This window comes from Battus philenor, unplaced genomic scaffold (assembly GCF_028537555.1).
Source record: "Battus philenor isolate CCGP_79_NKW_IND1 unplaced genomic scaffold, ilBatPhil1.0.hap1 SCAF_11, whole genome shotgun sequence".
Classification (NCBI taxonomy): Eukaryota; Metazoa; Arthropoda; class Insecta; order Lepidoptera; family Papilionidae; genus Battus; species Battus philenor.
In genome coordinates, this window is record NW_027181673.1 from 7,220,782 (window position 1) to 7,509,139 (window position 288,358).

The following is a 288,358-nucleotide window of genomic DNA, read 5'->3' on the forward strand; positions in this document are numbered from 1 at the left end:
TATTTGGCCAACATTAAAGCTCAATTTCATTAAAATTGATTAAATAGGTAAGGAAACACTTGTTAAAATATTAAAATATTATAAAAATTTAAATATGAAAAAAAAATCACATAAAACATCTTATTTGTAAAACATTGTTTGTTATTTATATAAAAAATATTACATAAAAAGTTAAATTTAAATGGTAAATTTATTAAAGAAGGTAAGTAGAGTAGTAACAAGAGCGAAAAAGATTGTATAAAATTTATATGTATGATTTTTATGATACCGTTTCGCTATTACTACAAAAAAGGTGGCGGAACTTAAACATTACTTTTTGCTTATGCGCAAGTAACAAATCACATTCTGCAATTATCCGAGTAAGGAATAGGCAATGGAAATAAAAAGAACATTTAAATTCTGCACGAATAGATGGTCGCTTGGACCTTATGGGTCCGGAGTAGAGAACACGAATCGACAAGTGCAGTATATCTGTCCATCCTTAAGGTGGACAGACGACCTTGTTAAGGTCATTTGAAGAGGCTGGATGCAAATCGCTTCCAACCCGTGTCATTGGAAATATAGGGTGACTTACGTCCAGCAGTGAAGCCCTAAGGTTGATATAACAATCATTATATTTGTTTTTTTTTGCAATAATATGATTCTACCTATCAATACCTAAGTATCCTAATTAACTATGGTTTCTTTCGAGCTGTAACACAATAAATCTAATGCAATACAAGACAAAAGTAATAGATCGTACCTATTCCAATAACCTCTTGTGTATCATCACAATAATAAGCTCTTGTAACTTCAAATATAACTATGTTAGATATCTAGTTTATACCGAGAATACGTCGAAGACAGTTGTTAGTTTGGATAGGCCACACGCTCCAAAGGGACCCTGATCACATACCGAGGCAAGCCCTTGAATTGAATCCTCAAGGAAAGCGAAGACGTGTCCACCCAAAGCAAATCTGGCGGCGGACGATCACTGCAGAAGTGAAGGCAGTTGGAATGACGAGGAGCGCAGTAAAGCGCGAGACTCCAGACCGCTCAGGATGGCGACGTACTGTGGACGCCCTCTGCCCCATCTTGGGGAAATAGGAATAAATGATGATGAGATATCTAGTTAATAGTTAGACACGCCGTACGAGTGTTTATCATTATTTTGGTAAATAAAAACTATAAATATTTGCGAAGAAAATATCCGCCATGTATTATATTATTGTTTAATGAAGAATAATATACCTACATTAAGGCTATAATAAGATTTAAAATTGTTAATTCCGTTTCAAAAAAAAAACTACTTTTGATTGTACTATCAGTTGTACATCTGTCTTTATTTCACTTCATATTGCGAGGGTTTGTTATAATGAAATTGTTTCAAATACTTCGTATGCGAATAAGAGTGTGTTATCGTCACTTCTTAAGAACTGCATTTAAAAAAATTAGCTTATTTTCCCTAAAAACTCTTTAATCGTGTTTTACATTACGTTACTGGTTGCTCCCGTGAACTTCTAACTATACGAACCAAAAAATTGATCGACCTTAAACAAATAATTGATTTTGTCACTAAAATAGTTATTTAGCTTTGATAAAAGACAATCCGATTTAGGCCTTCATTTATTGTAATTGATTACTTAGTTAAGAGATCAAGGTAATTAATCTAATTACATTCATTTAACTGGTAAATTAATACGCTGTCTGATAGTAAACTATGAAATAGCTTTAAAATAAATTGTAAATCCAAAGTGTTCTAGAAACTTCTATTTGCGTGTTTTAATGGTACGCAAAAATAGTAGTGTCAAATTAACAAAAAGGCACCATGATGTTTGTTAAAAATACATTTGGTACAGTGATGTTGTAAATAAAGCCTAAAAATTGTTATATACTTATGTACTTGAATAAAGTAAATTTATTCAGATTATATAATACGCGTAATATATAAAGTAGTTTAAATATTCAATTAACTTGATTTTTGAGGAATAACGATAACTTTGCCTATTCCAATTTGATATCACTTAAGCATTATCAAAAAGTTTCAGTTAATCGCGAATTGAACTGCCTTGTGGTTGTAATCTGACAGAATTCTCAACCAATGGCGAGCGAGTATTACGTGATAATGGCGACGTCTCATTGGCTCTCGATGTCGCTATTGCTATTTTCGTCCGCGGCGGCTGTGCGCGCGCTGAACGAGTTGCGCGCGTGTGAATCGGTACAGGCGTCGCGCATGTGTAGTTGTGTTGTTGCGGCGCGCTCTCTCTGTTTACCGCGCGGTACTGTGGCCGGCGAGCGCTTCGTGCTCGCGTGCGTTGTGCGAAAACTGATTTTTCCGGCGAAAGCTGAGTTCCATCAGCATTCTATGGTGATTTTCCTCAGTATTGGTGTTAACTCGTGTTGAAGATATTTAAAATATCTAGCAAGACCGAGCGTACCTATTTCAGGCGCGAGACATAAAAATTATAGGTGTTTTCGGCGGATGCGATGAATAAATTTTGCAAATCAAGTCTGTGTGTCGAAAAGAAGATTCGTGAGCGATATGTTTTGATCGAGCGGCGTGTTGTGGCTGTGCCGGGCGGTGTGGATGCGATCCGGCTTCCTCTGGACATTTTGGCTTCTGGAAGATTACGATCGTGCAGTCAGCTGGTCTTTGGTCGGGGACAATTCTCGGTCCGGACTGGCGAATACTCACCGCCGGCTCTACAGTGTGCAGGCACATGCTAAGGTAAGAACCTGTGTCCTTGCTATAATATATATATATATATATATATATACATTAATAAAAAATTAAAAAAAAAAATATATATATATATATATATATATATATATATATATATATATATATATATGTATATACCTTGTTAAATTTTTAATCACGTTAAGCAGATTGCTTTAAGTACGACTTGTCATTATTTTTTATTACATTAGCAGTAAATTAATAATCTTGTGTATGTATATTAACCAAATACATAGACAAGATACATACATCAATCTTTGAATTTGTAATATTCTTGATTAGTTTGTGAATGTTGCGATTAATAATAATAAATTATCGTTTACCCTAAAACATGTTTCTAAAGAACTCATTAAGAATACCTTATCTCGTGAATGTACAAAAACAACTCGTTATCATCTGTAATTGCTTTTACTAAGTTTAATACATGTACATTTTTATCGAATTCTAGTGCTTACTAGAAATATAAATGTATGTATGTTATTAGCTGTTCAAATTAGATTCATAAGCGTTTTACTTCATTTATTTTTAATTATAAAATATTAAAGAACGTTAACCACAAAATGAAGTCACCAATTCAAGCAGTTGAGAATTTTTATGCACTTAAGTTTTTATACACTTCATATTCATCAATAATATACTTGTCTTTTTTTCGTATCTATGAAAATTATAAATAAAACTAAATATATAAATTACTATAAGCCATAATTTTATTTAGTTGCGATACAAATAATTTGAGTACCACTGTTCAAATTATTTGTTTTGCCCTGCAATATAGGACTGAAACTTGCGATCATAGGTCGCGGGTTTGATTCCCGGGATACCATCTTATAAAATTCACACTTTGTGCATTAATTATATAGGATTCCCATTGCTAACCAACAAGTTACCAGAGGATGTACGGTAGCATCTTCTGCGTACCATAACACCACCAAAACCCGTCTTCCGAGCGCCTGGCGATTATGTTATATCGTAGATATCTTTTAGGAAGCTTATGCCCTGCAAAGAGCGTCAATGTACTAAACTAAAATACAAGTAAACAGGGATATAGTAATCCTATTCTACAAGTTCGAATAACCTAATTATTAGAAATATTTTCAGTTTGCGTATTCCAATTTGTATATTTACTCAGTCTCTGGAATAATTGTTCGGTCCATAGCACGCAACATTGAGTAAGTGTGAGTGTATTGTTTGCCGTAGATCTATTATACAAAAAAAATATTTTGTTGAAATCACTATCGAATACAAGTCAGCGCTAAAAAATCCTCCGAATATCACACTTATTGATTATTAATGCAGAATTGTTTCTTCTTTATAAGTAAAAATATTTTTCTTAATGTAGTTAACAATAAAAGTTTTTATGAAGTTAAGCGGAGACAGAATCGCCAATACATAACGAATGTTTTCCGACGGTAATTTATTTACAGAATTTTACTGCAAACATGAAGATGGATAAATTTAAACTTTGTAACTGTTTAGTAGACGCAACGACCTTGACGGTTGTTACTTGGTTTAGTTATTGTTTTACATTTATCGCTTTTACACCTGTATATACCTGTAGATTCTCCGTAGCGGTAGAGTCACTTCATTATTAATTATAAAAGCCATGTATTTATAGCTACTAGCAACCATTATTCAAAGCATGCGATTTATAATTCCTTTTTTAAAAATATAATTTAATTGAATGACTGTTGTTTTAGATGTTTGCATGGTAAATATAACCTCAAAATTGGAATTGAACATTAACAATTTTTCATTGGATATAATAATTTTAGTTTAGTTTCTAGCGTGCGATTAAAAAAATCAACATCGAAACCATGATCAAAAAGTATATTATATTTTGATACTGCTATTAGATAATTATAGTCCAGATCTTTTATTTTCATTATATCAATCATAATCTTGTATAATTAAGCATGTTTTATAATCTTCTTTCTATTTATAAGTAATTTAGAGCTTTGTTATAATTATTCTCCATTTTGTAAAAAAATGAATCTATAATAATTCCATATTTAAGTTAGATATCATCATCAAATCATGTGATGGCAAAGACATTTCTTTGCTTATAAAGTAGTAATTATTTTTTACACGTTGTCCCATAAATCAACGTCAGCCGAAATCGGGTGATAGCGCTAACCCCAGAAAATGAAATAAATAAAAATCTGTAATGTATATTTCTTTTTATTGTCTTTCAAGAAAGTAAATAATTTTTTTTCTACTTTGTGATGTTATTTCTATTACTATGATTACAAATCTTCACTTTTACTGTTTACCCTTCTGTATAGACAAACGAAAATTAATTTTTCAATGACCTAATTTTAAATTATGTCTTCAAATTAATCACTAATTCCAATTTTACTAGCCGCGCCAAAATACGTAGTTTTTATTATTATTTTATAGGAATAGTTACCACACCACTACTTGGCAATGTTATATCGCCTAGACGTTGATTTATGGGAAAAGGTATAAATCATAATAATTTTTATTAAATATTTTTTGTATTTTAAATGCAACCTTATAAATTTCATCTGCATATTTAGTGTAAGTGAATACAAATTCGATGCAGTAATCCTGCTACTATAAATACTTTAACACAATAGCAAGAATGAATTTGAATAGCGCTTGGCATTCAATGTCGTCAGAAGGACGATGAAAACATTTATTCATAAACTATTTGTGCCATCAAATTTGACCGACAAAGTGTATTGAATAAGAATCACATAATATGCAGCAATTTGTCTCACCGATAATCTTTTCAATCGGAAAGTCGAATATGTAATTGCGTGAGGCTTTTTCTGGCTAAGAAATTACGGAGGCGGCTTAAATGAATTGCAATAGTCCGACCGGAATCCCTGTATTCTCCGTCATGTACTGCCTAAGTACCCAACACACAGTAAATCGGTTATAAATTAACAAAAGGAACCATTTCTGGCGTCAACCCACGCACAAGCAGTCTCTTTCGACAAACTTGCCTATTCGCAAATGCTTTTAAAAGTACTTTCCATAATTTATTATGACAAAAAGTGTTGTCTTAACAACGTTTTTTGTCTCATTTGTTGCACATTTCGGAATATACACCAATGTTACTAAATTACTAAAATCATAAAAGAAAAACCTGTATAATTCTTATAACAAATTGAACTAACGTTCACAACACGTCGATTTTAAATAAATTTATAACCGAATATAATTTCTAAATTGAATAACAATATGGATATAATAACGAAATACACAAACATTAATTTGTTCTCCTTGCAATAATAATATAATAAAAAAAAACGATAGATGATTCAAAAGAGGTCGTAAGTGTAAATTTAATATTTTTTAGTTTCATTAAATTGGTGGAGAGGGCTTGGTACTCTACCCATGGGCCTTCAAGCGTGTTTTGTGCTAATTAATCAAACAGGGTCCCTTATTGTTTTACCGTTTCCGACATACGTGCATGGCTGTACTATTTAATGGCTCGTATTTCGTAGTTACATGTGTTTATTTCCGCCAAATTAAATAGTGAATTACAAGGATTAATTTTGGTTATAAATTTTAACAACTTCTAATCATATTCACTAAAAGCGTGTATTATCATTCGATTATATGGGACAGGACAGATTTAAATAGAATATACTAACACAGGATTACAGCAATGAATGTTTTAATTTAAAATGTTGAATGAATTTAAAATTGTGTTAAAATACATCGTTAATTGGTAATAGATTTTCTTATTAATATTTCGGGAGTAATTCAGTCTCAATCGAAATAAAGTTATCTTCAATTTAAACAGATACAACGACTCGTATATTCGGCACATATGAAATAAATTGAGCTTAAACAATTCATGAATGAGTTTCGGCGCCCACGCCTCGAGCTGTTTTTTATAGCAGGCCGCGAATGACGGTCCAAAATAATTATTATAGCAGTGCACCGTGTCCTCCGTACTGGTTCCCAACTGAACAGAGGTCGTCGCTTGCCAGGGCTATCAACTGCACTATACAGGTTGATTGGAAATACGTAGTAAAAGCTTTAAAGAGGTGAATGCTTAGCTCACGCATGCTGGACATTACGTCGTTCAACGTTTAGAATAAAATAATTGTAAAACGATGTATGAATGAGCAGATATAAAAGCCACTTCACTTGTCTTTTTATTAATTGTAAATGTATATCTCATTCACCCATCAAAAGCTTTTACTCCGAGGTAAAGTGATTTATATAAAGTGATCACTCTGAAATGTGTTTATTAATTTTTCTAATAGAATGCGATGGATCAAAAAATTTTGGTAGTACAAAGTTTGAACGGACAAGATGGTAAACAATAATTAATTTTATATATATTACGTTATTTATTATTTTTAAAACATTGATTTTTGGATATAATACCGTACATCAATAGACATCAAATGGGCAATACATTTTAGCACTTTTAAAGGACACATTTTTCTAATTACATTATACATTTCTTAAGATAGAAATAAATTAAAATAAAGTACAAGATACATACTATACTAAAAATATATTTAATTACTATCGTATTTAAAAATACATTTAATACGTAACTGAATAGATGCTAAACGTAAATAAAAGTATTTTATTTTGAATATAAATTCTTCTTGCAATTAGTTGAAAACGTAAAATTAAATCAGAGATGCAAATAACAAAATATAATTGATATATTTTCAATCCGACAGCCCTGTGTTCACTCTATGCGTCAACAGTGAAACAGAAAAACTCAGATAATAAATTACCATTATTTCGTTATGTAATTCATTCGGTTATGTATGAATGAGATGTAATATTTACTTGTTATAAGATGTTTGATCACCGACTAACATACACCACTTGTTTTCAATTATTTTGTGGAAACTATTATAATACTATTATATATAAAATTACTTTCTAAAATCCTAATTCTTTTAGTTTGTAAATATGTCAAACACTAAATAATTCTATGGTAATGTTGAAAACGATAATTGTGATAGAATATAATCACTAATTCTTTGCTGTGTTTGCCAGGACAAAGTTAATTTGCAATCCGTACTGTCAAATGAAAAAAACATTTGGCATTTTTATTATTGATATCCCGAATAGAATTTAATATAGATTAAAGCTAAACATATAAAAAGTTTTTAAAAAATAACGAGCCCCTTAGTTAAAGGTCACAAAAACAATACCTGCTACAACATTGTACTTAATATAAAGAGTGCATACAACTGTGATAAGAAGCGTAGCGGCAACGGCATACGAATTCGAGGCCTCCACACATATGAATGAATGTTAATTAGTGTACATTAATTTATAACACTTTAAAGCGTTACACACACAAATGTAAAATATGTTCGGTAGACCGTATCACACGTCCCTTCCCATTTAACTACAAGCGATTAGGAGATATACTAAACTGACTTGTTCCTTAAATGTGTTTTAGAGTCGCCATACACATTTCAATTTTACCCACGAGTTTACATATTAACATGTATTTAAATAGTAATATTCAATGAAAATAATTTTGTAGGTGTATAAGAATAAAGTTTATTTTTCTCAGCACAGGCAGATTCGTGGGCACAATCGTGAGAATGGTTTTGTTTAAACTTATGTTATTTTTTTATCGAACGCTTAATCACTTCCTACAGCTCAAAGAGCGGAAGTCGTGCGTTTACAGAAATAATAAATTGAATTGTACGATATTTCAATAAACTCTATCAATTTAACGTGTGCCCTTGAAAGAAGGTCAATATGGGGACTGTGTGGATCCTATTTCGACATAAGTCATAACATTAACAAATTTAAGTTTGTATTTGTAGTGTGTAATCGATAATTGACGACTGTCTGTCGAAGATATTGAGTGGGCGTTGAAGGATGTGAGGTGTCAAAAACGTTATAAGTTGAACGAATGTTGATTGCAAAAGGCATTCTCGTCAAGTACTAACAAAGTGGCTATTTCTGTAACGCTTTGTGTATTTCAAGTTATATCAGTACAACATTAAAAGTAATTAATTACCATGATACGTAAACAGCAAGAAATAAATAAATAGTATCATTCGGAAAGTGGAGTATTTTTCAGGGTAACGCTGAAGAACTAAGAATTAGTGATTATATAATATCATCATTATTGCGATGTTTTGGTGCAATTGCACATATGAAATTGATATATTTTTAATTCGAAACCAACGGACAGCTGTTAGCCATATTTCAAATATTGAAAGTTACTCACATTCTCTTCGTTGTTAAGGGGGAAGCCTTTGCCTTGCAGGGAGCGTCTATTGGCTCACATGATGATTCAAAAAATTTCATTAAAAACTATATGTTTAACCATTTAAACTAAATGAAAAAGGTTCGGATGTGTAATAATTTTATTAAAACACTTTTACAAATCCTATTTTGCGACATACATTTTGGGAATATTTCGACATTCATGAATCTAAATAAAGAAAACTTTTTTCATCTTACGATGGTCTACAAATTTTGACGCTTATTCAGAATGGATTAGAAGAAAAACAAAGCAGGTTTAAACATTATTTTTACCAAAAGACTTAGCTTCAAGCGTATAAAATGCGAAATAGTTACAACTTTAGTAAATGTCATAGAAATGACATTTCAAGATCCAATAACGTTGTAAAAAATAAATTGAATCTGAGATTTATTTAATGGCAGCATCGATCAATGTAAAAGGAATTCTTTTTTAATGATAGACTACATCCATGCAGGAAATAAAATGATGATTTACTGCATTCTCATGTTTCAACGTAATAAAAAACAAATAAATATGTATTAAAAAACAAATGTTACAACATATTAAAAGTTTTTCTGTAAGAACTTACTTGTATGATATGACATGATGTAGTAGATCAGAGATAAAAAAATCGAAGAAGATTTTTGCAATTGGCACAGTCTTGTGCTGCACTCTAGGTGGTACGGGGGCAGCCGGAATTTGCACTTCGCGCCATGTAAAAATGTGTATAAAACCTTAAGAGGATAAAATTTTATTTTTCAACAACACTGCCTTCGAAGCCGACGTTTCAGTCGTAGACTTTATTCACTCGTTAAAAACCGATTATTGTATAAGACTACAATCTACAATCATCAGGACAATATGTTTACAGAGACATATACTGCGATACATAACATTACTTGCGCCGGATTCAGTTTTCATTAGCGTCGTTGCTTAATCGCTTGTGTAAATTTGTGCGACCTTGCGCACATTTGTTCAGCGCTCTAACAGAACTTCCTAAATATTTTTTTAGGAAACTGAACACGTAATGCTTCATCTAGCGAAAACAACGCTCATACAACTATTATTTAATATGCGTCGCTTTGATTTAACGTTATTTAATAGGTGTAAGATGATAATTTAATTAAAACTGAAAAATGTTTTTATTTATAATTAAAAACACCTTTATAAACTATTTTTGTATATTTATAAATACAATTAGAATTATTTGTTTGACTTAAAAGACACTCCAACGTATTTGAAATCTTATATACAATTATAAGATATTACATATTACAAAAATTCCTCGGAAGGATACATTGAACTCAATTGCATAATTTTTTACCAAAATAATGTAATATTGTACTAGACGATACTCATAGTAATCAAATATCAAAATATCTCTAGAACCATAATGTTTAGAGACTTGAAATTTGTCACTAATATTCCTTTTGGCAATTGGCGACCGGATTTTACGAAATGCTAAGCGGGGTTGAGGCGACGTTTATGTAAAAAAAAAGATTTTCGAACTATTGCTCTTTTAGGTATCAAACTTGGTTATAATATTTAGTAAGTAAAAAATTACTGCGAATAGGTTGTATGAAATTACATCCACAAAAGGCAGTGCGAGCCAATTTATCGCTGGTGTCTAATAAATCCAGACAACTCTATAGAAAATCAGATTCTTTGATTAATTAAAAAAACAAGGCAATTTAATTTTTGATAAAAAAAAACCTAAAATTACGATACGATGCAAAATAATCGAAAAATTCCTTTTTTATTCGTGTTTTAATCTTTTTGAGTCGAGTATAAGTGCTTTGACGTCCGTCACTCATTTAATAACTTAATGACTGTTGATTTATTTGTTGGCTTTGTATTATCTCCATCCTTTCGGCTCAGCTGATATATAAATCAAAAGATAAAATTCGTCCTTACTTATAAATTGGAAGTACAAAATATGTAAACAACTTCACCGTATCGCAAAGATGGGTGTGATTTAATCATATAATCTCATTAAGCCCCACGTTTAAGATTATTTTTATCTCGGAAAATTTGCACTTGCAAATGACGGTCCGAGGCATCTTAGCCTGACCCGTTTGTGAGATCTCAAATATTAGCTTAGCGTCTACAGCAAACAGTTTTATACGAGAGTCCATTTACTTCGCTCTATATGGATATTCTCTCGTATCGTTGTCTCGTGTTTATCCTTATGTACCGTACCGTCTTGCCATCCGCAATGTATTTTATTTTTGATATTTTCAAATACAACACAAAGTTAAAATGTGTCGCATGGGTGTATTTCGAATTTTTATGCATTAGATTTTATTTAAATACCCACTTTATTTAATACTAGTTTTTGTACACTTATATTATTTGGGTCTTCAATTAAAACGGCAACTTAATTTTATTTATTTTAGATTAAAAAAAAACTTTGTACGATCGAATAAATCTCTTATTGACGTTTTGAATGAATTAAGCCTACCATGTTTTCAGGCGAGAGAAGCTAAGTGGGGTTATATATATATTTTTAAAAATAAATTGAAATTACATATTATTAATAACTAATAATTATTTATTTAATAAACATTGAATTGCCTGGAGACAACCACATTCCCTCGGTGTGCTATCTTCTATAAAGTCATTAACAGTGTAATTTTTTGCACACAAACGTTCACTGTTAATTTTCTGAATTGAGTATTAGGTACACAAATTTTTTAAGCTTCTGGTATTTACATAATAATCCACTTGCGACCCAGTTAAAGCTAATTTTTTAGAAAGGGAATACGGAGTTGTTTGTTAATTAACACAAAGGGTCACCTGATACCAAACAAGAATCAAGATAAATAATTTGTGTCAGGTTACGATGAACTTTAATCACTTTTAATTGGGCAGACGGTAGTAGGAAATGCGTTGTGTAACAATTGTTGAATAATTACGACACGTGACAATTTAACCGTAATGGTTTAACCACTTATAACCGGTAACAAGAATTTAATCTTCAAAAAATGATGCTAAAGGTTTTATCAATAACAATTATATATATGAATAGCTATGAAAATCGTTTTTAAAATATAAGAAAAATACGTAGTTCATATTACATTGTCCAGCGACCCAGACGTCTGTAATGAGGTTACAGGTCGCACTAGGAATGTTAGATTCACATCGACGCCTCCATTGTAGTGCAATCCATTAGCCTTGCGAGCTATTTAGGCGCTTCATTTGGAGCATCGCTGTTTATACTTGCTCGTTAATATCAATGGCACCTGTGTTTTTATTGCACATGTCTTTTTTTGTGGCCATGAATACTGTATGAAAAAAAATAGCCTTGAAAGAAAAATTGCGTAATTCTCTTTTTAAATGTTCGTCCAAAAAAAACTCGGACCCGAAGTCCCGTTTCGAATTCGTGAATCGAACATACGCAAGCCTTGTAATAATAAACCTGTTATATGCTTTTGTAAGAGGCTTCATGATCTTTATCTCATTACCAAAAACAACAGTCGTTAAACGTGAGTAGTTAAAATGGCATGTGAATGTCTGATATCGCATGTGGTTATATACTTTATCTTTTATCACAAAATAAAATAAAACCGTACACGAGGTTATTGTATTTTCCTCACACTGTTATTTCGAATACTTTTATAATTAAACTATCTGAAAGCGGAAAACGTTGTCGTGCCATGCTATAGTTTGTGTTTAATATTTTTTTCGCATTTGACGGACCTTAGTTAAGTTACATATTTACATCCTAATTTTCAAAGGGATTGTAAAAATTGATACCGATTTAAACGATTTCGTATATATTATACAAACGCACGTACACATAGTACAGATTTTTCACGTTTATTCGATTCCGGCATTGTAAATCTGAAAGAGTAACAAATTTGCAATATTCGACCCCGACTGCCAATTTGGCAAATGCTAATATCGGGCAGTCAGAATTCGCACCTTCAAGGCCCATCACTTGTAAATTGAAGAGCAGACGTAGGAAGCGCAGCGGTGCGGCTCTCTTTTAATTGCGATAAAAAACCTCTACGTAGCAGATCGTTAATGCTTTAATTATCGCGCCGACGGCACATCAAACGCATCGTCAAATTTGCACAACCCGTATGGAGGAACGCCGGTAATGACGGTAACTCGCGCTCATAAATTGACAACAATTTAAACACGAATGCAAACATTTGGCAACAGACGTGCACGTTGCGTAACCTTCCCAACTTTCTTTTTTTATGTTTACCTTATCAAATGCATGCATTATATCAATGTTATCGTATGTGTAAAATAAAAAAGGTAATTCAATACTAAAATTAGTTTTTTTATTTCATTAAGATTGTGGTTTTGTCTAGATTCAGTTTTATATGAAGCCAATGCCCAGAAGTGGACGCGTTTATTGCTGAGATGTTAATAATGAACCGATTACTTGTTTGCTTTGTCTTCTGTTTGTTACATTTCGATATTTAAAATCAATTATATTAAAATATTGTTTTAATTATCTTGTCACTTCATAACATAACATCTTCGCTAACTATTCTTTGAAAAAAATTGGTTATAATTAAAAACTACTTTTTTAAATAAATTTAAAATGTAATGTATTTACCACATAGTTATATTGACCGGAATTCTCTGGTCAATTTTAAAGTTCTCTTGTCATTTCCGGTCTTTTAACTATGTATATGTAGGGTTTTTCTTAAACCCTAATACTAAATTATTCATAAGGTGCTTAATATAAATATATAAGAGAAGTGTAAGTTATATAGCATTACTTCAAATTTGTTTTTAAATAAATAAAGTTACTGAACTAACTTACGCATTAATTTCTCGTGTACGGATATTGGATCAAAGTATGTGAATTGCTAGAACTGACATCCTTGACAATGAATGATCTACGCGCATTCCATACAGTGAATTAATTATTGAGTATGGAGAGACACAAAGACAGTGATGCATTAGATGGTAGGTGACGGGGCATCAGGACACGTGTACAATTTGTATATTAATAAAACCAGTATACCTGCATGTTATGATAACTAATTTGACACGATTAATAATTTATTTGTATTAGAAATTATCCTCGACGATCACCTAGTGGTAAATGTCATGCAAGTAAAGGTTTTACAAAAACTACTCACTTCGGCATTGTTGCAAATATGTATCGGCCTGTGCTGAGGTTTCCGAAAGAGCCTTCTAGCTTAGTTACGTAAACAAGGTTTATGTTCTGTGCCTTCTGTGGAAGGTTGCTTAGACTGAAGCTCCATGGGCGCAGCGATTGTCGAGAGCAAAACTCAGCAAGGGTTGTCACACGAAGCACTTCGATTCACGCGTCCCGGTGACGGTCGAACTTCAGCTCGATCGGTTGCTAAAGGGATTATATTATAATAACTTGCTACTTTCTATTATCATTGTTACCTGTTTTTTGATTTGCCTGTTGTTCGCATAATTATATACAGGTGTTCAAATAATAATGAATTCAAGAATATTTACTAACATCTGACTCGCAGCTTTTCTGGTAATGAATTGCGATAATTTACCTGCATCATCAAACATAACTTTTAATGTTAAAAAAACACTAGGTTTAGCAAAGAAAAACCATACATACATGGTATAATTATGCCATGTATGTGTGTGTGTATATCTCGTGTTTCATTTTACCAGTGCCACAGTGCCTTCTATCCTTAACACAAAATATTTTTTTCTGTTTATCGGTAATCGCATAGACAACGATTGTACTTACCTTGACAACATGTCAAAACTTCTTACAAATTAGTTGCTGTTATGTCTTTTTATTATGTCCACTGATGGGGCAATGGTTCACCCACAAAGAGATATTATGCGGGACGTAATTACACTTGAGCCCAGTGCGTGTTGGTGGAAATCAGATATTTATTAAGTTTATTAAAAATGAGTTCCTTCACCATATGTAACCCGAGACCTACTAGATAGACTAGTCTTAGATACAGTGTAATATAATTATTTTTAGAATTAAATAAAATCAAATGTGTAATGGGATTAGGAACTTGAAAGTTGCAAAGGGCTGGACACAGCGCGCAGAACATATAACCGTTGGGTCCTTAAAGTTCTGGAGCTGCGACCACGGACCGACAAGCGTAGCGAAGGATGTCAACAAAGTAGACAGACGATCTTGTTAAGTTCATCGGAAAGTGCTAGCTAGCTAGATGCAAGCTTTTTACCTGTCTTTTTGGATAGCTATGGGATAAGCCAATACGTCCAGTTGTCGATATCTTTATGTCGCCTATAATTATGATCACAGGGAAATTGTGTAATCCGAAATAATGTTTCTTTACAATTTGATAAACACATGATATATAATTTTTTTGAAATCTTTAACTAAGAAATATATTTATTTATTCACACTATTGTATATACATGGGTAGCTTTAACGTTATATTTACGATGTATATGTATATAACAAAGTCTTTGTCAAATAATAACCAGATAACGGTAAAAGTTTAGGTTGGACAATATTTTTACAAGGCTAGGCTGTAACAAATATGTCCTGATTGATGAAACCCTTGTAGCTTTTACTTTGTGAACGCTGCACTTAGGTGCGCACTTCAATCGGGCCGCGGTTATCAGACGCCGATACCGACAAATTGTTATTGTGCCGGCCTCGGATACGCCGTTCCCTGACCTGCGCTCCTTCGGTTACTTTATCAGCGGTTTATTTTACTCCGTAGTGCGTTTTGCATTATGCGTATCGACAATTTTTATTCTCGTGAACACGATACTGCGAACACGAAATAATAGAGACTGATGGTATAAATTTAACCTGCTGTTTGTCTTTACTAATTATATTTTTTTAATTATTTAGCTGACTTCTAACCTTAACATGATTTTTATTTGGAGGTAAAAGACGAAATAAGTACCGAAACTTATCAATTAAAAGTAATTTATATAACACGAAAAATTGTGTTAATATATAAATGATTTTATTCTCTATAAAAAGATTCGTGGTAATGTATCATTTAATGAAACATTTATTCTGATGTTCTCAATCTTCACAAATTACGCCAACTATTATTATTAACCCGTTGCACTCGGGATGCCAGCACTGCTGGCATGATGTCTCAGGAAACTTTCAGCGGTAGCACACTAGAAAACTTTAGGATGTGAAATTTTATAAATACTCTTAATAAATTTATGTAAAAATTATAAATTTTATTGTTTTATTTTTTTTACTAAAAAGTTTTCCAACATTTTACATGATAAAATATGTACGTTATTATCCAGTTGTTAGAAGAAAATTTGAAAATAATATCCGAATGCAAGGGGTTAACAATCAAAGTGTAATGGTTTATCTAATATCTACAAATAAAAAAAAACCTCCAGAAACATATGCCTATATTACACATCACAAAACAATAATAACTAATGTTTTTAGCAAATAAAATTCTTGCGAATTATTTGTTACAATGAAAGAAAATTAAAACATTTGCTTTAATGCGCTTGTTTCGTTTTCATTTAACTTTGTTGTTTTAATAAAAAATTATTTAGGCAAGTTAGAAGTATTAACGAAATGTTCGTGTCCTCAAACGAGTTGCAGGTGTGGCCAGGTCAATAACGAGTCAGGGGCGAACTCGGCTTAATAATTGGCTTCTTTTATAAATTATAAGAATTGTTTAAAATAATTCATATTATTTCACAATAACAATAAATATTTATAGAAAACTTTTTGCAGATAATCTCAGTTTTTTATATAGTACGAAACAAAAGAAAGCTGATTAAAATTCTTTTTCCGTTTCATTTTTTTAACTGCATTAAGTAATAAGCTATAATAATTATATCCCGTGCAGCGTGCACCTACAATTGTCGTTTTATCCAATAAACACCCACTGAAAGATATAGGCCTTTGCGCGTAAGATATCTATGGGGGGATATACCATAATCGACACACTTGACAGGTGGGTTGGCAATCCCAGTGAAGACTCATGGTACGGAGAAAACTCTTTCCTCTGGAGACTTGTTTGTGAGCAGTGGCAATCCTTTATAATTAATGCACAAAATTTGAATTACATAAGTTTGTGTCCCGGAAATCTAATCCACGTCCTACGATCGCAAGTCCTCTACCGCTGACCTATGACTTCTCACTTGTATGCCTGCATTAAGCAAATATAATTAAATTTGTACTATATAAAAGGAATCTTCTGTAATGTCTTTACTGTTCACATGCCTCTTCAGAATAAATAAAATAAACCATATAATAGAAAAAGTGCTTCGATAGAATCTGTGTCATCAAAGGTTAGATACAGTGAATAGATATAAAATTAATTATGTGTTTTACAAAGCGCAACCTACCTCTTTTTACAGCAAATAATTGGCATTCATTTTGATATACATGAATATAGTTTATTTAAAAAATTTGCTTAATACGGCACACTCTACAACACATAAATGTGCATTCCTCTTTGTGGGCAAATTCCTCTTTTGCAAAAATAATACTCACTAAAAGTAATACTAGACATTTGATTTGGCACATCGGCCAGAAGAGTGAAACATACGGCAAAAATCGTCTGGGTTCGGTTTTTGTAGAGCGTTGTCTTTTTCCCACAGCTTGCTACAGCACCTGGCAATAAATATTGCCGCACGTCTGACAAAACGTCACATAGGTAGTGCGGGACAGAGATAATACTCGTACTCAATGAAGCCGAAATTAGCCGATTGTCTTTTTCCAAAGGTCGATGTGCAATATTTATCGCCGAATATTGTATGTACATCGAAAAGTTAAAACTGTTTGTTTTAATAAAAGTTTTATATTTCCGACAAATATTTTAAAATATTTTCGACGCGTGAAGTTAAATGCCGGGTATTATACCATTAATTAAATAAACGTCTTGACATTTGTTTTCTAGTATATAGAGTATAACTTGTCAAGTTTACTTTTACTACTTACTCAAGTTGTGCAATGCAAAATTTATAACTTTTAATTTTTTCCGAAACTGTGTTTTGGTCATTTTAAAAAAAGAATCTAGAGTGAACATTTTTGACTATTATATGTAGTATTATAAGTTAATTTAAGTATATTCGTCTGTTTCATTTATTTACATAAAGTGTAACAGTTTTAAAAACACCCAGATAATTTAATTAGTTAGCGAAAAGCGTGCCATATGAATATTAATTGGTAAAGTAAAATAACATTTCCCTCCCTGGAGGAAATCGAAACACATTGGACTTGTTAGCTGTCACAATATCGACTGAAGTACTAATGTAACGTGTTAGTAACAGACGTGCTCCCATTCCAGTCATTGTTTATTTTTTATCTGCTTTATCTTCATTTCTTTTTAATTTAAAAGTGTAATTTAGTTAACATTTGACGGAATTAAATTGTTTTTATTGGACAGAGGTTATCACAGTGTTCCCGAAACCGCTGTACCGTGCCTTAGAAAACCAAATAGTAGGTGAGGGCAGAGAAAAACGAGCATGAAATATTGACAGCAGCCTATCGGAACAGAGCAGCCGATACTCTTGCCGTTTCGCCACGTTTATATCTAAACCGCGGTACAGAGGCTTCGGTACCATTACCATATCCAAAACTGCATAACCTACTTTACTGCTTGGTGATCTTGAGATAAAGATGCTTTTACATAATCTGTTTTTTGATGGCTATAAAACGTTATCTCGTGCTCCTATGTCGATTGTTCTTATTTTCTTTTAGATTTGGCTTACTATTTACCCGTAATATCGAGTGCCCTTGTACTGTACATTCTTGTTTAATAAGAACTGATTGGATATCGAGGACAATAAAAGCACAAAGAGATTTGTGCCTAATTTTAATGGTAATGAAAATAAAATAAAAATATGAAATATATTAATTGTAATTTTAACTCCTTTTAAAAATTAGCTATTTAGTAAAACCCATGTAAAAAGTTATCGTAGAATAATCTCATCTCTACTTTTCTTCACTTCACTTGCTTACAAAAGTGCGGTTTGAAGAGCGTTGTATTATTTCTGGCCGTTTTATAAAGTAAAGATTGATATAAAATTATTTAACCTTGATTCACACATATATCTGTGGAAAATCTATATAAAGTATTATAACAAACTTATTCAATAATATGTAAAGAAAATGACTGTAAATATTGTCGCTTAGGATTTGGGCGCGTTATCATCATACTAGACTTCATCACAGCTGACTGTTGTGACCTTTGTTTAAAAAATATTAATTGGAAGTTAAAATGAGGTTTGTTTGTTAATTAAAAATTAACCAACCTGAAATAAAGGCTTCAAGTATTGTTTCTTTATTTTCACCTTGCCTAAGAAAATTCTCATAATATAGTTAATAAACGTTTGTTTTTCAGAAACACAATTTCTTCTTTATTTCTGTATTTCCGTCAAGCAAAGAAGTGTTATAATATTATATGTAATCTAGATTCAATTTTAACCTATAACACTTTTTGTTAGTGATAAATTGTATTTCCAACCTTATGTCATTACTCCATATTCTGCAGTGTGAATATTAAGTTATAAAATGCATTTGTGTGCAAATATTCGTTGCTGAGCACTTTTATTTTTGTTTCGGTTCTTCCCCGTCGTAGACTGCGCTTCATTACCTATAGTTATTGACGTCACTTTAATAATTTTACTACTGTATACACGTATGTAAAATTATTAAAATATTAAAAAACGTATATTTTATTTACAAACATAAACGCGTTAAATTTTTTTATATTAACTGCATACTTATGAGTTATAAATATATTATGAAATACAGAAAATGAATAAAACAGATAAATATAATAAAATAAACTTATAATGGATAATATCGTTTATCAATCGAGTGCCGATAGTAAAGGTGCAAATATCTAAACTGATTAGAACACTAAAATGTTACCGCTGTTATAAAAATACTTTTTTTTGTTGTTAGCAAGTTTTCTATATATCTATCTATCATGTATATATAAACGTGGTTTATAGTGTTTTATATATATCGGCACCACTTTAGATTGACTGGTAGAGAATACCTATAAGATATTAAGTCCGCCATTGCACCTTAAAAAATAAAATATATAAATAAATAAAATATTGCTAGTTAAGAAATTTTCTTACATTACTTTTTTACTTTCTGTTACAAATTATTAAAAACGTGTAATCTGTTATGTCGTCGTCGGCTTTTCAATCGTCGCCAATAGACGCCCACTGCAAGGCATAAATCTCCCCCAAAGATATCTATGTGGGAATATACCATATTCGCTACGCTTTGTAGGCGATTATAGTATACAGACGACAGTGCTGCCGTCCTCCCGCAATTTGTAAATGAGTTGTCGCAATCCTATATAATTAATGTATGAATTATATAAGATTGTTCCCTTGGAATCGAACTCGCGATCTACGATTGTAAGTCTCGGTCCTCTACCGCTTAGCTATTACTGCTTAAATTAATAGTATATATATATAAGTAATATGTACTTAAATTTTCTAATAAAATTTTGATAATAAAACATTCAATTGAGACATGTTTTCTTGATATAGAACTAAATATTTTTTTTACATAATTAATAATATTTGTACCCAATGGTATGAAAGAGTTAAACATTACTCAATGGACTCCTTGACATTTTTAGCACCGCCAGAATTGCCAGGTGTAATGAATGAAAATAATTAATGACCGTTTATTTTACCGGTTTATTTCCATACAAAAAATCAAGCACCAAACATTACTATATATACTTGTTAAGTGAAATATTAAGTATGATGTTGAAAAATGTATTGAATCATTCGAATTTTGATTATTAAAAATAATTACAATGAAAATCATCGAAAACTATACGTCATACAATAATATTTCTTATTACTTTTATTTATAAGTTATTTCAGTTTTAGGTACTCAATAGAATATGTTTATAATAAAGCCTTTGTTTAAATAAATTTATCTTTGTCTTAACTGTTTTTAATAATTGCTAATTCTAATTATTGTTAAGTAAAAAGTAGACAACTAGACGATGAAACATAAACTTAAAGGTTTTTTTTTCAATTTGTCATAAATTAAAGTAATAAGTTAATTGTTTTCCTGATATAATTTTGATATTAAATGCTTGAAACTATAAAATTTTGTGCTTGAAAAGAATGGTACTTATTACCTTTCGACAAATTATAAAAATGTACGTCACTTAATGCAGTTCAATTTACCAATAACATTTGACTTCGAGACGTGAAGGGGTAAACAACGAAATAAATTTCATTAACGTTGCTTTTCTTGTAGTTTATACTTGTGTTGAGTTTTCCCAATTTAGAAACAAGAATTATGCATCATTATCTACCTTTTTAAGTTATTTTGATATTTATTTTTGTTTTTATTTATATGTCAAGCACACTTCAACCGTAAGACGACGGCTGCTAGACTATTTGGACTTGTAGAGATGATATTCTAATGATTTACTTTCGGATGAAAGGTTTCGGATTCACGAGTCCTGATATAATTGAAGCTGTCTAAGCCCCGCTAAAGCTAAGAACACGAAATCAGCCTAGCCCTGGCGATGTTTACTTCTCGGACTGGCAATATAATACGTACTCCCACAGGGTGCACAGATTTGTTAAAGTCTCGTAAGATACTGGTTGCAGGTAGCTTACAACCGGTCTTATTGGAAATTTACGAAGGAAGTCTGCCTTGCAGTAGATTTTCTATAGCTAATATGATGATGACATCTCGGATATCGGGATAAGAATCCCCGAACTTAAAAGAAGTGTAAACTTGATACTTTTAACTCCTTATTAAATCTTATTTAAATCGACTAATTTACAGAAGATATATGTCAGCTACGACTGTTTGATTGATTATAAAATTAGTCACATGTAAACACTGCGTGTCTTGGTTTGAATTGCACTGTGATATATGCCGGTAAATGTCACGAGAGAAATAAAGATTAGACATTTGTAATAACTTTAAAATAATTTCACCGTAACGTAGATGTTTTACGCTTCAATTTGGGTATTTCTCCAAGAGACATTAGCTTACTTTATGACCGACTTTATGGAAGATTATATTACGTAAATTGTACATTAGCGGGACTGAAGGCATTCCTCGCAGTATAAAAATAGAAGAATCTTACTGTCCATGTTTTAGTTTATCAAAATTTAGTTTTAAATACTAAATATTTTATTAGCTAATTTTCGTTATCTTAAATTTGCGATACTTATAATTATAAATTAATAAATGTCTATGAAATTCAAAAAGTGAACTAATAATAACGACCAATACAAATTTAACGTAAATCGTATTTTAAAAAACATTTAACTAAATCTAAGAATTAATTAATGCGCATTTTTCAAGTAAAACTGTAATATAAAATAATCTACTTATTTCAAACGCAGTATATTACAAATATATGTCCAACTGTAAATGGCCTACGGCTAAAATGATGATGATTACAAATTTTATCGCGTTTAGAAGAGGGTGATTTAAAAAAAAAGATGTCTTAGTTATACGGAATTATTACACGTTTAGTTAAAATACATTTTTTATCTAGTTTCAATCAATTACATTATCATATATTATCACATCACATATTGTTTTGAAATGCGTGACATTTATTGGTATCAGGTTTAAAACGCAATTTTTCTTTATTTACATTTAACGAGATTAGTTGTAACGCGCATATTTTCAGTCAAGATATATTTTTATAGTTTATATCTTACGCATGAGTACTAAACCGACCATAGAGTACACAACACTGGCCAGAGAGTCGTTTTTCGCTGTCCCGCCACGGTCGATATTTATATTTAAAACGAAATAATAATCATCATCAACAATAATTTAGCTTTAGGACCTCTACTGGCTGGTATAGGCGTCCTCTATAAATCTTAAATAACTCTAATTTGAAGCTTACCGATTCAAATCATCCGGCTTTTTCCGATGATCTTAACAAAGTCATCTGTTGATATTGACGTTCTAAACTGTGCTTGCTGGTTCGTCAATCCAAAACCTTAAGGCTCCAACGCCAAAAAGTTACAAAGTAATGTACAGTCATTTCAGATCTAGACAGAAATACCTGTTCCTAAAATTAGGTAATAGTGATAATTCTTATTAAACGGTCAATGTTTGAAACGGTTGTACTGTGCATCGCCACTTGGCTTGTTGCCAAAGCGATAGGAGCAGCATTACTCTATGAAAAAATAATATCCTCCCACGCGTGTCGTATAGCATAATGTGTGAACATTAATCACGCTTCCACGATATAAATAAAGAACTAAAATACAGACCATGACGGAGACAAGGAACGACCAAAGTGATGTCCAGTAGTATACCTCCGCTGCATTTTGTAGTTACGAAATTTTGGGAGGAATCGGTTCTAATTAAAAAAATGATACTGATCACCATTATTATCATCAAATGGCAAGCATAACAGGAAGTAGCAATGTGCGAGACACATCGCTCGTGCAAGTGATGTACGTAGCGGCCGGTTCTCGAGTAGCGATCACTAGACAGTAGACGCGTGGTGGGTAGGCCCCTAAGTGAACCGACGACATAATAAAGGTCGTGGAAAGTCACTGGCCGGCCATCGTGTCGAACGTTGGGCTGATATAATGATTATTATCATCATTATTACCATCGTTTTAATCGTAACACATCTGTTAGACATAGATCTGCTCCAAAAATATCCTACATAATCGGTAGGTAAGGACCTGAATTTCACGGCTTCCGACGATCTTAACAAGTTCGTTTCTCTCACATGATGTACGTTCTATACTACATTTAACGATCTATTGGATCCGCTCCAGAATTTTGAGGCCCTAGAGGCTATCTGTTCTGGGCTCTATGTGGTCTGCCCACTATCACTTTTTTTGAAAAATGAAAGTAAATGATATATCCAAAAAAATTGACAACTTGCCAATTCTTTTATTTATCTCGTTTACTTTCATTTGTCTACGAATCTCTTTACTTCCGATTCTAGCTTGTAGAGACATCCTCATCTCTTTCTCCGCGTCTCGTTGAGCGAATGCGAGCTTGCAACTATTACTAACATCACATATTTAAATTAAAAGTATACGTTATGCTTCTATCAAAGATAAATATTACCAATTCTACGATATTTCAAAATAATCATTATAATAATAACCGGCTAAGCTTGTATTTGTCGAAGGGCAATCATGTAAAATAAATCAAATTGATATTACCTCATAAAGAATCAACTATAAAAAACTTACCATATTATATATTTATCATATCGACAAACGTTTAACGCTTGGCAGGTACGTATATACAATGACGTATTGGCTTTGGCAACGCTCCAGTTACTTAACGTGTGAGGTAATATTATTGTATGTACACAAATCGTTATCAACTGACTTTACTTAGACGACAAATATTTTTAATGAACACTTTAAACTGCATTGGAAAGTGGAAACATATTCGTTGTCATTTGCAGGTACATTATGAGCATTAAAAAAAAACACGTAACTGGTGTTTTCAATCTATTGTGGCGATAGCAAAACTGATAATTCAAATGTCTGGTAAGTATACAAATGTTAATTTAATTTTACATATAAAATAACGTTTATTCTATTCATATGACGACAGGTGTGCAAGTAACAAATATTTAGTTAATATTATGTTCAATCAAATTTATTGTGATCTAACCTCGCTTTGAATTATTATCTTATTGTTGTGAATCAAATAATGTCATCGTGGAGCATATGAAGGCTACAGTTTATAAACCTACTTCCGATTAATCAGTGGTATTGGACCGGAAATTATAAATGAGTTAAACTTTATGTAACAGATATCAGATTTATCGATTTATTATAGCTTGAAAGTTTGCTTCGCTTTATTTGAAATGTATATTTATGAATTTCTATAAACTTTTATCAATAGAATAGCTAAGGCTAATAAAAAAATTATCCTTTAAAGATATTTCGTATATGCATTGATATAAAATATTAACCATGATATTTTTATTGTTGCTATAAAAAATATATTGGTAATACATAATTACATTATTATAATTTCAACTATAGAAAATCCACTGCTGGACATAGGCTTCCCACATAGATTTCTGGAAGGACTAAAGGAAAGCGATTTGTATTCAGTGTGTTTATGCTTAATAAGTTTTTATTTATTCGTATGTGTAAAAATGTGAAGAGGCATTAAGAAAGCGTTTTACTTATGACTGCATAACATCTGAACATCATCTTAGTATTATTTAGGTATTGTGACATAGAGCTGTTCCATATTAATTTCATTCAAAACGATTCTTTCATTTTCATAAAAGCTTTTTTGGCTTTGAGGGTAAAAAAACAAAATTGTTATTATTTTCTAAAATATTTTATTACATATTTAAACTGTCTTTCGTTTTGTTCTTGCGGAGAAAAGTAAACTTTCCTGTTTCTTCACTAATAACGGAATTGTAGGCAAGAGACAAGGTGTCAGTTAAGCAGTGTCATGCCGTTTGAACGATCATTAACAATTGAATGTTAATTAATTAATCGATACAATGTTATATAAGAATGCTTCATGAATGGGCCGACACTGGTTTTTTTTAATATATTCTCATCTATAGGAGGCTCAAGTACAATACTGTGCTGCATACTAATTGCGATGTGTCTACATTTGGTTAAGTGCAACATAAAAATGGTTACCATTAAAAAAAATATTTAATCATAGTATATATTGATTTTTTTACATTTTATATCCGATTGAGATAATTTACTGATCTGATGATCAATTGATGAATCACTTGCTAGACGATCGAAAGAACCGGATATAGATCATGGTATTTGGTAAGCTGAAGTGGTCCACGCACATAATGGGCAGACTACTTTGTTTGGGTCGTTGTATGAACAACGTAACGCAATAAAATGCGCTGGATGAAGCCCACTGTCAACTGGTCTTATTACAAATCCAGGAGAGGCCTATTTTTTTCAACACGATTTTCGGGCGAAATGATGATAGATGATGATGACTTAATTTATAAGAAGAATACCAAACGAATCTTATTTTATAAAAACTTTAATCTAAATAGGCTCCCCTGATTTCATTTTATTTACATTTAAACTATAATAAGACATGGTTCTCTCTCTTTCTTTGATTTGAGATGACTTGACAAAGAAACGGACGGTTTCTTTTGTGATTACTTTTACAAATATCCTTTATACAGTAGTTAAAGAAAGCCATTTTCAAGCTTTTTCGTCATTTAAAAATTTTTTGATCTGTAAAAAAAATTACTACGAGATTTTGTTTTGTTTAATAAACTTTAATAATGGAATAAGCATGATAAGTATTTCATTTGAGTTTATTATAAAACCGTACATAGTTACCCACAAAAAGTTACAAATTTTGAAGAGCCTAGAGCAAGGTATAACAAGCTTGTTTTATTTCTAGTGTACTAGAACCATTTTAAACTCTAAAAATACTTCAGCAGGTCGCAGTGAAAACATTCTTGATACGAAAATTCATCGGAAACAGGAAGTTAGTCTATATGGTAATTATAATCATATTTAATTGTTGAAAATTCCGTGACCTTTCTTCCATTCTACGCATACCATTTCAAAAGCGAAACGAATAATAACATAAATGTTAATGTATAACAACGTAATCTCACAAAAGTTATTTCAATCTCATTTTACAGTTTTTCGTTCTAGTTATAATATAATTTAAACATGAAAAATGAAGGATGATTTTTCCTGTCTTATAGAAAACAAATCGTGGGCGAGATGCCAGTAAAGAAGTAGGTCGACAAAATCCGATTACGAGTTACACTTCTGTATCATCTGGTAGAACGATAAGATAATGCATAGATTTACATTACTTTGTACATTTATGTGCTAAACATTAAATATAGTTTTACTTTTTTTTACTAACTGCCTTCCCGCTTCGCAAGGACTGCCACAAAGAAATATTCTCACTAAATTTCAATTCTCTGAGCCTTACGTAGGTAGAAATCTCTTATATATATATATATATATATAAAGTATATCTAAATTCAAATACTTCACAAATCGACCACTGAATAGTGTAAGTTCAAGGGTTGACTTATTATAAAAAGCACTTTTGTATTGGGGAAGTAAATGAGCAAGTGTGACGAATAAATACATCGGTTCATGCGCAGGGAAATATTTTCTTTAATTAATTTATCTATTAGTAACACTTTAAGGAAACCTCGGTAATTTCCGGTTCTAAAGTAACTTAGTGTAAAGGAATGCCAGAAAAGACAAATGAGAATTCTTTTACATTCAATTTAAAATAAAAAAAAAATGGTATAATAATATGCCATTATTTCTAAATAATATATTTAATTAAGCATCCATTTAATCAATCTCTAATGACAACGCATCTCCATCCCATCCTAATTGATCTCCAATTACGACCATGTACTAGCCTATTTTATTTTTAAACTTCCATGCACGTACCGACCATAATTAGGTTTACTTTAGAATTCTACTCTGATATGAATCATCATAAAGTTTTATCAGCGAAACGGGTATGACTGTACTTTTAACTACAAATCTATGACATTTGCATAAAATGAGCACAATATTAATATTTGTGTTTGTGTACTCTTACATATCTCCTGGTTCATTGATGCAAATACCGCAGTCTTTTAAGTGATTTGAGTAGTGTTCGGTGACATACGTTTGTACATTTAATTTAATATATATATCGTCTATATATATATGTTAAAAGTCCGTGCCAAGGTATTAATTTAGCCAACTATAAAATTCCCGTAGGCCCAAAATTAATTATTTCTACATGAATTCAGCACGTAATTCATCGTGATTATTGTTAACCAAAATAAACGAAGATTGTGTCAACATAACTATCATTAAAAATGTCTGGGATTGTTAACATTGAGCGTGGTCACGTTTTATCACTTCGTTTCATTGTATTCACCCACATAGTTCAACGTTATCTTATACTCCTTGGACGACGACAAATTAATGTTACATTGAGACACGCGTGCTGCGAACATGAACATTGTCCTACATCCTCCGATTGTGCCTATGTAAATTAAGCTAAAAGTAAGGTCGGTTATTAGGTGGACGTAGTTAAGGCCGCGAGAAGTCGCTGGAGGCATATGCCTTGCATTGGGCGTCTATCAGCTGATATGATCATGATGATGAAGTAAGGCTTATGTATTGCAGCGAACGTCCAACGGCTGAAGTGACCGTGATGATAAGCGCTTTGCCTCAATCTTTAAACAGTAACTAAGCTCGAGAACTACTTCGAGGCTCTTGACTCGAGCCGTTGTATTTCACAATCTACGAGGTTGGTAGGTCTGTTAGTTTTCCGTTAAGGGACTTCTACTAGGACGTCTGCTAGATACCCCTTTAACGTTTCGGTTTGAAGGTCGGGCACTCCAGGGCCAAAAACAGATTATTATAAAACCGATTTGTAAAATAAAAATAAAAACAATTTAAGTGATTTTAATGATTACAAATAAAAAAAACAGGAACTGTTTGTATCTCTAATTCTTAAAACTAACCAAAGGCATTAAAGAAACAAAAACAATAATTATCTGTTAGTAATAATCGTCTGAATGCCAGCAAGATATTTTACTTGCAGAACGCATGCGTTTGCATTTAATTAAAGCGAGCAGCCATTTTGGAATCCATGATATGATATTCGCATGCTTCTTGATGCCCAGTGTTTAATTCACGGAATGTTTATGTTTGTGTGCTCATTAAATTCCGAAACAGAAATAAACCAAATAAATGAGGATTGTATAAATATAATAGGCCGATATCAGCGGTTATTTGTTACAGTTATATGATTTTTTCATCGCTGGCAAAGCGCCCGCTTGCCTTGTGTAATTTCAAAGCATCCGATTTGTAAAACAGACCATTCTCGTAATAATGGAGAGCACGGCAAAGAAATAAAATTGAAAGGAACAATATCATAGGTACATGAACTATGGAGAGAGCTATGCTCGGGCTCTGGGAAGACGCTTGATGCAGTTCGCTTCCAAAAGGACTTGATAATCTATGGGTGGCACGTGTAGCAGTGAACGATTTATGTCTAAAATGATGATAATAACAAAAAGCTACCTCTGCATTGTAAAGTCGATAAAGAATAAATATAAATTTAGAAATTATGCACACATTATTAACTAATAATAAATAAAATTTATCGAAAATTGGCGAGTTAGTGTGTACGATGTTCCCATGGTTTGGCTTAACTTCTGAGGTAGGTAACCCGATATTTTCTTAGAATGTTATTAAAACTCATAGATTCTTGTTCCGAAAGATACACCGCTAAGGATACTTGATATCTCAGTCAAAAGCAGTCATGCTTTGCCACTTTTACACGTAAATAATGTTATCAAAAGACATTAATTCCAACGCGGGACACAACAATTTATTTTCCTTTTTAAACAAAATAATAAATTTATGTCATTGTTTATGTTCATATAACTAACAAAGTTGTCTTGTATGATAAACGATTATACCTTTAAAACATATTTACCTTTAAACTACTATTACCATAAAAATGAGTGCGGCATATGGCCATACCATCATCATTTCTCGATCGATCGATTCTCCGTCGTAGATCTTCAATAATTTCGGTTGGAAACAGCTCTGCATACATGCATTGCGTTTTTCAACAATCTAGTAAAGTTATCTAGTCCACCTTGTGGATGATGCGCTTACTGTAGGTCTGTTGTCTGCACTTGAAGACCTTGATCCCAAACAGCCATCAGTTTTGCGTGTTATAAGGCTATCCACCTCCACCTCCTCATTCAGTCTCGTCGAAAAATTCCGGACGTAGCCATGGAAAGGTCCCACAGCTCATTGAGCACCAACTATTATAACATCGTTTTGATTTATTCAATATTAGACGATATCTTCATAAATATCAGTTAATTTGACGTATTTAAACATTATAAAACCTGCCAAGATTTTATCGTTATCGACGCCCGAACTATGTCTAGGTTAAACTTGTTAAAAATTAAACAGCGTCAAAGACTAAAAAAGGCTACTAAATTTGCAATTCTAAAATTTATGTTACCTTAACATTGTTTAGTTAGTTCTTGCAATTTAAACTGAGGTGTGGCAAACCGCACAGATTCTGTACTTTTTTTAAACAATAGCTGTCCAAATATATGGTATTTTAAATGTTAATTACAAATTGTTAAATATAAATAACATTCTCTACATTTTAATGAAGATCCCCATACCTTAAAACCGAGCTAAAAAGTAACCAATATCTCCTAACATGGTTTGGGTGCGCAAATGAAATATATATGTTATACTCGTACGTTTGACAATTTAAGAAAGGGTAACGGCCCGTCGACTCAACAACTTATTCTCCGTAGTGCCATATGTAACCTTTGTTTAGTTTTCTAAACGTGCTATCACATTTCTATTGCAATGTAAGCACATGTTTATATTAGCAGTCGAAAGAATTTGCTGCATCGACGCCTTAAAACCGTTTACAAATCAATTGCAGGTGTTGAAAATTTAAACACGTCGTTAATTTTAACAGCTCAGGTTTCGTTCCTAAATGGAAAAGTTGTGTATCCCTTATTCGTTAATTCTGTAAGTTGTTCCTAAAAATCCTGATTCTTAAACCAAAAATTAAACGAACTGTTTTATTTTAATTCTATTTTGATAAAGTTTGTTTGCATGTAATTTGTTTTAGGCACTTTACCAAACATTATTAGTTCGAAATTTAAAATATTAGGAGGTCCTACTCTAATGACTAGTTAAACCAGCAGTTGTTTGTTGGTCTACATATGCAGGAGGTATGTTTGTTTAGTATTTATATTCTATTCTCTATTAACAACCTTTTGTTCTAATCGCATGTTATTGTGTATTGAAAACATGGCTCTTGTTTTTCGTGTCCACCCGTCTTACTTCTAAAAGTGTGCGCACGGTATTGTCTATGACATTTTGTTATTACTAATTATATAGTTAATATCAATATCGCACGCGGTCCTGATGAGACCATTCCAATGATTGCGTAGATATTGCTATAATTTGCTCAATTTGCAACCTTATTCATGTTATTATTGGTACTGTTATGAACATATAGTGTTAATGGTTTTCATTGTGTAACTAAATATTTAGAAACATGTCTGTATGAATTCTGTCACTTTTAGTAAAAATTGCATTGACACTGTTTGATACCTTAGTTCCTAAAGTAGTACAAATAGACAACCAGAAGTCCAAGGGAGACTTGCCGAGTGTTTATGCTAGTGTGACAAATATGAGGTTCTCAATTTGTAAGCGGAGGGACCACAACAATTTATTTAAATTGTTGGCTTGATTTCGCCTCTCAATGAAAGCAAATAATATTTAATAAGCTCAGCAACTGTTACTTATAAAATTTTGCATATATTATATTAAGTACATTGTTGAATTTTGGTATTTTTAATAGTTTGCGATTATAGTAAAAATTCAGCTGCAGTGTGTCTATCGGAACTAGAACAATTTTGAGGGAGATCTATGATAAAAAAATCTACATCAAACTATCTCTAGGTTTAATCTCCGTGGGTCATGTCGATTTCTTATCTTAAAATATTGTTTCTCATAATTCCAGCTATAATTATAATAAATAAATTCAATCTTTTCGTTTATCTGAGATCAAAATCCAGTTAAATATAAACTAATTCGTTAAACATTCTGTGGATTGTATCGTTGTAATGCTGCGACGTGGGTGGAAAATACTTAATCGCTCGTTCGGAATGTCAAAAAGCACATTTAAAACATTTTACATAATGTGTCTATTATGAATGCTACGTTCTTGTCGTTGTTTATCATTTGAAAATTTATAATGAGTTTTCGACTCCATTCGACTTTTAATTTTTTATTCTATTGTTTACTAGTTTTTGTTTTATATTATTGAAAATGGAACGTATTAAGATATTAAATTGTTAATTAGATTCTTAAAAATTATTATTAACTACAGCTCGTAGGTCACCACATTCCATTCATCCATAGTAATTACCGAAGTAATTATAATATTTCAAAGCTATGGAATTGTTCCATAGCGACTGACTATTACAAATTCTTATAGGAATTTATTAAAAAGTTTCGAGGAAATTTAAGTAAATAATTTTAATTAAGCAATTATAATTCAAGTGAACAACTTATAATGGAGATATTTAATTTAATATTGAAGGTGCTGATATTCATTTACGTATTTATTCTTTATTTTGTATCAAAGCACAATAAAAATTATCCAAACAACCTTTGCTTAGCAATTCCGTGAAGGTTTATATGTATCAAACACACTGCGTGTTTAAAATACATATTATATTTATTTTTGTTTGCCATTTGATTTTCGTTGCGTTACTTCTGTTAGTTTAGTAGTACTAAAGACTTGTTTGATTTGATGTCTCATTTATTAAGTTCTATTTTAATTATAATAATAGTCATTATTTAATTCCTTACTTTTATATTAAATATGTCAATCTTCTACGTTAACTTTTAATTTTTTTAATCGAAGCTATATGTCTGTATATCTGTCTGTATGATATGTCACTGGCATATATATTGTCGTCACAAAATGCGATAACCCCGGCAAAGGTTAAATCTTCCTGTGGTAAAAGTTTCTTATTATAACTGACGAGCTATTAAGACTATTACTCATCGGTTACTATTGTCAAGTTATCGTTATTAATACGAGAACTTTCTTTAGAAGACATAAATAGTTAATTTCTCTCAACAGTTGAGATAAACAAATAAAAATAGACACATAATCGCTTTCAGCTATAATAATTATTGGCATAGTTTTAAATTTTTGTATTCTTCTCAACAAAATTGGTTGGCACACCAACTAAGTTTATTAAAATATTTTATATTGAGTTGGTTTAAAATTACTTGCCAAAAAAAATGTTACTGAGAAGTAAATTCTCCACAATATGTTTGTTATTTATTAATGCAAATGGAATTTGGTCGGACAAAAAAAAACTAGCAAGGTATAATACACGTGCTAAATAATATCTTTTACTAGAACTATTTTTTAACTGCAAAACATCCTACTTTATTAATTAGTATTTTTTGTGTGATTTCACTTGTTTAAGTGACTGATTAATATAGCATACGCATATCACGTACGCTTAAAAGAAAAACATGAAGAATTTAAAACGAAGAGATAAATTTTTAGTAAGCTAATTAATTTAAATGAGATTGAAATGCAGAGATCTGCAGAAGAACCTAGGTCACCGACGTAATTCGAAGGATGTCTTGTGGTGGCAGTGGGCGTGGCAAAATGCTCCTGGAATGGATGATGGTTGAGGAAGAAAGAATGTCGAGTGGCGACCACGGGCCGGTAAACGCGACGTGGGTGAGATCCCTAGTAAGAGGTCCGTCGACAAAGTTAAGGTCGTGAGAAATAGCTGGATACATGCAGCGCTACACCGGTCATCGTGACAATCTTTTGAGGGAAACCTATGCCTTGCAGCAGTCATCTATCGACCGATATGATCATGAAATACTTTAAGAAATAAAAACAAAATTATTGTGTTTAAATTCCTCTAACAAAAATACGTAAGGTCAAGATAATTTCCAACACGCGGATCGACTTCAAATCAGTTTCGAGGGTGAGTCAAATGTGAAAATCTTTTTAGCATTCTCATCAGTGTGAAGTGAAATGCAACTGTTGTTTATGTCCAACCAATCAGGTGACTGCTAGATTATGGCCACGCCCACTTCAGATGCGCACTGACCTAGAGGCATTGAAAACTACGTGACTTTTAGTGCCTAGACTTACGTAATTACCCGCGACCGTAACCTGTTCTAGCATTAAATCTTACGTTATTATCCTTGTTCAAGTGTTCTGAAGGATACTGACATTGTTAAAAATTAAATCCTTACATAAGTAGATAAAGATAATAGGCGCTGGGAACGTTTCACATACTCAGCCATAGACATTGGCTACTCTGACTTTATACCGACGGATATTTGCCAAAAAACATTGGGGAAAGACAATACCGAAGTGGTGTTTGGCTGAATAACTAAATAATTTTTTAAGTATTAAATAAACTCAAATAATAAATCTTAATAAATAAACTCTGTTTATTTTTTTCATTTACATAAAATAAAGCTAACCTAACCTGTTTAAATCATTTCTTTTAAAAAAGTTGTTCGGTATATTGCCCGTGGTAATGCGTTAGTCGGCACATAAACTTGATCTCTGACTTAGGGCTGAATTAGCAACATCACAGTCTTTCGATGAGCCATGCAGAGGGCTATGCTCGGGATTTCTTTATAAATCCAATCAAGAATTAACAGATTCGTATGTGAATTAAAGCAATCGACATAGCTTCTCGAATTGGCAAGTTATTTGAATTTGCAAAATAGATAGCCGGTGGGGTCTTAGGTTCTAGAATGGAAAAGGCAGACCGACAAGCGTTGCATACGGCGTCCACAAACTGGATCTTCCTAGGTGTCATTAAAAATCGATATTCCTTATATCCAACAATGGGCGTCTTGCGGTGATGATGATGAAACGCTATGCTAGTTTCATCCCTTTCTGAAACAAAAAAAAATCGTAATCATAATTATTAATTAAATGTTAAATAATTCCAATAAGTGAAAGATCAAATTATATCCGCTGCGTTTAATATTTAAACAAAACCATTTACATATTTAACAAATTTGTTACCGAAAAATGACTTTCGACATCCGGTATTTAGTCTCCGTATAATAAAAAACCAGCGGACAACAAGTACAAGGTTTTATACAATCTTATAAATTTTATATTAAATACGTGACTATGAATTAAGTTATTTTGATTAATTACCAAAATATAGTTTCCTAATTTAATTATCATAGACATTCGAAGGTCAGCCTGTGCGAGACCTTTTGAGAAATAGTCATAAGGTGCAGTCGGAATATTACAGAGTTTGACTGTCGATAAAGTCATTAATAAATGTCGAAAAACTTAACTTGTGAATACATGTACCGAGCATGTTATTAATTTACAAAAAATCAGAACCGAGCGAATAAGGTCTTTAGATGTTCGCTCATTCGGAGGTTCAATTTAAAATATATCTTATTCAAACGTATTGGTAATTAATCCAAAATAGGAAAGCCTTGATTTACAAGTAGGCTTACTTACAGATGATTTTGAAACATTAATGTATGTATACATATATTTACTCTACCGTGAGAAGAACCGGCAAGAAACTCGACAGTTGCGCTGCGAAGCGGATGCGATTGTCCACAGGAATCTTTGTCATTCAAATACTCTTCGTTAGTTATAACCATTTGCAAGATGATTTTGTCAAAAAATTTAAACTTTTTTTAAAACAAGCACTGAATAAAACAGGAATTTAAGGTCACAAAGGATTTCTGAACTCCGCTGGTGAGGTTTTTCAGCTAATTCATGTTTTCGTCTATGTGTAGTTCGATGCGTGACGTTAGAGTGGCCCAATTTGTAGATGTAATGGGTTTCCATTAAGCGCCTTTACGCCTCGGAAAGTGTTGGTCGGTAATTTGGGCTAAGTAAATCCGCTTTGCAATGACCGAGAGTAAAAAACTTTAGGAGTAATTTGTCTATACACGTTTCGCTTGTAAATTCGGTTATTACTTCTGCTCTAATGGCATTTTAGCACTCTGTTTATTTAATGGTGTATTTTTATTTCCTTCTTTTAAATACTTTTAACCTGCTGTACTGTCGTAAAACAAGTGGCTTCTCTTAACCGGAAATGAGAAATGAAAGAATTCATATACTTATAAAAGAAAAGTTTTTTATTAGCTTTATAATGCTAGAATAGAAATAATATTATTACACGGTGCGTCTTTCGGTGAAAAGACCTCATAAAAGTAGAACACTTTTATTGTATTAACACTCTTTTTAATAGTGAAGCGAAAAAAAATTCAACATACATCTCTTATTAATGTTAACCTGTTCAGATGATAAAAGCATCAGGGAACAATGTTTTTTTTTTTTTTTTTCAAAAATTATTCAATATATCTTTTATAAAAAACATTGACATAGCCTCGTGGCGAACACATAATTTCCAAGATGTGCAGCTTAGAACATATTCTCTAAAATCATTAGCAGTAGAAACTTTAACATTATCCGGGTTCCTATTGTAAAAGCGTATCCATTGGCCGTAGAAATATCTACACACTCGTTGAAGTCGTCATCGTCATCATTCGATAACAAACCGGTCTAGTCGGAAACTAGGTTGTGTCGTAAATCACATGGAACATCAACCACGGATCATAGTAGATATAAGCGTTGCTGGCGTTTCTTCCGACAATTCTCCCGACGGTAACGCCTTCCGAAATGGTAGTAGTGATATCAGTCAGGTAATAGCACCCGGGCGCCCTTGTGTCGGAATGCTAAGCGGTTATTCAGGCAGGTAAGCAGGCTCTCCCAGGAGCCCTTGAGCTTTGTTACTTTAAAAAAGGTATTAGGCTAGGTGCATTCTGCGCCCTGCCACCTTATACCCGCGGAATCTACAAATGCCATCTGGCAACAGTAAGAGTCAAATAAAAAAAATCGTTGAATACGAATGTTGCACCAAAATTTGTTTTTGTTTATTAAATTCTTATATAAGTAAAAACTTTAACGGCACGTATTATTTTATGCTACGCTGTCTTAATGAAATATTGAAAAACATTTAATCACTACTGTATTGTTCTTGAGCGCAAATTTATTGCGCAATTAATTTTATGAATGGAAAGACCTACTTACGATTGCTAAGGCGGGGAAGGTTACATACCTATGTCAATGTCAATAAAAGCTTAACAACTGCATTTTTCAGTAATCTGATACATTGTATTTTCAAGTACGCAATACATAAATTGTTTGTTCTGTTACATAATATTTTTGAAGTTAAGCAAAAGTAGAATAAATATGTTGAGTTGGCGGTGAAAGACCTTTATTGTAATAACAACAACGATTAGGAATCATGAAAGAACAATAAATTACGCGTCTTATTAATAAATATTTTTTAAAATCATATCAAAGTCTTTATTACTTATATCTTTACCTCATTCACAATAAGTTTTATACAATCAACTTTAACATTACAGGTAATGAAATTGGACATATATTTAAATACTGGCTGTCCCTTGCTCCCTTCGAATTTAATGAACGCACTCAAATGCGGTTTTAGCATAACAGTAGAGGACTGCGATCATTGGTTGCCGATTCAATTCCAGTGTATTCCATTTTATATAATCTTATGTAATTCTATGTGCATTAGTTATATATGATTGCCACTACTCACAAACAAGTTTCCAGAGGATGGGCAGTAGCGCCCTCTGCGTTCCATAATACCACACTCCTATTGCCAACCGGTAACCAACGTCATTCAGAGTGATCACTTTTTGCCGTGTAATTGGAAATAGGTGTAAAATCTACATATATTTTTATTGACAAGTAAAGCTATACATTCATCCCTGTAAAGCTTCATAACCAATAACCAAACCTCCTGTATACTCATGGTAATTAAGGTTTGATAAATAAGAAATTATATTATGCCTATATCTTCAAGTCATATGAACAATAGCCAGTACATCATTCAAACTAATTGCTTTATTTACAGAGGTTTTCTTTTATTATTAAAATAACATTAGCCATGAACATGTGAACATCGTTTCCTTTTATCTTAAGCGCGTACATAAATATTTTTATATCGTAGCAATTAGCGATAATTTGTTTCCTATTCGAGTTTATAGCTAGCATCTGTAATACGTTTATAAAGTGGCTATTAAGGAATTGATTAAGTCTTCTACACAAGTTAATGTATAGCAGTTATGTATTAAACTTTATATGGAGTCTTATATTCTCACATATTCCACTATTACTATGTAAAAGTGTGCATGTACTCGTAAAATAAAATCCTTTGTTATTATATATAGATATTAAAGACATTATTGGAATAGGTCATCAGAAAATTAAAGAAAGGCCTATCAAAATTTGAAAAGAACTATTATTTAAAAGGACTTTAAATACTTTTTTACTCACTAATTTCAAATTTCATATGACTAAAATTATGGTATATTATATAAAGTTCTTAAAAAACCATCTTTACAAAAAACGCTTAGCTCCTATCATTTCGTTTTATTCGTAATATTAATTATATTATGTTATAATTATACTTTAGAAAAAGACATCCCATATGGTAAAAGAAACAAAAAGATGAAAACACAATTCCAAGCCACGGTCAGACCTGTCGTACTGCTCTAGACGTGTTCCTTGTCGAAACCACCATAAAAGCAGGAAACTGTGATACATAGAGAAAACCTAGAGATAAAACATAAAAAGAAAAAAAACACAGTTACTGACCGGCGTGACGTGACCGACTGTAAATAGAATTGACATTTTTCATTAATTTTTTTTTGATAAATAAAAATTAATAATACTTTATTTCAGGATACACGAAATTCGTAAATAAAGACCTGGTATATTACATATAATCTGATCAATTATTTATATGAAAATCTTGAATATGCGTAAAGAGCAAGTAAAAAGTAAACATACTCTGTCTTCATGAGCGAAGGTTTGTGCCGAAACGATTGAGAAAAAATTCAATATAATATTCAGTAGTCATTCATCGATGACTACATAATGCAATGATAATTGTTGTTCATACAATAAATTATAATTAATTCTAGAATTAAAACATAAGCAATATAGAATATTAGTTGTCATCTTGCATTTTGTATTTGTTATAATTTTAAACTTTATTTTACAAGCTTGAATTCAAATCGAATTATAATGTTTATAATTTAACTATCTATTTAGTTACCTACTTTTTTAATTTATGTTATAAAGGAATTATTTAAGAATATTTTTTTTAATATTTGAAGAAATCCCGTAGTACCCATGTTTGTTGAATTGATATAAAAATATAGTTTGTACTCAAAAAATAAACTTGACTTTACGTAATTCACTTTAGATAATACAGTAGTGAGAGATATCACAAGAATCGAACAGAATAATTTACAATAAAGTTAAAACGTTAAGTGCTTCAACCCACATGCCATTGAAAATAACTAATATGTATTTTTCAACAGTAATACACTACTCGATTTTCTTGTAAAACATATACGATTCTATTTACACAATCAATTTATATTTAAATTTGAAGGCGTGGGTATTAAAACTGTACACACATGCAAGTATATGGTTATATTAATATTTATAACAACTTAATAAAGTAAAATAACTATAATCTATATTGATCAACTCGTTCTACCTTAAGTAGACTATCCCTTAATTTAGCCGTCCATGTTTGTTCGTCTGTACGTCATGTGTTTGTATAATTAAATCTTTTTTTTGTAAAAAAAAGTTATGACAAATGTCAAATATTTGTGATACATTTAATTTTGTTATCGAAAATATTTTTAATGTGGATAAAAAATACTAAAATTAAATAGTCCACTTTTTAAAAAAAAAACTGTCCCAAGCCCTCTTCGTGACCTTATTAAACCCTGAATTATCACTATCATCATCACTAATTGAAACCCTGTCTTAGCTGATTTCAACTTGGTGAAAGGAATTTCTTACTAAATTTCAAGTCTCAAGGCGGTTAAGATGGTTCCATAGTCAATCATAAATATAAAATAAATTATCTATATCATCATATCAGCCGATAGACCTCCCTCACAGATCGCCGAATATGACCGGACTTGGGCTGTCCGCATAAATAGGTTGAAGTCTTTTGTTTTTGTTTATGTATTTACATAGATAGATAGATGAAGTTGGCAATTTGAATGAATGAATGTATATACGAGTATGTAATGAATTTGAGTGAATAAAGTAGGGTATTATTTAGTAGTAAATAAGCAATGCAAACTTGTTTTAGTCTTTAAAAAATTTTTTAGTACCTATGCAATGAACTTAGCCAGTCTAATTCAGGTCACGTTTTCGTAAGATGTCTTAGTGAGGCTAGCAACTGCTTGCGACAACTTGAAATTCACGTATCGTGATATGTTATAAAGTTCAGTGGACTGCTTCACACCAAATTAAATTCCGTAGAAATATTGAATGTTGTTAAAGTCATCTTGTACTATGAATTATTTGCACATACATACTATATTGTAACTCTTGATTGGAAGGATGCTTGTACTATTATAACCATATGGTATATATTTTCGTAATGTTTGTCTATGTTCATCTTCGATATATAAATGTGCTAATACGCTATTATCACTAAGATCTCAGACTAGACTTTATTCTATCAACTTACGGTTACTTTATCTCATTACTTAATAAAGCGTCATTCAAACTTTACATTGGCGGTTAAATTTTAAACCAAGATGTAGTTACCAGACAAGTATTACAATTATTTAAGTAAGCGTGTGCCAATCGCAGTGCCGTACAATATTTTGTATTTTAAAATCATAGTTTGACCACGTAAGACCGGATGGTGTAAGACTTCATCGTCATCATATCTGCCGATAGACGTCCAATGCAAGGCATAGTCTTTCTCCAAAGATCGCGACAATCACCGGCCTTGCGTCGCCCGCATCCAGTGACTTCCCCCAAACTTGACTATATCGGCGGTCTACCTAGAAGGGGCCTATCTACGCCACGTCTGCAGACTTGGCTCACAATAACCGGTGTTATTTCCTGCGAGTTTTACTATTTTTGTTCTATAGTTCAAATAGAATAGACGTTTGTCTTCCATCTCACCTGATGGAAAGTGTAGATGAAGACGAAGGTAGTACACGCCCATCCAAAAGAAATCTGTTCACTCTACTCTTAAAGGCTCCAGAGTTCAACTTATCAGGAAAAATAGACCCAGGTAGGTCGTTCCAAATCTTGGCGACTCTCACCAAAAACGAGCTGTGAAACCGTTAAGTTCGACTTTTGGGTATGTCAACTATATCATCGGTTTATTGCGGAGAGAGTGTATGACTTACCACATACATATATTTACTTGTGTCTCTAAAAGCAGTTTCTTTTTTTACAAAACTCAGTTTAATCAATGTGCATACAAAATCGAATTACACAAATTGATATTCCGCAATTAAAACAATAGACATAACGCATTTCCTTGTTGCAGACATTTGATTGCAATAAAATAATAATAAGGCCTCTAGAAACGGGTAAAATTTCCTCAATTTGGTTTATCAAATGACATTGAGTGTGAGTTAGACACGTTCGGGTGTGGGCTGCATAGATTAGGACACAGACCGCAAATAGGTCACGACGTACAGACGTGAGCCGAGTGGATCGTCGTTCTTTTTTATAGCAATTCCGATTTTATGTGTTCATATTATTTAACGCAGACATAAATTAACTGCGTGCCATATAATTTTGGTAAATGAACTAAAGTAATTTATAATAAAAAAGCAGCTGCTCTTTGAGGGTGTTTTAACACGAAAAAAATATTCTGACCGAGTATAATATCTGTAAAGGCTGTAGTTGGAAAAGATATTTTTTTTCCTAAAAACACCGTAAGGGAAGTTAAGGATAACTCTTTTTGAGAATGGGATTACATACAATCCTTTCTTAGCTGAAGTCTCTAAACGTTATGTTTCTACAGATATCGTGATGAGTCAGTACGTAGATGAAATCTTTTTATCAAAAATTATATAGACTTGTTATGTAATGGTAATGTTTTGATGCAGTTTCTAAAGTGTTTTGGGGCGCATTTTTTTTGTTTTCCATAAATAAAATGAATATAAATTATTCGTCATAACATTCAAATGTAGGTTTCATGGTGAACATTTTGTACGTAAGTTTCAAAAGATTTATCAACGTCTGTTCTAACGTTAAATACAAAGCTACCGTAATACTTGCTACAACTGTAAATGCGGGTCATATTACTATTCGACATCTCAATTCCTAATATACCAAAACTGAACGCTCGGCGCTGTAAACATTACAAGTTAAATAATCCATAAATCATACGCCAATAGCAATATTTACGTTACCCGAATCCGAAAATACCATGCGACACGCTCGCGAGAGGTTTTTGACGATAATTTTTGTTATAATGGTAATGGTCGCCGTTGTCGACGATAAGGTTCATTGAAACCGGTTCCACGCCCACAAAATTCTGAATTTCGAGACCGAAAGCCGATTTGGCATCTTGAGAAAGTTATAATTCGAACACCCATTGTTTATCCTCATTTGCTTTTTGCATATTTTATTGTGTCAGCTATCAATGGCTACAAGTACATGGTGTTATTTTTAAGATGTGACCTCAGATTTTTATTATTCGTCGAGATGATGTGAGTATTAATGAAACTAGTTTTGCGGTTACAGAATTCTATTGTATTGATAGCATTAACACAATATTCCTTGAAATCGCACATTCGTGTTTGATCATACTGTATAAAATGTTACTGTTTAATGGACTTGAACTACTCAGATGGTCTTCAACTACTCAGAAGCTTAAAGTGTAATGTATTTAATTAATTATTTACTTTTTATTGGACATTGTCGTTTTAGCCCGTATACACCCACCACAAGGCTTAAGCCTCCCCGAAAGATATCAATGGGGGGATACATCATAATCGCCACACTTGGCAGGCGGTTTGGCAATCGCAGTCTGGTATTATGGTACGCAAAGGACGCTAGTGGCCATCTTGAAAACTTGTTTGTGGGCAGCGGCAAACCTATATAAATATTGCACAAAGTGTGAATTATGAAAGATTGTATTCCGGGAATCGAACTTGCAACCTACGATCGCAAGTCTCGGACCTCTACCGCTGGGCTACCGCGGCTCCACTGGATACCACACAGGAAATAAAAAAATCTGTTAAAGTTGGAAAAAGATGTAGCACAAAGGTTAGTCTCGAATTTCTTTCAGATAACCATAGAACAGTCTTCGTTGATAAGGAAAAATAAGCATAAAAGATATGAATATAACATCAGTTTTATTTTAAAAAAAAATACAATGTTATTGTTTAAACTGAAAAAAATCCAGTTTAATGTTTTTAGCCTTTAATTATCTTTTTTTTTAATTTTGTTTTATCTCAAGCGCATCTAAACTTTTTATTTGCATCATAACACCAAACGACCTCGGATAGTCGTATGATTAGTTTAGTTGTTGTTGAAACATGAACGCATCCATGCAGTCACATAAAAGATCACAAGTATAGTACTTTGTGCATAATAATAGGCGTTTGTAATTATTCTCGCTCTATGAGGCTCCAGGTATTATCATTTTATAGGTTTCCTGTAATAAAATGTTGGAGGTCACAGAGAATATTGCAGCTCACCAATCAATGGCAGTTTTCCGCTTTAAAATTATTTTTTTGAATTCTTTGCTTGCTGATACAGTCCGAAATATGCACAATTATATTGAAATTGGCTATTCATAAGAAAAATACAGACATAAATAATATTTAATACTAAAAAGTAAATAATATGAAACTAAACTACACTAATTATCATAAAAAACAGAATGTTTTGAAGACCGAATTATGAAAATAATTTTCAATTAAGCTATTTCAATGTAACACTGAATCATTAACCGCAAAGCGTTTGCTATAGAACTGTAAATGTGTGTTAAATGTTCAAGGTCATTCCAAATAAGGAAACTAATAGATTTCCGAATTTTACCTTAATATAGTTTTGAGGTATTAATATGTTATCAAAAAGGATTATAATTAAAATTTCTTAAAAATAATGATTATTACTATATAAATTAACACGTACGTACATAAAAGTTAAATTCAACAAAACAACTTTATTTTATCGAGTGCTCAGAATACAGAAATAAGAATATTTTGGTAAAACAATGTCATTGGGTTTATTATTAACCTTATATTTCTATAGCAATATCATGTCTTAACTCTGTAATTAGCACGAGAATTTAAGAATTTATCTTATATGTTACCCGTATTATCATCATTGTTTCAGCCGTAGGATATCCACTGCTGAATTCAGAAAATAAGATCTCTTGGAAAGGCAAGTGTCTATCGTTTTTCAATGACTTCGACAAGGTCCTGGTGACCTTCATCTAGTGGATGGGAGGTTCTACTCTGTGCTGAACCGTAGTCACCATTCCAGAGCTTTAAGGATCTAACTGCCATCTGTCTTGCGATCTATTTTGCTTCTGCACTGCCACTTCAACTTAATTGGCTTTCGAATTGGCATTCGATCTACTAATTCAAAATATAATTAACTGTAGCTGTAAAAACACCTGTTCCAGCACCGCGTGTGCTTTATTAAAACATGTAATAATGAATGTTTATCTAAATATATCCATGATCATCAACAATAATTACGTTTCGTTGTTGTAAATAATATAGTCTAAAAATAAACGTCCAATTTATTTCAAACGTTCTCATGATGTTAATAATCGAATACTATAACTATAAAATTATCCATTTGAATTATTGCCATGTCAATTCTAATACGTCAAACGTGACTACACATAGCCGGCTCATTTAAACCTGCTAAGATATAAATCGGTGAAGGTTGGATTCGAGTTATTCATTTACTATTTCCATTTAACTAAATGTTGCTAAATAATTAATGGTATGAGTTTACGCTTATGTTACCATTTTGCGAGGTGATTGGTTATAGTTTACACCTATATTTTTTTAACAAATGACATTTGTTTTTATATGCTTTTTATAAAAATTCTATCGTTTTACAAATATAACAATATATAGGTGTATAGTTATAGATATAAAAGTTTTAAAGGAGCGAATAAATAGCTCATTTGTCAGCAAAAAGCTTTTACAATCACTCATATCAGATTCTTGCTCTTTCACTTTCAAATATGTTACATTAATTGATTTTCTCTAATCTCTGACAGGCCGAGTAATTCTGGTAGCTTAAAGTCTGCAGGCACAGATCTACAGACAGATCAGAGTACACAATACATAATCAATAAATCTTATACATTATTATTACGTTATTTATTGTTTTCGCATTTCGTATACTATACGTTAATTGACTGCAAATGATCTATGCATTCGCTTCTATAACATTTTAATACCTCCAGCCAATCACTGTGTATAAAAAAAATGTTATAAAGTTCTATTTACAGTTTCGCAGACCTTTGTGCTATTAAATATTAAGATGAAGAGTAAAAAATAAAACAAAATTGTTTCAAATAATAAAAATACTGCTACTAAACCGGTTTCTAACACAGTGACAACATATTTAGCGTAGGAATAATAATCTCTATATGAAGTTACAGGAAAAGTCTGTTGACGGGATTCTACCTCGTAAGGGAACATACGTTTATAATAATAATAAATAGACACTGGCATTAATTTATTTGTAGTGTCAATACCACGCACAGAACACAAAAGCAAACTCGTGTAAATATTTAAGTTAGAACAGGATAGGAACCACCAAACACACATGTTAGCTGACACGCACATGGTTCAAATGCAAATTTTTTTCGTCTGCCACACTATAGATGTGAAAATCGAGTGAACAATGCCTTGCCAAACTTCCTTTGTTCCTTTTACGCCGACATGTATTTGACGATACGTATAGGTAGACTGGCGCCGTGGTACATACATAAATATCGCTAGCGATCGTTTGCGCGCAGATTGGACATTTCACTGCTTTTAAGTGTATACCGTACGATGATATTTAAATTTAATTTATTAAACAAAGACTTTGTTCTAAAATATTTAACATGTATATGTCAAGTACGTTCCAAAAGTAGAAATTAAAAATATCCAATAAGGTTATTTAATAATTATATAGAATGTTTGGTTATAGGTGTTGAAGCTTTAAAAGGGTGAATTAATATAATATAACTTTAAAATTTAATCCAATACAAATTAAAGTAACATATAAGGTGTTTGGTAATATGTATAAAAGCGTGGTATAAGTGTAATGTATGGTACACCCTATCCAAATATCAATGATTACAAAAATAACAAATAACATCATGATTATATAGTAATAAAAATTTTCCAAAATTGGGATTACTGCATATTAAAATGAATTATTGTTTACTATCTGTCCCTGCAGACTTTGTACTGCAAGAAGTTATTAGTCTGTCAAATTCTAATAGAAAAAATAAATTAATGTAACACATTTCAGAGGTGGCGACTTTACAAAAATGATTTTGAAATAGGTGTATGAGATTTACAGCTTTTTGCTGACGAATGTGCTATACATTCATGCTAAAGCTTGTACGCCTATAAAAAAGCGCCGTGTATAGCAGATTTATAAAACCAATCAAGTAAATATAGACATGTAAAGCTATTCTTATTTACATTTTCATTAATTTCCATCACTTTCTATATTAAATTTATAATATTTTATTTTATTTATTAGTGTATTAAAATAAAGAAACAATAAAATATTATAATTGTAAGCATTCAATTGCCTGGAGGCAAGACCGTCGTAGGTTGAAACAACACACGAACGATACAAGAACGCTTTCAATATTCTGTGGTATGGGATTTGCATCTGTGTGAGTTAGTTTTGGAACACACCCACCATCCGACGCGCCAAAATTGCGAGCGATAGAGTTTTTGCCCGACGTCGAGTGTCAAGGACAAGCGCGTCTGTTGCTACGTTCAAAAACGAGTGCCCACAACCGCACGCTTTATACTTAATAACGTCTAATATGAAACTTGTTGAGGACTCATTTCAAAATGTTTTTACAATTTTATTAAATATTTGAATTTGAAAACCAATTTCATACTTTTTATTTATTTATTTGATACTAAATTACAATATCACATTATGCAAGTTGATTAGTTATCGATGTAAACGGTTTAACGCTTGACTACCTGAGGCAGTAATTTTGACTGGTTTTCAATTTCAGTTAAAAAACAATAGTTTTTAGAATTTTGTAACTTTTTGTACAACATATAAATGCGTTTATTGATCACTGTAGTTGCCCCCCCTTTAATTATTCCTTAAAAGAATTCATTTACACTACCTGTAAAATTTTTAAATAATCAAATGTCTTTTGTTTTTGACTTTTATAATACAGTCATTTCGACTGGTTTGAGGCAATATTGGTGTACGGTAAGTCTCCGTTTTTCCAGTGTTAAAGAGAATATAGCTCATTTATGAGTGAAAATCTTTTTACACACATTTACAATCACCATGTATAAAGCGATCACTCTAAAATGTGCCTCATTCATAAATTTTCAATTGTAATGCGACAGGACAGTACAAAGTCTGCATGGACAAATAGTAAACAATTATTAATTTCAATATGTACTAATCTGAAATATGATAACGCTTTTTATTACAATAACACTTGTTATTTCTTAAAACATTTATTTGTGGATTCTTCGTACATTAATTGCCAGAAAATGAGCTTTACATTCACCCCTTTAAAGCTCATCGCGTCTTTTTTTCTACAGCCGGACTATGGTTACACAATATTATAGCAAAATCTAATTTTCAAATTATTCACATTATGTAAAAATATATTTCCTTTGCTTTTTATAAAGACCTGTTTTGTTTCCATGATATAACGTTTTAATTACTATTAGTGTATTAGTTGTAATACTTGGCAAAATACAAATTAATGTTATAAAAAATCGTACAACTCAAAACTTTTACAAAACAATGTTAGGATAGTAGAAAATGTGAAAGCAGTTTGTCCATATGACGAGATCATAAAAGGAAATCTATCAAAATGCATCTTGTTAAATTAATGTTACCTATAAAAGACGGAAGCGACCAACAAACAACATGTTTCCAGAGGATACGTAGAAGCGTTCTCTACGTGCCATAACACCACACTGCAATCGCCAACCGTGGCTTTTATGGCATATCCCCTTAGATATCTTCGAGGGAGGCTCGGAGACTTCGGGAGGCGGGAGAGGCAGTGTCTACTTTAAATTATAAATATATATATATATATATATATATATATATATATATATATAAATTTTAAACTTAAATAATTCTTTTAAAAGTAGCTGATAATGTTTAAATAATTTGCAATATATCCAAGCTTTGTGAAATAATGACTTTCCTTTCATCTTTTCGGGATGAACTCCTTATTTATTATCCACCAAACGATCATCTATGTCCTTAATAGGTTTTTTTAATTATAAACGTAAAATAACAGACGTAAAATATACAATCTTCCGAAGTCGTAATAACTTCGAATCAACAATAATAGTCAAATATTATTCCTCCTATAATATTAATCCTCGAGCCAAGGTTAAGATGACGGTCTTAGTAAGCTAACACTAATTAAAGAGAAGAAAAATAAGGTATAAAATATTCTTCTAGTAATATGGTCAAACTAAAATTTTATGAGTACGCTAGCAATTAGCAGTCATAAATTTACAAGAGGTAAGCTAAACAACTTTTTATAACCCTAAACTGCACAAAAAGTCGGTAGGGAATGGAACGTGCTACAAATATGGGTCTCGTTCATTCACAAGTGAACCGGTTGCACAATTCTCACCTATCGCGAGTAGGCAGCCTTGTTTCTGTTTGCTTTAAAAGCTACTCGACAGTTTGCTTTTCGTAGTCGCCTACTTACATGATATCTTGCAATGTATTAACAACAAACATTGTATGAACAGAGAATTATAATAGCGTAAAGATTTTTAATATAAAATTATATAATGTAAATTGGGATTAAACTTCGTTCAACTCGTAAGAAATAGTTTAACATAAAATTTACAAATATTTATTAGAACAAAAATGAATAAATAGAATAATGCTGTAATAAAACTAACACAATTAACTTGGCACATATTAAATCGTTAGTAGCGACATGAACACAGCGGGCGCGGTGAAACTAGGTTACCCATTTCATCGTAACACCATGGCGAGCCTCAGAAACGATAAGACAAGTCCTACCATGATACAGTTGGTTAATAAGTCATTTTAGTTTTGATACGGTCGCCCCTTAGCTCTTTAAAACTCCATCCCATACACTCCCATAATACTTTTGTTAGTGGGAGCGAGAAAGAATTATTATTTCACGTATTACGAGTTGTACGGGAAAGTCGTTATCGTGTAGTTTTATGAGAGAGCTTGTCTTAAGTATTCACTTTGTAATGAATTTATTATACATGTCTACTCACTTAAAACTGATTACCATTTTCTGCAATTAAAATTCGCCTTATTTGCTTCTGGCATATTTACGAATGCTCTTTGTTAAACACTGCGCCGTCTACAACGTAATACATATATATATATATATTATGATTAAATACAACTTATAGTGAATTTAGGTACAGTTATTTTATACATACCTTTATATATCTCGTCCCACTAAATGTGGACCCACGCGTTTTGACCGGACACATATTTTTCCTTTGCCGTTTTTGTACGCGGACATCCTACAGACTGTTCGTATTTGCATATTATAAGATTATTGAATTGCCAAACCCACGCGCTGATACTGCATCAAGCTAAACAAAATAATCGGTAAATATATTTATTTACGGTCATACCCTTTTATCTCGTTAATCGTCCTTGGCATTAAATTATAAAATTGCATGAAATCGGAATTATAATTTAAACCCATGTACGTATAAATTGCTCTGATTTCTTATCTTGTACTTGACGAGGCCTTAAAAGTAAAAAAGGGACCTCCGCAACGGATTGAATTCATTGTAATATCTACACGAGCATCTAAAGCCAGAGCGATTTTGTGCGAGTCTGTTGACTATTCAACAGCGTGAACTAACCTACTTGACCGAGACTAAAGCTACAGAACAATATTTATTTAAGCTGACAAGAAATATTGAATAGAGAAGGTCTTTAGCGGCATCTTAATGTCGTGTTTGTACGAATGCGATTTATTTGACGATCAACAATCTACTGATAATTGATCTTTTTAAATTTTAGACGCCGGAAAGTTTAAATATTTCTATATTTTTAACGCCCTGCCACTGACTTCTGTAGGTTTAACATCATAAATTCATAAGAGATATAGTTATAATTATTTTTTTTAAATTTATTCAAATCCGTTTTTGCCGATCTTTACACTACTGCCTGTTAATCTGAAATTCGATTCAAAGAAAATACTCAAATTATTAGGTTTACTCTAATATTTAAATGTGTATTACTGGTCCGTAAAGGAAGCAAGTTCAATTAAAATTATCTATAAAGTTCAAGATTTCTTTGCTCTTGACATAATTTAACTTTGACATAGCATCTCGAAAAGAAACCTACTTCATTGCCATAGTTCGAATTTCTCAGTTAATTTACATGCGTATTCTTTTTAGATACATTCGTGTTGTAAATATTTGTTAATAAATCATGACTAATGAACAAATAAATATCAACGGTAATAATTTGAGAATAATGTGTGTAAGAATTCCATATTTTGAAATGCAGGGTTATAAAATTTATTAAAAATCTAGAATGCAGTTCTCAGTAATAAACATAACCTTCAAAACGATAGCCCATTCCGAGCCGCAAAACGATAATTCTACGACGGCACATTTTCCTCGCCACGATCGGAATAAGTAAAAACGTCCCCGCATCTAGGTTACTCCGGCTCCGTGCTTTATTGTGTTTACGTGTCACAGATATGAGATACAGAGATATACAGGCTGGGTCAAGGTACCAGACAGCTTTCGAGTCTCGCTATATATGGAACCAGCATATTTTAGACACAAATCATTCGTTCGGTCACGACTTGTCCTATTTATTCGTCTCGACACCCTAATTTCCACATAATGTTGTCTACTGCCAGCATCGGTGTCATGCTAATTGCTTAATCCGCGCCTGTCCTTGTGTATTATACAAAGTAACGAACAATGGCCGAAGCACGCCTCACGGAAGAGCTAAAATGCGTCGTAAAAAGCGCGTAGTTTTAATTTTATGGCTACCATTCAATTGGGGCCTGTAAAAATCGTTTTATTGGTGGCGCATCCTGGCCCCGAGGCCGCGATGTTCGGAACTCTAATTAAAAACTCGATACGGAGACTTGCGAAAGCGAGCCATGGAACTGCCCAACGCACAGTTATGAAATCCGAACGCTTCGTTATCCATTTAATTAAAACCATCAACGCTTTATTTCATTAATCATTTATTTTAAAAGAAATCACGAGCCGATTGAAAGGTTGAGAATACATATTGATCTACTACTACTAGTAATACTTGTAAATTTTACTTTGTAACTGTTCAGTAGCATGGCAAGGCTTTAAATTCAAAGGAATTTTAAACTAACAATGAATAAGACTGTTTTTCTTCGAAATCGAATCAGGAATAAGAAGATTCGTAGACAAACGATAGAAACTGATATAGCCCAGCAAATTGACAAGAAGTAGCAGTGGGCAAGCCATGAACTGATAGTAGATACTGATAGTATTGGAAATCTATGGGGGAGGCATATGTCTAACAATGGTCGTTATGAACGAAATTTATTATCTATCTATATCTATAAACGGATGAAATTATGATAGTGAATTTTACTTTTTCTACATAACATGTACTACATTATTGGTAATTGTTAATGTCATATAAATTTTAAAACTTCCCTTTGATTGTTATCCAAGCAGTAAGAGATTAGTTTCAAAATCAACTCCTATTCAATATGCGAATGATATTTCACTAAAAAAATTCAGTCATGACAAATTCTCCTCTCGATTCAGGCACAATCGAAATTTTTAAAATATTTGTAAATCAATTTCACATACGATTTTCAATAACAACAATGGTCTCTTTTGTTTCAGAAAGAACAAAACCTACAGCTACGTTACCTTCCCGTGAAGACTTGTGACACGAGACGTTAAGTGCCATTTGGAACCAGTTTACCATACAGTGATATTTATTAGGTATAGTGATAGGGTGTAGTGCGTCCGTGATATAGACATAGGTGCTAATTAATAGTTTTAGTGTTGAAAGTGACCAAAAAGAAACGAAGCTGGCTCCGTACAAGGATATCATGAATTCGTCGAGCATAAGCTCAGCTGTGCCGACCATTAAATGCGAGGATTCGCCGTCCCCGACAGCGCCTGTTGGTACGGACGGTGAAGGCGGGGCCTTCAAGATGAACATCAACGTGAACCTGAGTACCGCCATGATGAACCTCCTGGCCGCTGACAACGCGGGCCCCGCGCTACGCACGCCAGAGATCGTTAACGACGTCATCACCATGACCAATCCCCTCGACCAGTATAATTATAACGATAAAAATTCCAATTTCAAGGTAAGACCTCATGTTATTAAACTATAATTATAATTTATTTAGGAAAGCGTAGGCTTTTCTAAAGATAGCCACAATGACCAGGCTTGCGGTGCCACCGTCTTCCCTCGACCTTCAGTTATTTTTTTTTAATTCAAATTATGTTTATTCATATGGGCAATGATTATTCATAAGTGCGTGTACACTTTTGAATAGTCTTTTATTTTAAAATTATAAGTAGTAAGCAAACACCGTCGCATAATACTGATATGCTAATCGGCCAAAAAAGTTGCTCTTTTCAAATCAAATTTTACAATGTTTGATGTATTATCATTATGATATAAACCATGTAAATGTGTCAACAAACCGAGTTTCTTACATTTCGATTTCCAAAAACTCTCGATTAAAAAGAAAAGATTTACTTTATAAAATTAAGAAAACGATGGTCCAAGGTCCGAGTGTACGCATATATAATAATGTGATACATATATAATAATGTGATACATTATTATATATGCGTACACTCAGATCCATGAAGAATTTATAAGAATGATGTTGAAGCGTACCAAATTTATTTTTATTTTATCTTTGATAATGTTCTCTTTCTACCTAGCCTATTTCATACTCAGTAGATCCATAGAATATTAATAATTTAGTAACTATTTTTGCACTACAGTAAACTATTTTCTTGTTAACTATAGAACGTCGAAGAAGTCTTCTTCCAAGGCTGACGAATGCAAATATATTAATATCCATGATAATTGTGCAATAAACACATTAATGTCTTTTACATTATTGTATTAGAAATATGGAAAATTGACAGCCTACTAGATATAGTTGGTCCACAGACTTCGTGAAATAGCGTAAACTGAAGAAATACCTTTCTAAAAATGTTAATAAAATTAGTAAGTAACAGTGTTTGTGACGCAACATTTTAAAATCTTTAATTGAATTAAATAAAATAAAAGAATTTACACCCAAGCGTATTAGTGCTTATCGTTTATATGTACTTTTGGCTGGCCTTAAATTGTGCTTAAAATACCTTTATAAACAGAGATAAACAATTTCGTAATAAAATATCTTAAGTGTTTCCTTCAATGTTATTAAAACTTGTGGATTATGGGTATCCGAAAAGCCATTGAATGTTACGTGAAAGTAACATTAGTAACGGCGGAAATAATGAGTATTTTAGAGTAAAAATCAAAACTTAATTGCAGAAAATCATTTCAAAACCTCATACTACCATTTGTTATAAGTATGTCTCTGACAATAGTAATTAAATAATGAAATGACCATGTATAATATATCTTCGTTAGTGAACATAGAGAATAGCCTTACAGCAACTTTATACAAATCACACAGACGGAAACGAGACAAATCGTGAGAAGTAAGTACGGATTTATCAAGAGAGAGGTACACATAAATCAATAGATATAAAAGAAATACAGGGACGAAAACTCTTTAGATGGCATTCATAATATAAACTATATAGCCGACGGAGGCAGTCAATAACAAAAATGCAAGAAAATCTTTTTATCTCTATACATACAATAGATCTCGTAAATGACTTTTAAAATTTGGTCTATTCCAATTAAGGTAACGCAACTGTTAATTGAAATACATAAACAATTGCAAAATTCCATAGAATTATTTGAGTAATGTCGGTTGAACTTTTTAGAATAGCTTACACATAAATGGTAATGGAGTTTGGGTTTATTCGTTGGCCTACTGACCTATTTTAGCAACAAGTCTTTTTCTTTGAAAGTCGCCTTCCATCTGTCCCTTACATTCGCAGAATTATACTTCTGATATCTAAAACTCAAATAATTCTGAAAGTATCACAAACAACATAAAATATTGTATACAATGTAACAATACATTACAGGTCCAATATACCCTAAATATTATATATGTAGTATTATTTAAAAATATAAATGTTGAGTACAATTTACTGAACTGTTTGTACTGTACGTAGTTAAAATCTAAAAAAAAATTTCTTGTAAGATTCATACAGTAAACTTTTTAATAAATGCATTTAATGCCAGTATTAAGCAGCTATGTTAAGCTCAAAAGATGTCGGAAGTAATATAACAGCGTTTAAGTTTTGCAAGTTAATAAATAAATTTCCAGATATTTGAGACACCGTCAGTACGAATTAAGTAACGGTTTAAAACAAAGACGTAATAAATTACAAAGTAGGTAACTTTTATAAGCTTTCATAGCACACGACGCTTTTTATGGAAGGTAAGTTTAGTATTCAAGCTTCGCTTTATAGACTTTTCTGCTAATGACGTATTTCTTATGTGTCGCGTGTTCTTGGTAGAGATTCGTGATCATGATCACAGCTGATGAACTGACTTTATTGTCGCTCGTCACTTCTCTCTATGCAAAGATTTTGGAGTAATATCAAAGCTTTCATTTGATCCACATTGTAAAGTTCTACTGCGACTTCTTGATCATAAGCCGTTTACTATCCTCTGCATAATATCTTCTATATGAGAATGACAGAGGATGACAGATAAGTACATAGCCCGTACCGTATCTGTTGAGTTCTTCAAAGTGATTTGATAACGTGGTGCATGCGGCAGGTCATTACCTTTTATATTTACGTTGCACCGCCGGAAAGCAGACACCACGGCGCCCATGTTACAGTTGCCATCGCTTTATCTATATTTAGTTATCGTTTCAAACGTTACTAGCGGTCTAGAGATCGTTACGTCATTAAATGAATGAGATACGTACACTGTAAAATGCAACGAGGAATTTAGAGCGTAAAATGACAATAGGATAATTGTGTAATTATTTGTTAGTTGTGTTAATGTGATGGAATCGGAATAACGATTTTTGTATTATACAAAAGAATGTTCTAGATTAAAATTCCTATGAATATAATTGGATAACTGAGATATTTAAATTATAAAATAGCGCACCCGTTATGTACCCATTGCTATTAGTATTTATTTTCGTAAGCCATATGACTGTAATACTGTGATCAAAAAGTAAGGTAAACTTGTTTATTAAAATAAATTTCATCTCGTTCAAAGTAATCCCCAATAGATAAGACGCACTTTTACCTAGCTTTTTCCAATCCGCGAAACAGTAGTGTTAGAATTTTTCCGGTATAGTCTTCAAGTTTTTGACGCTTTTTTTTCCAAAAAATGTGCGATTTTAGCATCAAAAAACCGCGATTGAAACACAAAACATCCTTCAAAATGGTTTGGGCTGAGCCAAATGATATTCCAACTTTTGACAAACAAACGCTTGGCATATGTTGTAGACGGTCTTAGCAACCTTGGAAAAAATGCACCTGCCTTCCAAATGGCCTGGTAGTTTTAAATGACAGTTTCACCTTACTTTTCTATTATAGTAGTACACAGTTAAAAAAATTGTTGAAATTTATTTTGGCGTTGATTTAAAAATAATTTCAATAATATAAATTTACCGAATAACAAGCATGTTTGCGCATAACGAAGCCACTAGACTATACAAAATCAATAACATAATCAAACAGAAAAGGATGGAAGTCATTTAAATCTGTCTAAATAAACGTTGATATTTCCTGATATTTTAAAATTAATACACAGCTATGTTCGCGCGAACGAATATTATTTTAATAGGAACCTAAATAACTGTCAATACAAATATGGTCAGAAGTAATGATAATTTGTTTTAATTAATTTATCATAGAGCGAAGTTTTGCCTTGCATTACTCCATTGGTGATGAGTTAACTGCTTCAGTAAAATAAAAATTTAAAGCAACGGAAAGAACTTATTCTCTCGTTGCAATATATAACCTAGAATTTTGGCCAAATTTAGATTAATTACAAAAGTTATCTTGATATTATAGTAGATAACATTGAGTTCATCTAAAATTATCACAGTCATACGAACTAGGCATGAAAATTGTTATACTGAAGATTCCTCTGCAAAATTAAATCAAGATTGATTGACATTCGTAAAGGTACAAAAGTTAAAGTAGCAGCAGGTAGACGATACAGCACATAAAACTAATGGCAGAACACAGAACAGACGACTTTTCAGATCCTATTGGAAATCGGAATAGATCACGTACCGCTTCGTTCTGTGAAGTCGGTTCCGATAAAGCTGTAAAAGCCCCTAGGGCTAGCAAAAATAACTTCATTCGAAACAATAGTAGTAGTAGTAAATGAAATCTACTAAGGAATCCAATGCCCAGCTCTGGACATCCTTTAATGATGATCTCGAGAGATAGAAACTGTATTAACTTCACAAATTATATACGATATTTTTGCAGAATAATTAACTGAATTAGTAAGTAAAACAGGCAGCACGTTTTCGGACGCCTGCCAATGTGCTAGGAAGCAGCGTGTTAAACCGTGCTAAACGTCTAATAATTCATAGCTTCGCAGAAAACGCCTTTAATTACACGACGTAAACAATATTTAATTTTTATTGTACTAGATCTACATATTATAATGTATATTATCTATTTTTAAGGGATTTGAACATTTGGTATCAAGGTTTCTTCTATCGGTGTTCCATGTTATATTTTGATGTTTAAAAAAGCGTTTTTATATTCCTAGATTACTTGTAACATTACGCCGACGCCAATCCTGACTAGTTATTTCTGACAAGCTTATATCTCTAAGTATCCGTTAATACTGTGACTTTAAATTAATAAATAAAATTACATTGAAATACATTATTTTTGTAATGCGACAGACCCAAATGTTTTCACAGTACAAATTCAGGTGCCAAGAATATGCTTTGTTGGTTGTTTGATATAAAAATGTGAAAAATCTATATGGATATGTTTGATAAAAAATGAATGCGCATGAAGAATACGCTGAGAATCAAAGTGGAAAACATTTCATTTGATGAGTAGCGGAGAGGTGCGAATGAGCGCGATGACATTTCCCGTTGTTGTTGCAGGGCGGAAGCGGAAACGACTCCAACTCCTCGATGTCCAACGGATCATCCGCCACCTCGCCGGCCTCCGGTACTCCGCCTAGCATACAAAAGGTAACATTTAATTCACATTTATTATATCTTATCTGAAAAAACCGAACTTTCGCTGCTGTCGAAGTAGCGCCTAGCATGTCCTCTTTAAAGATAGCGAAGTACGAGGGCTTCCGTGACCTCTACATGCTACTATTTCATTGGATCGGGAAAAACTATTTCGTATGTACTTTAATATGCCATCTTTATAATAGTATTTCCAGTGAAGTCTAACGACACTAAACCGTGGTCTGTTTTCCTCATTTTCAAATTCAAAGCCACACAACTAGACATAAAGAGGGCCATGCCCGGGGTTTCTTTGGTTTTTTCACGTAATCAATAATGTGAAGCTCCGTAGACGAATGAAACTAAGTGATATGCCCTAGGAATTTTGTAAGTTGAAGTGATAGTGAGCATGTCAGGTAGCGCGCAAACAAATGGCGCCTTAAAGTTCAGGAGCGGACACCACGGACCTGCAAGCACAGCGGAAGACGTCCCTTTACAACCTGGAAATCAACCTTAAAATCATTTGAACATACTAGATAGAAACCGCTTCCTACCGGTCTTTATTATATCAAAACAAAAAGTATTGTAGCCTAATCATCAGCAATACGAAGCGTTCTTATGTGATCGCTACAAATAATTTAATCTGAGAATTAAAAAATAGTTTTTAATAAAAGCTTTTAATATAGAATTGTTGTACACAATATTGTTTTTTATATTTGAAATATATAATCAGGACACAGCGGGCATTATCGAGCTACCTTAAGTGCTGTTCAAAATATCTAGTATTTATTTTTAACGCAAAATTCGAACTACAAGTACAAAGATATAGAGAGAATCGAAGTATTTAGTGCTGCAAAATGAACATCATAACAAAACATATAATTTACCGTCAATCGTAAATAGCGTTCTCATTACGCAAACATGTCACATCCTGCATCTGTGTTTCTATTTTAACATTTCTTTAGTACACATCAAACGTATGTTTTATTCATGTTAGAGCTTATCCAACCATCTGTTATACTTAGCGATTCCGGGGAAATCAAGGCCCTACGTTAGGTGAAAACTCTAAATGATCTATTATTTTATCTGTTAAGACAAGTAAATCTGCATGTAACGAATATTTATAGACACGACCTCTTTTTCGATGTCCATGTATAACAAGATTTATTTTCAATTTAAGAGAACGAAATGTTTGACTAACCCATTTGCGATTCGGCCTAATAAGAATACTCTAAGATTTGTATAATGACGGTTTTTAAATTGGAAAATATTAAATTATTATATATAATTACATCTTATAATTATTTGTGTTTTCCCAATTACCGTAAAGAGCCTTTCAATAAGTAATAAAAGTATTATAAGCAGTACACGTGGCTGATTACTGAGGTATGATTTTCTACGTCGATTTTGACAACAATTAAATAAAAATATCATATCTCTCTAGTTTTAGTATTAAGATTTGACAGAAAACTGGCAAATCTTGAGGCATATTTTGTCAGGATTCAAAACCGCGTCTTATGAAAGCAAGCTAGTGTCTACCAGGCTACCTCTGCTAGTAATATTTATAATTTAAACATACTTTCACAACGTTCAATGAAAATGTGCATAATGTTAAAATGATATGTTATAGCCGATGCCTGGGAAGAATATATATATACAAAGTAAAACTCAGAAGCATAACTGCAGACATATACATATGGAATCATAATTTATATATATAAGACATATTCACATTTTCTGTTTTACTTATTTTGTTAATTTTAATAAAATATTGGCATAATCATTAGATTTTTCCATGGTACTATGTTATACACAAATTCAATTAAATATCTTAGTTCTCAGCGGTTAGGTTACGACTTTGTATCGGGAAAATTTCTATTATGAACTATCGAAGTCTTTTTGCGTTTCGGCGAGACAATGGGCGGACGTTAAAATGTGAGAAAAACAAACACCTCTTCGTGATTATTATAATTGCAATTGTATATAAATTGCTATTGCATTCGTCCGTACCTATTCCCGCGATTTGTACAATTGAATACAGGTACATACGTACTCGCATCTCATGGTAACCTTGTTGGAATCATTCGATCAAGGTGTTGGCCGTGAATCATTGCAGTGTAAAAAAACCAAAAGCACGATCTTTGTGTATGGCAAGAGTTATAGCATTATCGTAATAATGAATACGCCACGTGTCTGACGATGAAGGAAAAATATCACCTCAATATAAAATTCAATATTCGGTAAACTTATACAATACTTCCTTTTAGTGTCTGCCCTGAGAGGTTTTGAGATTTTTTCACATAAATCACTTTCAAAACTACCGATTTCGGTGTACCCCTTGCAACTTTTTTACCATATTCCTAAAACTGTACAATACATGTTGTACTGCATGTGTTTTAACACACATATGCAAGTTTTTACAAGTAACAGTTGTTGTTCTTAAATTATTATCTTCCACCAAACTATGACAGGTAAAGTGAAGCAAACATTTTAGTTCTTCACTATTAAAAAAGTAAATAATTTTTCGTAGATCACTAACTGTGACCACACATTTTGTTTGTTACGCTGGCTTCTGTCGAATCTCTCGTAGACCCATGGGATCCACCTGGAGTACTTTAGCAACTAAGGAGCTAGAGCTTACAACAGCATGTTAAAAATACTTACGAATCATCACAACCTACGTGTGACACGCGCTATAGCGTGGAACGTAGGAAGTTATTTATTCACGCATCGAGGTCCTGTTTATTCATCCTTATTGGTAAATGTAAACAGGGTAACTAAATGCTAATTATGTAAATTGATAACAAAAAAAGCTTACGTGTTATAAGATCGTTTTGCAAACGAAAGCGTACCGGTAACTCACGCATGCTAAACACTCATTTCTATTTAAATTTCTTGTAAATGCAAAGTTGCTTATTTTGAATTGTTTAGTACAATAATTTCTAACAAAGGCCGTATAGAAAAGTTTCAATAAGTGTTTTTATATCTTCTGTCTTTGCTTCTATAACTCTGAATCAATTGTCAAATTAATTAACATTTTTTATTGTAATTATATTAATCGTGGGAAGGAATGTTTTAATGTAAATAATTTATTATAATATGTGTAAATTAGATGTAATTTTATAAAATATTATAGGATACATAAATTTTTATTTTCATTGTAGGTAATTAAAAACGTTCCTTACAAAGAAAATTGTTATATTAAACTTATTGTAGACGGTACAAATGATAACTGGAAGCAGTCTGAAAGTATTTTTACAAATATTTAATCATAAGTTTTGTTTAAATTTTTACACATGACACGGTTTTTAAAATTGTGCAGTCTTCATTACAACTCCGATTATCAGAAACATAAACAAATCGTTAAATTGATTTTTCTATAAAGTTTATTTATAATTTCGTCGACTACATAAGTGTGTCAAGGTTAAAGACCATCGTTCAACTGCACTTTATTCAAATAAATCCAAGTTTGACTAGTAAGAACAGAATAACCTCGGTAATCTTAGAACGAAGAAACCGGATACTCGAAGTAAACAGAAGGAATGAAAAACATTTTATTTAACTTTATATCTATGGCGTATATGTAATCAATAGTTACCATTTTGATTTTTTAAGAGAAAAATAATGTTTTTTTTTTTTAATTATGGTCAGTTTATTAATAATCGTATAAATAGTATTTTAGTCATTAAGATCATTAACTTTTCTTAATTTTAGCCTTATTAATAACTTAATTTTTGAGTGAAATAATGTATGTAATTTGTTTACTTATGTGTTTTTTTTTCTCCTTTGTTTTATACATAAAATAATCACTTACTTGTCGTTTTAAAATTCTCTTTATTGTATTTGCACGTCCGTTGTCATAGATTAAGTTGGTTATTTACAATATTGTTTTTGTTTTTTCCAGACGTGCTCGGATCTCATTAAGGCTGGTTTGAAGTTGTCCATCGAGTCGAAAAGAAAGATGTCTGGCAGCGACACGGATGGCGGCCTCAAGCGCTTCAAAAAAGAGGAGAGCGACGAAGACTATGACAGCAGTCATACGCAGACAGTTAAAAATGAAGGGGTACTGTATTATTTACTAGCTGTTGCCCGTTCAATTCTCAAATCGAACGTCCTCGCAACCCCCTTGTGGGAGAATTTCTTAACATCCATTCATAGCTGATATAAATTTAGCGAAAGAAATTCCTTTTAAATTTCAAACGTCGAAGCCTTATGGTTCAAGAAATATCATGATGATTCAGCACATTGGTTTAAATCTTTTTTTATATATAGATCTTTGCACTATTTATATTTTTATTATTTTTACGTTAGCGCAAATACTCTATAACCGTTTTACAGGTGTTTTAATTTTCATTTAACTTTTTATATTATTAAATCTTTAAATCAGAAGTCTGTATATCTTTGGATAGGGGCTATAACGAGTCCAAAGGGGTGCATTACATGATACCTCTATATTTTACTTTAATACAAAACTATCACGACGCGGAATTAACACATAGGTTATGTTACTAAGTTTTATGGCATTAAATATCAAAATCGTAGTTCTACATTCTTCGCGATGATTCTTCGAATTCGATACTACATATTCATATTTAATGTGATATTCAATATACATCTTAAAGCGAATTTTGTTTTAGCTAACTCACCATCTGCAATCAGTTGTTAAACTATATTGTGTTATGGGAACTTGGGTTTTAATGTCAATTAATCAAAACACGTGGTTTTTTTTATTTAACCTTGTTGGCGTCTATAAGTAATCCAGAAGCGATCGGGTTGGGATGATGAGAATGCGTATATAGTAATATCAATACATATTTTATTACATTATATCAAATACCTTCTCCTGTATAATACATTTCGTCGTTATTGAACTGTTAAATAATTTATTATTTATTTATCAAACCGACAAAAATCTGTGTAATGTGCACATTTGCGAGATAGCATTCCGACTATTATGATGAATTGCGTATTGATTTTTTACATAAAATATTTCTATTTGACTCTCTAATGGCATTTACGATAAACTATAATCACTGAAAATTTGCTACACCGATGAGCGTAGCGTTCCTGGTGAGAAATTTATGTAATTTTACCTAAGAACGTTTTTCTTAAATTCTTAGGCAGTTAAGTTACAAAGATCTTAAAAGCAATTTTGTGTAGAGGAAATTTGTATAAATATATTTAAATGTACGTCACATGAATGATTTTTCGAAGGTGTTTAGAAAAAGATACAAATATTTAATCGTAAGAATAAATATTTGTATCATGGTTAATACTTTTAGTGTACAAATATTGGTGTGACAACGACGATATACAAAGTATTAATACCAATTACATGTTATTTAAATGCTGAACGTATAAACTGCACCAGCCAATGGTGCAACGGTGCCCTACCAGGAACAGAGAGACGAGATCGCGAATCGTTACTAAACAAGCTTTTATTGCGACCACCGATGCATTACAATTCAACGGCTTTATTGAAGTTTTATAGGCGCGCAAAGAAGGCCAGCATAGCAAATGCAGTTCCGTTCGTGACAAAACTCCCCGATCGAAAGTTAGCGAATGCGATGAGAAATTAGATATCGCGCCGAGTGTTATAACCGATGTTGATTGATTATTAATTCAACAGCTCACCCCGGAAGACGAGGAGCGCAGGCGGCGCAGAAGAGAACGGAATAAAATAGCAGCGACAAAGTGCAGGATGAAGAAACGAGAGCGCACCGTCAACCTGGTCACCGAGAGCGAAGTTCTGGAGAACCAGAACCAAGACCTCAAGGCACAACTCAAGGTTACTTGACCACATTTTCTATTTATGTTAACATTGTTTTTGGAACCATACTCATTTATTTGCGTTATTATACATTCAAGATCATGAAAAGTAACCACCTTTGGTGTACATTCTGAGAAGAATTCCAGAAGAGCCCTATTTAATAGAGACTTAAATCAGATTTAACTCCCCTTTAATAGTATTCTTCAATCTAAAGCTGATATGAGAAGACTCCACTATATACTTTATACGGAATCAACTATGGTTACATAGATTGTAATTTATTTTTTACTTGCACGAAAAAATAGGACGAAAACAAATCAGTAACAGTGTGAATAATTTGATGTTGTAAACTTATGAAAATACCATATTAACATATCAAACATGTCTCAAACAACAGACAAACATGTCTATGCGTCACGAAGATTATATAATTCTATGTAAATATTTTTAAAAAATCTGTGTCCATATAATAAATGTACACGTATGTATTTCTTTTGTCATAAAAACTTAACTCCAAATTTATAGCAAACTGAAGATGGTTGTTGCTACACATCTATTTATTTACATTTTCCAATTTGGATTATTTTTAGCTGTCACTTAACATAATAAATTGTCTTTTTTTCTGGCATTATAGTTTTGATTACTAATCTTGATTATCACGGTTCCCTGTACCGGCATCCTTAAACTTATAATACGAAACTAGGTGTGTTCCAAAGAGTTTTACAACAAACACGGTCGCATTTTCTTGTGATAACTTTCACAATTTTCCTTAATGCAGTTATATTTTACTGGTTCTAATTTGACAAACTTTAAATTTATTTCATGATAGTTTTCGAGATCAATTATAAAAGACATTATAAAGTTATATTAAAATATACACCGTTGGTTCGTAAATATAGGTAAAACAAATTTGTATTTAAACTATGTTTTGTTATAATTTTCCTTTAAGCATCTTTTGTCTAAGAGAATCAGTATGTCTCATATGATATACGATTAACTCTCTTTTAAACTACAAACATGTAAATATCAAAAAGAGGATAGTTGTAAACCTCGTGGGAAGTTACGTTAGGAAAATTGGATGAATTCTTACCATGTTCGTTTATCCTCAGGACCTGGAAGTGCAAAAGCGACAACTCATCGATATGCTATCCCTGCATTCGGCGTCGTGTGTGAAAAACAACAACTCCACGACGAGAACGTCTCCGTCGACGCCGTACAACATGCTTCGTACGTACGAACCGCCAACATTCCCCGCGAACTACGACGCGCAGTCGCCATACATCCGGCCCGAGTCTGCCAACATCCTCGCCTCCAGCTACACGTGTGTCACCACGCTCAACGGGGACTCGTCTATAGACACGATCTCATCGCTCGACACTTCGTACATCACTCAGCAAGTTATAGATGTTGAGTACAGCCGGCCGGACAGCGTGCTCAGTCTCCCGCCCAGCTCCGACCCACATTACATAAACACAGACGGCTACATGCCCAAAGTGGCCAACTTGCTGGTGCCCATTGACCACGAAACCGAGTATTACGAGCCCGAGGTCAATTACACTCTGTCGTCCACGCAACCGTGCCACACATATCCAGGCCCTATCCCAGACGCCCAATCCAAAATCTCCAACACTCTCAACGACGGTTGCCTCGTTTAGTCTTCCATCCAACTTAACAGTTTCGGGTCCAAAATTCGTTTTGACATGTATACGTATATATTTTGTAAGAAATTACGAAAATTCGAAATATTATCACAGCGAGTTTATCTTTTTCATAGTTGTTTGTTTTTATTTGTATAAATAACATGTTGTTTTATTAATTCTGTAAGAGCACCATTATGTTTGAATTTATGTTAAAATTGTTTCAAATTAAAAGCAGGTCAGTAAGGTGGGGTTTATTTCGGAATGTAACGTATGTCTACTGTGTAGAACATGTAGTGTTGATGAAGAAATGGTGCCCGTAATACTATGTTACAGTAAAACTATTAAGGTCAGTGGACGATTAGCCATGCAAATCGAGATAGGTGCTACTGTTTAATATTTTATTAAACTGCAAGAACGTCACATAATAAAAACATATTTATTTGTAATAAATTCCCAATGTGTTGTGAAATAATAGTTTCAAATCACCTTTAACATTCAAATGCAACTGTGAAACAGTTCGTTAGGTGATGACTACCCATGTATTGTTTTAATTTTACTTAGTTGTCTAACATGAAACCATATTTGTTTTAGTTTTTTTAAGTTCTCTAATTTTGCTTTGATCTGTACAAAATATTTATTAAACATTTAGATCTGATTTTAAGGTATATTGAAAGTGCAATAGCCTGAACTTCTGAAGATGACAATCGTTATTTATCAGTGTCTAGTCTGTACCTATGACACCAAATATAAAATATAACCGACAAACTGATAATATTCACTTCCAGTACAATAAATAATATAATACAATTAAATACCTCCTGTTGAAATTCCGAAAGTATATTCTATGTTACACAAATATATAGAGAGAGTTAAAATTCCACATTTATACCTGTTATAGATGTAAGGGTAAGTTAAATTAGATTTTAAGGCTTTAACTCAGATTAAATCGTGATATGATTATTACTTGTTATGAGAATAATGACCTAACATTTAAGTATTTTACATTAAAAACGAAATAATATACTTATTGTCGGTATGTAGGGCACACAGTGTCGCTTAACGAGCCTTAAATTTATAACATACAACGGAAGTGCCTCCATTACGCCTACTCAAAGCTGTTCTCTTTTACCAATTTGTATTTTAAAAGTGATAGTTTTATAAAATATTACCACTTAGGATAAGCTTTATTGTGCTACGATAATTTGGACTTTAATTATACATTACTTAGAGTATAATTCTCGACTGACGATGGAACGACTATAAATTCAAAAATTGCGCAATTTGCATAATAACTGGAGTTGTACTATTATGCATAGGTCGCTATTGGTTGAAAGTTGTCTTCAAATGTCTTATAAAACTTGTCTGAACACGCACACGAGCAGAGAAAGTGCCTTCCGAGTACCAGTGAACCTAGTCTACATGGCTGCCTTTGTGACACAGCAGCCAGTCGCGCAAGCATTTATTTTTATATTGTTATTGTGATAAAGTAGAATACTTCCAAAATAAATCACTATAGCACGGTTATTCATGTTTATTATATTCTTGAAAATATTATTTTGGGTTTAAAAACGTCGTCCGAGGACCATAAAAATTAATATTTTATTTTCTTAATTCATTTTTGTCTGAAAAAAAAATTTTTTGCTCTTTTTCGACATATTGCATGATATTTTAATGTATATAAAAATATGTTCATAGGGGTGGTATCTTCTTAGTAATCTTATGAATAAGATTCGCTCGGAACGGTACATTTGTAGAGATATCATATTTTTTTAATTTGTATAAATTTCTCGCCAGTAATTGTAATAGTACATTGCTATTAAATTGCAAATGGCTACTTCCAACTTACAATATTAACAATTAAAATGATTACTTAATAAGAAATATATCGTATGTTATGATTGTATTGCATATTTTAGTATTTCTCATGTTATGGCCTATTAATCAAATGTGCTTTCATATTTTGAATATGATATTTAAGATTTTTAAGGTACGAATGTTGTAAGTTTAATACATTTTTATTAATCTAGTTTGTCACAAAGTGTTATCGGAAGATATATTTAATTAAAAAAAGTGTTTTACACTAAACATCAACATTTGTATTAAATATATATTATGTAATAGTGGTCCTTCAAAATATATTCTTTTTTCACTTACATAAATTACAAAGTATTACAAAAAATATTTTTTTCAATATTTCACTGTTACTCCAGCTATAATGACTATGTACTTGAAAAAGATAAAGTTGTTACTGTAAATTTTATGTAATTAGATTTTTTAAGCGTTAAACATCACTTGTACCTGCTTCTTCAATACAAATATTTTGACAGTCGAAGCAAAATTATTGTGCTTACCCATTGAAAAATAAATCATTTATTGCATTACTACATGTTTTTCTTAATTAATACCCTCTAAAAACTAATTACTATCAAGGGCTTTAAGAAGGAACATGAACAATGAAAGGTGACAATGTTCACCATTAGTATCAGGAATGGCCTGTTAGTATTGTTACTTACAGATACATTTCTTAATCCATGTCCTTAAATTTAATAAAACTTGTTACGTTGTGTACACATGTAATTCGACATGAGTTTTTCTGACATAAAAAGCATTAGACATCATTTATATTTTATACTAGAGAGTAATGTATTCCTGATAAAATATACATGCTCCTCTTAAAGAATCATTAATAAATATTTGCTTTATTCTTAATTACATCAATCTAGTTGAGTTTGCAAAATATTATACTATATTATATCTCAACTTCAATGTATATACTTTTTTTCGTACAACCCAGATTAAGCGGCTCAACTAACTTGCTCAGTAGGTTGTTGTCATACTTCAACTTATTGGTTAGCACCGTTGTCTTGTGAGAGGCGAACCTAAGTTTGTTTCTGAATCCCCAACTGTGTACATGGGACAGAACCCTGTTGGCCTTACTTGAGATATCGTGTGCCATCAGCCCCGAGAAGAACAGTAAACGCCTGGCAGTGTGTCCCGGTTTTTCAATCAACAATTTAAAAGATATCTATTCTTTATTGTAGTATATCAAGACATTTTGTCAATAATCACTGCCAGGGAATAATTATTTCATAAAATAAAACCCAAATGACAACGAAGATATTATTTAATATCACAATAAAAATTTACACAATTTGTTCTAAGAGTTCTTATAATACAAAAATGTAATATATTATGGGCGTCAGCAAGTTAAAAAAGCCGTAAACTTAAATTTCAAAGCGGTAGGTGATTCCACTTTTCCTTATAAAAATATAACACGGTTATTATTATGATGTTCTTACACAGAACACTTATTTTTTCATCTTAACATGGCAAAATAATCAAACATTTTTAAATAGGTTTAATGGTGCTATCCACGATGAAAATCACGTTTCCTGAACCAGATTTTGTTACCTGAAAATTGAAGTCAATATTTAAGTACCATAAATTAACAATTAAAAAAAAGTAATTCTTTGACTTTAATTAAATTATAACTATGTACATAAACTGGCAGATTTTAAAGTTATAATATTATAAACTTGACAAATTTATCAGTCATCTCATAATTTTACATATTACATAATTGAAATAACAATATAATATAAAATTCGCCAGTTTTGTTGTGCGAGTCTTAAAAGCGCAAGTTACAATTTCATATATACGTTAGACATTTTTACAACGTTGAGATAGTGTTCAATGTATAGGGGTTAGCGTAGGACTGGAATATATTGAAAAACAAAAGATATTATTCAATGCAAAACCTTTTATGTATATTTGTTTCGTTTTAAACAAATAATATTAGCTCTAGAAATTAAAATGCGTCATTTGTATATTGATATTTTTATTAATGACGACAATTATTAATTGTTAAAAACTTAAACAATTTCATATACCCATAATTTAATTAATTAACATAAATTAAGGTTACACTTTACTATATTTTTTTTATTTACATACAATTTGCATAAGATATTTATTTATTGCAAAAGACTTATTAATGTTAAAATTGTCTTTAGGTTGAGGTATTTATACCTCTACAGGTGCCTTAATTCTAATTATATTTGAAGCAACAATTTTGTTGTTACTATAATAAATACAAGTGTTTTAATATCTGAATGAATAATCACGCTGTGAAAAGGTCTCGGGTGTTAGTAATAAATGAAAACATAAGCAAAATATTGTACTTTGTTTATGGCTGGCATGACAGACCAATATAGTTTATGCAGAGATTTAAATGAGTTAAAATTGTCAATACGAGTTAACACGTTAACATGAAACTGACGTTTTTATTTAATTTATTTCCTACATACCTTTAAATAATTCTTTCATTTAATTACTTCATATGACGGAGCTGTAATTTGCAAAAACTAAATGTGTCCAATGTTTTTTCAAAATGGTTCAAATTGACAATTTTAGTAATATGTATTTAAGTAGTTTAAATTTGTTTTTGTGACAATAATACTCTATTTATATTTTCGACTTATAGTTTATCTTTTGAATATAGTCTGTTTTCAATAATACCATTATCAGGACATGATATTGCTTGATTAAAACATAACACAATTTTTTTGGTTTTGAAATACAGCTTGGTACATATGCTTTCAATTTGTTTTGATTTGATTGTTTTACTATTTATCTTTCAATTTTTCAATTTAATATTTTCATAAGAAACTTGTTTTAGGCAGAGTAATTTTCGAGTTTTTAACTGAGAAATACATTTGTCGATTTATTTTTATTTATATAGATGCATTTGGTGAATAATTCTGTATAAAAACCAAGCATCTGCGCAGTTGAAGCATTCAAAACAGATGTAATAAACGTTTACTAATATAATTACTTATTTTTGTGTACCTGCTTTGAATATTGTATTAATTCACACACCTGTTAAGTTAAAGCAAAGCATTACATTTTGTACTTATATACATTAAAAAGCTGTGGGCCGTAGCATAACAATTTTAATCAGAGATTGAATATTCGGATGCATATTTATATAGTTAGAAGGGTTGGCTTATTGTAGAAAACAATATTATTTTAAAAAGTTAAAACACATATCAAAATGACTATGTAAATGCATCCGAATATGTTATCTCTGGTTTCTAGGATATGAATAGAGATATTAAGGAATTAATCAAAATGGCGCGCTATTGCAATGTTTGAGTGTACTGGACAAACATAAAGACATTATATTCTGTAATAATGTAATTGATTAATAATTTTAAGAGAAACCGAATAACATTCCAATAGCTCGCCATTTATAATAAATAAAAACAAAATTCGAGGAACTTATTTTAACCAAACCGAAGTTAGTTAATGTTAGTACGGGCGAAAACTTTAGTATACAAATGATCATAAGCTGAAAATGTCATGTTAAAGGATGTTAGATACAAAATGAACAAATTGCGTACGTGTCGGAAGCCAGAGTTAGATAGCTCGCATCTCCGATACACTTCAAACGCTGGCGACAAAAGAAAAAAATCTAATTTAGGATTTCGTCAAAAACAAAAAGACAAAAAGATTAACAAAATAAATGCCTTCTAGGGTTTTATGAATGAAAAACATATATATTCAAGAATATAAAGTTACTTCAAGAAACACATTATCACATAAAAATAAAAATGTTACAATTGTATACAGTGCCAGGCGATAAATATTGCACATCGACCTTTGGAAAGAGACAATCGGCTAATTTCGGCTTCGTAGAGCGTTATCTCTGTCGCACGATATACAAACAGTTCGGTATCTGTTAGGAGCTGTTAAAACAAGTATCATTTGCTTCTTTTGATAATTATTTTTATTATTTGTATAAAATACGCCAATTTTTCTATAAGTGGTGGCTTTAGGTTGGGTTAAAATAAAATAAAAAAATATGTTCACATTTAGGAAAACTACAACTGTACATAATAAACACTATTTTACCTATTGTTAAAATAGGACATCAGTTACTTCAGTTCAGTTCTATCAGCCTTATTTATTACCAGTCTATCAGTGTAATTGTCTAAATCGTGTTCAATGCTTCTATATTCATTTTCACATTTGATTGCAAACTTTTTTCCACTCTTCAGCGCCGATCACGTTTACTTTACACATGGCTGATAGTGACATTGATATTGACCTCTTTGAGAGCACATTTATTGAAATGGAAGTAACTGATGTCCCATTTTGTATTATGTATGTTGTATTATGTACAGTACATGTACAGTGTATGTGTATTATGTACAGTTGTATTTATTCTATACAAAGAATAAAAATAATTATCGAAAGGAGCAAATGATACTTGTTTTACAGCTCCTAATAGATACCGGACTGTTTGTATTTCGTGCGACAGAGATAACGCTCTACGAAGCCGATATTAGTCGATTGTCTCTTTCCAAAGGTCGATGTACAATATTTATCGCCGGGTAGTGTATTTAAGTTGAATTAAAATATCACACGTATTAGAAGATCTGCGTAAGAACCAACGTCACCGAGAGAGCTCGAAGAATTGCTCGTCTGAAATGGCAGTGGATAAGCCTATCGCTAGTGTAACCCATAGCCGTCGAGACCCCCCACTATGTGAGCCGACGACATAGTTCAGGTCGCGGGAAGTCGCCGGATGTGGCCAGCGCAAGACCGGTCATCGTGACGATCTTTGGGGAGGCCTAAGTCACGGAGTGGGCGCCTATCGGCTGAAAAGAAAAAGTAGAAGAAAATATCTCACCATTTGGCCCGCTTAGACCAGTCTTTCGGCGTCCAATGAAGACACTTTGGATCGATGCGTAAATGTTTCTTCTCCATAGCTTTCTCATGTTGCTGTGCGATTTCCTTTGTCGATAAAAGAAATATCAGATCGATGGATATTAACATTTTAATATAAACAAGAAAAATAAACGATAGCAGTTACCTGATTCACGGAAATTATATATTGCCCTTTGTAATAGTTGATTAAGTTTAAATTCTGGAGTGTACTTATAACGTCTTCTTTCTTTATACTGGTCAATTCGCAGATTTCGCTGGAAAAGTAATTAACATTAATTACGGTAACATAACATATACAGGATGATTGGCTATAGATGTGAAAGCTTAACAGTGAATGTATGGTTCATTCAAGCAATTAATTATTCCAAAAATAATAACCAATTTTAATACAAACAAGCCTTTCCTTAATTTGGATTACTCGTAACGAAATTAATTATTGTTGAGTATATGCCCCAAAAAGTCGCATTACAAAAGTCAAAATAAATTAATATAACATATTTCAGAGTGACCTTTTCATCCTGTATGAAATGGTCATTTTGAACAAAAATAGCTTTAAAGTTTTTTGTTCACAAGTGACCTATACCTTCACCCTCAAAACTATTACACTTATATCCCATCAACTAATTTTTGTTTATTATGGATATATTTGCTATTTAGAATATTGACTGAATAAAACAACTTCATATAGCTTTAGAAATTAAGTTGTCAACTTTATTTGTTTAGCAATAAAAAAATTTTTCAACCTGTTAAATATTTCTTTAATATGTTACAAGTCAAAATTAGTAAGCCTTACTTGATAGTAATGATTGGTTTCTCGTTATCTCCAACAGGTTTGACGTTCATCAGTATATCCAGTATGGTTTGCGCCCAATAACTTCTGTATGATAACAGTCCAAGATCTGATAGTGGTTTTTCTGGTGATCCGGTCTTGCCCTCAAATTTTGATAATTCGTAACCTGGTAAAATTAGATTTGGTTAAAATATTTCAGTTATATTGAGAGAGTACAGATTAGTTTTGACAATTGGCAAAAGATGGCAGTGCTTAGTTTTATAATATCATATCTGCTATAAATTGTCTATATCCTAATGGACTGCTACAAGCTAGAATCGATTCAGTGTTATTGTATTTTAAAAAAGGAAAGCTAGGAGTATGAGCAAGAAGTAACAGGTTTTCAGACGATGTTGGGTGCAGGCCGCTTTCAACCTATTCAAAACCTATGGAAAGGACCATGTCTACATTGGATGTCTGACAGGAATAGTTATAGACAAAAATAAGACATAAATCAATGGCAGAAAGATAAATATTGGGAACAAACTTTGAAAAACGGAAATGAAAATTGTGATATGGAAATGTAAAATAGTAAAGGATAATAAAATATTGGATAGAAAATAAAACTTAAATAAATATAATAAGTGTAAAATAAATATCAAAAAAAAATTAAAATTATAATTGTTTCAATTTTCTGGAGGGAAAGCGAAAAAAAAGAGGTGATGTATGATAAGTAACAAAGTAAGGAAAGGAATGGAAGAGAATTAGATAACAGAGGATTGAACGAATGAAAGACAAAAGGGGAGGTATTGATATAATAATACAAAATTGTGAAGAACTAATTGTAAATAATGTCCCTGCTTACATATGTCAGAGGAGACGACACTAGAGGTGCCCAAAACGAGGGCCAATAAAAAGACAGTGGACCTTTTGAAATAATGATGATAATTAACCTCATTTTCGTATTTTAGAAAATTGCAAAAAGAAAAGTTGCCTAGTGACGTATTGAATCGTATTATAATTATTATTCTTCATAAAGTATAATTTTATATAGTGTTTTATCCACACCAATACCTCGCTTTGCGTATTTATGTTTTGCGTTTTTTCGAAGGTGCGTCGCTTCTTAATTAGTACTAATGTTCACTGTGCGTCGTTAGATATTCGAGGTTACGTTGGTTTGGGTTAAAGTCTTTATTTCTTTTTTATTAATTTTTATTCTTTGCAATTTATTAATTAAGATGACAGTGAACGTTCAATAGAAATCTCGAAATATCAAAATTTACCCTCTAAACAAATTTCCAAATCGATGTGTTTGATTGAAAAAGCTTTACATTTTATATTTCACTTTTATATTTTTTTAAAAAACGATCCGCAATGAGTTTTAAAGTGTCCCAGGCGGTAGCTAAGAATATAAATTGCTACAAGGAAATTTATTTTACGTTGACAAAAAAGCTGTTCAGCAAACAATGGCCCGATTTTTTGTGAAAGAAAGCAGACTTACGACAACAGCCACTATGGACTTATCGGACAGTGATCATTTTAATTTTGTGTTTCATAAATTATTACAATAGTTTATTTTGTTTCAATTGAATACTTTTTTTACGTATGTAATCAAACCTTATATTATTTTAGTTTTTTTATGTTTACTTTGGTCAAAATTCTTTTTAAAAAGTAGTATGTTCGTAACCCTGGAACCTTCCTTCGAACTTTGCATAGTTTGCTATAGAAAATCTTCCTTCAATTTGAGTCGTGTTTTTTATTTTGGAACGTAACCACGACATAACGTAATACACATCACAAATAAAAGTCAAAATAGAATTAAAATAAAACTCTCTTGCAAGCCACGTCTAACAGATAATTACTAATATATTTTACTTACTAAATTCTATGAGTAGTTTTCCATACCCCTTTCTTTGGTATGGAGGTAGTGTTAAAATACAAGCTACATTGTAGTCTTCTGTACTTTCCTTTTCTTTTGAAAAATATCCAACAATGTGAAATCCTGTAATAAAAAAATACAATAGTAATAAGAAATTTGAATGAAGGTTTTTATTTATACTGATCTTGACGATAAAAACTTACCTCTCGCGTCGAACTCAGTCATAACGTAAAATAAAAATGGATCCGTATCGTAATACAATGTCTTATGATCTAAAAACAACTTGGCCAAAAGGCAGAGGTTCTGCGCGTAGCATTTATTCTTCCGTCCGTCGATTTCGAAAAATGAAATACTACCTTTGCGATATATCTCGTTGCCCGGTGGATGTTTCAATTTACATTTAATCTATAACAAATATTATTTTACTATCATACAGCATACAATTAATATAAATTAATTACCTAAAGTCATTAAAAAACCTTGTAATAAATAGTAACACATATTAAAGTTTTTTGACTGATGTTAAATAAAATTATATAACAAATGAATATCACATTAAATGTGTATACTATATATATATTATTGCCTTTAAGAAAAAAAAAGTGGTCAATGGTTCCTACAGCTGAAACGATTATGGTGATAAGATAAAAAATACAATTCATTTATTCAACATTGAAACTTTTAACAGCTTTTCACACTTTCAACTTTTCACATAACGTGAATCTTATTGATTGTCAAAATAAAATTAATCTCGTTTATTTTCGACTCTACTCTGTTTCGCAAGGTGTCATAGTTGTGGAGAAGAAGCAGCAAGAAATATAATGAGACGTCGCCTATTATTTTCATTTTATTATAATATCTGTAAATGTATGTAATATTATCATAAATATATTGCGTGGCCACAGTTATAATATTGATTCCTGTAACCCGTTTTCTCAAAAAGTTCCGAGATCTTAGGCCCTAAATTGCTCGGACGATTTTTTTTGCCAAAAATATATTCTTAATATTCACACCTTTACCACAAAACAACAATCCTAAGGATATAATGGTGTGGATTCAGTTTTAAAATTGTTAATTAATTTTGTTCTTTATACATAAACCGGTCAGATATATTTTTTTATTTTATTACTGTTGTAAAACATAAATGTAAAGATACTTACCAGATGTCTTTCTAAGCACTTTTTACTCTTCCTATATTTCAAACAGAATTCGCATATGTAAATACACGGTAGGTTCACCATTTCCTGAAATCCAAAAATTAACAGTTAACTTTTACCGATTGTATTGTAATTTTATTTTAATAGTTAGGATGAAGTTGAATAATATTGGTGACGACAAAACTATTTTTTCTTTTAATTTGTTTTCCATCACTTCCTTTACCTACTTTACTACATACCTTTTTTACTAATTTTTGATTTATTAGTAGATTAATGTGTCTAATGCATATTTCCTTAAAGTAATTTATGTAAGATGTTATAGGCTTTAGAAAGAAACCGTTACACAAATTAAAAAAAAAACAAAAGTAGGAATTGTTATCTAAAATGGGGCCCACGCCCTACAGAGGGTCAATTTAATTGTTAAATGGAGTAATTCGAAAGTGGAGCCTACACGAGTGAATTCTTTCGTTTTTATAAAAAAAAAATTATGTATGTAACAGGCTAAGGTGGGCATACAAAAATACTGGAAAATTCTGCCATAGAACATATGACATAATGCTATAAAAATAGTTAAAATAAACTAAACCCGCGATCCCAACATCATTCAGTTGACTGATCTTTTAAACTGCATATGCTGCTGAATTAAGTCTATCAGGTAACATTTTTATATGCATTTTTCCACATCATAAGCTCCCTTCTTTTTCTATTTAAAATTAGCAGATTGTTCGTTCTGTGTGCTTATCAACATTAATTATTTTTATTAATAATCAATAGATAACAAAAAATTTGATGTCATTGTACCATTATATTGTGGCAAAGGTTAGATGAACACACCTGTGGATAGGGTGCGAAGTACCACGGCCGTATTCTGTGGCGACCAAGCTCGATCATTTCAATATTCTTCATGCGCGTGACTAGGTCGTCGTGCCCGTGAGCTACCAGGCTACCGGACTGCCGTGGCCTGGCAGTAGGTGTGGCAGTACCACTAGGAGCTGTCTCACCGCCGTCCAAAGAATCCTGAGATGGAGGTTCCTGGGAAAAAAATATTAAGATACATATGCCCTTACCATAATTTTGATAAATCTGCTATAAAGTCAAATTATCTATTTATGAATCACAAAAGTAACATTTTTATTTCAAGGAAGGATAAATATTACATTCTTTGTCAATGGCATTCTCCAAGATAAATATTAAAATAAAATTTACGAATAAATTTATGTACTGTACCAGACCATACCCAGAGGTCATTCAGGAAGCAATGGTAAGGGGTTTCCTCGGAGTTTAGCTGCGGTATCGTATCAGAAATGAAAAAATCCTCAGAAGAACCAAAGCCATGAACGTAGTTCTAAGAACTGCTGAAGAACCAAGAACACTAGAGGTGGCAATAATGAGGGCATGTCACATGAGTAACCGCTGGCCGTTTTCGAGTAGCCACCGCGGACCAGTAGACGCAGCGTAGGTAGGATTCCCACCTGGTGGGACCCATCATTACAGGTGGTTAAAGTCGCGAGAAGACGCTGGACGTGGGCACCACTAGACCAAACATCGTGGCGATCGATCCATGGCCATAGTAAGATAATTTAAGTTAATAATGCTGTGGATGTACTCCAATTAATACTATCAACAAATATAACAGTATATGTAACGAAAATTTAGAGTTTATGTAAAGAGAAGTGTATATATATATATATATATATATATATATATATATATATATATATATATATATATATATATATATATAATTACTTGTGTATTTCACACGAGATATTTGACTAAAAGACTGAAACTTAATAAAATTTAGGAAATTAATTGTTGCCTAATTTACCAATACAAATATATTGGGCATAATTATAGGTACGGTGTTAAAGGAAAATTTAACGATTTTTTAAAAAATAAATGAAAACAATGGACGTTTCAATGTTTAACGAGGTTAGTAATGTTTAATGAGCTGGTAGTCGACACGTAAAAAGGCCCCTCACTAGGTGGACCGACGACAAAATCAAAGTCGTGACCGGTTATGGGCATATGCCTTGCAGTGGGCGTCTATCGGCTGACATGAAATTAAATTTTAATATTTGGCAATACTAAATGTAATAACAACAAGAACTACCGATATACACGACTATACCTCATTATCAAGAGAGTTAGCTTTCCGTTTTCTATTAATCTTCTTTTGAAGAGCTGCGGCCAGAACTGCCCCTCCATTGACAAGAGTGTTTGATTCATTAATAAGAGTTGGACTGGCTGGTCTAGAAATCAGCTGCCGGGGCTCTACTGTAACAGCTGTACAGAAAGAATAAACAAATTAGATCAACAATATACTTACCAGTTTGAAACATATTATTTGAAGAAGATATTACAAAAACAAAATTATCTATGCTGTATGCTAACAATTACTTAAAAACAATTAAATTCCATAAATTAATATTTTATCGTAACAATGAATTTTAAGAAATATCACATCTCATTAGTGTTTTTTTTGTCACATTGCACTTACATGACACTTACATGAAATTTATATAAGAATTTTGATTTAATTCACATATATAAAGCCAAAAGAAGATATTTGCTACGCCGTTTGACAGCAAGTTTTATATTATTAAATTATATTTTATTACACAAGAATGAAGCTACAGGGCCATTATGACCACACTTGGATACATGGGCAGATGGAAGAAATAGGTGGAAGCCCATGCAACTGTAAGTTGTAATAAAAATTAATAGTAATATACACTAAATAAATAAATAGCGGGTAAGATAATTAACTTGTGAAACATTAGCTACAAGCTGCTATCTTTAGATTGTTAATACTACAATGGCATACCACAGATTGACTGTCATATTGCAGTTACTATAGATGAACAAGCATGGTTTATAAAAGTTAACAAATATGGAAATTCTATATTAAAGTCGAAACGAATTAAAATTGAAAATTACTCAATGACTTTGTCATAATGGTATGCTTTGGAGTGGAGAGACAATGAAGTTGGTACAGTAATGCAGATAGGAAAACACTCAAAATTGCTTACAAATGAATAATAAAAGACATAAGATATCATTTAAATCAAAACTAAATTTTTGTTTCTGCAAAATGAAAATGGTGAACCTGCTGCAAAAATGATAGAAATGTACAAGTTATGGTAATGCTTCTAATATAGACAATTTGTTTTCATTCATATGTCATTTTATTTCACTTAACAAGAGTACAACATTTTTATAACTTTTATTACATTACCATATCTGAATACTAAATGTAATGTGTACATTCAGCAGAAAAGCGTAAGGTAAAAAAAGTTACTCATTTTTAGTGAAAATAATAAATAACCACAATAAGACATATAATCAAATTAACGATAACAAAACAGATTGCAGTAACATTACAATGTATGTTTATAGTCCATTTGCAATTAATAAAAAAGTAATTTCACAGTGACTACTGGAACTGGAAGGCATAATTGTGATCGCAAGATCTAATTAGGAATTTGATTGATTACAAGGTATGGTTAGGTTAAAGGTTTCATGATTTATTGCATTCTTTGAACGAAAAGACTGCAGAAGAAAACATTTAAAGTTAGTAAAACATACCAGGTGTGTACTTTTGGGCAGAACCATTGACGGCAGTACTATTATGCACTTTCTCAGGTATTTTAGGTTGAAGCGGTTGCTTTGCATTTGTGTCTCTATGATTATTTACAGACTTTGGTGGTTCCGGGCAAATACTGTTGTCATCTGCAAGCAAATTTAAAGGAATAATTAAAATTACATTTAATTAGGAATACATTAATATCTACATGTATACATGCAATAGAATATCTATTACTAAGTTAAATACAAGATAAAAATTATCAATATAATCACATTTTTTTTCTTTTCAAAGAACAATATGATATCTATCATATTGTTCTTTGAATGGAAAAAAATAGTTTTAAGTGATAGATATTTAAGATCTTTTTAACAGATTAATTATTTGATAATTGACGAGGCCAGGTTATAACAGAGCAGAATTTATTTTTAAAAGCAAACTGTTAGCTTCATCTGCTCCTAATCAGCTCAAAAATTTAGATAGTTGACTTCAATCTCTTTCCATAGCTGTTCCACTATCCCTGCCCTTTGCAAACATTATCATCATGTCAGCTAACAATGATCACCACTCAAGAAACTGTCGACCATTACAAGCTATTGCAAAGCAACATGTAATTAATGGTGGAAACAGACAAATCTACTAAAGCAACTAGTTGACATTAAAACAATTTTGACCCATACCATGCTTGGGAATATATAAAATAAACATAATTTTCAATAACTAGACAAACATTTACACAATCAGTCTACTAACACCAAAAACTAAACAAGCACTTCATTAAGTGTTAAAATAAAACTAAGACCTTAAATTTTAAAAATTTTAGGTACACCCAAGTTTTTTCAAGCAAATTTTGAAATAATGCTGTACACCTATATAAATAACTATAATTTGTGACATATATTTTTGTTCTGGCTTGAATCTTCAACAAAATATTTTTTAATTTACAGTGCTTACAGAAACTTAGCAACAATATGTTTATGTAGCTGTCTAGCACAACTATTGTAAGTTGTGCTCGATGTCTATACATACATATTAATGTACGAGTATTATATGATTGTTGCAAAATCGATTTTTATTCCTATTTTAAACTACTATGGAAGTAAGAGTTTGGTGTAATAGAAAAATTTAAATAAGTTGGTTCATACCCAAACAGAGGAACTAAAATAAGCAAATCACACATACTAATAAAATGAGGCATAATGCCACCTCCTGATCCAATATGTGTTTTCTTTGGTGTTGTTGTACCACCAGATGGTGCACCATCTCTTCTAGGGAACTGAACTTTTCTTGTATCAAGCCATGACTCGCCAACCCACTCGTCCAATCTTTTGTTAACTGTAAAATTAAGATGTTTTATAATATAAAAAATGATAAAGAACAAGCAATATTTGACAAAGATAAAGACACACCCAAGATCTTAAACATTAGTTAATGTCCCTATGGTATTGCTTCATATATTATACTAAAACTTTGATTGCTTTAACTGAATAAAAATGTTTAAGATTATGAAGTATGAGAATACCCGTCCACTTGACGTTTCTTATCCAGTGTTATGCTGATGAAGAAAGCGGAAATCTCTCACCACAATTTTTCAATTTCATGGGTGAACATATAATGTGGAGGGTTTTGGATATTTTTAATGGAGGTAAAGAAGTTGGCAGATACACATTAGTAATCTATGCTTTGTAGATGACACTACTATTTCAGCAAGTTGCCATTCATTATCATTGGTGATAAAAAATGCAACTCGCTGAACTTCTGCAAAGTGTAGAAGTTCATTATAACCCATACATGACAACTTGAAGGCAACATATTCAGAGTAGATGTTGTAAATGCTGAATATGCACTTTGTATGAATTATTGCAAGTCTATGCTGATATTTGTGGACCGAGCTGGAATATTGCTGAGGGCATATAAGCTGTGAGACTTCTAATCTCTTGATCAACTTTGTTTATCTTGGTTCGCTTATAACATCTAATGGAGATTGTGATGCAAAAGTAATATGGAGAGTGCAAATGATTAAAGTTATAGTGAAATGGTTAAAGAAATAGCGTGATCCAAGCAAACACTAAATTTAAACTTATGCGTACAGTTATCTTCTGCATATTGCTGTAATGTGAACAAAACCATACTCTCAACACTTTGAGTCCGAAGCGCTATCGCGCTGTTCGGATTTTATGATGAGAAAGCCCAGCACATTTTGAGCACTGCGGACAACTGATAGTGCATTAATCAGTGCCGTTTTGGAGCGCTCAGTGTTACGTAAAGTGTTAGCTTCCTTTGGTTGGAGTAAATAGTATTTTTTTACAATAGGTATAATTGTGCTGTAAAATAAAATTATACATCACAAAATAGAAAGTTTAATATTTGTTTGCTTTTCAAAAAAATCGAACAAACTTGTCCAAACAAACAAATATTTTTTAACAAAAAATTTATATGGAGAGTAACAATAAAACTTTATAGAAGTGGTGTTTATCAAAACATACTGGATGAATTCCTTTTCTAAATCGCATGAAAATTAAGTGTGAAACACATACAATAAGCGCTATCGCACCGCATGGTGTTTCTCAACAATACACCAAACAAGCGCTATTGCACTTCTTGGGTGCTTTCATACATATATAGGAAAAGCACGATCGCGCTACTTGGGATTCTTCAACTTTGTTTTTTTTTAATATCATCTGGGACTCAAAGGTCTAAGATGATTAACAGAGGCATATATGACGTGCTGTTGGAGCAAAATCTATACCATGGAAAACCAGAAGAAGAATATAAACACACTAGAGATGTCTTTTAAAAAGAGTAATGTCGACACTGTTGACATCTTAATTGTCATTTTGTTGATTACTTGTCAGGCTAAAACCCTCAAAGAAACTATAAGAGTATTTATAAAAGCATGATCATATTTTTTATAAGCAAAGTTAGTGTGATGGTGAACATGAACATGCAGCTGTTTTTGTAGGGCTGATGAATGTCCATATGCGATTCACAGAGATTTGCTTTACATATTAATAGAATAATTGTAAGAAAAAAAATTGAAATCTTAACTGTAAATTTAGTCAACATAGTCACATTATGTGACTAATTAATGAGTAGTTGCACTGAGAGTCAATTTACTAGTCATATGCTACGGTGCACCAAGAGTCAATAAATTCTCTGCACAAGTTGTTGCACTAACATATAAAACAAATATATTTGTTTATCTCTAAATGTAGAGCGTTAATCAAAAACACTTTTGGTGTTTTAATCTAGTTTTGCATGGTTACAGTGTATAAGGGCATAGACATAAATTTTCGCTGCCTTTTACAATAAAGTTTATAAATCGTAATAAATTTCTATTACAAATAAATCTAACAATCATATTTTTAAGCTGTATTGTTGGAATTATTAAATTGTAGATAAAATAAGATTTAGTAATTTTTTTGTTTACAAAAAAAAATTTTAAGTAGATGTAGATGCTTTAAAAAACATTGTACTCACAGTCGACATAATGAACATAATAGCCTCTCTGTCCTCTTATTTCTTTGATGCTTATAATTTCCGCCAACGGCCAGTCATCTCCGCCTTGCATACGAACAGGCAGACGACAACCCTCCACCAGTGAGGACTGGAACATGAATTACCTCATGAAAATCATAAGTCGAATTATTAGCTACAAACTTGATTTTGAGTTACAATTAATACCGTGGAATCACAAAAAGTTGTAACTTCGTCTTCATTTTCGTTCATACTAAATAAAAATATTTTATAATACCAATAAATACAAACACGCTTGTCAAATGCACAACTGTCAGTAGTTTTTTTTTTTAAGTCTAATGGACACACATTTCTTTCAAACACCTGCGCTTAAGGTTTAAATAAATTTTAAACTTTACACTTTCACTTTTCACTGTTTCGAATATTTTTTTAAAAACAAAATTAGTTAAATAAATAAAGAGCGAATTTCAGTATGTAACTGAACATAAATGTCAAAATAAATAAATATTTCTGTATAATATTTTATGTATATTATTTTGTCAAGTTCAAATATAAAGTAATAAAACATTTAATAATAAAACTATATTATTACAAAATTATTAATTTACACATTCCAATATAATAAGACATTATTAATAGTGTTTAGATGTAAAATTTACAGTATATGCTTATATCTAATGAAAATAGTTATTATTTTAAAGAACTACTAAAAAGCGCATTCGGAAATCAGATAATTAGAATAGATAATATGTGAATAAATGAACAAGTATAAATTAACCCAGTTAGTGGCTAATAAAAATACTATGTCTATTACAAATCTAATGGCCTCATACGCTTTAGCTACGTAAACTTCATTTTTCATCATATTTTATATCATAAAAATATAAAAAACCGTGAATTGTAATTGTTAACGTATGAATTAGTTATTGTTAACGTATGGAGTAAATCGGAAATTCAAATAAATTTTGTTAAAAACGTATTACTCTATCTGTTAGCTATTGACATTTGAGACATGCTAGAGATTTTGTCTCATACTCTAGATATTTTAATTAACCTCAAAGTAGTTGAAATATTTTACTATAACTATTTTAAATAAAGTTCACTGAAAAGTTTATCTGAAAACATAGTTTTTATAGAACTAATAATACCACGTAATAACACATCATAAATAATGGCAGTGCCTACGGAAATGAGTGAAGCTGATCAAATCAAAACGGTACCAAAATATTTTCGGGTATAAATTTTTGAAAACTTAATTAAAAGTACATCGTCAATTCTTTAATTTCAGTTTAAGGACTTTCTGGTGCAGTACAACAAACTGTCGGAATTATGTTTTAACGATTGTATTCATGATTTTACTTCTAGAACTCTAAGAGCTACAGAGGTAATTATATACTTTATATGATCATACTTAGTTTTATATAATTTGCAATTATTCGTGTATATAGTTTAGTAATTATAATTATTTAAGGACTAATCAGAGCAACAAACGCATGTAAAGAAATCTTAAAGGAAACTTACTAATTTATTCCCAGCATATTGCAGTCATTTATTAATTTGTACATTACCTCGTAGTTGTTGGTCTGGTAATTATTATTGATATGAATCATATCACTTAATAAGCGTATTAATTATGCAATAAATAGGCAACAATAATATATCAACTTTGATTTTAAATAATATGTTTGGCAAGTTTTAAGTTATTGCATTGAATGTTATAAATGCCTTTTGCTTTTTTAATGCGTTCTCTAAATATGTTGCTAATTTAAAAGTAAATTAATGCTACCATAACATTACTTTTGAGTTTTAAACTTGAGTTTTACAACCAAGCTGGTTCTTTTGTAATAAATTTCATTAATAAAAAAAAGAAATAAAACTGATCTCTTCATATCTCTATATTTTTATAAAAGTTAAAAATTCCATTTTTAGATAAGATGCCTTACTTAGTGATGCATTTATATTTATTATATCTTCTACAACTTGTATGGAAAGATAAAACTCCCCCTATCAAAATGACAAGTATAAAAAGTAGTCCTAATGAAATCTACTTTTGCTGAGTGCCAATATGAAAACCAGTCTTTTCATATAACATGTAAAAAAATACATATGTAGCTATAATCTAGCAAAGCACTCCTGTATGCTGGAACAATTAAATTGGTTTGATGCAATAAGCTAAGATAAAGTAAAATCTATTGTAAAAACCACAATATAGCACATACACACACATGCAACCGTTATATAACCAACTGTTTAAGAGCCAACCAGCAGTCTCCTAATAAACACAATGAATTCTGCCTAAAGAAGACATCATATCTATAAGGAGATTGTAACAAAATTTGATATTGAAATAAAAAAAAAAAACTTTTTGTAAGAACAGACATATTGTGATACATGTTTACGTAAAGTAAATTTAGCTAGGAAATTACAGAGGTTGCTTTAATGAGTTAATTGTTGAATGACCAAGCAGAGATATTTTTGGATTCTATAACTAAACAAGTTCTATTTATATTAATGGCCCATATCAATCCTTTAATTTCTTTAATATAAATGTGCTTTCCATAAAAAGCTAATTCTTAATAAATGTGTCCATATGTCAAATCTCTGTTACTTACAATAAAACTTGCTCTTTTCAGGAAAAATGTACTCTCAATTGTATGGAGAAATATTTGAGAATGAATCAAAGAGTTTCACAAAGATTCCACGAATTCCAGATGATTGCTAATGAGAATATGTTAGCACTAGCCCAGAAATCGGGCAATCCTAGTTAATTAACAAATTTTAATTTATATATTTTTAATTTAGGGTGTTATTTTGAATGATGATAAATATAGTGATGTTCATTGAAACTTGAGTTGTTAGTTCTTACATTTGCTACAAGATCATGGTTACCAAAAGAAGTGAGCATAAAAGAATATGAGAAAATGAAGAGATTATCAGGAAGTTTTAGAAACACTTTTTTTATCTTAAGAGTTTAGATAAAAAGGTACTGGTAATATATCAACACTAACATATCAAATGCTAGTTGGGTAACACTGGTAAAGAGCATGGGTTGGCAACATTTTATGATGGCCACAATTGTAATGAGGATTGTTGCAGGTCATATTTTATCTATTAGGCAAAATGTAAATATACAAAACTAATTTTCGCCTTTTTAACTATACTTATTGTCAGTGGCGTACCAAGAATTTTTGCCGCCCGGGGCGATCTCCAGTTTGCCGCCCCCTCTATTAGAAGTCAATCAAATAGTGGTTTTTTATAAATTAATACGCATAAATAAATTATTAAATTATTTAATCAATATTAATTAATACACAGAGTAATTTTTTTTAGACATATGTGTATGCACTCGTAAACATATTTATATAATATCTACTCTTCTTTCTAGCTTTCATTCTAGAAAAATCGTGTATAATGCTCTCAACATTAATATTATTTGTAATTTTTTGTTCTATTGGCAATATTGCAAGATTTTGTAGTCTTAATTGCCTCATTGTAGAACGAAGATAATTTTTTATCAACTTCAATTTTGAGAAGCTTCTTTCGCAACTAGCGACACTGATTGAAATTGTTAAAAAAATTCTTAACAAAATTACAATGTTGAGAACAGAATTTTAATTTATTATTCAAGAAAGAAAATAAAAATGAAATGAATATGTTGCTTTTTACAACTATAAGTAAATATAAAAAATGCCGCCCCAAGGTAAGTGCCGCCCGGTGCGGACCGCACCCACCGCCCCCCCCTAGGTACGCCACTGCTTATTGTTACTCTCATTTGATTTAATAAGCACAAAATTAAGTTGGATTTAATGTTAATATTTAAGGGTTATTCAATTTTATGATTATTCTTGTATATAAAGATCTGCTTTCATATTAGATGTAACAGCAGTATTGCATCTAAATCTTCATCAACTAATCAATTTTTAGAAGTTATATCGCAAAATTTACTAGAAGTTTACCAAATTAGCACTCGTTTCCTTAAATAATATCATCAAAAACTGCACAAGGGAGTTTTTTTATCAATTTATTAAACCAATTTTAGAAGTTTTGCTTGAGCTAGAGTTTTGATGGATAAATTATGATCATTAGGGAAACATCAAGCTTGACTATCTCCACTTATGCATATATTCTAAAAAAAAGATACAATACCGTCTTACAGTCAAATAGTTTTGCTTAGACTGTGACCAATATTCATATGTTTTTGATTAATGTCTGTAGATCAGTGTCATGTGGAACAGCTTACTTGTGTCAGTCACTCTTTCTCTTGAGAATACTGTCAGATATTCAATTTTAATATCAATCGTCAAAAAATATAATTAATAACTATAATATTCCCATATATAAATATGTGAGTATATCATTTATGTAAAGATATTTTTATAGATATTTTAACTAAATTTGCTTTTGTCTCATTTTAAAGAATATAATTAATAAGGATAAAAATTTCCGTTTGCGATAAGACTGCCGTCTGTATTTAATTTTTTTTACTTATTACAACTTTTTTTCGACCGATCTTTCGCTACTACCAAAGTGGCATTTCAGATTGCGCTAATTCTAAGCGGCAATGCGCAGATGGCGCCTAGTCTTTTACCTCTAGTACCTCTTTCAAGGTAGCGAAGTTAGTGTTATCTCTCCCAGGAGGCTCGAGCTGCTACTTACTATTGGGAATGTTTTAAATGACCTTTGAATTAGCTTATAGTATCCAGTTAAATTAATTTATGAACAGTAGGTTATTGCACATTTATTATTTACTGTTTTACCCTATATTTCTCAAATATTTTTAATGTTTATCACAAATATTCTATTTTATTCAACCTGATGTTTTAGGAAGTTCAATAAAGTAAGTCTTCATAAGATTATTTTTTAATGTGTATTTTAAAGCAATCCACAAAAGAGGGTTAAAAATGTAAATAATTTCAAGATTCGCACAGCATGCATGATGCACTTTTCTTTGGGCACATTTTGTAACATTTTTGATTTGGCGGCGAAAAGTCGAGCACGAAAGATGCTTGAGAGCTCGTGTAGTCAAAATGATAGTCATTAAATTTTGCTTCTACGCAATATTTAGCTTTAGTGCCACTCTTGTCTTCGGTTTCGTTTTCTGCAGTATTAAGGACATACTTAAGTGGGAATGGTCCCGATGGTGCATTACTCATTTTCGAAGGTTTTGTACAAATACTGTACTGGCCTCCATGCCTGATAACCCTTATCAACGGTTGACCGCAGACTGGTTGCTTGCAGCAAGAGTTGGATGATGGGCAAACGGGTATACATTTGGGAGGTAAGCAACAAGGCTTCGAGCAACTCGAGCGTGTACAACAAGTTCCACATGACATGCATTCGCCAGACTTCATGCAATTGTGTCGTTCGATTTTTTTAAGGACTGAGCAGGAAATGTGGCCTGGGCGCCAACCACAACGTAGCTGGAATATAAAATTAAAAACATGAAGAATCTTTATATGCATAAATTATAATAAATATATGTATCAATTAAATTTGAACTTTAACGGATTATTTTGACTGAATTGACCATTAGGATATAGCAAACCGCACGAGAAAAATGCTATAAGCGCCATTTGCAATTTCATAGAAAATGAGCCCCTTTAATTTAAAATACATAGATGGCTACTCTGTTTCCAAACACTCCTTAATCTGGGGTTAGCCCACAACTAACTTAGTTTTTTTTTGTGCTCATTCACTTATATGCTAAATACAAAAGTAGAACAAGCAATACTTTTTTTTATAAAAGAATCTTTTAAACTTTAGAATGATTTTTATAAACGTGTGAAATAAACTTTTTATATTTACTGCATGATAATTCAGGGGTATGACACGGGTGTTCACAGTAAAACCTACATCTAATTTTATCGAGAAGTGTTTGACAATTGCTAGATGCCTTCACACAGTAATTATTGATGCCGATGACAACTGTGGTGCAATTATTGTGGTTATCGACCTACGATACTCGTGACCATTGGTGTCCGGTTTAAACATCGGGAACATAAAATAACAGGACAGGGAAAAGTTCCTTTGCATTTTATGTGAAAATTGGCGACATATTAAAGTTTATTTACATTCATATAGTTATGTACTAATAGTGTGCTTTTTTGTTGGATCATTTTTCGCCATTTTGTATCATGCCGTTACTGTAGAAATTTTGGGTCTTCTGGTAACCTGAATTCGCTAAAAATTCTGAAAAGACCGATACAGGTGAAAATATTAAGGTGTAAGATAAGAGCTATACTGGGGATACAATATCACCTCTGAGTCAAACTTAGTTTTTGCCGAGTGGCTAAAAAATTGTGCGGTCTAGTGTTTGTTGTGATAACACGCCTTTTATTGATTAATTTCTTTAATATCCATTCTCTTAACTTCTTGCTTTAATATTAAAAGATATGGACAGTAGAGATCAGATTCAAATTTAGAAACGTAATCTGATCAAAATCAGTTTTATTTCATAAGTACTTTAATATAAATAGTTTTTGGTAAAATGTTACTTTAGTAAGTACCCACCTGATGTTCTGGTGCGTTTTTTGCTGTATAATGCCATCCCATGTGCTTGGGTACAGGACCGGATTTCACATCCTCTTTATTTAGACACCGATGTTTTGGTAAATCGCATCGGCCCAGGCAACTTACTGAGGCCTTGTTTGCTGTTGGAAAGAGATAAAAACATGTTTTATGTCATGTGATATCTGTGTTTGAATTTCATGAGATAAACTTCTAAAAGCAATAGTGTAAATTAACAATTTTTAAAAAAAATATTGAATGTTATGTTCTATAAGATCGATAGGTACGACCTCAAGTCATCAAAAATCAACTAGAGTAGAGACCAGAATTTAAACAATAGTAGATCTAAAGCTGCGATTCTCCAAATCATTTGTTATGACTGGACCGGTACTTTTTGGCTATTACTTCGAATCCTGAATAAATTTTTCATTTTTCTATGAAAAACATATTTACCTCGTGGTGGTTTGCAGCAGCATGCCATTTTTGTGGATGAATTGATCTGGGTGAATTTAATAAGTGGCGTTAAAATTCATTTAAAAATTATCATTTAAAAGTATCATTTAAATATATCAATTAAAATTAATAATGGTATATAGTATGGCATGGTAGATAAAAGAGCTCATGGGTAAAGAGAGGTTTTTAAATATTTATACATATAAAAGATGACATTTTTACATTTGTGGCAACCCTTCCGTACAATGAAAAGTTCAACCCTTTCATTGAATGAAAAGTTATGTGGATTTAAATATAACAAATAACCAAACTCGTAATTGTTTTACAAAATTTTAATTTTATTGCTAATCTAAAGTCTGCTTTAAAAACATTTGGGATAGATCGTATTCTGATTAAGTAAACGTCCGGTTTATTTATTTAAAAAATTCCTAATTTTTGAAAATGAAGGTTTTTTGTAAGCTTACAGAAAAGGTTAATAATACACGTTACACATTTAAAAATATTGTTTCTATTTTCTGAAAAGTTAACTAGGACCTGTTGGATAATTTGATAGAAGAAATCAAAGATAATAGCACAAATTAAGCAGCGTTTATAGTGGAATTTAATAGTAAATGTTATAAAAACAAAATATTAACCGAAGAAAGATTTTCAATAAGTTGCTACTATCGCATTTATAAGTTGAATGCTGATAAAGTATAATAACTGAATAGTTGGGGTTTGTACTTACCTATTATATGATGAATGATGATTTCATATTGTTCTTCCAACGCCAATGTTGTGTTTCCGAAGGAAACATATTTTATATAGAGCCAATTTCGCTTTTTACATGTTCGTATTTACAGAAGAAAAATGAAAGAACTTTAAAAAAAAACCTATATGAATTTGGCAATATATAAATGTCAGTGAATAATGTTTTTTTTGAACACAGCAGGTTTATCATCTGGCCTGTGTTTTTTGTGGAATAATATGTGTAGGAGATATTATAATGAGATCTATGGAAGAATCAAAATCATCGACGTCGCACGAAGAATTGTTCGTTTTAAATGGTGGGGCATATCGCTTGTGTAATCAATGGCCATTGGAGCCGAAAGTTGAAAAAAATGTTCGTGTGTGGTGATCACAAGCTGGTAAACGCAGCGTGAGCCAACCCCCCCGAGTTGGACCGGTGACATAAATTGATAGTAAAGACGGGAAATCGCAGGGTGCGGGCAGTGTAAAATCTTTGAGGGAAGTCTAAGCCTTGCAGTGAGCGTATGTTGCTTGATAAGGAGAAGGAGAAGAATATGAATAATAATGGCTATGATTATTTTCTTTAAAATGATGATTTTTGTGAACATGTGTCGTAGATATCGTTTTTATTAATAATATACGTAAAGTAAGTCACCTAGTGATTTCTGCTGCTGATAAATATACTTTACTTTATTGGAGATAAACAGTAACAAAAGGCAGTAAGATAATACAAACTTAGAAACTTAGGAATATAAAATAAGTTACAATTGTTACCCTATACTATCTCACTAAGAACATTTAATGAATCAAAGTCGAACAATAACTAAACAAAGTAATACAAAACACACAGTAATAATTACGAGTCACAGCAAGCCGTCACGTTCCAATAAGGTTAAATTGTGTTGTGTGTAATCAATAATTTCGAATGAAATTGTCTGTTAATAGATACGAGAGAGCACGAGAATATATCAATATCACTAATATATGAATTGTGGAGGTCACACATCCTGTATAAGGGTGCAGTTTACTGATAATTATCTTAGCAGTTGATAAAAAGAAGAGAGATCTAAAACGCGTTCTTGCTGCAGGAATTCGAAAGTTTACCTCGGACAACAGTTAACATTAACTCCCATGTAAATAGTATATGATTTTCAAGTGATAAATTTAAGAAGTTTATTAAAAAATCCTGTTACAGTGTGAAGGATTATCAAATGATATTGTAGCCTGAGAATGAATTACTCTTTTGCTGTAATAATTATATTTTAAAAGTAAATCTAAAAGATGTTCCGTCTGAGTTTGTTGTGGGCTCTCAGATATCTGCGCGCTTGGAACCCTTGGAGATTTAAGTCGAAAGATACTATTACAGGGGAGCTCGATCTGATTCTAAATTTAATAGAAATAGGCTCTTTGGGCATTCTTCTCATGAAGTGAATAAGTGGTTACTGTGAATGATCCTATTATAATATGAATGAATAAATAATCAAATGAAAGGTTGTCTGGTAGAGATCGCCGGGATCGATAAGACTGCTTCTTGTATTGTATGAATTCCTTCTTTTTTCTTCTATCTATTGCTTGTGGTGTACAACAAAATTTAAATAAATAGATAAATGAATAAATATCCTTGTTATAGTATAAAAAGGACCGTTATAGAATAAAAAAGAACAGAATACACCAATATTAAAAACGACGGGCACCTGTGCTTTATATATTTAATCAACAGCAAGCGGTGTTTTGAATAAATAATTTTGTATATTTCTTACAGGAAATAATAAAAAAAATTCATCGTCTTGTTTAAAGACCCACTGTTACATATGATAATACGGCTTAAATTTATTAAATTATTTTTCCTATAATTAATACAATTTTTCTTTACCTTTTTAAATGCAAATCCACATAACTCAAGATATAATCTGTCTAATGTTATCTGTTAATCTAAATAATTGTAGTCTGTTATCTTATGACCGTCTATTGTGCAGTCAATTTTAACACAATATCAAAAGAATATTTTAAATTTCCCACCGTTATAAAGACGAAAAAAGTAATTTACATCGAAACGAATCGTGGATTCTTCCGGGTAAGTTATTAACAGAACAATTTACAATATCGTAATTAAATTAATCATTCATTTTTAAAATAGTTTTTATTTTCACGATACCCTCGAGTACTAGTTACAAAAAAGAGCTTAACAAAGTTTGCAAGTTTTCTTTTAAAACTCTTGGACTACAGTAAGGAATTTATTTATAATAATATTAAGGATCATATTTCTATTATCTACAGTAAGTCTTTTATAATTAATAAACCATTAATTCGCAGTAGTTTTAATTAATACAATTTAATTTATGTAGCTAAATAACGCCATTTCTTTTAGGAAAATATCCGTTAGGCGGGCGCTAACGAATATCTTCCACATATTGTAAACGATTTTTATAATGAATGTATGCATAAATGAAAAGCAGCTCTTGTTTTGAAATTTGTTAAATAAAATAAATATCAAAATTTATTAGTTTTATCTGGAGCAACCAAATTTGGATAAAACCAAAGATTAAATAAGCTTTTTTGTTTTTTAAGTGAAACTAAAAGAATATTACATTGGTTGATTTATTACTACTATTTTACTATACTCTTTGATGGCACAATCTTCTTCTTAGAGTAGAAGCAGCCATTGTAAATAGTGTACCGCATTTAAAAAAAAAATTACGGTTATTATTTTAATCTTTTCCTGATGCAAAAACTTTACTTGTCAATTACTATATCTAATTAGCAACTAACCTTTCCCTATGTAAACTTAAATCTAATTACGTTTTTTACTTTTTTTAATCTGTTTACTTTTTTTAATGCAACACATTGAAATGATTGCTTTCGAGCTGGCTAGAACCAAAAGTAATAATGTAACAAATACAAGAACGATATCAAGATTCGTGTACTGATACCAAGGAACGTCGGCAGCAGCGCTTCTGAATGTGAAATTCGAATAGCGCGCTGCAAATTCCGTCCAATATATTGCCGTATTCAGTGGAGGCATCGGTCGATCGTGCCAAGCTTTTGACATTAGTTTTACATTGTTCCGAAATCTGAAAAAAAGTATTGAATATTTAAAGTTTGGTTGCAACACGTAGTAAATATAGTTTCTTAATATTAATTAATCGCCAATAAATTTTTGATTAAATATACCATAAAGGTATAATTATTAATGATGGGTTATTGTTACAATACAAAACGAAACCAGAAACAAGACTGTCAAAACTTATATTTTGTGCCAATAAGTAAGGTCTATATAATAATATACAGTGCACTGAGACTCAAAATTCTGCGTAGAAACTAATGAGAAGAATAATCATTAAAATAAAACTGCATATATAATTTTTTTTTTAAATAACCTGACGAAGAAATTTGTATTCATTACACAGATACTTTCTGCGGTGGTATAGGTCTTAAAGAGATTTATTAGACTAAATTAGTGCATAATTCACCATTTATATATTTTTTGTCATCGTTACAGTATTAGGTTTTTTGAAATAGGATCAAGATTGTAAGAGTAATCTCGCGGTAAAATGGAAATAACCATATTTGGGAAAGTCTAGTTGCGTGAAATAAACTGTTGTTGTAATTACCCAGGTTCCAAAACTTTCTTCAAGGCGGCGATTAGATTCTCTTTAGTAAAATCTTCGATTTGCAACTGTACACCAAGACCACTCTCTTCGATCGCCGCGGCATTTGCTGGCTGGTCACCCAGAACTGGCATTGCTACAACTGGTACGCCGAAGTGAATCGCTTCAGTTGTACCACCCATACCAGCGTGTGATATGAAAGCTAATGTTTTGTGATGTCCTGTTGACATTAATGTTATTGTAGTTAAATAATAAATAGTTTTACACTATAATATATTACGACACATTATAATATGCAATGCCGTTGAGAGTAAAATTTAAAAACTACACGCGCCATCGACATCATCATGAAATAAATTTTTATAAAGAGATAGCATCCACATTATTAAAAATTCTTAGAAAATCTTGTTGTTTTTATAAGATATCGGATAACATTTAAAAACGATTTTATTTTACATATAGTGAATTTTAATATCTAATATTTTTTTTTGGGTTAGAGTAATTTATTTAACGGTTTTAAATTTAATTTAATTGTTAGTAATTATAACATCATAAATAATCTTGGTATAATGTTATACGAATATGAATAATCATTAATATTCATCATAAATCGGTAGTTGGTGGGATTTTGTTGGCGAATTGAACGTAAAAATCAATTACAAAAATTTTTAATAGTTATGTTTAGTTATACATTACTTTATTTTAAATTCAGTACTAGTACTTTAATTAAAAAAGCGTACACTATTATCAAAGAAGCGTTAATAACAAATAGATTTGTATAGATTACCTAAAATGTCAACTTGTGGCAGCCAATCGCTAAGATAAAGTTTATTTTTATCAACAAGCAAAGTATTATCGCCCCATTTCCAGATAAACCTTTGCGGTAATTCTTTCACAGCTTCCAGTATAGCTTCTCGTTTTTCTGGTGGCAGTGTAGTACTTTTTATAACTGATCCAAAACTTACATATATGATGCCATGTTCGGCCTCTTCGACAAATTTTTTCAAGTCCTGTTACATAAATTAAATAGTAATAATAGCGAATAGATCAACGCAAGATTTAATAGGTAAGTTATATGGTCATTTGTTAAAGGATCATTAACTTTAGTTACTTATAAATAAGTTAGCTTAAGTAAGCATATAATCTGTAGAACCACATAATAATTGAATGACTGCCCCAACTCTGATTGTGTCAGTTTTATTACTATGCTATTAACATTATTTTATTGCTAAAAGTTGACAAGATAAAGAGGTCGTTCACCTATTGAGAGAGCGTTCATAAGTAACACCACATTTTTATGTTGAATTTTAAAAAAATATTTTAATATGCCGACTGTATTTAGCAATGATTATATACAGGATTTTTAAAATGCTTTAATGGGGTGAATGTACAGCTCATTTGCCGCCAACGTATATACGGTAAAATCGATGGTTTCCAAAATAATAAATAGCGTAATAGTATAGTAAGAAAAATCTTTTCCTAAACTCAGATTACTATATATTAAATATAATCATCGGCGTTTTAAATTCTAGTAAAAAAACAATGTTTCATGTTTCAGAGTTATTACTTTATATATGTGTTTGAAAATAGGTGTGCAAAGGATATTTACATTTTGATAAACCATGTTTACTTACGCCTGTCAATGGTTCAGCCCTTTTGACGTGATAACCACCAACTTCAATGACATTGGCCGGAAACAACTGAGATCCCGTAAGTATAAAGTTGTGGTATAAAAGCAAGAATTTTATATCCCGCGCTAAAACGTCTAGAGGCGGTATATCGTTGAAATATCTTGCGAGAGTATTCTGGTCGCTCCTTTGTGACACAAAATAGTAAAGTGTTCTGAAATAGAGGTCGAACACAACTCTTTCAAACCTTTGCACGAGTGTCGGCTTAGTTCCACCCTCGAGGAAATGAAAGGAGACGTAAGAAGGATTATTCGGTATACCTAGCCTGCTGTAATGCCACGGCATTAGCATGGAGGATGTGATAGCAACAACCGGTGAGTTTAACTTGTAGGCTATACCTAAAGCGCAGTCACTGTTAAACTGTTCCAAAACTACGACATCAAACTTTGGTTTTTGTTTTATCATGTTTTGCACATCGGAATTAGCCAGCATGACTTCACAGTTTTCCTTCCCGGATGTCGTTAAGAATACACCGATTTGTAAAATACTCCAGTACGATCTGTGTATCGGTATGTCATCTTCAAATATCTTTATACTTCCAGCTAAGCTTATGTCGTGATAATTCTTTGGCGGCGCCTTTTCGGGAAAATGTGATATTACTGTAACATTGTGACCTCGTTCAGCTAATTCCTTTAACAAAACTCTGTACACGAAGAAATGGCTTTTTCCTTGATATGGAAATATGCCTAATATGTTTAAACAATTTGCACTGTTGAAAATAACCGTAAATAAAATTGTAATATAGAGATGCATGATCGCGGTAATGTCAGTCGTCCGCTCACGAGCAGGCGATGATTTATACTGACGCTTGAGTACCGTTCAAGGTTACATTTGTATATCACGTGGTTTGAACAGTGGTTTCATATATTACATGTAAATATTAAAGAAAAATAATAAATTGAGAAGATAATGATTATAATCTAATATTTCAAAACGTGCATGTGCTTGTCTACCATTTTTAAAATTTTGTCGGCATAGAGTGTATATCTTATCTTTATAAGTTTTAATTATCATCAATTTTAAATATTGAGGTAATGAATCTATGTAGTACCCTTTTTTTTTGAACGTGCTTATTCTCAGTTGAAAATCTGTCTATCTTCAATATCATTAACTGTAAAAACAATAGCTCATTACTTTGAATTAGAAAAAAACAGAAGTAAGTTGCAAGCATATAGTAAATTAGAAAAGATTACAAAATAAGTCTATTCATTCAATAAAATATTGTAACCTATAGTAGTTTAGGGTGTTATATATGAGTGTTGAACTTTAGGAGTTGATAGAGATACTCCATCCTGAATGAAGTAAAAGATTTCATTATAGAATAATCATTCTACGGAATGCTTTTAATGGACGCTTGCATTGTCATAGTTACATAGCTTATTTATACCCTTGCAGAAATAATTTCGGAAAGATTTCCACAGTCGCGCAGAGCATGAGTTATAGTAGTGTGATTCTCTTTTTGCTTAAAGTGTGTCGTCGGTCAGTTTCGACAGTGGTAGCTATTAGAGTTCTTTACATGTATAGACTGACGGTAAATAAATCTGAAGTGCTTTTACATAGCTTTTCACGTTTTTTTTAAACATAAAATTAAGACCTATTGGCCATTTCAAACGAATTATAAATGATAGGAAATTAGTGCTTTGCATTAGGAACTGATGCCACATGGTAGTCCAAGAGTGAAAAGAAGCATCATTATAATTAGAATGCCTAAAGTTATTAAGTCAAGGTTACAGGGCTCGAGCAGGCCTATACCCTAAAAGGAGACTATCCCAATCAATTGAAACCAAATAATAAATTAAGGAACTTACTAAAAGCTTACAAATTACAAATTACAACTGTAAACTAAACATGGAAATATGGAATAAATACTTTTATTATTATACTCTTATGGATGCCGTTTTGAAAATAATCCTGATATCAGTGTCAGCGCTTGGGATTTTTCTAATCGAGTATCTTTATATTTTTATTTATATTAGTCTTCTAATGTTAAACATTCGAGACATAATTCACCTGCTAGAGAGAAGGCACGAACCCTAAACGTCCACGTAGGCCCAGTAAGGAATTGGAATATGAAAAGAAAAATTCGCTCTTATTTTTTAATTATTTGTCACAATTTTATTCTTTTTTAGGTTTCTTTTTACCAGTTTGAACAGGTTTTCTTTTTTTGGTACAATTCAATAATAATAACAGTAAAGATAATGCAACTATACAAGGTATAACTACTAAAAAGAAAATTACATCCAGCCATAAGTATTGGAAGGTGGGTACGTCTGCGGCCGCAGATCTGAAGTTGAAGTTTGGGTAGCGCGCGGCGAACTCTGTCCAGTGTATTGCTGCGTCCATAGCCGAGGTTAGCCGGTCCCGCCACGCTTGCGAAAGTAATTTAACCTTTGCTCGAAACCTGTGTATTAAATTTCATCTCTGATTAATAATATTAGTGACTAGTGTTAAATATTGTATGGAAATAATTTGACATAACGTTTTTAACATAACACTCTAATAAGATCGGTAAGAAGAAGCCTGCATCTTGCAATTTACGATGACCGCATGTCTGTCCACCTAGGCTATGGAGTCAAAAGCTACGTTTGTTCGTGGTCTCCAGAACCTCCGGCCATCTATTCTGCCCGCTATGTGGCCTGCCTTCCACCACTTCAACGTTCCAATTCGCTGAGCTATGTCGGTAACTTCATCTTTCCAACTCGATATTCCAACTTGGTATTCCTCTGACAGAAATATCGAGAATGCCCTAGCTTGTTAAACAGCTGTGAAATTGCCAATTTGGCCCGAAGGGCTATCCCACTCCCAATTGGCAAACTTTTATTTCGTTTCAGTGCCCTAAGTCATCACTAGTAACAAACATTGTTTGTAAACGTGTTATTAGTAAATTTGTTATTAGTAAAATGAATAAACATAAAGGGCTTCGCACCCCTTTCTTAGACTACAGTGTTCTAGATAGCGTTGTATCATATATACACAAATGAATACAGAGGAAAAAAAAATTAAATGCTTAAATTGCAGCATAATTACTAAAAATGTAAACGGTGTAGAAAAATAACAAATATCTAATATACATAAACTTAATAATATACATAGACTAGTCGAACTTTTTCATAGATTGTTCTTCTTATAAAGTGAAATACAAAATTACATGAAAGTTCGGAGATATGGTCTGTGGTCACATACACAATTATATTCGTTTTAAGTAATTTTTATGATGATGTAACGTTTTGTATATAAAAAATTAAAATAATAAATTTAAAAAATGTACTATTATGAATGTATACATATACATTCTTTCCATTTATTTAGCATCTCATAATAACAACTACTAATGGTTAATGTGAACAAATCCAAAGGTGAAAACAATCTTTAGAAGATTGTCTAAATACGCCTGCATATTACTTTCTAATTTGTATGTTACAGGCGCGATTTGTCAATAATTGTCATTCTAAATATCTATAAGTTTCAATCTAACAAAGAACATCACCATATAAATCTTTGTCGTAATTTTTTTTGGAAATAGCGTATAGGTTGTCCCATAAATCATCCATCATTATACAGAAATTAGGTATAGCTTTAAATATTAGATTTTTTATTATTTAGTGATTAGAACTTATGTAATCGGCATACAAAAATTCAACAATAATCGCCAGAATTTAAAAGGTAATGAGCTTATTTTTTAATTATATTTTTAGAATTGGCCCCTACCTGCTATACCTGTCTCCGGTTTGTCGTTGATTTATAGGACGTATATAATATTCAATTTTATTTATTTATTGGTATCATTATCCACTTAGGATCATTTACTTGTGCATGCTATGAGGAAAATGTCGAAAGAAATCGATTAGAAAGAAACTAGAAACAGATGAAGCTTATTTGCAATGGCTCTCTACAACATGAGCATTTATGTATTCGGGATTTATTCCAATTTTTTTTAGATTAATAGTACTTAATTTATAACAAAAAGATATTTTTAATCTAAGTTGCTATTAGTCAATGACTTGCGATATTGCATTGGCCGCGACTTTAAATTCGATTTCTGATAAGCGCATACTGTGTACACATTTTATAACATAATTAACCGTTAAAGAAAACTACGAAAAAAAAAAACAATCAAAAACCTTGAGATTAAACATTGTAAAATATAGATTATCCTCTAATTCACACTAGGTTTGTAAAAAGGTTAGCTCCATTAAAAAGATCTGTGCACAATTAGAAATATAACATACAAAAACGAATCAAATATCAAGAATGAAAATTATATTGATATTGTTACTTACTCTGGTTCTAATATTTGTTTAAATTTCTTTAACAATTTTTCTTTTGTAAGTTCCTTTAATTCAATCAGTACACCAAGACCGCTCTCTTTAACGACCGCAGCGTTTCCTGGTTGATCGCCGAATATAGGCATTCCCAACATGGGTACTCCGTGATGCAAAGCTTCTGTAGTCCCTAATAGTCCGCAATGTGAATAAAATGCTAATACATTTGGATGACCTGGAAAATAAATAGAAATCAAATTAGAATAGAATTGAGGAAATGATGTTATTAAAATGAAAATAATTAAATTTTACTGTTTAAATACTTAGGATATCATTTTGCGGCAGCCATTTTGAAAGGTAAATATTTTTCGGATTTCCAGGTAGAGATTTTTCTTCCCATTTCCAAATAACCCTTTGTGGTAGTTCGGAGAGCGCACTTATAATAGTTTCCACTTTATCTTTGGGTGTAGTGGCAGCTTTCAACATTGATCCAAAACTTATATAAATCACACCGTACTGAGATTCTTCGATAAACTTTCTTAAATCCTTTAAAAAATCAAAATTAAACTTAGGCGTTTTTAAATATTGGTGTAGGGAAAAACAAAATTATTATTATACGGTACTGATTCGTATGTAGAATACTGATCAAACAATATGTTACAGTTTTTTTTTATCTATTAAGTTGTGAGTTTGAGAGTTTGGAAGCAGTGAAATGGAAATTCGGTACAGTCAGTATTTAGTAAATCGGAACATTGGATTATCCTAAGACTAACAACCGCTATAAAGCGGCCAGAATCAGCTCGAAGACCTATTGTTATGATAGTGTTCTGTTAAGGCAGCGCAATGCCATAAACTTTTAGAAAGCAGTTATGGATACTTTGATGTATTTACACTGCAAAACTTCTTTAGCAATAAATCAGCGTCAAGATTGTAACAATCAAATACTAAAGTTTTTTGTTAACAGGATCCAAGATTTTTAAGAGTCTGGCTAAATGATCTTTAAAATGGCCAGAAATTTAACAGCGAAAACTGTAGCGTGTATCTAGTATCTATTCTGGTCAATTCAAAACACGTCAAACAGTATTGAGCTTATCGTAGTAATAATGAATCTATTTTTTCCTAAATATTCTGTCTTCATTTTTTCCATATCATATTTTAGTTATGTGAATAAGAAAGATAACGTAATCTAATATAATTTATTCATTTGGGACTAAATTATATTAAACTAATCATAGCGCTGTTGTATAATGAATTTATTTTAACATACGAGTACATGAAAAAGCTAAGTTTTGTGTAGACTTCATCCATAACTTTGATTGACCTAAGGTGTTTAAAAAACAAAAGAAGATCTAAAGAACAATTACAACAATATGGCAGAAGCAGTAGTGTGTGTAAAAGTCATACTTTTAATAATGATTTTAAAAGTCAGGAAGACATAATAATTTAGACGTTATTATGATTATATATATATATATTCTCTTATAAACACAAGTTTAGATCAAGTTCTGTTATATTATACTTACGTTCGGTAATGTTTTTGTTTCCTTAATATGATATCCGCCAACTTCTATAACATTTTGAGGAAAGAGTCTTGATCCAAAATGAATAAAATTTGTGTAAATCAAATGAAATTTTATGTTTCGCCCCAGTTCTTCCAAAGGAGGAATGTCTTCGAAATATCGCGATAATGTATTTTGATCTTCCCTTTGACTAATATGCTTGTATAATAACGACGTAAACGTCTTAATTACTATTCTTTCCACACGCTGGTATAACGTAGGTTTAGTTCCGCCGTTCAAAAACATAAGTGAAACATAGGCAGGATTATATGGCACACCAAATCTACTAAAATGCCAGGGCATCAGATCGTGTGAAGCTACACCGACCACTGGAGCCTGTAATACGTGTGCTAATCCTAATGAACAATCACCATTAAATTGCTCTATCACAACCACATCGAATTTTACATTTCCTTTCCATACATTTTGTACATTTTGATCTTCGAGCATTACTTTACAATTCTCGGTAGCTGTTTTAAGGATAAAATAGGTAGTTAAAAATAGGTTCCAGTACGATTTTTCTAATGGCAATACATCTTCAAACACCTTTGACTTATTAGCCAGGCTTATGTCATGATAATTTTTCAAGTTTTCTTTTTGTGGAAAATAAGATATCACTGTTACATTGTGTCCTCTTTTAGCTAACTCTCTTAAATAATTTTCGAACACAAAGAAATGACTTTTACCTTGATAAGGAAACACTCCTAAAATGTTTAAAGAATTCACTTTGTTTATTTGAACACATGTTATTAAGAAAATAGTACAAAATAAAATGTGAATGCCTTTCATTTTTAGTATGTTTAGTGTACAGTCATTGCCACAATTCTAACTCTTCTGGTATTGGCGTGACATAAAATCACACTTTATATCCCATAATAAAGATAAGAATTTTTGTGATTAGATACCATTTTTGATGAGTAACACTTTATATGTAAAACATATTGATAGTCATATGTATTCATAGTCATAGTAAGTATATTTACCTTACATTCAACGCGGTAAGAATACACAAATTTTGTGTTTTGCTTACTGCTTTCACTTGCAGTCTGTCTTAAATTTCCTACAATAATGTGTATTACGACAAGTAGTTAAAAATATTATTTTATAGTTTGTGAAGTGAATATATACGTGAATATATAATATGTTTGTTCCAATAATTAATCGTAAAATAAAACATTTGTTTACACGAAAGTTGTAATGGTATTTTGTGTTGTTGAAAGTCATAATGGTATTGTTCTAAATGGTGTTAACTTACTTTTTGCTCTTTAATAATAAATCTTTATAATTAGAATTTAGGACACCTTTTATTAATATTCTAAGGTGATCTTTGTATTGCGTTTCAATCTTAATAATGGGTCCAATGTTTATTTATAATTTCGACCAGATAAAGGTTTTTCTACGAAATAATGTGAACAATATTTTGATAGTATTTATTTTATTTTAAAGATAATATAATCTATCGCTGAATAAAATCGTGTTGTGTTTTTTTTGAGATAGATTTTGATAGCAACTGCATTCGTCTATTTGTGAAAAAATCAGTCTTTCAAAATGTACTACATTTTTAAACTAATTAAACACAAGTATTAATACATATTTGTTTCGAATTAATCATATTTCTTAGACTTTTTCTTAGGAACGCCTTTCGTTGATTTATCTTTAATACAAACTCTGTATATAAAGATTATTATGTAACTAATTATAATGAGTGTTACTATCGAAATTAAAATTATATCAAGATAAAGATATTGATAAACTGGTACGTCTGCAGCGGAAGACCTAAACGTATAATTATGATATTTCGCGGCGTATTCTGTCCAATATACAGCGGTCTCTATAGCTGATTTTGGACGGTCGTGCCACGCCTGCGATAGCAGCTTTACATTAGCACGAAATCTGTAAATAAAAATTAAGAGAATAAATAAATAAAAAAACAATTACGACAAATAAATAATTAAAACACGAAGTAAAATGCCTAAACGTATCCTAATTAAACAAATAATAAAATTTTTGTAATTCATACAACGGGTTTTATTTTGAAAAGTATAGATTTTATGTGAATCAATTTAAAAATAATTCATAAATAACTGACTAGCCACACAAAAAATCGACGTTTATGCATACAGGCCTAAAGTTATATGAATATACTTTCAAAACATCAATATTTGCTTTCTTATAACTTTAGAGAGCATTTTAGAGACATTTGTTTTTATATGTCTATGTATTTCTAGTAGAAGAGATGTGATCGCAACAACGGATTAAAATCAAACAATGGACTATTAGTTATACAGTAAATATTCCTTTATATCATGATACAGACGTATTATGGATTACGATATTTTTTGTTTTTCAAAAGGAAAAATTTCTTTTAGATATTCACACTATTCGAGAAATAAATCATATCGGCTTTTACAGATTCCTAGAATTATGTTACCTCGGATCCGAAGTGCGTAATAATTGTGATTCGCGGTTTTCAACCTAGCAAGTAAGTCAGTAGTAATGAATCCCGCATTAGTTTCTGTGATACTATGATTACGCTCCCAGATTCCGTACGTAATTATGATGTATTGAGGTTAGCGATATGTAAGAAAGAAGCATTATGTCCAGGTTTATGGTTTAAATTATGATCTTTAATCATGGACTATATGCATTAAAAAAGAAATATAAATATTTCATATAAAAGTTTAATATGAGAAGAGCAAGAAAGACGGCTATGTTCGGAGTTCGACGTAGCGAGATCTTAACAGAAATGAGGAGATTGGAAAAAGAATTAAGGTCATAACTTTCGTTTAACCGATGGCCGTTTGGCCCGAAGTTTTCGAGTGGTGATCGCGAGCTGGTAGACGCGGCGTGGGAAAGCCATTACCAGGTGGACTGACGACGTAGTTTAGGTCGTGGCAAGTCGCTGGACCCGGGCTGCGCAAGACCGGTCATCGTGGCGATATTTATTGGAAAGGCTCATCCCTTACAGGGGGCGTCGATCGATTGACATAACGAAAAAACTTTGACATACTTGGGATCTAAAACCGTCTTAAATTTGTTGAGTAAGTTTTCTTTAGTGAGGTCTTCCACTAAAATTTTAACTCCATAACCACTTTCTTCTACAGCCGCAGCATTTGCAGGTTGATCCGCGAACATGGGCATTCCTACTATAGGTACACCGTGATGTATAGCTTCAGTCGTTCCCAGCATTCCACAATGCGAATAAAATGCAAGAACCTTTGGGTGTGCTACAAAGGACATGAAAGTAAATTATTAATTCTGAATTATTTTGTACAGAGTTATTGACAATAATCGTAAAAGCTAGCACATTTGTCAGCAAAGAACTTAAAGGTCTTTACACCTGTTTCCAAACATATATAAAGTGATCTCTCGGAAATATGTTACATTAATTAATTTTTCTATATTAATAGTAAAAGACAACAATGACTTCTGGCAGTAACTTACAAAATCTACAGGAACAAGCGTAAACTATAATTAATTGTAATATGTAGTAATCCAAATCTTGATAACGTTTTTTCTTACTATATTCTCATAAAGTTATTATTTTGGAACAATTGATCTTTGGACACGGTATACGTTAGTGGACAACAAATGAGCTTTACTTTCACAATTTTAAATCTTCCATGCCTATAACGCCCTTTGTTGCTGAATATTTAGCCATTTTTTGTGTTATCAAGCTTGAGAACCAAGTTAACAAATTTAATAAATCCCCTTTACTCGAAACCCTAAGATTATCAATAATGTTTAGCAGTGACAGATAAAAGGCCTTATTCAATATTGATTTGTGTTCTGGTCCTGCATGTGAGCCTAGTCGAGTAAAGCGTTTAACGATATATTTGTAAAATATTATTTACCTAAAATATCCTTTTGTGGTAACCACTTAGATATCAATATGTTTTTAGGATTTCCAGGAATGGATTTCGCCTCCCATTTCCATATAACTCTTTGTGGAAGTTCGGCTAAAGCATCCACAATTGCTTGTAACTTGTCTTTTGGTATCGAAGCTGTCCTAAGCATTGACCCAAAACTAATGTAGATAACTCCGTGTTGCGATTCCTCTATATATTTTAATATTTGCTGTAAAAATGGAATTGAAAATGATTATTTTGTTATCATAAATTATCATTAGATTAGTATAGAAAAAACACACTTACGTCAGGTAGTGGCTTGGGATTCCCGACGTGATAGCCGCCTACTTCAATGATGTTAGAAGGGAAAATATTTGATCTTGTCAACATAAAGTTATCGTACACAAGCATAAATTTAATGTCCCTAGCAAGGTCTTCCAGTGGTGGGACATCATCGAAATATTTAGATAGTATCTGATGTTCATAGTGTTGAGTTAATTTAAAAATTAATTTGAAATATAAATGGTAAATTGTTCGCTCTAGCCGTTGTAGAAAAGTTGGTTTTGTTCCACCGTGTAGGAAGAAAAATGGAACGTAGGATGGGTTATAGGAAATTCCAAAACGTTCGTAGTGGTAAGGCATCAGAATGTGTGATGTAAGACCCACAACAGGCGCATCTAATTTGTGTGCAAGACCCAAAGCACAATCACCGTTAAACTGTTCCACTGCAACCACATCGAATTTTCTTTTGGATTTCCATAAGTCCTGAACTTCTTCGTCTTCGAGCAGTATGTAACAATTATCACTGGCAATATATGCCATGCCTACACCGACTAAAACTTTAATTACAACAGAAATTTCTTGAAAAGGTGCTATGTTTTCAAAAATTATAGATTTTCCGGCCAAACTGATGTCATAATAGTTTTTTAATGGTTTATTTTGCGGAAAGTATGATATAACGGTTACATTGTGTCCTTTTTTTGCCAATTCTTTTAAATACGGTTCAAAAAGGTAGAAATGGCTTTTACCTTGATACGGAAACACTCCTAATATATCTAACGAATAAACTTCACTACATTGTTTTAAGGTGAGAAATATGATAATACTACATAACGCTGTGATTTTCATATTTATCTACTATAAGATACTCGCGTCCTACTTTACTAAATGCGAGTAATACACTGATATTTTAATCAAATGATATCACGTTTTGTATGAAAGCTAACGTAAAAAAATGTACTATTTACACTCACACATACTCAATCGCGCGCATGCTTCCTACTAATAAATCATTAAAACTATCGTTGTATAATTTTTGTTATTGTATTTTAACTTTGGTTAATGTATTTCGAATAAGAAGTATTCATTGTACGATTTACAATCCTCTAAGGCAAGGATCAGCTGAAAAGGAGAAGAAAAACCATCACCACTATCATCATCATTTTTGCTGTAAGACTTCTATATACTCGTAGTTTTTTAATACGTCCGTTTAGAAGCGAAAAATAATCAGTGTCTTTCAACAATCCTAACAAGATCATTTGTCTAACTTTTGGGAGTACGTTATACGCTGCGCTGGCTGCTCCATTGTCCCTCCAGAACCTTATGACTCCGGCGGCCATTTACTTTGTTTGTTCTGTCACTTTAACTTGCCAATCCGCTGGGCTACGCCAGTTATTTTCGTTAGTATTTCTTGTTTTATTAACCGCTCGTAAAGCGACTTAATGACCTAGTACACTAGCTATTTCCGCTATGGTTCACTGTGATTTCATTAATGAATAAAAAGTTTTCTATTAATTCTCATTAAAACAAAACTGTTAACTGCGTCAAATTATCGAACTTACGGGAACATTTTTACAGGAAAATATCATAGCTTTGCCAAATTCATCAATGAAAACTAGGTTTAAATGTATACAGTAATAAATAATATTTGTAAAACTCCATTTTTCTAAATATTAGCCAAGTAATTGTTGAAAAATAAATAATTTTTATAAAGAAAACTATTATTCTCATAATAGCTGGTACAATTCTATGTATAAACACATTGTTATTATATAGGCTATATGTAGAATTACTGCCTCGTTTGGCAAATTTCTTAATAGATACTCCATTAAAAATTGTGACGATGTCATTTTAAATCAAAAACGGAAGTTTATATACTTCTTCTCTTCTCTTCTCTTCTGCCTTTAAATACTAATATATGCCGCCAAAACATAGGGGGCTCTTTAATATATTTTTTTATATTTTAAGTACATATTTTATTGTCTCATTCTTATGACATCTATTTCTCTACATCTCATCTACATTTGTAATATAATTCATGATGTAATCAAATTTCTAGCACAAAAATTGATCTCCTAAACCCATTTTTGCTTGTCTTTGAGTATACAATCTATTTATTCACAATCGGTATCTATGCTGTTTATTTTGTCATTTTCTTGACATATATCAAAAAATACTTATCATTATGATTTGTAGTTGTCATCTATACGATAATTTATAATGTTGACTTTCATCTTCTCATATACTATAAAATTTGTGGAAGGTAAATTTTACTAATTCGTTACTAGATTACTAGATTATTTACAATTATTTCATAATGTTTAATAAAAAAAGATTTGTATTTTTTTACACATTTTATATTTAACGAAAGCGCTTGTATTCATATTAATAAATAGTTTTTTTATATATTTTATTTTATTAGCGTATTGTATATATTTATATTATTATTTCAACCCATATTTCATTTCACAATTAATTAAAGTCTTTTATTCGAATTTTACTCTCTTTTCTTTTCTCCTTTCGTCAACCATAATATTTTCTGCAGAGTCACTTTGAGAGCAGCAAAAACAACACACACTCAATATTTTATATACTACATATGCAAGGATGTACAAAACTAAAGCAAGAAACATTAATACATCTAACTGTAGTTGTTGGTACAAAGGTAGCTCAACAGATGTCGCCTGTAAATTCGGTGCACCATGATATCTAGCTACATATTCTGTCCAATATACAGCAGTTTCCAACGGCGATATAGGGCGATCATGCCAAATCTTAGACACAAGCTTAGCACGTTGCTGACATCTGGAAAAGAATAATAATAGCGATAAAAATCTAAAACCTTGAAACATAATTCCGAATCGGCTAGGAGTTAAATTAAAAGTTTTGTTGCTGCTCAATTTTAATTGACTTTTGTTGACATGTCTACCTCATTGTATGTTTTAATTCTTTATAATTATTTATTTTTGTTGAGAAAAAAATCTCTAAAATATTCGTGATATTTGAATAATAATAGAATCAACCATATTACTATCACATTTTTCCATGCTGCGTAAAGACTTGATTTATAGATGCGAACAAAATAGTAGTGGAACTGCTTCAATTATTGTAAAATGATAAATATTCATTAACCTATATATGTATGTATTTGAGGGACCAAAAAGTAATGTCGCTTTCTTAAGTTAATTCGCACGCAGCACGACTACATTTTTAACAAGTTTTTATTTATAATCAACAATATATTCACCTTCGTTATCAACAACCTTTTGCCATCTAGTATAAAAGTTTTCAATGCCGGGGCGGTAAAAATCAATCGGTTTTTCTGTAAAGTATGTCGACAGAAAGGACATTGCTTTCCGATCCCTCTAATCTATTATATAAATGTAAGAACTTCCAACTTGCCTATCCGGTGTGCTATGTCGGTAACTTTTCAATAAATCTCGCGTAGCCCTCTTCATGGCTCTTTAAGTAAATTTGAGTTTACCAATGAGGCCCAAAGTGAGAGACGACATTTAGTGCCATAATCTTTTAATAATTATAATTTTTTGAGAGAACGCTACTGCTTTAATTTTGTAATATCGTCATAGCTCACTAACCATGAGTGGAAAACTCAACCCACAATTTTAGCCATTGAAAATAACAAAACCAGAGTCAACAAACACAACTGTAACCTCTATATTCTGTACACTGTGAGAGTCTCCTAAAATTTTGACGCAAGCTTTGTGAAAGTTGCCAACCGGAAATCACGCTTGTTAACAATGTTGGAATATAGAATGTGTCATAGAAAGTACTTATTCGAATGATGTAATATATGACACCTATCGAATTACAATAGTGGATTAAGAACCCAAAAATCACTTTTCTGGGAGTAGCTTCTGTTCAAACAATAGTGAATATTACAAGGCAATACATTAAACATTATTTTAGCTTGCACAGATCCGGTAGATATTTGCAGGGATCTACTTTGGTTTGCACAGGTTCGGTAGTAATTTGCAGAGATATATTTTGGTTAGCACAGGTCCGGTAGACACTTGCAGAGATGTTGTTAACTATTACTTAAAAAAGTACATGTTAATAAGACGCTAGTATTTTATATTCTAAGGCGACGAGCACAGTGGCAGTATTCCATAAGATTTAATTTTTAGTTAATATTTAAGCCTATGGATAGGAGCATCTGTCAATACTAAATAAAATGAAATGAAATGGCGTGAGATTAAAAAAATGCCGTGCGTCGACTATATGCTCGACGTGATTCTTATCCAAGTGTACATAAGTGTCCAAGTGTACTTGGTAAGAACCAACAAATAAATGATTAAATGGTAGACCAAAAGGAAAATGGATTGATGAAATTAAAAAGAAAAGCCGGAGAAAACTGAATCACCAAAGTATAAGACAGACAGATGTGGAGTAAAATGGACGAGATCTTTACCTGTAGAAGGGTCTATACTGATTTATAAAAATGAATATTGATTCTGATTCTTTTTGATTTATTTATTTATGATTTACTTTTTTTGATTTTTTTTGGGAAAGGAATTTAAATTTAATGATTATTAATAGTAATATTTTATTTTTTAATGCATGCACATATCATGTAATAATTAATCTTATTATTTACTTGTTTAATAATTCATTATGGAAATAAAGAGGCTATAAAAATCATAATAATCACTATACCTTGTAATTAGTAGAAAACATTATGTACTACGGGTGAATGTACTGTTCTTTTTATCACTTGGTATCATAAAAAAATATAAACAAATTATTTAAAGGAATGTGAGAAATTATCAAAATAACAAATTGTAACTTACATAATGTTTATACGATGTAAACAAAGATGGTTATATCAAAAACGAAAAAACAAACTTTTCAAAAAAAGTCACGATCTCTCAGTATTGAGAAGTTATGTACTAAAACTTGAAAATGACTTTTATTAAAATATCACCCACTATAAATTGTGGTAGTGACATAGTTATCAAGAAATATAAGTTTTTCAATGTCACTGCTGTAACCTCTCATTGTAGCGGCAAAAAAAAGTGTAATGACAATGGAAATCAGTGTGTTTTTTACAATCTCTTTATACGTGATATCTCTAAGTAGAATACGAATCGAAAAAACTATATAATATATCAGAAAAGTAAAGAAAAGAGAAGGAAAACTTTTAGTATGATGTGTTGAAACAATCAAGTTACTCACAGGTAATCCTTTATATAATATATTAGAGATTTCTACAAATGTATGGACTCATAATTTCTTTGGAACCTCAAAACTTAGAGACTTGATATTTGGTAGAAATATTACTTTTGCCGATTTTACAAAATTCCTTCCATAAGGCATATGGTAAAGCGTTCATTGAAAAATTAAAGCCTTAAATCATAACCTTTTTAGGTATAAAATATTTTTTTGGGAAGATAAAATTACCAATAACCGATTTTACCTGGATTTGGATCATAAGGTATTGCGGGCCGGCCGAAGCAGGCCTGGAATAGTTTTTTAGTGTAAATATTTATGTAAAGTGATGTACTTACGATGAATCTAACACTTCATTTATAGCATCCAAAAGAAGTGATTTTCTTAAATCATTGTACGGAACCATGACAGCGACGCCCGCGTCCACCATGGCAGCAGCATTCCCATACTGATCTCCAAATAAAGGTATAGCAACCACGGGTATCCCAGCATCTATCGCCTCTATAGTACTGAGTATGCCGGCGTGAGAGATAAACACTTTAACGTTGTCATGTTCTGTAAAATAAAAGCAAGGAATTTCAGTATTAAATTACACGTTGAAATAATCATTACATATAACCTCTTTCGTAATATTTACAAATTTCTCATTGGTTCGTGAGATTAAGTAACGAGCTAAAGATGCGTTTACATGTGTCTGTTAAGCTCGACGCGTTTCTATTTGCCTCGCGACTTGACCTATTTATCTGGTCTGATTTTCATTTAGTGTGAATTGGCGTGTTCTTGCATTGATTTCTGTTTAACATGTAAACTTGTGTGTTTCTCGAATAATAATGTCAAGTATATCGGAAAACCGAGCAGCAAACTGCGATTTTGTTTTAAAACCCAAAGGCGATAAAAATAAATATTTTTAAATTGTAACCTTTGACAACGTTGACGTATGATATCCGCTTTACAGTGATAACGACTTCTTATTTCAGCCGTAACCGTTAAATGGACCTAAGAGATCGGCGGTCCCCCAATGAATACAGAAAAATGTAAGAGCTCGTGTTGAGGCATCTGTGCGAGCATACGAGTTTTGTTACAAATATAAGAGGTAATGAATGAGTGATAAAAGGTGTAATAATAAAGATTATGAAGGTCCTTATATTCTATATTTCTTGACACTTACTGAGAATTTCATATTGTGGCAGCCATCGTAAAGTCATGACGTTCCTTGGTAAGTTTTTTATCTGTTCTCCATCCCATTTCCAAAGAACTCGTAAAGGTAATTTTCCGAAGGTCGATAAGAGTTCGTTCAATTTTTCTTTCGGCAATGTAGAATCTTTAACATTAGAACCCAAGTTCATGTATATCAATCCGAACTCTGCTTCATTTATAAACCTTTCTATCTCCTGCAATAATAAAGTTATATCTCAATTAGGTAAACACGTTAAAAATAAATATCCTTGAGGCCTTTACATAATAAGTCTTATCACATTTGATTCTTGCAATCGTAGTGCGGGTTAGTATAGTGTTTTAAGAGAATATTTACTTTAGATTCGTAACTTGTTTTTTAGTTACAATTGTTCTTGACATACTTGTTTCTATTATTGCTCAAACAATATGAACATATAGAAAAATACGTTCATGTATTTGTGTTAATCAAAAAATATTTTAATTTTCTTAGTTATTCGATAACCATCATCATGATCATCATATCAGCCGATAGACGCTCAGTGCAAGGCATAGGCTTTCTCGAAAGATCGTTTCGATGACTGTTCTTGCGCTACCTGTATACAGCGACATCCCGCGACTTTGATTGGGTCATCTGTCTTAGTCCTAGTAGAGTCGTACTTGCCACTCTTAAACCTTTCAATCTTAATCAGTTTGTTAATATCTCGTGATACTTATACATATTTTTAAGTATTTAACATTATGAAGAAGAGTTAGTAAAATAAACCAACCAATAGAATAAGAACCATAAAATGAAATAATTAACAATGAATTTTTCCAACAAGTAAAAGAGGACAAGACTGTAATTGGAAGGACTCAGTCACGAGTATATGAGCCTTTAAGTACATCGTTAGTTAGTATATATATATATACATACAGTTAATATTAAAAAAGAAAGACTTTCCACTTCTATTTTCGGATTGCATGTGAAAGTTAAAATAATAGATATATAAATACAATATATATATGTGTACCAGCAATATGGTACGAATTACATGTAAATATGACGTCATTGTTTTATTCTAGCAGACAATCATAACATGTTAAATCAAAAATAAATAAAGAAGGGGAAGCGGCTTGTAACGTTTTTTCAATGACCTTGTATTCGGTCTCGATGTTTGCGTATAAAATCAATATGAGGTACCTATGATTGAGTCAGTGAAATACATTCTTGTTGTGTATGCAATAAGAAACATAATACAAAGAAGCGCGGGGAAAGCCTCTAATATGCGTATTATGCCAAAATATCTTTACATTGGTCGTTGCAATATTTTATTTCATGGCCATTTTTAAACTCAAGGATACTTGTCAAAGTGATCAAAAAATAAAAATCTGTCTGAGTTTGTTTTGTGCTCTTCCATAGCTGGGCGCGTTTGGAACCTCTTTAGTCATGTAACTATATGTGAATTTTATAACGTTGAATGTATATAAATTTGAATGTTATTAATATAATTGCAATAAATAAGAATCAATTGTACTTACAGTAGGTAAAACTTTAGGCGGTCTGACGTGTATGCCACCGATATCAATAACGTTATCAGGCTTGGGGACGCCACCGTACACTGACTGGTGTGTGTTTACAAACACTAAACTGGCGTTTGACGCGAAGCTCTCTAGCGAAGGGAGATCGTCGCCTAAATACTTGTAGAGATACACGTGGTCGGTTACTTGCGAACCAATATAATACACCCAGTTAGTTACGTGGTATAGTATGTAGCTTCTCAGCCTGTCAAAGAACCAAGGGTGTTTTCCATAAGGTAATAGCGACTGAGGAATGAATGCCGAATTATAACTAATGCCAAGTCTACTATATTGCCAAGGATGTATAGATTGAGGATTAAATGCGATGTATGGTGCACTTAGATTTGCCGCCAATGCAACTCCACAGTCACTATTGAAGGATTCCACTAGTATGACATCAAAACTTGGACGAGTCCTTATCATGTGAAGGACCTGATTGTTGTTCATTAGCACTTTGCAATCATCATTACCCGATTTAGTTGATACCAGTGTTTCGAATGGCACTCGCGAAATTTCATTTGATATTACTGACTCAAAAGACAAGCCTTTTTGAACTTGCGTGTCGCTGAGCAGGATATCTCGGTATGAAGCAGGCGCGTTGGCCAATTGGAAATGACTGATCAGTGTCACATCGTGGTTTCTATTCGCCAGCTCTCTGAAAAGATCGCGGTACGTGAGATGATTGTTGCGTTCTTGCGACGGAAATATTCCCAAAATTCTATAGCCGCTCGCAAGTAACGGCGCGAGGAAGTAAAATGCGAGGGCTATGTACTTGGTCATGTTAAATTCACGTTCATTCAAACGTTTTGCGATAGAGCTGCGTCGGTACTGCGGAAGGCCAACGTCGAGTTGCGTAGCCGCCTAATAATAGGTCGTTGGGCTATGAGGTAATGATGTCGATGACGTTTCCGTCTCGTCAGAATTAAAAATATTCGATGAACAAGCGCGCGGCCTCGTCTCGCGTAGAAAGCGTGCAACGGAGCCGGCCGTGCGTCGTTAACTGAACTCGTCGCTTCGTTTGGCATCACGTATTAATTATAGTGTCTTTTACATACAATCAACCTTATTAATTTAGTTGCGCTTTTTGACAAATTCAAATTGTTTTGTTATTTAAATTAGTCAGCATAGTTCTAATTAGTTTAAGCATGCATAAGTTCGCTTTTGGCATCTTTTTTTATTTACTTCGAAATAAAAGTAGTATATATAGTAGTAGTATTCGAAATAAAATATGTAGTATTTATAGTTTACATTTAAAACAACACAACTGAAAAATGAATTGTTTAAGTAATATTAGAGTAATCTCTATTTACCGAATCATTATCACAAATCAACGTACAAACCTACATGTTTTAATAAGCCAGTACAAAGTCCATGTTTATCAAGGATAAGTAAATTACTCATTTATTCTATAATGTCAGTCATTGTTTTACAGAATGGAATATAACTTTAATAAACCTCTATTTTTTTTATAAACATGAGAAAATATTAAATTACATTCTTATATATCTTATAAATTTATTCTTCATTTATTTGAAAATGACCAAATTACTTCGCGATGCATTATTTAAAATTAAACAATATTTAAATACGCTTATGAAAATATTAACCATTTTCCAGACTATATTCCATCAGAATTTTAATAATATTGGTTAGAAAAATAAAAATCAGAGTATTTCACTTTATTTGAAGGAAGATAGATTTGTGAAAAACTGTTACTGTAATACATCTTAAAATACTGTTCAATTTGGTAATTAACAGACCAGTGAATTTTGTGGTATTATACCATGCGGGGTTTGAGTTCCGCAGACTGGAAACAATTCGTAGCATTAGCCAGCCGAGCATAACGGCACTAAACAATGCCATATGCACAAATACACAGTGCCACGGAAAGTACGGGATCTTTAGCGTGCTAACACGAATATCTAACTTAATATTATTTTACTAACCTATTCATATTTGCAGAATGTTCGTGTACTTAATACTTACGAATAATGTTAAAAACCAAAATTTATTGGTACGTGTTAATTCCAATACCAAGCTTCTGTGTATAATATTTATGTATGGAAATATGAAAGCAATTATATAAATTATTGTTTTCAAAAAAATGTTTTTAAATTTTATTTAAGTAAATATATGTACGCATATATATATGCTTTAAATTTATTTCGTATTTGATCGATAGTGTAATTGTTACAATTTAATTGATAAAATTAAATTGTAAAAAAATAAGTTTCCTGGATATAATTCAAGATACGTTGTATACCAGGCAATAGAATAATTTTTCTACGTATACCATTTTTTGATTTTTTTACATTTAATTAATATTTTTCACGTTAACGAACATGTTAATAAGTTGTACGTGCTCAAGGCATTCATAAAAACGCCTATGAATATCGTAAAATCTTCTCTGCTCTTGTAAACACAACGTGTAGACTGCTCCTTACAAATACATAATAGCAACTAAGTTCTCAAGAGATAGGCTAAAAGTTAATTTTCAATTTGTATCGAAGCCTCTCAAATTCGTTACGTTCATGTTATGAATTATCGAAAGCTACCGACATATTCCAGAGTATTGGCAGTTGGTATGTATTGCACGTAAAAGGAATTGCCCTTAAAGTTCTGGAGTGGAGAATCCAAAAAAATCAGTAGTTACAAATAAGTCATCGGATGATGTTGGATACAGGTTGCTTCCCACCAGATCTTTTGGAAATCTATGGGGGAAGTCATGTTTTGCAGTGGATTTCCTATCTTATTGTTTTCTTTAACGACATCCTTTAATATGTCGTGGTTCAGGATCAAATATACTCTACGAATAGATAAGACGACACTTACGAATACCTAACATGTTTGACGTGCAATCAAATGGAAATTATTTATAACATCTGTGTAAATAGATTATCTAGATATATGTATGGTTGCCTTTAATTTAAATGTATTAACTTTTAAAATTTTTAAACACCGACATCAGATGGATTTGTGATCAAAATTTATTAAAACTTAGGAATTTGCTTATATTATTGATTGATTTTAGTGTCTAATGTTAACGAAGTTTTGATGTAAATAAATACACTGTGTCATGTTGTGATACATTCGAAATAGTTAAAAATTCTTGTTGTTTTTGCGTGAAGGTTTTCAATTGAATTGAATAGAAATCGTCAATACAATATGTATGAAATCAGCTGATACGTTAAGTGTGACAGTTATTTTCTCCGGTCGTTGACCACTGGCGAGGTGAAATAAGGCCGTACGTAAGCCTTTCATATATGAATGTGTTAAGTAGCTTTTGCAAAAAATAAACATTATGTAAGTTACCGGATATTAAGTTTGTTTAATCTTGCATATATGTTTTGATAAATCGTATGATTATTATTTAGAGTATATATTCTTGTAATTTGAAAATTATTCTTAGTTTAATAACCGTTACGTAATAACTATACAAATCATATTTAAACTTCGTGTGTATGGTATATTTTAATTTTGAAAAAGCGAATTAGTTTGTTCTAGTTATAATATAATATTATAACCGATGAAAGTCACCAACATAGCCCAGCGGATGAGTTTGGGGCATTAAATGAAGACTACGAGTGGATGAGCGCAGCGTAAGGCACCCAGAAGGTGGACCAAAGTCCACGTCAAAACTTCGTCGAAAGATGCATGACGCTCTCTACTGGTCGCATTGGAAAAGCTTATGTCCAGCATTTTACGATTATGGCTAGAATAATAATGATGATTATGACTAATAAAGGTTGGCAAATTGAGAAAAGAGAATTATATTTTTTTTTGAGCTAAAGAGAAGCAAAATGTTTATTATTTAAGTGTATACAAAAGCAAACACACTTGTTTTTCAATAGTAATAAGAATACATTATATCTAGAAACCTTCTAATGAAGATATGATATGGTATTTTGAAAACGTCTTTTAAATATAATTGCTATATATACTGAGTAATACTGCCAATTATTTTTATATTTATTATAATAGCTTTTAACTCTTATTGATATTCGTTTCCATGTATTGTGGATAATCAACTAGCTTATTGTTTATTGACTAGCTTTTCTTTTTTTTACACTGTGTTAACTAGCTTTGAGAATGTACATTATTATCACATGGACAGTGCTGTGGATTACGTATTTAATTTTGTTAATATCGAATACTAATTTTTTATTACTTCTAATATAAAACTCTTTATTTGTTTTTCAAAGAAATAAATAAATATAACAAAATAAAAAAAAATGTAAATAACGTAGATGAATATTTGAAAACATGCCGACTCTGGTGCTCTTTTATTATTGTCATTGGTAAGGGATATTAGTCCACAGTGCGAGCTTCCTTCAACATACAATTACAAGCGGGTACTTCGCAGGGCACTTAAAAACAGATTTGCTCATCGAAAGAGGGTGACATGCAATATATTTCATTGCGTACATAATTACAGTTTATTGTGTATATGTTTTTTTACGGTTTTTAGGATCTTGCAAGTGATATTCGTATGTCATCATCGTGTCGGCTGATAAACTTCCTCTGCAAGGCACAGGCCTCTTTCAAAGATCGTCACAATGACTTGTCTTGTGCTGCCTGCATGTAGTGACTTGACCATATCGTCTGTCTACCTAGTGGGGAGCCTACCCTCGTCGCATCTACCGGCTTGTAGTTGCTACAGGATTATATTTATATCCTAATGGTCGTCAACTGCAAAGACGAAGTGCAGCGGCTACTGCAACTTCAGACCAATATTTCTTCGAGCTACGTCAGTGACTTTGGTTCTTCTACTCATTTCTGCTTCAATCTCGCAGCGAAGCACCGAGTATAGCAATGCACTTGGGTTGGCGTTCAGGATCTTACAATTTTACATATATAAAATTATTATAATCAAGTAGTACACATTTATTAAATACAATAAAATAAATTTATTAGTATAAAAGTGTTATTTCCTTAGACGTTAAATTAAATTGAAAAAAAAATGCGGAATAATAATAGCAATTGTTATGTTATTAATTTTGCTTTAATAAAATGAAAGGAAAATAAAATATTAGTAACAGTGTTGGATATACTCTTATAGATGCGTTAAAAGTTATCAAAGTTTTTATATTAACCAGTGAAGATTTAAACGGACATAATCCAAGGAACAAAGGAAGTAACTCTTGAAAATCCAGATGGTAATCCAGCTTGGCAACCTTGCCTCGCTGTGAACGATCCGACACCAATCTGAAAAATATTATACAGCTTTGTTAAATTCAAAACTATTTATGTTTAAAAATTAATTTGATCATTAAACTATATTTATGTATTACTTTAATACGTATCTTATGAACATAAGATAAGAAACATTACAAATAACAATACAGAAGTACAATTGGTCGACTTCTCATATTCCTCTATTGCTTACAGACAACCTTTGGATGAATTGAAAAAAAAACTGAAACTGTAAGAAACTGAAACTGTAACTGAAAGAAACTGTTTGATTAGAACGGTGTCTACGAAAAACGATGAATTACATACAAGGTGATTGGCTATAGATGTAAAAGATTTATAGAGAGGAATGTATAGCTGATTTACTGTCAATTAATGTATGTTGTCTATCCAAAAAACTAATGTTTTCTGAAATAATAATTAATAAATAAATCGTAATGTAAAAAAATTACAGAGTGATCAGTTAATACAGAGTAATAGAAACAGGTGTAAAAGCTTTAAAGTTGTTTGCTAACAAATGAATTAAAATATATATACCCCTTTGAAGCTTTTACATCGATACCTAATCATTCTTTAAATAATATTTATTGGAACAAAGATGTAGCTACTAATGTAAATATATCTGATAATGTATAATATAATTAATAATTAAATGCTTAATAATATGCACACATGTGAGTGCACGTACGTAACGTAACATACGTTATGCAATTAATGTATACACAAAGATATAAAACAAAAATTCAAAAGTATCATAGACAAGTAAAAGGAAGAATTTAATTCTGATATATTTACAAATAATGCAGTTTTACAAGTCCAAAGAGGTGGGTCTTCTAATTGACAAAGGTAAGTCACTGAGGAACTGGATGTCATGATTGGAATTATATATGCTTAAATTTAAAATATTTAAAAAATAGTGAAAAACACAAAACAAAAAATAAATATAAACTCATTACGACTATGCTTCATCTTGATAAAGTTAGCAAATCTTTCATGGGTCTGTATGTATGCACTATAAGTGTAATAAAGTAGCACAACATATCCTATTTTTACTTATAAATCTAAAATAAAAAATATATTAAAAAAAAACTTATTATAGAAATTGATAATGACATGGTTGTGATTATAGCTATATTTTTAATATAAAATTGTTCAATTTCATTTAAAAAGAAAAACTATTGAGATACTGGAGCTGGCCAGTTCTAAGTGTATCAGTATTCCGAGTTGGTGGTAGCTCACTACTTATAATGTTAAAATAACCGACGATTCGAAACTGCGTGCAAATGCCTGCATTAACAAAGATATTTTAAATTTGAATATAATTACTGTAATCAGAAAAACTTTGTAAAATGAACAGTTTTAAATGGTTCGAAATGATTATATTGCTTGATACAATTTTCTATTTGATTTTTTATAAATCTGATTTATAGACTTACAAGCACGTCTCTCCAGAATCCAGTGATGACAAGAGGTCCACCCGTGTCGCCGCCACAAATGCCGACACCACCTGCTCCGCTCGTGCACAGATGATGACTTTGTATTAAATTGCCGTAAACTGAGGTACACTCGGAATTCGGGATGACTCGTAGATTTACTGCGCTTAACGTTTGCAAAAGGCCAATGTTGTCACCTGAAAAAATGATCTTGGATCACCAATTTGTTACCTCTTTTGACTTCCAAAGCCTATCTTAACAAAAACTAAGTTAGGGCTTAAAAATGCACGACAGTACAAGGGAGCCTTGGCTGGCGCAATTGCGCTAGATATTCCAGAGGATTAGGGCTGCCGAAATCACAAATTGCTCAGGCATACGTTCAGCAGCGATTGGGTACAAGCTCAACCTCATTTTGGGCTGTCACTCACAATTCGTTAAGCATTCTGATTCTTAGATGCCCAAGAGGGCTGTTACGGCCCAATGATGTTATTATATTATTATTGCAGAAGGAAACAGACATTTACTGGAGCCATTACAAAGGCTAATAAATATTAACACAACAGACAGAAGGAACAATCAGAATTGATATGTGAGCAAATAATTTATTTCAGCATTTAGCTCTTAAATTTATCTAGGAGCAAATACATATATTGACATGGAATTTAAATAGCAATGAAAATAAAAAAAAATATATCAGAGGGTTGCGTTAGTAATTTATTTTTGTACAACAATATTGCATTATATCCATTGCACTTTATCCCGATTTATTTATACCTCTTGTTAATGTCTATATGATAATACGAAGTTATCTCAGTCATAATCTAGTAAATGATATAATTATCCCCTCTAAAAGATATATTAATTTTTGTCTAAAATGCAATGTAAAATTTATAATAATAGTAATTATTACATTTCCTGAAATGTTTTAGTTTTCTGAGCATTTTTTTTTCACAAGGATCTTGTAAAACGTATTAGAAAACTTACTAAAAGAGGTGAATGAAATCGGCAAAGTCTTTCTCAAGTTTTGGCATGAGCAAGGGAAATAAGTATTTATGTTTTTATGTATACCTTCAGGTGATGCTAATTTTCTCATATCAAGATATTTTAAAATTTTTATATCACATAAAATAACACGAATCTATGACTTACGATCGTCACATAACAGACCTTACTCTCCTTTTTAAACGGAAACATTAATCACTACCGAGGTAAAATAGAATCTTCATATATGATTTTTTGACAAGTTTAGTGCTGTTACAGGTTTCGTATTTTAAAAGCTTTTGTTTTAGATAAGCGATACCACTTTTGATGAGGCGACCAATATTCGTCGTTCTTAATCTGTAGTCTGGATGACTTTATTAGTTAAACAAACTTAATATAGGAAATATTTTTCATATATCTAACAGTAATTGTATTTTGAGTCAAACGCCAATTACTATAGTTTAATTTCTTACCGTCTCTAGTTATGCCAAATCCAGAAGCGACAGCCACTGTGCCGACGTAATTTTGATTTAGTTCACTACCAGAGGGAAGACTGACTGCTTGTACATTAACTGTGAAGAGAAACGTAATTTCACAGCAATGGAGTTTATTTTTTTCATCATAATATCAGATTCCTATATAGTTTTGGAAATAAAAAAAAATCTTTTATTTTTCAACATTAAAACTGAAAATAAAGTAGTAAAATAAAGTAGTTCTGTAACTTACGTGAAAAAGATATTCTGGGTATGCGCATAACAGCGAGATCGTTTGCGACGATGCTAGGATTGTATCCGGGATGTAGGGCTACACTTTGCACTTGTACTCTTGTGCCACCAGTAAATAAGAAGTTAGATCCTACTACTACAGTGATAGCTTGGGCTATGCTGACTCCATCATTGTAACAATGCGCTCCTGTTAAAATCCGATTGTCCGAAATAATGACTCCGCCACAAACGGATTGTAAAACATATCGGAATGTAATAATAAGTCCAGCCTGCGAAATATAGTTCGTAATTTATAAAGTTTTTCAGTAAATCTTTTTATCTTTTTAAATATGATATTTAAAAGGATAAAATGTAAAGTGGGTGCAGTTTCGATAAATCGAAAGCTTATAAGTAATATAAGAAAGGTAAATGGAGGCAAGCGGTGAGAGAACAGTATTTAGTGTAAATATAACACACGAAGTTGCAAAAAAAGTCGTTCGTTAGATGCAAAAACGAAAATAAACTCACAGTAAGGCCAAATTGGAGAAAACTTATAAAATATAGGTGACAATGGAAAACGTTAGAAGAGACGATTAATGCCAAGAATCGCATAGAGATTAGAGTTATTTTATAAATATAGTTATTAATATTGTTAATAAATTAGAAACTATTGTTTCTTGGGAGGGTTTGTGAAATTAAAAAGTATAAAATATTCTTACCTGGTATGGCACAGCAGTGATTATAGTGGTAGAACCTCCAACAACTCTTTGTACTGAAATTTCTTTTTCGAGTGTTCTAATTCTCTGTGCTTCTACAACTCCTACTGTTCTGTGGTAATCGTAAATTCCATTTGGTTCTTGAGAAATGTTTGAAATTGCACAATTTGCAACAGTTGTTGCTGTAAGGACCAAAAATATTATTAAATTCATTATATGTAAAATGATTTATTTAGATTGTATTTTCAAGGAAGGTCAGTATATTTTTGACAAAATTTATTATCGACGGGGATTAATATTAGAACATCGATCAATTTTATCTTAACAGTTTGATAATAAGTCAGGTGGAACTTACAGAATAATAATTATGTGCCGGTTTTAATAAATCGATATCCATAATCTTCATTATGGGTAAGCAGGATCAAATAACTGGTGTAGATAAAAGTTATTATATAATGTATTTTGTTCAATAACATTAGTTTTCTGTTTGTAGTGTGAATTTTTTTGAAATGTCAAGAACAGTTCATAATATTTCTAAATCTCAGCTACCTATCGTGGCTTTAAGGTGGCAGATTTTACGCATCCGTCTATGTATTATGACTTCGAATACAACATTTATATTGAATATATTGACAGTAGTTCTTTAGATAGAATCACTTTAATTAAATACGGATTTTAAATTTAGGTTTTTTAATTTTTAAAATAATTTTTACCGCTCCGAAACATGACTAGATCACAGTTACTCTACGAGCCATGGAGAGGGCAAAGATTGGATTTTTTACGAGATCAAAATAAGAATGAGGAGATTCGTAGACGAATTAATGTAACCGATATAGCCCGGATTGACAAGTGGAAGTGGTGGCGGGCGGGTCATATAATATATAGAACAGATTGCCGATGGAGGTTTAAGATTCTTTAGTGGGGACCGCGGGTCGGAAAGCGCAACGTAGGATGTGCCTGACATAAGATGGACAGATAATTTTGTTAATATCGTTGGAAGACGGTGGGTGCAAGTCGTTATCTACAGGTTCTATTAGAAATCCACGAGGGTGGCCTATGTCTAACTGTGGGTGCCTTACGGTTGAAATAATTATGATTTGCAATTTAATTTTATGAGTCAGGGAACTATATTCGTGGTTTTCAACATAAAGAGCAGAAAAGAGTAATGTACACTCCGTGCAATTCGATGTAGTTTTATTTTATCTATATATATTGAATAAAATAATCTGACCAAAATAGGCTAGATTGTACACAGACTAACGACTTTATTGCTTATTTACGAATGATGACAGAAGGAGGAACTTAAATTTACCGTGTAACCAATTTTAAGTTAAAATCTAGAGTTGACAATTTTACAATGTAAAGTTAAAAAAATTCTATAAAAAGGGCAAGTTTCCAGCTTTGTCCACAACGACAAATGTCTAAGGAGCTGACTAGTTATGATCATCATCATATTATGAAGACTAGCAAAATGTAGACGAAAGTAAAGAAAAAAAGGACCCATACAATCTGCATCATTATTTTTCAATTCTTAATAAATTCATGTAAAATTAAAATGTACCGAATGACAATTATCCATATTATTTGATAACGAGTGATCTTGATGACGCGCATATTTGTTTTAATATAAAAGCGACCTAATAACTACTAATTTGATTAGTGTCACGTTGCCAAGATGAAAGTGATTTTGGTTGCCATTGTTTTGGTTTTGGCCGTTTCGGTCACATACGGAAGGCAGTTTATGTCCATAGAAGACCTCACTAGCTATGATTATCATAGAAGAATTGGAATGCCCGAAGCCGCTAGAATAAAAAAATTGGAAGATGAATATTTACGGTCTGGAAATTTCAGCAGAATCGTCGGTGGTAGTATCACCGATATTTCTCATGTGCCATATCAGGTAATTCATTACTTTTGTTTAATTAAGACGATTTTACAGAAAGTAGAAGCATAGGATTTAGGTTTTATATTTTTGTATAATGAAAAAAGTAACTAAAATGGATTTGGAAAAGTCCTTATTATTATATGATGTTTTTAGTTATCTCTAATTGTCCTTTTAGCTGCTGGCCGTACTTACGATTAAAATTATTTATTTTATATCTTTTATAAGCCGTCAGGTCATGTTCCTTCTATCGATTAATATCTTATTTTTAATTATTATGAATATCTTTTAATCATTTTCTGTTATCTGTTTTTGTAAAAAGATTGGCTATTCTAGAAAAAAAAATTGGAGTACATAAAAGTGTTTAGGACGTTTCACCTACTCGATGCACTGAAGCAATTATATAACATGTAGCAACACCTTGCACGGCTTCTTAAACATTTCACAGAATATAACAGCCCGGTAATGGTAGCAGAAACTGATGTGCTTGACCATGACCCTTAGCCATGAGTAAGCGACGAAAAAGAGGAAGAAGGAGAAAAGTGTTTAATTATAGTTTGTACACCAATAATTGATTGACGGTGAACGTGTTTGCCCAGTAATAGACGTTCTACGACCTACTATGAAATGATAATGATAAGAGTAAATCGCGGTAACAATATGTAGAAGTTAAATTTATGTACAATCACTTTAATACATTGATGTTAATATTTATAATGAAACATGTGCAGTAATTACAGGCGCAAGTACATCTTATTGATTTATTAATATAAACTAAATAGGTAGGCACATTTTTTGTTTTAGTTCATATATAGTTAAAGTTTAGAAATTAGTGGATGGCGTGATATTGATAACTAACAACTGAATAATGGATAGGCCATATTGCATATTAGGGATATATTCAGACTATTACTTTACTAAAACATAAATAATCAAAACTACTGTTTTAGACTGGATTAGTTATAGCAATGAATGGAGGTGGTAGCTCTCTCTGCGGCGGTGTTTTAATTTCAACTATTCGAGTGGTAACAGCCGCACATTGTCACACCGACGGAAACATGTCCGCAAGATCCTTTACTGTAGTGTTGGGATCCAATACTGTCTTTAGTGGTGGTGTACGAATAACGACTTCAGATATTGCGCCACATCCTCAGTGGAACCCTCGTTTAGCCGAAAACGATATAGCGGTTATTCGTATGAGACCTGTTTCAACATCAAGTAAGTATACGAAACTTCAAGTTTAGTTTGCAAAATGTATTTAAAAAAATAGTCCCAATAACATAATATATAACACTGATAAATAAGTATTCGAAAACAATTATTCACTTAAATTGTTTAGATTTACTACACGACGTGCCAGTTGTGATAGACGTGATAGTTGAAAAAAAAAAGAAAAGTTATTTTGAAAATTAAATCAAGTAATGTTGCTTTTACAGATGTAATTCAACCTATCGAACTACCAAGCGGTCCGGAGTTAAACAATAGATTTGTTGATTACCTTGGACTTGCATCTGGATACGGACGCACAGCCAATAGTAAGTTATTTAATTACGCATACATATAACACAAGATAAAAATTATATGACAGAAATACTACGTGCTAACGCATGTCACCAATAAAAAAGATTGTCGTTGTGGGTTCCTCTTGTCTAGTTGTTTTCGTCACGGTGAACGATCTTATTTATGTAACGTAACGATAATAATATGGATTTATAAATTAGTTTTTTTTTGTTTATTTTTCCAATAAAGTTTATTACAGCAGGCGTATTAAAAGAATTTTTAATTTTTAAATTCGAATGTATATTTTTAAATTTATTAATAGTAACATAAACTAATATGTACCATCAATACATGAAATAGATTTTTATAATTTTTAAAATTATACACTTTACGTATCTATAATAGTTGGATGAAAGAGATTGTATAAATAATTAAAAAAAATTGCTTTTTATCACCATGTATGTGTATTTTACAATAGACTAAATTGAAGTAAAATTATATTTTAGAATATAATTGATTTAAAAATACACATAACTATATAATGTTATAATAGATCATAGTTTTCTTTTACCGCCTATTATTTTCAAACAATTATTATAGGATAGTAAGAATGAACCCGAATAAAAACTCACGTTTTATTTATGTGTAGCTATTTTTTTAAATACCAGTGCCTTAAAATCAACTTAACATATTTGCAATTTATTCAGATGCTGCTATTCCGGCAAACCAGCGTTTAAGCTCTGTCAATCTTCCTATTTTGTCTGATAATACTTGCCGACCCATTTTTGGAACCTGGTACCATAATACGAATATCTGCACGAGCGGTGCAGGTGGACGCGGAACATGCCAGGGTGATTCTGGTGGACCATTGGTTGTGCATAGTTTCGGAAGGAGAATATTGGTAATTTTTTAAGTTTCGTCTCCACTAACATCATTTCAACCGTAGGTCCATCGATGATCAAAGATTCCTCCATAGATTTCCAATAGTTTTTTTTTTAATTTAATAAAATCTTTTTCGTCGTGTCGAGAATAATAAAGGAATAAAGTAACGGAATAGCATCTAGGGAATTTATTGGATAACAAGTTAGTGTCATAATGAAACAAGCGATGTTGCAATAACTTTCTTGTAATCATAATTGTATAATTAATGAGCGAATTCTTTTAATGAGCTAATAGAAAAACAAGACTATGCATCGAATGAGAAAATCGCATGAGCTTTTATTTATACTTCTTAAATTTTGTTAAGACAAACAGAATTATAATATCAGTAATCCTTTGCGACTTCAGACTTTATTTAGTTTCAGCATTATTTTCTTACAAAAATGCCAAGAATAAGCCTTTAGAAATAAAGGGCATTACGTCGTTATTCTTGTGATTTTTAAGTAATTGATTTTTGGAAATAAATGGTCAGACAACCATTTTAAATTTGGACATTCTCATCGCTCTTTTTAAGTCCATTTGATCAGTTTCTTCATAGCTGGAAGAATGAACGATCTTATGCTGATAATTTTTGTCTCAAGTTTTTTTTATAGTAAATTAAATACAGGACAACTTTTCAATACCTTTCAATTTATTAATATTTATTACAGGTTGGTATAGTTTCATATGGTCACAGTAGTGGATGCAGCGGTGGATTCCCGGCAGTGTACGCAAGAGTGACGTCATACGTTAATTGGATAGTCTCTCAGTAAAATTGACTACATGTTATTTACATTATAATTTAAATGATTATGGAATAAAACTGATTTTGACTTTGTTACTACCGTTTTAATCATGCTATTAAAATATTTATTTTGCTTTCACTTCTCTAATTTCAAAGATACCAAAATCATGAATTGAGGGCTATGCTCTGGATTTTTTTACGGGATCGTATTACGAATGAGGAGATCCGTAGAGGGAAAAAATAATGTAAGCTTCGCGCCCTTTGCCTCTGGCTCCGTCGAACGTACTAAGCTGTCAAGGTAGCAGTGTAAGGCAGGTAAATAAAACTACAGGTTAGGCTAATAACAATTTAACATATCGCATAACTATTAACCTGCGAGCCCCGACCGTCGGCACGTTTTGAGTAAAAAGAGAAAACAAACGTCTTGTTTGACATACGACTCCTCTTCGAGAATGCAGCCGCAACAGATGATGCGTTTCGATTAACAAACAAACGCAAAGTGCAAACCTTTATAATATTTTTTGCGGGTATAATATATATATATATATATATATATATATATTAGCTATGTATTTTTGTCAATATAGCTTGCGGACCCCGGTTCCGTAAGCAAGTGTCAGATGAGACTGAAAATGCTACAAAGCTAGTTGCGTACTTAATCCAAATCTATTCAAAACAAGCATTTCACATGGCAGATGCCGATACGTCGGTTTTCACCGACGCCAGCCATATGGAGATCAAGGTGGCTGCAGAGTTCTGCATCATGCAGGACGCGAAAAAGCTGTTTTGTAAGAAGCTCAAGTTGGACAAATTCTCTAATGTATACCAAGCAGAGTTACAGGTATTAGCGGAAGCGGTAGGGTTCGCGGCCATAGAGTGGGCTCAGTCGTACGCTGTCCTCTGCGACTCATGGTCCGCCCTAGAGACAGTCTCAAGGTGTCAGACTCTCCATCCCCTAGCGCTAAGACATCAGCCAATTGAAGAGAGATAAATGTTTGTCACATGATAATGTTTCATTTCAGTAAGGATTGAGTACGTCTCTATTTCTAAATAAATTTTACTATGAAAATATATTACAGGCTGATTGGTTATAGATGTGAAAGCTTTACAACCAGAGAGCTCTGTGCGCGTGCACGAACTTACTTCTACCAAACACACCTATATATCTACCAAAGACCATTAAGAAAAAAGAAAATAGTCATACGACATACAAAACAGTGCGAAAAACTCCTAGTGAAACATATTTCACCTTATATTTAATTCAATCGGTCATGTTTAGTATATATACTAGCTCTTTAGAAAAACAATCAAAAGATAAGATAAGGTATATACCTTTGTAACCTAACTTCACAGACACTAAAAATTTCAAAGTCACAAATATCTGAGGTTATTTGTGAAAATAAGAAACAAAATTACAAATTTACTATTATTTTGTTTTGTTCTTAACAGTTTTAATTAAGTATTTTAATCATATGTAACTATGCTTCTATCCAAAGCGGGCTATACCTAAGCAATTACGCAGCAAAACTAACACGTTTATTTTATTTTTAATTTATACTTATAAATGTGTTCTTGCGTGTATTTAAAAACTTATTACAGCTATATCTTATAATAAATTAATCTTTATGCTGTTACTTATTTAACTATTTAATTACGCCATCATTATTTTTATTAGAGGTTTTTAACCTGGTTACGATATGTCAATCCGCGCTATCTATTTGACGCCGATTATTGCTTGGTAAATTTTAACATTGGCCCGATATTCCCATATTAGCGTTAAAATACAAAACAATTTCATATAAAAATACTCATGAAACACTGAAACTTCTATTATTCATGGATTGATTACAAGATTTTTTTTACATGTAATTATCTTGTGACCGCTTATTAGCATTGTAGTGTTAGCTGCCGTGCAGCAGTAGTTGTTTAAGTTAATTAAAATTAAATGTTATTATAAATTAAATTTCAACCTAAAAGGAATTTGTTTGGGCTAATATCCATATTTACCACGGCCTTAGAACAAATGAGGCTCCACATACAGTGGATCTTTGGTTTAGGCAACAATTACTTTTATTTAAAAAGAAAGTACGGTGACTTCATTTTACTTTCAAATTATGTTGAAAATAAGTATTATACGTACAAGAACGACATCTAATTTTGATAATTTCAATATGCGATACTCGAGGTTATTTTAAGTTTAAGAATATCATTATTGAATAATTCGTATGTATCTTATAATTTATCCATCTTTGACTCTCCTGGACAAACCCTGCAGCGCGGGCGCCGGCCCCAACCGCGGCTGTGGTAACAAAACAACGTCACGAAACGGTACGCCCGCTACCAAGAACTCTTAGGCGTTTTCATAGTGACGTCATTTGTTAGATGAATCAATAATAAAAAATACATAGTTATTGTAACTCTTACAACTCTAAAACGAAAAACTAAAAAGATAATTAATAGAAGTACACAAATATCCGATACGTTTTTTACACACTTGACTATATTTTGATGTTTATTCAACAATAGCGCCTCTGATAGCAAAAATAACGAAATATCGATATTGTGGATTTGTGTACAATAATATGTATCAAGCACAATTGAGAAAAAAGTTTGTATATTTTGTTTTTATAAATGTGATCTAAGATTACAGTCGAAAGACGTCGTTCAAATGTAACTTTTTGAAGTTTTGATTTTCATTATTTTTTTAAAAAAACACGTTCGATTTTTAAGTCCTTAATGTATTTAGTATTATTTGTAAATTTAAATTATTGTTGTACTATTGTACATACCTATATGCAAAGTTATAGACTGATATTCAAAGATAGTAGATTGTCAACACTTATAACTATGTACAACTTTTGTGTATATTTTCTGACGATAAGTAGTATTTTGAGGATTTGCTTGTAGTACTATTGAATCGGTGACCATATTTAGCTTTCAAACTATGTTGTAAATTATAATTATGCGCAAAATTAAAAACAGTGCCATCTGTGTTTGACAGTTAACGATACTCGATATTATTTTAAATGGTTTTCCAAGGTTCCATACCGACTACTCCGGGGATGCGAATCGTTCTAAAAAAAGAAGAAAGATATATTTAGAAAATCCGTTCATTATTTCACCCGATACTAACCCGCAAACTCACCTCCGAAATGGTCAAATATTAAACTGAAATATCTCGGCAGACATCTTGTTTTGGCCTTTTTTTTAAATTGATCGTATTATTAATCTACTAATTAGTCGAAAACGACATCGATAGTGGGAATAAAAGGAAATAGCGAAAAAGTTACATATGCAGCGCGGCCGCCATTTTGAATTTACCCCACGTCATATTCAGAGAGAGAGACGCCTATGAAGATTGTTAGTGAAAAAAAATCTTGCGGCCACTGTGTTCAAAATACCAGCTATGTAAAAAAAATGTTATTAATAAGTCGTTATTTTCAAAATTGAATCCTATCATTTAAAATACAACTTTTTGAAGGTGATGAACAAATATTTCTCCGACTTTTTCTGTTTATTAAAGTATCGTGGGATAGCCGCTAAGATTCTGGAACGAGGCATAGATTGGTAAGCGCAGCGCAGGGCGTCCTCCTGCGACGTGGATATATGACCTTGTTAAGGTCATCGGTTGACGTTAGAAATAGACCCCTTTCCACTTGTCCTATTGAAAATTTATGAGTGAGGATTATATCTAGTTATGAATGTCCTGCAGCTAAAATGACTGACTTGATAATAAATAATACAATGTTGGTAGATTACCTTTTTTTAAGCAAATAATAAATTTTAGATATTTTTGATTTGATTAATTTCATTTTAGTTAATTGCAAAAATGTACATGTATATTATTGGTTCAGAATCCAAGAGATATAAGAGGAGACTCGTGTGTAGGCGGCAGGGTAACCTACGGCGCAGCCTTCTGTGTGTCCATAAGAAATAACTCCTACCTAAAAAAGAAAGAACAATCAAATAAAAATTAAGATAATTAGTTATATAATGAAGAAAAAAAGAGTCTCACTGCATATCGTCGCTATTCAATCCGGCTTGGTTCGCATGCCACTAACACCTCTTTTAGAAATATGTTAATGTGCAATGTTAGAAGGTACATCACAATATACATGGAATTCCACCTTATGAAATCTATTGAACTCACCAGGATTCTTCTGCCGTTCCTTAATACGGCAAGGGGTCCTCCAGAATCACCTGAGCAAGGATTTTTCCCTCCGGCACCGCTCGTACAGACATTGGAACTCCGATACCAGTGGGCGTATAATCGAGCACATTCTATATCTGGTACAATGCGCACATTTATGGAGCTCAAAGTTTGGTTGACGCCAATTATACCAACTAAAAATTACATTGTAATTTTGAGAAAGATTCATCATTGTGGTACACATTATACGGATGATTATTGTAAATCATCTTTTGCAACAAATATGTAAAAAATTAACTAATAGCAAAATTTATTATGACTATTGTTATAGATAATTGTTTTTGTACGGATTTGAAAACATTACTAATTGATATAAAATATAATACATCATTATACAACGATATAAAAAGAAAACACAGAATTAGCTAACGTCTTTTGTGAAATTTGGAGAAATGCCTTAAAAAATACGTTACCATCAGAAGTTACACCAAATCCAGATGCAAGAGCTATTTCATTAACAAAGTTGTCAAAATTATTGTCGGGCAGAGCGATTGGCTGGATAACACCTGTAAATGACTATTATTTTTTTTATCACAGAAGACAAATAACGACCGATTTGTTGTCACGCTGTAAATCACGTATTATGTTACTTCAATTAATATATTATTTATATTTTAAAATACTTTCAAAGAAATATGAGTATATTTACGGGTGTAAGATATAGAAGGGATGCGCAATATGGCGATGTCATTAAACAGGCTTCTTGGAGCATAGTTTGGATGGATCGCGATATCCGTAGTTACGATGCGTATGCCACCGCTAAAAATCCTGTTAGAGCCAAGAACGACGGTAAAAGATAGACCGGCGAGACTGCCGTCATGATAGCAGTGAGCTGCCGTAACCAAACGCGTGTTAGAAATGAGCGAGGCTCCACAAACCGATTGGTATACGACTAAGACCGGTATTAGAAGGCCAGCCTGGAACAAATAAAATAAATAAAAATTATGGAAATAATATTTTTATGGTAACACTATGCGGTCGTTTTTATTAGATAAATAATAAGCCAGATGTATCTGTTAAAATTAAAAAAAATAATAATTGAAACTTAATGTAATAACGTTAGAAAAGCACATGGGCAGCTTAATACGACAATTCGAATGAGATGAAAACGCCCATTTCGAACACGAACAAGTAGCATAGGAAAGCGCTACTCTCTTTGTTTTTGAAGTAGTGCGATGAGTTACTCTGTTTATTCTCCGCAACGAAGCGCGATCACTGGTGGGCAAATGAGGAATCAATTTTTTCTCAGGCTCTGATACGGTTTGCGGTTTGTCGAACTGAAGGCTTGAACAGTCGTATGAGCTAAGAATGGCTTGTTTGGAGGTCTCGTTTTTTTTCTCGGCTTTATATAGAAGACACAGTCAAGACGTAGACTCAAGAAAATAAAATCGTTCCGGCACAAATTTTCCCGAGAAGAAACGAGAAACTGATCTCTCTCTAGATGGAACTTTTTTTCCAAAATTACGGTGCTGCAGATGCATGGATGGACGTTCTCTTGGTCTGCCATAAAGGAAAAAAAAAGATTTCTTGGCAGGTATTGGATTTGTACGGTATGTATAAAGGAAGAACGAATTTCTCTCAATTTTGTTGTATTAGAAATAACAATGATGAAGAACCCAGTAAATTCAACTTAAACGTACATTATCATTTTCAGCGTAAGATTTATCACTGACATATGTATTTTTTTGAAGTCACTTTTCAATAATAGTTCAATGAATAGATTTATAAAAATTAAAAAAGTAGTTTAGAAAATGTTAGGCGGTTGATACATGATAAGAATACGTTACCTGGTAAGGAATATGTGAGATATCAGTACAACTTCCACCGATAATCCTTTCAGCAGATTTTCCAGACTTAGTAATTTCTTTCTCGAGTTTTCTTATGCGAGTGGCTGCTGGAATACCATATTTCCTGTGGTATCCATAAAAGATAGGCTCTTCTGCGGAGACTGCCTGCGCTGTGCTTGTAGCAACGGCTGTGGCAACTAAGACCAGTAACATAAACATCTGCATTATTAAAGAGAAATTATGATCTGCCAAGTCATCATAATTGTTACTTTTATATAAATTCTAATTTAGCTTATCATTATCTATTAATCTTTTTATTTTATCATGATTTATCAATTGATAAATATATTTACTATTAAGCTGAACTTATTTTTTTATCAATATAAATCTCAAGCAGGAAAAGTTACAATAATACTGGAAACAATAAAATTTAATTATATAGTAAGGTTTTAAGAAATACATTACGAACAAGTATTATTTTGCCAGAGATATCAAGTGATATTTATCATAAGCTGTGATTTCCTGTGATTTATGTTAACTGATTTGATCAAAGACAGTAAACGTTTTAATTATAATTTTATTTTATCTGGTCAGATACCTCTGTGGTATTATAGAAATTTTGTAGAAGGGTTAGCGTTAAGACCAGTCCAGTATACGCTCTGCACGGGCGACATCCCGGTCATCATTAGCGAAGAGCCAGTTGTATTTGCCTGCCAGACGACACCTGCCTACATTCTCCTCCTTGCTTCGATTGCTTTGGCGTCGGTAAAATTGGAGCGATTAAATGACGTGAGAGTAAAAAGATTTCCATCATTTCAATATGAATCTAAACTAAAATAAATATAACACAGTAATAAGATAATTATAATTATAATAATCATCATTATTTCATCCGTACGGTGTTCGTCATGAGTAGGGTAAGTGCCTACTGTCGCCAAGCTTGATATGCCTTTTGCAAAGCGGAGTTTTGTTTTATCTCAAATATTTAAATATGATCGGAAGATGCTATTGTTCATCGTCCCAGAATATTTTTCACCTAACCGACTGTTAAGGCAGCCTCAAAAAGAGAGAGTGAGGGCTATTATATGCACCTGTACTACAACTTTAAACAATAATTATGATATTTTATTTACGCATTCATGTGTAACATTGTTTTATACTGCGAAACACAGAATTAGTTATTGGTAAGGTTAGAATAAATCCCTTTAAAAAGTTTTAATAAGTCATAATGAAACCTATGTCAATATTAGGAGCTTTATGGAAGTCATCAACTGTATTAAAAAAGTAAGAATATCTTAACGAAATATGGGGGTCGACTGTTGCTTTTAATCTGAACTCCATACAAAAAACTCAAAATAAAATAATTAAACCATTATATTACTACCATTATCACACACCAACACCACAATTGTATTAAAAAACACAAATACTCAAAGCAACTTTACATGTATTATGTGTGTGTTACAAACTAACAAAAACACAGCATAGTTGCAATTTAAGTAACAGACACATACTACAATGAATTAATGTCAGAACAAACCACAGGAAGAAAACTATATTATTTGTAGGAAGGAGTACATTGTACAAAAACCTAAACAATTGATTTGAAGAAATTTAATGACATATTAATATCTAGAAACAAATAAAAAACACGTCTGCAAGCTTTAGTTTGTAGATCATCCGCCGGGTTCTAAAAATAGATAATAATGTAGTAATATAGTATAATGTTTCTTTTTAAGTAGCAATGTATGTGTAAGTTTGAGAATAAATTCTTTAAACCCTTGCGATGTTAGTGTGTTCACTAAAAATCCATAATTTCTAATAGGGACGTTTTAAAAAGATTATCTACGATCAATGTGTGCTACAAGTGATGACTTACACTACTGAAACGTGATCTCTCACTACGGAGCACATTCGGAAGATCCCAGTCGTAATCAAGACACGGAGAGGGCTATCCCCGGAATTTCTCTACGAGGTCGAATCAGGATTGAGGACATAGTTGAACAAAACGCGGGCTATTAGAGTCACTGAACAGGAGACCATGGTCAAGCAAGCGCAGCGTAGGACGTTCCCCCACAAGACCTATAGACGATCTTGTTAAAATATTCTTATTTTTAGTGATTAGAGATATACCGTTCTATGTAAATAGTATACGTTGTAAAACATAAATTATAGAAGTAACAAATATATAGAATTAATAAAGAAATTGTATTCATAATGAAAAGCGAAAAAAAAAAAATTAAATAAAACTGTAATGCGAAATCAAATGTTCAACGTTCGATTTTACCAAGTAAGGGTTATTGATATATTGAGAGAGGATACGTGTAAATTCATTGTTAGGAGCATTACCATACTCGTACACAATATAATTTAGAAGGGTCATGTAATCGTTGCTTTACTGGGATCTCCATCTGTTGTCTCCCACGGTTCTTAAACCTTAATCCCGTCCGTAATCAAAACGAATCTCGGTAGTCCCCGGCACATTTGGATTATTGGAGTTGGAAAAAATTTTTTTAGGATTATTTTAAAGCGAATTAATTTATATTTGCCGTTTCAAAAAAGTTCATCTAGAATTTTAAAAATTGTGGTTCACATAAGCATTGAATGCATTTGGATGTTGACAATTTTTTGGTTTTATAGATAATTGTAAAAAACATTATGCCATTATTTATACATATATAATAGTAATATGTGTTTAAATATTAGCTATTATGTACTGTTATAATAGAAATAGTTACTTTAATTAACAGTTATGATATTATTTTATAATTAAGGTATGTGTAAGTAATTATAAGGTCGATAAATAAATAAATTACAAAATTTTGGCAATATGTCATATCTCTATCATTAATTTAAAATAAATTAACTTGTAATGAAAATTCAATTATCCACGGGCAGAGCTATTCTTCAGATTTCTCTACAAGTTTAAATAAAAATTTGGTATCCGTAAAAGAATGAAAGTAACCGAAATAGCCTAGCGGATTGGCAAGGTGAAGTAACAGCGGGCAGAATATATATTGTGCGGAATTGATAGCCCCTGGCATCTAAAGGTTCTAGATTAGAGACCACCTATAGGCGAGTGTAGCGTTGGACGACCACAGGGTGAAAAGACGACCTTGTTAAGGTCGACGGAAGAGGTTTGATGCAGATCACTTCTCGTTGGTTCTATTGGAAATCTAAGAAGGAGGCCTATGTCTATCCGTGAACCGATATGGCTATAAATGCTTTCACAAGCGAAAGTCGATATTTGAATATACAAAAAGGTGCAAAGTTTTGAGATATTTGGACTTTTTTAACGTATATAAAATGATAAACAAGTTAATTCACATTCAAATGAACAAAGTAATTCATTTCATATTAATTTCAGTAATTGAAGACAAAAGAATCGTTCAAAGTGGAATGAGGGATTGGAAGAATTAATCAATGTAGAAATTAAAAATAATAACCGGGTAACTAGGTTAATTGCTTTAAAGAGATAATTAAGTGAGAAAAATTGCGAAGGCAGTGACATGAAAATGAAAACAAAAAGATTATATAACTATATTAACAAGTAGGTACGTTTTTTGGTTTTAGTTCAAATATAACCAAAGCTTGGGAATTAGTAACTACTGAATAACGGATTTGGCGTATAACTTAACAAAAATAAATTATAGCAAAATTTATTTCTTAGGATGGGATTATTTCTTATTTCAAATATTCAAGCGATAACGGCTGCAAATTATCACACCGATAGAAATATGCTTGTAAGATCCATTACTGTAGTTTTGGAACCCAACACTGTATTCAGTGGTGGTTTATGAGGAACGGCCTCAGACATTTCGATACATCTTCAGTGGAACCCTCGTTTAGCTGAAAACATTATTGCTCATTTAAGTATGTATAGGTCAAAACTTAAATTTATTTTTGCAATATATTTGCTTAAAAAAAGTGCCAATAACATAATTAATCACACCGGTAAACGAGTATCCGGAATTCGTAAGTGTATAATTGGGAAAAATATCTGCAATTGTTATGTATCAAATTTTCACAAATTATGCCAATTACAAATGACAGTAGTGTTAGCAAGACAATTAGCAGCCGACCAAGTCTAATTTCTGGCATTCACAGGCGCCTTTAAGCTGGAATGGTAAACAGGTATTACCTAAATGACAGTCCAAGCCGAGGTCCCAACATAAGGCCGCTGAACCCTGTATAATTAAGCGATCTGAGTGATCGGTAGCCTTCCAATTCGCTGAGACTGTAGTATGAAACCGAAGATACCTCCGAGCTACGCTACTTTAAAAGAGCTGAAACCTTTAAACGCCTTCTCTTCCCCGTCCTCTCAAATAATGTCAACGTAATTACTTACACAATATATAAAATTTAAGTTTTAACTACTGCTACACGAATTGTTACGTTAACGTGCCTGTTTTAAAAAAATAGATGAGATATTTTTAGAAGTAAATTAAGTAATGATGTTTTTACAGTTTTTAATCTGGGTATGGACACAGAGCCAATAGTAAGTTATTTGATTGTTAATACGTAAAAAACAAGACAAAAATTACGTGACAGTAATTTTTGTGCCGTGCTAGTGCGCTCGCTGCCCTGCGGATCAGCGGCGCCTTGTCGAGAGAGAGACCACCAATTGGTGCGTGCAGAGATCCGTAGGGGACTCAACGTTTTGCACCCTGTTCACTATATAATCATTTAGTTAATAATAAACATAATGATTATGTAACCAATTAAATTGAAACCATTACACTTTCAACAGGTTATACTGTAAATGATTTGACTGCAAATAAGCTATACATTTACTCCTTCAGAGCTTTTTCCGTTGTAACTAATCAGTTCTGTGCATCAGTATATAATCAGTCGTCGTCTCCAAAGTCAGGTTTGGATGCTAGACCAACATCAATCTACCCACCTTAGCCCAATCTTTTAAAAATGAGTTACGTCGCTGCTTTGCCATTTGCACCATGGGCACCGACTTGCTATTTGTACGAACTGATTACAATTCGCTTCAGTTATGGAAATTGACGCAAAGAGAGCAACTCATCGCAATGTCGACACTCCTCTACCTCCAAGATCTTTATGCAAAACATATTCGTTTGCGTTCGAAGTAGGCTTTTTATCTCATGCGAATAGTTGTATAAAGCTCACCGTGAGCTTTTCTAATGTTGTTGAATTGGTTGGTTTTAATATGATTTTTTTGATTTACTCTAACAGTTCATGTCTTATTGTTTATCTAATAAATGTGACTGTACAATAATAATGCTAAAAAATATTCTTTCCAATTTTTTTCAGCCAATTGCTATGCTCCGCGATAATAAACCTTCCGTCAACTTTGTTAATGAAATAGCTCTTGCATCTGGATTTGGTATAACTTCTGATGGTAACGTATTTTTTAAGATATTTATCTTAATTTCACTAAAGACATTGGCGAATGTTATGTTTCATATTTATATGTTGTGTAATATTTTATATTAAATCGTAATATTTTCAAGTTCGTACAAGAAACAATTATCTAGAATAATAGTTATATTAAATTTTGCTATTAGTTAATTATTATATATTTGCTGTAAGTAATAGATTATTTACACTAATCATCCATATAAGTCCCACATTGTTTTTTTTTTCAAAATTACAATTCATTTTTTAGTTAGTCCAACCGGCATCAACTAACCTTTGAGCTCTGTCAATGTGCGCATTGTACCAGATATAGAATGCACTCGATTATACGCCCACTAGTATCGGAGTTTCAATGTCTGTACGAGCGGTGCCGGTGTAGGCCTCTTACCGTTTTAAGAAATTTTAGTGAGTTCAATAGATTTTGTAAAGTAAGGTAATTATGTATATACTGTGAAGTACATTTTAACAGTGTACATAAACGAGATCAAATAAAAGAGTGATACAAAAATCAAAGTTTCTATAGAAGGGTTAGTGGGTGCTGGTCGATCCGGATTGACGATCGCGCAAATGCAGTGTGACTCTTCTTTTATGCACTATCGTTGAGGCAATCATCCTGTCAACATCTTTTATACAAACATTAATTACACTCCTACAATTTTTATTTAACAAAATTTCATGACTTGTGTTATCAGAACACATTTTTTTACCTAAATTGAGCAAAACCTTCGTTTTAGGTTTAAATGTAAATGAAAGTTTTGTAAAAAAAGGTTTTCTTAAAATCAGGATTAATTTAGGCACCCCATTCAGGTTTTCTCACATTATCGTCATCAACATATTCGTAGATCATCGTTAGATGTGGTCTGTGCGCGTGTTGCTGAGTAGCACGCGTGCACCTGCTCACCTACCACAGGTTTACACACCAGGCCAAATTGATTAAGACAAAAGAAAATAATTAGATAAGGTGATCAAAACATCATTTTCAACTTTTTATAAAGATTCATATTGGGATTGGTTTGGGGTGGTTGGAGACCTATCTACTCTTGCGTCAATGAATAGCTTCAATTTTACCGACGCAACATTATATTTAACACATAAGGTTATCAGAATAAATATTAATATTTGATTTAGTTATAACATTATGTAATCTAGAGTTAATTATTGGCCTTGGACCCATTGCACGAAAGAAGTGACTCGAGCATAAGCGGCCGGGTGACCCACGGTGCAACCGTCTCTGTGTCCAAAGGATGTAACTCCCACCTAAAAGAAATTTAATTTTATTAACATCGAATACAATAAGTCTTATTTGATACCGATATAAAAGACACAGAAATTAAATGTTTTTAAAAGAATGTTGCACTTTAATAATGACAGCCAAAGTTCTAGAATATGGACAAAGAATATATAATTTTAATGTAAGTAACATATTCTTAATCCGCCCTGGAGACAGTATGAAGACCATCCCCCAGCGTTAAGATTAAAAGAGAATATAATGAAAATAAAAGCGAAAGCAGTGAGAAAGTGTATGTGGTGAAAGCGCATGCGGGGACGGAGGGTAATGCGAGGGTGGACCAGCTAGACAAGGACGCTTCTCTGAGGGGCAAAATACGACTGGAGTATGAGAGATGTTCCGACTCGTTTGTTAAGCGACAGCTTAGGTTAAAGTGGCTGAACAAAGGGAACAGAGGGTAACTAAACATCTAGAATATGACCAGAGAATATACAATATTAATTTAAATAACATGATAAGTTATGATTAATAAAAAATTTATACTTTACACTCCATGTAACTTACCAGAACTCTTCTGCCGTTACTTGTAACGGCAAGGGGACCACCAGAATCACCCTGGCAGGTGCTTTTACCGCCGGCGCCGCTTGTGCAAATATTAGAGCTGTGATACCAGGTGGTATATATTCTTGAACATTCAGCATCAGGAACGATGCGAAGACTTACGGAACTCAGGCGTTGGTTGTTGCCAATGGAACCACCTAAAAGTTGCATTGTTGTTTTTCATGTATTTATGATAATTTTAATTCATTGGTGTTCTTTTTACTATAATTTGCTTCAGTGTACGAAATTCTTATCAGAATTGCTATGACAAAAGTAAATATAACATACTAACAAAATAATAATAATAATAATTATAATCGTTACATCGGTACCCGGCATGCGTTGCATTACATTTGTTTTATTTTAAATATTTAAATAGGTTCTGAAGGTGCTGTCCATCGTTCGTGAATATTTCCCTTTAGCCGACTGTTATGGCTGCCGCGAAAGGAGCGAGTGAGGACTATTCGGTGCACTGGTGCCACCGTTGTAATTATTTACGCATTCAGTAATATGACTAAATATAATAAAAAAAAAACTTACGTAACATTGTTTTATAATATGAAATATAGAATAAGTTTTAAAGTTGGGATAAATAGTTTAAAAAAACTTACCATCAGAAGTTAAACCAAATCCAGAGGCAAGACCCATTTGATTGACAAAGTTGTTTGAAAGTTCATTACCGCTGGGCAGGGCAATTGGCTGAACAACATCTATAAACGTCATATAGTTATAATAAATGATTAATAATAAATACATTATATGGGATACAGTTATCAAATACTATTGTATATAACTAACTATATACACATTATATACATATGAGTTATAATTTTTTTACATTAATTATTTATTTTTTGCTGCTTAAAAAGTTATTTACTTACTGTTTAAATTCGCAGCTTGGATTCTAAGGACGGCTATATCATTAGCGGCGTTTCTTGGGTTCCAGTTTGGATGGACGGCAATATTGTTAGTTGATATGCGCTGTCCGCCACTGAAGATGGTGTTAGAACCAAGGACAACGGTAAAGGACTGGGCGGTGATACTTCCATCATGGTAGCAGTGAGCTGCTGTGATCAAACGCGTGGGGGAAATAAGAGAAGCTCCACACACCGAAGTTAGCACGAACAAGATTCTAATAACGAGACCGGCCTGAAACAAATCAAATGAACACGTAGGTTACAATATTATTTTTTTATTGGCATAGTTATTGTTTTTCGTCATTGTCAATGTCACAATGACATTATTGAACTGTTTAAATTATTAAAGAGAAAATAAATTGACTAAATGTCTGATCTATGAATTAGTGTATATTTGTTTGCGAATCGCAAATCTCTAGATTACGTGTTACTGTATACACCAAGTTTTTAATTTAGTATTACTCTTGGTTTTGTTGTTATAAGTAATCATTGAGAAAGTGTCTCAATTTTATTTTCACCTATTTATCTGTACTGCTATTAAAACTATTGGTTAGTTTTGTGTAGTCGGTAAATACAAACGAATTACCTTTAACTTGCGGTGTAAGTGTATGGACTAAAATCCATGATTTGTTATTAGTTACAGTAAGAATTTTGGGATGTAAAAATATACGCTACTAAAACGGGCTACGGGCTCAGGCAAGCTCGTTCATCAAGGTACGGAGATGGCTATGCCCAGGTTTTCTCTACGAGATCAAATCAGGATTGGGGATATCCATAGAAAAACAAAAGCCACAGATATCACCCAGGGGACTGGCAAGTTGTAATGGTAGGCCATTACAGTCAACGAACAGGTGACCACTGTGCCATTAAGGTTCCTCGTCGGAAACTATGCATCGTAGGACGTTCATCTACAAGACTGACAGATGACCTTGTTAAACTAGTCTTAATGGTTATTACTAACTTCATATTTTAAGGGTAGACTTATGTTATTGAACGTCTTACGGTTAAAATTATGAAGATGAAACAGATTAAATAGATTTATGGAATATAGAAAATAGATTATAAAAATATTACCTGGTAAGGAATCTCCCTGATATCGGTAACACTGCCACCGACGATCCTTGAAGTACTTTGTTCTAGTGCCCTTATGCGAGCTGCTTCTGGAATACCGATCTTTTTATGGTATCCAAAAACGGGGGACTCTTCATCGGCGACCGCCTGCGCTGTGCTTGTAGCAATGGCCGTAGCCACTATTACTAGTACCATAAATGTCTTCATTATTACGAAGTTACTGCGGTCTGGCATGTGACTGTGGTTGATACTTTTATATACAGTTTTCAACAGGTTATCATAATTAATAAGTCATTTATCAAATAAAAAAAAATTAAATGCTAATAAGCTGTCTTTATCACTAACGTGTATCAAGACGTGTACATTATTTGATAACATTTTGCAACATTATTGAAAACATTAAAAATATTTATTATTTAATATGTTATTTAACGTAATATTAAAGAATAGTTTGGTTATTAATGTCAAGCAATGGTGAGTAATATTTTCGATGTGATTTTAACTGCTCGAATGTTTCAGTGTTTTTTTTTTACCTTGCCGAGGTTGAATTGTAAAGACACAAACTTTAAAATTCATTCCCGGTTTTTTAAAAAAAACTGAGAGTTTCTAGTGCGTTTTACAGAAACAATATCTGAACGAAAGTGTAGGTGTAAAATATGAATATAAACTAGGTCACCAAGGTGTCTTCGTAGTGTTCATTAAAGAACATTATAAAAACATTATGAGGATGGGACATGTACGAATAGAAATAAAAGTTAATGATCAAAAACTTACATTAAGATAACTTAGAATATAAAAAAAACAACTAATGAATATTTAATGTGTATTGAAACTACATATATACATTTTTTCCCTTATAGTTTGAGAATAACTAACACGTTGTTTAATTTACTACTATGCCAATATAACAATCCGCGGTATGAAAAAAGGCATTAATTACCTACGTATTAGATATTTTCATATTCCAATATTTTACTAATTAAAAAATGAAGTGAAATAATGTTTTCAACTAATTTTGATTGCTTACTTGCTTTTTTATCGCATCTGTTGGCGCTAATGATCATAACTACTCTTAGTGAAGTGTAATATCTGGCACATCGGTAATACACGCCAGTTATATCAACCACGGTAATAGGTGTTCTTTTGTTCATATATGAAATTATTATTTATTTTATACGTATTGCTAATACTTTGAAGGCTTGCTTTGTATTAAACGATAATCATTTTGTCAACAATCACGTTGTCTTTTTTGCACATGTCTCATTATTAATTAATAAGTCTTTTGATTTTAGTACGCGATTAGAATTTATGAGGGCCAAAATCTAAGATATTTTTAAAAATATGAATCCATATTTAAGTTTCACAATTTGGTTTCCAAGACGACAGAACCGGGGTTCAATAGTAGTGAAAGTAGACAATTACTCCATATTGACGGAGCATTTAGCTCCAAATTGACGGCAAGTTCAATCCAGGTACACTAAAATTAATACTTATGTAATAAAAAATTAAACTTCTGTGCTCAGTAGATATCTTATTTTAATGCTTTTTTTAAACTTTAATATGAACAAATTTTGTTTGAATAATAACATAAAAACAAACTTTGATAAAACAATTACCTAATTATTTGATAAGAAAAACAAGATGTTAACCCAATAGTAAGTCTTGCTTGTTACAATGTAATCCGATCGGATAATAAACTATGGAATCTGGTATCTGTTCATGCCACTAAGGGAAACAATGAAAAGAAACATGTGAATGTGGCCTCCCGTAAAAATATATAATGTTCTTACTTCCACAGTTTTGAAATATGAAATCCTGTTCAATGTTTCGCATATTTAAATTTTAATGCTTACATATCTTCTTCATTTCAGATGAAGAACGCTTACTGCTGAATCTACCCTTAGATTTTTAATAGGGCCAGTGCTGACAAAGTAATGTTTTACTTTGAAAATTGACGGTAGTGAACATTGACATAGTCCTCTTGGGACATTCAGTCGTGGGACTGCCCTGAGACTGAGACACGTAGCCGACCTTTCTGATGTCGAAACGACAATAACCCAAAAAAATCTCGGCGAGTCAAGACCACTTAGTTCTTGACTCGCCGATGAGGATAGCTGGCATAAAATTGCACAAAATATTTCTATGTACCGGACACATTTCTCCAAACAAACATAAGCATTGCTAAAGTTTCTTCTTACATTTTTCCTTCGGTTCCCCGAAGCGATAGTTATGCTAGTAAGTCAACAGGAAGTGGTTAAGCTAAGGTTCGGTTCTATCGAACATCTTCAAGTGCTAAATGCTGAATAATTAACACGTAATGAATGTTAGCGCAAACACAGGTTCTATTATCCGTTTCAAAATGTATTGACCTAAGCAGCTTCTGAAAGAGTTCCATAGCTTACTTATTCAAAACAAGCTTTTGGCTATTTGATTCACTGTGTGCTGTCATTTGCAATTCCCTGAATGTGTAAATGACAAGGAGCAATCTGCGGCTCTCGAGTCACACGCGGCGGCTCTTTGAATGATTATTAGTGGCTTCTGATAAATTTACCTGAGTTGTCTTTACATTTTTGTTTTATTTTGGTCTAAAAAATATTATGAAATTCAAACACCGATTAGTATTAAGTAACCACCAGCGTCATAAAAAATTATTACAAAGTGCTGACACCAATTCACTAAATTTTAAAGAATTGTCTAGGGAAGTGAAATTAATTATCAATGTTTAATAAATTCATTACGCATATTATGTAATTTTGTTTATATGTTGACAATATATATAATTTGTGTGTTTTTAAATACCTTTTAAAATTGATTCTGATTAAGGTGAAGAAGATGCTACGCCACCCCTGCCCATGTAATATGTAACGATCAGAATTTTCTAGAATATGTCTAAGTTTAGTGTGCATATTCTAATTCAGAATAAAGACCCTAAAAGCAAAAAAGATAAAGCGCTCAAAGCAAGACAGTGTTAAAAATGTTAAATTAGTTAAAAACGAGTTTTCTTCCTGGTGTTTTTAAAAAGAAATCTAAGAGCAGATAATGCAAAATGCCGGCGGGCGTCATGTAATCCCGCCGAGGCGAATGTGGGGATAGGGGATGGCGAAAAGCACAGAGGTGGCAATAGAGGCTACGAGAATTTTTCTCTCTCTAGAATTAATAAACATTTTTTTCCTAAAATCCTTCATACAGAATCGTTTATTATTATTGAAAAAGATTTAGAGCTGTATGTTAGTGCTATATGTAAAGCTAATTGCCTGCAAAAGCTTTACAAGTCTTTATATCTATTTTCAGTCAACATATGTAAAATGTTCACTTTGTAACATGTTACATTAATTTATTTTTTCTATTGGTGTGTGAAAGGCTAGTAACTTCTGGCAAGATAAAGTCTGCAGGTAGATAGAGATAGACCAATAATTAATTTTAATATGTAGTAATGTGAATTATGAAAATGCTTTTTTATCAATACGTTATTTATTATTATGAAACCATTGATTTTATGATGGGGTGTACTATACATTAACTGACAGCATATGAGCTGTACATTTAGGACACGTTTTACACCTACAATAAATCATTCTGTAAATTATAAATAAAAATACGATACCATACAAGTGTTCGCTAATATTTAAACTAGGATAAAACTATGTTGCAGATATTAACGCCCACATCCGTATTTTACACGAATTTTGAGAAATTGCTTAGGATATTAAGTTACCTACCGGCTACCCGTGCCGGACAACATATTTCTTCTTCTTTTCAGCCAATGGACGCCAACTGTAAAGCATAGTTCTCCCATAAGATCCTGCGCTGCCCGAATTCAGCAACTTCCTGCGACATTAACTATACCGCCGGTCCATATAATGGGGAGCCTACCCACGCGGCGTCTACCAGTTTATAGTAGCCATTTCAGAATCTTTCGGCCTCAACGGCACGAGCGAAATGCCACACCCGCTGCCACTTTAGACGAGCAATTCTTTAAGCCACGTCGGTGATCTTGGGTTTTTTGCAGATCTTCTCATTTTTATGGCAAACATATTTAAATACCTAATATATCATTATACAAGTATTTCCTAATACCTGCATTTATTTAGAACTATGTAGCAGATATTAACTCCCATCTCTGTATTTTATAGACGACAGGGTGGGCACCAGACCCGGCAGGGGCATGACAACGACCAATCAAGAGTGGACGATTGAAAAGAGAATTATATTATTTTTGCATAGTTATAAATATCATACCTATGTTAAATGAATGGTTCTTTATTAACAATATTTTCAGTACATATTTTTCTTTCCTCAATTAAAGTATTAAAAAACCATGTATAACTTTGTTATATTTATAAAGAGTGGTTACTCTTTTCCATTCGCTGTTTTTATATCAGGTCAAGTTTAAAAGTGGTGGCACTAAATTTTCGACTCTAACAAAAAAATCACGACGAAAAAGTGACTTACTATTGTTGGTATTGTTAAAGAGAAATCTTTTCTTTTTGAATATTTTTCACGAAACTATTGTGTTCAGTTAATTTTTTTTTTAATATTAAGAGGAAAGATTTATTTTCATTTGCAATATAATGTATATTACATATCTATTTTATTTGTTTTATGGTAATTTTGGTTTTTGTAGTACGTTATTATTCTTCTCGTTTCCTGCCATTAGACGTCCACTGCCAGTCATAGGCCTCCCCAGAGGCTCCACGATGAGCGTAAGATTACTAAAATTTATCTTACATTTAGAATAGTTTTAATGAAATTTAAATAACAATGAAATGGTTTTGATTTGGTAATAGCATTATATAATATATCACTTAAGTAACAATTTGCATTTTTTGGAACGAATGTATTATTTCAGTTTATTTTTCTTTAACTGTCATGCTGGCAGTATGACTATGTAATGGTACAGAAAAGACTTAATATCTGTTATAAAGTGTATGTAGATATTAAATAAACAGTAGATGCAAGAGTACGCTAGCTGTAGCTTGCTTCTTAGTACCGAACTTAGTTCCGCTTAGTACCGAAGCTTACTAAACCTCGGAAGCTATTTTTTTAAAACGTCTAAGGTTATATTTAATTGGTTTGTACTCGTATAATCCATTTATTGCTTTTTAACTGTAAATTCTAATAGTTTCTTTTATCTCAATGATATTAGATTTTTAAATAAATTACAGAATGTGTTACATTGATTGTCTCAGTTTCGCATAAAGGAAGTCAATCTACCATGTATAATTTAGCCACAAACGAAGAAGAAAAATAAATAAAATTAAAAAAAATATATCGTCAAGATGTCTCCATACCTTGGGGAACATTTTTCCAAACGATACCGAAGATTTTCAAAAAGACCGGCAAAGTTTAAGCCATGGGAAATGCTGCTATTTTGTCGCGGACACTTTGCTTTAATTCAGCAAATATTTCTGGCGAGTTACAGTAGATCCAACTCTTGGGATGTCCCCATCAAAGAATCACTTATCTTCGTTGTGACTTTTGTTGGGAACAATTATCGTACGTCGACTGAACTGAAATTAGATATGTGAAACAAGACTCTCCGCACGTGTGGTTTGTAATATAGTAGATGTTTATGTATCAAAGATAAAATTATTTTTAAGTTTTTATATACTTTTATTCATAACTTCATAAACGTATCCCATTTGTGGAAATACAAGAGGCAAGCATCGACCTGTTTTTTTTTGAGTGAAAAATTTCATTGCTACGTTCAGTTTCTGTAATGTGAAGTAAGCAAGAAGTACGAAACACTATTACTGATTTGTTATACCGACAGAAATGTCAATGTTACACAACATAGCATGTTTGTGAAGACTATTCACTATTCACTTCGACTAATCTGATATTGTCAGAACGAATGCTCAATTTAAAACTGCATGTTTACGTAGACTGTTTAAGACTATTATATTAAGTTTCCAAAATTCCGTATCAGATTTTTTACTTACGAAGACACCAAACTAGATGGATTAATTGGAAGAAAAAAATAAAGGATTTTAGATTAATTATCGTTTATCATTTCAAATTAAATACATTTTGAATTTTAAAAACTGTTGTTCGGGTGGTAAGAGAATGCGTTTGGATGTTGATAATTTCTTTATGTTCTATGAATAATGGTAAACAATAATAATATTTGCTATTACGTAGTGCCCTTATTCTGGTATGGTTACTTTAATTAGCAGTGATGATATTATATTATTTTTCAAGTGTCTATAAAGATATTATAAGTTAGATAAATAAATAAATTATAAAATAACTCCACTTTATCATGTCTATTTTTTTAATTAAAATAAACTTGCAAACAAAATTCAACTAGTCACGGAGAGAGCTATTCTTTGAGTTTTTCTTCTAGTTTAAATAAGCATTGGGTATCCGCAAACGAATGAACGTAACCGACATAGCCTAGCGGATTGGCAAGGTGAAGTGGCAGTATGCAGGTCACATATCGTGTGGAATTGAAAGCCGCTGATGCCTTTAGGTTCTGGATTAGAGGCTACCAAAGGGTGTGTCGTGGTCGACGGAAGTAGCTTGATGCAGGCATCTTCTGGCTGGTCCTATTGGAGGCCTTTGTCTAGCTGGGGACTGTCGTAGCTAAAATGTTAATTATCAAATTTTATTACTTTCCTAAGCGAAAGACGATTTTTGAAGTTTAGAAAAGGTGCAATACAAAGTTTGGAAAGATCCGTATTTTTCCACGTATTCAAATTGTTGACCATAGCAAAATAACTTTCGAACTAACACAGTAATTTTTTTCATATTTTTTTTAGTAATTAAGTAAGATAGAAAAAACTGGTTGACCACGTTAACAGCTTTAAAGTGATAATTAAGTGGGAAAATTTTAAAGTGACATGAAAATGAAAACAAAAATGATTAAATAATGCGAGTTAAAAAAAGACTTCGTGAAAACATCTGAAAATTGTAATCTTGGGACTTTAAAATATATATTTTTTAAATCGATAAGCGACCATTAGCACATAGCATAAACAATGTGTACAGAAATACTCCGATAAATTGAAGTTTATTATTTGTATCGAAACGGTACTAAAAGGTGAAATACGAGCTTTATTGATCCAAATGCGCTAGAGTTAACTCATTACCCCGTAGCAAAATATCGAAAACAGTCCAATCCGTCTCTGTCCACAACCCCTGCTTTCTGACGTGAATTAATGGGTTACGTAATTAAAGTAGTAAACACCAGGTGTGCCCTTTAGGTCCTTTATGGCTGCGAACAAAATGCATATAAAGTGAACTTTAACGTTGCAATGATGAAGTGTTAAACCTTACGCTAGTCAATTTTACTGATAACACGTTTTATTAATGATATTGCCAACTGTAAGACATCATGTATGTAGACGATTACATCAATTTAAAAATAATATTTCTGTGATAACAATCTAAAGTATGCTGAATATATAATATAGGGAAATAGTGATTAAAACAGAAGTTATATCAACCATTATACCTGTTATCACTAGAATTAATTATTTTGTCATTTCTGATAAACATTGTGTGATTTTGACAAAGAAAAATAAAGCATTTTAAATACAATTACATATAGAGCGGTCAACTTAACAAAAAGGATTTTAATTCATAGAAACGTCGGGGAGCAATCTCCTATGTAAGTGTTCCAAAGGCGGCGGAGATTGAGGTTCTTCAAAGACGGTGTGAAAGGTGCATTCATGTTTAGAAATGTATATGTTTCTTTCTCGAGCTCTCATAGGTTATGACGTTTGCCTACCTCGTTTCTTCTACGACTAAAGATTCAATTTTATTAAAAATAATTTTAGTCAAATATTAAGTAATTAAAATTATTAGACTCAGTAATATTCAAAGGGCAGATATGGCATACGTAGGTAGTAATGGATTAATTTAAAATAATGTTGCCATAACTTTAACTTAATCAAGTATGGAAGTTTATATTTTTGTTTTATCTAAAATATTTAGTATAAATATTTTTTTCCACATTTTTGTAAATAACATTGAACAAATCACACTATAATTGCTTTTAAAGTGAATTTAAATAGTAATCCAAATTACCATTATTGTAACCTTATTGTTACTTAAGTCTTTGTTATACTCATTGTGTGCATTTGTATCTATCTAAAAATAAAAGAATAGATCACAGAATTCCCAATTACGAGCCACTCCATGGCGCCGTTCCAGCGAGATAGCTTCATGCAGACAAACAATATAAATTCTCAGTGCACTATGCCCACCCTATTCCAAACACGTCGCAGCATGTTTATAACATTCGGGTGCGAACAGCTTTTTTGCTTGCCTTTTCAAAGCACACCTGTAAAAAACAAACCGTCCGAACACTGTGATTCATATATGTAAAAGTGACATGCGTGCGAAGGATTTTAGCTACTATTATTTAGGAAACTTTTATCCTTTTTGGCATCGATGGTTATATTATAGTAAATATTTAATATCAATTTAACATTTTAATCAGTTTTTTTTCGTCGCCTAAAGTCGCTGAATACAGGAAGCTGAAAACCGGTTATTGTGGCGTCTCGCCTCTTTGAGGGTGACCTATGCCTAGCAGTGGGCGTCTGTTGGCAGACATGACAATGATGATGATTGAATTCATTGGACTCCTAATGAACAAAAAAATTTTTCTTACTTCACCGAAATGTTTTTTTTATGTTAAAGTCTCGAGCACGTTATATGCAAACGCAGGTTATTTGAGATTTTTTGGGCCTGTAAATCGCTTTCACTGGTAAAACGGTTTTTACTCTTAAACGTGACTTCTTTTTATTCCTCGGATTTACTGTCCATATGCAGGGTCCATCGAGTTGTTGAACGAGATGCCGGGTACGGTGCTGGGGTCATAGTAAGTCCTCTTTTCAGTGCTTTGACAACCTTTATCAAATTTTGAATGAGCAAAGGCTGCTTTAAAAGTCCGTTCCAGAAAAGACATGACGTTTTCTCTTCAATGGATGATGATGTACCGCTATTTCCTACCTCCATCGTATTTAAATTTACTATGAATTAATATAGCATAAGTAATAGGTCATAGAGCCGATCATTTTAAACAAAGTGAGTGCATGTGCGCTGAGGGCTAAGAAGCTGCTGGTCTGCAAGCTCAGCGTGGTCCGGCGGGGCTTCGCACGGAAGATAGCAAGGATCCACTGGATCGCGTTGCTGCGTTCGGACTTAATAAAGTACGATGTGACTATGAGCAGTGGACAGTTTCATTCGTTAAGCGAAAGCTAAGACTTTATACGCTTGGCGAGTGGAATAGAAAGTATGTGGAAAGCGAGATGGCTTCGACAACGAGGAAGTTCTTCCCGGACGAATGACGGCCTACCGCGTACTTCGCACAGTGGAGCTGGACACGGTCATGGTCCAGACGTTCACGCGGGACGGAAGATGAGTACCTGCATAGGTTTAAATTAAAACTTAAAGAGTTGAGTGTGAAATAAAATTGGAGATAAGAATCAACAGAGGCAACAGTACTTTCCTCAAGGAAGACAGCGAAAGTGGCCGTATTATCTTTCGATTTTGCAGACAAAATATAGAAGAAAATACAGTAAAGCACAATAAAATCAATGTAGTGAGAGAGAAATACAGATAAAGACAAAATAATATACTGTGGTATAGAATAATAAGATTTAGTAAAGAATATAAGTCAAAATTTAAATTGTATTAAAACTATAATTTAAAAAAAAATTATAATAAAGTAGGAAAATGACAAAAACAAAAAATATAAACATAAAAATTGTAAATTGTGAAATAGCAGGAAATGTAGCAGAGGATGAGAGGCGATGTATGATTGAAATGTAAATAAAGGTTGACAAATTGAGATGAATAAGAGAAGGAGAATGCAAAGTAAATAAAAAAATTGAAAAAGTATTTAGAAGCACAAGTTCCTAACATTGTTTTAGAGATAGGGGGAATGAGCGGCCCTCAAATACGAGGGCTATAGAAAAAAAAGAGAAAAAAAAAACAGGTATTAGACAATATTCCATAGGTGGTGAAATCTGTTTCTGCTTCTAACAATTCCTCATTGTTCATTTTTTTAATTTTAGTTGACGCTTTTCTTACATTAATATCACTAATAAAACGGAGCTAGATATAATTTTTTGTCAATTGGCAACAATAACACGTATGATATATTTAAACATAATTATCAAACACGATGTGTCGATATCTCTTTAATACTTTACGTACTCATCTCTTTGGTTATGCAAGAGATAAGTATATACAGCTCTAAATTCAATATATTTATTTAACAATTTTTTTTAATAAATTATGCACCGTTATTTTTATTTATTTTCGCGCAGTGCTTAAGAAAATTTTGTACTTCTAAGTTTTAATTTTATTTATAATTTATTGTTATTTAAACAAAATAGCTTGATTTGGTTTATAAATAATTTTGTGTCTTGGATATATTTAAATAATTCTGTTTTTAAACAACGCGATTCGACACATGAAGTATGATTGATCTGGTATATATTTTTAATTATGTATACAATAAATATTAATTGGCTTGCAACAAATTGATCATACGTGAAATGATAATAAAGTCGCTGCGTACCAGTTTCGAGTTTTTATGCTCATTTCAATGTAAATTTTTCAAACTTACTGTAATAGGGTAGGCCCCTAATGCTGGAGTAATCTTAATAAAAAGAGATCAATCGCTGTTGGTGGATGTAACTTGCCGCTGCTTAAGAACAAGTAGGCATACATGTTTACTATTTTAATTACTTTGCCAAGTAATTCACGCCACAGAAAAGGGGTTGTATACAGAGACGAATTGTAATAAAAATCATATAAATTAAATTAAAAAAGAATGTTTATAACTTGTAACTAAAATATTTTTTAAATGTAGTTCCTGTAATATGTTTTATTGCATTAATTTTATGGAGATTTCTTTATTGGTCTTCTACTATAACTTCCTATGGTAACTGCTTTACGTGAAAGCAATTTTTAATATGGTTACCAAATACGGCACAGTAGTTTTTTACATATAATACATTTACATTTTATTCATGTGTGTATGGTCTTTGAAGATTGTTTATTCAAGTAGGCTGCAGGCTCAACAGGCGTGTAAAGTCCCTTCCACGTATTTTAAAGTCTTTTTACCGCTTTTATGATCAAATTTTATCCTTTTACACTCACGTCAGGCATGAAAGTACCTTTCAATTTATTTTCTGATAAGCATTTTTCAAATTAATTCAAAGGTATTTTCTGGAAATAAAAATCAAATAGCTTTTATAATTTTGAAATCTCGATTTGTTTAAATATATTGTCAAAACCAGAGCTTAGGTCAATACCATTTATAATTTAAAAAAAAGAATATTTGTTGCCATCAAACTGTAAGTATTACATTAATTAAAAAAATATATTTTTACTATTATTAGATTAGACGTCTGTCAGATTATTCCCTAGTGAATTAGTATATTTATCTTTTTATGTCATTTTGGCTACCTGATAACAATATTTGTGTTTTGATTATTAATAATAAATAATCATTTTGATACCATATCGATCATTCTAGAACGCTCACAATAGAGGAATAATATAACAAATTAAATTATTAAGGAAGAACCAAAGACGTGCATACGGTTTTAGTAAATTATTAACGATCTTAGTACCCCAATAAATCTTTTTAAACTTATTTAATTTTATCACCACATTAATTATTAATAATGTTTTATTTTATCAGAAAAAGTCGCGAAAATGAGATAATCTTTTCATTCATCCTAAAAACCATTTAAATAAACGATAAAGGCTATATTTAGAAGGGTTAATTTTACGTATGAGTAGAATTATTAATTTATGTAAATATACATAGATACTCGGCTAGCTTAACAACAACAAAGTTAATAACTACCCTTGGTACTGTTAAGCTGTGTATGACAACAGAGCAATGCGGCTAGCTTATTGTTAACATGGTAAACATTGTACAGTACAAGCGAAAATGTATGAATTTACAAAAATAAAAAGAAAATGATTAGGTATAAAGCTTACAACGATTGTTCTGTTGACTTTTAATTGTTCCTTTAATATTTAATCCCTTACGTATGCGTTTCTGTAAGAACATCTAACAAAATTTTAAAATACTATCTACGAAAAACATAATGTTATGTATAATAATTATATACTTAAATAGCTGAGCTTAGAATAACTCTTCTTAATTTTTAGTTCCTTTTTTAAAGATTTTATGAATTATGATTGGAGGTACATATGTTTAACGGTATTTTATTATTAATGAAGACCTATCAATCGAAGCTTATGTTGAGAGACCGTAGTGCAGGAAATATTTTATGCAAAAGTTAATAGCACGGAATTATAATTACGTTACTTCTTCTATGGGACCTTTTCTGTATTAAGAACAAGTTTACTGGTAACTTAAAAATATTGACATTGAATTTGAATTGAATAAATATTTGTCCAACATTGAGTACATAGATAGTATTTTTAGTACTATATTGTTGTTCAGAATTCAAATGTCTTAAAAATAATTGTACACTGCTTTTTTGATTGTTATGATTTTGCTTTATAATGTGCTTTTCTGCAATATTATCGTAGAGTATTTCATAAATTTTTACAGTGTAAGTATTAAAAGCTTTAGGATTGTGTAAACTAGTATTTGTAAAAGAAGCACTTTCCTTATTACTTATATTTACCGATAAGTTACCCGATCTCTGTATTTTTGCAAAAAGTTTTCTTTCATGGGATAAGTGATTGGGCGCTTTATGATTCTAAGCTGAATATGTTAATTACATTAGAAGAAAGCTATTACTATTAGTGAATACACAAGTGATAAAATAAAAATATGAAATAAATAATGATAAATATCCTTCTATCACATGTGTGACGGTGTTAGAATCGATGATTTGTAATAATCGAATGCAATCGAAAGAAGGAAAACAATGTTCTAATCTTTTTAAGGTATCAATTGTTAATGCTTTTTAATTGTTTTTCAAAACTAAATGCTCGATTTATTTAAAGTGCTTGCACGTAAATTTTATAGTAAAAATTTATTAGATTTTTTTTATTATTGCTACAGTTGTAAAAATCAGAAATGTTAAACAACAATCAAACGTGATTTCTAAAAAATGAGAGAATCATTGAAAAATGTAGATAGAGAGTCCTTACTTGTGGTTCGGCTTTCGAAAGCGTAAAGCCTCGAATACGAAATGTATTTTAATTATCCTAATTACGTAACAAAGTTATGATATAATAGCGAAGTACTTGATACACAGTGCATGGATTTTTAAGATCCACTCGAGTCTCGCCGAGACGAAGGTAACATTTTAAATGAAAAGAATGTAGTATATTATGGAATAAATGGGAATATTTTATCTTATATTGTTGAGGATTTTATGGATTGAAAAAGAATATTTTCTTACACTTTATAGGATTTTAATGGAAATAAAGCTTGAAAATGAATTATTATAACTGCGATAACGATATTTGTAAAAGTGTTCACGAAGAAATCCGTCTGAGTGGGTTGCGTTTAGACCTATCCTAGCTATACGTAGACTTGTTTGTTTGAATTTGTTGACTGATTCGATACCAATTCCTATGTTTCTTTTAATGGCACCCCCTATGGGGGCCTCCCATACCTCCCCTGTCCTGGGTGCACAGGGATAAGAATTACAATAATAGTTTATTAACTAATTTCTTATTTCCAAACCTTCTTCCTTCTTAATGTCTTTCTTAATGTCCTTCCATCTTAATGTCTCAATTTCTATCAGACGGGGCTGTTCGAGTATTTTTCTCATAACATTTTTAAGTAACCTTATGTAATTTGGAATTATGTTATTTACCTAAGTTTGATGAAACCTTGAATTTATTTCATCATTAATTGTACTAATAACTTATATAGCACATTAATTTTATGTTTTTTTTACATATACGCCAGGGCAGCTAATAATATATATATATATATACATAAATAGCAATATATAATACCAAGTATAAATTTTTTATTAGTATGGTATATTATATTTCTATAGTACATTTTATCAGCTACCCTGACAGGCTTTGTAGACAAAAGTTATTTGATCGTTAAAATTAAATAGATAAACAAATAAAGGAACACATTTCAAATACGTATATATTTTATTTTAATATCTAATTTTAAACAAAGATTGTTTACAAAAATATTTTTTCTATTTCGTACATTGAAAGATTTCTGTAATGAAGTGATTATATTTTCATTGTAATACTTGATACTTCTAAATATATTTTTATTTCATATAAGAGGACTTTTTAGGCTTGATAATTGATATAAAATGTTCAATAGCAAGTAACAGGTTTTTTTTTAAATTACTATGTGGCTTGTAAAATGAAATAGTAATGTTTATTTATTTTGAAATTTTTTTTTTATCTATGTAAGCCCTGTCAAATTAGTCAAAGTTATTATCGAGTATTAACAACATTTAATAAATTATTGATCGATTCATTTTATTCACATAAGTTAAGATTTAAAAAAAATCAACATTATGGGCTGAGCATCGTACGTACGTTACAGACACCAAGAAAAGCAATTAAACTTTTTGCCCCGATTTACTTCAACTGGGTACCTCGAGCACGTACACGAGTTATGAGACGTTCGTGACTGCACTTCTTACATCGTTGTTACTTTGTTCTAAACAACAATACGAAACATCCTTACATTAAATTTTACATAGTATTTGGCAGTGACAGCTAACAATGTGCTTATGAGTGAAAGACACGGACAATTTTTTATCTAACACGGCAGCAGGCAGAAACTAAATATTTCTTCTTAACATTTTTCTTTACAACCTTTATACATTATATGTTTCTATCTATATTTCACTCTCCTCTATTTTATTTGTTTTCCAGACATTTTATATTTATGTTTAATGCAAAGTTGTTTTATATAATATAAGCTGCGAGTGCTGTGAGTCCTCTTTTATTGTACACAATGAAGTTAGTTAACTTCCTAAATGTCAATAGTTGTGATTATTTGTAAGTCTTAATGTAAGTATAATATAACTTAATACAAGAGTATTTTTTATTGCATTAGAAATATTATTTCAAATTCCAAAATTTCTATGAAATTTTTTATTCTACTGTAGGATGTATTACACATCTTATTGATGTCAAAATAAGTAAACCATATATTCTTGTTTAAATGCATTTAACCTGAGAAGAACAGGAATTTAACGCGACAATATTTTTTAATGAATATGGAGACGAATACATAACTTCAAAAGTAATTTTTAATCACAAAATAGATGTTTTGTAACATTTTTTATAACCCATCAATACCAGCCTTTTGAAAACTATTAAACATCTTGGAGTAAAAGCGTATACATTGCCCAAAAAGAGACTTACTAACTCGATGTCCCGTGTCAAGTTTTAGGTATACAAAATTTATTTTTGTTGAGGTATTCATAACGTGTATGTCATACTTCATGGGAAAATTTGTAATGTTTGTATATTTACAATGGATTTTCATACATGAATTGAGAAGCAACAATCAATATTTTAGTTTCTATAAATTATGTAAAATTTTGAATAAAAATTGTTTTTTTTTTTTCTAAAATCTTATGTTTGTTCTATACTAATATCAAATTAACGAAAGTTACTTGAATAGATATATTAAATCTAGAAAACTTTCGATTTTTATCAACCTTCGTACTCATACTAAAAGGATTACAACCACAATAAGCGTTGCAACCACAGTAGTGGTCTAAACGTGTTAGTGGCCGTGTAGGGTGTTTTATCCCTATTGTGAACAAGAGAACACAGAGCATATGTGTAGTGACTTAATGTATGTTTTTTTTAGTGACGTACGGATAGAAAGAGTATCTATTATGTACCATTTTTGGATTTACATCGCTCTGTGCTCTTGTGTCATATTCATATCTTCATCATCCACTAAAACATCTCAAACAAAGTAATATTTAAATATGTAAACATTTCTAGATTCTTTACGAAAATTGGATGACCAGTCATAAGCGAGGGAGACAATATATTTGCACGGTTAACTAATGCATGATAAATCATAATACGATTAATTTTAAGTAATTACTCCTCAAATTCAATCAAATTTAATGATGAATTAATCTAATTTTTAAATAACTACATTGCAGTTTTATTTTATTTTTTTGTTCTCAATGTTATGAGTGTTTTGCAGCACCCATGGTGACGGGTAGGATGGGTGTTGAATGTCTATAAGATAACTTGTAAACAATACCTTACCTTGTAATAACAATGACGTACTTTAAAAATAGTTAATTATTTTTGTTGCTCCTATCTACACAGGATGAGTCAGCTGTATGTTGAGGCCTTATAATGCTATACTTAGATTTAAATATACTAATTATGGGTTTCCTACTTGATGGAAGCACTTAGTCAGCTCTTTGGGTGCTTTAATTTTAAATCTCGTGAAATGCTTGGTAGGCATAAATCTGTGGTTCATAAAATGAAATTTGTTGTAAACTTTGACTTCGTCTAACATTCAATGACGGCATCGTTGGTAGAGCTAAAGCTGTTAATAAAAACTCTACCGACAAACTAGCCCAGGAGCAAACCCAATAAGTCTTAAGGTGAATGCCCAAAAATTATAAGGAAGTCAATGACAATAAATAGTTCCGGAAGCTCATTCCGACCAACAACAAAGATAAAAAAATATTAAACCGGATCAAGACAAAAATAAATCCAAGGTTTAGAATAACAAAAATTGCTTAATTATGCCTATTTGCATAATACTTGACGATGCTTAAACCTAAACATTGTCAAACATCGTTATTTTTATTGATAGTCTGGGCTGAACACGAAACTGACTATTTTAGATCTTAAAATGCATATTTAATTTAAGATATTTAGTAATTTTTGTTATTATTGTTATATCATATGCACTACTAATATATATAGCATGGATAGTGTAATCAATGATTTGTTTTATTCCATATTTTTATCTGTTAATTAGTATTTGATTTACAATAAAGTTTTGCTTAAATTTATTGCAGTTACGCATTTTTTTTAATATTCTGAATAATAATAAAAGTGATATAAGTTGTTCGGCAGAGTAAACGTAAAAAATGTAATAAAAATGTCACACATGGCAACACATTTCACGAATTTAATTTGAAAGAGTAGAGATTGTTGTGACTGTGTAGTACATTTGTAGCGGTCCAATGCTTTGGCTTCATGCAAGCGGATGGTGCGGGTAAAAATTTCACGTTGCACTATTTGCGGGTTTCCCATATCGAATAGGACACAGCGTGTGTATAATGTTTGAAAACTGTATACACTTTTTTTTACGCGGAAATCTCGTGTCATAGAAGATTTTGTTCCAAATTACATAAATAAAATGAAAAATGTATAACATGTATTACAATTTAATACATACGTGACATTCAATTCACAGATAATATCTTTAAAGGCGCTTCCTGTCGGTCCTATTGGAAATTTAAGGGGGGAGAAGAGAAGACATTTGTATACACACCTATACCTATGGCTGAAATGTGTAATGTTATATTTAATATCCTTTGATTGACATGGTTTTTAAGTTACAGTAATTTGTAGTAAGCAATTACAGAAGATTTAAAATGAAATTAAATAAAGGATAACATACTTTTTTATCGATTTGTTACTACAAACATGGCTCCTTAACATTCTAAGAATATAAAATAGAGTATGTAAAAAATAGCTAATCTGCGGAAGCTCAATTGTTTAGAAGTGTGTGTATTCGAATGCATGCGTGTATGTACGTGGATGAGTGTGTGTGAGAAGCATATTATCGCTATTGCCGTGAATGAAACCTCCATGTCCGTATACCAGCGTATCTAAGACCACCAAACTGAATAATATACAATGTGTATTTTAAGCCATGACAGGTACCTTATAGAATTAATAACATAGAATAAAACTATCAATGTAAGCACTATTATTAGTTGCAAAGCACTAACTATTTTGTTAAGGAGTATCTGCAAAACTTAATAAACCTATTTTATTACTAAGTTTTCTTCTATTGACCTAAACGATACAATTAATTTATATTTTAACTAATAATGTAAGTATGAAAAAAATTGCAATAATTATATGATGTTGATAATATTTTTACATCATTTATTGATAATATGTAATATATGAACAAAAAATATAGACATTTGCTTCTTACAAAACATACATATTTTAGGTTTAAAGAATATAGAACAGCCGGACATCTCGTTTATATATTTTTTCCCAAACGAAAAAAAAAACATTGTTCCAATTTAAAGTTATTCAGTGTAAAATTTCGAGTCTGGCGTCACTACAAAAGAAAATAAGATAAAGTGAAGAGCACTTTGCGGCTGCCGAACACGTCACTGCAATGTTTACAACATTCGAATGTAAACAGTCACAGGGCCTGCCCATTCAGTGTATTCGTACACTACATGGGGTCGATGGAAATAATAAAAAAAATCGTCCCTGTGGAGAGATTCGTGTAACGTAACATAAAAATCTGATTCGGTTTTTAAATTGATTGTTTCGCGGATTAGTGTTAGTATAAATTTTTATTTACGAATGTTTCTCACAATAGAGTGCACAATTTTGTTTAGCACTGCGTTTAGCTCCTTGACCTGATATAAAAATAATAATTATTGTTAACTATTATCGGTATTAAATAAGTGGACTAGGTAAATGTCTGTTTCTAATGGAGTAAAGGCGGTTGTTTGAACATTAGTTAAAAATAAAGAATCATGAATAAGTATCCGTAGACGAATGAAAACAATCGATAAAGTCCAGCAGATCGGTGGACTATGTGGTTCATAAGAGGTGGCCTTAAGGAGTCCTAATAGAAATTCAAATATTGAATAAAAGAATTTTTTGGTGTATCTTTAGGGTGAAGATCACGGAACGCCAAGCGCAGCGTAAGACTTTGACCGACAAGATGAACAGACAAGTTTGTTAAAGTCCTAGTAGGCTTGATGCAGGCCACTACGTATCGGTCTTATTGGAAATCTATATGGGAGGCCTATATCGAGTATTAGTCGTCTTATGGTTACATGGTGACGAAGATGGAAAAAAATAAATATTACATCTTACATTTCAATAGCATATGATAGAGTAAATTAGCATCTGAGTCCTTGAATTAGAAAACGAATAAAATAGTTTTCATTCACTGCTGTCTAAAGGAAAATATTCTTATCTAGAGCGAGAGACTTTCTTTTAAAAGTACAATGCGAGGCGTGTTTTAAGATTACAGTCCCTAACAAGCAGTTTTGACATACACTGTCAAATGACTGTATTTTCTTATGAACTGTCTTGTATTCTTTTAGTGGTTTCGCAAAAAGACAGTTGTTAACAGACATGTAATATATTTTCACAAGGTATCGATTTGACATTGTATGGTAGTTGTAATAGTATTTGTAGGAGATAGTTATTAATTTATAGTTACAATATCTTACAGATGTGTTATATAAGTTTTATACGGTATAAGATTTGTACCCTACATTTGTGAACTTTAAATAAAAGGCTTTTCCGTCGTTTCAAGCGATTTGTTGGCACAGGAAGTAATTTAGTGTTCTCTAATCTTTTAACTTAGAGACCTCAGATTTTAAAGTACAAAGAATATGTATTTCATTTGATTCAATATATGTTATAACCCTCTTACATTCTTTTCACACAGAGAATAAGTCCGTTTAAATTACTTCGGCAACGGAAATGCCATCTTTTAAACAAATATGATATGATGCTAACATGTTATTGACTACTGGTTTTTGGAACATATTATGGTAAATTTTAAAAAAGAAATGATATATTTCTCTTAATATTCTAATAGTTAAAAATATTTTCCTTGACGTCTTTGTTAGCATATAGTAATGTTTTAAACTTTAAGTACATATAAAAATATTCAGAAGAGCATTATCTGGTCTGCAGTGTTCTTACTGTACGTGCTCATAGTTTGTGTTACCGCATCCAAGCACAGGTAAGATCACGTAACGCCCGACGGTAGACGTTTTATTTTAGTTCCTTAAAGATTTATGTTTTAACGAAACATGCTACCGGAAACAGTACCTCTCGCTGTACATCTATGAGCCCGTATATAATTCAAGAAAATTTTCTATGTAAATATATATTACAGATACCTATATATTCATCTATTTGCGGATGTTACAATATATATGGAACCATAAGGCATATATACTTGAAATTTGGTTCGAATATTCTTATCGACGAGTAGAGGTTAGCTAAGAATATGAAATTCCACCTGCTAGGGGAGTTGAGGGATATGTATGTATATATATACGTTGAGAGAGATCGAGATATCTTTCATAATAAAACATGGAGAAACATTTTTTTCGGCATGTTAAAAATTAAAAACAAACGAAGAGGGCGGTGGACATCTTGTGTAATATACGAAGCAGTACAAGTATATTCAAACGAAATATCAAGATAGACGAAAAGTAGTATCGAAATATTTCTTTTTCAAATAAGTCGTTTATTCTGTACAGCTGCAGTAATAGAAAGCAATATTGGCATTGTTGTTATTTCAATTATTGATTGAAACACAAATTATATTACGAGATGTTTTCTTTAATGTATTACGTGAAATATCAGTATGAAATATGAAAGTTTGCGCCGTAAAAACTTATCGAAAGTAGCAACGGAATATGTTTCCCAGCATTTTATGATGTTTACAGGTAAAATTGCTTCAATAAATTTATATCATTTTTAAAAGTATGTCGCTCTGTATTTTCCATGGTGACCCTATTTACTTTTACGATGCATTGCAACTTATGTAACATTATACAGTGCTTTATTTTAATTTAAAATATCTAACGGTAAAACCAACATAATCACAAGTTTTTCAAAATTTTGAACCTTGTTTTATAAGTATAGATTTGACATTATACTTTAATATTAGATCATTTTTTTAAATTTGAATCCCAAAGATATTAATTAGAATATTTGATTTTGTCTTTTATATAGGTACATAAACATTCAAATATTAATAATGGGTAAAAGATAGATCTTTTACTGAAACTGCAATATCAATGTTCTTTGATGATGCATTAAGTTTGTCTATAAAACATTTAGCTTTGAAAATTTCTAGCAAAATCGTACACTAAAGAAAAGTTAAATCTAAAGTGACAAAGTGCACTTCACTTTAAACTATTTTATATTATGTAATATATAAATTATTATCTTTCACATTATAACAGAAATAAAAAGATGTTCTTTTTTTAAAATCTCTTAATCACCAGGACAAGAAAATGCTATACTTATTTCTTGCAAATAAGTTTCATACTTCTAGATGGCACGTTGTGTTAAATCAGCGTTTTATGTGGGGCAAATATAATGGATGCTTCTTGTAGAATGTGGAGTTGAATAGGTATTTGTGACGAAATAATATTAAGGATAATCTTTAAAGTGCAATTTTTAATGAAATAATAAAGAAAGCTATGTATAACATGCGAGTTAATGTAATTTTTAATGTAAGTTTATTGAAACAAAACAAATATTTTTGGGAATTTTTTAATATTGTTTACATCTAGTAATAATATCGATGGTGACTACCACGGCGATATTATTACTATATTTAAATCAAGTTTACTGCAGTATGCGTGTGTGATTGCAACTCGGACAAAGATATTTGAATAATGTACACTTTAAAAAATAAAATACGCATCTATGTTCTATTGTTCAGTGTTCTTATTAAAAGTACGCGTCAAATATTACATTTTTTATTTAAGTATAGAAACGTGAATTTGCCTTCAGACACCCAACAAATTTATTTTTGTATAACAAAAAATGGGATGGCAATAACGTAATAGAAAGTTGCGTAACTGAGTTACTCTTTTATAGCGCGTTGGTTGTTGGTGGTATGATTTAATATAAATAATAAATATTATTAGTTTAATTTTTTGAATCATTTTTAATTTACAAAGCTATTTTCACAAAAAAAAAATTTGTTTGTTTTTAAAATTGTGTTTTATTCATTATTTAATTTTAACTTCAATTAATTAGGCACATCGTTTAACAAGGAGGTTGATACAGGCTTATATTCGCCTTCGATAATAGCTAGTTACATTGCTTATTTGCAATCTGCCGTTGGTAATGTTTCTTGTGCATATTTGAAGTTTGTTTTCTGTAATAACAACTATGTTTACCTTCTTATAAGTAAGGTACAAAAAGTTTATGGCTTGCTCGTAATGATAAGAGATAGGTACATAGCAGTGCGACACAACAAGGAATTATTACAACAATATTTGCACAACATCCGTCCTGTTAAGACTTAAGATTGTGGCTTTCGTTACTGCAGTAATTAAAAGTTATTATTTACTCTGAGAGTTCGACCTGCCGCTTTCTTGATTATTTATTTTTCCTGTTACTATGATAATTATCTTATTTACACACTTTAAGAATATTTAAAAAAAAATTCTAGTAGTAGACGTCTTATGGCTCAAATTTTGATATATTTTTATGTATACGTAGACTTCCAAAATCTGAAAATTGTAATAGAAACATACTTTACACTTATTCAAGTTCTGAATGTTGATAAAATAAATAAAAGTCTATTTCTCATATCCTCGATTCATTTGAAGTTTTATTTGGACAACGAGAAATCAATTTTATAATCATTATTTCAGCCGTAGGACATCCAATACTAGACAAAGGCCTCCCGCATAGATTTCTAATAGGCCCGATATAATTCTGCCTGCATTCAGCGTCTTGCGACGGCATTAATTAGGTCGTCTGTCCATTTTGTGGGTAAACGTTCTTAAAAACAATCGGTTTTCTCATTCTGAATTTTATGTTTAAAAAATAGTAAGAATAATGTATGTAAAGTTAGATTAGACAAATTATTATTGTTATTTTAATTACTATGACAGAACTACAGATTAAAAAGACAAAAAGAAGACAAACAATTTTAAGTTAATCGATAAAAACAAGGCATCAGTGTGTAAAAAATTATTTTCGGGAGAAACAACTAAAACTTTTTTTTAACTTTTGTCTGACCACAAATTTGTTTTACGTCAAAGAAAGTCATGACAAGAAAAATTTTAGAGTATATCATCTGCCGTGAAAAAGCGACCAGGGATATCAAAAACAGTATTTGGATAATATAACCTACACTTACTTAAATTTAGAGCCTCCTTAAGCGACCCTAATTAAGATAGACGTGAATCTAGCAATAGTTGTGGTCTATAACTAACATGCACGTCTAGTATGAACGGTCGATGTACTATAAAGTCGGAAACCACCCAAGTCCAAGACTTTCAACTACTGCCCACCACGGCTACATAACTTTAAGAGTTAAATTATTATGGCCTGGTCGAATTAAAATTCGAACCTGAATTTAAATTCAGACGCTAACAGTTTTTTTAATTATTGTCTCAGCCGGCTTTGCTCGGGATTTTTTTTCGAGATCAGTCGAGAGAGTGCAGAAATAAGTATCATAGCCTAGCAATTTGGCGCATAGCTCAGAACAGATGGACGCAGGAGCTTTCAAGTTCTTTATTGGAAGCAACGGACCGACAAGTGTAGCGTAGGCCGCTCACCCGAAAACTGAATGGTGAACCTTCTTGGTAGAGGGAAGAAGGCTTCGGAAATTATTTTTTACTATCTAATAATCAAAAGCAGTACAAATTATGGAATTCTTTACAAAATAAATTATGACCTGATGAGATATTTCTAGAGAAAGTTAAAAATGGCTCTAAATTCTTTACCGTGCCAACAAATCTACGCTAGCACATCGGTACGCATCGCTTGCTATCGAGCAAAGTGTTTTATTTGGGTCATGTTTGCGTTGCCGAAGTGCAGTCTTTGTGACAAGTGCCACTTCTAGATACCGGATATTTACTTTTAACTTTGTTCGCAAACACGTGTAATGGAAAAGATTTTATTCTAAATGGTTTCTATATCTGGTTGTAACCTATGAGATGTCTGTCACAAATATCGTAAATGTTTTGTTGACGTCGATACTACTTGCGATATTTTTAACGAGACGTTTTTATTTTTGACAATGTTCCTTAAATCCGCTGGTGAATATTTTTTTCTCTAATCAATGGTTGTCATTAATATATATAATTGAAATATCAGGACATAATGTATACAGGTAATAAAATCAATATGATAGGAGTATTCGTTTGTACCATTTTTATTACGACTTCTAATAAAATATTTAAATCAGTGCTTTTTATTCAATATCAAGCACACAGCAAATCCTTGATACGAAATAAGACTAAAACAAAGTAAAATAATGTAACAAATTTTGTAAAATTTTATTTCGTCAGCAGCATTAAAATTATCTTACCGTTGAGATACGAATCTTCTGGTATACAATGGATACGGGCCGCAATGAAAGGCAATCGGGCAAAGCTTTTAAAATTTTGGTTCTGTAATATAACTATTTGAGCGCTATGTGATTTCATTGTTTGTGAAATCGTATAAGTGATTAAGTATGCGTTTGTATTTGATCGAATCTTCGACTTACGGTCTTACGCTGGAGTAATTAACTAACAGAATTTCAAAGATTTTCATTATTTATATTAAACTGAAGAATTACAAAAAAAAATTTCGGTATAGAGTTCATCATCTTTTCAGTTAATATGGGTCTTTCCCAAAGATTTCCAATAGAACCGATTGGAAGCGGCATGTCTCTAGGTTCTTCCGACGATCTTAACTAGGTATATGTTCGTCTATTCTACATTCTACTCGCTCCGCTTACCGGACCGTGGAAAGGTTTTGTTGTATTTAATACATTACCTGTATATTAGGGAGACTGGATGTAATGTCGTTACTGTCGACATATTTTATGGAAAAACTGATTGATTTTTACCGCTCCGGCATTGAAAATTTGTATACTGGATGGCAAAAGATTGTTGATATGTTGATATGTAAGATGACGAAGGTGAATATATTGTTGATTAGAAATGAATACTGGTGTGGCGAATAGCCACAGTAAATATTGTTTAATATTTATAGTGGCAACAACAACAATTTAGTTAAGCCAGGAACGGGGTGTGACAACCGAAAGGAAGGTGGTGATGCAATAATGTCAAACATAAAATTATCAAACATAAACAAGTAATAAATACAAATTGTACACAGTAAGAAGTTTATATTATTTCTCCAAGAGGGTCGCTCACAAATGGTGACCTACTTGTTAAAAATGTAGTCGTGTGAATTTAACTTGTGAAAGCGGCATTAATTTCCGGTCCCCCTAGAAATAATATTATTTTAAAGGTACCATTATAAATATAAAATAAAACATTTTTAAAAATGTTTTAACTTTCTGGTCTATGTAATGATTTTTAATTTTTTTAATTTTATCTTTGAAGCAATCTCATGTTATGTATTAACTTATCTATTATGTACTTTAATTGATCTACAATGTCGATTATTGAAAAAGATTATGGAATCATAACATTCAAACAATGGCGATCTCTAACACATACAATTATTATTTATCGATATGCGCCATATGCAACGTTTATCAGGTGTGCTGCGCTTGCCAGACAGACAGCATGTAATATGCGGTATTTGCTAACGTCACCATAGTAACAGATTACGTAAATCAGTCATTTAATTTTAGTACGTTAATTAATTTGGTACGTCAAACATTTATCCTATTTACAATTGAAACAAACATCAAATAATTCATAATCGATTGTTTCTCCCTGTTTTTAGTAATGTTTTTAGGGCTCGTTATTATAAAACAAACATCGCTTTATCAATAACGGAAAACCCTAATCTTAATCGACAGGATTAAAAATTGATTGGATGACTATCTATTATAAAGTTAAATTAATAAATCTTTCGTGGTGACACTTTATGATTAAGATGTTTGTTTTAGGTATTGTATACTTAGTCTGCTCATAAAACCCGTTACAATAAAAAAAAATTGTTATGACATTTAAATTTGGAATATCTCATAGTTATATGAATATTTATTGTATTTCCTCATTTTCGCATCAATAGGCATTAATTGTTTTTGTGATAATAAGTTGAGACGAATTACAGTAATAGCATTACACAAAGTATATATGGGACGCAAAAGGTGGACTTGCAGGCCTATTCCGACTTATCCTATTGTCCTACAAAAGACACTTGTTTAGCAGTGGACGTCTTTCGGTTGAAATGATGATCATGATGATGACAATGTACAATAATGTATACTTAAAAAGTTTTACTTCTGATATTTGCATCACCAGCTGGAACCAATGTTTAAGAAAAGCAAAGTTATCAATCAAAATAAAATATTGTTTGGTTTTTTAGTATACGGACACTTTGTCATGAGTAACCTTATTTATGTTTTAGCCGTAGGGTCGGCCATTGTCCTGTTTGCTTTATAAAAACGGCACGCAATGTGTTTTAGGCTGTGGCATGAGTTACATCCTATGTTACATGAATTATGTGCTATGGACAGCAAGTTTTTCAGGTGAGCACAAATAGTAAAAAAAAAAAAAAATGTACACTGGACTGCAAAAGTTAGACAGCGAACGAGCAAGCCTTGTTAAATGTTTGCGTTCGAAATTTGTGTGAACATTGCTTTGACGTGTTTTGAATAGTAAAGCTACTAACATCCCTCAGATCTGGTATTGTTATTTTAGCTTGGGGCTTTTTAAAATAATATCCATGTTTTAAAACTCAATATTAGATACAGGTACACACATATATATAGATGTCGAATACGAATAGTACTATATTATCACGTTCAATTGATATCAGCTAATTGATTAATTATGAAAACGTGCTGATAAAGCATATTCGATGACGATTTTGAATTTGCTACTAATATATTTATTGTGGGTATATTTATTTAAGCAAATAGAATTGAGAAACACAAAAGATCTTTTTAGTAAGTGAAATGCTTCTAAAGGTAGCTGCTATTTTATTTTAGAATTCAACACGATGTACTACAAATATTAGTAGGGAATATCTTGATCTGAAAGAATATTAAAATAAATAATATTAAAAATTAGTTTGTAATGCAATAGCCCACATAGGCTATTTTTGCCTTTATTCTTATTCACGCCGTGGTCGCGGAAAATAGGTAATATTTATTTTAATATTATTTCACCTATTAAGGAATTGGTCAAAAAATTGGATTCATCGTCGTCATCGTTTCAGCCCATAGACACTCACTGCAAGGCATACTTCTCCTTCAAAGATATCTATGTGGCGCATACCATAATCGCCAAGTTTGGCAGATGGGTTGGTGATCGCAGTGTGGTACGAAGACTACGCTGCTGCCCATCGTCTGGAAACTTATTCGTGAGCAGTGATAGTCCTATGTCATTAATGCACAAAGTGTGAATTTTACAAGATGGTGTCCCATGAATCGAACGCGCGACCTATAATCGCGAGTCTCAGTCATCAACCGCTGGGCTACCACTAATAAACTTGTATTATTACCATTTTAATAGTCAAATTTATAACTCAACGCTGTGTTATGTTGAGATCACATATTGTACAATAAGCATTTTTAAAATGTAAATGAAATGGAATGGTTTGAATGATATAGAAATTATGAAGTAAAAAAATAGTACACATTTGTAAAACCAATATTTAAAATATTTTACAACTTTACACTAGGAACCGACATGCGCAGCGTAAGACGTCCACATGCATGGTGGACAGTCGACCTTGTTAAGATTATCGGAAGACTACTATGGGGACGGCCCATGTCCAGATGTGGACGTCTTTGAAATCACGATTATTTATTTAAGATATACAAAATAAGGCTTAATGTTTGTAACATTGAAATTAAAATAGATCTTAGGCTATGTAGAAAAATTGTGATAAACGTAACGAATGTAAGCAAATAATAAGTATATAAATAAATTATGTAAAAAAATGTAAAAAACTGAGAAATGAGGTGATGGAACGAAGGCATCGGAAAAGAGGGAAAATGGAATGAAACGGCAAGACAGATGAAATGTAGAATGTAAGGAAAGAATGAAAGATATTAAAATGCATGGACGAAGAGCGCAAAAATAAAAATATAAGTGAAAAATTATTAAAATGAAATAAAAGCCCTTAACCCATAAATAAATTAGATGTACGAGAGGCCTCCAATAGCGAATGCCATAAAAAAATTAAAATAGAAAACAGCCACATAATAAAATTTTGCTTTATGTTATTTTTAATTTTTTTTTATTCGTTAAGTAACATACTTGACTGTAACTTTAGTTGAGAAATGTGTAAAAATTGCTTACAAATAAAAATTAGCTCTTACGTAGGATGAAAGTGTTAATTAGTCGTTAAGTCGTGTCGAGGTTAAAGGTCGAACGCAAAGCTTGTGTGTGAATGATTGCGTCAACTCGAGCATCTTTTTATCCTTAATAACTGAAGAGTAGTTACGTAGTGTAACCTGAGAATCATTTTTAATTACGGAAAAATGTAAAAAAAGATTTTTCCTCTATCTATTTTGATATTATAAGCAAATATTTTATTAAATAAATTAATCTGTCTAATATATATGTAAAATCCTTAAATATCAATTTAACTTTCTTTAACTTATTGAAGTTATTATTATTTATCGTTTGTTCGGATAAAAGACATACATGAGAGAAACAGGTGAAAGTAATGAAGCGAGACGATACATTTTTCTTTAAGAATTTAAGTTTATTTAATTATCATCGAAATAATACATAATTAAAATAATACATATATAAACATATCAATCTGGAGGTGAATATATCATATCCATGGTGTGCTATCTTCAATTATGGTATTTACAGTAGTGTAAACTTTAATGCACAAAGTTATTTCTACAATTTTTTTAATTTAAGTGATAGGAGTATACCGAACATTATCTAGAATCCTATTGTAAAAGCTTGCACACGGTACTTAGAAAGATTTGTTAATACGACAAAGTCGAGTCTTTGCTACACAAAATTTGTTAATACTTCTAATATTTTAATTGTGTTTGTCCCACTTCTTAGGAAAATCGGTAATATTCTTGTATTAATACATTTTCATATACATATTGAGAACCGTATGGATCTGTAGACGAATTTAAGTACTCGACCATGTTCATTGGATTTGCGCACAGAAAAGAAGGCCGCTATGGCAAGCGCAGTGTAAGAAATGTTTGTCCAGAAGGTAGAAAAACAACTTTTTTAGGGTCATCGGAAGACACTAGAGACAGGCCGCTACCAAACAGTCCCATTGGAAATCTGGGGATAGCGGGGCTATGTCCAGCAGCGAACGTTGATGATGATGATTGAGAGGCAACAGCCAATAATTTAATTTCTTTAAATATTTTACAGACAGGGCCAGGGCGTAGGCACTATTTTGAAACCTAACTAAAAAAATTATGTCACGTATTTAAAAAAAATTGAAACTTGGTAGTAACTATTAAATATATAGTTTATTAAAGTGCTATTTTTTTTCAAAGTTTGGATGTCGCTGTATGAAATATTGTATGTGGTTTACAAAAATGTTACTGATGGTAATATGAAAGTGAATAAATTAGAAAGGTAAACATATTTAGCCTTTGTTATAGAAAAAACTTCACTGGTTGCATAGAACCAATTTATAATAATTATTTATATTAATAATTTATATTAATAATATTTTTTCATCCTTTATAAAGGTTTTTTTACACTATTTTTATAACCCTATCCCCCGATAGCAATTTTACAATGATTTGTGGGACGTATACAATTTTATAAGCCCATTTAAGATACACTAACTAAATGCCGTTATGATTCTAATTTCAAAATTCAATTTAATAAAAGAGAAAATACTGATTAATTTCGGAACGTAAACGTATAATGACAAAGTACTTCTCAATGTTCCTGGAAAACACTATCATATATGTTTTTCTAGGAACTAATCTTTTTAAGCAAACATCGCTCTTCGGAATTGAAAATTAGAAGCATCGTATTCTGCACCGCAAATACGTTGCGCTGCTGTAGTTAATTGAGAAACTGTTTATTTACCGCTTTGTACGTTGAATAAAAAATATACACTTTATTAAAGTTTACTGAGTTGGATTTCATATTTCTGTGATTGCAAATGCAAATTACACAGTTTATTAATACCTTATATGGTTTAACACTCAAAACATGATGTTGCATCGATCCAATGAAATCAATGTTAACTTTAAGCAGGATAATAAACAATCCCGTTTTAATATATGATATATAATAATATACTAAGCATAACTTTTATTCTATGACACACCAAAAGTTTAGAATATTACTGATTACCTGATTAACAACAAAATTTTATAATGAGATTGAGTAGTACCTTTTGAGAAACATAATACATTCACAAACACATCATCATTATTTTAAGTTTTTTTTTTAATTCCTTTTACATCATTATGGGCCATTGCCATCGATATTAATTCTGTATTTATTTTAAATAAAAGAACTGTACGGACTACTTATAAATTAAAAGCTAGATGTACCCCGTCTTACACATTTTTAAAAATGTTGCTGCTATTTATGGGCCGTAATTTAATTTTTTTAATGAGTGCATTTTCGTGTTTTCCCACACTGTTTTGTTTCTTGTTGCATCTCCATGGCATGTATTGTTGCACTTATTATAAGCTATTGTAATTACTTATATTAAAAAATGTATTACAGTATTAATGAATGTATCAAAATTACTATCAAGTCCTTATCAGCAACGTCATAGACGTTTTTTTTTTAAATATATGAGCTTAGGTGTAAATGGGAAAATATAAGATATAAACTTTTATATGTCCATCGTCGCGCGTCATAAAAAAGCAGTAATGCTTTTACGATTCATACCTATCTAGTCTAATATGAAATAAAATATTATTGTTTTTCGAGTCTCATATTTACTTACTTGAAAATTAATTGTAAAATATTATATTTTGATTAACGACTGTACTATAATCATTTTACATTCTTATTTTTAATTAATGCTATTAACACATACAAATATAGCTTAAGGTAATAAATAATAAGTCAATATTTTGTAGCTTCGTCGAGTGTTTTTCTTATGTTAAGTGGGAATAGGCTTCTCATATTCACCTTCGCAGCATATATTCTATGTTACTAATAGATTCTAAAATGACATAAAACCTTTTTGTTACCAAACTGGACATTTCTTAAAATCACAACAAGCATATGATGTCAGTTTTATATCCAATATATGTAAACTTTGCGTGAAATATGTAATAAAAGTTTATTATTGCTTACGAAGAGTAAAGAGTAAAAATTTACCGCAGGCATATTCACATATTAACAATCCAAAACTTGTATGATTTTGTTCGGAAACGTATGTGATTGCGATCTTTAACTCCTCTTTGAAGTAGAATTACTTTTAATATTGGAAAAATAGAGTATTTCTGGTATTAGTAGAGTAGTATTTCTTACAAAGCGTGATTCTGACTATTCTGACATCACTTACATGAGTTCGGTGATTACATTTGTATTGTAACACAGTTTCGAAGAAATTTTTATAATGTAACAAAGTCTTGAGTGATCAACGAAAAAGCTTCCTCCCTTATGCCGTCGGGGCATAGTTATGGCACACCAAGAAGCTCCTTACTCACCTCAATACTATTGAGTGTTTACAAAATATGTGTTTATACTACAATAATAAATCTTCAACAATAACGCGTCTATGAAAGAGGCTCATTACCAGCAGTAAACGTTCTATGACCGAAAAAATATCGTGGTTACGCCGATGTATATATTAACAGTGCATTTTATTCGTTTCTCAAGATAAAATTAAATTTGCAATTTTAAAATAAATGAAATAAGGTACATACTCGTAATATTCGTTACCTTCTAAACTAGTTCGAGTTATATATATATTTAATTACTGATTTTGTAACAATCTATCTCCGTTAATTAATATGATTTAGGTGCCATGATCTTGTAATTTTAAAGTCACTTTTGAAAGAAATGTCCAAACAGTAATCGTTACAAGCGAATACAAATAATAGACAATGTACAATCATATTAAAAAATCAGCTAACGGTTACGTATTCAAATAATTGTTCAAAACTTATTTCGAAATCCAAACTTTGTTGGTTATAAACGTAAATACTTAAAATTCTTCATCCAATTTTGTTAAGCTCGGTTGTTCTTGGAAAGCGTAGTACTTTGCAAGAAACTATCTCTTTATTTTAAGATTATTCAGGACTTTGTCACAGATTCAATTTGCAATTCCTCTTATTTCTGTTCCCCTTTTTTATCGTATTTCGTGTTGAAGATATTTAACATAGTTTTATAACATGAATAAATTAGACGAAGATGGCATTATCAATTACATATTTTATTATACGTACGAACTGCAGATTAACATGTTAATTACTACTTAGAATGTAAAAATCAAAATACATTTGTAAAAACTGTACCCACGAGTTAATCAGTGTAAAAATCGTTGAGCATAATGTTAATGCCCATAGTACTTGATGCAGTTGTGATTACCAGACCTGAACAAGTTCAATATTTTTTTTTAAATTAGTGAATGAAAATGATAAGTAGAATATGATCTGTGAAATGGTCCCCGGTTTACTTATGCTTGTGGTTTCATTCCCCGTCATGTGCACCATTTGTGTGATTCGTTACAATGCTGTCTATAGTAAACCAAAACATCATAAGAAAAACCGAAAGTCGTAGAATCAAAAAATAAGGCGGATAACGGCACCGTTTCTCGAAAGAGCGAATGGAAATAGAAAAAAACATAACATATATGTTGATTTGTTATAGGTGTAAAATATTTATACGGATCGTACGCGGATATCGCACGATATCGTTCGAGGCGGCGACAGTCCTGGCGCGCTTTCCGCCCCTGGACATTCTAGCGGAGTCGGATGCGAGGGTCTACGACCAAGTCCGCACCCTCCGCCGAGACGGCGGTGGCGAGCCGAACCGTGTGCTCGAGGCGGTCAGACGGCAGGAACGGCGCAGGGCGCTCGCGACGTGGCGCGCTAAGCTCTCGGAAGAGCGCTATGCGCGCAGACGCGTCGTTGGAGCGATCCTGCCCGTCTTCGAGGCCTGGATGCAGCGACGAGACGGAAGACTCACCTACAGGCTTACGCAGATGATCACCGGGCACGGTTGCTTTGGTGATTACCTGTGTAGGATTGGTCGCGAAGCGACGGCGAACTGCTTCCACTGCGGAGGAGCCGCCCAGGATTCCGCCTCGCACACGTTTGCGGTCTGCCCGGCGTGGCAGTCGGAGCGGCGGATTCTGGCGGACGAGATCGGACAGGACCTTTCCTTGCCAGCAATCGTGTCGGCGATGCTGAGTTGTGAGACCGTCATGGTCCAGAAGGAGGCAGCCGAACGGGATCGGCAGTGGACAGATCCCGCTCGGAGACGACGCCGTCAGCGCAGAGACGTGCCTCGCGACGGCCCTCCGAGGAATGGTACTCCCCTACCATGAACGGGGCCTTCGGAGTCGCGGGAGTTTAGGGTGGGGGCCCTAAACTCCCATTAGCTTCGGCGACTCTGAGGCGGACGATGGTTCGACGTGGTCCCGAACCATCGTGATAGTACCACGAGGGTTTCGGGGGTAGCGTATCCACGCATACCCCGGGACGGGCTATCGAAAAAAAAAATAGCAAGGCGCAAGGGAAGACCGCGTGGCGATCCCTGACCGGGAGATACCGCGGTCCCCCGTTTAGCGCAGAGGGCGAACTGGGGGGGGTTTTAGTGGGTAGGAATCCCACATACCCCTGTCCTCCCCCCAGAGGCAGGGCATCTTGAATACCAGAAGATTTCCCCAACCGAAAAAAAAAAGGTGTAAAATATTTAAAGGGATGAATATATTATAGCTCATTTGACACCAAAAATCTTAAAGCTTTTACACCTATTTGTAATTATTCTATACTAAGTGGTCACCCTAAAATATGTATTATTAATTTATTTGTCTACTGGAATACGACAGGCCAATAACTTCTAGCAATAAATAGGACTGCAGGGACAGATAGTAAAGAATAATTATTTTTAAATTTGTTAATTGCAAATATGAAAAGAGTTTTTTATATATTATCATTACATTATTTATTATATGTGAAACCGTTTATATAAGGATAGGATGTAAAATATATTAATTAACAGCAAATGAGCACTTTTGAAACTTTGACGTTTGTATTGAAACACCTTGTTAAACACGTTCTATAATTAAATATTATGAATGTTTTACTTAGTGCTTACATATTTCACGTTTAGTCTTAACAGGGGAGACGAACGTGTCATGTCGAACACCAGCTAAAATAATCACAAATTTCCTCCATCATTGAACATGGCAGGACAAAGGGAAAGTTTCCACACATTTCCGCAATCCCGTCTTCCTCAGCCGCCCATGTGGCCCCGTATTACTTTAGATTTTATATATCAAGCCATGCAACGTGTTTACCTTTAAAGGAAACGGCAATTTTAAAATTATTAAATTAGTGGAAACGTTTATTTGAGGTCCCTTTTATTGAAAATAAAATTAATTATTGATTATAAAATAACTTATACAATGTTTATGTTTGTAGCTTAACAAGTTGATAATAGTGCAAAACATCGATGATGAACTAACTTTTATATATTGAACGGAATATATTGGTAATAAGTAAACATAAAGTTTTCGTTCCTCTTTATCTTCCTTCCTATACCTTTTCAAATATTAATTCAGTGCTTTATCAGTTTAAATGGTTCATTCATTTCTATAAATTATATACTTTATTGTAGTCATATGGGTAATTAAAATGGGTTTTGTAAATGTGTAAATTTTAATATAATTTTAAGCATTGGCATTTAAATCAATAAATTTTAGTTAAAAATACAATAGGGAATGCAAGTCTAAAATAATTCTCTGAAAGCATTTTTAAGCGGAAAATGTGAACGACAAGAAGAACTATTAATTATAGGAAAGGAGATTGGAACCAGAGTGGAAATGGAAAAGTAATAAAATACATCGATTGCTAGACGAGTGCCGTCGTCCGGGCCTATTTTACAACTAGATTGCACTACCGGTATTCTTCTCTACAATACTAAATTAAAATACATTTCCATATTGATAAAGGAGGTCATAGTTTCAATTTTTTTCTTCTTTAAAGTAGCGAGGCAAATAGGACTTTCAATTTATTGTAAGTTATACAACTATAAAGGGTTTTCTAAAGTAGTAAAATCTGAGTCACAATATACACTGTTTTAGGGTCATCGACATCGCAGTGGTACTATTTTAGACAGCCTCTAGGAAGAAGGTCTTACCATTACCAGTTTTTCAGTATTTTTTTACACATATTTTCTCCTCGTTAGGCTTTTCAGAAAATGTTGGATGCAAGCCGCTTTAAACCGATCCTATTGGAAATCTATGAGGAAAGCTTTTGCGCAGCTGTGAACGTCTTGAGACTGAATTGATAATCTTGTCGATAATCTCCTTTTACAAATGATATTTTTCTGAATGTCCCACAAAACATAAGAAAATATTTTATCATTATTTAAAATGTTAAAAAAGTAATATAATTTTTTTCCTTTCGCTAAATTGTCCGATTAGTATTAAATGTGTATTAACTCGGACCACTCATGTTTGTTATGCTAAGACATAGTAAGTCTTTAAACTGCTTTGATAAAAGTCTGTCGATTTTTCATTATCCAAGAGAATTGTAAACGAATGTTTCTCTATAATCCTCACTATCGCCGTGGGCGGAAACAAAATATCGTTGTTATGAAAAGTTCCTAATTTTCTAGTTACAAGCATTGTCATTACACTAAGACTATCCAATAAGAATTTTATTACAATATTATGGAAGTTAAAGGAAGAAGTAAGAAAGATTGAGAAAACAGTGAGAAGTAATGTTAGTCTGTGTAATATTGTGTAGCTACAAAAAATAATAAAGTTAACAGAAACAAAACTGCTTGCTTACAACAAATTTGTTTTCCTTGGCTATATTCCAATTATGAAATGTTTTTCGAACTTTATCATTTGAGTATTTAAAATCTTTCTTTATTTTATATAATATATAGAACATGTAGATAGATTAACATATAGAACATATAGAATATATAGAACATAAACAAAAAGATTTAAGAATATTTGTCTTAAATTTTATGATTCGTTTGAAGATTGACGGATCGTAAACATATTGTAACCTTTATTTTTTATGACTTGTGACCGAGATTTGGAAAAAATTATTCTGTTTTTATGACATCAGTTATAATTTTATTTGCTGACATAAATTCGTATCTGCATCCAAAAAGACTGAAAGATAATTACTATTGCAAATCACGTCAATTTTGCTTTCATAAGAATTCTATTGTATCGTGTTGTACCAACTTCGATATAATTTTGCTAAAGTCTTAATAGTTACTTATTCAATATGTTAATACTCCCGTGAGATTCATGTAATTATCAGTCATAGCCATAACATTTAGGATGCTTTCAAGATATCGCGCTGGAGGAAAATGCTGCGCATCCCCTAGACTGCTAAACGATCGAACATCTCGATAGTCAAGGAACTCAATGAAAGTCCTTTCATCTGTTTGCCGACAAAGAATGTTTAAGTGTTTAGTCACATCGTCCACAAAGATAGTATGTTCGAAAAGCTTAATACTACAGGCGAGATCGAAGGTAAAATACCAAAAGGAGAAACCCAATGCGCTTGAAAGATCAAATCCACACAACTGTAGATAGTAGAACTCACGATGCCATATACAAGGTAGATAATTGCAAACAATGGTGCAGGTTCGTCAAGAATGAAGTGATCCGTAATGGGGATCACGACTCTCAGGGATAAAGATGCGAGAAAGAGTAGTCTAGTAGAAGTAGATCATGCGTATAATAATTAAAATAGAAACGTTTAAGAAAGAGCTATTTTTTAAAAGTTTGATTTCAGCTAATTCACTTGCTATAGGTAAATGATGTGTTATTGTTGCCTTATTAGTCCTTATAGGATATACTAGTTTGAGAGGGCAAGACGCAGTAGTATTAGTAGTAGTTTATCCCAAACCCCTTTTTATTAAAAAAAAAAAAACTGATGGTATGGATTTACTATACAAACTTCTTCACTTATACTTACTTTATACAAAGTGGTAAATATTCTCATCATTGTATTAAATTATTTTCTCATTGTTTGCGAGAAGTCATCGATTCACTTTTTAATATGTTGAGTTTGAAGGTTCGTCTTTCATGTCATTAATAATTTTGCGCACATTTCTGGGAATTTTGTAAAAAAACATGTAACTTGCATGGTAAAAATATTTTTTATTTATAAAGTATAAATAATTTACGATTTTGTTTTGGTGAAATAACAAAAAGAGCCCACGGTTAATAAAATTTTACGCGTTGTTTGACGAGTTATGGATCGTAAACGTGTTGTCGCCACTTCACGATACGACCGGAAATATGTGGAGTTACTACTGTGTTTTGGTCTTTCCGAGTATGTGAACAAATTTGCTTTTTAAATGTTCCGATTTCCGCTTTTTTACACAAATTTTATTAAGTCAGTCATTTGTGAGTATATCGAGTTTTAAAACCTCCAAAGAGATGTTCTTCCTTCAATAACATCCGGGTAAAAATTTTATGCAATTGCTATTCTTGCAAATCTAATATAAAAATGCGATTTAATATGTATTTACAATTTAATAAATTTTGTACTTTTCCTAAAGTGTGTCGTGTTCACATAATCACAATGTTTTTAACCTTCTATAATAGTGTCAGTTCTTAAAAAATATATTTCTTGCATTAAAATCAATTCATATCTTTACAGAAGAAGGTGACTTCTCATATTTAAGGTTGGGTTATACTTGTCCCTTTTGGATAAAAGATACTTGTGGCTATCCACCCATATAAGCCGTTTATGTCAGAATTTTATATGTTTTAATAAAGTATAGAAAGAAGATTTCTATTGTCAACTTATTTAATTTTTAATGCTTAATTATGAACATATATATTGAGATTCCTTACTCAACTACTGCATTACTGCAATACCCAACGCTAATGTCCAGTAAGAGATCCAGTTTATTTTTCAAATTTTTGTATATTTTTAAACAACCGTTTGTTAAAATGGTATAGAAAGTGTGATTTTGAGACAAAAATAAAATAAAATAGAATTAATATATTTTTATTTTAATTATATAGAAATAATACAATTAATTATTATTGTTGTTAGTGTCTTGGTAAAAGGGATATGATAATAATAATGATATAAAGTAACGAGGAGGGTAAAATTCAAATGATTTGCCTTCTCTTAAAATAGGCGTGGCTTAGGAATTTTAGATACAAAGTCGGATACGTTTATCGCCTTTTTATAAGAAGGTAAATCTCATTAGACTTCTAATTTTATTTTTATTGCTGGTTTAGATCGCTTTTAAATTTATGAGTGTTTCCATAAAGTTTTTTACTAGATATGCACGTCGTAAACTTCTTTTGGATTCTGGAGATTCTTTCTATCGTCAGAAATAAGCTTCAAAATCGTCACTTCGTAAAACGCGGCTTAAATTTGACATCCCGAATATGATTTGAATTCTTTTATGACATTTGCAATTTTTTTCTTGAACGTAGTAATATTCTCAGTTATCGAAGCCATACCTTTTTTCACCGGAAACTGAATTATAAAACAAAAGAAATTACTAAAAGTTTTACATGGCGAGCCTTTTGATTTCGTAATATAACAATCACACTAGAATATTATACAAATAGTCTGGCTATAAACACAGTTACAATAATAAAAAAAAAAACAAATATTACATTTCAACTTGGAATATTTGTTATTGCGTCAATTGGTATTAAGTATATTATAAAAAAATAAATTGTAAACGGAGTTGCTAAGCCGTATTTTTGTGAAAAAAGCGTCAATACATCGGCACAGTAAATTAAGAGTACACTTATTGTGAAGGTGGTCAAGTTCTTAACTACGTCACGCACCATAGCTAAGAATGGTTCTTTCAGCATGATACAACACTGGGTCATATAGTTGTTTCAGATAAGCGTCTTTGGAAACAAACGTTTTGGACTTCATCAGGTTTGAAGATTGGTCGTAGCTCAATCCCGATCTTAATCCGCTAGATTATGATTTATGGTTAGCTTGAGAGAGTATGGAATGTCCGGAACGCCTTTCTAAATTTGAATTCCTTAAAACAATCCATAAAATTCGCCCATGAAGAGAGTGACTTTATTGATAATTGGACTCAACTTTTAAATAAATATTAAACACATCGGAGATCGTTATGCGTCATAATTTTTAATGTTATCTTATTATTATGTAAACTAACACACAATATAGGATATACGAAAAAAATGATTTTTCACAGAAGCAATATTTATGGCCAGATTGAGCAAGTATACCCAGATTAAGCCCCAGGTTAAAGGCTTCGAGAATTTGTTTGCTTGTTTACTGTTTAAAAACATTCGAAGGCTGTAACTTCTTACATTTTTTTAAAAATAAACGCTTCATTACCATCCATTCATTAATCTTACAAAGTACTTAGATAATTTTCATCATAACAATAATTTTAATAACTGGCAAACTTAATAACGAAAATTGAATGTTTCATTTGTTTCTTGAACAACACACTTAATGTATTTGCATTATCAAAGTATGGCAATTTATCAATATTAAAGAGTAGAGTCGAACAAACTGAATTGGAATTTTGTTTGACCTTATCGCAATGAGAGAAATTTACTTCGTAGACATTGTTTTGTGTTAAAATGAAGTTATCAATAACATTAGATAACATCGACAATGTAATTTAGCAACAAGATTTCGTTCTGTAAATCAACTGATACAACGGCAATGACTTGTGTTCATATATAAGTAATATATACTTATAATACATAAGTGGTGATTAGATATTTTATTTACATTATATTGCTGTTAGTAACATAAAGTAACTGATTAAATTACTAGCTCAGTGAAACGTCATTGTTCATCATTATTTTAGCCGTAGGGCGTTCACAGTTGAAAAAAGGCCTACAGCTTTGATTACCAATAGAACTGTTTGGTAGCGGACAACATCTAACGTCTTCCGGCAACCTTTACAGACTCGTCGACCCATCTGTGGGAGGACCTCCTACACTGCGCTTGTTAGTCCTTGGTTTCTTATCCAGAACCTTAAGATAATTGCGGCTTTATGTTCTCCTGCGATGTTGAATGCCCACGGAGACTTGCCATTCCATTGGGCTACGAGAATAAGATCACGTTCGTCTAGGGATTGTATCATTCCTGATTCTATTTCTTTGAAAAATTTTGCAGTAATCAATGAGGCACGAACTGAGAGAATACGTCTCAGAAAAGCACAATCCCAAATCCCAAGACTTGCAGCAAGCGTGTTGTATCGTAAGGCTAAATAAAGGTTAAATAAAAACCCTTTGTTAAAGGTTTTTTTAGGCAACCATTTTATTTCCCATTAGACAGTGAACGTAACCATGTAATGTACATTTTCAGTTTGAAAAAAAATTATTATTTATTTTTTGTCTGTTTATCTTCGTCTGTTTCATGCAACAAATTAAAAAAAAGTGATGGAAAAAATCGCGTGTACTATTTATTTTCACTTCGCACTCTGTCTGCATATTATATAAGAAATTTAAGTAATGGCTTCCCTGGTGTAAAAGTAAATAGCAACGATTTAAAGGTAAAATATTAGTTCGATCCGTATTATAAGTCGTAAATAATGGTAAGCTTTATAATGTTTTACCTACATATCATAGTGACGACTATTTATTGTTTTGGTTTTAGTATGACATGTGATTCGTTTTTAAAGAATCTGTCTACATAAAAATTAATCCTTATTCCATTAGTCACGCCTTAAGTTGAACGGCTGAAAATATAAACTTGTAATTTATCTAGTGTGCGCGCGCCATCTGTGTCACTGCAACCTTAATGCTTGAACTCGTTTGTGATGTATGCAGATGTTTGTGTGTCAGCTGCGCTTTATTGCTCATTAATAGATGCTAATGACTATAATCTGTGCTAATTTAATTTTAAACTATTAAACAAGTGTACCTTATACTTATGCGGGAGTGGCGAAGTGCCGGTATCTAGGCTGCACCATAACGGATGACAACACCAGAGAAGAAGAGATCGATATCCGTATCCAGAACTCGCTGAAATGCAGTGCAGCACTTCAAAAGGTTCTAGTGTCTAGGCTCTTAAGCAGAAGTACAAAAGTCCGTATCTACAAAACCGTAATACGACCAATACTGATGTATGGCTGTGAAGCTTGGGCGCTAACTTTGAAAGAAGAACAAAAACTGCTAGTGACGGAACGCAAAATCATGCGGAAGATCTTGGGACCAGCGAGAAATCAAGACGGATCTTGGAGGCTCCGAAAGAATGCCGAAATTGAGACTTTAGTAGCACAGCCAAATATCATTGGCGAATATAAAGCTCAACGAATCCGCTGGCTTGGTCACTTGGAGCGAATGGGATCGAATCGGAGCGTGAAGGTAGCGCGTACCTGGAAAAACCGAGGGGTCGAAGACCAGTGGGTAGACCCAGGTATTGCTGGATCGATCGCGTTGAGGCAGACTTGCGCGATTTGAATGTCAACCAATGGCAGACAATGGCGCAAGATAGAGGAAAGTGGAAGTCTCTCGTTTCGGAGGCCAAGACCCACTTTGGGTCACTGAGCCAGCGCACTAAATAAGTAAGCAAGTTAAACAAGTATATCACTTCTTCATTTATCAAGGTCAAAAACAATTGAATGTTTGCTATCTAGTTTTACTACTTCCTCCATGACTTAAAAAATAAAGAAAAGAGAGAAAGAAAGTTTGAGTAGTTTCTTATGACATCAAAATTAAACCATAGGACGTCCAATGTTGGACATTATATTACCCTGTAGATTTACAAGAAGACCGGAATAGATGGGCCTGCATTGAGCGTCTTTCGGTGGTCTTAATAAAGTCAATTGTCCACCATGTAGTTAGAAGACTCATGCTGCACTTGCCGGTCATTGTCTGCGCTCCAGAACATTAAAACTCCAACATTGTGTGTCCACTGCCACTTAACTTGCCAATCTGCAAGGCTATATCGGTTACTTTCATTCATATCCTTATAACTGATTCGTTCTCGTAGATAAATTATAAGCATAGTCTTTTCCATAGCTTCTTCAGCGAATGTGAGTTTGCTAATGAGACCCGAAGCGGGAAGACTACTGACGATATTAAGCCATTTAATGCAAAAAAACAGAATTCTTACTCCTACAAAACTGAGAAAAATTAAGAACGAGAAAGCAAGTAACATAAAACAAAATATGAATATAATTATATCAACAAAAGTAATCCATATGTAAATTATAGCTTAAAACCTGTGAGCAGATGCGATCACTTGCTGCCGAATTAAGATAATAGATGCAGTCAAGCCCTAAAAAAAAGCATACTCAACTTTTAACGATAAATTGCGATTTTGCTAGGTGAATAATCTCGTCGTGGTAGTTCGTTATTTAATTAAAACGGATTTTTCTCATTCACTTCAGCATGGCTGTGTTTTGCCTGCTTAAGTATTAATTAAATGTCAATCAAATGACGCCGTGCTGAACCTTTCGTTAAATTCATTTATTATGCTTAAACATTATATTAAATGTATTTTCTGTTATGGTGATGGTCTTTACTTATGTTATATTATGTTTTTGTAGTTGTCTATTTCAGTATATTATCACCCTCATGATTTCAGATGTGGAATGTAGTGCAGCTTCTTCTATAGTCTTCCAATAAATCAGTTGAATGTTGATTAAACTTTGGTAAGAGTGGACACTCTGTGCTGCGCTTGCCGGCCGGAATCCCAGGCATGGATGCCTGTGTAATTAATGTATTACAATTGTTAGGAGTGGCAAAAAATGTGGTAAATAGAAGTTCCGCTTATTTTACGTGTTTATGTTTAATGGTTTGCTTTTAAAGTAAGAATCTTTGTCGTATCTTATAGCAGTTCATCCACACTTTTAGCCTGTGAAAACGACCGTATTATTTCTTTTGTAGACTCACGTGAGACAGTATTTTCTGCATAAGACGTGGAATTATTTTGTTCTACATAAATACAGGTCTGAAAAAGCGTTTTTTAATATAAAATTTTGAATATTCGCTACTGTTTACTTCTGTCATGATAATATCGATGGTTTTTCCACCATGTGGGTGAAAGTCTAAAACTATACTTACCGGTCCGTGGTCTAAACTTCAGAACTTAAAAGGCCTAGCGGCTACTTATCCTATGCGCTATGTGACACTGCTACTTTAACTTGCCAGTCTAGTGGGCTATGACAATTACTTTCATTCGTCCATGCATCTACAGGATATAAAAGCTTCAAATAAAACGGTTTCCAAACTTTTTTCGGAGCGAGAAACAATTTAGCTTAAACTCGCTAAGAATGAGATCCTTTTAGTTAAAACTTAGTTCGTCGGTAGGATTTGGAAAAGGCTTGATCCTGAGTATGAGGAGACTGCATTCTTTTGAAGGTTTTTCTGTATATACAAATTTTGATTTTGACGAAATATTTTAATCGATGCATTTATCGCAACTCAAATCGTGTCATCATGAAAAAAGTAATGAACGTGTATGATTCCCGGTAAAAGATTTATTTTTTACTCAGAGTTGTCCGGATAAACTTTTAATAAAAAAATCTTATGTGAAATCTAAACCTCGTTGCTTGCCATTAGTTTAATTGGTTTGCCTGCACTAATGAGTAAAAGGTACATATTATATTTCCTTTAAACTTGTAAAGATAGTCACTCTTATTAAAGAACGGTACGTAGTTCTTTATACCCTTTGATCGTAAATTACATCGTGCACATAATAAAGTACACTGGAGTAAACTATTTATAATGGAAATGTCAAACACATGGCTGTCCTCTGCCCTCGCTTTTACCTCAATTACATTGAGGTCAACTTTCCAGACTAAGCTTGATGTAAGGTAATTTTGACACATTAAAAAAATCTTATTATAATTTTAGTAGCAATTATTTTTAAATTAACTTTAAAAAGTGAACATTATTGTTACAGACACGTTAGAAAGAGGGGAAAACTAGAATACTTAATAGTGTGTGATAAAATTAGGGTTCTGTATCAATAACAGGATAAGCATATAAGTTTCATGAACGCAAAATGACTATTACTATCATTATTGACCACTAATGTAATACCTTAACCATCGTTACAGTCCATAGACTCCCACTGCAAAGCGTAGGCTTACCCTAAAGATATCTATGAGCAGATATACAATAATCGTCACGCTTGGTAGGCGGGTTGACGATCGTAGTGTAGTTTTACTGAAGGCAAAGGACGCTGCTCATCTTCTGGAAACTTGTTGGAAATCTAAGATTGTATCTTGGAAATTTAACTCGTGACCTACGAGTCTCTACCTACTATGTACCTACTCTATCGCTGGGATACCACTGCTCATACATTAATACTGAATTGTTTTTAAAGATAAATCCGTCCTAAGCCAGCATGATCCTTTTTTCGAGATGGGGCCTAAAATTCATTTATTTAGGCGGTACTCTAATCATTTAGTAGTTTTATATTGGGCTTTGATTTTCTTGAATCACGAGCTAATTATATTAATTATAGGTATTTTGTGTATATATACAAGCGAATTCGTAAACATTTCTTAAAACATGTGTATATACTGGGTCCCAAATAACGAACGATAATATATTATTATATACATGTGTGTTGCGATCAATCGACACTACGTGACATTAACGATAAGTGTAAACTTGTAAACAAGTCCTGGTCAGAAGCGCGACCGCTGTCCCTTTCGATTTTTGCATTTATGTGGCTTCATGTTACAGCATATCTTGTGGATCTGCGTTTCAATCTACTCAAGTACGAAGCGGATAGAAACGGATTTTATATATCGATACTCAAAGTTTGGAAATTTTCCATCAGTTTTAGTCGTGACAATAACTTGAAAATTTTATAAAGACGGCACAATTTATTTGTGTGCTTTTAATAAACGATATAAATCAGTAATAAGTATACACATTATATCATAGCTACTATATCTGAAATGGTTTACGTTACAGAATATTAAAAATACTTAAATATTAAAATGTAACATTATCATTATAAAAAAACTGGTCTATTATTGTGCTGTGTATGATGAAAGAGTCCGATAATTTTGAGAAAATGAACTCAAACTGATGTGATAAAAGTAAAAAAATAAAAATAAAAAACTGTCGATTTAAAAATAGAATTCCTCTTTATTCTTTATGACAATACCTTCAAGCTAGGCTGTCTTCAAGTCATGATTTTAACGTTTCACTAAACATGAATAGAGGTCAGACGTGCAGCACGGTCGTTAGCAAGTTTCCTGTGATAATCTGTGATTTTGATATAGATGTAGATAGGCATATCTACTTTAATGCTTGCAGAATAGTTTAATATTAAATAAATTACACAGTAAACGATTCGCCATCATAAAGTTTACTTTCGTAGAAAATATATGTTGGACTAGACGAATACATATTATTATTTAAAAAAGGAACAATTGTAACTGATTTTTTTAAATAATTTTTCAAACGAGGTTCACAAAAACGCGCGTGAAAAAGTGCAAGTATTTCTTCTCGATTTAATTTAATTTAGCACGTGTTTTCGGAGAGTGGCACAAGAGTCCGCTCTTGAGTTGTCCCAATAAAAAAATGGCAACGAGACAAATCTGCACTTCGAAGCGGCTACTCAATTTAGTGACATCTCTTTGATATTACTTTTCTTGGGAAGATTTATCGTACGCTCTCCATGCTGGTATTAGATGATTGCCAAGTGGCTCCATGCTACTGGAAGCAAGTCAAGCAGTTGCATTAATTGAACTCTTGAAGCTGTGGTTGGAAATGTCTTTTTTTTAAACTAAAGCTAACTTTGTAATTGCCCACTCTACATATGTACTTGTTTGTGTTATTTATTTTATTGTCAATTTATATTTAAGTATGCAATTATCATAAGTGAATTATTTATCATGTCTAGTACAGTGTAAGATACTTTATTGCGTGTATATAACGAAATTATTTGTTATTTCTCGTGGTCAAGCTATGATTTAAGAACGGCTAGAAAGATTCCATTCCTTTTTAAATGAATTTCCTAATACTTTGTTAATTAGAGCTTTTGGAAAGAAAATCATAATAACTTACTTGAATAATGACGATTGAAACTGCGAATATGACAGTTTATTATGATGTTCGAATACATTATTCACGGTCATGACAAGACACATGTTGAGTTAGCTAGTAAATGGTAAAAATTAAAATGGTTAGAGAAAATACAATATATATTTATACATATAATGTCAACATTGTCTACGTTATCTGTAATGTTGTTCATTTTTATTGAAAATATTCCTAAACTTAAGATGGTCGTTCTGATCGTTCTTCCAAGAAAACTTTGGACAAGAGTCAATTTATGTGATTTTAATATTTTTTATCGAGTGTACTATGCTATCCATTATATGAAATATTTTATATATTTAAAAGCAGTAGTGCTAATGTCATTGAATTGTTACTTTGCAATTCTTGTATATATTTCGATACCCTACATTATTTATTACATACACAATTTTAAACATAATGTAAATAACACGATTGTTACACATAATAACTAGGATGAGTAAACTTTTAACTACCAACTACATTCAACTAAAAAGAAAGTTTTAATGGAAACCACAATTACGAACAATACATTAGGTAGGTACGTGCGTACAATTGCAATAGTTTTTGCATCCTGCAGAATGTCTGAAAGGACTTTTAACTGTTTTTTTTTTAAAATAGTAAGCCTGTATTTTACTAATATATTATATTGAAACTAGAGTTTTGGCAAAGTAAATAAAAAACGTATATGTTGTCATGTTTTATTAAATATCATTAATTCCAATGTTATAGAAGTCATCGTCATCATTATTTTAGCCTCTTTCTTATGACCTCTAGTGCTGGACATAAGTCTGCTTAAAAAATTCATAAAAGTCCGGCAGGGAGCGCCTTAATTTAGTGTCTTTTTATCTTAATAAGTTCACCTCTTCAAAGGCGGTCTCTGCTCCAGTCTTAAGGTGACAGCGGATATCTGTGCGATTTTGAAGTCGACCTATTAACCTATTGATCTGTGACGATTATTTATTTCCGTCCACGGATCTGTTTATATCTGATTCGATAACCTAGAAAAATCCCGAGCACATCCCTTTTCATGGCTTGTAAAGCTACTGTGAGCTTGGTTTGGCTATATTCGAATGTTGATGCGCGCTGTTAGCCTATTTGGCTTTTACAGCTTCATCGGACTCAGGGCTCGCGTTGGGCAGCTTGGTTTACCGTTGTATGTCATCAAAGGGTTCGGGAAAGTTCAAAACATATTTTCGTCCAATATCCCTCTCTATCTTAAGATGAAAGCCTATGGACAACGTTATTGGAGTATTATTTTTCAATTAAATTAATTTCAATCTAATTGTACTAAAACTTATACTGTACTTTTTCTAATCTCGAATATATATTAATACTTCTACAAACGGTTCATATAATTTGAAAAGTAGAAAAATTTAAACTGTCTGTTATACTTAAATAAGTATAAAGTTTTCATAAAATAGTTTTTAAAACGTTGGATGTAGTTTCAGTATTCTGCAGAATGTCTAGAAGATTTTATAATTATTGTTAAATTCAGCGGAAAATTGTAAAGTCATCTATAAGACCCGCTAATTACCAGTAGTGCACATCTGGCGACCTACTAAATGACTTCATGCATTAACGGTTGCGTTAATTGTATGTTGACTTAATACAGAATAATAATAAAGGAATATTAAAATGATTAATATAATATCAGCATCATTGTCGGGTTTATACAGAATCTCTCTTTCAATATTTCGGTTTATTAATGAATAGTGGTAATCCACTAGATATATTTAATTGCGTCTAAGAATTTCTGTATGCATTAAAATTAATAAACTTAAAAAAAAAAGGATAGACATCAGAGATCTTCTATCGCCAGTGTCTAATTACAGCATAATTAAAAATTATGCTTGTAAAATTTTACTGTAATTAAATAAATTTACTGAAACATTTTTATTTTAGAATTTTTATACAGACAGCATTTAGAAAAATAGTTCAAATGTATCTTCAAGAACAAAAGCACTTTAAAATAACTTTGTTTGAACTTAAAAGCAAGCGCAGATATCTTGTGGTTTTCTTTATCGAGATGTACTGAATGCAAATGTATTAAGAGCTCTATCGTGTACCTTTTTCAGTCTATCGATTTCAGTCTACTACTTAGCAGATTGTGTAAATAGCATAGCTTTCAATATGTATGTTAATATTCTAAACCTTACAAGTTATTTTAGGAACATATGTTATTTTTATAATAGTTGAAGTGAAAAATAATATGTTGATAATGCACAAAGAAAAACAATCAAGCGTTTTTATCAATACATGGCGTGAATGACTCAAAAGGTGCATACTTTGCCACTTGTCACTTTTCTATTGCCTCATATAAAAACAATACACAAAATTTTCAAGCGATCGGTGAGCAGGTCTAAAGCAGGAATTTATGACCTAGAAAGTTTTATTTTGTGTTGGATGGGATTTGTTAAAAATTTTACAGTTAGTAGAACGCGTATTGTGTTCCGAAAACAACGTTTCGTCTAGAGCACAGATGGGAGTACTTTTTTCATTTCTATATTATGTCTAAGACTAATCCATTGTAGCTTATAACAGCACTAGTAAAATGTTGGTGATGGTAAATATGGCTTCGAGAGGCTTTTAAAGATCAACGGCTCAAATGTTTTACTAACATTACTTTTTTGTTAGTTCTCTAAATTTGAATTATGGAATTTAAAATAGCCAAAAAATATACGACGCTTTAAACTAAAATCTGAATTTGTTAACTTTTTCATCAAAATGAAAATAACGTTGTAAAGATTTTTTTTATTTGTCCATTGTTTATACAATACAATATACATATACAATAAATCTAATTTACAATTACGAAAAACAATTAGCATTTTGCTCAAAACATATTTTTAAGCAGATCGTTAAATTCAGCTCAAAAATAGTTTTCAACATTTTATGTCCATATGCAATATTCAGTAATCCTCGTAGCTCAAAGGGTTCGCATTGCATATATGAGTATGACTAAGGCATGATTTGCCAAAAGGGGTTGGAATCCTTACTGTATTATTATTTATTAATACTGTAGGAGGAGATAATGTAGCCAACTCTATCAAATTACTGGAGTTTCATAAATTAGTAGGTAATTACTGAAAAACAATGATTTATTTTAGAAACATGATTTTATATAAATGTATAATTTTTTTTTCAATATGTCTATTTTTACAAATGAACTTCATACAAAAGATTTTAAATTAGGATAAAATACTTGCTATAGATGTTCTATTTTACTTCTATTCCATTTCGTTGCTAGTTTCAATTTCCTTTTTTGTAATTAATAGTTCGAATCGCTGGCATTTTCAATTCCCGTTGTATGAAGAATTACCATACATATTCATATTTCGCGGCAATTCTGTCTATGTTTTGTTGGAACGTCTTATCTTTTTTATTTGATGGTTTAAGTTAAAGCAATAATTGGTTGGAAACGAATATACTATAAAAATATATGGTTTACATGCCGATGAACATTACTTAATTTTTATTAAAAAAATTGTAGTAAATACTTTATACGATTTCAAAGAACTATAGAAGGTATATTTCAGTTTTCAAAGGAAAGTTATTTTAATTCTTTAAACACGAGGAGTGTGTGTGTGTGTGCCCAAATTCAGTTAAAATAACATTATCACAGTTACGTATGCTCTAAATTATAAAACGTTATAAATTTTAGTTAAATTTACGTTTTTCGTTTTTCAATAAGGCAAATTTTTTCCCCGTTCTCACATATATCTTAAATGTTCCGTAATAGGTAGTTGTACCATTTGTTATCCATTTGGATACCGGCATATTTCTTAATAATAGACTATTGAATTTTAAGAATTAGGAGTAGTTTTTGATCACACCTTGTGAACCTCTACCGGAGTGGCAGAGACCTTTTGTATCAAGCTTCGAGTTTACCTCGGAATGTATTGAATATTTACATTCGGTGAAATTTATTGATTATCTATATAAAATACTGATTAAATGTTGAACATGGTCTCTCACTTCAGGCCTTGCAGTCGGAACATGTTCGGGATTTCTCTACGGAATCAAATCAGGGATGTATAGATCCGAGATCGTTCGTCTATGAAAATGACTAAAACAGCCCAGTGGATTAGCAAGTTGAAGAGACAGTAGGCAGGCCACATAGCGTTTAGAAAAGAGACCACGGAACAGTTTGCGCAGGACATGTACTCACGAGGTGGACAGGTGAAATTTTTCGTCGTTGCAACTACATGTTAATCGATTCTCACCGGTTCTAGACTAGATTTATGATAAGGCTTATGTCCAGCAAAAAACGTCCTAGGGCTAAAATATAGATGATAAGATGCAATTTACGTATCTTTTCAATATAACCTTTATTTTATTTATTACGTATTTACGTAAAATAATCACAATTTTCCAATAAATAATTTTTTAAAGGCCGTTTAGGAAAATTGTTCTTCTTACAAGATATCTTTTTGTATTTTAATGATATAAAAGATCGATAATGACGATTTGTTTATTGTACATTTAATAGGTTTAATGAGGTCAAATATACAAACAGCATTTGTTCGATAAATCTTCATACTTTCTGCCATTTATTGTGTCGTTAAGTGTCGTTATTGTCGATTACTCTGGAGAGCGCCTCGTTATGAGATGCGACTGTTTTTGTTGAGGAGCTTCTTATTTACGTTCAGAGTTTTCACTTAGAGAAGAAGTTCGGCGTTTCAATAAAAATTACGAGCTATTTGGGTACTTCAATAATTTAAATATTTATGAATTGCGAGATTATTATTTCCGATATGGTTATTAAAAATAACTACAAATATTTAACACGTTTATTACAAAAATATATTACACCATAGTTGTTTGTGTTAGTGCCCATATTTACTTAAATTATCAGCAAGACGTAACTATTATAACATAACAATTAGTTAAATTATTTCAACTTTAAATAAAATAAACCTTAACATGTAATATAATTACGACATTTTAATGTAGTAGTTAAGTTACTATTTATTTTTGTATAAATCGACATGAGGTTGCGTAACTGAGTTACATTTATACAGCCTTTTTTGTGCTAAAATTATTTAGTTTAAACAGTAAATAAGGTTAGAAAAATTTTTTGGTACTTGTAGTATAGTTATATAATTCTAAATAGTTTTTAAATAACTTAATTATTTCTTTTACTTAAATATTAACTCAAACATTTAAATTTGGCTTTATTTCTAACATAAATCCATTGGGTATACCATTTCATATGCGCCATCCGTAATATCAAATTAATGTACCTACTTACAAGTAAGGTAAATAAAGGCAACAACTCGCAATTTAAAAAAAATGAGATGAGCTTTGTTTACTGAAGTATTATAAAAATATACGTAATATCTTTAAATTTCATTGGTATAATATAGGCTAAAGTATCACTCCAAAAACAGGCACAGAAAATCAAATATATGCGTTGAAGCTCTAAATGTTCTCACGTTAAAAAACCAGGAGTAACATGAAGCAGAGTGGTCAAAGATAGAGTAGAATGGAGTAGGTTGGAGGAGGTCTTTGCCAACTGGCAAATAGACTTGGGTGAAAATGTACAAAGACCACTAGTAAGCAGTTGTCAGGAACTGATATATACGTCTTTAAAAAGTTATGTTATGCTTATGCTTTACGAGGTTCAATTCTGAATCATACAAAGGCATATTATACAGCAGTTTAATATTACATTTAAGCATTTGCAGTCTGAATATGTTTAATTTAGCCTCGCTAAGTAAATTATTTCACCGCAATTAGTTTTAATCAAGTTTTACAACGTTTGCGGGAGAACGTCTCCGGCACGTAGTTAAGTTATGGGCTAGTCATGACTGAAGATAGTTTTACTCAGCACTTGGTAATGCAAAATGTTTAACTTACGAATAGTGTTGTAGAAACAAAATCTGCAACTGTTATACATTTATCGTATATTCTTACGGAGAGGGTAATTTTTGGCAATGTAACCATCATTTTAGTCGTAGAATGTGCACTATTGGACATATGTCTCCACCCATGGATTTATACCAGTTGGAAATAGCATCAAACTTCTCCCACGACATTAACAAGATCGTCTCTTCGCCTTGTAAGTAGACATTACACGTATCTCTTGCCGATTCTTCGTCTCTTCTCTAGAACCTAAAGACACGAGCGGCTATCTGTTGTATGCGTTATGTAGTCTGCCCACTGTCATGTTATCGTGACAATTCCAACGTATTATCAAGGTAATGTCGGTTATTTTATTCGTCTACATTGCTGATTACATCTCGTAGAGAAATCTGGTTTATTTCCCTTCATGGATAGTTGAGCGATTGTAAGCCTGCCAAAGAGTCCCGGTGTATAATGTATAATGTAGTTTTAGTTCGTTATTCATATACAAATTTCATTCTCTCTGTCGTACAAACCATATTACAATTAAACTATAAATTCAAATAATTATATAATTTTTGATTATGTATATGTTATCATTATTTGTTGAGCGTGCAATGTACTTACATATTATATTGTATTACAAATGCTTAAAATTCAATTAAAACGTAGATTCCCGATCGGAATTGCATTCAAATTGCAACTTTTATTTCCATTGGGCCTTCTGTTCCTTTCCACTCAATTACTTTTTATGAGCCATTGATATGCCTACGGGAGATATTCACTTCAAAATGAACATAAACGAATATTCATATTGTGATAGTGACGAAATAAAGGGTACTTTGGAAGTTTATATGACAATGTGTAAGTTTTTTGTCATATTCATTCATTTTTGTTATATCAATTACAGGGTGCTTGATTATAGAAAAAAACTTTCAAGCTTTTACACCTTTTTTCCAATCAATTTTATAAAGTAATCGCTTTGAAATAGGTTATAATAATATATATTTTTTAATTAGAATGTGACTTTACGAGATTTAGTTATCCGAATTTTAAGTACGCTCTTTCTTACTATGTTGTCACTGCGTTCTTAATAATTTCTAAAACAGTTGATTTTTAGATAGGGTATACCATATATTAATTGAACCGTGCTATACGTTCATCCCTGTGGATGTTTTACATCTTTAAACAATCACTCTTTATATTTTATATTAATTACTTTCATTAATTAACTGAATGAAGTTTATGATAAAAATATTACTTTGTCTAGACTATTTACAAGCAAAATTAGGTATTTAAGGGTTTTTTTTTACCTAAATAGTTTTTGTTCACTGATTTTAATTGGAACTAAAACTCAGTTAAGCTTTGTTTTAACTTTTTAAATTGTTAATGTTTGTCAACAAACAAGAGATCAGTCATAACCCAGTAATGTAATCTTAAATTGATTTATTCCAATCATTTTATTGATAAAAGAATTACGCTTCCGTCACAACGGGAATTTGTCGCCATTACTTTCGTAGGCAAGAGCCGTTGCCATTGTATTTCTCAGGAGGACGCCTTTGTAAGACATAAAACAAATATCAAATGTTGTGGGAAAATATTAAATTTCCCTCTTTGTTTATTTCAGATCTAATATTAGATATCTTTTAAATTAAATTAGACTTGAGCAAAGCCGTTAAAAATATTAAAAAACGTAAGGCAGTTAATTCATATTATATAAAACAAAATAAAAACAATATATAGTTAAAGGTCGTTGTGCAGATCGTCGGAGGATGCTAAATGTAGGTGACTTCCAATCGGTCTTATTGAAAATCTATGAAGGAGGCCTATGTCCAGCTGTAGACGTCTTATTGCTGGAATGATTATCAAAGATTTTTCAAATCTTTATTTATATGATATACTTAAAAATACAATAGAGTGATATATATTAAGAATCTTAAACGAAAAATTATAAAAGTGTGCTTTTTATAATAATGTAATATGTAGCAAAAATATTTAGCTTTACATATGATGAATTGACTGTCTCGAAAACTAATAACTAAATTCACAGTATTAGTACATTATTATGTTTATTTTATTCACATATATAAAATTAATAAATATTAATTTTAATTAATAATCTAATTTAATTCTAATTTAATATTGTAAATACAAACTGTGGAAAAATTATAATCAAAACCGCGAAGGAGGCTCTTTGTACCTTAAAATTTAGGGATACTAACAACAAATTAATGCTGTACAATTAAAAGATGATATTTTTTTTAGTTATTAGGTATAATAGAGCACTGAGACTTGCGATCATTAGTCATGGTTACCGTTCCCAAGATACAGTCTTATATATAATTCACACTTTGTGCTAATTATACAGCATTAAGAGCAGAGGCACTAACAAGTTTGCAGAGGATGGGCAGCAGCGTCCTCTGCGTGTATTCCCCCCCATAGATATCTTTGCGAGTGATTATACCTTGCAGTGGGCGTTTAGGAGTTGACTAGAGATTGAATATTTCTATTAAACACATCATGTTATGATGGACTTAATGCCATATGCTTTAAAATCTTTACAAATCAACAATTTTTCGTGATAACTATATTTTTTTACCATAAACTGCCGAGCCAACCTGCATTTACCTGCATAACCTGCATGTCATTGTCTTAATGATAATGAGAACAAAATTTATTTATAACGAATCATAATGATGACACAATGATGATAATTATAAAACACTCTGCAAAGCGAACTGTAGAATTTGCGCACGTGGAACTTGAAAATATTGTGTAATTTTCCTCGTAAATAATTATGGCGCAAATCTTCAGGCTCGAAACTTTTAATTGCGTCGAATTTAACTTTGAACGTCTTTAAAGTTCTTCCACTTGTCGTTCGCAAAATTACTTGGTTTCATTAAAAGTATTGAGATGAATGTAAATTTGTAATGACTTATTTCATGAAAAAATCTTACACAAATCTTAATTAGTAGAATTACTGAATTATGATTAGTAATTTAACAATCTTCAGATGATTCTTCGTACTAACATACTTTTAAATTAGATTATTATGATACATTTGATTACAATATCATTATTTTCAGTAAAGTACATTTTTTAATGAATTTAGTAATAAACTTACCAAATAAATGGTCACGCTGTATAAAATAATATGCAAACAATATCAAAAGCCAATTCACGTGATCACTGAACACGACGGGTCCACAAAATTTTTTTCAAGTACCAATTGAAAGAATTCATTTAAGTGGTTTTTCCCCATGAAATTACTTATTTATTCTCGGTTAATATTGGTGCTGTTAGCCAGGGGGCTTTTATAGCTTCATCGGAGCTGAGTTGACAGAGCGGGAGAGTCCGTGAACTTAAAAATAAAAGCTGGACAGACGCGTTCCAGTGGTCTAAAGCAGTAAAAATTTGACCCCTTCACTGATTATAGGAAATGCTTCCTCATCATCTGTCAGCATTACGAAGCATCACGAAATCTTTAAATTTTCAAGTTTAGCCACTAGGAGTAAATATTAACATGTCTCATTTATTTACTACACGTTTACTTAATTTTCTTTAGGTCTTAAATATCGTAGTAACAGTGTACTCCAGTTCGATCTAATAAGATGGTGAAACTTGTCACGTGCTAGGTTAATGAGATTATCAAGAGTGCACTGCGTGCTTTCAAATTGTACGTGCTTCCTTCTATTATTAATTCCGCCTTTTAATTTTAATGGTTCCTTCAGATAAAAACTTTAATGCTTAATAACCACTATTAACTTAATAAAATATTACCTATAACCTATTATAATTTTTCTCATAAAGCATTAAATTTTTTTAAATGGACATTACGGTATGACGAAAAAAAGTAGAAACGAGGAAAATAAAAAAGAGAATTACACATTACGCAGATATAGATGCCGTTTAGACTCTAGAGTGAAGACGATGAACCGGTAATCGCATTTTTGGGATGTCCCCACAAGGTGGATAGACTACGATGTTAAAAATCTGCAGAGAAAGCCTGTGTCCAACAGTGGTTCATCTACGGCTGAATTGATAATGAAACGCCGCTTTAGTACTCATATCAATTCAATCAATAAAGATCAATTACAAAAAAGATCCACAAACAATGAATCAAGAATCTATTCAAAGATTTATAGCGTTAAAGACGTAAAGTAATTTAAATATAACTATAATAACAACAAAAAAATATTTTATAGATCTTAAAATATTTCATGGCAATAAAACATACATAGAGCTGAATTTTAATGTTTAGCGCACATAAACTTCTTCCTCTTTTAAATAAAATGCCGATCTAAAAACCTCTCTGCATTCGCAGGCAGCCTCTCGTGGGACGCGGCGTTGGAATACAAGATGACCTTATAAGATGAACCCTGACCACAAAACTATCATCCTATATTACATTGCACGTGACATATTTGCATATGCCTAACCTACTTCGGCTAGTCTATTAAAAGTTCTTTGAATACCAGTTATTAAACATATTTTACGAGATATTAGAGGTAAAGCAAGAATTCGTTCATGTTTTTATTACATAGGATAGTATAATGTATCGGCATTGCTAGTAGTTGGTGTTGTTCGAGTAATATTAATAACGACTTTTTTATCATTTGTTTTCAATATTTATTGTTATTCGAACCAAAGAGTTTCAGAGGATTACTCAAATAGATTAAAAATTAATTTCGTTAACCAAATTTCTTGTTTTATTTTTGTAAATTTGGAGTAGGTTTCCATCATCTCTCTCCATTAGAGTATGAAGGGTTGAAGCAGCTTAACTCTCGGAGCGGCGGATCCTGGCGGACGAGATCGGAAAGGACCTTTACTTGCCAGCAGTCGTGTTGGCGATGCTGAGCGGGTCGGCGTGGAGGGCCGTGGCCTCTTTCTGTGAGACTGTCATGGTCCAGAAGGAGGCGGCCGAACGGGATCGGCAGAGGACAGATCCTGCTCGGAGACGACGCCGTCAACGCAGGGATGCGCCTCTCGACGGCCCTGCGGTGAATGTTGCTCCCCTACCATAAACGAGGCCTTTGGAGTCGCGGCAGTTTAGAGCGGGGGCCCTAAACTTCCACTAACTTCGGCGACTCTGAGGCGGACGATGGTTCGACAGGTTCGGCATAGCACCACGAGGGTTTCGGGGGTAGCATATACACGCATACCCCGGGATGGGCTATCAAAAATAGCACGGCGCGAGGGAAGACCGCGTGACGATCCCTTACCGGGAGATATTGCGGTCCCCCGTTTAGCGCAGAGGGCGACCACCGGGGGGGTTTTAGTGGGTAGGAATCCCAGATACCCCTGTCCTCCCTCCCAGAGACAGGGCATCTTGAACACCGGAAGATTTCCCCTACCGAAACAAAAAAAAGCTTTACTCACTTGCTTGCCTAGTACATCGTGGTAAGCGAGAATTTGTCCTCTTAATTTGGACTATGCGTTAGCCTTTACGACGATTCACCTGCTACCTAAGTGAAATTTTCCTCCCTCGATGTTACTTGATCACTAGGCTATTTAAATGGTTTGCCATAAAGAACCCTCCCGTTTCTCTCTTTGTTAACTCTATTTTTCAGTAGCGTTAAGACCAAATCTTTCATTGAGTTACTTACATTGCACTGCAGGAAGAAAAAAGTGAAGTTTATTGCTAGAGGCCAGAGCTTTCCCTTTAATAAGCTTACACGGTATTTAACAACCCTTGCAAGCTCCTCGACAAAATACTTTGGTTCTATTCCTAATGATAAATCAAATAAAGTGTTAGGGTGTAGCAACGACCAAGTATTTAAAAAATAACTTTTCTCCGTAGCTGTTTATGTTATTTTAATTATCCTTATGATTTTTTCATGATAAAGAACCAGATAAATTTCAAAAAGTGGACAAGCATTTGATTGTCAGTAAGGAGGCAGTCAGTTGATGTAACATATTCGCATCTTTATTATTAATTATACTTATTTACCAGACCAAAATATAAAACCTATGCATAGCTGCTACAATTTATATAACGGTAGTGCAAATGATGCTTTCGTTCGCTCGAGGCGAACCACAAACAATGTTAGCGCATTTCACAAAATTACTGTTTTATTAATAACGGTATATAATTTACCGGGTATAATAGTTAGATGCTATTTATCCGTTTATTTTTTTTTCTTATAAATATGCTTATAAAATATAAAAGACATTTTTCTAAAACATTTTTCTTATAAAATTCATACCTATGTTTTCTTAATACCTTTTTCCATACAAAATCCTCTTTATCTACGTGAGCCGTTCTTGTAACTTAACCCTTTATGTAACGCAATCACTTTATCACGTTTGAGAGCTGCCTAGTGCGGTGTACGAAACCCATCTAGAGTGGTTCTAAATCTTTAGGCACTTAGATAAGTTAGTGTTTCGACAAGCATGTAGTTGACGGGGGATACGGATTAAACACGTGTCCGCTAAATGGATTCAGTTGAGGGAAAAGTTTTGTTTCATTTAAATTCGAACACCGTGATTGTATTATTACAAACAAACTAGTAAACGTATTTTCGTAAATTATTGCTTATAAATATACTATAATCTTAATTATAAACAATAATGAATGAACTCTCTGAAGTATAGAATTAAGTACAAAACAGACCTTATAATTATCTAAGGAAAAAATATTTTTAAAACAATTAAACATGCATTGATTATTTATATATTTGTTAATAATTGTATAGTTATTTCTACCTCATTAAGTTTGCTAATATTTATATATTATAGTATAGTATATATATAGTGTGTTTATTAGAGGCAAATAAAATAATGAACAATAAATAAACAAATAAAATAATGAAGTTGAACATTAAAATTGATTATTTTTTACGTATTTACAAAAAAAATATTGGCTATCGAATTTGAGAAATCGTTATATTTTGCTTTACTACTCTAAAATATTTCTTTTATTACATGTTCATTGAAATTGCGAACAATACATTTTTGCAGAAGCAACATCTAGTCTGTCAAATTGGATCCAATTTACAAGTCGCAGATTTTTGATAACGGCTATTTTCATCGGCGTACAGTACCAAATTATCAAAGGAACATATTTTTAAAATAAAACTTGTTAACAATAAATTAATCACGTGCTTACCTTATAACATTGTGTTCATCAATTCAACCTTGCCGGAAAAGAGCCGCGGGAAAAATCGTTGCATTGGGACGTTCCGAAACGTCTCCAGAACATCTCAGAATGGATATTTCGGCCATGTAACTGTTTTTCTTTTGAAATAATTGGATGTTTAAGAAATTAATAGCCAACTAAATAGGTACAGAGTTATATGTATCTTTCAAGATAGCGTGGATCTTATGTTGTGGACGTATAGGCAATATTTTACCCTATCCTGTAGTAGATAAACTTGGAGCCTGCCTATCTTTTCATCATCATAATAATCATCATTATTTAAGCTGTGTAGCATCTACTGCGGAACATAGCCCTCGTTTATAATTTTTCAATGGAATCGGCTGGAAATAATCTATATCCAGAAGGATTGTATCAAATCGTTTCGATGACCTTAATAAGGTTGTCTGTCTATCTAGTGGGGGAGACTTCTACGTTGAGCATCTCTGTTGAGGTTTCCGGAACTCAAGACGACGGTAACCTACTACGCGCTATGTGACCGTGGCTTTCCCGATGCCATTTCAATTTGCTATCGGCATATCTTTTATCTCTTTTAATTTTACAAATATATCACATCTACTTTCACAAAAAACTCAGTCGAGTGTAATGCATTGAGTATTGATATGTTTGGGATTTATTCTTAAAATTAAATATTTTTAGTATAACCTTGCACCTATATTTATCTATATTATGTAGTACAATTATTATAATTTAGTACAAAACCGATTCGTCATTAAGTTTATCCTAAATGCGGTATTGAGACAAACCGCATAAAATCTGATATTATGGTTTAGCCAGTGTCAATCCCTGACCACAATAGGCCAAGATTACTGTTTATTACTTAAACAAGTTCATTACATCGATAACTTTAATAATCAACCAGTTTTTGGACTTCGACAAAACAACCCTCGGCTTCCTCAATATTTAAAATTATTTATAATAATGATAATAGTTTAAATAAGGTAAACTATTAATAATTGTTACCGGAATCGTAATACCTTAGTCTTCATTATTTAAAAGTGCCATACGCAGAAAAGACTTGCCTCGTTTATATTACTTTAATGGCTTTATTTTATAATCATCTGCCGCTCCAAAACCAATTAAATATGTACAGATATGTCTTTAAAATCAAAAACTATACAATCATCTTATTAAATATTGCCCCAAATGTTTGCTTATAAACTTAACTCTCAGTTATTAATGCCTGAATATACCTTTCCAGACGGCCGACGTAATTTGATAAGCGGGACATCTTTAATAAAACCGCCGGGAGTTTTTAATAATAATCCATTTACCAATACTTGGTAACTCTTAGCGATGAAATATTAGTTTATAGAATGCCCTACTTTTTCCGATGAGAAGCTGATTGATTTTTCCTTTTTATTTCTTAGTGAGTGCATTTATATTGGCATTTCCTTTTATAATAAAATTCAAATAGCGTATTTATTAAAACTTGATAAGTTAGTTTAGTGGCCCGTGCGCTGTGCAATACCTTCATTACCTGTTGGCGTATTTGCTTTGAGATTGCTGTTAGCATTTTGTAAGTGGATTATTGGAAGTTCTCAGTCATATTTAAATAGTACTATTTTTTCAAGTTATTTTTAATTACAAAGATTGAGTGCAATAAATGGTTGGTACAAAAATTTATTTACATTACGGAAAAAAAAAAACAGTTTACGCTTATTGGTCTGTAATATTTCTTTTACAATGTTGTCTTTGTTAATTTATAAGACCTTATTTTGCAACAGGTAGAAATAAAACGTAAAAAATAATAAGTAATTACAAAGTATATATGAAAAATTAAGTACTATTTGTTACTAATACAAGGTCAGAAACTGTGAATGTGTCTATTTTATTTCATTGATTTTACAATTACTCGACAGGACAGCGGAAAGTACGAAACATCAAATAAAAGTAGCTCAACGAATCACGGTGATGAAGATTAGGTTAGAACATTGATGTACCATCAGCGTAGGATGTATTTTATATCCACGAGGTAAACAGGCAATCTTGCTAAGATCGTCAGAAAACGCTGAGTGCAAGCCGCATTTAAACCATCCTATTGAGAAATTATAGGGGAATCCTATGTCCATCTGCGAGTAAAATGTTGATTTTATGATGAAGTGTACACAGTTTATAATACAGTTCTGTAATATTTGTGACAATATTGTATCTTTGACATTTAATATGTAGTAATATATATCCATAAAAGATCTCGGTAAAATTAAACAAGTAATTAAATTACACAGATGAGATAAAACATCATTGACAGCTATTATCAAGACAAGTTGTTAATGTTTTGATTATTTACTCGACTATGTAATTATTGATGAGAATGTAGGTGCAACAGTTTTTTTTGACTGCTGTACGTAACTGTATTTTCGTTACATGAATAGGATACTTATTAGTTTTCATTAGAGGTTATGTAGACTGAACTGCATTTCGCGTTGCTCTGTGAATATGTGATCATGGTCGCAATATTTGCAGCAATGGTCTATTTTAATGTACATTTATGATAATGAAGTCGTAGTGACTGACTAATTTCGTGACGAATACTTTGTTTTTCAAATTTTGCAGTTTTCAAAAAATAATGTCAGTAATTAAAAACTATTGATCTGTATGAACCTATTGAGACAGACTGATAATCGTTTAATAAACAAATTCAAACTTTCAAGCTGTTAAAAAGCTTTTGTTTATAATTTTGATTTATAAAATTGGGTTCTGTTGTTGCATATATGTAAATATAATGGTAATAAACCTTAAAATTATTTAATTTCAATTTATTTAGTATGTTATATTTTATCGTCATTATCTTGACAGCTAATGGACGACCACTACAAGGCATTGACGACAGTGTTATTCAGTCGAGTCATAAACAAGCTCTTAAAACTATTCGTAATGAAATATATGTTTGGCAATCCTTCTGTTTTGTTTCTATTAGGTAGAGTTAAGACATTACTGTCCCCATGGTTGTTTGTCCTTTTTTAAAATAATAAGCTATACAATATCTATTGGACGTCAATTCTTTTTTTTATTGATACTCGATTGTAAAGAAGCGTCAGGGCACTGAAGGCACTCAGTCTAGACCCAGATGTTGGTATAGTGTACTAAGCCAGAAGACTCTCTTCCCGGTTCTGCTCGGTTCATTAATTTAGATGTACTACCACTCGCTTTAGCAAACGCTACATGAAGTAAATACGCATAATGGATCTTGAGCGAGAACTTCGGCTTGAGCTATCACTCGTTACGAGTTTAGACTTTCGATTCGAGGACCTCTGGGAGTACCGAACTACGGCTTGATATTTTTATATTATCCTATTACCAAGTAAGCTCTTTGATGTTTCTCAACTTCTTGTCTATAATAGCAAGTCTCAATTGCCAAGAAACTTAATAGGTAATTAGTATCTCTTAATGTCAACCACGCTGTGTTCTGGTTTGAGGAGGCGGTAATTAAGGTAATTACCAGACTAGTGAAATTTTACATCTGATTTTATTAATGTTTTGTACATTTACAACAATAATAATAAATTCAAAAAATAGGAGGCGTCCATAGTGTGACAGCGTGAATGACTAACTAGTTACTACACCAAAACGTTTATTGTTAAAAATTTCAGATTAATTTGTAATAAATGGAGTTAGATTTTTTTAAAAATCAGAAAAACATTATTAGATCTACCTATTATAGAATTGAAACACATATTCGAACGAATATTTAAATAAACAGAATCCTGGGCAGAATTTTGTATGTAACAATACCTCATACATCTATTGTTACCTATCATCAAAATAAATGACATTAATTTTGCATAAAACTCGTGTAGAAATAGTTATAGTTTCTAATTGCTGCGCCGGCAGACTTCGTACTGTCAAAAGTTATTGGTCTATTGCAGTCTTATTAAATAAAACTTCAAATATTAACAACAAATTTTTACAATTTTTTTCAATTAATACTCTACAAGGCTTACTAGCTTTACGCAACACTTTTGTTGTAATTAAAATTTTGTTTATTTTGATTGTCTTCAAATATTTGACTGGTTAGATTAGAATAGGTAAAAAAGTGTTATTTTTCTGTTTCTATCACATTTTTTTTCTCCATAAGAACCTATGTCAAGCCTAGAAGAAAATATAAAAAGAGTTTTTCCTCGAGTTTCCGGCTTAGCATTTTAATTGGCGATTCATTGTTTTATATTGAACAAAATATAAACAATAAACATATAAATATTTAAAAATTATAAAATAACATAACAAAACATTGAATTAGTACTTAATTTTTGGTATATGACGATAGCCCATATATTAAATTTAAAGGATTATGCTTACAGCATATGATGCAGGAATTTGAAGGATGCAGTGCTCTCAAAGTAAACGCTTCGGTCATTTCTTTATGATCTCAAAATACGGTGGTACACAAATTGCATGTAGTTTACTTCTTGATGATTTTTTGACATACTGATCCACGACTATACCGACTTTACTCACTTCTCCTTTGCAATACAATATATTCTTCTCTCAAACGCGCTCCCCCTAGATCTTTTGACATGATGATTGGCAATTGTTGCGCTTTTAAAGCGAAGGTTCGAGAGCTGTTACTTGACAAGCTAACGAAATTACCACGATAGCTGGAATCTATCATTTATTATATTTGTGTAAATAATATATGTAGATATTTAAATACGTACATATAGAGATATAATCATATAAAGTAGTAGCCATTAGTATATCTACAAAAAGTATTTTTATGTGATAATTTTCTTTCTCAATTCGGTATTACTTTTATATTTAATTTTTCGTGTCTTAATATCTCATGGTCTTATGTTAATTAGTTCCACCTACCTTTATCAATTAATTTCTGCACCGTCCAAACGGTTAACTGGCAGAGAGTAAATTCGTAGTTTATATATATATATATATATATACACATATATATATATATATATATATATATATATATATATATATATATATATATATACACAGACGTAGCAGCGTTAGCAATTACGAGGATATAATATTCCATTGAATTGACTTTAAATTAAGAAGAATCATAGCCATTTTAAATAAAATAATGACAGCTAAAAAGTAATATCCTATGTCTTGGAACGATACATTATTCATAAGTACATAGTACGCATCAGTTCCAACAACACAATTTACTTATACATGGCAAATTGTAGTGAAGAAACTACATAGACCATGTGAGATTGCCATTGTTTTTGCTGGTTGCATGCAATATGATTGTCGTTGCGGCAATTGTACAAATCAACCTGAATTCTGTCAATAACGTGTTATGAAGCAATAGTTTTTAACGGTTAATAAGTTGCGTGAATAACACTGCATGAAAATTTTAAACAATTTGAGTACAAAAATAATAACTATCAATTAGTCACATGTTTTTGGCAATAACTGTCGAAATTAATGGTATATAATATATAAAATTTTACATAAAGTCAATTGCTTACATTGAATTTCAATTTATCATAAGATTTCTCCGCCTACTTTTTGACTCATCACGGTATCCCTGGAAATAGAAAGCTAAGTAAAGGTTAGCTAAGAAAGGATTATATCTAATTGTACCCATTAGGGGAGGATAAAGAGCCATTCATTAAAAAAATTAAAATGTAACCCATGTTCACATAATACTTAGCCAGAATATGTTTTTTGGCATGTTAAAAGTATACAATAATTGATTTTATGAAAATACACTGACAAAAGGCGGACCTCGTCCAGTAGGAGGAGGACATGCTTAGTTTATATTCGTATAACGGTTTAACATTTTAAATTACTTTCATATTTAACGCAGACATACTTCGTCTATGAATCACAGCGAATAATTTTCACGGTCTTTCTTGATATTTACCAATACCCGTTTGAAATTTGTTTAATATGCATAGATCACGGTTGCCTAATTATTTAATTACATTTGGCAAAAGACGGCAATATCGGTAGAAAATTGTTAATCCAAATAATTTGTTCTTATTGAAAATTTAAAAATATTTCTGTTCCAACAGACACAATTAAAAAGTATCGCAAGTGTTTGTTTTAGTGTCCAAATAGGTGTGCAGGTAAATGAAAGTCAGGCGCGGCAGTGAGAAACCGGTTCTGTACCATAATAATACATTTATAATAGCAGCGCTAAGGTGATCTACTTGCCGCCGCTTTGAGCGAGTACTGTAGAATGCGGACAAAGCCCACACCCTGTTGCGGTGTTAAGACCTTGGACATAAGGAAGTTTACACTCACTTTTATTAAAAAACATAAAATTTCATTCGTAGAAAATTTTAATGAATGTACGAGGAATGTAAATTAGGAACGTTCATAAGGTAGAGACAGTAAATTGCTGTCAGTAAATCAGTATAAAGTGTAGTAATTTACACTAAGTTTATTTACAAATTTATTCTCTATGAGATGTAGTGCATTTCTTTTAGTGAGTATTTTCTTTACAATTAACAAAAACGAACAACATATTATTTAAAACTGTTCATTAGCTCACAATATCACAGCAAAACAACACTTAAGAAATGCTTATGTAGCAGTCGTGGCCCTGCCCCCGATATCGACCCCCTGATGATTCGGCGAATTGTTAATTGATCCATGTTTTTTGCTACAACAAGCTGTACAAATCGCCGAAACTTCCGTATTTAAAATATTTACACTTTTTGGAATGAGTAGGTATAACCATCAGGCGCTCTGTTAAGGCTGAATTTGCCAGGTGGGAAAAAGCGGCTTGGTGGGGGAGTGGTGGGCTCATAGTACTGTTGGCGAGTTTCAGGTTGGTACTGAGCGTTATCGTATTGTTGCGAGGATAATCCACTGTACTGAGCTTGTGATACGCCGGGATAGATGCTGTTAGCCTGGAATTTGGCTTGAGGTTGGTATTGTTGTTGAGGCTGTGGTTGATATTGAGGTTGAGGAGCCTGGTACTGGGGTTGGGGAGCTTGGTACTGAGGCTGAGATTGGTACTGGGATCGAGGAGCGACGTAATTCTCTTGTTCATAGAGCTCAGGATGATATTGGCCATCATCAACACTTGGTTTTCCTCCGTAGTTCCTAGGTGCCGCAGGCGCTGTGTACTGTTGAGGGGAGCTGTATTGAGGTGCTTTGTAGTCTGGAGAGTTGTAACGAGGGTCGGGCTGGTAACCTGGGGTAGGAGCGGCGGCCTGAGGCGCGGTCGGGATGTGATCACCGCTGGCCATAAATCCATTTTTACCAGCAACATAGTTCACAGTCTTCCTTTGTCCGGTCGGGTCGATGTATGAATAGCTACCTCGCCTGTTACCATCGGGGTCAGTTTCTTCTTTGAAGTCAATGCCATCTTCTTGTTGGTATGCTGCACCAAATGCTCCATTGCCACTTAAATAGCGCGCTTCCTGCAGGATAGCTGCTGTTTTTGGGTCTCCTGCATATTTAGGAACTCTTCTTCCGCCTTGTTCATATTGAGCCACAGTTGCTCCTATCGCAAATGCTAATATAATGAGCCTATACATTTTGGTTAAATGTGCACTGCTCGTGTGAAAGTCACGAAGTGTGTTGTTGCGGACGGCTGATCTCGTTTTATACGAATAGTGAAGGCCTTGAAGTTTATTGGAAGGGCTACTGGGTGCGACCGCGAAAATATTGCATGTGTTTGTAATATGTCGCTGGTCCGGAGCGGATATTTGATGGATGTGTCAAGGAAGTTGCGACGACATCTTTTTATTTACGTAGTATATGAAAAATAAGGTAAATCACCGTAAAATAGGTAGTGAAGTACATAACGTTTTATGTTTCTATGATTTATGAACAGAAGATAATTATTACGGCCGCATGTTTGGGGCAGGTGCTTTTAAACTTTGGTACAAGTAGGGATCTTCAATTTAGTTAGTAAACAAGACCTGGTCAGATATAATTTGTTAGATTTTGAAAAGTTCTTGAAATAATAGATAATATCACAAAATCGTGACGATTCATGCAATGCATATTTTGCAGTGATTTATAGGAGTGTCAAGAAAGAATTGTACTAGCAACAACGTCTGTTTCTATTGCTAGACCATAGATGCACGTCATTTAGTCCGTTGTTATGGATATACCCAGAATATAGCTATTGGTTTTGACATATCTAATCGTACAGAAAAGAAAATAAAATGGTCACCAACGTCGGTGAGTCTATTCAAATATGACATGAGAGCTGTCGATAGAACAGTGAATTTGCTAGTGCGTTCTATTAATGAAAGATTAATCAACACTTAACATCGCGTGGTTGTGTACTTTATGAAGTTCTATGAATAATGTATAACATTTATCTAAACATAATAAAAGTTTTACAATAATAATAGTGTTATTCCAAAGTCAATTTCGTTAGTTATTATGTATAACCTAAGCTGTAAAAGTGTCACTAATCATGAATTATAATAAAATTAAATAATACATTCAATAAAAACAAGAACAACTTAACAAGAATTTAGAAATTTAAATTGATTGCTTACATATGAATTGGTTTTTCAGTTATCTACAGTTATTATAATTTCAGCCAGAGTTTTTCAATTGGACCGGTAGGAAACGGGCTGCATCAAGTACCTTCCGACAACCTTTTCAAGAGACTCACTATGCTTCAGCTATACCTATAACTAGAATATTAATCATCATCATTTTAGCCGTAAGACATCCACCGTTGGGCAGTTTTCATGCATGTATCAAATAACAGTTTGTTGATTGAATAATAATAATACTAATTTACTAACTAAAGCAAATACTGAACACCCAAACTTATACTATTAAGTAATTTTTTAAGTTAAATCCAGATTGAAGTAACTTCAAATATTCATTATTTTTATGATTGAACTGATTTTTGCCAATAAGCAAATGTAATGAATCGTATTTAAATTAATGTAATTCATTAAATCTAGTGGTTACTTGTTAATTATACTTGTTTTTTGCTTATGAGCTGAATAACCTACAAACGAGACTCATGAGAATTTCGTAGTCCGCCACGACTTAGTTCTTTTGTGCCTTAACAGCGTTACGGTAATCGCATTAGAATCTAAACAATGCAATGAAAATCTCATAGTGCTATTCACACAGTTACTTCAATTCTATTTCTTTTAACTACGCTTGCGGATTGTATAAGTTTCACAATAGTGAGTTCATTGCAATAAACTTTAATTAATTTGTCCTTTACATAACTTTGTTGCCAAGATATTCCTGCTAGAGTTTATTTATATCGTACATTGTGATTTTGAAAATATTATTGCCAGTTAGCTTTAAGTTTTTTAACTTATTGCTACAAGTAAGTTTCTTATTGTTCAGTATTCACTTCAGCCTCTTTGTGATATAATTTTAATTATTCTGAATGCGTATTGCATTACATTTTTGATACAAATTCTGAACACTGAGGCGGATATGCATGAAGTCTTGGGACTTCATCCGGCCCTGACAGTAAAATGTTGAATCGCTGTTTTTGTGACCTTTAAAAAAATTAATTATTAGTAAAGCAATACTTTCATGTTTATTACCGCCCAGCATTTTTATATTATAACTCAATATTTAGACAAAATATGGCTAGAGTATTTTCTTTAAAAGTTTTAGACTTTAAATAATTTTGGAGAAATTATAACGCAATAAAATAATTTAGTATCTATTATTATTATTAATAATAAACAATTTAAAATTTAAATTTATTGTACATTATTATGGTTAAGTCATTTGTCAATAAAAAAAAATAATTTCTATCTATGTCTATCTATAAAATATGATATCTATCTCTAAGTACAGTATTTACTTATATACGAGTACATGTCTAAAGCCACAAGGTAAGGAGAATAAGGAATATGATCCGCACAGAATATTACTAAAGTTTTTAATAGCATAATCTTGAATAGAATTTTGTCTGCGTTTGTCATTCGACATGAAATGAGACACCAAAAATTTGTGCGGATCTTTATTTAATCTCTGAAGGTAACTACATGTTCCTTTTCACCCTTTCTCCGGAGATGACTATCATATCAACATTAATCATAAGGAGAATATTGGCATATTGCGGCCGATTGTTTGATGTAAAATAATTGTACAAAAGTTATATTATTATTTCAGTTAGTAAAAATAGAAGTAAAAGTAAACGGTTTGAGTTCCAGATTTTCTGTACAACATAATTTAGATCTTGCCTTACTCGTGTTGATTCGATTGTATTTGAAGGACCTTGCTTGCAACATTTCTTGAACCATGCTCTACATTTTTATAAAACTGTATTTAGTTAATCTGTATATCTCAATAGCGTATATCACATTTTATTTAGCAATCAGTGCCTTGTATCTATTAAATTTAGAGTTACTTTTTCAGTTACCTGTATGAGAGCTATTTTATAAAATATAGTTTTTAATACTAAAACAACTGTTTATTTATATGAATATTTAGTAGATTGATTAAATTAACTTCAAAACAGTTTATTAAATTAACTATGCTTCCTGCTTTTGATACCAGTGCCGATCGAAAATACCGGTTTGTCGATTACGCCTACTTGTCAGGAATATACACGAAATAAAGGTATATTGTCTGACATTTTGTAACACACTATATAAATTATTTATTTTTAACACTTGTTATATAAAACTATATTTTTATACATTATTGTAAATTAAAATATACATTAAATGTGGTATAGATTTATAGTAAGTATATGTAGTTGTTTTCTCACTGCAACTTTTTATCGAGCCATTATTGTATACAGACGTTTACCGAAGTTCCTACAAATTAAAGTTAAGATAAAAATGAGTGAAGTGGCGGTGAGTGGCTAGCTAGAAAACTATTCCAAAAAGTTTATATAGAGTTTGTGTTCATGTTTTGAAAAAAAAAAATACTCTTTTTGAAATTATAATAATTCCAATACCTACCTTATTTTCTGAATTATTGGATTAACATTGATTTATGGGACATCCTGTGTATAGCTAAACTCATATTGGTGACATTGTTATATTAAAGTATATATTGTGTTCTTAAACATATTTCAGAAACAGATTATCGAATAATTATTGTATAATAAATAAAGTTATAAGTATAGTATTTGCATAGGAAAATACGTGTAAATCTAAATAAGTACATCTGATTACACAAATTAAACCTCAAGCGCGATTAGCAACTTTTATACTTGGTAGTTAGTGAGACACAAGCCGACCACTTGACCATTGCGTTCGTTGTGCTTTGATTTACCAAATCATAGTTAAAGTAAACGCGTAACTTTGATTGCGATCACGCACAGTCCGCAGGGGTCATTCCGTCATAAGTCGAGTTTCTCGGTAGCACGTGGACATCGACCTTGTTAAGTATTCGTAGTTATAGCCTACTCATAAAGTTTATTATTCATGCACTAGTCTAATCTAACTTCGTCTTGGCTGATGCAATTATGTTAGCGGACCGTGAGTAATAATGTCAATGCAAGAAAATTTGGATTTTAGCGCATTTTGTTCTCTTTGTTTGTTGATACTATACGATTGTATAATAAAAAATTATCGAGAGTGCATAGTTCGTTAAAAAAGTCGATATAATAATAAAATTATCGCCGTACAATAGAGCTATTAACGCTAAACAGTTATTTTTGTTAGTTAGTTTTTTCTGCACGTAAAGATTGTTCATGAGAATTATTATGGTATCCAATAAATATTGTTTTAATTAAAGTTTTATGATTGCACTTTATTGGCAGTGAAATTGCACTGCCAATAAAGTGCAATCTTGTTAAGTATCACTTAGATCTTTATAAGTATAACATTCATTTTAAATAGGTATCATTAAATTTGAAAATAATATTTGACAGTTATTTAGTAAACTTTAACTTTGATTCTTGTAAGAGAACCATGTGATTTCATTATTTATTATTTCATATTACAGATTACTAATATATATTTGTGTTCTAAGCTTTAACTCTAATATTTTGAACACTATTAATAAATTGTTCAGTTCGACAATGTTTTACCACGCTATCAATAAGCGCTTAACGCCTGTTTTGTATTGGTTAATGAAATATCTAAAAGTTCTTATGATACGTTTTTAATAATACTTATTTAGTACATTTTTACGTATAAGAACTTAGACTAAACTTATATTTTATACATACATATGTAAGTTATCACGAATGCAACATGTATTTAAAAACCTTATGAAGCAATCGTTAATAAAATAAAAGAGGAAAAGTGAGTCTTGTAATGGTAAATCACAATCACATTGGTTATAACTAAAATGTCGATGTAGCTAATTTTGATAATTTTTTACATCGTTTGAGTTACAAAATCATTCACTATTTATGAAGGCCTATTTCAAAATTGTATTTTTATAGTTGCTAAATGTAGTATAAATTCATATTAAGAATTGCTTCTAAGAATGTATTTCAATTAGTTAATGTCCGTCATAGAAAGGGCAAAGACCTCCACAAAAAATCTGTTCGGCCCGCTGCTTGCCGTGCGTGGCTTTATTGTACTATTTCTTCTACACTTGTCGTTGTTTCAAATACTGTGTAAATGCGTTTTGTAATTTGATTTATTTAATATTACTCTTGCTTCGTATAACACCTTGACATTTTAATTTTTAATGTTATGGACACTTAACGAATATCCAGTAACGATTTAAAGTTTGTAATTCCGCAATGAATTGAATATGTAAACTGTAAATATTATTTTTAATAATAAAAAGGGCAAAAAATCTTTCTGTTCTGCCTGGTTCTTTAAACGTCTTATCATATGGTTATATACGTTTTTTAATTTGTCTAATTCATAATGATCAATAATTCAGCTCTTTGGTGACTACGGCTGAAGATATAGGGCCTCCCCTACATGTTCTTAATTGACCGTTGAAAACATTTACATATTTGAAAGTAGCAACCTTTATCTATTTAGTTATTCGTATATGTCATTCTTAAATAATCTTAAACGTATTTACAAAAATTCGAAAAATTTTGGATAGTGTATATATATTTATTAGATTTCATATGGGATATCATCATGTGAATCATAAAAACGTTGTCAAGGCAAAGGAAGCACTAGAAAATGACATGGTAATGTTTTTATACGCATGTTTTAATTTCTTTCCTGATGCGTATGGTACATTTGTTCTTATATAGGAAACTTGTAGCGCATTCATCAACTAATTTAGTAATCATAAACTGTAACATCTAAGCGTCTATGTTTTAGTCATGTCTATCGGCGTCGAAGCAAGCCTGTACATTTATTAAAAGGAATTCTACAAAGGTCAGCGGTTGTTCTCAATCAAGGCCGTTTGGCCGATTGGGTTTATTATTAAGCGAATAATAATTTTGTACAGAATAAATCGATGGATACTTATAAGTGTAACTAGCAATTAACAGATTTATAATAGTATTTCAAATAAATAAAAGTGATTAAATTTAAAGTTATTTCTGCTGTTCAAAAATTTTCTTTTATCATTCATTGTCTAAATTTGTACGTACAAAAAGTAAAATCATAAAACATTAATTAACTTATAATGGCTTATATGTAACTACCCAGGTTGCATCTCCAATGTTACAAATTCACTTTGTGAGGACTACAGTTTATTATAACATTTTAATTAGTTTAAGCGTATTATGTATATGTAGATTTGTTTTAAGAATGGTGTTAATTTTCTATACAAGGTTTACTTAGTGTTTTTTAGTATTGATGTCAGGTCGTTTTTACCAAAAAAATTGTTATATCGCGGCAAATATAACAGAAAGATTAAATACAGTGGAAAAGATTGACCTGATATTACGTTATGATGGGCTTGGGGTAGATTTTCTTATAAATTTTTGGTTAGCATTAATTGCTTTTTTTCTATTATAGGTAACAATTCACAGTATCCGAACAACAGGTTGTCCTTATTGTGGTATGGCTACCTTATATTTGCTAGCAGTATAGTTTTTATAATTCTCTCTTGTAGAGTATATGTCTTTTGAATTGATTTTTTAATATTCCCATTACCAGTTAATCCATACCATGTAACAAATAGCACAACATTCTTTATATCGATATCATAATATCGAAATAATTATACAGTATAAATAATTACTTCCATTTAATACTCATGTGACGGATATAATTATGGAAAATTTAACCAAAACGGGTTCATTTTTATTTATAACGTGTATCTTCATATTTACAAAATTATAATATATATTCTCATACTAATGTGGTTCTTATTGATCTTAGGGCTGATAGCATATGCGGTACATTTTACAGCTTTAAAGGAAGCTCTGCTCTGTTAGCTCAAGGAAGCTCTAGCTCGTGTAAAGAGCTAAAATTCATGTACTTGTAAAAGTAAAAGTATTTGTCGTAAGAGCGACAAGTAAAACAGTTAATCTCTATATAACTTGATGAAGGATCTTAATTTGCCAAGAACAAAAATCAAGTAATTTCTGAAAAGAGTTGCAAGTCGCATTGGAGAGATCATTTAAAACTTGGTCAGGTACGGAAACGTGTCTAGTCGGTAAAGGTAAACGCCAATGCTTGGAAGAAGGCCTCCTTTAAACTAATACACAGGTAAGTCCCTAGGACCGTGACCAGTCGATATACCTAAAACGTGAGGGACTCGGCATTTTATTACTCAATGAAATATTGGAATGTTGCATCTACAGGTGTTTGGGGCATAGTCATTTTGAACAAAATGAAACCTCGATTTTGTCAAAATGTTTTTTTTTAATTTTGTATGAAGACACTGCAAAATGACTTTCAGCATTAGACGATAATCTGTAGTCACTTAAAATGTTCTGTCTATGCTAGATTTTTTGAAGAGAAACTTATTTTTATCTCAATTTCTTTTTGCAAAACGAATAATTTGCTGCTTTAAAAACAATGGCACTTTCTTGCCAATTTGTAGGATACATTACGTTAAAACTACTACACCAATCGGAGGGCTATAACACTGGCTGATAGTACAAATTTCTGATGAAGGCACATCGATATTTAAGTCCTGTATATGATTCTTTATCATGATTTCAAAAATATTTATTTATTTATATTATTTGATGATTTCTGTATGTTATTAGTAAATTCTAGCCGATGTGTAATTTTTGTATGTGATAGCGTCGCTTTCAGGCTGGTCAAGATTAAGTAATCCCTCCTAGTAAAAGTTTGAAATTTTCAAAATACCCGTAATACAGTACAATAAATTATACCGCGCGGGCTTATAATCCTTCTTGTTTTGTAATATCTTCCAATACTTTAAATGTTGAATTGCGTCGTTACAAAGTGGGCACTTGGGTTAAAAGAAATACACTGCTTAATATTTCGACGCAGGGAAAAAGAGCGCTTCAGTGTTAAATAAAGAGATGTTTGATAAAGCGAAATTGCGACGTGAAAAAGGGTACAATAGCAAAAATAAAGAAATGAATCCCCAATCGTATTGTCATGTGGAGAGAATGAATGAAAGTAGTTTCACGAAATGGGTAATACAAAGTGAATGGTTGCAGTGAAGGCGAGCGGTGTCGGTCTAAACGAACGTTTCGGCGTCAAATGGAAGTTTGAAACAACGGGACACCGACTGATGGAGGCGCATATACCTTTTGTAAACCCTGACTAAGTAGCAACTTGATTTATTTACTAGCGGTACTTCTCTATAAATAAATCAAAGTAGTTTTCAAGTTTTTGACTTATTCAAACCATACAGCGAATACCAGTCTACGAGTGTATCATTTGATATAGATTCGTATTAGACATCCATCGATTAATTTCACAATTATTCAAAAATATTTTATTTCTTTAAAATAATGCTGTGATTTATAGTAGGTGCTGTTAGGCATGTTAGGTCATATAATTTTGTTCCATTCTTGTTTGTAATTCCAAATTTTATATAAAAAACAACTAATGGTAAAGTATAGTTATGAAGCATCTAAATAAAATGTATTTTAAATATAAATTAAATACGGTCAAAATATTTTTTTTCCTTTGTCGTCATTAAATTCCCTTCGCTTTATTGAGTAAAGGTTATTTTATTTTTCTCGTGAATTAACTTTTTGCGTGAAGGTTTGCGTATTTCGGCCTTAGGAATACGCCTTTTCTTTTCTTGATTAATTATCTACGCTGGTCCAAGAACCAACGGGGTCTTTTAACCGCATTTCTTTTGTTAGCTAAGTCTACAAAATGGTTTCACGAACACTGTCATTTTTTAGGTTAAATATCAAAGTAATTTAAATCAATTAATAATGCGACTGTTGACCGTAATTTTAATATTTAATTTTATTACCAAGGTTAATGATTATGCCTTTAGTATATACATATATTGCTGACTTAATGTTTTTGCTATAGATAAAAATAAGCATGAAGAATAAGGGATTGGATCTCTATAGGGCGATTGACTCTAAGTGTAGAAGCTGTCAATGAGGTGAATGTATAGCATATCCGGTGTTAATTAATCTATGTTACAAACTATCAGAAATTAATCATATTGTAGAGATAATAAAGTTTTTTAAAATTACATTTTGTTATTAATTATTCTTTACAATTTGTTCAAGCAGTGGTAGCCCAGCGGTAGAGGACTGAGACTTGCGATCGTAGCTCGCAGTTGAATTCCAGAGACACAATCGTATATAATTAACACAAAATATTAACGCAAATTTAAAGGAATTGATATTAGCCCTGCTAATAAACATAAAATACGAAATTATTGTGAGCGTTACGAAATGTTATATAAAATGATGATAAATTAAATAATTTTTTATTTATTTATTACTGCAGACTTTGTGTACCAGAAGTTATGGTCATGTCGTATTCCAACATAGTCACAGAGTGATAGCTTTATACAGAGTGATTGAAAATTGGTATAAAAGCTTTAAAACATTATCTGACATTGACTTTTTTAAAGCTTTTACATTCACGTGCTATTAAATATTTTAAACACAAATTCGAGTAAAACCCCTTATCATCGCCATAAGACTGTAATTAAGTTCGAGGCAATGGTATGGGCATTAGTATTTGCACTAACGACAATACTCGTCAAATAAAAATAATGTTTACGTAACACTGTTTGCTAGATACAAGCAATCATACGTACCTACTTAACCGGTCTTAGAAATGAGATATTTACGATACATCGAATATTAGTCAATATAAGAAAGGTAAATAGAGATAACTATTAAATATTTATTTATTAAGTTTTATTACTTAACCTAACTGTTAAGTATAATTGTGTCTCATAAGTTATGGGTACATTATGCTACTTATGTTCTTCAACCAAGGTACTTTGCTAGACATACGCCTTCTCTTTAAATTTTCTTTAAACCATTAGTTAATCAAGTAATGTTAGTTAAGCCAATAAAAAATATTATAATTCAATAATTACATTTAATGAATCTGTAAAGTTCTTAATCAATCTCATTCGCAAAACAAAACAAGGAAGAAACAGCAATAACAGTAATATTATTTTAAATCTTACAAAGGAGAGTTTGTAAAGGTTTTTTTTTATTTGCTTTAAAATTTTGTACATCAATTATTAATAAAAAAATGTACAATCTCTAACTTTTTCTTCTTCTTTTCTGCCAAAAGTTCCACTGAACCACTGCATGTCCCGCATCCAATGACTTCCCGTTAACTATGTCGTCGGTCCACCATATTTTAATTTAAGTAAGAAGGGTCAGAAGGTTTTTATTTAATAATTTTTATTGTACACTTAACAAAAGAATACATAAATTTTATTATTATAAAAAAAGTACAATGGGCGGTCTAATCACTCAAATCTCCTCACAAACAACCATATGACTATGTTTCATGGACATGCAATCGTGGCGATTTTAGTATTAAATTGATAATATATGAATTGTACAAATGGCAAACAGTATTAATATAAAAAGTTAAGAGTGAAAGCTCATGAACAAACTAGTGACTCTGGTTTATTATCGTAAACCTGACTTTTAGATTAAATTATAAATAAATTCAATGTATATTACCACTTATGTATTTTATTTCAACATCATTAAACATTTGTAAAAACGAAGTAATCGTGTTATTCACGCAAAGAGCATGTTATTTATTACATTCGATATTTTTCTTGTGACTAGGTGATTTCAGGATATATGTATTTTGAAAAAAACTTCATAGTTATTTCATTTTTTTAAAAACGAGTTAGCTGAATAATGTATGTCTAAGTCAGCACTAAGTGTATTATAAGGTCGAAAAGAAGGAACGTTGGCAGAAAAATAATGGTTTGTTCTTATATTCTGGTTTCGTTAATAAAGCGGTTGTTTGAGTAGACAGGTATTAAATCAATAGGCATTGGTCAAAATTATTCAGTAGTGTCGTAAACGAAATAATATATAATTTAATTATGGTTATTTTTTTTAATTAGACAACTTTGCTGCCCAGGTGGCATAGGCTGTTTTGGTGGGTTGAAACGCACAGGGTGCTGATAGCGTTAGCCTTAACTACTTTTAAAGGTAGCAAAGTTTGACGACTCCTTAAGAGCCTTGATTTGGGCCGCTACATTCTTCTGTTTAACTGAATTAGGAGGTCATCTAGCTCTAAAATAGCTAACGCGGAGGCCCCATAGAATGACCTAACACAATGCTTCCCAAGATTCTCTAAGGTCTTTGAACCTCCCGGGTTGGGGTATTACACGATTTCCCTTTAATTCATAACTGTGCGAGCCTTTAAACAATGGTCACGCATTTAAAATAATAAAAATCTATCAGGAATAGTTTAACACATACTGATACAATTATAACTCAATTCAATACACTATACGCAATCTTCAATGAATAGTTTGACTTTCGTACGCAAAAAACAAGATTTTAACATATTGGTATTATTTATTATTGATGAAATACGTCTATAAATTAAAAAAAATAATAATAATAGAAAGTGCATTTACGGTTTTCCTCATCTAAAGTCGTTAAAGTGTACGATGCTTAATCGTATAAGCAGAGTGATGCACTTTCATAATTAGTCATGGCTTTCAATTACCTAGTTCTAATGATTCACTAAGAAAACAATAAAAGCTTTAAAAGTTCACAACAAATGACTTACATAAAGCAAGAAATTAGTATTGGACCAAAGTTACGTCTCCCATTCTTTTGTTTGTTTTATTCTTTCCTTAAGACTGCGGGGAAAACTAGGAATGGAGATTAATTTATTACGTCGCTGAGAAAACATTAAAAGCGGTAGAAGGCTCTCTATTACGACGAGCGGGCGTGGAATAGAACGATTAATTATGATTTCTTTTAATGTCGGCGGACCCGGGCCTGTCGCCAGATGAACATATGTGGCGGTGAAAAGTTTTCTGGTAATTTGCTGTAGCAGGTTTTAATGTCAATATAACGTGAGAAAGGTCAAGTAAATAACCAGTGGATTGACGCATATTACTGTAATATTTATTTTTGAAAGTCATATCCGTCTCAAAATACTGTGACGGAATCGTTGACGAACTCTTTTCTTGTCATCCTATCTTTTGTTTCTTTCAGGGCAGCAGTAATAGAGACGAAAATTATTGAAAATTATTTATTGACTTGACTTGGTTAAAACAACTTAATACATAAAAACATAACATTTTGCTTCGAGCATAGTCTCGGTCTTGGGTTGGTCGAGGATAGTCTTGTTGATAGGTCTTGCTATCTATGGTATACGTAACATTTTCTTCTATAATCACATTACAAAAACGTCAATTTATTTTCGGTTTTGCTGCGAGAATTAATAAATTCAGAGGTGCATAAAAGTTTCGAGATTACTAGTGTCCTCACGAGTCTCATTTTGGTAATGTTTATATACAATAGTAATTTTTACAGTCATCAGATTTGCGTATTAGTAAGTTATAAGAGATATTATTTTTTAAGCGGAAAATAATTATACATTGTAATTTGTTCGTGTCCTCGTCTCTCGAATAATTAATTTTAAATGTCATTACGTTCTTCATGAAGCTATCTTAGCTTATTACTAAGGCTTCATTTATTTGTATACGTTGAACAATAAATGAAAAAATGTGTTACCACGAGCTAACTTGACCTTTCTCGTGTAACAATTACTTTTACTTAAATTTTGTTTTGTGTGACAAGTTATATAAAAGATTAGGCCTGGCATGCATGATAATTGAATCGATAAGGCTTTTCGTGACTTGTTTAAGTTATATTTTTAAAAAACTGTTATAAATTTTTCCGTTTAAAATAAGTTATTATTAATTAAGGATGAATGTTAACCGATTTATGTTTCAATCTCAATGTTTGTTAACTCAAATAAAATACAATAATAGATTCAAATTAGCTGTTATATAGTACTGTGAAAACTAAATTCCATTCTAAAGATGAATAGAATATCATTATTCTATAGGTTTTTTGGCATCTACATCATGAACAATATACACAATAAAAGTTTTTCAGACTAGCACTCAAAACTCAGGACCAGTGAATTGCTTTTAATTCATTTCTGAAACATGGATAAGATCGCAAATTATTTGCAACGATTTTCTATTTTTCAGTTTAGAGAACGAAAATTATCATATTTTATTCATTAAATTAATGATAAACATTGAAAATGTTATAGTAATACCTGAATTTTTAAGCAGTAACGTTATTGAAGTTTTAACAATTAAGTTTTATCAAAATATTAAGATTAGTTAACGAGTTTTTATTTAATAGTGCAAAATTCAACATTTTCCTTTATTGAAATAGCTTTGATTTCTTATTTAATAATACCGACGTATTAATAATAATCATCGCTTCAGCTGTAAAGCAAAATATGCAACGGATGACCGTTGGAGCAGAAAGGTTCTTGAAAAGTGACCACGAGCTAGTAAATACGGTGTGGGTAAGCTCTCCACTAGGTGGAATGTCGTGGCGATCTTTGCGAAAGGCCTATGCATTGCATTGGCTATCTACCAGCTGAGATGATGATAAATTATTTAACCAAGAACATGATCCCTATTTTCATATTTCTTTTACATATTATAACAAAAAATATTACAGGCATATAAGTCAACAAAAGGAAAATAGAAAGCGTATAAAATCCAATAAAAGATTTCTGATAAACCTACAAGCAAATTAAATGTTATTGGAACAAGAGATAGTTAATCGTATATCTCCGCAATAATTAAGGCGTAAATATCCCGCTATAGGAGGAGACAGGCAGAGTGCTTAAGATTCGCTTCCATCGTGGGAGAGATGGCACCAAATATTGATTTACAACCCTCGATACAGAAATGGAATAAATTGGAATATTAATTTCGCATAACAATGGCAGCAAACAAATTAAAGTGTGCCAGATGTCTTCCTCAGATTTCCCCTATTTCCGTTCATTAATAATAGACGATTTATTTTAAGTGCATTGAGTTTCATTTTTGGTGCGAATGCTCTTTATTCGGTTTATTTTTAAATATCGCACATGACGAACAACAACGGGAACGCGATGAAAATCAATTATAAACTTTAACACCCTTATAAAAGTATTTATACCATTAATTATAACTTTAAAGTTAAGTTTAAAGTTAATATAATATGTAGTTATATGTAATTATTTTTTAGAGGGACGACGCTTATATAATTATTCAAAATATTTTATATGTTATGACTTCATACAATTTTTCAAAGTATAAAAAATTTAGATTTTTTGTCAAATCGCTCAAAATTAAAAAAAATATGTTATGAAAAAACCTCGTTCAGAATATTAAATAAAAATTTTATATCAATACTTGGAATTTAAATTAACCGTCCTTTAACAAATTTAACGTCAGCGATAAGAAATGACAAAACAATGTATTAAAAATTTCACAAAGGCTTTTGTTATCTAACAAATAAACCTAACGCCGCTATGGAACCACTTTTATTAAACTATTATTTGCGGAGCCAGCTATTTCGCTCATAAGCGGCGGCGTGATTTTAATTAGTAGAGTTAAAAAATTAGTTAATAACGAACCCTGTTGGCGGACGTGGAAATAATTACATTATCTCATACACACCGTGTTATAAGCAAAAATGTGTTTACACATGCGAGCCTTGCGTGACGAACGGAGCCGTGCTTACGGACGCTAAATTGTTATGAAATCCTTGCCTCCACAATAACAAAGTGTCGGCCAACCCATTTACATTCTATGACAGCTATGATAACATTTTCCGTGGGAAAAATCCCCTTTTTTAGCAATATTACTATTTTACTATCAATGTATATCGGTGGTACTTTAGTAATCGAGATTTCATAGAGTTATTTGTTATAAAAATGTACGACAGAGAGTATAAAAGTAAACTTAGTTCGTACATTGTACGAAGTGGTCAAACATAACCAGGAATTTTGAACCTTTCAATTAAATTCGCAGTTATAACTATTGTTGTCATTAGTCTAAATAAGAAATTGAAAATATTTTATTTAATAATGATTTTAAATAACATTATATTATGACTATTTGACATTTTTTTTTCAGTGTACATTTTCAGTATACTATGATTCACCGGACGATAGAGTTCAATACAAACGTATAGTGTTCTATACGATAAAAGTAACAATGCGCTTGACACCTTGCAATTTATGATGGGAATTTTTTTTAAAAAAAATGTTTTAGTGTGTGTTTGTAAATATTTTTTAGATTGGCGTTCTTGTTTATAGTATGGTTTTGCAGCTTTACGGCGTTAAGACGTGAACAGTGAAAGAGAGAATGGAAGCGTATTTATTTTATGGAATGGATGTAGTGCTAAAATTTGTAGCCGCGTATGCAAATCAATATCGAGGACCGCTTTGGTTATATCTCAAGTTTAGAAATGTTTCGATCACTTTATGCCAGAAAAAGACAATGCTATGGAGATACTTGATGTCCAAGGTAGAGTCGTGCTGTGTTGTAATGCATTCTCGGAAAATGTGAAAACCCACCGCTGCGAGAATCTAACTGGGAAATCTTAAATCTATGAGAGCGAATCTCTGGTGAGAAAAAAATGGAGTGGGATTGTTTTCACAACCATTTTAAGGGTTGTGCAAAGATTCCAATGATCACTAATACTCTGCACAGAAGTAAAAAGAAGAGGAACAAGTTCAGCATCAATACATCCACTAGATAGGCATCAATAATTCCAAAGCTATATTAATTGCATAATGAACGAAAAAACAAATTACCAATCAGTAGATACATATTCTTTTAATTAAAGCCTTATTGTTCAAAGGCTGTGTGCGCATACTAAAAATAGGTAAAAAGGTAAAAGTTTAAAATCCAATTAAAAGCGAGGAATACCTTACTAAAATAGAACGTACAAAATAAATTTACACAGCAACAAATCCGATGTAGTAATGAATTGTTTGCCAGCTCAGGTCGCTCTGCGCCAGTTGGAATGGTGCCTACTGTATGAGCGGCTTAGCCTAGACCGAGATAATCTACTAAACTGAAATACTTACCATTCTTGGAGGCGCTTGTTCATGTACTACTTGATTTATTTGTTGGTTGTATTTCTTCGGCTAAGATTTTTTGTTTAAAAATAGTTCTAACATTGATCTCTAAACTTTTAATACCAGGCTAATTGTCTATGATCTGGTAATTTTACTGTGATCGATATAATAGAAAATAAGATATATTTCTAATAAAGAAAATATTTTTTTCATGACTACTGTGTTAGGTAACACAGGTATTTTGATAATGTCGATATTTATTTCGGCTGTTATAACCTATAACAATATACGAATATAAACTTTTTCATTTCAAAAACGGTACGAAAATGATGGCGTTTTTTTTAAATATCTGTGTACAATACATCGCGGATTAAAAAAATTGTCATGGAGCGACACGATCATAATATAACAAGTCTCGGGGTGCTTAAACTATTGTTTAGTTTTTTACTCTTTATTTCCGGACTACGATTTAGTACTAGAGTTACGCAAGTGCAGTTAACTGGTTAGCCGTTTATAGATTTGATTTAAGATGTACATTCAACCTAAACTTTTATTATGACTGCGAGGAAATTGAAGTCTGTATAGTTAGCAATGCGTTGACGGAAACTTATTATTATTTAGTTTTTATTACGCAAAAAAAAACTATTTGAATTACCTGCTTTATTTACGGTTACGTAAATTATAAAAATTGAATTAAAATGAGTATTATAAAAATATGGCTAGAGTATAAAAAAAACTAAAAAATAGACTTTTAAAATGGATGTCCGATATCGAAAACTGTGCATCCGACATTCACATTTCACTTGCAAATTGCTTATCCATCGATATCGAGACGTCAACGGACCATCCTGTGCAAGAATAAAAACCAATTACCATTTAGTTGCACATATATTTTTAAACTATATTCTAATATTTATTTTTCAACCATAGATGTTACTTTTACTTTTATAACGAAATCATTTAAGTTAAATTTTTATTCTTTCCATTAAGGAAGGTTTAAGTTTGAATTGGCCCGCTGTCAAGCAGAAGGTAGGATCGAGTCGCGCGTACAATCGAAAATTTCTTATTCAGTTATTTCTTGAGAAGTGTTTGGGATTTCCTCTTAAAGAGGAAGTTTTAAGCCGGCAGTAAATTATTCCTTCGACAGGTGAGGCCGTAAAGGCAAGATTTACGCCTAGGGGTTCAGCGGGGGAACTTTCCCTTGATAAAATGTATATTGCATAGCATGGTACGTTTTCTATAAGCGTCCACAGGGAGTAGCCCTTGATAATTCTAGCGCTGAAGATTTAACAAAATTTATTGCTACAAACCGAAAGTTTGAGCGGGATTTCATAATGAGTTTGATGAGTTAAAGTAGTTCGATTACGTTGTTCTTACTTCAAAGATAGTTGATTGCACCTTTAAATTCATTATGAATTTAGAGCAAGCTATCTAAACAAAAATTCCTGCTGAATAAATTACGACGGGCGTAATTAGCTACAGTGACGTCACGAACAGTATTCCCGCATGACGGGCGTATGTTTTTATTATTGTACTAAGTAAAATTCATTTAGAAGTTGGAGTAGATTCAACTCTAGGGGAGGGTTGGCAGCGACGCCTTAATAATTGTTAGCGTTATTGTTCAACAATAACTTTAATTTTTGCTTTTAATGCCTCCCGTCTGATGATGTTCACCAATATATGTTTATAACGCTGTGACATAACCACTGGTATTATCAGATTCTCATAAATAATGTAACATACTAATATTTTATTACGTATCTTAACTTCTGTATTAAAAATGCACGATTTATATTGCTTGGGTACATTTGACTTCATGACTTTTTCTTTTCAAATATTATACAGTTATTAAGCTATTTTTAAATATTTTATTTTTTTCATATCAACCATATATCATACATTTAAACAGGAAACATACAGTCGGGTCATTTGGCCCGCTATTATAGAAATAGTTACCTAGTAAGTGTTGGTATGATTAATGTTAATAAAACTGCATTACCTGTGTATTGTAATACCTTACACAGTAGGCAATAAAAAAGTTCTAACTTTTATGAAGCCTTAAGGAAATCTCTCCTCTATTTTTTTTTACTATTTATTGTACATCGAAGCAACAAAAAAATAATTCGGATGTAATGATTAAAAATTGAAGTATATAAATAGCACTTTTTATAGCAGAACCTATTGTCAGCCAAAATAATTATTATAACTTATTTTGTACCTGTTATAACCATCATTCATAATAAATAATTCATCAAATAAATCTGAAATTAATGACAAGCTTAAGTTATTAATTTTTAAAACTATATTGGTAATAAAAAAAACACTAAAATAAAAAAGTGCCGAAATTGACTTTTGAAGTACAATAAATAGATCGTCATCGATATTACTGTCATAAGACATAGCTGGACATTGAAATAAATAGATCGTTTGAAGTCAATTAGATGCGGACTACAAAAGTAACCGTCGTATTTTGTGGGTATCGTATCTCGTGCGTGGCAAAGTAAACTGGGGCGGGGCGCACGTGGGACACTGCAAAATCAAAGCTTCCCAACTTGTCAACTCGATTACCATAAACAAACGAGAAAGACGCTCCTGCGTTTTAATGACACTGTTCGAGGAAACAGTAAAGAAGAAAATTTAATGTGAAAGTGGCAAAGGCAATAATCACCTCACTACATTCTTAAGCACAGGAAGTCCTTTGAGGGCGCTGTTATAAGAAATTGCTTACGGTGTAAACTTTGTCATGTTACGGTTATAATATTTTTGGCCAAGGTTTAATTTAAATCATTACAATTTTCAGTTTTACTTTTTGAAATGTAAGCATGCATCGATTAACGATTAAAATTTTAAACGAGAAAATTAACATCGGAATTTAAGCATATTACGTCAACGTTATAATTATCGTTTTTATCGACATATAAGATAATTGGATTGAAACAATGAACTGGAACAGTGAATTTACGGCCCGTTGCTGGTGATTGAAATGTGTGCAATGCAATACATATGTGTGTGCGCGTGCGTGCGTGCATGCGTGCGTGCGTGCGTGCGTGTGCGCGTGCGTGCGTGCCTGCGTACTGGTGCGTTTTTCAGTGAATATTGACATAAATAACATTTTATGCAACACAACGTTAGAGTTTAGTTGATTTGTACGCATATTTCACTCAACGTTTTCTTTATCGTACTGTCAGCACGTAGTCTAGAGACAAGTTTTTATTAATAAAATGTGTTAAAGTTTTCTTTATAACTTAAATGATGTATTTTTATTAAGAGTAATATTTGTTTTTGGTGACTATTTTCTATTTTTAATTAGCTTACTAAATTATATTAGTATAATGATAACTTATATCATTATAATCAGATGTTGAAAAAATGACTACACTTTCTCACACTTACACTTTTGGTTATTTACGAAACTGTAATGGTTTTTCATATAACTTGTCATTTTACAGCTTTGCCCTTCGTGCTTTGAACATAGAGAGTTCATATTTGGGTATTATTTAGATTTAATAATGAATATTAAAATACACAATTTGGGTATTCATTTCTTAAATACAAAGTCATACGGATGTGATTCTTGACATTCGCGACATTTATCTATTTGAATACAAAGTTTAATATGACGGCTTGGCAGGTAGACTATGTGATGTCTGTCATTTTACTTTTGAAATACATAAATAAATTTTTCTGAAGTAAATTTTAGATGAAAAATTATCTCGTCAAAATAAATCCGTAGGGGTTAAATCAAAAATGCGGTGAGGCCAATTTATGTCACGTCTCTTGGAGATCGGATTGCCAAGAAAAATGTTACGTACGCGTGGCAAAGGCATTTAGGACTGCTGTGACGTTGTTACGTAAAATCATGGTCTTTGGCAACCGAGAAGTTATAAGAGAAAATAAATTTAATATCAATTTATTTAAATAGATGTAAACATTGTTATGGGTCAGATCGCACGTTTAACCAAAGGCTCTTGAGACTAAAAGACTCTGGATTAGCTTACTCGAGTCAGTAGGCCGACGACATAATCAAGGTCACGGAAACTCATTGAATGCGGGCAGCGCAAGACCAGTCATTGCGGCTTATGTCTTGAAGTAGCTGCCTAATGGCTGAGATGATAATAATTGTTACGAGACATGAATATTTCAAACAATCGATACTAATCTTGTACAAAATTGTACGGAAGTACATAAATATTCAAAATATTTCGGAACAGTTAAAATTTAAACAAGTCTCTTAAGAATCTTGTTGCGTTGTTACCGTTGTATTTGCATAAAGAGATAAAGGAGTTGGCGCTAATCCACAACTGTTTCAATTGCAAGCCCATTCATTAGGGCCCGGCTGGGACGCCGCTCGTTATGCTAATGTACCGATTGTGCCTCTGACGACGTACCGTCAAATTAGCCATACACCTGTCATGTTATTAAATATATATTTGTACACATATCCATGCAGTCATCCATCATGTAGGAAATTTAACACATTGGACTTTACAAGTAGCCGAGTTTAAGCTTGTTTTAATGGAAACACTACGTACTTCGATTATGATTGATGACACTCGGGTTATTTAGAAAATTATTGTGCATGAAATAAGACAAAAAATAATAAAGAAATAAATTGTAAAAAGCTACAATGAGCTTACATATGAATAGGTTATTATGATACACCATAAGAGATACCTGATCGCTGATCATGTAAATTATTACACGATTCGAATGTATCTCCTATGAAAGATTTAGGGAGCCGTATTTAAAAAAAAACGATTATGTAAAGGTGATTAAGTCTTCTTAAAACATAGGGCTTTATGATCAAGAATAGTCTCTTTGTTGGATTCAGCACCTGGTCATAAGAGGTTGGAAATAAAGGTTTCGGACATCATTAGAGCTGAAGACAGGCCAACACCTAGTTTTAATTTTAATTCGCTGAATTATACCCCGTTTTGGAGAGTATGTCATAATCTTAACGTCATTGTAATTTGAGGTTTACGAAATTCATAACATTGGCAGCGAAGAATTTTCCTATGAAGAATGTGCCCGGCTCTATTGATATCCGGCCTGAATAGTTCAGGGCCTGTATTAAATTCAAGTAATTAAAGAGGTAATTTTAATAAGCTTTAATATTTTATAATTCTTTATATATTAATAGACAAATGATAATAAACGTATGTATTATATATATTATTATACATTATGTATAAGAAAAAAAAAAACGATAATTCCTTGTAACAACATTTATGGCTGGACTAAGTATATCTGCTTGTTCGAGTGAAAGTACCGTGCAGTACCGTCTGTTTGTTAATTTATCAATTAGTAGCTCATTGAAGCAACCATAATTGCATAGCCAAAATATAATTTTAGGTAAATAAGAATCAGGTTATTCTTTTTTTTTAATAAAAAACCAACAAAATCCATTATTGCACTGAAGTGGTTTTGTTCCCCCGTTTAAATACACGAAATGGTTAAGCATTTATGGTATAAATCGTCAGGTAAATTTTGTATTTTAAATTAGACAACTTAGCAAAAAGAAATCTTTAGTTACTTTCTAGTATACAATACGCCCAAAAATGTCATTGTATACATAATTTGATAAGTTAACTTAAATAATTTAAGTTATTAGCAAAGTTATCCTATACTTTTATTCGTAATTTATTACAAAAAACGACTCGAATGTACGAATGGTTACAGTTTAAATACACAATAAAGCATTTTACTAAAATTGTCGTAATTATAATATTTTATAGAGAAATTATTATGTATGGAGACGTAATGTTTCAGCATTACGTTGATTCGTCGTGCAAGCGGCCGGGTATGAAGACGGGACTGATGCTAAGACTAAGCGGGACAGAAGACCCGCTTAGCAGGTTTAAGAGTGCCTTCTTGTAAGACACTGGTCTTCACCTTTACCGATCAGATCCTTTTCTCTACTTAATTTAGCTTTAAACGGTGTTTTGGATACGTTATTTTGGATGTTCTTAATAGGCTTAAATCCTTCAGTAAGTTATAAAACATTTCTCTTTTATACTTCTCACTCTACTCTTCAGCGCATATAAATTTATCATGAAATTATTTATAATTATTTCGTTAACACGTTTGTGATACTAACTCACTTTAATTGTGTAGTTTTTAGATAAGTTTATTTTCTAGGAAATAGTAAGTTTTATTAGTACGTCTTATTACTCGTTAATCATAGTTTAATTTGTTCCCGTAGAACATTAAAGTTGACTGAACTATTGCCATACTTCTGTATATTAAAATCATTGAATGTGTTTTATACAACATAGATTTAACAGAGCGTATAGCGTAAAGAAATGTTAAAAATTTAATCACGGACGAAAGCTGCACTGACCGCATTATTGTAAGCGTCACATTGAACTGACGTGGAGCGATTGGGTCAGTCTAACGGGCGTCCCGCACCATGAAGGACTTTATTACAGTGCTGTAACAACACGGTTTTGTTTTACCACTTCTTTGCTAGATGGACGGCTTATGTGAACCCGATCTGTTATTGATGTCAATAGTGTTTGCGAACGGCCTTTAATCACAAACGAAACTAGGATGAAATGAGATTTGTACGGTGTGGGTCGAATTTATTACTATCGCTTCTATTTATTCAGTTGTTTGTTTATGGAAATCGCGGTATAGTTTAGGATTACATTCGTAATTAGCAAATTTAGTTTGCTTCCTGTATTGTTATTGTTTTGATTTTAATAGTATTAGATTTAATTATATAATATGAGTAATTGTAGCTTTAGATTATTGGTCTATATGCGTGCAGTTTTTATTTAATATATCATAGTGTTATTAAATCAATGAATAACCTTCCTAACTTAAACTAATGAAATTTCTCGTAAATTTCCATATTTCTAATAACTTTGTCTATTTTTCTAGCGACTATGTAATCTATTTAATCCTTAGTTATTTAACATGAACATTTATTTTGTAAACTTTGTATTAATGAATATGTTTAAATATGAAATGCATAGGAGACATTAAATCGACAACGAAAAAAATGTAAGTGACTTAAATTGTATTTGTATTATTCGATAACGGAGTTCCCCGAGCGCGACTAATGCGTTTATTATTAAAAGTAATATTGTCTCAACTAAAGAAGCTTTACTGTGTATATGTCCATCCGGCGGTCCATTCAAAGTCGTCGTGGGCATCAAGCGTCAACGGGCGTGTCCCCATTATATTGCCGTGGTGATATTGGATAGACATAACGAATCGGGTCAACTCGTTGTCCGTTTGATGAAATACTTTGGTCACCGCTGAGCACTTCATTCACAGCACTGTCGAAGTGTAAAGGGTTGTGTGCAGCGCAAAATCAATACTATGCTCCGGTCGTGGTACAGCGGTGTCTTGTTTCATTGGGCTTTTGTTTATAAATTTTTCTTTTTATATCTTTTAATTTTTTTTCTTTTTTTCAAGGCAGGGATAAGACGGGGGAAAACACGTATTTGATGGTCAGTAAATGAATGCTTATATTGTAACAATCCACAGGATTTATAATTAAAAAATGCGCATTACCTTTTCTGATCTCGCTGCCTAAAATATTTTGATTGCATCTCTTTAATACCAGAAACTTCACTTGTTGCGGTTTCTTTTAATTATGTACTCAGTAATGTAAACCTAATACTAGACAGTAGTAACAAAAACAGGTTGTGATTGTGGTTAATACAAAGTTTAAATATTTTATTTTACATTCATTATAAATCGGAATTAAGAGTTTACAACATAAGCTAGTGCAATAGCTAAGAATTGACAATAATTTCGTTTACTTTGAGACATGCATCGCATGTATGTCATGTGTATACATGACTGTGTAGTATTATGGCACAGTCAATAATACGCACCTAGTATACATTTATTTATTTACAGTCTTCACACACTTTGTGCAATGGCGGACTTAATGTATTGTTTTAATCTTCATTGATTCTAAATTTAAAGTGAAAGTAGGTAGGCCTCACAGCGCGCATTAAAATTAACCGCTGAGGCTTTAGCCTTCTGGAGTGGATACCTTGGTCCATCCACAAGGTGGACAGGCCTTCGTCCAAAACTGGACGTCCTATGTCTAAAATAATAATTATAATTTTAAAGAGGAGTTTAGTTGATAATTTGTTCCAATGACGTATAAATTAAATAATTGAAAAGTAGATATAACCATGACAGTGTTTTTAAATTTTTTTTAAATTGTACTTTTGTTATTAATATTTAAACTTATCATTATTGTTGCGGATAATGAATGGTCATTATCAGCAACAATAATTTACATTAGATGGCTAAAAATAAATTATTGTTAATCGAATGACAAGATTATGAATGTCGCCAACGCACGTTTAAATTGTGTGAAAGGTTTGTAATTATTACAATAATTGTAAATAATAACAAGTGGTAATTCTTTAAACAAGTATATGTTCGCCAATTATAAGAATGATAGTATTTAAATTTAGTTTACTATGGTATTTATGTAATGTATATTTGTTCTCAGATAATAATTTATTATAATTTGCATTTATAGGTATATTTCAAATAATCTCAATGAATATCATAGAATATTATGCCAAATAAATGAATTCGTTTTACTGAAAACACTCGTATAGATAGCAATTTACGAATAAAGTATTACCCGTCTGTCCTTGGTAATGTAATACGTACTCAAGCCCCTTTCCGTCTGTTTGCTTTACCCTGTCCGCTTCAAAACTTGCCCGTGTCTGGCAGGCTTTTGTCACAATATTTGTCTTTCCTGAACTCACTGCTGGGGATTTCAGTTACACAACAGGTCGTTCGCGCCCTCGTATACCTTTTAATCCGCTTCCGCGTGGAGAAGTTAAAATTCTATTTCTTTTTTTTTAAATTACGAAGCCCGAAGACGAGATTTTCAATTGAAATTGAAGTATGAATGTAAACAACGATTCGATTTGGTGTATATGACGAACGACATTCTTTTCATAAAAAAGCTTTTTACTTTTTATCAACAAAAAATAAAATAAAAAAACATCTGCTTTTGATTTTTAATTTCCCTTTGTAAAACATTTCTGTTGAAGACTCAAAGTATATATTTGCTATCTATAAACTTCATGGCACGCTTATTGTATAGGTAGTCTAAAGTTTTGTACGTGAAACTAAGTTCGCAAGTTCGGATTATATTTAATAATTATCGTGAACGAGCATTTGCATGAACCTAATCTTGTTTACAGTGGCTACGCATTAATGGCATTAATACCAAATCTAATTTTTATTAATTGATATGACAATAATGATAGACTTATTAATGAGAATTGTCAAATACAGCGGATAAAATTATTTGATTATTATAATGACGATAGCTTTAGTCAACGATGTTGAAAAAGAGTTCTGGTTCAGAACATGCACAATAAACACAAATAAAAATTTTTACCAATGTTAAACTGTCATGTGGGCGTCTTTGTCGCTACTAAGCAGGTGTATTATATAACTGACGTTTCTATTCCTCACTTAGTACACGAAAAAAAAACATCTCTTTCTATATATAATTACATTTGAATATTTCATATCTCTTATATTCTGAAACTATTTTTAATAAACAACTAGAATTGTAGAGTCCTTGGGGATCGGAATAATAATGTACACTTGACGATAATTAATCACAGTATAACGTAGTCACACATACATATTATCTTAAACACACCGCGATAGTACACTTATCTTTCCCATCTTCTTCTATAGTGTCGAGACGTGAACATGGTAGAGCAAAATCAGGCAGAAAATATGTACTTTTGAAATGTTTTGAATGCCATATACCAAAAACCAACCGCATAATTATCCCGATACTATATTTTAAGGTTGATGCAATATGTAATTCAAAACTAGGTAAATTATATTATAATGGAAAGTGCGTATCACTAACATTCATAAAAACGTCATGCCTGCCTATTTGATCCACGATCTTTAAATTATATTAAAAAAGTGTAACTTTATTTGATTTTCGATAAATGTAAATTGAACAAAATAAATAAATTAAACTTTTCCTTCGATATTGATTAAATTTTAACACATTTAGCTATAGTATTACCGGAACTGCTGTACCATTCCATAATACGCGACGAAACAAAGGAAAAACCTCACGCAGGAAGTGTTGATGCCCTTTTTCTTCGACTCCGTGCTTTTAAAGGTATAGTACAGCGAGTTCAGTAGCACTGTTTGTAAGACACTCCTTCTTTCGTCTGTAAAATGGTTTTCACTTCAGACTTTCGCAGTCGAAGTTTGGTCATAACCAGTGAAGCGAACGGAGAACTTAAAAGGTCAGTTTTCAGTATAATTCCGAGTTATGACGGCCGCTCTGACCTTTGAGAGCTTGGTTATTCCTCTACAAAGCAAGCGGACGGGCTGCAGTGTTAGATGCGTTTACTTCTGCAGTGGTGGTCAAATTGCGGAGGGCAAGGCGTGCCGATATTGCAATGCAGCGCTCTTCCTACCATCCGCGGCAGAGCAGCGTTACATTAAAAAAGCTGTGACGATGAGCATGTTTGAATAACTTAGTTTTAAATTATATATTGTATCAACCTTAAAATATAGTTTTAAATATAACGAATGCCGAGTGCTCTATATTATGCGGTAGGTTGTTTATAGTATTCTCAAAACATTTAATATATAGAATAATATATAACAACATATGGCATTAATTTTATCTCACACAATGTTATAAATCGCATATGAAATAAGTAAGAAAAGGACTAATATATAACTACTTCCGCTAGGTAGCAGAAGTCGTGCAATAAAGTGAAACCGATTAGTGTCAAACACCGAGTCCACTAATCGGTATAACATTACTCCTGAGAATGCCCCGTGGAGGGGTGAAACACGTGTCGAGTGATTTAACGGTGGTAGTGGTGCAATTGTTTGCCGCATCCGCATTTATCAGCGGGCTGGCGGGCGGTGCACATCATTGCACGACTACTGCTACATAGCGGAAGTAGCTATATATTAGTCCTTTTTTTACTTAAGATGGACTTCCGCAATGTAATGCCTGAATCTATTAGATATGCATATGAAATAATCACAATCGTCACAACGTGATTACTTCTTTAAGTCTATTTCCCAAAACCAGAATTACCAAAATATGATTTTCATTTCCCAATTTATTTTTCACATTAACATACTCATTGAATTGGAACTTTTGGTCAGCTTAGGCCTAAGTAAGAAATAAACAATGTTTGTTTGCAACAATCCCACAAAAGAGGCAAATATATTTTAATGTAATGCAAACGAGCGATCCGTGCGTCCATCTCTATCCCTGAAGGAAATGGAACTTTCTCCCACTCCCTGTGAAAGTTTGCGAAATATTGGGACTCTTCCAATTTAATAAAATTGTGTGCCCTCTTTCAAATATTACGCTAGTTTATTCTACAGGTTCCACTGACTATTTCAAATCGTTTCAACAAAATGGCTTTCCCATGAATTGTTTCTAAAATAAAATATAAACGTTTGAATGCAACTTTAAAATTTAATATTATCTTCGTTAGAACAGCAAACTTCAATTGGTTCCTCAACTCCAAATAAGCTTTTAGAGAAGTCGCTTCAGGCTTGGTTGTCAGAAGAAACTCTGTCCTATATTAAGACAACTTTAATTGCTAACAAGATCAAACTTTCCAAATTTGGGAGCCGACAAATCGAAATCGCTCTTAGCAAAACAAGTATTAATTTTGTATCGGCGTCCCGGCACGTCAGGGCGGGCGGCGCGCAGGGGTATCCCCGCCCAGCCAGTCGAAGCCGCACCGTCGCCTCGTGACGACGCACCCGCGCCCTCTGTTTTACTATATCAAAAACCTTCATTAAAACCACGTTCCGTAACAACCCCAACATAGTGCCTATTGCTTCACCGCGAGAGACAGTCGCCTCACACGCGAGTTTCATTCAAGTGCCCCGCAGCCGTCTGCCTATCACAATACAGGAATGTAAATAAATAAATTCGATAAACACCCGGTTAGAATAAAAAAATGTGAATGAGAGAAGTGTTTCATTTCAGTTACTTTTTACGTCTGCTTTCGTGGATTGTATATTAACGTGCTTGACTGAATTAGCCGCTATGAAAGATTACAAGTCATACTTGTGAAGGTAAGCACTACGTACTAAGTTCTATTACAAATCAAGAGATATACAAACTAAACTTCAGTGTTATTAAATTGGCGCTTTAGCGTCAAAACCAAGTTTGAAAGATTGCTGACGAAGAGCGAATAAATGATTCGCTCTGATCTTGATATTTAAATGGTCCCAAAAGTCTTGTAAAATAGAGTCTTCTGAATTTACGTGATTAAACTGCAATGGCTTCAAATATGTCGCAAGCGTAATCTACATAAATCCTGTTCATCCGATAAGCAAATCTACCGGACATGCGTAATTTATATACAAATTTAATTTAATGTCAATTGATTTGCTGTGACATCACAAAGTTAAAAAAACCGCATAACGCTGAACTGAACAAAAAGAATAACTACTGAAATCATCGAATTTTACTTATTATTCTTCTCTTTATTATTTACTATGTATTATTCCAAAAAAACTGCACTGGTTATGCAATAAATTAGACTAAGAATATACCTTAAAGACCATGATGCTTTACTCTTATGGTTAAGTCTAATAATATGACTTTAATGGTGAATTAAGCTAACATTACCTGAAGCTTTTTGAATGGTAAGTCATTTTGGTACACGGTAGACTCGTACTTGTTTTTACTATTAAACATCGATGTGTGTTTCTGTTTTGTTGTGATGAGGTTAATGTAGCTTAAGATGATGATGATAGTAGAATGTATGCTGTCGATTTTCTACTTCAAATTCATCGGTGGTAAGGTATATTAAAATAGTTGTATTCACCTGAAAGTAGTCCTATTTTAATACTATGTATTAACTGTTGCTGATGACGGCTGATGGATTAAAAAAAATAATATAAAAATACTATAAAACTGAATACTATTTTCATGAACTATGGATGAACAAAGCAGGCCCGATCGATGATAATATATTGCCTACGAATATTTACTTTTAATGCTAAAATACCATTCACTTTTAAAGTTTTAGTATACACATATTGTTAATTGTTATTTTGAACAATTGTGAACAAAGAAATTATATGGAAGACGAAATGTATACGAAGAGAAATAAAAGCAACGAAACAGAGCAAGTTCAACAAAATATGTGGATAAAGATATATATAAAATGTACTGTTTAATATACCGATACTGACAACTTAAATTAGTAACGTGGAAATCAAACGCATTCAACAATTCACTGAAGTGTAATCTCTACTGATTACACAAAGCGTTAACTGTTAGTTCGTAGAACTTTTTTAACTTTTTTTTATAACAACCTATGAAACTATCATGTCGGGAAACTTTCTTACTCTATTGTATTATAAGATAGTATATGATGATAATTATGTTTAATTACAATCTTCAGTTGCCCTTTTTTGTTTACGTCATGGAAGGGGCACATAAGTGCAGTATGCAAAAATACAACGAGTTAAAGTAATTAATATTTACTTACTAGGTTTTTTTTTTTAAATTTTAGACTAGTTTTAGAGATATTTATGAATAATTTGTTTATAAAACAAATATTAAGGATGATAAAAATAAATAACTTGCTCTTATGAATTCAGAAGGAAAAGCTATCATAATGAAATAAATATTATAGGCACCTGAAAGTAAAGACACGTCCTGGTAGAGCCAAATGGGATCGTATTCGTTTATCGACAAAACACGTCGTATATCGAAGTAACGGTAAGCGGTTTTGCGTCGGCAAATCTTTTTAAATCGCAAAAGCTAGTCGTCAAGATCGCATGTCGGAAGAGGAAAAGAAAATACCCTGTAGGTGGAATAGCGCAGCTGCTCGGGTTTGGCGCGAACTTCCACTAAATCCGAAATGAAAACACGCCGCCACGCGCGATGTGGGCCATCGTGTCTCTCAAAAGATAAATTCAAAAAGGATTTCCAGGCACACATTTTATCAACTCAATAAGGATTAAAACTTAATTTAGGGGCGAAAAGCTTTAAAACTTCGCGGTAAACAAGGTTTATCCCTTTTCATTAGGTACATTTACGTGACAAAGTTGTATCCATATTCCCTACAAAGAAACAATTTTTTTTTTTACTTTTCATAACAATTGTTTTAAAGGTAATATTATTTTAATTAAGATGTTTTTACACGAAATCGTAATAAATACGTTTGAAAATAAGTTATAATAGGTTAAGTATATAGGTATATAATAGGTTTAATTCAAAAAACAAATCTATTTTAAGTCATTTGAATTATTTCAAATTTCGGAAATTAGATGTCGTTTTGGTGCTCCTTCATAATTTAGCTTTTGTAATATAATAACATAATAAGATTAACATTTTATCGTCGTACATATCGTACAAATTATTCAACTATCATTACGATCTACTCCAGTCGTATTAAAGCATTATTTATATTAGTTTAAAATAAATATATACCGTTTACCTAATATGATGACAAATTTAACATCCTCTCTAAAAGCAGCTTATATATTAGCAAGCTTTCATAAAACGTTAGCACATAATATGTTATTAACTGTAAGGATGCCATTCATAGCAAAAGGAAAAAATCTATTTATTATTTTAATAATAAGACATAAGATAGCAGAACTGTTTTGAGTCTTACACCTCAGTTATTAAAAACATATAAATACTATCTTAGATAATACAATTGCAAGGTTTATTGTCACAACTCGCGAATAGGGTACTAAATTATTCTATTTAAAAAGAATTTTATTTTATTGTTACAGATAACGTACATGGCAAATAATTGAAAAGAATATTATTGAAACTTAAAGGTTACATTCATCTTTTTAAATCTAAATTAATATGAAAATATCAAGTCAATTTGCATTAGTTTTTTTGTACAAACTAAATCAGTTGTATTGCTAAGTATATATCTTGAAAAGTATGAAATGTATTTTGTTAAATTGGTTTTAGTAATGAAAAAGCTTAGTTATGCGCCAGAGTTATTGTCAATTTCCCAACGGGAGTATTATTCAAGCGGCTTTTGTTTTACTGTAATACATCACGTCACAAAAAAATTTCGTCGAAAGTCAACTGTTCCCAACTTTTGCAATCATAAGTAAAATATTTTCTGTAACGACACCACAGCATTGTCAAAATATGGAATGAATTCTTCGTAAAGCTGCTAGACTATCCTTTTATTGATTCAGTGGAACTAACTTTGCTCTAGATTGAAGTAAGCGTCACACGTTTGAATATTAAGAAATGTATTCACATTTTTGGAAAAACTATTTAATTTCGCGTTTTTCTATAGAACGGACGTAATTAAATATAGAAAAAATTATCATTTGTATCCATGATCGCAAGGACTAAGCTTTAGTAAATTTTAAAATGCTACAAAAATAATGAAATAATATTTTGGTCAAATTTGATTCTCTCTGCTAAAAAGTTACAAAAAGTGTTAGGAACTTAGCTATTGGTAAACGATGATTTCTACCTAAAAAATTCAGCTTTTTATACGTTTTAGAATAGATTTTGAACGATGACGCTCCGTATGCATATTTCCTATGTACTTCTTTCTTATTCTTATCTGCTATACGTAACGTTAAAGAGTTTGGCAAGCATAATTTATATAAAGAAATGTGAAGTTATATGAGTGTATGGTGAACTAATTGTCCTTTAATAAGGAATCGGACCAGTATACACAAGATATCAAATCTTAACTCTATTAGGAGAGACAAAACGAATATACCCTGTTGATTCGATTATTAAAAATTTGAGAAATTGCGCTATTTTTTCAGTCCTTTATTTAGGTACTGCCATGGTGCCAATTAAAGAAGCTAATTAGTATTTTAAAGAGTTCCCGCGTGTACAGAATAATAATATAACAAGTTGCCTGCGAGCGAATACTATTTGCGAGCATTACGATGAAATAGAGAGACAAAGATTTAGTAAATCAAAGTATCTTGAGGGTTACTATCTCTGCGAAAATCGAGGTATAAAGGAATATTATTTATTTAGGAACCTTGTTAATTACTACATAACCGATGTTAATTACTCTTAATTGAAATTTACTTCGGTCTGGATAATTTACTACATAGACATCAATTTATCAATAAAGTTAGTATAAATATTAATGTTACGTTCATTATAAAATAATGTTACATTGATAAATAAAAATAAATTAAAATTAACAATAAGTTGAAATGAACGAGTACAGTTAAAAGCTTTTCCAAGTCATTTGATCGTTGTTTCTACTGTAGAAAAACTGTAATTGCTAATTAGATTTTAATGAAGATCTTGTATCGTTTAAATTAGCTTCTATATTATTAATACTATCGTATATTCTTTTAAAAGCTTGTCTCTGTATCTTGTTTCATTAAACGTTGATTTTTAAATAGAATAAGAGTCATATTAATATTTTATAAATATCGGTGGGTAATATATATGTATGTTCGCATCAAAAATGGTAGAAAAGTTAAAGTTAAACAATGTAAACTAAACCTATAATTAAAAACTTGGTTCTTAGTTAAACTATTGCTAGTTTTTGTTATCTGCTGCAGTTAGTCTTCCGTATAAATTATTAAATAAATAACAATAATGAAAATATGTAGAATATATTGACAATTATCAAAATCAGTTGTGTAACATGACGAAATATGTGTGGACTATCTCTCTTGGAAACATAACATATGTTTGTGAATGAACGCACTGGAAAGCAATTTTGCTTGTTACATAACAAGGTTAGAGGAGCATGAAAGTAAGCATTATTATTACCAGAGGAATAAAAATAAAAGTATTTTACAGTTCTCTCCGATGTCCACGTTTTACAGACAGCGTAATCGATTAAGTATTAATTTTATTGTGGATTGAATGATTTAAATAATATAATTAATGATGACTGATATAATTTTAAATAATGGGTTTTAACAAGATGTAGAATTGCAAAAACCACCCATACACGCATGTGTATGACCAAGTGTATGAGTGTAATAATAATTTTGCAGGAACCCTTACGTAAAAGCGAGGTCTCCTAATACAAACGATAGATATTGCTTAAAAGAAGGTAGGAAAGTATTTGAGTTGATTAAATCAAAACTTGATAATGAAATAAAGATAAGTAAGCAGTAACGCACTGTCAGTTTAACGACTTACTCTTCTAGTGGAACTCCTAGCGGAACTCTCCTAGTGGAACTAAGACTTCTTTTTCTCATTATATAGAAGAATGTTATATATTCATAAAATTAATAATTTGTAATGAGACTAATATTAGTCCGAATGCATCTATGGCACGCATGATCAATTTGTATGCCGGCGAATTGATGACTTGTTGACCAACGGTTTTCGCATGTTCTTCAAATATCTGGAAAGGATAGGTTAACATTATAGATTTTTATTGTGGTATAATTATCATTAAAATTTTAACTGTAACATGTCTACTAAAGAACATAAGCCTCCTCAATAGATTCCTCCGGTCGGAAGCAGCCTGCATCTAGGGTCCTTAACAAGTTCGTCTGTCCGCTATGTGGGCGGACGTACGCTGCGATTGTTATTATATTATAATACCTTAATATAAACTTAATTTAAAACGTTTAGCCATGTTGTGTCCACCTGTAATTAGAGATGCAGAAGTGTAAAGATTTTATTCATGCGAACTTTTGTGTATTTTGTTGTATTCTTTTTTAATAGTCCGAAATAGGTAAATAAAACGCTTTTCGAACGCGCTATTCGAGTTTTTAAACTTTACCTACTTAAGGGCATTAAACCCTCAGGGTTAAAATTAAGTTCAATTTACCTAACACAAATGTTTTCATTGTTTAAGAAGAATATCGTGTCCTATAAAATTTAATTCAAACTGTATGAAACCTAGAGAAAACGCGTGATTAAAATATTTTAAAGAAAATGTTTAAAAGTTATTTCATAAAATTTGCTTGTACGCAAGCATGTTAGTAGGTCGTACCTTATTTGAGCAGTATATTAAGAAGTCTTTATATGCCGTTTTAATTTCTCTTTGCTAATCTTTTGTTTACCTTTATTATATATTATGTACTTTATGTACTTAGGAACATTGTTTATAATTGTAATCCTTAATAAGTTAAATCACTTTACTTTCATAGTTTTTTAAAATCAAACCAATCGGAAAATGTCAATACACGCTTAACGTTAGAGAAACGGTTGATAAAAACTTCACAGCAAAACTTAAAAGTCGTAAATGTTAAGGAACATGAACGCAGGCGCAATGAGTTTATTGTCCAGTGAACATTTCAATGAGTACGTAGTAACGTATTAAAAATTTTCATGTAAGTGTAATATTCGAGTATTATTACATTACCTATTTATCTATTATAAGACCACTTTACACATGATCGATCATTTTAATTAACAGGGATAATCTTGATGTTGAATAATTTATTCAACATTAAAGTCGGATGAGATTTGGTACGAAAAGCGAATTCTACTGCTAGTGCTACTGTTAAGATAAAATTAAAAAAAAATGTAAATATTGTTAGTTAATAAACTAATCGTGTGTACAGGGTGACAGGAAATGGGTGTTAAAGTTTTCAACGGGTGAATGTATAACTCGCTTGCTGTCAGCTAATGTATGCCCTATCTATAAATCAATGATTTCAAAAAAAATAAATAACGCAGTTGTATTATCTAACAAAAATGAAATTCGGAATACCATATATTAAAATTAGTTATTGTTTACTATTTATCTGCGTCTACTATCTGTTTGTTATTTATAATTTCTGAAACTTGCTTTAAATTTGCTTTAAACTATTGTACCATATTATAATAAACAGGTATTAAATTACTTATTTACCCCTTTGTAAGCAGTATCTATAACTAATCACCATGTAAGCCTATTGAGATGGTAAAAGGGCAACTTCTACAAATTTTTTAGACGTGTCACTAGAATTAAAACACATTTATTTTATAAATAAACGACTTAGAAAGAATTCTACTACTTACGTGTATTTATCGAAGCTATGCGGCACAATAGCCGCTGCAATGCAGTCTTAAGAGACCTATTAATTACGCCTCGAAAATACAAAGTAGAAAGTACTATAATGTCAGGTAAGTGATCACTGTAATGGACTATGTAATACTAGTTGATGTTTATTTATCTGAAAGAATTGCTCATACGGGTTGAATATAACATCATAGAATCTCTTGTATATTACATTAAAAAAAAAGTTATCAACTACAATTAAAAATCCATGTTATGTAGCCTAGTGTATTTGTGACTTTTACAAAAAGATATGGGCTTGTAGGTAAGATTTATAGTTAAGAAAAAGTTTTTGTCAAACATAAGTGCATGTTTCTCATGCAGAGAACATGAAAATAATTTATCAAAAGTTTCTTCCAATTTCATATACTATTTTAGCCCTGTCAAATAGATAAATATAACTAAACCAGTCGTAAATATTTAAAAAATATTTATTGATAGTAATTGTGTACTTAAATATTTATTTATATTCGACTTTTTGGTAAAGGATTTTTGATTCAATGTTTCATGAATTAAGAGTAATTATATATAATTTTAATAGGCTTTTGATAAAGTAGGCTTACCTTAAAATATTTTTCATAATCAACATTTGAGAAAAAGGAAATCCGCTGTTGATCATATCCCTCATAGATTTTAATAGAGCCGGTTTAAAGCGGCCTGTATGCAGAATCTTCCGACAACCTTAACGATGTCGTCCCCTTTGAAATATTGATAACCTGTGATTTCAGTGTTAAGTACATAAAAAAGTAGATTTTAAAAATGTTATTTGTGATAGTATGTATTTATATAGCAATAATAATAGTATGTTCTGTAATAATGCGTGTACAGACCTTCGAGCCTAGTGCGAAGATCAAAACTAATATACATGTTTTATAATCCAAAATATTTGGACCAAGAAAAACATAGAAGTCAAAAAATATATTACGATAATGTACATAGACCTATAATTATATTTAGATGTATATAATATAATAATGTTAAATCATACTTTCAGCTCATAGAAGTCCACTACGTGGTAAAGGGACTCTCTCAAAGATATTGTATGCAGTTTGGTATTATGGTACGCAAAGGACGCGTTTGTCCATCCTTTGGAAACCTCTCCTGTTTGTTAGCCTTATATAATTAATGTACAAAGTGCAAATTATATAAAATTGTAACCCAGGCATCGAATTCGCGACCTACTTTCGCAAGTCTCAATCATCTACTGTTGCGCTACCACTGCTCGTAATGCTAAGTAAATGAATAACATATAAGACTTTCTGTTATTTACTGTAAAATCTCTTGTGATATCGGATGTGTAAGTTGCGAAAGGTCAAACAAACGAAAACTAACCGACAGTCTGTCCGCACTAGCGCTAACGCGTTTAGCATTCGACATACATGGACGCGTTCACCTGCAAATTGGATTTCACCTAAAACAAATATTCTGAAACCGCGGTCTAAATTTTATTCTTTTAAATATTTAAAGGTAGACTCTAAATTTGTTTAGACTAAAATGTTTTGCTTACAATAAAATTGGTCCGACTCTAACTACTAGCAAAGTATTTTTTTAAAGAAGAGAAGTCCCTTTTTATTAAAAAAAAACATAAATGAATCGTTAATAATATACTAATAATGAAAAGAGATAGATTGTTGACTAAAAATAAAGATATACAATGCGTTTCCTAGTGTTTAAGCATTAGGTATTTTATGTATGTTTAATAAGTGATTGGTTTAATAAATTAATTATAATATTTTCATTAAATTTATGAAAGCAACACGAAATGTAATTAAATTTTTGCTTCTCCGGAAATAGGTTTATTGTAATTTAGATTTATCAATTTTCATAATTGAAACGCTTTCAATTTGTAATGGGTTTAATTACTAACAAAAAAATCCATTCATAAAATGATGGTCGCGAGTGGCACTTGAAACAAACGGCGTTATCAAATCAGTGCACCCGAGTTAAAGTGCCGGTGAAATAAAAGGGGGCACTTATTGCCTCGCTGGAACCGCCCGCCTCTACCCGCCCGCCCTTCGTAGCAAAGCGCCCTCTCGAAACCCGAATTCTAAGCAAACGACAAATTAAAAATACGTCCCTGTGGAAACGTTTTCGTTGTAAAGGAAATTTCTTAATTGAGACAGACTTTTAAAATTATAGTTCTTTAAAAATATCATGAAATCCTTATTTTTAAGTTTTTATGATATCACTGTTGATATTGTTTAATGTCCTAATGTAGCAGAATTGAGCTGAAGTGAGGGGTCACTGTTTGATTCGTTTGATACTCGTAGCATGCTCATATCCGCAAGTTAAGTAAGTTTAAAGTTATTATTTTTTTTTAAATAATACTTCTTGTAACCACAACTCCAAGTGCTAAGTGAATACATGATTTGGTTCCGGGCCACTTGTCACACATCTAATGCCAGTATGGAGTTCGAGAGTTGTTTCCAAGTACAGTCATATCGAAGGTGGTTGACATAGAGTGACCACCACGAGAAGGGTAAAAATGTGTGAATTTTGTAAAGGAACATCTTAAGAGCAGAATCCTATGTAATTCCGAAAACACTTGCTGTATTAAAGCTAAAAATTTGAGATGAAGTTTAAATTTGCTCGCGTGTTTTTGAAAACATAATTTGGAAGAACGTTTCCAAAGATAAATAAAATTTCTTCCTTTGCTTAGTAAATATTATGTACATTTACACTACTTACAAAAGTGAACTTTATTATCTATCATAATATCCTTCAGACATCCTTAGAGACGACTTTCCAGTTTAATAAATAAAGGGGTAACTATAATTTAAATTAGTTCATAAAGTTATTAAGATGTTTGAAAAGGCAATCCAAAGACGAACGCAAACAGTTTTCAACCAGTTCTATTGGAAAACTATGGAGGAGGCTTGTGTCAGGCAGTAGACATCCTATTATATTATCGTATTATATGATAATAACGATTACATATTTTTTCGGGCAGTCCTGAATGTACTAACACATCCTTAGGGTTTTTTTTTTAAGAAGAAATAGATTGTACGCGTCTAATTGACAAAAGACTAGTCTATTTAAGGAACGTTTTATTTGTTTTGACTTCTGTTACTGCTTCAAGTAAACACGTTGTATATAAAACAGGTGTCCTCCGGGGTTTTTAGGTCCTAGAGTGATGCCCACGGACCAGTAAGCGCACCGTGAAACATCTAAGTGGACTGACAAATTCGTTAAGGTCCTCGGAAGACGATGGATGCAGGCCGTTTCCGACCTACCTCATTGAAAACCGATGAGGAAGGCCTATTTTCGGCAGTATGTGGGAGACAGTTAGCATTGATAATGATAACGAATATTTTGTCTCTAAAAGAACTAGTGTGTTTTTACTAGATCAAGGAAACGGATTAACCGTTGTTCAAGTTTTTACTAATGATTATGATTCTTTATTTTTTTGGATTTCATGTTAGTTAAAATAAAATAGTGTCTTCGATATTTTTACCTTTTACCATTGTTGTAACTTGATATTGTATAAAAAGGGCTATTATTATTAATCCTTTAAGATTAAAAGCGATGTTAAAATTAAGAATTAAAATTCAATTTACGGTCCCCGCGGGCGGTTGAGTAATCGATTTATGGTCGTCGATTACGATATTGAAGAATATTGCTTCGGCTATATTAATTACCAGTTCACGGTTTAATCAATTGCTTTATGTTTTTTCGTTTTCATTTTAAATTGAAAAGCTAAACTTTTTTTTTATACTATTAAAAGTTTTTATATCTGAACTGTGTTGAGCATCGTTATCATCTTCATCATTTTGGTCATAGGACACTTACTACTGAACGTAAACCTCCTCCCTAGGTTTTCAATAAAATCGGAGTGAAGCGGCTTCCGTGCAGTTTCAAACGACCGTAACAAGATCGTCTATCATCACCGATCGATCGTCTGTCCACCTTGGATATGAACGTCCTACGCTGCGTTTGGCAATTCATGGTTTTCACTAGGACCTAAAGATATATAGAACTTAAAGACTCCAGTTGTATTCTGCGCATTATATGGTCGGTCTACTGTCAGTTACTTATTGTTTTTTTTTTTTTATTGATATTGTTTTGAATTTTACCCCCAATTTTACTAAACAATTTACTTACTTCTTTATTTATAGCAGCTCCGTGAACAAAAGTGTGCGATTATTTGCGTAATGATAGTAATATGAGTTCACTTTTAGTTGTTAAATTTTTTATAACATTTTGTTATTTAGTCTAAAAATAAAAATTGTTTATGATAATATAAAGCGTACATTCAATTAATGTGAACATTTCTAATTAGCATAGTTATCTAGTATCATTAGAAATGAATAAATAGTATTCAATGCGGAGCTGTCAATTAGCGATACATAAACCCGACGGAGCTTCGAGCGTAAAACAGTGAATTAACACGAGTCGAGAGATAAAATCTGTTTGAAAATAGTAGTGCCATATTTTCCACTGTTTTTCACACCCCGCCGTACTTTGGTTCGTTTTGAATATTTCATGCTCAATAATTTGACGTATGATCTAGTGGGCATGGGACTTCTTTACGACATACCTCGAGGGCCTCAGCCAGCTATCGTTTCTGAGTTGACTGCGTTTTATGTGGAACCAATCCCTTTTTATAATACTTACATGTACGGGAATAGTGAACGTTACTTTGATGTACCTACTCATTTTGTGCCACTCCGTTGATTCGGCGGGATAAAGGCAAATTGGGAATTTAACTTAGCAAAGTGGAAAAACGAGTAGATGTTTTTTTGTACAACAAGAGCCTTCTTTGTAAATTATTTTCTAATATAATTTATATTTATGTTGAGTGAGCTTACGCTTGAGACGCTTTCTTAATAAAAATAAATAAATTACTATATTGTTTCATAAAACCACGTGATTCGCAATCATTACTTTTGATAATTATTTACAATCGTCTACGGAGTTTTAAATTAAAATTATACACGTCTAAAAGGTTCACTTTATTCTGATAATTTATGAAATTGTTTTACCGTAAATCGTTTTATGAAAGGTTTTAGACCAAAAAGTTACCAGTATGAGGCGTTTTACTACCGATATGAATATTAGAAAAACTCTCTTTTAAAAACTTACTGGGTAAGTCTGAAGCATAGTAAATAATATTAATTCTATTTATTCTAGTATATTTGTGAAGTTTAACTTATTAATATTTGTGATAAATAATAACGAAATCGTATACACTGTATTAGCAATATCAATGAACCAAAACCTTGAATATCACTGAGCATTATAAAATTAAAATTGACAAGTGTCATTTAATACAATTTTTACGGAATTGTAATGTAGCGAAGAACCGTAACTTATGATTATTTGATATCTAAACAGGTATAGATTTAGTATGAATGTTCACGAATAATAATGGGTAAAGGCTGTTGAAAAATCGGCATATTCTAAAAATAAATATTCGAATGACTCGGGCGCGTGTGTGGTGGATTACGGCGGTCTAATGATAAATTCAATACCTCCATTCGAGCAGACTAATCTAAACCATTAGAGCTTAGTGAAATTAATAAACAGAATAATTTATGAAAGCAAAAAGAGTCGTACACTGAAGCTGGTCAAATAAATCCAGTATTTGAGATTTCATTAACCCTCCAACGTAATGTTTCAATATTATCTCAGCGAAAGCCCTTTCAATGTTATTACTTTAATAAATTATAATGATTCTTTACGTACGATTTCTTTGACCTTTCTTCCCTTTAGACAATATTTTTACGTTCGGAACTCCTTATACAAGAATTAAAACTTCAGTATTACATTTTTGGAATTAAAGCATGGAATTCGTATTCGTAGAAATAATTATTTTTATTAAATGCTTTTACTTTATAATCATTATTTACTTACTTTGTTTTTGGGTACGTTATTGTTTTTATCTTTTACTGCATCTGTACAAAAAAATTAATTTTCATTTCATTTTGTGAACTCTTTATCTGTTGAGGTATCAAAAAATTGTTAGACTGAGAGAGAAAAAATTTGTTAAATGACACTAGTCAATTTTAATTTTATAATATTCCTGGTTTTTGTTTATCGTTACTTCTACAATACAATTTCGTTAATATTTAACGTTAATTTATCACAAATAGTAATAAAATAAACTCATTAAATTACTGGCATAAAATGAATAATATAAATATATACTATGCTTCAGACTTAACTAGTAAGTATTAAAAAGGCGGCTTTTGTAGTATTTGTATTAGTAAAACCAGTTCATGCTATATATTATCAGAATAAAGTTAACCTTTAGTGTGTAATGGAAACATTAATTAACTCTGTTAAATATAAAATTGGTTTATTAATATCGGATAGTGAACTGCAATATCCCTGTACCGTATTGAGTGTTAAACAACTGCGAATTTTCAAAACTGTTCACTTAACGTAAACTTAATTTTAAGACACTGTGTAAATAACCACTAAGCAATTATAGCTCGGAACGAGTTAGAAGGGTGTAATATATAAGGGTATAAAGGATAGGTATGAACATAAGCCATACGTTTAAAATTGCAGGATCCCAACATCGAATAAGCCAGATTCGAACTCAAAATATCCCAAAATTCGAGCTGAGGAACTTAAATTGTGTTCATGATAAAATTAGAACCATCATCTAATTACGCAAATATTGTAATGCAAGTAATATAACCGACATTAATTTTCTTTAAACTTATAAATGAAAGTGTTTTGAATTTGAATGTGTATATTACTACTCAGTGCTAGTAAAAATTCAATAATATCCTTAACTTGTATACGTAATTTTAAATGTATTGCCATAAGTTTTATTTACTTAATTAGAGTAACTTTTAATTAATAATTTAATAATAACCAGTCTGAGATGCGCTAGGTCTGATTATTGCGTGATACAGTCTGTCTGTATATGATGATATTACTCAACGCTCCGCCTCAGTTTATAGAGATGTATGTTTCAGATACTTTTTTACTTTTGTTATTTTAAATTGTAATATTAAATTAAATACAATATTTGTTTATTTATTTACTATGTTACACATTGTGCACTTACTATTATAAAGAATTTTAGACTCTGGTGAGTCCATGGAATAATAGTAAGTAAGTAACAATTTTTACTTAAAGGCTATGTTAGTAGCTTTTGTAACAGTTGTGTGGTAGACATGCCTAGACCTCCGCATACAATCGGATAAAAGTGGAGAGTCATGGCAGTCAGCAATAGTCTTTAGAATTCGATTGTGACTAACCCAGACCCTGAAGAGCAGCGAGGTCGTTTTTTACTTATAGGTCTTAAAAGCATTCTCTACCAATCAATCTATAGCAGTATGGAGATATAAAGTGGGCAGTTGTGTAAATGTAGTAGAAATTTAATACTAAGCAACGTATAAAATGCTATGTAGGTAATTAATGCTATACTTATTATCTAATTACTAATAAACAGATTCATAAATAGAAGACTAAGATATACACATAAATTACATATAAATATATAGATAGATCTCAATCTATTTAGATATATTATAGCTAGTTTTTACTGTCATCAATTATACTTATCATTACCATAAATACTACCGTTTCATTTTATAGTTTTTTTGGAAGGCGTATGAGGTATTTGTGCATTTTATCTATAAAAAATTATAAACTAACGGGCTTTACATTGACATTTTGTTTTTTTTTTAGTTCTATATTATAACTATGATTATATGATTTTAGCACTTTTTAAGACTTGTTAAGGTCATCGGAAAATTCTATATGCAGCCTGCTTCCAATTGAACTTATCGGAAATCCGTAAGAGCGGCCTACATCCAGCAGCTGACTTACGGCTGAAATGACGTCGAAACATTTTTTTTATTTTAAAACAACAATATTATTATTGGCACACCAATCACCAAATCACTATAAATGGGATCTTTATTGAAAATCAGCTTTGTAGTACCAGCAGATTGTCAGAATTCGAGTGAAGGTTCATATTAACCGTGTCAGCTGATAGACGCCTACTGCAAGGCACAAGCCTCCCCCAAAGATAACTACGATGACCGGTCTTGTATTGCCCGCATCTAGCGACTTTCGATATTGCCTACGTCGTCGGTCCACTTGGAGGGAAGCCTACACATGTCGGGTTTACACGTTTCGTTTTTGCCTCTGGAACACTTTTCGGTCTTAGTGGCTATTTTTGTCAGTTTTTAAGATATCACTATTGTGTTACTTTTTTAATACGAAGTCTTCCCAACATTTGTCTGCATTGTAGCATTTCATGAATTATTATTTTTACACTTTTTCCTGTTGTACAAACAAATAATATAATTTGATATTTCGTAATAACTCAAATGCTAAAATTTATTTCTGTTATATATGGGAATAGCAGACTGCTTACGAAAGTAATATTAATTTAATTTCATAGCTATTTTAGACAGAGTTTTATTTTAAGTAATCCTTTGTGGGTGTGTGTTTATCACATAATGTTAAATATTTTGTTAGTTTATAACGGCTTTTTCTAATTTTTACTCAAAACAAGAAAAAAACATTTCGAAAAGGGTTTCATAAAAACTATATGGCAGATGAATATCATATTAAAAATACAATCCCTCCTGGTAATTGATTAGATATAGGTCTTAGGTATTCGCTGGTTCTCTGTTCTTTAAGAAAATCATTTTTTCAAATAGAAAATTATGACATATTTCGTAATGTTTTACATTATTTATAAAACCTATTCACAATGCGTAAATGTTCACTATATTTCGGGAAATTTAGATTTTTTTTCCTATCTGTCATGTGTGTATGTTTTAACCTGTGAAGTAATTAAAAAATAAGTATTAAAAAATAATCAACAATGTATTCGGAAACTTTCAAATAAAATTATAACGTGTTTATTAATATTGTATTTATTTATTATAACTGTTGCAACATATACATTTGGTCAAAATATTTCAATAAATAGCTTAAATTAAAAACCAGAACACATATTTAAAAAACGATATGTATATAGGTAACATTTGATTTAAGCTATTAGAACATCAAGGACACATTTTAAAATAAATAAACCCAATTCATAAGGATATCGGCTGTACTTAAAGATGTATTACAAATTTATAAAACAAATGTATTTCACGGTCTTCTTTTAAAAATTCTTAATTTGCCCGGCATTGTTATTTAAATTTTCAAATTATGAATTCATTGCGGTCATTTCTATTCTTTTGAATAATGCCTCGTTTATAATAAGATGGCGGTAAAGTAAGCAATTTTTTACATCGCAAAGATATTTTTGACATTTTATTTTGAAGAAATTTCGTAACAACAAAGGAGGCCTGCATAAATTTCTATGAACATCAAGATGCGGTGTTGATAACTGTACCTCTTTCGGCATCGCGGCGAGAAAATTTTCCCGTTTTCTTCAGAATGTTATTCGTAGGCACGTATACTGCTATGTAAGAGGAATATCTTACAGTATTAAAAACCGGGGTGATGTTCGTCGATGTGAATTCAAGAATCGTTAATCCTTCAGTTGTAATCGTTAACGTTTTGAATTTAAGAATTAATCTTGTTGAAATTTGTTCTTATTGATTTTTATTCGCTTATTAATATTTTGAAATGAATAATAACATGTACATAGCAAGAGAAATAATAGTTTACAAATCAAAGATCACGTATGATCGTATTCTAAACAGAACCACTGAATAAAAACTTCTTGGCTGGCCCTGAACATTTTACCCATCCGAAAGATGTACGGTATCTATTAATCTGTCCAAGACTCTAGACTAATTACGGTTTACGAATCTCCTAGGAAAAGGCAGTAATGGTGGTACTATCAGCAGGTCTCTAGCTAGAAAGATTGGTGATTATCGCCGCACGTAAATCTTTTGAATATTACTGTGTAAGCTATACTTTGTTGAGAAAGGCTGTGCATATTTTGTTATGAACAAAATTTCTTTATTCTATAACTTTATTCTATTTTTATCCTACGAACTTTCTTTTACTTTCTCTTCTTTTACTACAAACGAGCAATAGTATAAGTATTAAAAACTGGTAACTTGATTATTCTCAGAGCTATTAATTTACTACTAGTTTAAAATTGATAATTGAATATATATGTATAGAGGTTAGTACATTTTGCTCGTAATATTCCATTCGCCTGGTAGAGGTCAGCAGAGAACGGATTACATGATATTCCACCCGCAAGAAAGGTTGAATAGGCGTGCATTCGTTAAAATAGCTTATTTTTAAATAAAAGCTCTTACAAATATAAAACTCGGTAGAATTTTTTAAAGGTTAATAAAATTATCGAAAATGGATTATATGTATTTACACCGACAGATCATAGTGAGAGCCACACTTTTCGAGCCGGGGACAGATAGTAATAAAAATATAACATACTTATAACGATAAGACTTATTAGTGCAGGATAATACCAGGAAGCATAAATTTATTAGTAAGAATTATAAGAATTACTTTCAAAAACTTATAAAATAGCTTGAAAATAATGTAGAATAATAGACAATGCAATTTCTTTAAAATACCATTCGCATCAATAACCACTTTCGTAGATCAAATAAATCATCAAGACACGGGTTTTGCAAGTAAAGATTTGTATAGTATACAAATGTAATGTGTAGTCAAGCGGGGTCAGTCAGTCGCACAAGCGATATCCGAAGAGGCTGGAACATTTTTCATCCGTTTTCCCCGGAACTCCTCCAGCTGGAACTTCATGAATATTTCCAACCGGATCAATTATTAAAATGATTTACTACTCCCAAGACCATTACGCGGATCTACCTTTTTTATAATAGTCCAAAAATTCGTATATTTTCACGTAATAATCCAGAAGTAATATAAATATATATTTGTTGAAAATAAATAACTATTTACGTATGTCTTACATAATGTTTTTATTTATTGTAATTCAGTAAATAGCCTTATTAAATGATTTACTGCAATAGATTAAAAATGTTTTTAAATAACAGCGTTCGTGTTATCTGTATTTTATATACAGGACGATCGGTTGTAGGTGTAAAAGCTTTAAAGGCTTTTTCGGCTATTTTCAATCGCTGTGTATCTTTTGGTCACGCTGTTGTGTTAATGTGTTAGTTATAAGTTATTTTTATTTTGGATTACGACAGTACATAATTTATGGCTGTTTAAAGTCTGTAGAGGCAGAGAGTAAAAAATAATTTTAAAATGTAGTAGTCCGAAATTTTGAAATCAATGTTTCTTAATACTTTATCATTTATTTTATTTATTACAACTTGTACCTTTGATTCTTGAATGTTATCATACATTAATTGACAGAAAATGAATAATTAATTCACCTTTTAAAGCTTATGTTTTGGACTTACATTATCGTCTTAATATTTATTAACGTAACTATCAATGGTTGAGTACACAACTAACTAACTAAAAGTAATATCTAAATTTATTTATTTATTTTACACGTGGAAGAGTATTTCAATATTTTTGCAAGTTTCCAAGCGATTTACCTTAATGTGTAGTTAGGAAACTTTATTCAAAGTCATTTTGTGAGAGATTACATAAATAACAGTATTTCTGTTTTATATATAGATAAGGTTTAGATTTCTTCTATCTCATATAGGATACAATTTAAAAAATGTTTACGGGCTTATGCTTTCTATCTTTAAAACGTTCTCACAGTAAAACGTTCTTAAGCGATTTCACTAAGTAGGTCATGCAAAATATAACCACATACTGAGGAGGAATTTGAAATAAATAGTTTTTACTGCGTTTTTTATTTAGATGTTACATATATAAAATTAATATTTCGAGATTTAAACAATTTAATAATAACGTAATAATGATTATAATGCGAAAAAAATATACTAACAAAAACTTAAATTTCGGGAGTTGAACAGTTGTGTGTAAATCGATAAGGCAATTAACGATTTTGCAATGCTTTTGTAATGATTTGTTGTTTAACATTTGATTATTCATAAATTAAAGTAAGCAAATACAATTTGGTTTACAGGTTACAAAGACAAAACAGAATTGTATATATAAAATAATTCACAAGTCACTATTGTAAAGGTAAAAACAGATTTAAACGAGTTATTTTAATCATAGTACAGAGAAGCTTATTTCGAAGCCCAATGGAATTGCGGCACAGAGTAAAGTGCATGCGGAGAGGGCTGCATGGATCATGTTGCCGTGCATTTTGCTTGCAAATTGCTTGTCGCAGGTAGAACGAATATCGCGTTACATACAGCGCCGCAGTGATGGTATTAGCATATCGATGGGCTGCGAATATCGCCTCGACGCCGAGCAACTATGCACTTTATATACCGTCAATTTATCCACGTAATCCATTCTGGTTTTTCTCCTTTTTAGTAATCCTATTCGATATTCTTCTTCCTTTTGCGAAAGATGTTGCTTACTCTTTATCTACGATTTTAATTTCGCTTTATTTCCTTTAGTGTTTGTTTCACTGTTCAAAAGTAAATTTAATTAAATATTTCGTTAAAAGAGTAAAAATTAGATGAGATATACATTAAACGTTAATTATTATTATTTTCTGTAATTAATAAAGCCTTGACATTATTCGCCATCTGTCAACAAAAACTATTAAAATTTTCGTTCGATATATCATATATTATAATATAATTTATAATGTTGAGTCCCCTTAGAATTAATGTTTGTTATCAATTTTATTGTATAATATTTTAAAAATTTTAATAATAATCCATTTTTGCTACGATAACTTTTTCGGACAACGTACATATAATGAAAAATCAAAAAAAAAAAAAAAAACCATAAAATCACAATTAGCAACGAAGACAAGGTAAGAAAATTACAACAGTTAATAAAAATGTTTTAAGTTTCATTAGGAACTAGTATAATTTCTATACATTTTAATAAAAGCTCTACAGTCATACACATTTTTTTTTTAAATTAACTTGCTAGAACTAGAACTAAAAGAATGATTTGCTGAATATATTAATCAATTCATTTCGCAACATTGAATCTTTACGACCAATTATGCAAATGTTCAACAGAGCACTCGATAAAATTTTTAATATATCAAAAGCGTAAATGGTTTTTTGTCACTATGATATTTTTAATATATTTAATTATAATCTGTACGAACAGTAACGTATTATTAAAACAACTATTTCATTCGAGCACAAACAAGTACACCCGTTAAAAATAATTTTCATTATTATTTCGTTTTGTGCTTTATTTTTCTATGCTTATTGAGATTCTTCCTCCCCTTTTCTTAAAATATTTCATATTCTCAACTTATTTGATTTAAATGAACGTAAAATGAAAGTACGTAAAAATTCTAAGTTTAATTATTCTGTAACAACACAAACCTCAATACTTTATAAAGTTAATGTAATTTTTTAAGCGAATATTCCAAACAGGTAGGTAGAATAGACCGCTGGATAGCAAAATACATGATGATTAGTTATAGTAGTAAAAGCTTAAAAGAGTTGCCATATTTGCTATCGACTAATTTTAGGTATACCTTATTCATAAATTTATGATTTTAGGAATAATAAATAACTTAATAATAATATTGTAAGAAAAATCGTTGTCGGTATTAGGATTATTACATGTCAAAATTAATGATTGTTTACTATTAGTCCCTGTAGACTTTGTAAAGCCAGAAGTTTTTGGTCTGTATTATAAAAGGAAATAAAAATGTTTGGTATTTCGGAGTATTCGTTTTATTCGGTCTCATTGAAAAAAGGGTTCCATACTTTAATAGTTTTTGCTGACAAATGAGCTATTTCTATTCTATTATTCACCTCTTCAAAGCTTTTACACCGACAACCAATCACCCGGTAAATTTAAAGTATTTTATAAAAATCAGTTACTAATATAAGATTTTAGTATTTATATTTCTTTTGTATCAAGAGCATTCACAGATTTTTTATTTGTAGCGCTATAAGATAAAATATCCGAATTAATCACAAGCTTTGTCCGAAAAAAAAATTCGCAATGTAGAAGAATATCTTAATGCGTTACAATCGTTAATTTAATATTTAAATTATGTCATCATTACCTGCCTTGCTCATTATCTATTGTAGTGTCCACAACAAAAAAAAAAAAACTATACTGAAAATCTTCATTTCTATACACAAGCTTTTGTAGTCGAAGCAGTTCTTTTATTCAAAGAGTTCATTATAATCCTTTGTGAAGAGCCCGTGGACACACGTCGACGGACGTAGACATTTGTCTTCATTTAAATTTTAAAGTGGAAGCATTTTATCCCGGAGCGCTGACGCGTATATTTACAAAATCTAGGCATTTACCTGACAACGTATTCAATCCTTGGGGCGATTGTGCTGGCTCCCTCGTCCGTGCCATACGATAAACGATGAAAAGACCTACCGCCGGACACTCTATTCATGTATATCATTGAGTGCCTCGCACACGGGAGGTAACCGTGTAGAAAACCGGGGAAAATGCTGTTCACGTATATATTATGTACGTAAAAGAGCTTACGTTCCTGACTAGATTCTTTTATAAGCGCTAAATCGATTTCATGAAATGTTATACTTTAATAAAACATCAATTAATAACTATTTATTTGTAAATTATCATCGAAACGTTTTTTTATGTTTATTTACATTGATTTAAACCCGTAAATAAAACATTTACTTCACATTAAACGAATCTAACAATGTAAGCAGTGTTAAAATTCCAATACATTAAATTTGTATGGTATATATTGCAAGTGGGCAGTTTTTATTAATTGATTAATAAAAAATACGCAGTTACTACAGTCTGCGAAAACTACCGCTGCAACATTTACAACGAATGACGTCATCGCTAACGCAGCCAGCACTAATAACAGGAATCCCTTTGACGTGATAAATACTTCTTACATAGTTCTTCACTTTGCGGTACATACTAACATTAGTTTTACAGAAATCCTCTTTAAAATATGTTAATGAAAATAAACTTTCGTTATAAAGCTATGATATTATTTTGCATGTCACGCAAATACTATCAAAGACTTATCTCGACATGGAATGTTTAAATATTTTTACTTCTAAGCGACAATTTACAGTAGATAGTTGAAAGTCATTGTGAGGGACACATTACGTATAACACATATAATAAAAAAAATCATATTCATATCACAATCATATTACGTATAATAAAAAAAAAACAAATATGAAAATTATAGAATAAACGAGGAAAGTGAATTATTGTTAAATACTCGTAAGTGTAACAAGGTACGAGATATGTGTATGCAAACCGAACAACTTAATCAGTCCGATTCCGTTGATAAGAATAAGCTGCAAAGGCTTTTTCGTTTATAAAAACATATTTGTTCTTCACCAAAATATTAACGGCCTAATAAAAAAGGATGATTTGTTAATGGTGAGCTTGGATGAGCTGTCGAATTCTAATCTCTCCGTCGACATTATCTGTGTAACCGAGTATAATGTGACCGTTTATGATACTAAGCAACTAAATCATCCGAAATACCCATTAGCAATGTATTTTTGCAGGTGCAACAGAAATAGCTCGTGTATTTTGGTCAAATACTAGCGTAGATTCCGTAAAATAACTGAAATTATAAATCTTAACATTTAAAGCTTGATAGAACGTTGTGCGATTGAATTGATATTACATAATATAGTTACAATATGTATTATGATTTTTTATATATGTATATCTATCCTGTTAAATTTTGTTTGATACGTATAAAATAGCCTTATGTAGTGATTGTAAAATTGATGCTAACTAAATCTAATTATTCTGACAATTTTAAACAATTATTACTTAGCTTTAATTTAAAACTTATTATAGAGCCCATTCTTTTGGCCAGCAATGCTCGTATTGAAATCAATTCAGGGACAAGGAGATTCGTAGACGCATGAATAAAGGGACACATCGCTGCGTATTAGCAAGGCTACAGAGTGCCCAAAATAGATGGCCGCTGGGGCCTTAAGTTTCTGGAGTGGATACTACGGTCTGGCAAGTGTAGCGTAAGACGTCTATCCACAAGGTGCACGGTCAACCTTGTTAAGGCCTCACGGTAAACCTTGTAGCGGCCTGAATCGAGTGTAGGCTAGAAAGCCTACACTCGATTCAGGCCGCTTCCAACCAATCTTATTTAAAATCTAAGGGGGAGGCCTTTGTCCAGCAGTGAATGTCTTACAGTTGAAATGATAATGATGAATCGTTGTAGGGTAAAATATGACATTGCATGTTTGTTTTATATTTACCCACCGCACTGCACCAAAAACATTATTATCCGAATAAAACAAATAGTCTGTAATTATAGTGAAAAGCATGATTTAGTACACATTAGCTTAATCAGTATCCATTTACATTGCGGCCATTTAATTGGAAGCGGCAAGACCACGAAACAATATAAATTGTGTTGTTTTCGGTATCAATTCACAATACGCATTCAATCTGCGTTTGTAATTTTGATAATGACCAGTAATAAACTCAATCTAGTAGTGGTTGATAACCTAATTGGAGTTATTAATGTAATTTCCTAATACGTCTACAATGTTATAAATTTATAAATAAATTTTCCAATGCATATTAGGTCTCTTTCTTTCTATTAATAATTTCCTAGTGTCATTAATTCGAAAAAAAAATCTTTTTATTTTTCCTTTACAAATAAATTAGAATTTCTCCAAATGTAATAATTAAGGTTAAAATTAAACGTAAATTTTTAAAACTTTAAAAAGTACAAAGTTAAAAAGATACGATTGACTTTAGTTAGATGATGATTCCAACTTGCCGGGTTGTTGTACCTTGCTGCTCATAAAAAAATGGCGTCCCTTTAAACCTAACTCACCTAACTTTGCGGTTAAAAAGGAAATATATAATGCGAAGTAGAACAGACATCCATACCATGACCAAAGGTCCCGGTCGGGAAATATATATAACCAGACTGTGAACTCAGGCTTAGCTATATTTCCTGGCGGGTATTCTAAGAGCTAGCAAAGCGGTAATTCGATGTAAGACATCCTTAATTCCTTTTATCCGGGTGAATCCTTTAATGAAATTAGTTCTTGTTTTCTTTTCAATAATTTATTTATTGCAAACTTTCGTTGTAATTTGTAGACATTGTTTTATGATAGCACTGTGCAAGAAATGTTCAAAGTTTGAAAGTGTGAAATGTCGGCTTTACTGATTTCAGAAATATAATTTCTGTTATTACAGTACACTTTCAACACAGCAGAGAGATAATCTTCTTATATGTGATGTTTTGAAACATCCGAATGCTCCGGCGGTTCAAACATCGACACTCTCCCTGCAATAACTCTTACAAATATCTTCAATTTATATAACTTTTCAACAATCAGGCATTAACAAAACATACCTATTATAATGAATTTGCAACAATTATTACATTGTATAATATAGTCGACATACATTTTGTTAATTCTGTAGTATTCATAAGAATGAAGGGGACTGGAAAGTAGTCTTCTCTGTCGACATAATTTACGCTCTGGCATTGAAAATTTGTATCCTGGCAAATGGCAAAAGGTTGTTGATAACAAAAGTAAATATATTGTTGATTAGAAAAAAAAAACTTGTTAAAAATGTAGTCGTGTAATTTTAACTTAAGAAAGTGTCATTACTTTTCGGTCCACCAAATATAGTTTTTGGAGGACCTCTGATTTACTATTATAATATTCTAGAGCTAATCTTTGATTTTAAAATACATAATAAATTACAGAATTTAAAAAACACGATCTTAAATTACATATCGTATGTTTTGGTTAGCAAAAACCCTTTTTTGTGGTTGCGAACTTGACAATTATCTTATAATAACTAAAATAGCAGACCTGTAACAGTGAGGTACATAAGAGTTTTTTAAAAATAATATACACCACATCAGCGACCTCGTATCGTATTCGAAAACAGCAGTGTCGCTATCAACAAAACTTACGGTGCACCTTTCTTAGACTGAGACACGTATTCGATTTTCCGGGCAACGTAACGACCATAACTCAGAACAAAATCAAAAGAAATCGTAGACAGACAAAACTATGTCATCCGCGCCGACGGAGACGGCAGCAACTTACACAAGGCACTGTTACGTATTGGATAGGTTTTGTTCGACCATAAAAACGTTACAGAAGTTTCTTCTGATACTTCACTTACTGCTATCTTTCAGAAGTGGTATTGATGGCAACCTAACTATCGTAATCGGTGAAGTTGAGGTTTCGGCCCTTACAGGCAGCATTGCGTTAGAATGCTAAACATCTGTTGAAGACCCAATCCAAGTGCACCATGGTCACTCCATGAAACATCCGTCTATGAAAATTGAATGCTCGGTGGCGTCCCAATTTGGCGAAAAATCTATGTTACGACCTGGGAAGAGGCGCCCTTTTAGTTACTTAAAACAAATCTCTGAAGCGTCTTTCTTGCCTGCCATCTTCTTAGCTTGGTAACTTGCCTTTCAAACTGTAAATTTTCGATCCAAAATCAAAAGGCTAGTATTTGATAGCAGATAAAATTGCAGCGATTGTTCTTTTTTCAATTGCTACATGATATATAATATAAACGTACGCGATTTAACTAAAAAAAAATGATATTCATAAAAAGTCATCCGTCTATTTTATATCTGTCCTCTTATATCACGTAGAAAATATTTATTAATATAAAAAATTGAATATTTTGTATTAATATAACCATCAATACTGATCCGCGAAATTAAACGCCTCTTATATTTTAAATAATTGGTTTCTCCTAACTTACGCTTTATGTGGCTAAAATAATTTACCCCTTTCAGAAATAATTTTCTTATGTATATTCACGAGTTTAATTGATTGTTCGCGTTCCCTCGGGCATGGAGTGTGATAAAACATTGAAAAGATGAAATATAGAAGTACGGACAGCGGTCTGTCGGTCAATGTAACTAGACAAGGGAAAGGAATGAGGCTCTTTGCATCAATTTAGCTCATATTTACTTGCCTTTTCGGATAAACGGAAATGCTTTTAGTAGGTTTTCCTCACTAAGTTGTACGTTTTTGTATATTTAGATATTTATTTTTCTTTGTTTACATTAAATCAGTTTTATTGTTTTTAATTTATATTAAATAAATGTTTAACGTCTATTTTATAACTACATCTTTTGTGTATTTACGAGTATTTTATAAAGTTCCTCTACATTTTATATACAAGGCTATGTTGATTAATATACATGATATTTCATCACTAATTTATTAATTTTTAAGATGAAAAGGTTGTCCTTTTTTCGTCTTGCGTTTCAATATATTTTTATAATATATTTATCATTTAAATGTATATAACAATTTTTGTAAGATGTGTTTGTTTTTAAGCTGGTTTGTATTTAAGTGTTTCGATTTTCTAGATTCGTGTTATAAAAAAATAAATATCTCTATACCTTTTGATGGGTGTTTTTGTCACAAATCAAATATTAACGCATACTTTTTAATTTAATTGATCTTGTAAGGATGTACGCACAATAAACAACAATAGCAAAACAAAATCCTTCTGACACTATTGAGCAGTGGTAGCTCTGCGGTAGAGGACTTACGATCGACGAGAGACTTGCGTTCGTAAGTCGCGGGTTTGATTTCCGGGATTCAGTCTTATATATTCATATTTTGTGCATTCATGATATGAGATTTATATTGCTCACAAACAAGTTTCAACAGGATAGGCAGCAGCGATCTCTGCGTACCATATTACCGCATTGCTATCGCCAACCTGCCTGCCAAGCGTGGCGATTATGATACGTCCGCCTAAAGATATCTTAAATAGAAGCCTCTATGCCTTTCAGTGGGCGTCTACGGGCTGAAACAACAAAAACTATTGAACTAACGAAGCAAATAATAAAACATCTTAATAACATTTTAACTTTCTATTATACTAGTGGAAGGAAAATGACTAACAAAAGAAAAAGCAAAACTAGAAAAAAGTATACACTCAACCTTGGAATACCTTATAGCACGATAAAAAATCTCATTTATTTTATCATCACATTCATCTGTTCTTCGTTAAAGCTATCCAATTCATTTGTTCCGCTTATTAGGACACAGTACAGTTCTGCTACAAAAAATAGGCCAACATTTACTCTGAACATTTTAATGTTGTACACACAGTTGTATGTACACAGTTAATCTAATGTAAGCTCATCAAAGCGATTTATTAATATTTGGATTTACGATATTAAAGGCTTGTTTATACTGTTACCATTAATAAATCCTTTTTCATTTACGCCATTGGTCTCCGGTGTTTCCATAGCTATTATTTTTTTTAAGCCAACGCTAGTTAAAAATACTAATATTACATATAGGTCAAATATTATAAAATGATAAAAAATTGTAACTTTATAAAGGCCATCGGTAATTATGTATCGCTTTAGCAAAACATAAAATGTGAAAGTATTTAAATAACTGTTTATTACAGTTGTATTGTAAAAGACAGAAGACTTAAAAGGTTTATGTGTTTCATTTCAAAAGCCAGTAACCTGTTTCTAATTAAATACATAACAAGATATTCTTGGAAATCTCATATGCATAATCTGTGAAAGAAAATAAAAGCCTTATTTCTAGTTTTATATTTTTCTTATATATCTAAACATTGAAAATGCTTATTAAGAATTTTATTAATAAAGGAATTTTGTTTTGAATGTACAAGAAAAAAATGTGTAGAAGAGGGAAAGTGTCTCAGACATTTATAAGACGAAGGAAGCAAACACATTTACATCCATTCGGACCTGACCCGGGTCTTTATGGCGCTCATTATTTCCTCGAACAAAAGGCCTATTGGGCCGCGTAATACAATATTAACATCAGCAAAAGTAAGAAAAGCTACGACGTTACTCCGTAACGTCATTATCGTAGCATTTGTTTGATTGCTTTCAGATAAAGGGAAGAATAAGCCTGAAGCGCTATTGGACTCGGATTTCTCGGGGGAGTCTTACACAAAACGTTTCAGCGGTTCAACAGTAACATTTTGATCTGAAAATATGGTTTTTTAAGTCAACATTCATATTAAATACAATAATGGTTTGAACGAATAATTTTTCCCTTCGGTTTGGAGATTATACCCTTAGAGATTAGGAAAGAGTATGAATAATTTCAGAGTAAAATGTATATATGAGAATACGATGAGAGCGCCGTCTGTGTTGTCTTTGCAAACATATTTTTTCGATTTTCATACAAAATGTTTGAAGGTATTTTTATTTAGGTATTTGTCTAATTAGGTTGCTAGATGTATCCATTAAGTATTAGATCTTGAGGAAATTTCTTAGTTTTGTACATTAACAACGTATAATGTTTCTTATCTATAATAATTTTTTATTAAATGTTTAATTGTATAATGTTGGTAGGGTTTTTTTAAGTAGCAGTTATTTGCAAAGAGACATTATGTACCAATGGTCACGGAAATTTATTTAATTTCATTCATAATTTCCGCCGTAGAAAGACCGGTTGAAAGCGGCCTTTCGATTTTAACTTAAGTCTTAACATTTCACCATTTAAGTGAACGTCGTACGCTGAGCTTGCTGATCCATGGTCTCAACTCCAGAACCTGAAGACATCACAGGCCGTCAGTTCTACTCCCATTGTAGCCTGCCCAACATCAAACCACTGGAATAATTCGGTTACTTTCGTTCGTCGACGGACCTCCTTATTTCTGAAACATAAAAAGGCAAATTAAAAAAAAAATTATACAGCATTTTAAAAATTTATGAATGTAAAGGAGTGTGAAGGTATAAACCATTTTCCGTATTAGTGTTCTTATTTAGGTGCCATTACATTTGTTAAAACGTACAGTATTTTTGTTAAAATATAACATAAAACACGTTTAAAGAAATCTCAGTTTCTGCACGAATTAAGTAATTAGAGATGTACGTTTCTAATAGGAAATCACACCAAAAGAAGATCTCAATTATCATTAACTATTACTTCAAATATTTGCTAAAAGAAGTTAATCACAAAACCGAAAAGACAACTAAAATATTTAAGACAAGGTTCGTCGAAAGAACAATTCGTCCGTAAAACAATTTATCTAAAGATCATATGATTCTTCCTACTCTTTTCTTTCCCTCGGGAAATTTTAACAGATATGATTTGTATCTTTTTAGTTACTGAATTTCGAATCTTTATTCGTCTAGTTTTTTTGTACGGTTAAGGAATGGTCACCGCGTGTATATTTAAAATTAAAAAAAATTTGCATTTCATTAAATTTGTTTTATTGTTTAATTCAGTTGATTTAAGGATAATTAGACGACTTATTAATTTAATAAGTCGTTAATTCTTGTATAAACTATGAAATAACATAGACTTTCTTATTTTAAATTAAAGCATATGCTTAAATAATTTAAAACTTACAGTACGTGGGCGTATAATTTTTAGATTAGTAAGTGACTATGGGCTCAGGGAATTTCCCTAATCGTACGTATATGTATATTGCTGCTACCTGTTTAGTGACTGCATTGCACAATTCTAAAAGTACATCTTTCGCAACTGCGGGTACCGCTGAGATTTTAAAATCATGATTAAATTTCACAGCCCATACATATCTAATTTCATTTCCAAATAACCTGAATCTGCTTCGGATTGCTGACGAGGCTAATTGTAACTAAACTATGATCATATTTAACTGTTTGTTTTTTTTACTCAGTTCACATATATCAAAAAACAAAAACAGATTTTTTCCATGTAATATAATAAAATTATTTTTCCTTATCTATAGCAATGTTGTGGCTAGATTTAGAATTCTTATGGTGACAAGGATAAATTCTATATTACATGATATTTTTAATTTTGATTATGTTACTACCACTTGCAATTTACGTAGCAAAAAATCTCTCATCTACTTAGGTATTTAAGAACTCGTTCTTAATTTCATATCACATACAAGTATTTAGCTATTTGTTCGCTAAAATGTAATATTTTAATTTTAACATAGCGATGTAATTTATTTGTCTCAACACGTCTTCCTAATTACATTATTCATTGCAGCAGCGCGAGGGACAGAACTTGCAATAAATGTTGAAATCAACTCACGTTCAGTGCATTCTTGTACACTTTTTGCTTAGTCCCGCATAACAATAGGGAGTAATTTATTATAACTTCGACAATACACTACCGCTTGCAGTACCATTGCAACCGAGGTCGTAGATCGAACCGCTCAATGGATTTGTCCTATCCCGTTGTTAATTTATAGCTTAGCTTCACAAGAGGGCGTTGAATAACAGCATCCTACACAATACTAGTTGCTATTTACATTTTATAGAGATTTGTAACATTTTAACGGAAATTTTCCTTTATCGATTTCCGGTCGTTAACTTGATTTAAACAAATTATTACTTCACACCAATTAATTTACATTGAATTCTATTTTTAGTAGTAACTTTTTCATGGTATTAATTTCAGGAATATGAAATCATTTGGTATGATGGAATTACTGATAAAATATGTACGTTAAATTAAATCTTAAATGCATTTTATACTAAAGAGTTTATACTTTGATTCCAATGACAAACCAGAAACGTACTTCTCGTCACGTTGTTTAACTGTAATGCTATTTTTAAGTCATAATGCATGATTGTAAATTCCTAATAAAAATATTAATGGAAACATAATAGGTTCATTACGCAATGGAAAATTTTCTCTTATTTCATGTTTTACATGATGATATTTTTTATAGACTTCATAACTTTTGTAAAAATCGATATAAAGTAGATTTAGATTAAGATTTTTGTGTATAGCGACATAAATTGTTTGGGATAAGGTAGAATCGGTATAATAAAAGTACTTGACCGATAAATAAATCTTAGATAGAACTTACTGCGTTTTAATTCTTCTACATTATGAGATACTAACTGGTTGTTTTTGGACAACCACCTGCTATCGCAATAAAGCGGCAAAACTATGGGGTTATATAGTCACATGTTTTTTTACGATGCTTGAAGTGGCCCGGTGTAACGTACCAATTCGCTTTTGCATTAAACGGTGAATTCATTATAGCACTTTTAATTTTACTGCACGGAGTTATTTCTAATTTTAAAAATTGAATAATTTTTACTAACACGGATAAAATATCACAGTTTTTTATCGCGTATAAAAAATATCATATTATTAATATATCGGGCATGCAGTAATGTATTTTTAAATAATATGTATAGATACATAATACCTCGACTTATGCTGGAAATACATATCACATATAAAGTTGAATATTGCTAATATTCAGAAGTAGGAATCCTGCCAAAGATTTCTAACAAGTGGCTTGAATTCAGCATCTTCTGTATCAGCATTCAGTTTTAGGACGTCATCTCTAAACATTGAGGATAATGATCTCCGCTTAGGTTCTGGAGAATCTAAGGTGCTAAGGACCCAGAAGTCAACTGCGCGCTACCTACGAACCTACCGACCGCCACTTTAACTTAACAATCTTTTGGTTTATATTGGTTACTATTGTTAGGCGACAGATTACCGTATTACTGCAGTAACAAAAAAATGGTTAAATTAGATGCTCTAAAAAAATTACCAATATATAGCAACTCTTCATTTAAATCTCTAAAAACCAGGGTTTAAATGTATAAAGTTAAAAAATCTGCGCTAATTAAACAATATGTTAAACCGTGATTTTTTTTCGGAACGTTACCATATTTATTAAAAAAACACGTCTGGAGTTGGAATTAACAGTATGAGAAAAATATTTACTATTTGCTACATTAAATACAATTATAATTTTAATTACAGCACTTGTTCAAATATAGGGCGGGCAATTAATAATTAAATACGGAATTGGTTTATAAAGTCGTAACGTTTTCTCCGCTTTTGCGTGTTAACACTCATTTGTGTTGGCGCCTTATCGTAGAGGTTAATTTTCAGTGTAATGTTACTTCCGACATGAAAACTGTTCAGAACTCATTGTTGAACACCTTCTTAAAATATTGTTCTGACCTAAACGCGTTTGCCAATAGAAAGTTAGATATTTCTATTGTGACAGTTGGAACTGTTTTTTTAATAAGAAATTGCACACATTTTTCTTTTTATACTTTTTTCTTTAAAAAGTAAAATAACCTGTGTTTTTCACGAATATGTTATCTTCAAGTCTTATGATCTATATAAAAATAACTTGTATTTTTCAAGCAATCTAATAAATAAATAGTTTATCCTATAAGCAGATCAAACAGAGCTGTTCTATTCGCAAACATAACTAAGGCCATTATTATAGCTGAGCAAACTTCGCCCCCTCAAGTCCCAGCGCATCCTGATATATCACCAATGTGGGACACGAAAGAAAGCAGTTTTTCATTGATTCCGTGCCACATCTGGCGACAAAACGCTTCGGGCTTTCCATTCTGATGACCTGACTTGACATTTTTATTGCTCTCCATATTTTCTAAGCGGCCTCCAAGGCATTCGCCGCTTATAGAAGTCGTCGTGAAATATTGTGAAAGTTGAAAAAGGACAAGACATAATAATATCGCGATATTACCGGTGCAATTCAAAGATTTTTTGAAGTTATTCCATTATAGCCAACGCCTCGTGGATTTATTTGTAAGCATAAACAAGAATAGGAATACAAAACACATTTATTCTTGATCAATAATAATAATATTAGATTGATACCATAAACTATAGTTTAATATTCAAAGTAATTTATATGGTACTGACGTAAAGGAACCGCAGTTGTTTACACCTTTATTTGCTTAAAATAAAACAATAATGAAATAACAAAATTGACTGACCAGAAAAAATTACATAAAGTTAGTCAAATTTAATATGCACTATACCTAAATGATTATCTTAAAACAATGTACACAATTCAGAAATAGCCAACGGTTTACAATGTAATGTAGACAAAAAATTTGGATTTTCTTTGGAGATATTTCATTCGTCAGAGATAGTTTATTTTTATAATGACAAGTCCAACCAAAATTTTCGGTATTAAATTTTTTGATTTTGTCGTAAAATTTATTTGTTTGACAAGAATTAAAATTTTGTCATAAATATTATGCTGTGTAGTGTCCTATAATTAATTAGTAATAAAAGTACATATTTATGTAAGTAGTTGAAAAAAAAATAGTTATGAAAACAGTTTTATAGATTTAAATTGATATATAAGCATAAATTAAAGCATAAGGTATTTTGCCATAAATGATATCGTTATTGGTGTTTAATTAATATTCAATTATTGAGTTGACCTTATTAAAATTTAATATTGACGTGTACAACCTTCGAACTTCACGCCACAAAGCGTAACTTTCAGTAAACAACTGTCAAACAATGTGACGGTTCCTCTTTGAACAAAACACAATTTGTCATGATTGATCAAAAGAAGTAGTACGAAACAAAGGCAGTGTTTGGATCATTAATGTTTTTCGGCTTTCGGAAAAGAGTTCTTAAAAAGTTTTAATTATGACAGTAACATGGGTAATTTATTAAACGGAGAAAATCATTTTAATTATTATCGGTTTTTTCTTTGTCATTTTAATAAACGTCAATCTTTATAGCGTTTTTTAAATTTAGTATTGAATACCTGCTTAGAAATTAAACGCACTGTAATAACAAAAGTAAGCCGAAAGAATTTTTGTGTCCAGAAACTCGATGTGTTCTCGACGGATTCGATTCCCTGTACACTTGACATAATCTATTGAACTTTGGCACTACTTAGAATGAAGAAAAATATCGTCAAGAAACCAGCGTATCCTGAGCCCAGAAACAGAAAAATATATTACATTTACTTATCTGTAATGGGCGTTGTGGCGGAAGAGTGGTAAAAGGCTACCTTACCTTCTCTTTGCGAGGTGGCCTGTGTACTTTTAGGCTATGTCAAGGATTATTAACAAATATATACAAGATGATTGACTATGGGTTGAATATAGATGTAAATGCTTTAAAATAATGATATTATGGAGAGAAATATGTTACATAGATTTATTTTTTCTATTGGAATGCGACAGACGGTATATAATCTGCAGACAAAGATAGTAAATCATTAATAATTTTAATATACTCGTATATTAGTATCAATTTAGAAAACGCTTTTTCTTACTACATAGGTCTCCCACAAAGACTTGCATTAAGGTAACAATTGTTTAAACATTCACTCCTTTAAAGCTTTTACAGCTATAAATAATCACCATGGGTATTATTAGGTTAAGGAATAACACGTAGTGTTTTAATCAACTTTTGAATTTTTTTTAAGAAAAGTCAAGTGTTAGTACCATTAATTAATTAAATAAGTGGTAGTTTATTGTCTTCTCTTGCCTCTGGACCTACTAATCAGAGCCGTCCCTATAAAAATTGCCCAGTTGCAGTAGCGAATAAGTTGTTAAGGAGATTTTTATAGTATTCTTTTTCGGCGAAGGTAACGCCCTATTTTTGGTTTGACAGGAAGCGTAAGATATGGTAATTTGTGAATGCAAGGTCGGGAAATACCTCCGATGCTAAAGGGCTTCCGATTCTTTCGAGCTGAGCCATTTAAATGCAGAATTAATGACTTGTGCAATAAAGCCTTATTGGCTTTGTTACTGCAGATAGCTAGAGAGCCATACATATTTTTTGTATAAATACAAAATTTTCGAAACTCTTTTATTAAGTTTTTGGAATCTATTTATAAAAACTACTAATCACTCTACTAATTAAAAAAACAATGGTCGAAAACGTTGCTTTCCACCTCTCGGATTATATTTTTGACTCACAGAAGTAATAAAAAAATCAAACAACTGTTATAAACACAATTTTGTGGTATGTTGTTATAAACACAATTGTAAAGAGCTTCATTGAATACACAAAAAATGAAGCTTATGTTTTTTGATTAAATTAATCACGATCGAGAACTAGTAAACAGTTAAATAAATACTGATCTGTATCTGATAATGAATAAAATGCACGGCCATTTTTCTAACAAAAGTATTTTTTTAATTTGTTTAAATAATATTGTTGAAAGGAGACAAAATGAATAAAATAGATATATAGGGAACATACATTCATTGACATAGAATACATTCCAGGCATACGCAAATAGGACCAAATCAAGTAAAACAGTCACAATATTATTTTTCTGGCGCAGCTCAGTTTTGGGAATAAACAGTGCGATAAATATTCATGAGTGGTGTAAGCCTTCTTGTCGTAGGCCTTGAGGGTCTGATGGATGGCGTGTCAGGCTTTGTTGCCTTGCTTTCCTTATTCAGAAGAAATATTTAATTTACTTATGGATAAAAAGCAATTTAATTACTATAAGTAAATACCGGTAGCAATAAATCATTTCTTTTTAGAACATATCTAATTAATTTATTGTTTTTGTGATTTTGAAGCAGTTTTAAGATATATGTTATTCATTATGTAAGTTTAATATGTTTATTTCTTTTATTATTTTCTTATTAAGCTATATTTATTTTTAAATGGTAATTTTTTTTTGTGTTAAATGTAATAATAGTGTATACAATATTTGAAGTAACCACCGATTCATTCAAATTATAACAAAGAAATGAGCAAATTTTTAATAGTCCTTTTACGAAAAATAATTGTAATAAGTAAAACAGAGTACACAAATTATGCTGGTATATACTTATATACTTATATAAGAATGTTACAAGTTAAGAGATTATGTATGTTGGTATATAAGACTGAACATATCTGTCTGGGTTTGGTCCTATTGGAAATCTATGAGAAGCTTATTTATATTAACATAAGCAGATGATGATGGTGATGACGATGAACATGGCACTTAAATAAATCTTTATCAATCCTTTTGTAAAATAAGATGTTGTGTTTAAACTTTGGCTTTGTCAATAAAGACGAACTTAGAACTTATATCAAGTAAGTATATCCGATGGTTACACGATAACACACTTCGCAGTGGGATAAAAGTTTATTCGATGTTGGGTTCGCGTCGAGAGATTTCCGGCAAAATTTCCCGCATACCGCTAACACACTACGATAACGGAAAGGCCTATATCTAGACATTTTCCCTTGAGTAATAATAGCGTTAAATCCATTACATGTTTACTCTAATTTATTTTTCGTAACAAAGAGCAAGAGCCAATAGTTCACTAGATTAAATCATTATTGAATATGAGTTTTTACAATAACTAAATAAGAAAGTTTTTTTTTCTTTAAGCCTTTGCTCAGACAAATAGAACCAATCCAATCTTTGTAACAATTTAGGAAACATCTTGCGGAAGGACGAACACGGCAATTTCACTAATAGGGTTCTCGTTTTGACGAGCTCAACCAAAATAGAAAAAAAACCTATGAAGAATACGTCAGCATCTAAAAAAGAGCACCGAAAGAAAAATTCTGACAATCTTAGAACCAGTCTTAAAATTATTCTAATATTTATTAAAACAGTTTTGTTAAAAATTTTATTTTGGTTCTCTCTCACAAATCTATCTATATATAGATAAGAAAATTCCACCTATATATAGAATCCTCACGATGTCTCTGGAATCGTTAAGTTTAGAAACTTGAAATTTTGTAGTAATAATCCTTTTGACTAGTAGGGGTCAGATTAGAATAGATTTTACAAGATTCTATCTATTATTCTATAATCTACAAGATTATATCTATTTTACAAGAGTTGTGGGAGCTTTCATTAAAAAATATTATTTTTTTGACAGTAGCTTTTATAGGTCTAAAACTTGGAATATTTTTAGCCTGTTAAAAATCTCCTACAATGGATATAATAAAATTACTCCTGTGAAAGGCAGTGCGGGTTAACTGGCGTATGCGGAGTATAGCTATAGTTATATAGCATAAGAAGAGTTTACTAATTTTTAAGAATTTATTTTAGAATTGATTTCATAATGTTCCTCTGGAAAACATCTTATGGATTAACAGTGGAATCATAGTTTCCTTCTAATGAGATTGGGTAATGTTCGTCGTAATGATAAAAATAAAAGAGGTACTTCAATAACGTCACTCAGAGTTACTTGTCAGTCTATATTTTGTTTATAATAACTACTACACCCCAAAATCTGCGTATTAAAATTATTGTAATACTTTAAATAGCAAGGACCTCACTTTAATTATTTTAGTTTTGACAACGATATCGCTTGATTAATTTAATTTCATTTATGCTTTATTTGATTATATATATATATATATATATATATATATATATATATATTATTTTTTAACTTTATCTGTGTTGTTAAACTATTAAACGACGTGTTGTTGAAGAGTTTCTTCCTGCTTCATCTCCAAATCTGTAACACTTTGTGAAGCAGAGTAGATTAGAGTAAATTAGATTATAGAAAATAATTACTTCACAATAAATAAACGTACTGTTGAAAGTTCCAAAGTTGCATAAATTAATTTTATCTTTATCTTTTATCTTACAGTTGTCAGAAATCAGTCATAATCCTTGTTAAAGCATACGTGTAAGTTAGTGTGAAACTAGGATCAGCCGTGACAGACAGGGTAGTGAGAACTACCCTGGTTTTTTTTGTTTAATCAGAATACGTGACTTTACTGTACTATTCATGAGATGGTGTTAATGCAATATCTAGAGTAGTTGCAGTGGTAGTAACGTGCAAGTCATGTATATGCGGGACTTCATCAGACGGGATAGAAAGCGTGATCCGTGGAGAGTGTTTTACGGTTGACGATTGGGCTGTTTCGAAGACAGCCACGTTGACATAATAACTAGTAACTTGGGATGATTGCCAGGTTTAGCGAAGTAAGACAGTACTCGCGGAAAAATAATATATCATTAGAAGGATGATATCAATGATTCTTTTATGAAATTCGGTGATTGTCCGCAAGAATTCATTTCAAATGAGTGTTTGAGACCCGTCTGAAGTGTATTACGAGAGAGGTTAAAAATATAACTTTATCTTCGGTCAATTTTATATATTCATACTCGTATGTATGCGGTTCAAATAAATAGCTTATACCTTTTATTAATAGATTTTGACACCAATGGTAATAGTTCTTAATATTTCGTTATTTTTATTACTGAGAATTGATTCTTTCAAGATTACTATTTATAGCTCCTGCAAGTATGAATTGCACATGGATTTAAAAATAAATATAATAAATAATTTTTAATAGTAGTTGTAATAACATTGTTTTCTGTCCAAATGCTTACTGTTTTTTTTTTCAAAAGGTTGTTTAATTGTTGGTTTGTTTATTGTGTTTGAATTAACTTCATAAGTATTTATTACATTTTCAAGCTTAATTAAAACTGGTTTTCGCTCTTGCCTCATTATATTTGCGAGGTTATAAATACGTAGATAAAACTTAAGCGGCAGTCTTATTTGGGCGATCGACAGCGATGGATTTCGAAAACAAAGTTGTTCTAATAACCGGCGCAAGTTCTGGCATTGGAGCTGTCACTGCTATTTTGTTTGCTAATCAATCAGCTAAAGTAGTTCTCGTTGGGAGAAATGAAACGTCTTTAAAAGACATTGCAAGCCGGTGCGAAGAAGCTAAAGGCATTGAACCATTGATTGTTAAAGCTGAACTAACTAATGATGTAGATGTGAAAAAAATTGTCACTAATACTATAGAAAAGTTCGGTCGCATAGACGTGCTGGTGAACAATGCAGGATGTGGATTTAGAGGTGGTATTCTTGACGGCGTCCATCTCTTTGACCGGGCAGTGGCGACGGCCGGCATACCTATTAACTGAACTTGCAACTCCTTTCCTTATAAAATCCAAAGGGAATATAATTAACGTATCTAGTATTGCAGCATTTAAACCAATCAAAGATATTATGTTTTTACCATATTGCATGACAAAGGCAGCGTTGGATCAATTCACTAAATGCGTCGCTCTTGAACTTGGTAAAGATGGAGTACGTGTTAATTCAGTTAATCCTGGTTGTGTAGAAAATAACTTCTTATTAACTTGCGGTTTTACAACAGAACAGACTGAGAGTTTATTTGAAAGTCGTAAAAATATTTTTCCACTTCAAAAAGTAGTGAAGACAGAGGACGTTGCTAAACTTATTCTTTTTCTCGCCAGTGATCGTGCTTCAAGTATAACCGGTGGTATTTATGTAATCGATTGTGGTGAAACGTTATTGTAGTGAGAAATGCTGGAGTGAATTAACGAACTGAGAACACAGTTTATTTGCTTTTTATTTTATACATATTGTAAGTATATTTAGCTAATGTAACTCGACATTTTTGTAAAATAATTTAAAACAATTTTTTTATGTAGTACGAGATGTATTATTTTTTTATTACCTATTGTTCTGCAAATCAACGCAGTCAGTTGCCTAATTGACCTTGTATGCCATTCAAGTTAACAGACCTTTTATGCCACTATTAATTAATTAAAATAAAATAATCATTTTTTTTACTCCGTTTAATCTTCCTATTTAATACGGTACGCAATCAGTAATAAAACAATAATTAAAGACAATGATTTTATGATTGTAGATTGATAGCTCGCTTTTTGTGTGTATTTGTATGTTTTTGATTTGTGGATAACTTTATTTTTGAGCCGTAATACATAACGTAACGTGACGTAATATGTGACATTAATTACAATGGTTAACATTATGTGTAAACCACACATAATACTTTTTCACGCGTTTAATTGACAAAACACAGTTTGTGAACAGCAATAAATTATTATTGTTAGAACTTAGATACATTTTTATGTGTTACACTATAACACAGTTACATTTTAAATGAAAGTGTTAGTTTCTTACATCGATACTCTGTAAAATCTCAAGTATCTCTTAAGTTTTTTTTATTTTTAGTTCTAATGCTGTGACAAATCACGTTCCGAAACAAATCTATTTTGTTAAATAACACAGGTCAAATATTTTCCAGTTTTCTTGCACAACAGGAGCTTGCGGACGGTGTCAAATACTTTTCTTATTTGAACTGTCATGTTAGATATTAATGTCTTATGGGTTCCTTGACTTTGTTTACATAATATTATTCAAATACTATATTATATTCCAATTTAGCTGGCACTGGAAGTATTTTATATGTATTAAAAATTGATTTAAGTTCAACTCACACTTTAATTTTAACTTTTTAAATACAAGATGCTTAATTAATCGAATTTGTAATTCTTTTATACGTACAGGTTTTGTTTTGAATATAAGGCCATGGTTACTTATCTTAAAGTTAATTAATCAGACAGTCTGTGCATAGTACAATTCATACATGATTTTCTCCTTTGTTATTCTGCGAAAGTAAAAGAATTTACCCACAACTGACCGCAATTTTCTACAGATTACATATCACGTAGCAGTACACTATGATTTAGCATGTCAAAAGATTTTTATAATTGATAAATAAAGCAACAAATAACTTGTTATCGCCCAAGCTGTAGATGATGAAGATGAACTGAGCGACTGGTATTGTGCAATGGCGGAACGCAGTTGGGAATAGTACTATTATTTTATAAGGGTGTGCTTATTTGTTTAACTAAAACTTTCACTACTATTTGATTTATGACCAACAATATATTTTTTTTCAATTGATAAGGTACAAGATAGTAAGTTCGCTCGTCATAATTCTTCTGACGAACGTTAGTAGTGATTCGCACTCACAAACGGTCAAAGCATAATTCTGTCAACTACTCGTCGACAATCGCCTCACGCGTTATCTATGTCACAGATATTGTCACAGCAGTCTGTTGCTTTAGAACATGTTTTTATAGACAGTTTGCATAGACATGTTAATTATGATGTCTCCAATTAATACTATTTTTTTTGCAAGTGAATTTTTTTTAGTAAGGTGTCCAATTCTTTGATGCATGTTAATTTCTTCGCACTTGGTGGTCTGTATGTTGTTATGTAAATTGACTTATTGCCGTATTTAAATTTTCCGATAATTGTTACAGCTTTTATTTTTAGTATTATTTAGTATTACTTGTACTGTAAATTATATATCATCTGTAATATTACTAAAATTCTACCTTCTTCTCGTGTCTGGTGTTAGAAAATAAATGATGTCTAGGGATCTTATGGAAAAAATGTTTCACTCTTTATGTTTAATTTCGTTAATACAAGTGCTGTTAGAGTTTGACCACGTAATATTTAAATAATATTAACAACTGGTTAAATTGCTTTATAAGAGATCGAATATTCAGATCTGTTGTTATAACGTCAGTAATTTTAAGATAGTTTTAAGTTTTGGCGTTGATATCTAGTGTAACCAATATCATTTAAGACCTATATCCGAATCGTTGATTTTTTATTTGGTTTCTAACCACCTAATATCTACCTACCACCACCTACCACCTAATATTAGTTATGTTGGTAGAATTCTTAGAATACTTTGTTTCCTGGCGTTTCATATCGATATCGGTTTTAAAATGTGTGACACTTTACGCCTCACATTTTTTGCCTAGAATAATCGAGTTTTGTGTCTGTATAAATTAAATATATAAAATTTTGTGTATATATAAAGATGATATGAATTTCTAAAGATTGTGATTTTGTAATATAAATTACAAATGGTAAAGTAAATATTAGGTTATTAATTCATATTAAGGACATGCAGATTCCTCAGTTTCTTTCCAAAATGTGCCTAAGATATATTGCGTGTACGCATTCGAACGAGAATTCTCCTTTTGATAGGTTTTTTTCTCAATAGTGGGATAAACATAAAACCAAGTAAATCTTAATGTTGGTGATTATAGTAAAAAATAATTGCTATGTTAGCGGTAAATAAATTTCTAGACGAAAACATAATAAAATAACGACGCTCATAAACAGGTCAATACGTGCGTATAAGCTTGTAATATAGTTCTAGTTGCGTAGGACATTATTCTTTATCTTGTGAGCAGCAAATATGTGGGTGTGAAGGAAACTACAATGTACGATGTAATCAAATGAGAACTATATAGAACGTGTCCAAGAATATTGAAACAAATGAGACGGCCTCCGATTCTTGTAAATAGTATAAACATGATAAAAAAGTAATATTATTACCGTACAATATTTATCCTGATATTATGTTTTGTTTTTTTTTTTTTCATTGTAACATCATAGATATTTTTTGCAATATACATATACTTAAAATATATTTATAGAGGGGGCCTATGCAGTGGGCGTCCATCGGCTGAAAGGAGAAAAATAAAGATATACGCATATTGTAATTAGTTAGCATTATAATTATATCAATTAACATGTTACTTGAAGACAAATGGATGTGCGTAAACTAACAAATATTTTTCTAAATATTATATTTTTAAATGGCATTGAGATTTATATAATCCACGAACATTACAGTATTATTTGGAGAAAGTTAGTACCAATGATATTATGTATCAATGCCTTGAAATTTTAATAATGCTAATTCAAAAAAAATAAATATTTGTTTCATTGTCGTCAATTTGTTGAATGATGACGATTATTCTATTAATTTCTGTAAATTAGACGCGTTATTGCTATGACCTTACACCTTGCTAAAATCAGACAAATGACAGTGACGAATACGTACAGCGGTTTTGTTTTTCTCTTAATGACTTTTATACCTATGTTCAAAGTCATAGTTTAAAGTCATCTCTCAAAGCACAAAATTGGTAATACATTTATTTAATTTAAATATTTAGTGTTCTCCGATTTTCATAATTATGTCATCTAATAATGAAACTTTATCATGTTGTCCTTACAAACTTCATTTAACTTTAATTAAAGTTTATAAATCTTAAGATTTACCTATTGGTAATGTTAAATTAACGGCAGTATTATCTCATAAGAGCGGTATACTATATTTATCTATATTATAACTAATTACAGTGCGATAATGTTTAGCCTTTATGCTTGAACACTTCCTACTCAAGCGAAACCACGGAAGTCTAATCTTATTTAGTAAACACCGGCCTTGTTTCTGAACAGTCTCATTTGAAACATTACCTGCGATGGACTTCCAAAACAAAGTTGTTATTGTAACCGGTGCAAGTGGAGGTATTGGTGCTAGTGCGGCTATTCTATTCGCAAGCCAATCTGCTAAACTTGTTCTAGTCGGACGGAATGAAACTACTCTTAAAGAAGTCGCAGGAAAATGTGAAGGAATAAAAGGTTTTAAGCCTCTGGCCATTGCAGCAGATTTAACCAATGACGAAGATGTAAAAAGAATAATAGTAGAGACTATTGAACATTTCGATCGCATAGACGTTATTGTTAATAACGCGGGTGTAGGAATTCGTGGCTGTCTACGCGATGGAGTACACCTACTTGACCGTGCTATGGCAATCAACGTCCGGTCGGCTTATTTGCTGACAAGTCTTGCTACTCCATATCTCGTGAAATCTAAGGGAAACGTCGTCAATGTTTCAAGTACTGCAGGTATAAAACCAATAAAAGGTGTTGATTATTTGCCTTATTGTGTATCAAAAGCCGCTCTGGATCAGTTCACTAAATGCGTGGCTTTAGAACTGGGAACAGAAGGTGTTCGTGTTAACTCAGTAAACCCTGGAGGTACAAAAACTGCCTTTGCAGAAGCGGCTGGATTTAATAAAGAACAAACTGGACAATTGTATCAAGAATACAGCAAAACCTACCCGTTACGAAAAATGGCAACAAGCGAAGAGGTTGCTGACGTAATTCTATATTTGGCAAGTGATCGTGCTTCTAGTATTACGGGTGCTATTTTTGTTATTGATAATGGTGAATTATTAACATAGCTACATAATTAAAAAAAATTCTATTAGTGGGTCCTTGTTTGCTTTTTTCCAGATATTACTGTATTGTATAGTAAAAGTGTATTTCAAATATATGTACTATGCTTGGGGCTATTTTGTAATTTAGTACATCTTTGTAAAAAAATATTTTTTGAGCAAGCACTGTCTTCTAAAATTAATAATATTATTTTTATCATTAAATTTTTATACAAAAATTCTATTTTATTACTAATATTATAGTAGGAACTATTCTGTTGAAATTAAAAAAAAAACTTAAATTACTATACACGATTTAAAAAAAAAATTGTCTAAAAAAATATGAAAAAATAACTGCGTTTATGTTATTTTCCTTCGATACATCTATATTTAGGTGAGCTGTTGCTAAAATTTCAATATAAATAAAATTATACAGCTATGATGATGTTTATATTATTTCGCTATTTATATTGTTTATTTAAATAAACTTGAAAATACTGGCCATTGTTTACACGGCATGTGAAACGCGTAGAACGTGCAAACTGTCACCCTAGGGGGATTTGAGGGCTACGGATTTTTCAATTTTTATTTGCTTTAGTAAGTGCTGACTCTGTCATCATATTTGTAGACAGCAGTGAATGTCCTTTCGTCGCTTTCGTGTTTACCGTAAGTATAATGTAATAAATACGTATATTGCATAGCCAGTTAATATGTGCTTTAACCATTGCTTCATGAATTTTTCCTAAATGAAAATTAAATTAAAATTCTTAAGTAGTAGTTGTTATTATGACAAAATTTTAACAATGGCTACAAAAATTTCATTTAATCTTATCAACCGACCTTGCCGATTACTCTTTTTTGCGTCGTCGGAAAATCTCAATAATTTTTAGATAAATTAAAATGTTAAGTTTAATATCACTTAGCACTGTCTATTTTGTTTGAAAAATAAACTAAACTAGCACTTAGACAACTAGGTAATGTGTCACCATAGACCTTATATTCATCCCCAAAAGGTAGTGTTTACGAAATAAAGATGCCTCAATGACGTATTATCTCATCTCAACATGACCATACGTCGCGAAATATTTAACAAAACATTTGATTACACTATCATATATGCAATGCTGCTCGGAAAGTTTTGTGAAAAATCTTATTAAGTATAGAATGGTGGCAATATTTATGTGAAAGTTCGATTATAAAAAATAAAGATATATTTCAATGTAAATTTAAAATTGTCTATAATTTTTTTCCATTGTCACAAAAGTAACTTGTGTCAAAAAAAATATCTACATCTATGTCACATTTCACGACTATAATAAACGATTTTAGCTTTACTTTTAACAAAAAACCTGTCTATCAGGTTTAATAGCAGATATTGACTAGTTTTTAAAGACTTCTTTCTTTTTTTTAAATTCTTCTACTGCAATTGTTTACAATTGGTATAACAAGTTTAGATATGGTCGCTTAAAACTAACTTTCACTTTTTTCTACATTGTAAATAATATAGTTTTCTACATTGCAAAGAATTCACTTTTTTCAACGTTGTTAACAATGTAGAAAAAAGTGATTGTTCTCTGCCTTCTTTTTCTTTGATTATTCGTCGAAATGGGGTTCTGTGAAACCGGCCATTTGCATTGAATCGGGAAAAGTTCCTGATATTCTACACAATTTTTGCGCAAGAGAATTGTTTCACGTATCCCAACTCGTATTCTGCGATAAAAAGCGGGACTTTCCAGAGACTACATCGGTACAACTTTTAAGTTTTTGCGTTATCGCTTTAATTTGGCATCGCATCTCTTATTGTTATATACCAAATATACCAAACCTATATAACAAAATTAAAATCTGTCTCAATAGGATACATTTATAATCGCTCAAAGATGTTCTCACTAATCTCGGGAGGGCCGTCGAGGACTTTGTACGGACCTGGTAGATTTGTGATAGAAATGTGCTTACAAAATTGTGCCCGATTCATTAATCTTTGTATAGATACTCGTGAAGAAAGAATTCTCGCAAAAGATTCAATATAACAAATATTAACAACATAATTTTTTATTTTATTCTCAAAACTTGCTTTAGCTAGTGATCGCTCTGCTAGTCTTGTATTTTACTGATATAAATAGTTAGTTTGTAAATACTTACTGGATATTCACTGGCTTCAATATCGGAACAATGATGTTTACATTCAACTCGTTTATATTTAAAGTAAAAAAAGTATTTGAATAAAATTTGTAGAGTTTGACTAGTTCTTCAAATGCTTTGTAGATTTCAAACGTGTTTACATTTATATATTGTATTCTGTTTGCATCGTTTGATCCGGTTCAGTTCCATCAGTAGATACATATTTACGCATAAACGAATTTATAAAATATGAAATCGGAATGTTAAGGACTCAGTTTAATCAGTTTTATGGAAAACGTATAAAGAAAAGAAAAACTAAAGGCACAGCTGTCATGTTCGGAAAGTTGAAAAGTAAACTATTCTACTTGCTTGTCGCGCGCTTTGAAAAAGACAAAGCGAAATGCTTAGTATTTTTGGTTAGGTTGAACGTCCCTCCGTGTATTATAACATCCAGTGATATTAGGAGTAGTACCAAAACCATGCTATTCCTGTGTTTACTCATCAAAATGAAATTTGTAAACCGTGGTATGTCTTTTAATATTGTTTCTCAAATGTTGAACAATTAAGGACACGTTTTATTTATCCTTTTGACATTTTGATCTCCCTGCAAGAATTTTCCTAGTGATTTAAAGTAATCTTGAAAAAAAAAAATGACTGAACTGAACTGGACACACCGTTTAAGTTTTACGTTTTACAAAACATTTGGCGACAGTTTTCACAATACAATTATATGATTGTATGGATGAACTAATTGAGCTTTGCTTTGTTAAAAGCAGTCTGGTTATCGGACCATTACACTGTTTTAGTTTTTTGGTGGAGTGTCAAGTGCTATATCGTATGGTAATTCACTTGCCATGGTGTTTAACCGCAATTCATTTAAAATATAATTTATTTATTATGTGTAATAAAAACTTTTAATCCATTTAATAAAAATATAGGATAATTCTATATCCGAATAAATGCCAATTGATAAAAATAAACCAACAAGTGAAAAACAGAGTTTAAATCATTAGGTAAATGTTCCGTAACATATGATGAAGTGTTGTAATTTAGATACATGTGAAACGTCATGCAACATTTTGTTCAGTCGGCTGGTTTAACGGGCATTTGATGTAAATGTAATAAAGCAAATGGCCCCATCTTTGCCGCCATTCGTGTACGTGTGGTATGGAGTACCCCGCTGAAAAATATTATTATACTTATTACATTAGCGCGACTCTTGTTGTAAATACTTTTTCACCCGGGCCACAATAATATTATTTTATCATATTAAGGATGTGCTCGTTACGGTGATTATATTTGCATAAATATGCTTCGTGTCGTTAAGCAATTATTTTAATTAAAATACATTAATAAATAAGACACATTTAATATAACTTTTACTATATCCCAGAGAGATACTATGCTCTTATGTACAAATTAATTACTTTCCTATGAGGCGCTCTGATGTTTACGTTTTTTTCTAAATATTGGCAATAGACCCAATTGGCCATATGCCATAACAGAATTATACTTCGATTTTTTTTGAAATTTAAGATTCCGTGAATATTAATTGTCTTCTTTTCTTTTAACTTTGTTTTAGATAAAAAATTGGAAAAAGATTATAGGTTGATGATCGCGCACAAAAAGAATTATTTCTGGAATGGGCTATACTCAAATTTTTAGCAAAGTGGTTTGAGCACCTTAATTCAGCTGTGCAGTGTTAATATAGGGTGATGATTTACTTTATTGGACGGTTATTAATATAAGACGAAAAGTTTTAGTTTAAATGATCTTAAGTGAACTTTTTCAATGATGTTAAAAAATCAAAAATTACACCATACAAATGTTTAATATTACACCGTACTGAAATCCTAATCTTTTATTATTCCGTGCAAGTAAAGTCGATAATGTCATATGAATAAAATATTAAGCACGTCATTGAACATTCGGAATACAAAGAAAGGGTTTCTGAAAAATAAACAAAAAGCTTCTTACTGCCGAGTATTTAAATGTTCGCTGGTTAAAATAAAAGCATAAGCGGGGAAAACGTCGGTTTTAAGAAGGCGCTTACGAGAAAAGTTACAGCGGCTACTGACCGCTCCGTTCCAAGTACGGTGAATATTGAGAAGAAAAAAGTTGATACATGTACTTGACAAATACCATGAAAATGTTTTAATAATTATGGACCTTTTAAATACCATTTCATTACCGTAGTAGCTTTTTCGTTGCCTATTATCATCGTAAATAAACATAGACTCTATTCTCTAAATCAAATTATATAACAATGTATTTTATTTACACCACTTACTTTTTATATAATAATAGCTCCAGTGTCTTATTTTAGGTGTAATTTCATAAAATTCATCTTTGGTCATTTTTTACAAACCTAAAAATCTTAGGCTAACTGACGTATAAGTGGTAAAGTTTAAAAATATGTATTTTTTATTAATACCCTCTCTTGCTGGTAGAACTCGGCGAAAGGAGTGTTTCTACTGAATTCCAAATCCCCAAGCCAAGTTTCCAGAGATATCGACGAAATTTAACGAGAATTTTAATTCCATTGAAATTTGTATATTTACACTAGAGCTCTCATAGGTATAAAACTTAACAGGAATATATTTTGTTATGCTCAAAATAACCATGAATGAATATTACGAAATAAGACCCACAAAAAGCAGTGCGGGCTTGGCGAAGCGGGCAGGGGACAGCTTGTTTATTCGTATTTATGTATTTAATTCATATATTTCTTTTCTAGATTCGCTTAAACTAAACAATCAACTGCTTAGTATTGTTATATCAATGCTAACATTGTTCGTTTTATTATAGTCAGCAGTATAAGAAACCAAACTGACGTTATTACATCGCCGCAGGAAGGGTCGGTGTAAAAAGTGTCGAAATCCGCAAGTAAACTGTCAAGACGCGATCGACAATAATTAGTTGGAGTGTTGAGTGCGGAGGAAGCTTAAGATTGATGGCATGGGCACAAAGGTCTGTCGGTGATAAATTGCCCGATATTAGGTCATGATTTGGGGCGGGTATTTGCCTATCGGCTCCTTTCGTTTTCACTATCAGTCTAGCATTTTTTGTAAGCGGGGCCGCCCATGGAGTTCAAAGTGAATGCGAAATGTAATCTATCATTATGGTAAAATCGACCTAGGTGTAACTAATTCCCTTTGAACTTAATATCAAAAAGGAAAATCAGTGTAAGCGGGGATTTGAGGATAAATTAGACAACGTTTAATTAATTAAAATAGAAGAGGATGGTTAATAAATTAAAAAAGTATCTCTTCTTTATTATAGCCCAAAATTTAATTTAATTACCTTTTAATATTGTCCATTAATAATATTAATAACTAATTATGCGAAGTAGATGTATTGGCGTATATAGCGATTTGACGAAATGGCTTCGGTCGAGAAAAACAATCCTTTTTCACAGGCTATATATAGATCTGCAGATATATTTTACATCAGTCCATCTTGTTGAATAGGTCTTATGCTATTGAAATGATGACGATGTTTATAATCTTGATCGGTTCAATAGGCGTCTATTTCCACCGAAACACAGCTTGGCTTCAGAAGGAGCTGTATGAAAAAATATTACTTTTCTACTGGTAAACATTCAGTTCGACTTGTGCTGCTATGAAAAATTATGTTGACCATGAATTAATTCATGCATATTCTTTGTATGAGTATGTATATACTCGTACTTCATTAACATTTCTTGTTGACTAATATATTCAAATGGCTTAGAATTTGCATATGAGAAACGACCGATCATAAATTGCTTCGTAGAGCTTATGATAATAAGTATCTTATGCTAAAGATTCAAATGATTAAATGTTTGCAAATTGGCTACAAAATGTAGTAAAGACAAGCTAATATACAAAAAAAAAAAACAATTTCCATACCTTGATGCAATTTTACATGACTATGCAGGTATTGACCATTTTAGAATTAAACTTATGTGACATCAATGACTGTAGCGATTACCGTAGTAATCACAAATTGGTGACGCTTTGAGCACAGTTAAACGTAGATGATATTTTCTTGGTTCAATGCCCATAAATACAGTTTTAGATGATGAAAAAAGGAAACGAATATTAATGTTCAGTAAATATTATTGTAGAATGCGTAAAATAAATGTGTTTAGAAGCATAAAATGTTAGATTAAAATAAGTTCGCTGAACATAGACGTTTTGTGCGAAAACCATATAGTTTTATTTATGTTGTTTCAACGAACTTTTTATTTAAATAATAATGATAAACAAATGTATAAATAATACGTTTAAAAAGTGTCCAATTATAATGAATAGACAATAAATCCGTAATAAATCTTTGGTGTATTTAATATATTTATTACAATATTTATACGATTTAATAAAAAGCTTTCATTGATATTAATTTCAGCAAATTTTAATTATACGAAATAAAAAGTTTCTCGCAAATATTTTTCGCTCGAACTCACCGCTCGCAATAGAATGACAAGGACGTGAATACAATTCAACAAACGTGTCAAATTGTAGCCTTTGTTTTAATAGAGGCGGCCAATTAAATAGTTAAAAAAATGTAAGATGATTAATATGATTCTAACTAAAAAAGCAGGTGACATGATGCATATAAAGCTATTATCAAAAAGTAACAGAAATGCACCCCAGGTGAATATATGCAGACTAAAACTCTATTAGCTCAGGACAAGGCTGTTCGTTTGATACAGCAAACACGGTCCGAAATTTCGGTGCCTTGTGACACAGTTTGTGTTTCATCAACCGCTGAAAGTGGTCCGTAGCCAGCTCATTCAAGAGCTAAAGTGTAATGTAGCTCGACCTCACGTTGGTGCGTTAACCACTTAATTTATTCTTTCCAAAATTAATAATAAACAGTTTTTACAATTAAATACTAACCGCGGTTTTATATTTTAGTTTTAGTAGTCAAACTACAAATTTATCCGTAATCTTTATCTTCAATAATTAAATTTTATTATTTTACCATAAATAATGTATATTTGTGTTAAAGGCCTAGTAGCTTAGAAATGTCGGGTGATTTTTCTTAATTCTGACTAATTGAATTGATGGAACGGCTATCACAAATCTGTCAAGCAAAGATAATGGACGAGCGGCAATATGAACTTTTGTCTCCGCCGAGTTAGTTCCTGCGGTCAAGTATATAAAGTTTATGTAAGAAAATAGAGTAGAATATAGAATAAAGATGCTATTTCTTTATGAAATTAAAGATAGTAATACATAATTCATGTAACTATAACTTATTAGAATGAATTCATCATAAAAGTATAAAGTAAAATTATATTAAATACACTAATGTTATGGTTGATTTTATTTGAACATTTTTACTCTGAATTTGTTCTTACGTCTTTATATACATTGAATACCAAAATTTATGATAGTTAGATGACTACTAAATGTTTCATAGATAGTAATAATATTTACATCGATTAACATAACACATTTTATTAAAATCGATTTATGAAATGAAGCGTGAACTGGGCTATCGTTTGTAAGAATATAAAAGTTCTGTACAGAAATGCTTATTCGGGTGAAATATAGACAGAGCGAATAGAATATCTTTTCTCTTTTGAGCCCATTCCACTTTCATCGCATAAAGAAAATTTGAATAATTGGCCTGCAAGGAAGGAAGCAATAAGCAATTTACGTACAACGTTCGTTTTTTCCTTATATTCATAAGCGGTTTTCACTATTCCATCTGCATTTTTGGGTAATGTTTTAACGTACGAGCTTACATAATAAATGAGGGTTCCGTGCTAAAAACGGAAGTAATGGTGTGTACTCAAACCGACATGAAAAAATACTCACGGCTGCCATTAATTTTCATTTACACTATGTCCAAAGACTGCAGTCTTAAGAAAAATAAGTGACTTCCACGAAGACTCATTTAGACGGCACTTTACTTCTTTCCTGTTTAATATGCTCACATTGAATCAATTTATAGTTTGATATACTTCGCTTCAAATCATTTAAAATCGTTTCAATTTTAATAATAATTATTATTAATTAGGTATTATGGTATAACAAAAATTCACTACATAACTTTGGCTCGGCAGGACGCCTTGTTTATAATAAACTGAGAAAATAAAGAAAGAATAAGCTCTTCTTATTAATTTAACTCTATTAGAAGTTAGTTAAGGTTAATTTTTTTTTTAGAAATAGGTTATTGTCTGTGTAGAAATATTTTTCGGTAGGTATAGTACGAAAGCGAAAGAAAAGTTGCGGGTTGTCAATATGTACATAGTTTGAGATAGTTTAGGATTTAACAAAAATATAATATTATCAAAAAGACAAATACGTACACAATTATAGTTTAACAATTTTTCTCTGTAAACAATCACATAATGACCTAAACGCTAATAAAACATAGGAATTGAAAATACTTTCCTAGATGATATGATCAAATCATTAGTTTTTATCTGTCAGTGCATATAATTACAAAGCAGTCATCAATTAAGAGCACTTTGTGTCGCACACACCCACAGGAATTAATGTTTAATGGAGTGACAATCTGCCATTGTCATCTACGCGTGGGATATATAGTTATACTATACCCACAATTGAATAATTAGTCGATGT

General features: G+C 31.7%; 12 protein-coding genes across 16 annotated transcripts; 5 read left to right on the forward strand and 7 right to left on the reverse strand.

Moving 5' to 3' along the window:
• The first annotated feature begins 2,269 nt into the window (after positions 1 to 2,269).
• Atf3 (Activating transcription factor 3) lies at positions 2,270 to 66,337 on the forward strand. Its single transcript, XM_068772126.1, has 6 exons — positions 2,270 to 2,707; positions 51,375 to 51,850; positions 56,738 to 56,827; positions 60,714 to 60,872; positions 62,439 to 62,597; positions 63,689 to 66,337. The coding sequence occupies exons 2-6, from the start codon at positions 51,587 to 51,589 to the stop codon at positions 64,232 to 64,234; spliced, it is 1,218 nt and encodes a 405-aa protein (XP_068628227.1). The 5' UTR covers positions 2,270 to 2,707; positions 51,375 to 51,586; the 3' UTR covers positions 64,235 to 66,337.
• A 990-nt stretch (positions 66,338 to 67,327) lies between these two features.
• On the reverse strand, positions 67,328 to 82,139 carry Tip60 (Histone acetyltransferase Tip60). Of its 5 annotated transcripts, none has more exons than XM_068772542.1 (14): positions 82,027 to 82,139; positions 81,823 to 81,949; positions 79,549 to 79,677; positions 78,345 to 78,488; positions 76,888 to 77,042; positions 75,591 to 75,788; positions 74,760 to 74,843; positions 73,803 to 74,004; positions 73,600 to 73,722; positions 71,745 to 71,907; positions 71,097 to 71,205; positions 70,914 to 71,017; positions 69,622 to 69,671; positions 67,328 to 67,630 (listed from the first exon to the last, which is right to left on the reverse strand). In XM_068772542.1, exons 1-13 carry the CDS (start codon positions 82,069 to 82,071, stop codon positions 69,665 to 69,667), a joined length of 1,590 nt encoding a protein of 529 aa, XP_068628643.1. In that variant the 5' UTR covers positions 82,072 to 82,139; the 3' UTR covers positions 67,328 to 67,630; positions 69,622 to 69,664. The 5 variants fall into 5 exon arrangements, with proteins under 5 accessions (XP_068628643.1, XP_068628634.1, XP_068628610.1 ...); XM_068772533.1 differs by having other exon boundaries at positions 70,914 to 71,005; positions 79,525 to 79,677; XM_068772509.1 differs by having other exon boundaries at positions 79,525 to 79,677.
• A 708-nt stretch (positions 82,140 to 82,847) lies between these two features.
• Tim9a (translocase of inner membrane 9) lies at positions 82,848 to 85,008 on the forward strand. Its single transcript, XM_068774511.1, has 3 exons — positions 82,848 to 83,035; positions 83,108 to 83,203; positions 84,453 to 85,008. Exons 1-3 carry the CDS (start codon positions 82,991 to 82,993, stop codon positions 84,585 to 84,587), a joined length of 276 nt encoding a protein of 91 aa, XP_068630612.1. The 5' UTR covers positions 82,848 to 82,990; the 3' UTR covers positions 84,588 to 85,008.
• A 1,700-nt stretch (positions 85,009 to 86,708) lies between these two features.
• On the reverse strand, positions 86,709 to 88,885 carry LOC137928549 (keratin-associated protein 5-1-like). Its single transcript, XM_068771425.1, has 3 exons — positions 88,780 to 88,885; positions 88,330 to 88,469; positions 86,709 to 87,239 (listed from the first exon to the last, which is right to left on the reverse strand). Exons 1-3 carry the CDS (start codon positions 88,805 to 88,807, stop codon positions 86,733 to 86,735), a joined length of 675 nt encoding a protein of 224 aa, XP_068627526.1. The 5' UTR covers positions 88,808 to 88,885; the 3' UTR covers positions 86,709 to 86,732.
• A 1,398-nt stretch (positions 88,886 to 90,283) lies between these two features.
• Positions 90,284 to 101,433, reverse strand: LOC137932082 (uncharacterized). Its single transcript, XM_068775648.1, has 9 exons — positions 100,590 to 101,433; positions 99,390 to 99,612; positions 99,085 to 99,301; positions 96,946 to 97,205; positions 96,361 to 96,398; positions 94,751 to 95,611; positions 93,904 to 94,126; positions 93,120 to 93,336; positions 90,284 to 92,579 (listed from the first exon to the last, which is right to left on the reverse strand). The coding sequence occupies exons 1-9, from the start codon at positions 101,412 to 101,414 to the stop codon at positions 92,300 to 92,302; spliced, it is 3,144 nt and encodes a 1,047-aa protein (XP_068631749.1). The 5' UTR covers positions 101,415 to 101,433; the 3' UTR covers positions 90,284 to 92,299.
• A 659-nt stretch (positions 101,434 to 102,092) lies between these two features.
• Positions 102,093 to 113,655, reverse strand: LOC137932090 (uncharacterized). Its single transcript, XM_068775660.1, has 8 exons — positions 112,634 to 113,655; positions 111,108 to 111,330; positions 110,278 to 110,494; positions 107,245 to 107,557; positions 104,780 to 105,607; positions 104,480 to 104,702; positions 103,636 to 103,852; positions 102,093 to 102,518 (listed from the first exon to the last, which is right to left on the reverse strand). Exons 1-8 carry the CDS (start codon positions 113,450 to 113,452, stop codon positions 102,230 to 102,232), a joined length of 3,129 nt encoding a protein of 1,042 aa, XP_068631761.1. The 5' UTR covers positions 113,453 to 113,655; the 3' UTR covers positions 102,093 to 102,229.
• Positions 113,656 to 117,634: 3,979 nt separating this feature from the next.
• On the reverse strand, positions 117,635 to 121,950 carry LOC137930460 (brachyurin-like). The gene is made up of 5 exons (XM_068773718.1): positions 121,700 to 121,950; positions 121,003 to 121,270; positions 120,750 to 120,848; positions 119,299 to 119,492; positions 117,635 to 117,877 (listed from the first exon to the last, which is right to left on the reverse strand). Exons 1-5 carry the CDS (start codon positions 121,907 to 121,909, stop codon positions 117,776 to 117,778), a joined length of 873 nt encoding a protein of 290 aa, XP_068629819.1. The 5' UTR covers positions 121,910 to 121,950; the 3' UTR covers positions 117,635 to 117,775.
• A 1,417-nt stretch (positions 121,951 to 123,367) lies between these two features.
• On the forward strand, positions 123,368 to 126,844 carry LOC137930450 (collagenase-like). The gene is made up of 5 exons (XM_068773706.1): positions 123,368 to 123,596; positions 124,529 to 124,796; positions 125,015 to 125,113; positions 125,786 to 125,979; positions 126,668 to 126,844. Exons 1-5 carry the CDS (start codon positions 123,372 to 123,374, stop codon positions 126,767 to 126,769), a joined length of 888 nt encoding a protein of 295 aa, XP_068629807.1. The 5' UTR covers positions 123,368 to 123,371; the 3' UTR covers positions 126,770 to 126,844.
• Positions 126,845 to 130,568: 3,724 nt separating this feature from the next.
• LOC137932101 (transmembrane protease serine 9-like) lies at positions 130,569 to 142,171 on the reverse strand. The gene is made up of 10 exons (XM_068775672.1): positions 141,946 to 142,171; positions 140,836 to 141,103; positions 140,566 to 140,664; positions 139,919 to 140,112; positions 139,285 to 139,383; positions 132,739 to 132,957; positions 131,601 to 131,868; positions 131,365 to 131,457; positions 130,892 to 131,085; positions 130,569 to 130,685 (listed from the first exon to the last, which is right to left on the reverse strand). The coding sequence occupies exons 1-10, from the start codon at positions 142,147 to 142,149 to the stop codon at positions 130,584 to 130,586; spliced, it is 1,740 nt and encodes a 579-aa protein (XP_068631773.1). The 5' UTR covers positions 142,150 to 142,171; the 3' UTR covers positions 130,569 to 130,583.
• Positions 142,172 to 207,195: 65,024 nt separating this feature from the next.
• Positions 207,196 to 208,408, reverse strand: Cpr100A (Cuticular protein 100A). The gene has a single exon (XM_068773112.1). The coding sequence runs from the start codon at positions 208,381 to 208,383 to the stop codon at positions 207,547 to 207,549; it is 837 nt and encodes a 278-aa protein (XP_068629213.1). The 5' UTR covers positions 208,384 to 208,408; the 3' UTR covers positions 207,196 to 207,546.
• A 62,076-nt stretch (positions 208,409 to 270,484) lies between these two features.
• Positions 270,485 to 275,115, forward strand: LOC137931397 (uncharacterized oxidoreductase SSP0419-like). The gene is given in 3 exon segments (XM_068774816.1): positions 270,485 to 270,494; positions 274,357 to 274,690; positions 274,692 to 275,115. Coding segments are annotated over 3 exon segments (768 nt in total).
• A 3,803-nt stretch (positions 275,116 to 278,918) lies between these two features.
• Positions 278,919 to 279,683, forward strand: LOC137931365 (uncharacterized oxidoreductase TM_0325-like). Its single transcript, XM_068774813.1, has one exon. The coding sequence runs from the start codon at positions 278,919 to 278,921 to the stop codon at positions 279,681 to 279,683; it is 765 nt and encodes a 254-aa protein (XP_068630914.1).
• Positions 279,684 to 288,358: the final 8,675 nt, after the last annotated feature.

What these genes read in the sequence shown, in the direction of transcription:
- Atf3 (XM_068772126.1), top strand. Translation starts at nt 51,587, where the DNA reads ATGAATTCGTCGAGCATAAGCTCAGCTGTGCCGACCATTAAATGCGAG. An exon ending in ATAAAAATTCCAATTTCAAG is followed by an intron (nt 51,851 to 56,737) that starts GTAAGACCTCAT and finishes TTGTTGTTGCAG; the next exon opens with GGCGGAAGCGGAAACGACTC. An exon ending in ACCTCAAGGCACAACTCAAG is followed by an intron (nt 62,598 to 63,688) that starts GTTACTTGACCA and finishes GTTTATCCTCAG; the next exon opens with GACCTGGAAGTGCAAAAGCG.
- Tip60 (XM_068772509.1), bottom strand. Translation starts at nt 82,071, where the DNA reads ATGAACGAAAATGAAGACGAAGTTACAACTTTTTGTGATTCCACG. An exon ending in CATTATGCCTCATTTTATTA is followed by an intron (nt 78,489 to 79,524) that starts GTATGTGTGATT and finishes ATTTGCTTGCAG; the next exon opens with ATGACAACAGTATTTGCCCG. An exon ending in TGCCCAAAAGTACACACCTG is followed by an intron (nt 77,043 to 78,344) that starts GTATGTTTTACT and finishes CTTTCTGTACAG; the next exon opens with CTGTTACAGTAGAGCCCCGG.
- Tim9a (XM_068774511.1), top strand. Translation starts at nt 82,991, where the DNA reads ATGGCAGTGCCTACGGAAATGAGTGAAGCTGATCAAATCAAAACG. An exon ending in AAGCTGATCAAATCAAAACG is followed by an intron (nt 83,036 to 83,107) that starts GTACCAAAATAT and finishes CTTTAATTTCAG; the next exon opens with TTTAAGGACTTTCTGGTGCA. An exon ending in GAACTCTAAGAGCTACAGAG is followed by an intron (nt 83,204 to 84,452) that starts GTAATTATATAC and finishes TGCTCTTTTCAG; the next exon opens with GAAAAATGTACTCTCAATTG.
- LOC137928549 (XM_068771425.1), bottom strand. Translation starts at nt 88,807, where the DNA reads ATGGCATGCTGCTGCAAACCACCACGAG. An exon ending in CTGCTGCAAACCACCACGAG is followed by an intron (nt 88,470 to 88,779) that starts GTAAATATGTTT and finishes TCTTTCCAACAG; the next exon opens with CAAACAAGGCCTCAGTAAGT. An exon ending in AAAACGCACCAGAACATCAG is followed by an intron (nt 87,240 to 88,329) that starts GTGGGTACTTAC and finishes TTTATATTCCAG; the next exon opens with CTACGTTGTGGTTGGCGCCC.
- LOC137932082 (XM_068775648.1), bottom strand. Translation starts at nt 101,414, where the DNA reads ATGAAAGGCATTCACATTTTATTTTGTACTATTTTCTTAATAACATGT. An exon ending in GCCGCAAAATGATATCCTAA is followed by an intron (nt 99,302 to 99,389) that starts GTATTTAAACAG and finishes TTTATTTTCCAG; the next exon opens with GTCATCCAAATGTATTAGCA. An exon ending in AAGAAAACCTGTTCAAACTG is followed by an intron (nt 96,399 to 96,945) that starts GTAAAAAGAAAC and finishes AATGGCCAATAG; the next exon opens with GTCTTAATTTTATGTTTAAA.
- LOC137932090 (XM_068775660.1), bottom strand. Translation starts at nt 113,452, where the DNA reads ATGACCAAGTACATAGCCCTCGCATTTTACTTCCTCGCGCCGTTACTT. An exon ending in GCCACAATATGAAATTCTCA is followed by an intron (nt 110,495 to 111,107) that starts GTAAGTGTCAAG and finishes TTTATTTTACAG; the next exon opens with AACATGACAACGTTAAAGTG. An exon ending in ACCACAAAAGGATATTTTAG is followed by an intron (nt 103,853 to 104,479) that starts GTAAATAATATT and finishes TGTCCTTTGTAG; the next exon opens with CACACCCAAAGGTTCTTGCA.
- LOC137930460 (XM_068773718.1), bottom strand. Translation starts at nt 121,909, where the DNA reads ATGAATTTAATAATATTTTTGGTCCTTACAGCAACAACTGTTGCAAAT. An exon ending in TCACTGCTGTGCCATACCAG is followed by an intron (nt 121,271 to 121,699) that starts GTAAGAATATTT and finishes TATATTTCGCAG; the next exon opens with GCTGGACTTATTATTACATT. An exon ending in ATTTGGCATAACTAGAGACG is followed by an intron (nt 119,493 to 120,749) that starts GTAAGAAATTAA and finishes TCATTTTTTCAG; the next exon opens with GTGACAACATTGGCCTTTTG.
- LOC137930450 (XM_068773706.1), top strand. Translation starts at nt 123,372, where the DNA reads ATGAAAGTGATTTTGGTTGCCATTGTTTTGGTTTTGGCCGTTTCGGTC. An exon ending in TTTCTCATGTGCCATATCAG is followed by an intron (nt 123,597 to 124,528) that starts GTAATTCATTAC and finishes CTACTGTTTTAG; the next exon opens with ACTGGATTAGTTATAGCAAT. An exon ending in ATACGGACGCACAGCCAATA is followed by an intron (nt 125,114 to 125,785) that starts GTAAGTTATTTA and finishes CAATTTATTCAG; the next exon opens with ATGCTGCTATTCCGGCAAAC.
- LOC137932101 (XM_068775672.1), bottom strand. Translation starts at nt 142,149, where the DNA reads ATGAAGACATTTATGGTACTAGTAATAGTGGCTACGGCCATTGCTACA. An exon ending in TCAGGGAGATTCCTTACCAG is followed by an intron (nt 141,104 to 141,945) that starts GTAATATTTTTA and finishes GATTTGTTTCAG; the next exon opens with GCCGGTCTCGTTATTAGAAT. An exon ending in ATTTGGTGTAACTTCTGATG is followed by an intron (nt 131,086 to 131,364) that starts GTAACGTATTTT and finishes TGTAATTTTTAG; the next exon opens with TTGGTATAATTGGCGTCAAC.
- Cpr100A (XM_068773112.1), bottom strand. Translation starts at nt 208,383, where the DNA reads ATGTATAGGCTCATTATATTAGCATTTGCGATAGGAGCAACTGTGGCT.
- LOC137931365 (XM_068774813.1), top strand. Translation starts at nt 278,919, where the DNA reads ATGGACTTCCAAAACAAAGTTGTTATTGTAACCGGTGCAAGTGGAGGT.